Below are 288,358 nucleotides of genomic sequence, written 5' to 3'. Positions count from 1 at the left end.
ATACAAATTAACATGTTTTGGTACCCACCAATGTTCGTATATTTCACAAACATTTCTTTATGGCTGCTTGCCAGTTACAGAGAGACCAAAAGTAAAGTATTTAAACACCATCCTTGTCTACTTAGTAGAATTTCAAAACTGGTAACCACGAAACAACATCTTTTGCAGAGCACTCAGATAAATCTGATGTCAGTGGTCCAAGGCCACACTTTAAGAAAAAGTGTCTTAAAGAATCATCAAATGCTTGGTGCACGCGGCAATGTCTCAGAAGAACCATTAATTACTCTCATACCCCCACATTTTCCCAACAGTCATCAAAGTTGTAAATTTTCAAAAATGTTCTCCAAGACCAGAAGCTTTTGTTTGCAGTGGAAAAGACTTACTCTTTAGTTTTCAGACAAGTGATTTCTTCCCATTGAACTTCTTCTAGGCTCTAAATAGACACAGCTAATGTACTTAAAAAAAAAAAAAAAAAAGTCAGATTTTTAAAGAAGTAGTGCATGAAACTGTAAGACCAGTTCATTAAATGTGCATCATTGGTGTTGGTTTTTAATCTTAGCTCGCTTCTCCCCTCATTGGGCACACACCACTTTCATTAACACTCAGGGAGTTGCATACATGCATTAAGGAGAAGAAAGTTCTCTGGAGTAATGAGGCCAGAAGTGAATGAAAACATCATTGCTTCTCCCTCTTGCTTCATACTCACCATCACTCTGCTACCCCCTGATAAGTCTTCTCAGCCTTATTTTCTAAACACAGATACATCAAGCCAAGCTTTCTTGTTCCATAACCCTTGCCACTGTAATTTTACAGAAATGTGTATTTTCATAATGCAGGGAACTACTTAAATGATTTTCTTTAATATCTACTGACTTTCCTGGCTGTGTATTGATTGAATTCTGCCTCTGAATCTGCTAGGGGCTATTCAAGAGCTAACAGAAGAAGGTCCCTGCTGGGTTTGAGGTTGCAATCTAAAGAAAAAGCAAATAATAGTAAAATAAGCATAATAACTTGCATTTGTATGGTGTTTATGATTAACAAAATACTTCTCCATGACTATTTCAGTCAACGCTCCAAACTAGCTTACAGAGGGAGCAATACAACATGATCAGTGCAGTTTTAGAGTATGGACCAGCTGGAAGGTATAGATATCTTCAGGTTACTCAGGGTCAAAGAGTCAGGGGAGTAACAGTCCAGGCTGTGTTCATCTTTGCTGTCTTCCACACTAATGTTCTAATGTTTCTTCCAGGTACCAAGTTAATGTGAATTTCAATAGTTGCTTGCAATTATCCCATAGGTAGAAAGATTGGATTGCTGTCACTTTGAGAGGAACAATAAAAGCCTTTCTTACACTATCTGCATCGTTTGCCTGTGGTTGATAGACTTCGAGTTGACTTGAGTGGGAAAGAAATAGATAAAAACAGAAAAATTTATTTTGAATATGACCTAAGGGAGAGCAGATAAAATGGGAAGGGTAAAAAAGAAGGGAGAATAAAGCAAAAACTGGAATCCCTTGAGAGAACTTGAAAGACTATAAGAAAGACATTCTCCATGAAATAAAGTGACATGAAATGGTTCAGAAAGGATGATGTTTACTGTTTGTAAATGTTAATATAGGGCACTTTGAAGTTCTCTTTGGAGGTATGGCAGGGATGTTAAAGTAAAAAGGAAGAACACAGCTCATATCATATTAATAAAATGGAATGTTGATGCATTTCTGCCTTTTTTTCTTTTTTTACTAGTCACGATCAACTGTTTTCTGTTAATGGTTGCATTCCATTTAGCTGATGTTCAATAATTATTTTCTGAAATATCTTCAGGTACTTAAAGTCTATGTTTTGATGGCAATAATAGCTCATTTTTCAAAACCAGATGAAAAGTTTGCCTCATCTTTCTTCAGGTTTCAATTTTTTCATTGAAGCTGATAATATAGAAGAAGCAATATTGAGATGCATTTCATACTTTCTTAATTACATTGGTCTTCAGGTCAGGGGAAACCAATCAAGCATATGTGCTGATTAAAGCTCTAAGCCTGGTTATGCTCAAGTGGCTGACTTCTAAGATTAGTGAAGCAGACTCCTAGCTCACTTTCCTTTCTTTTTATTTAACGTAATTGGATGTGTGATTCTATATTATGCAAAGAAGTTTTAAAACAGCTTATTTTTTTAGCATAATATGGCTAAACCTTTCTGTTTCACTTTTCAGGTTATTAAGACAATCTTTAAATGATGTTTCAAATTGTTTCAGATTCTTGCTAAGCACAAAGTATGCTAATTACTGGAGTTCTATAGATCCTAGTTTTATTTTGGTTCATCCCAACCTTCTAGGTTCTGAAGACTTCTCTGTATGACACATTCAACAGAGAAAGTTTAGAAATACTTAGCAAATAAACCAGAACAAATTTGAAAGTGTTTTCAAGTTTTACATTGTTTTCATGTAATATATGCTTGACAATGTTGTAGAAAAGTGTTCTCTTGCCTAAAGTTCTCTTTGCATGTAAATTTGGTATCTATATAAGTAACATTAGCACTTTTTTAGTTCTAGAATCAGGAAAGGGAATGCGTTTTTTAAAAGATAATATTTATTACCAAAGTTTCTTCCTCATTATGGTATGATATAGATATTTCAAAAGGATACCTTTATTGATACTTTAGTTCTATTTGCTACAAGAAGTGACCAGAATTTGCTATTCTGACCTTTATCATGATATGGTTTACGTTCACAGCTAACAAATTCATTTTCCTACTGAGTCACATGTTTCTCTGCTCCATTTGCAACACAAACTGAAGTTTCCCCACTGCCTCATTAGTTTCAATTATCAGTCAAATATGTTTATGAGAGCTAAGCAAAGAAATATAATTTTGATCCTGATATGAGTGTCACTGACCTTTTTCCCCTAAGAGAACATACACCCAACTTTATCATCAATGTTTTAAAATATGAAGTTCTTACAATTTCAGGTTGAATGATTCCTCCATACTTTCATTTTCTTTTTGTGGTAGTTTTTAAAATGCTTGAATCTGTTTGCATTGATGCCACTTTTAACATGTAGAAATAATAGAATTCTCAGTGTCCTATTTTAAGCTGAGGGGAAAAAACTGTGTTTCTTAGAAATATAAGCAGAAATAGGCTTAAGGATAGGATAACCTTACACTCATCCAGGTAATCCGCTAACAAAACACTGTTCCAGGCTTGTGTACTTAGAATAGTCTTTACTTGAGCCATCCTGTAACTTAGGGGGATAACATTCCATCATCCTCGGATTGCCCAACTGTGACAGTAAGAATGTTCCACGATATTTGTTGGCAAACAGGAGTGTTGATATAGCAAACAAAAGTGTAAGACAGCCAAGCTACCTGGGCATTTGGATCTGAAGTCCAGAACAGAAGTGCCATCGTTGTTAGGTCATTAATTACTGAGGGTGTTTTCTAGATGGAATCTGCTAGGGGCTTAAAATGCCTTACCCTGAGAACATCAGGTTGAAGAAAAGTTTAAAACGGTGGTCTGTGACCTCTGTGAGGATGATGATGGACTTAGACTCCTCTGCTACAGTTATTGCTACAGTGTGCGTGTTTAGTCATGTCTGACTCTTGCGACTCCATGGACCGTAGCCCACCAGGCTCCTCTGCCTATGGGATTTTTCAGGCAAGAATACTGGAGTGGGTTGCCCTTTCTTTCTCCAAGGGATCTTCACCACCCAGGGGTCGGACCTGGGTCTCCAGCATTGCAGGCAGACGCTTTACCATCTGAGCCAGGGAATCTGACCTGTTCCTAAACATATTGCACACGTGTGCGCACACACACACACACACACACACACACACACACACACATATCTGTGTCTTCCTGCAACCTATTCCTCAAAGGTCAGTGATGAGTCCACAGTCCCTATATCTAGGTTTCTCCGTAGTTTTCTATTTTACTAAACTAGGAAATTCTCATTAGATTTTTGAAGTGGTATCTATGTAGATGAGGTTCTATCTTCCTGGTTTCTTTGAGCAGTTTCCCACAGAAACTTGGGGAAACTGAGAATTCTTTACTTGATATTTCTTGTTGGAAATGAGGTCATTCAATCAAAGGTAACAGAACTTCTGGGAACTGTTTTGAGAAGTCTATTTAATTACAACAAATATGATTACTTATCATGATTTTATACAACTGGTAATTTTATTTCAAACAGAAAAAAGAAACAAAACAGGAGGGAAGGATCCTTGACACTGGTTTTACAGTTTCGAAGCTGCTAGTTTTTTTCTAGTGACATAAAAATACTATTCATCATTAACAATTCACTTATTTTTTTAACCGTAGCAAAAAGCAGAATATAGCACATCAGAGAACAGGATAGGAGTAAAAAACAAAGAAGAAAAATCTTAAAATGTAGAGGAATTTTCATATGCTGTTTACTCTGTCAGTGGAGCAAACACCCTAACACATTTTAATAGATTTTAATAAGCAACAGTTTTATAATATTTTTTTAACTTCTTGGAATTCTTATTGTTTATGAACTATATATCTTAAGAACAAAGAATGTCTAAGACTCTTAATTTTCTTGCAGAATCCCTCCAATCTTTTTTTTTCACTTTATTTACAAGTGCTCTACTTAAATAAAATCTAATATTTTATTTTTCAATTAATTTTAATACAGTTTTAAAGGTTGCACTCCGTTTATAGCTATTAAAAAATGATGACTACATTCCTTGTGTTGTACAATACATCATTGTAGCCTGTCTACACCCAAGAGTTTATAGCTCACACTATTTTAAATTGGTAGGAATCTTAGAAGAGGCTCATGAGGATGAAGGGTGAAAATGTAGCTTCTTTGATGGAATAAGCAATAGGATCTTCCTAGTTATAATTTTTGTTGATACCTAGAATGCTGAGCATTTATTATAATTTAGTTGGAATTATTCAATTCAATGTAAGGTTGGAATCTTTATAAGACAACGTACTTGTTAGGTATGCTTACATCATAATTGGGGGAAATGTTTGTAATTTTAATTGGCTATTCTTATACTGAGAGGAAGAAAGAGAGAAGAATGAAAAGAAGGAAGGGAGAAATGGAGGGAGGAATAGAGGATGAGAGGGAGGGAAAATCGAAAGGCATAATAGTTATCCCTTGCCAGGCAAGGGTTTTATATATTTTATCTTAATCATTGGAGCAACCCTATGAGATGGTCTTATCTTCTTTTTTTTCAGATGGAAAAACTGAGGAACAGCAAGTTTAAATAATCTTTCTAGCTAGTAAGTGACATTAGATCCATTTTACTTGAGTAAAGAATATGCATTGCTCATCTTGTGTTTATCACAGACATAGGTAAACATGGCTTAATATTGACTAAAGGGAGTATTAGTATTAACTAAACCTTGGTAAACTGAACCCCTCTCCTCTTGTCATTATTGTTTCAAAGAGAATAAAGTCTTTGGTGACATAAACATATATTGCATTTCAGAAAAACATGTGATTGTGGAGGAATGAATCCAAAAATTGATAAAATTGACAGACAAACTGATAACATTAACTATCAATACTGCTGTAGTTTAATATTTATTCCTTTACTTAACTTAAATAAAGAAATTTAATTTAATGTAAAATATCAGTCTCCAGAAACAACTGACACCAAGAGAAATAATTTTACACATATTCCCTTAAGATTTTCAAAATTATTTCTCTTCACTGCATCAACATTTATGAAGATGACTTATGTCAGCCCACAGAACCTGAGAATGAAGACTTTTATTATTGCTGAGTGAGCACGACACTCTTTGGGATTTCAAATGAAGCTGAATGCGTGAAAATCAGTACATAAATCTATGCAAAAGACTTACATCCTATGATTTTCACATACTTAAAAGTACTGAAGAAAAGTTATATTTCTTGTAGTCTATTTGGACTGTTACAGCAAAGTGCTACCAATTGCGTGGCTTATGTTGTTGCTGTTCAGTTGGTAAGTCATGTCCAACTCATTGTGACCCCATGGTCTGCGGCACACCAGGCTTCCCTGTCCTTCATTATCTCCCAGTGTTTGCTCAGACTCATGTCCATTGAGTTGGCGATGTTATCCAACCATCTGCTCTGTCACCCCCTTCTCCTCCTGTGCTGTGCTAAGTCGCTTTCAGTCATGTCTGACTCTTTGCAACACCACAAACTGTAGCCCACCAGGCTCCCCGATCCATGGGCTTCTCCAGGCATGAATATTGGAGTGAATTGCCATTACCTCCTCAGGTAATTGCCATTACCTTCCATCTTCTGCATTGGCAGGCAGGCTCCTTACCACTAGCACCACTTGGGAATTCTCAATCTTCCCCAAACTCATGGTTTTTCCAATGAGTCAGCTCTTTGCATCAGGTGGCCAAAGTATTGAAGTTTCAGCATCAGTCCTTCCAATGAATACTCAGGGTTGATTTCCTTTAGGAGTGATTGGTTTGATCTCACTGCTGTCAAACGATTCTCAAGAGTCTTATACAATGGAAGTTGATTTCTCATAGTTCTGGAAGCTGGAAATCAAATATCAGTGTACCAACATGAATGCATCCTGTTGCAGACTGCAATCTTCTCACTGTGTGCTTATATGGCGGAAGGGCAAAGGAGCTTTCTGAGGTCCCTTTTATAAGGACATTAATCTCATTCATGAGGATTTCATCCCATGACTTAATACTCCCCCAAGCCCCACTTCCTAATACCATCACATTGAGGGTCAGGATTTCAACACAGATTTTGAGAGAATATAACCTTTCAGTCTGTAACAGATGGATACCAGAAAACTGACACTCAAGAAGAATACGATGTGCCCTGACACATAGGATAGTATGAGTTCTGATACCTAACTGCCTAAGTTCCAAGTTCAGCTCTGCCACTTACTACCAATGTGACCTTAGGCCTTTCCGTACTGTAAAGAGGAGAAGGGGATGACAGAGGATAAGATGGATGGATGGCATCACCAACTCAATGGACATGAGTTTGGGTGAATTCCAGGAGTTGGTGATGGACAGGGAAGCCTGGTGTGCTGCAGTCCATGGGGTTGCAAAGGGTCGGCCATGACTGAGTAACTGAACTGAACTGAACCGACCTTAGGCCATTATCTAATTTCTTCACGCCTCAATTTCCTCATCTCTGGATCCTGACCGTGTTTTTTCCTATTATCTTTCCATCAATCCTGACTTCTCTCTCTTGACCAAGAACGTAACCTCCAAGATATATTCTAGATAGATGAGTAACCTAGAGCAAATCTCAAAAGAGTGTAGCTGAGAGCTGTTAGTACCCAACACGAACAAATGGGATATGGGCGCACTGGCTCCTTTATAATTTCATGGATTTTTTTCTTTAAATTTTTGAAATATTTATTTATTTGGCTGTGCTGGGTCTTAGTTGTGGCATGAGCAATCTTTAGTTGCTGCATGTAGGATCTAGTTCCCAGATCAAGAATTGAACCTGGGCCTCTACATTGAGAGTGAAGCTTGTTAGCCACTGAATCACCAGGCAAGTCCATACTGAATCCTTTAAACAAAACTTACCTCTTACAGTCCTATCCTAAAGTGGTCTTGGAAGCTTTTTCCTTAGAATTTACAGATGGGAGAAATATATTAGATAAGGGCACCTGCTGACATCAGTGAATCCCTTCAAGTTTGGAATCTTATAAATGGGTGAAAAAAATCCACCAAATTGTAAGTAAGTTTTAAATATGAAAATTTACATTAAACACCTAAAATTAAAGGTGGATTTCTTATATTTTAGAAAACCAACCCAAACTCTCACTTTTGAAGCAGTAGTCTTTAGAGATAATTAGTTTCTTCTAAGGTTTTTCCTATTATTTCTGTTGGATTTCACCACTGACTTGTCACCCACCTTTTTATATCTGGAGTGGTTTAAAATCAGACTGAAGACTCAATTCTACCCTTTGTCCCATGATTTTGGTCAGGCCATTCAGAGTAGTGAAAGTTCTGCTGTTCTACCATGAGGCACTCTTGCTGCTCATCTGATAGCTCCCATTCTCCACCTAAAACAACCTCTTGGTTGCAATAAAGATAGCAATAATTTCTACATGGTAGTAATTATCAATGGTGCGCTTTTGCATAAGAACTTTCTGCAAGCATTGCTGGTAGTGTTTTTCAGTCCCATGATATACAATTTGGAATGGATCTGCATATTATCCAACCACTCTCTCTACTGACAAATAAGAACATTAAGGTTTAAAAATGTAATGAGTTTTCCAAATTATTAATGATACTTAAGGTTGGAATGGGAAGCATGAGTTCCCCTGTGAAGTAGTTTATTAGTCTTTCCACTGTGCCACACCTCTTTATAATTCTATTTATTACAGACCAAATTTGAGATGATCTATTATCTATTTGCCTATCTATCCTTTATCTGTCTGATTTATCGACACACTGGCTTGCTTCAGAAAGAGTTCAAGTTGGCTCACCACAAAAGACACAACATAAAAAGATTTGAGACATATATGAAATGGAAGAAACATTAATTTGGAAAAAAATAAGCTAAAGTCATGACTCAAGGTAATTGACAAAATACATGTTGTGAGATTTTTCACTGATGGAAGGTAAGATGTTCATTAGGATCTGAGATTTCTAGTCTGCAAAGAAAGAAACACAGATCACATGACCACATCAGTGCAGCTGAGTATTGATTGCAATGGATCACAGTGACCACAAAACAAGAATAAGCCTTACTCAGCCATTGAAAAGAACGTATCTGAATCAGCTCTGATGAGGGGGGTGACACTGAAGCCAATTAGACAGAGTGAAGTAAGCCAGAAAGAAAAACACCAATACAGTATACTAACACATATATATGGAATTTAGAAAGATGGTAACGATAACCCTGTATGCGAGACAGCAAAAGAGACACAGATGTATAGAACAGTCTTTTGGACTCTGAGGGAGAGGGAGAGGGTGGGATGATTAGGGAGAATGGCATTGAAACATGTATAATATCATATAAGAAACGAATCGCCAGCCCAGGTTTGATCCAAGATACAGAATGCTTGGGGCTGGTGCACTGGGATGACCCAGAGGGATGGTACGGGGAGGGAGGTGGGAGAGGGGTTCTAGATGGGGAACACGTGTACACCCGTGGAGGATTCATGTTGATGTGTGGCAAAACCAATACAATATTGTAAAGTAAATAAATAAATAAATAAAAATACTTCTGTTATAAATAAAGAAAGAAAGAATAAAGAATAAGCCAGGTGCTTAAGAGAACAGTCAATACTTTCTGACACAATTGCTAAACTGTTTTCTTGAGGAAAATGGCACCTGTACAAAGAAATAAATTGCAAGTAAAATCATCTTGGTGCCATTGTTCTTTTCTGACCATGAATTCTGGCAGAATCTAAAAGAAAACTAAGTAGGACAATTTTTTCATTATAGCTTTGCAAAATTATAAACAGATCTTTTGTAATACTAACTTAAAATGCAAATATAATTAAACTCCACCTTACTATGACTTGTTGTTGTTCAGTAGCTAAGTCGTGTCCAACTCTTGTGACTTCATGGACTGCTGCACACCAGGCTCCCCTGTCCTCCACCATCTCTGAGTCTGCTCAAATTCATGTCCACTGAGTTGGTGATGCTATTTAACCATCTCATCCTCTGCAATCCCCTTCTCCTTTTTGCCTTCAATCTTTCCCAGCATCAGGTTCTTTTCCAATAAGTCGACTCTTCATATCACGTGGTGAAATATTAGAGCTTCAGTTTCATCACCAGTCCTTCCAATGAATATTCAGGATTGATTTCCTTTAGAACTGATTGGTTTGATCTCCTTGCTGTCCAAGAGTCTTCTCCAACACAATTTGAAAAAAATCAGTTCTTTGACCCTCAGCCTTCTTTATGGTTCAACTCTCACATCCATACATGACTACTTGAAAAACCATAGGTTTGACTATATGGAGCTTTGCTGGCAAAGTGATGTCTCTGCTTTTTAATATGCTCTCTAGGTTTGTCATAGCTTTTCTTCAAAGGAGCAAGTGTATTTTAGTTTCATAGCTTCAGTCACCATCAAAGTGATTTTGCAGCTCAAGAAAATAAACTCTGTCTCTGCTTCCATTTACTATGTCTATACCAGCATATTTAAGAATAGTTTTGTGTAAAGTCACAGTAGGTAGTAAAATTTATGCCCCATGATATTATTTGCCTACTAAAGTTTGAAACTCTGCCATTTTACAATGAAAAGTCAGAAGTATTTTGGATATTCTTAAGGAGTAAGGAACATCAACAGTCCCAAAGATCACTGGTGAAGTCTGTAGTCACAGAGAATAGTCATCTAAAGATTATACATTTTAGAAATAAGCTTAAATTATTCATAAAATTCTGCCTAGCTTCTTTAATGATTCTTTTAATATAATTATACCTCTGAAAATCACTGAGAAATTTATAGAAAAAAGAAATATAGTTCCAATTAAATCTGTACCATTTCTTGGTCAAGCTCACTAATGTTACATATAAGGAGAGGAGATTGCCTCATTATTTATTGTGAAAACACCACTGTTTTATGAAAGCAAAGAGCCTTTAGCTTTGATTGCTCAGAAACTCAACATTATCGTTCTGCCAAAAGATTGATTCAAATCAGCCATGTTGTCATTCTGCTATATATTAGCTGTGGCTTTCCCTAGGATCTAGATTCATGTTTGAGTTTTTTAAGTTTATTTTGTCTCATATTTCATTTCAATGGTCCTTTTGGTCAGCTAAGCAAATTTTCTGTCAAACACATTCTCTCAGTACTTATGAGATGGACCACCGCATTCAAAAGGTATTCATGTAGGCATCATAAATCATAAATCCAGAAGTCAAATTCTGTTTTCACATCGACCCTGTAGGAGATTATTCATTTTTCATGAGAGATAAAGGTAAATGATTTCCTTGTGGCCTCAGTCACAATGGTCTTCCCAAGATTCCAATTTCCTTAAAATTTCCAGTTCATTCTGATGATAGAACTTGTTTCTATGTCAATCAGTAGACATGGGAGTTTCAATGAGCTGGTTAATTCTCAAGAGTTTCTTTACAGCATTGTTGCTTAGTCGCTAAGTCATGTCCTGCCTTTTGCCATCCCATGGACTGTAGCTCACCAGGCTCCTCTGTCCATGGGATTTCCCAGGCAAGTATATTGGAGTGGACTGTCATTCCCTTCTCCGGAGGATCTTCCCGACCCAGCAATCAAAACCTGGTCTCCTACATTGCAGGCGGATTCTTTACCACTGAGCCATCAGGGAAGTCCTCTTTACTGCATATCAGACACTTATAGTGAGAGACAGGCAATCTGTGAAATATTCTTTACCACTTCCCCACCTCAGAAAATGATCAGTAACCTTAGTCCTCTGTTTCTTGAGAAATCAGAATTATCCTTACTCCACCTATCAAGTTGTCCTCTTTGCTCCCTGCATCTTTGGGGACTACTGCTTAAGCAGCTCTGGAATTACGCCCCTTAAAATATTGCTTCCTGGGGTGGGAGGGGTGCTAGTGGTAAAGAATCTGCCTGCCAATGCAGGAGACTTAAAAAGATAAGGGTTCAATCCCTGTGTCGGGAAAATCCCCTGGAGAAGAGCATGGCAATCAACTCCAGTATTCTTCCCTGGAGAATCCCATGGACAGAGGAGCCTGGCAGGTCATAGTCCACGAGGTGGCACAGAGTTGGACACGACTGAAGCGACTTACCATGCATACGTTACTTAAAATAGTATAGAACTTAAAAATAGTTTTTCTTTTCCTTTTCTTTTCTTTTTTTACTTTACAATACTGTATCAGTTTTGCCATACATCAACATGAATCTGCCACGGGTGTTCATAAGTTCCCACTCCTGAACCCCCCTCCCACCTCCCTCCCCATATCATCTCTCTGGGTTATCCCAGTGCACCAGCCCCAAGCATCCTGTATCCTGCATCGAAGCTAGACTGGCGATTTGTTTCTTATATGATATTATACATGTTTCAATGCCATTCTCCCAAACCATCCCACCCTCTCCCTCTCCCTCTCCCTCAGAGTCCAAAAGACTGTTCTATACATCTGTGTCTCTTTTGCTATCTAGCATACAGGGTTTATCATTACCATCTTTCTAAATTCCATATATATGTGTCAGTATACTGTATTGATGTTTTTCTTTCTGGCTTACTTCACTCTGTATAATAGGCTCCAGTTTCATTAGAACTCATTAGAGTTCTCATTAGAACTGATTCAAATGTATTCTTTTTGATGGCTGAGTAATACTCCATTGTTTATATATAGTTTTTATTTACTAACCTCTCAGTGATGGTCTTGATACAACTTCCCTTCTTCAAAAATTTCCTCTTTTCGGCATCCTTCTTGGGTTATTTTTTTCTCTTTATCTAGCACTTTATTATTCTTACTAAAAAAATAGAAGAGAGGTGATCCTTATACTCTTTCACCTGGTGCTTAAAGAGATTATCCCATCTGTTCTCATAACACCAGTAATTGGAAAATATTTTGATCAAGATGTCAAACAACACAGTACATATCTGCATGTTACTAAAAGAGTTACCATACTAACTACTGGAACTCAGATAAACTATAATTCTCTTTGCCTATCCTTTGTATCCCCCACCCCTGCCACACACACACATTTTATCACTTATTTTTAAAAACCCAGAAAATGATTACAAATGTATATGGAAAACTGCCTATTTTAAACACTTATCCTACCATGATTGCAGAAGCCAGGAAGCATTCCCAGAAATGGAAGCATAAAGTCAGTCTGTCATCTGAATCTTTTTCAATGAATCTCTGCTAATCAGGAAAAATGTGAACAATGTCAGCATGGCTCCTTTCTGCAATCATTAAGTGTTCAAAAAGTCATGAACCAAGTATCTAAAATCACAGTAACATTTGTGCTTTTTTTTTTTATCAAAAGGCCCTTGAATTGTAATACTACAACCCTACATCTTTTTGTGGTAAGAAAAGACGCCACATTGAAGTTGAGCAATTGAAGAGAGACTAATAAAGGAGTGACTCTTGTGCCTTAACCTGAGGCTAACAACAAAGAGCTGCTATCCCTAGGTCAGAAGGAAGCAGAGACTCGAACCTGGAACTTAAAAAAGCCATGGTCTGGAGAAGGACTGCTGAGAGCAGTTTTGAGCTCCAGTAGAGGGAAGAAGCCAAAACTCAGGAAGGAAGTCTAAGAAATACATCGCCTAATCTCACTCTCACGGCTGTTTCTCATTGGTTGAACATAACCTGAATTCAGAGGACAGGGCTTCTCTGGTCTAGAATCAGCATCCGGGGGCATAGCGTAGGTTGAAAAGAAGGTGGAAAGTGGTACTATTTGGAATAAATGGCAAGTATTCAGCACAGTCTCTACCCTTGACCATGGTGCTCATATGAGGCAACACAGCAGCACCAGAAGACACATTATCCAGGCCAAAACAGAAAATTTTGAACTCTAAAATGGCATTCTAGAAGTGCAAGGCTGTGAGCAGTCTCTTTGGGATTCAACTTGCAAAATCTATCGTGACACCTTTATATCAGTTTCTGAAAGTGACCTGTCTTTGTATCTCCCATAAGGCCGCATAGAGTCGCATGAATAGTAAATTCTCACTGAACTCTCATTCAGTCACTGAATAGCTTTCCTCTTATGTTCCCTCCCATTGCTGCTCAACTCTCACCTTGCATGAGTTTCTGTCGGTAATGTTTCAAAATTCCAAAACACAATCATGTATCCACCTGCAGTGGCATGCCAAACTTGACCAAATAATACAGAATGCTGTACTTTAACAGTTGTGATCAGGCAGCGTGCTTGCCATTATATCCGAGAGAAGTGAGGTTGGCAGCAAATCACCTCTGTCAAATGAATTCATTTAGAAAAGCCTTGTGGAATAGTTTGCAGTTTTATTCTGGCACTGTCTGGGAGCTAAAATGATATAGATGGAAATGTTCAGAAGAATTTGAGTAGCTTTCCTTCTCAATTTCTCTATGGAAAAAAATAGGTAGCATTGCCTACCAGTGTCAGGAGGATATAGATGCAAGAACATCTTTTCCTGCTACACAAAGACGAATTACCTACAACGATTGTTGTTTGAAAATTGTGACCTCAAATATTAAGCATCCATGTGGCACTTTAAAAGCAGGTAGGTCCTGTTCTGAAGGAAATGCACATGCTTCACTCTTCTACAAAATATATTGCATCCAAGAAAAGAGCTTATTTTTCTTCTCTAAAATTTCAGTGCCTAAGTCACCTCAGTCATGTCCTACTCTTTGCGACCCTATGCTCTGTAGCCCTCCAGGCTCCTCTTCCCATGGGATTCTCCAGGCAGGAAAACTGGAATGGGTTGCCATGCGCTCCTCCAGGGGATCTTCCCAACCCAGGGATCAAACCTGCATCTCTTGCATTGCATGTGGATTCTTTACTGCTGAGCCACCAAGAAAGCCCCAAATTTCAGTATCTCTGGTGACCTATGGGGAAAAAAATACCTGTATTGGCTAGTGAAATAGAGGCTACCCAAAAGTATGCAGCTGTATTACTTCTGAGACACAGAAGCAAACTCTTTTAAGTTGTAGCTGCTAATTAAGATAAAGATTTGCTTGGCATGCAGTTTTGCTTCCTTAACGTCTTTTATATTGAAGTCACTCTGACTCACAGAGCATCATACATCTTTAGTCGCTGACCCGGAAAGTACAAATGAGAGCTGGTTAAAAGGATAACAGTGTGCACTCGGAATAACTTTGCTGGGAAATGCTTCAAACTTGAAAGACATTTTAATAATAATCACCAACTGATTCCATTAAAGTCTGGAGAAGCACAAAGAGAAAATTTGAATTACACGGCTTCTCTTGCTGTAATTTAAAGATATTTCAAGCTAAATTCAAGCCTCTTGGATGCGATACCATGCTGTTTTTGAGCCAGCAAATACAAGATACTAATAATAAAACCCAATTAATGATAAAGTATATTTCCATACTTCACATTTTGCTCCTGGTAGATGTCATTTATATCTCAACACTAAATTTTACAAACTTTCTTCATTTAAAGAAACACCCCAAGCAAAGATAATTTATACTAGTTTTATGATACAATGATGACATCTATTTTTTTGAAGAAATAAAAATCATTTTTATTTTCAAGAAATATACTTGATCCCATACATAGAAAACATTAAGCAATCTTCAAAAAACAAAAATAACAACTGTTGGGCTAACAAGTTAATTCAATAAAGTAACAGTACATGAGGCCAACTTAGAAAAATTGATAGTATTTCTATAAACAGTAGCAATTTTTAAAACTTCAGGGCATAATATAATTTGCAATTTTATGTTTATTTGCAATAGCATCCAAAAAAAAAGCAATGAATGGGGATAAGTTTAACAAAAAATATTCAAATAGTTCAGTTTAGTGAGCCAAAAACTAAAACATATTGCTAAAAAAATTAAAGAAGACCTAAAAGAAAGCATGAAAAGGTATGTCACATTCATAGTTTAGAATATTCAATATTCACTTAGATATTACTTTTCACCTAATTGAGCTATAGATTCACTGCAGTCTCAATACAAATTTCAGAAACTTTTAAACAAAAACTCACAAGCTTATTACAAAATTTATATGGAAATACAAACTAAGCAAAAGCATCTTAAAAAAACTGATAGACACACCAGCATACTTCAAGATATTATAAAGCGACACTACTCAAAACAGTGATGTTATCATAAGAACAGATTTTTTAAATTAGATTTTTTAATTGCATCAACTTCAGTCTTTTTGTCAGTATCTCCTTTGGCCTACATTTTTGTTCCATCTGTGCTACATATCACGAATTTGAGCAAGCTCCGGGACTTGGTGATGGATTGGCAAGCCTGGCATGCTGCAGTCAATGGGGTCACAAAGAGTCGGGCATGACTGAGCGACTGAACTAACTGTGTGACACAGACAACACTAGCATGATCTGTGAATGAATTCATTTGTTTCTGAACACTTTTCCAAATTATAGGTTTATTTTTTGCTTTTTCATATTTTGGAGTTTCACATATATGCTAATTTCCCAGGACTTCATAACAAAGTTCTGCAAACTAATAACCAGTGGCTTAACCAATAGAGATTTGTTGCCTGACCATAAATTCTATAGGCTAGAAGTTTGAGTTAAAAATGTCTGCAGAGTTGGTTCTTTCTGAAGGCTGTGGGGAAGAATTGGTTTCATGCTTTTCTCCAGGTTTCTGGCATTCCTTTTGGGTTGTAAATGTATTACCTCAATTTTTGTCTTTAGCTTCATAGGGCATAATCCCTTAGGTGTCTGTGTCCAGATTTCTCTCTTTTATAAGGACATCAATCATATGAAATTGGAGACCCACTCTAAAACCAAGGTGACCTCTTTTCCACTTAACTAATTATCTCTGCAATGATTCTAATTTCCATATAAAGTCACAATCTGAGATTGTGGGAGTTAATACTTCAACATGTGATTATTTGGAGTGTAAGTGAAAAAAGTGTGTCACTCACTTTTTTCACATCCAATTCTTTGCAACCGCATAGACTACAGCCCACCAGTCTTCTCTGGCTGTGGAATTCTCCAGGCAAGAACTTGGGTGGGTTGCCATTCCCTTCTCCAGGGAATCTTCCCAACCCAAGAATCAAGCCCGAGTCTCCTGCATTGCAGGCAGATTCTTTACCATCTGAACCACCAGGGAAGCCAGTGATTTGAGGTGAGCGGAGCACAGTTCATCCTTTAACAGAATGTCTGATCATCAATTAATTTCTGTCTTTTTTTCTCTTTTTTTGCCTAAGTCCATATACTTTTAATTACTTTACTTTCCAGTTTACTAATGAATCTCTACAATCTTGTCCACTGTTAAGCCCATTCACTGAACTGATCATAGAAAAAGCAAGAGAGTTCCAGAAAAGCATCTATTTCTGCTTTATTGACTATGCCAAAGCCTTTGACTGTGTGGATCACAATAAACTGTGGAAAATTCTGGAAGAGATGGGAATACCAGACCACTTGACCTGGCTCTCGAGAAACCTGTATACAGGTCAGGAAGCCACAGTTAGAACTATACATGGAAAAATAAACTGGTTCTAAATAGGAAAAGGAGTATGTCAAGGCTGTATATTGTTACCTTGCTTATTTAACTTATATGCGGAGTACACCATGAGAAATGCTGGGCTGGAGGAAGCACAAGCTGGAATCAAGATTGCCAGGAGAAATGTCAATAACCGCAGGCATGCAGATGACACCACCTTTATGGTAGAAAATGAAGAAGAACTAAAGAGCCTCTTGATGAAAGTAAAAGAAGAGAGTGAAAATGTTGGCTTAAAGCTCAACATTCAGAAAACGAAGATCATGGCATCTGGTCCCATCACTTCATGACAAATAGATGGGGAAACAGTGGAAACAGTGGCTGACTTTATTTTTTCTGGGCTCCAAAATCACTGCGGATAGGTGATTGCCGCCATGAAATTAAAAGACTCTTACTCCTTGAAGGAAAGTTATGATCAACCTAGATAGCATATTCAAAAGCAGAGTCATTACTTTGCCAACTAAGGTCCATCTAGTCAAGGCTATGGTTTTTCCAGTAGTCATGTATGGATGTGAGAGTTGGACTATAAAGAAAGCTGAGCACCAAAGAATTGACGCTTTTGAACTGTGGTGTTGGAGAAGACTCTTGAGAGTCCCTTGGACTGTAAGGAGATCCAACCAGTCCATCCTAAAGGAGATCAGTCATGGGTGTTCATTGGAGGGACTGATGTTGAAGCTGAAACTCCAATACTTTGGCCACCTCATGCGAGGAGCTGACATATTTGAAAAGACCCTGATGCTGGGAAAGATTGAGGGCAGGAGGAGAAAGGGATGACAAAGGATGAGATGGTTGGATGGCATCACTGACACAATGGACATGGGTTTGGGTAGACTCTGGGAGTTGGTGATGGACAGGGAGGCCTGGCGTGCTGCAGTCCATGGGGTCGCAAAGAGCTGGACATGGCTGAGTGACTGAGTTGAACTGAACTGAACTGACTTGATTCTTGTTCTTTGTATTACATGTTCTTATCTCTACATGTTCTTTGTTTTATCTTCTTTCTTTTCTCGTTATGTTCATTTTCCTTTAAATACTTGAACACTTTATAGAAGAACAATTATGGAAGTTTTCTTAATGTCTTTAACTACCAATTCCATCTTTTTTGCCATTTTTGTCTTTTTCTTTTGCCTAATTTTTCTCCTGTTAATGGGTTACATTCTTCTTCTTCCTCTTCATAAGTCTTTTCATATCTAGTAATTTCAGACATGGCAAATTTATAATGATGAGGACTGGATTTTATAGTCTTCCTTTCAAGAGTCTTAAAGTTTGTTCTGTCAAGTTTTAAAATTAATTGCAGAGCTGCTTGATCTTTTCAAGGCTTGTCTAGAGAAACCATTATTCTGGGGTGTAGCCATATCACAGAGGCATGGCCCTTCCACCATCTTCATCTGATGCCCTGGATGTGGAATGACCACATACACTCTTTCCAGTTAGAATATAATATGTCTTCCAGCCTCATTTGTGGTCTTAGGACTGCTCAGATTACCTCTTCCTGGCTATTCTTCTCCCAGTCTCATAACATTTCATCATGCATGTATGAAGCTTGATATTCATCAACCCATGGACTTCTGGGGTGGTTCAGCTGGTAAAGAATCCACCTGCACTGCAGGACACCCTGTTCAATTGCTTGGGACATACTGCTATAGAAGGGATAGGATACCTAGTCTAATATTCTTGGGATTCCCTGGTAGCTCAGGCCATAAACAATCTGTCTGCAATGCAGGAGACCTGGGTTTGATCCCTGGATTGGGAAGGTCCCCTGAAGGAGGGCATGGCAACCCACTCTAGCATTCCTGCCTAGAGAATCTGCGTGGAAAGAGGACCCTGATGGGCTACAGTCCATGAGGTTGCAAAGAGTTGGACAGGACTGAGCGACTAAGCAAAGCACAGCCCAGCATCCATCAGCACAATCAAAGACATCCTCTGTGGATTTCTAGAGCTTTCTCCCTAGTACTATCCTCCCTAGTACTCTTCCTCACATATTACAGCTCCTTCATTCTTTCAAAACTGGATTCCATCTCCTCAAATCCTGGGGACCACCATGCACTCCTTATGATTTTACTCCCTTCACCATGATCCAGAAAGTGCTTTCACCCAGAAAACCAGTGTATTCTTCCAACTCCCTTCTTTGGTTTCCCTTGTCTCAGGGACCACACCTCTTTGTGTTTTGAGTTCTGAAACTATTACAGTTTTTTGCTATTATTCTAATTTTACATGGCAGGAGAAAAAAATCTGGATCGAGTTGCTGCATTATGAACATAGCAGGAGACTTAATATGTGTTTCCGTAAACAATATCTTTGATGGAATTTCTTTAATGTGTGTGTGTTTTGTTGCTCAGTCGTGTCTGACTCTTTGTGATCCCACGGGTGCAGCCCACCAGGCTCCTCTGTTCATGGGGATTCTTGAGGCAAGAATAGTGGAGTGGGTTGCCATGCTCTCCTCCAGGGAATCTTCCCAACCCAGGGATCAAAGCCAGGGGTCTCTCACATTGCAGGCAAATTCTTTACCATCTGAACCACGTGCTTTCGTCCTATTTAATCAAAATGATGAAGGTAATCATGTTTTCCTCTAGTATCTTTATTGTTTTACTCTTAACAATTAGAGCTGCAATTCATCTGATAATTCTTTTGTCAGAATTGGGTGAGTTAGGTGAGTTAGGGTCAAGATCTTTTTTTCTCACTTGAGTATCAAATGGGATATTTGTAATAACACTTACCATTTATTAATGAACTGTGTCTGCCCTGGTGGCTCGGATGGTGAAGAATCCACCTGCAATGCAGGAGATGTAGGTTTGATCCCTGGGTTGGGAAGATTCCCTGGAGAAGGGAAGAGCTACACACCCCAGTATTCTTGCCTGGAAAATTCCATGGACAGAGGAGGCTGGTGGGCTACACTCAGTGGAGTTGCAAAGAGTCTGACATGACTGATTGACTTTCACTTTCATGTCTGCTTTTACAAATAACGTGACTATGTATATATATATATATATAGCAGATATTTGGAACTCTATTCCATTGATTTGTCTATCTGTGTGTTGCCACCACTCTACAAATTACTATACCTCTGTAATAATCTAGATATATAGTGTACTTTTTTCAGTTTTGTTTTTTTAACAAGATTGCATTGGCCATCCTTGGCCATTGGCATTTCCCAATGCATTTTTAAATTCATCACAGTGATTTCTGAAACAAATAGATAAATCCTGATGTTATTTTTTATTGTGATCTTATTGGATCTTAGCTGTGTGTGAGGATAATTTAAATCTTTACCATAATGAGACTTCTAAAACCTCATAAATATTTAAAAATTGTATAGGTGTCTTTTCATTTCTCATTAGTTCTTGCATTTTAAGGAAAAGATTTTACAAATCATTTTGATATATTTTGATGTATCTGATTTTTTATATTATTATAACTAATGTATTTTGTACAAGTATTTTCCCTATACATGTGTTGCTGATTTGTTTATAATCATCAGTATAATCACATTATTCAATTTACTATGAATTCAATAGTTTTATTGAAATTTCTATGTATATAGTCATCCTGTTCTACATAATGGCATCTTTATTTCCCTCTTAACTATACTATACTTACATTTTCTTGTCTTATCAGATAGAGACTAAATTAAAATATTGAATAAAAGAGGTGTCATCTTCCAGCTTTTAATCTTTAGGGGATGTTATCATTATTTCACCACAATGTATGTTTCTTCTAATACATTACTCATTGATACTATTTTTCTGATCAAGAAAATTCTTTTGTATTTCTTCTAATTTATAAGAGGTTTTTTATTTGTTTGCTTGTTTTTATTATAAATAAGTGTTGCATTTAATGAAATGTCTTTTCTGTATCTTTCAATATGATTGATTATATGACCTTTAATTTGTATTCAATTATGTAGTTTCATTTAATATGTTTATCAAATTTTTAAAAAAATATGCATTTATCTACCTAGAATTAACCCCAATCAGCCTTGAGATAGAATGTTCTAATGTTTGTTAAAAATTCTTCTCAAATTGATTATGTTGGAATTTGTCTTGAAATTTGCTACAAAGAAAGGAGCTTAAGAACATATTAATTTATACAGTTCCTCTGGGAGGTATATTTTATCAAGAAAATGGCTGTATAATAGTTGTTAGTTTCAGTAAAATATAATGTGACAGCTAATTAAATGACATTAGGCTCTTCCTAAGATTGAACACTGTTGGAATTTTAGGAGGGGCCCTTATGTTTATTAATGTCTATCAGAGAATTGCTGGTGAATTTTATCAGTAATGATAATTACTTCCAGAAGGAATGCTTAATCACATTAGACCATACAATTCTTCCAAGTTTTGGGCAATTCTTTTAAATGTCAAACAAAAGATCTGTTTATTAACTAAGAGGGTCATGAACAGCTATAAGATTTCATCCAGTTGTCTAACAAAAGAACTGATTCACAATGGAAGTTTAAAGGAATAGTGGTGGAAAGAATGAAGCTATTATTTGTTGTGCCCTGAGTTGAGCTGATGTCTACACCATGGCACATACCCTTTGATCCATTAGTTATATTTCTAGTTATTTGGTACAAAAGGGCAAACATGTATGGATCACATATATAGCTATTAAGGTTTTCATTGTAACATGATATACCAAAAATAAGTAAGAAATGAGAGTAGGTGGGAGAGGTAAAAAAGAAAGAATTGGGATCCATCATTAAAACTAAATAATTCTCAGCAACTGCTCAAATAATTATTAGTGAATATTTTCGCTAACATTAATAGTAACCATACATTGTTAAATTAACAACAATAAAGCAGACTCCAGTACCATATATTCTCATTTAAAATAATGTATACACAAAAACTGTATATAAAAATCTTGTATATAGTAATGTGGAAAGGCTATATTAACATTTCTGAAAAGTTAGATTATATTTTTTCTTCTTTCTGATTCCTTTATATCTTTCTTAAACATGTTTTGCTTTAATAATAAGAAAAATAGGTCTTATAAGAATGTATTTTGTTGTAGTTAGACACAAATACAACCTTTCCATATTACTTCATAAACGTCTCTAAAACCATTTTAAAAAGAAGCTTTCCTTAATACAAAGTAAAAAAAAATTTTAGGGAAGTGACTTACTATTTTTTAATTAATTTTTATTGAAATAGATTTGATTTACAAAGTTGGGTTACTTTCTGCTGTATAACAAAATGAACTAGTTATATGTACACGTATATATCCACTCTTTTTTTGGAGTCTTTTCTGATATATATATATACATATTACATACATATATATATATATATATATCATTAGAAAGTACTCAGTAGAGTTTCCTGTATAAAGCAATTCTTTAACATGCTTTATTGAACGTATACTAAAAGGCCAAGAGAGATATTCTACTTAATTTCTGTCTTATTTCCTACATTGTGCACTCAGTCACTTCAGTCCAGCTCTCTGTGACCCTATGAACTGTAGCTTACCAGGCTCCTCTGTCATGGGATTCTCCAAGCAAGAATACTGGAGTAGGTTGCTGCTTGCTCCTCCAGGGAATCTTCCCCACCCAGGGATCAAACCTGCATCTCCAGCACCTCCTGAATTGCAGGTGGATTCTTTACTGCTGAGCCACCAGGGAAGCCCAGTCTCTACATTGCCTTACTGAGAATACAGTTTAGTGTATTTTTATTTCAAGCATGCCTGCCACAAGTAGCACACATTATTTCACCATAGCCCGTGGCATTCTTTGTGCAAATCAAATCAAATTCTTTGTGCTGTCAAATAACCCACCAAATGCAATTTATCCAGTCCTCTTTATAGCTGATGGAGGTTCTAGAATTATAAAGTCACTAGTCTTATTCTCCAGAACAATACATTGTTACTTAGAATATGCCTGTACAAAAAGGGACAGGCATAAGAATGCAGTGGACCTAAGTATCATCTAGTCGATGATAACATCAGTCTGAAAAGCATAAGAAATAACAAGTAGGCAAGTGCTTGAATGAGTCAGTCAGATTCCTGCAATATGTTTGAAAAATGTGGCATCAAAACACAGTAGCCAGCTGCCCATCTGAAAACCATAGCTTCTACAGCAGGCTGGATGTCCTCCACTTTTTTCATTCTGGTAGGAATCTGATTAGAAAAATTATTGCTGACATGTTCATTAAGAAAAAGATTCAGTTCAGTCCAGTGGCTCAGTCATGTCTGACTCTGCGACCCCATGGACTGCAGCATGCCGGGCTCCCCTGTCCATCACCAACTCCTGGTGTTTACTCAGACTCATGTCCACTGGGTCGGTGATGCCATCCAACCATCTCATCCTCTGTTGTCGCCTTCTCCTCCCACCTTCAGTCTTTCCCAGCATCAGGGTCTTTCCAAGTGGGTCAGTTCTTCACATCAGATAGCCAAAGGATTGGACTTTCAGCTTCAGCACCAGTCCTTCCAATGAATATTCAGGACTGATTTCCTTTAGGATAGACCGGTTGGATCTCCTTGCTGAAAGAAAAAGATTAAGAATACAATAAAAAATAAATGAGTGAAGCACTTGAACAGAGATTTATAGGTGTGAACACTAGGCTCACACCAGTCAAAATGGCTATCATTAGAAAGTCCACAGGCAACAAATACTGGAGAGGGTGTGAAGAGAAGAAAAATCTCCTATTCTGCTAGTCGGGATGTAATCTGGTACAGCCACAGTGGAAAACAGTATGGGGGTTCCTCAATAAAACTAAAAATAGTATTGCCATATGACCCAGCAATCCCACTCCTGGGCATAATCACGATGCAAAAAGTTACATGCACCCTTGTGTTCCTAGCAGCACTCTTCACAGTAACCAAGCCATGGAACCAACCTAAATGTCCATCAACAGATGAATAGATAAAGAAGATGTGGTACATAAGTACAATCAAGTATCCTTCAGCCATAAAAAGAATGGGGAAAAAAAAAAAAAACATTTACAGCAACATGGATGGAGGTAGATTATCACACTAAGTGAAATAAGTCAAAAGAGAAAGACAAATACCAGATGATATCACTTACATGTGGAATCTAAAATATGACATAAATGGATTTATCCATGAAACATACACACAAACTCATAGAGAACAAACTTGTGGTTGTCAAGGTGGAGGGGATAGGAGAGGGATGGACTGAGAGTTTGGGATTAGCAGATTCAATTGTATACAGAATAGATAAACCACAAGATCCTACTGTATTAGCACAGGGAAATATATTCAAGATCCTGTGATAAATCATGAAAGAAAAAAATATCAAAAAGAGTATATATTCATATAGCTGAATCACTTTTCTATACAGCAGAAATTAACACAACATTTTAAATCAACTATGCTAGAATAAAATGAACTGTTTAAAAACTATTTTGGTCTCACCAATACCAATGAAATAAATATCAACTAAATGCTCCTCTTACCAGTGCAAAATAGGGAAGTCAAGAGATACCTGGAGTAACAGGCAAATTTAGCTTTGGAGTACAAAATGAAGCAGGGCAAAGGCTAAAAGAGTTTTGCCAAGAGAACGCACTGGTCATAGCAAAAACCCACTTCTAACAACACAAGAGATGACTCTATACATGGACATCACCAGATGGTCAACACCGAAATCAGATTGATTATATTCTTTGCAGCCAAAGATGGAGAAGCTCTATACAGTCAGCAAAACAAGACCAGGAGCTAACTGTGGCTCAGATCATGAACTCCTTATTGCCAAATTTAGACTTAAGTGGAAGAAAGTAGGGAAAACCACTAGACCATTCAGGTGTGATCTCAATCAAATCCCTTACGATTATACAGTGGAAGTGATAATAGATTCAAGGGATAGGATCTGATAGACAGAGGGCCTGAAGAACTATGGATGGAGGTTCGTGACATTGTACAGGATACAGGGATCAAGAGCATCCCCAAGAAAAAGAAATGCAAAAAAGGCAAAATGGTTGTCTGAGGAGGCCTGACAAATAGCTGTGAAAAGAAGAGAAGCTAAAGGTAAAGGAGGAAAGGAAAGATATACCCATCTGAATGTAAGTTCCAAAGATTAGCAAGTAGAGAAAAGAAAGCCTTCCTTGGTGATGAATGCAAAGAAGCAGAGGAAAATAATAGAATGGGAAACACTAAAGATCTCTTCAAGAAAATTAGAGATACCAAGGGAACATTTCATGCAAACATGGGCTCAATAAAGGACAGAAATGATATGGACCTAACAGAAGCGCTATGCAAAGATCTTCATGACCCAGATAACCACAATGGTGTGATCACTCACTTAGAGCCAATTATTCTGAAATGAAAAGTCAAGTGGGCTTAGGAAGCATCACTATGAACAAAGGTAGTGGAGGTGATGGAATTCCAGATGAGCTATTTCAAATCCTAAAAGATGATGTTGTGGAAAGGCTGCACTCAATATGCCAGCAAACTCAGAAAACTCTTCAGTGGCCACAGACTGGAAAAGGTCAGCTTTCATTCCAATGACAAAGAAGAGCAATGCCAAAGAATGTTCAAACTACCACACAATTGCACTCATCTCATATACTAGCAAAGTAATGCTCAAAATTCTCCAAGCCAGGCTTGCTTCAACAGTACATGAACCGTGAAATTCCTGATGTTCAAGAGGAACCAGTGATCAAATTGCCAACATCTGGTGGCTCATAGAAAAAGCAAGAGAATTCCAGAAAAACATCTACTTCTGTTTTATTGACTATGTCAAAACCTTTGACTGTGTAGATCACAATAAACTGTGGAAAATTCTGAAAGAGATGGGAATACCAGACCACCTGACCTGCCTCCTGAGAAATCTGTATACAGGTCAAGAAGCAACAGCTAAAACTGGACATGGAACAACAGACTGGTTCCAAGTAGGGAAAGGAGTACATTAAGGCTGTATATTGTCACCCTGCTTATTTAACTTCTATGCAGAGTACATCAGGCGAAATGCTGGGCTGGATGAAGTACAAGCTGGAATCAACATGGCCAGGAGAAATATCAGTAACCTCAGATATGCAGATGACACCACCCTTACAGCAGAAAGCAAAGAGGAACTGAAGGGCCTCTTGACGAAAGTGAAAGAGAGAGTGAAAAAGCTTGCTTAAAGCTCAACATTCAGAAAACTAAGATCGTGGCATCTATTCCCATCCCTTCATGATAAATAGATTGGGAAACAATGGAAACAGTGGCAGATTTTATTTTCTTGGGCTCCAAAATCACTGCAGATGGTGGCTGCAGCCATGAAATTAAGACTCTTGTTCCTTGGATGAAAAGCTATGACCAACCTAGACAGCTTATTAAGAAGCAGAGATATTGCTTCGCCATCAAAGGCCCATCTATGGCTTTTTTCAGTAGTCATGTGTGGATGTGAGAATTGGACTATAAAGAAAGCTAAGAGCCAAAGAATTAATGCTTTTGAACCTATGGTGTTTGAGAAGATTCTTGAGAGTATCTTGGACTGCAATTAAATCAAACCAGTCAATCCTAAAGGAAGGAAATCAATCCTGATTATTCATTGGAAGGACTGATGCTGAAGCTGAAACTCCAATGCTTTGGCCACCTGATGCAAAGAACTGACTAATTTGAAAAGACCCTGATGCTGGGAAAGATTGAGGGCAGGAGGAGCAGGGGACGACAGAGGATGAGATGGTTGGATGGCATCACCGACTCGATGGAGATGAGTTTGGGCAAGCTCTGGAAGTTGGTGATGGACAAGAAGGCCTGATATACTGCAGTCCATGGAGTCACAGAGAGTCAGATACAACTGAGCAACTGAACTGAACCCTTACCAAAGGGCTTCCTAAGTGGTTCAGTGGTCAAGAGTCTGCCTGCCAAGAAAGTGACATGGATTCTTTATCTGGGTATGGAAGATCCTCTGGAGAAGGAAATAGGTACACACTCCAGTATTCTTGGCTGGGAAATCCCTAACCTGGAGGGCTACAGTCCACAGGGTTGCAAAGAGTTGGGCACAATTTAGCAACTAAACAAAACAACAACACAAAATTTAAAAGACCAGCAATACCAAGTGTTTGCTAGGATGTGAAGCAACAGCAATCATCATATTCTGCAGACGGAAAGAATAGCTTATATAACTATTTTGAAAAACTGACAGTTCAACAAATGCATGATTTATGTCATGGCGATTATCCAACTGAGTATATAACCAAAAGATTTCTGTATGTATGTACATCAAAAGACCAGTACAAGAATATTCAGCAAAGCGCTGTTAAAGCTGCTGTCACTCCCAAACAATCATCGCAGCAATGCTATTCCCATAACCCCAGACTAGAAACAATACAAATATTCATCAACCCAATGTCTATGAATTTTCATATATTCATAGAATGCAATACACTTCAGCAATGAAAAATAAATGATCACCACATTCTCCAAAAACAACGATTCTTACTGCAAGAACAAAAAATCATCCTTGTTGATGAATGTTGTTAGAACCTTAATGCTCAATGAAAGTGAAAGTGTTAGTCATCTGACTCTTTTGATCCCTGACTGTAGCCCACCAGGCTCCTCTGTCCATGGAGTTCTCCAGGCAAGAACACTGGAGTGGGTTGCCATGCCCTCCTCCAGGGAATTTTCCCAACTCAGGGATAGAACCTAGGTCTCCCGTATTGAGTTAGGATTCTTTACCATCTGAGCCACCAGGGAAGCCCAAATATACTGGAGTGGGTAGCTTATCACTTCTTCAAGAGATCTTCCCATCCCAGGAATTGAACCTGGGTCTCCTGCTTTGCAGGCAGATTCTTTACTGGCCAAGCTATCAGGGAAGCTCCAATAATGTTCAATAGTCAACATTAAACATGATGTTAAGTAAAAGAAGCCAAATATAAAATATGACATAGCATATGATTCCATTTTTATATAATTCAAAATTCAGTTCAGTTGCTCAGTTGTGTCCTACTCTTTTCGACCCAATGGACTACAGCATGCCAGGCCTCCCTGTTCATCACCAACTCCTGGAGCTTACTCAAACTCATGTCCATTGAGTCGGTGATGCCATCCAACCATCTCATCCTCTATCATCCCCTTCTCTTCCCGCCTTCAATCTTTCCCACTATCAGGGTCTTTTCAAATGAGTCAGCTCCTCACATGAGGTGGCCAAAGTACTGGAACTTCAGCTTCAGCATCATTCCTTCCAGTGAATATTACAGATCGATCTCCTTTAAGATGGACTGGTTGGATCTCCTTGCAGTCTAAGGGATTCTCAAGAGTCTTCTCCAACACCACAGTTCAAAAGCATCAATTCTTTGGACTTCAGCTTTCTCTGTAGTTCAACTCTCACATCCATACAGGACTACTGGAAAAATCATAGTTTTAACTAGACAGGCTGCCGGGAGCCAGCGTGAGGAATCCCACCCGCGACAAGGTCATGCGGCAGAGGCCTGATGGGCAAGGCGAGTTGGGCCCCAGGTTTTTCCCCTGGTATTTCCTGAGCATGTACCCCCCAAAATAATAATCTGCCTGCCTTATTGTATTTTTCCACTTTTCTGACACTCTCTGGAAAAAGTTAACTCAGGGCTTTATTCTTCTGCATTTGAAAGGGATGTTTCAGCTCAACCCCCCTCTGATAACTCTCTAGCTTGCCTAACAGGTTTCCTCCCACCCCCCACCCTGGACCTCTTACAGCTTGTGAATTGCTTGCAGCCCCCCAGCTGCGAGAGGCTCAAAGCTTAAAAACATCTTAAAGATACAGAGCCTTTTCTAAAGAGCTAAAAATCATATTGGTGACAGATTTCACTGTTGACTCAATGATTGCTGCCAGGCTTCCATATTCTTTATCTTTTAGGCACCTGGGAGGATGTTAATCAATGTCAACGGGATATAGAAAAGGATATATAATAGTTTTGATGTTAGCACCACTAGATTTTTGAGTTAATTACTTTTCTTTTGTTATAAATCACTCTGCTCCTTTTACTTGTTATAAATTGCTGTATCTTTGCTATGTAAGAATGTAACTTTATTTAGTGTTTTCTGAGAGTGGCACCAGACTTTGAGAAGAACAATACAAATAAGTCTTCTGGTTGACAAACCCTTATCAGAAAAAAAGGATGTAAAATGTTAATTGGCCCTTTTGGCCGGAAGACGATGCAAATCACCTAAGACTTGGGTATACAACTAGGTATGCAGAGAGAAAAGCCTGGTCTTGATAAAAGTCTGGGTGGCTAACGCTGCAAAACTTTGTGTTACCCATTGATCTCTATGTACTATCAAAAGTATAAAAAGCCTTCTGAACAATAAAGGATGGACCAGTTTCTCAGACTAGTCTCTCGGCCTAGTTTCTTGGGAATCTGGCTGCCCCCCGAGTCTCTCTCTCTCTCTTTTTCTCACTCTCCCTCCCTCTCCTTTTCTGGCTGAATTCCCATCTGGAACAGGGAGGCTCGCCAAGTCTACTAACTTGCCCCGGCTAAGATCCGTAAGAGAGAGAGCCCAAGGCAGGGCACTCTCAGATATTCAAACAGGTGCCGGTGGCCCAACGTAGATGGTGCAAGTTCCTTGTCTGGAATTTTATTGGTTTTCCCCATAAACCAAGTTATTCAGCCTCTTTTCTCTATTAAATTTTCCTACTATACTATTTCTTCTTAATCTTTTTTTTATATTTCTATATAAATAAGTTTTTCCTTGCCAAAGCCGTCCCCGCTTCAAATTCCCTGGATCCACCGGGGCTGGACCCTGACAACAGACCTTTGTTGGCAAAAAAATGTCTCTGCTTTTAATTTACTGCCTAGGTTGGTCATAATTTTTCTTCCAAGGAGTAAGTGTCTTTTAATTTCATGGCTTCAATCACCATTTGCAGTGATTTTGGAGCCCAAAAAAATAAAGTCTGACACTGTTTCCATTGTTTCCCCATGTATTTACTGTGAAGTGATGGGATGGATGTCATGATCTTAGTTTTCTGAATGTTGAATTCAAAATTTCTGAATTCAAAATTAAACAATATTAAATTATGGTGTAAGAAGTAAGAATAATAGGTATCTTCTTGTTGGGGGCAGAATTTCTGGAAGGATTTATGAGGGGCTTCTGGAATATTTTTTTTCATAGATTTGGTTACCTTATGAAAGTTTTTAGTCTGTGCACCTTACTGAATATATTGTCTTAAACAAATATTTATTCAACAACTTTGTTAAACGTGCAAAATAAATCAATGGTACTAAAACCCAAAAAAACAAGGATCTTTGTTGGGGGATCTAGGCACCACTGAGGAGCAGGTCTGAAGGAAGCATCTAGAATGGATTAATGTTCTGTTTCAGGGCCTGAATCATGTTTACTTTAGTGTTTTCTCTGTGATTTGTGATATTTTATATCTATTTCTATTAAAATGCGTATTAATAATTAAGATATACATGAATTTGGGGACTTTTTTGTGAGTGTTATATTTTGGGCTTCCCTGGTGGCTCAGACAGGAAAGAATCCACCTGCAATGCAAGAGATTAAGGTTCGATCCCTGGGTCTGGAAGATCCCCTGGAGAAGGGAATGGCTACCCACTCCAGTATTCTTGCCAGGGGAATTCCATGAGCAGGGGAGCCTGGCGGGGTACTGTCCATGGGGTCACAGAGAACTGGACACGACTGAGTGTTATATTTCACATTTTTAAACTGCTTGGAAACAATAATATCACCTTAGTCCTATTTTTAATGTTGATAGTCAAGAACATGTCAACCACACAATCAATATTAAATACTATCTTTGCTTGGCTAACTTTAAATATGTACATGTATAGCAAGAGAATGAGATTCTGTATCAGAAAATATATGCAACTTTATGCAAATAATACTGAAGGTGTGATATGATGTGGTAATCTACGGCATCTGAAATCAGAGATGAAATTTGAACCCAAGAAATTGAACTATTTACATTTCAGTGGCTTGAAAATAAGTTTTGTAGTCTGTGACTCTGAAAGAAGGAACAGAATCTTAATTTTTCAAACAATATGTATGTAGCTGGATAGGGATAATTAGGAGAAGGCAATGGCACCCCACTCCAGTACTCTTGCCTGGAAAATCCCATGGATGGAGGAGCCTGGTAGGCTGTGGTCCATGGGGTCGATAAGAGTTGGACACGACTGAGAGACTTCACTTTCACTTTTCACTTTCATGCACTGGAGAAAGAAATGGCAACCCACTCCAGTGTTCTTGCCTGGAGAACCCCAGGGATGGCGGAGCCTAGTGGGCTGCCGTCTATGGGGTCGCACAGAGTCGGACACAACTGAAGCAACTTAGCAGCAGCACCAGCAGCAGCAGGGATAATTAACGGCTGAAGTCTAAACTGTAGTTTAATGTATCTTGGTCTGCCTGGAACACTGGTGAGTGAGGCCAGCAGAGGGTCAGAGCTGTCTCCCAGGGAATAACAATCTAACTAGAAAGATCATTAACACAGGATATTCAGATTCACATTTTCTTCTGGCCCAGTGTCCCTCATTTCTCAGATGACTAGCCAACCTGTAAGGACAAAAACTGAGTAAACATCCATACACAAACACACACTGTAACAGAGATCCAAAATTGCCCTATTTCTGGAACAAAGTGACTCTATGTTGTTGGTGGGGGCTTCCCAGGTGGCACCAGAGGTAAAGAACCAGCTTGCCAATGCAGGAGACATAAGAGACATGAATTTGATCCCTGGGTTGAGAAGATCCCCAGGAGAAAGGCAGGGCAAGCCACTCTAATATTCTTGCCTGGAGAATCCTATGGACAGAGTAGCCTGGTGGGCTATGGTCCATAGGATCACAAGGAGTCATGACTGAAGCGACAGCATGCATGATGTTCAGTTCAGTTCAGTCTATCAGTCCTGTTGGACTCTTTGCAACCCCATGGACTGCAGCATGCCAGACCTTCCTGTCCATCATCAACTCCTGGAGTTTACCCAAACCCATGTCCATTGAGTCAGTGATGCCATCCAACCATCTCATCCTCTATCATCACCTTCTCCTCCTGCCTTCACTCTTTCCCAGCACGAGGGTCTTTTCAAATAAGATTGGTGGAAAGAATTTTCTCCTTCTTTGAAACAGAAACACTGGCATGCTGAAACTCTGCCAGATGGAGACAGAAAGAAGCAGCAGTATGCCAAGCATTGCTGATGGCCCATTATTAGCATTAGCAGCTAAAGGTGATGGCACCAGGGAAGGCTGAACACCACTGTGGTTGGAAGTCTTGGTTAAACATAGAGGGTGGTCAGAGCTTCAGCCTCCATCAGAGACAGTACTGCTATCAGTACTTCGGCCTCCAGAGACAGCAGAGGCTACAGGAAGAGACCCAACAAGGGTTCCTTGTACATTTTGACTAACTGCAAGTGATGCATCCCATTTTTACAGAGGTTGAGAGGATTTGAGTATATGAAGCTCATGTATGATGATGGGTCACTTTGAAAAAAAAATTGAAAGAAATCAGTTTATACATCTGTGTCTCTTTTGCTGTCTCACATACAGGGTTATCATTACCATCTTTCTAAATTCCATATATATGTGTTACTATACTGTATTGGTGTTTTTCCTTCTGGCTTACTTCACTCTGTATAATAGGCTCCAGTTTCATCCACCTCATTAGAACTGATTCAAATGTATTCTTTTTAATGGCTGAGTAATACTCCATTGTGTATATGTACCACAGCTTTCTTATCCATTCATCTGCTGATGGACATCTAGGTTGCTTCCATGTCCTGGCTATTATAAACAGTGCTGCGACGAACATTGGGGTACACGTGTCTCTTTCAATTCCAGTTTGCTCTGTGTGTATGCCCAGCAGTGGGATTGATGGGTCATAAGGCAGTTCTCTCTCCAGTTTTTAAGGAATCTCCACACTGTTCTCCATAGTGGCTGTACTAGTTTGCATTCCCATGATACTGGATTGCTTGGGTCTGGTGCACTGAGATGACCCAGAGGGATGGTGTGGGGAGGGAGAAGGGAGGGGAGTTCAGGATGGGGAACACGTGTATACCTGTGGTGGATACATGATGTATGCGAAAACCAATACAATATTGTAAAGTAATTAACCTCCAATTAAAATAAATTTATATTAAAAAAAGAAATCATTTTATGAAAGTAACTCTAATGTCTCTTAGAAATAGGTGGAGGGTGGGGGGGCACTGAAATGACAGAGAAGATTTTGGAGATTCCCTAACTGTGGATAGCTGGAAGGAAGTTAAGATTGTTAATATCAATTTAACCTTATTGAATCCTAAGGGTGGCAGACTTTATTTGGGCGGGCTCTAAAATCACTGCAGATGGTGACTGCAGCCAAGAAATTAAAAGACGCTTACTCCTTGGAAGGAAAGTTATGACCAACCTAGATAGCATACTGAAAAGCAGAGACATTACTTTGTCCACAAAGGTCCATCTAGTCAAGGCTATGGTTTTTTCAGTAGTCATGTATGGATGTGAGAGTTGGACTATAAAGAAAGCTGAGCACCAAAGAATTGATACTTTTGAACTGTGGTGTTGGAGAAGACTTTTGAGAGTCCCTTGGACTGCAAGGAGATCCAACCAGTCCATCCTAAAGGAGATCAGTCATGGGTGTTCATTGGAGGGACTGATGTTGAAGCTGAAACTCCAATACTTTGGTCACCTGATTCGAAGAACTGACTCACTTGAAAAGACCCTGATTCTGGGAAAGATTGAAGGCAGGAGAAGAAGGGGACGACAGACGATGAGATGGTAGGATGGCATCGCCAACTCAATGGACATTAATTTGAGTAAACTCCAGGAGTTGGAGATGAATAGGGAGGCCTGGCGTGCTACAGTCCATGAGGTTGCAAAGAGTCAGACATGACTTAGGAACTGAACTGAACTGAACTAAAGGCTTATAGGAGGAAATAGATTATATTACTAATGAAAAGGAGTGATTCGATTTTATAGATTTTCCCTGTTATCTAAACTTTGCATATTTTCTAATCATATAAATATACATTTTATCTCATCTTTCTCTTAGATATTACTCCCAATATAGTAGAATTCTTAAGCTGAAGCTTTTTAGTCCTTTCTTAATTGAAATTCTTGTCAACTTTTTAAAGCTTAACAGCACAAAATAATATCAAATGTCACATGCACAGCATTTGAGAGCAAAGGAAGGGACTATGTAATCCCTTCTCAAATGTATTGTTCAGATCCATCCAGAGTCAGAAATCTGTGATATAGAGGAACCTTGGAATAAGCTATTACTCCAGAATTTGAAAACACATAAAATCTAATTAAAGTCTTGGTTATTTTGCTTTTGTTTTTGCTAACTTGGAAATCTTTTATCTTTTACTGCTGAGTAGGCACTCCCATCTTTGAGGAGCTCTGCATGCTCAGTTGCTTCAATCCTGTCCAACTCTTTGTAACCCCATGGACTGTAGCCCGCTAGGCTCCTCTGTCCATGGAATTCTCCAGGCAAGAATACTGAAGTGGGTTGCCATTCCCTTCTCCAGGGGATCTTCCTGAATCAGGGATCTAACCCAGTTTTGGCAGATTCTTTACCACTGAGGCACCAGAAATAGAGGTGCCTAAACTCTAAACTTACAATTCAGTGGTCGCTCAGTCGTGTCTGACTCTTTGCGACACATGGTCTGCAGCATGCCAGGCCTCCTTGTCTATCACCAACTCCCAGAGCTTGCTAAATCTCATGGCAGTTGAGTTAGTGATGCCATCCAACCATATCATCCTCTGTCGCCCCCTTCTCCTCTCACCTTCGATGTTTCCCAGCATCAAGGTTTTTTCCAGTGAGTCAGTTCTTTGCATCAAGTGGCCAAAGGATTGGAGTTTCAGCTTCAACATCAGTCCTTCCAATGAATATTCAGGACTGGTCTCCTTTAGGATGTACTGGTTGGATCTCCTTGCAGTCCAAGGGACTCTCAAGAAGTCTTCTCCAACACCACAGTGCAAAAGCATCAATTCTTTGGCGCTCAGCTTTCTTTACAGACCAACCCTCACATCTATACATGACCACTGGAAAAACCATAGCTTTGACTAGACAGATCTTTGTTGGCAAAGTAATGTCTCTGCTTCTTAATATGCTCTCTAGGTTGGTCATAACTTTCCTTCCAAGGAGTAAGCGTCTTTTAATTTCATTGCTGCAGTCACCGTCTGCAGTGATTTTGGAGCCCCCCAATATTTCCCCATCTATTTCCCATGAAGTGATGGGACCAGATGCCATGATCGTTTTCTGAATGTTGAGTTTTAAGCCAACTTTTTCACTCTCCTCTTTCACTTTCATCAAGAGGCTCTTTAGTTCCTCTTTGCTTTCTGCCATAAGGGTGGGGTCACCTGCTTATCTGAGGTTACTGATATTTCTCCCGGCCATCTTGATTCCAGCTTGTGCTTCATCCAGCCCAGCATTTCACATGATGTACTCTGCATAGAAGTTAAATAAGCAGGGTGACAATATACAGCCTTGATGTACTCCTTTCCCTACTTGGAACCAGTCTGTTGTTCCATGTCCAGTTTTAGCTGTTGCTTCTTGACCTGTATACAGATTTCTCAGGAGGCAGGTCAGGTGGTCTGGTATTCCCATCTCTTGGAGAATTTCCACAGTTTGTTGTGATCTATACAGTCAAAGGCTTTGGTGTAATCAATAAAGCAGATGTTTTCCTGGAATTCTCTTGCTTTTTCTATGAGCCAGTAGATGTTGGCAATTTGATCTCTGGTTCCTCTGTCTTTTGTAAATCCAGCTTGAACATCTGGAAGTTCTTGGTTTATGTACTGTTGAAGCCTGGCTTGGAAAATTTTGAGCATTACTCTGCTAGTAGATGAGTGCAACTGTGTAGCTCTTTGAGCATTCTTTGGCATTGCCTTTCTTTGGGATTGGAATGAAAGCTGACCTTTTCCAGTCCTGTGGCCACTGCTGTTTTCCAAGTTTGCTGACATATTGAGTGCAGCACTTTCATAGCATCATCTTTTAGGATTTGAAATAGTTCAGCTGGAATTCCATCACCTCCACAGTTCACAGTGGTGCTTCCTAAGCCCCACTTGAATTCTCATTCCAGGATGTCTGGCTCTAGGTGAGTGATCACACCATCATGATTATCTGGATCATAAAGATCTTTTTTGTATGGTTCTTCTGTTTATTCTTGCCACCTCTTCTTAATATCTTCTGCTTCTCTTAGGTCCATACTGTTTCTGTCTTTTATTGTGCCCATCTTTGCATGAAACGTTCCCTTGGTGTTTCTAATTTTCTTAAAGAGTTCTCTAGTCTTTCCCATTCTATTGTTTTCCTCTATATCTTTGCACTGATCACTGAGGAAGGCTTTCTTATCTCTCCTTGCTTTTCTTTGGAACTCTGCATTCAAATGGGTATATCTTTCCTTTCCTCCTTTGCTTTTAGCTTTTCTTCTTTTCTCAGCTGTTTGTAAGGCCTTCTCAGGCAAACATTTTGCCTTTTTGCATTTCTTTTTCTTGGGAATGGTGTTGGTCACTGACTCCTGTATAATGTCACAAACCTCTGTCCATAGTTCTTCAAGCACTCTGTCAGATCTACTCCCTTTGATTCTGTTTGTCACTTCCACTGTATAATCTTAAGGGATTTGATTTAGGTCATACCTGAATGGTCTAGTGGTTTTCCCTACTTTCTTCAATTTAAGTCTGAATTTGGCAGTAAGGGTTTCGTGACCTGAGCCACAGTCAGCTCCTGGTCTTGTTTTTGCTGACTGTATAGAGGTCTCCATCTTTGGCTGCAAAGAATATAACCAATCTGATTTTGGTGTTGACCATCTGGTGATGTCCACGTACAGAGTCTCGTGTTGTCAGAAGAGGGTGTTTGCTATGACCAGTGTTTTTTCTTGGCAAAACTCTATTAGCCTTTGCCCTGCTTCATTCTGTACTCCAAGGTCAAACTTGCCTGTTATTCCAGGTATCTCTTGACTTCCTAGTTTTGCATTCTAAACTTACAAAGAAATATAAAAGAAAACAAAATTTTGAGTGAAGTGTACATCTGGGTAAGACCAGAGGTATAATCAGTTCAGTTCAGTCACTCAGTCGTGTTCAGCTCTTTGTGATTCCATGAATTGCAGCACGCCAGGCCTCCCTGTCCATCACCAACTCCCGGAGTTCACTCAGACTCATGTCCATCGAGTCAATGATGCCATCCAACCATTTCATCCTCTGTCGTCCCCTTCTCCTCCTGCCTCCAATCCCTCCCAGCAGCAGAGTCTTTTCCAATGAGTCAACTCTTCTCATGAGGTGGCCAAAGTACTGGAGTTTCAGCTTTAGCATCATTCCCTCCAAAGAACACCCAGGGCTGATCTCCTTCAGAATGGACTGGTTGGATCTCCTTGCAGTCCAACGGACTCTCAAGAGTCTTCTCCAACACCACAGTTCAAAAGCATCCATTCTTTGGCGCTCAGCTTTCTTCACAGTCCAACTCTCACATCCATACATGACCACTGGAAAAACCATAGCCTTGACTAGACGGACCTTTGTTGGCAAAATAATGTCTCTGCTTTTCAATATGCTATCTAGGTTGGTCATAACTTTTCTTCCAAGGAGTAAGCGTCTTTTAATTTCATGGCTGCAATCACCATCTACAGTGATTTTGGAGCCCAAAAAGATAAAGTCTGACACTGTTTCCACTGTTTCCCCATCTATTTCCCATGAAGCGATGGGACCAGATGCCATGAACTTCGTTTTCTGAATGTTGAGCTTTAAGCCAACTTTTTCACTCTCCTCTTTCACTTTCATCAAGAGTGAGTTCTTCTTCACTTTCTGCCATAAGGGTGGTGTCATCTGCATATCTGAGGTTATTGATATTTCTCCTGGCAATCTTGATTCCAGCTTGTGCTTCTTCCAGTCCAGCGTTTCTCATGATGTACTCTGCATGAAGTTAAATAACCAGGGTGACAATATATAGCCTTGACGCACTCCTTTTCCTATTTGGAACCAGTCTGTTATTCCCTCCAAGAACTAAATGAATTGGAAAAAAAAAAAAAAGTTAAAGAAATGGAAAATCTACATTGGCATAAGAAATGACGGATGCATCCCAATGACATGCAATGAAATGAGAGGTATATCTTGTAGACGTAATCCAATTGGGGCTAGATTAAAAGATTTGCCTAAAAGCCAATTCCTAACTCTCTCTCCCAAGAAAGCAAAGGAGTGAGATGACTAGTGGGATATCTTGTCAGAACTGCAGCACTTCTTAAAACATGGAGAGAAGGCTGGAGATGAGAGTGGTTGACACTGTAATGGAGGAAAAGGTAGTGGATCTTTTCCACATTGTGGATCCAAACAATCAGAAAGGGATGTCATGTGAGGTCAGCTGTGGCCGTGGCAATCACAGTCAATGGCAACAAGACTGTTTCCTGATACGGTAGAACCTCATCTGACAACAAAGGTCACCACTGATTGCCCCAGGAGGGAAGAAGACAGAGCCTCAGTATAAAATAAAAATGTTCCCTGGCCTTGTGCCAGATGCCCTAACTGCTCACACTTCCAGCTTCCTCTCTATTTCAAGTTATAGACTCACAGGATTCATCATATAAACTTACATTAATGGGTGTTCACAAAAAGACTGACACCAGAATACAGCAATGTTATTCATAACAGTCCCCAACAGGAAACAGCCTAAAGTGCCCATCAAATGAAAATAGATAAAGAAATGTGTTATATTCATCCAATAAAATGAAATTCATTGAATGAATATTGAGAAGAAAAATATGAACATATCCAGCATGGAAGCATAAATGAAAATATAAGCTTTATCTTACAAAAATGTACAAGCCAAAGGATGCATTTTTATGAGAATATCCATTTTTATGAGGTTCAAGAGCAAGAAAAAGTAACCAAGGGTGATAGATATCAGAACAATGATTGTCTATGGGTAATTGCCTGAATAGGAGTATGAGAGAATTGGAGAGGTGACGGTAATGTGTTATGTCATGCTATTTACAAGGGTAGGTCCATTTGTCAAAACTCATTGAATTTAGTCCTTAATATATGTGCATTTCACAATATGTAAATTTCACCTCAATTTTAAAAATTTCCTAAATACGATGACTCAATTTTACACCTTCCATTACTTTAAAAATCCATGTGTGGCAACCCTCTAGTAAAATGCTGTTTATTAAATAACATGTATTTTACTGTGTGTTTAAGTTTATCTTACTGATCTCATATCCTTATTTTTATTGGGTAAATTTCTTCTTTATTTTATTCTGGTGTGTGTAGAACTAAAGGGATGATTCTGGATCCATTTTATGACAAGAGACTCTTTTCCCTTTTGGTTTTCCAAAAGAAACTCTTTTATCCCTTAATCTCAGTTAGAAACACACTATAGGGAAATTACGAAATGAACAAAAGTGGCTTTTTTGTTGGCCGCACCTATCTAAAACAAGGCTGCTTCCTTTGGGCTAGACTAAATCACAAGATAAGAATTATTAATTTAACTGCTTCAGTGAATTTTCATGAAATGAATTTTTAATAAACTTAGGGAGAAAAAGAATCTCTGTTTTATCTTGTTATTATCTTATTCTTGGCATTCTAAGAGACCCACTTATATGGTGACTTCACGCTAAAGAAAAGAGCAAAGTAATAATTTCAATCCTATCAACCTCCAGATAAATAAAGAAAAAATTGCCTTATTTCTTGCTCTCATTTTATCATATTAAAAGTTTTGCCCATTTTGATATCACTCTGGTAACAAATCCTGCAAGACACACATCTTCTAAAAGTAGATAGCAAGAGAAAAAAATTATGGAAAGAAAAGATATGAATCATACTTATTGAATTTTTATGTTTTAAAGAAAATATGTCAGTAAAAATTGCCCAAAAAACCTAATATCGTAAGACTAAACAATTTCATGAAAGTTTTTCTAACATTTATTTAGTCTTTCTGGGTCCATTTCTAAAATATCTATAAAGTGTACGGTGCAGTTACTATTGACTCGTCCCCCTCTGTCCCCCCAACATTCAATCAGTTGCTATTCCTATAATCACACTTTTGATACCTTCCAGTTTTCACCCCCTTCTGTCCGTCCCCAAAGTTGTCACCTAGTTCAGGCCCACTTTTCGACTCCCTGAGATTAATTTAAAACTTCTAGCTGCTCTCCACAGTTCTAATTCTCTTAGGGCTACAGCACTAATTTGCTAGATCCTATGTCTTAGTCCATTCGGGCTGAGATAAAATAACACAGACTGGGTGGCTTATAGACAACAGAAATTTCTTTCGCACAGTTATGGAGGCTGGAAAGTCAAAAATCAGACTGCCAGAAGATCCGCTGACTGGTGAGGTTCCACTTCCTGGTTCACGGAGGGTGGCAGCCACTTTGTTGCTGAATCTCTACCTAGTGAAAGGGGTGAGGAATCCCTGGGATCTCTTATATGGACACCAACGCCATTCTGAGGGCTCTTTGTTCATAATCTAATCCCCTCCCAGAGGTCCTACCTCCAATATTCCAACACATTAATTTTGGAGAGACACAAATCTTCAATCTGGAGCACATCCACAGGCCAGCACTGAACTCACTTTCAAAGTGGTTCATACAAAGTTAAAAAAGCACATTATAGTTCACCCTGACCACTTGCCCAGTCCCCATCTCTTTGAGAGAGATAAGCGTCACCTAAATTATTTCATCTAATCGATGATTGTCATTTATGACTTTATTGCTATTTATGTCTCAGGTATTCCTTTGAAAAAGCTGCATGGATTCATTACATATTCTAATACATTATCTATAGATTATAAGATAAACTCAAGCATGTATCTATTGATACTTTTTAAGTTGATCTGTCTTCATATTTAGAAATGCCTCTTCATAGTAGGCTTCCCTGGGTGGCTCAGGTGGTAAAGAATCTGCCTGCAATGCAGGAGACCTGTGTTTTGATCCCTGGGTTAGGAAGATCCCCTGGAGAAAGAAATGGCTACTCTCTCTAGAATTCTTGCCTGGAGAATTCTATGGACAAAGGAGTCTGACAGGCTACAGTCCATGAGGTCATAAGGAGTCAAACACAGCTGAGTGACTATCACTCACACACTCATGTCCATTGAGTCAGTGATGCCATCCAACCATCTCATCCTCTGTCTCCCCCTTCTTCTCCTGTCCTCAATCTTTCTTAGCATCAGGATATTTTCCAATGAGTCAGCTTTTTTGCATCAGGTGGCCAAAGTATTGAAGCTTTAGCTTCAGTGTCAGTCCTTTCAGAGAATATTCAGTTTGATTTCCTTGAGGATTGAGTGGTTTGATCTCCTTGCTGTCCAAGGTAAGTGATTAGCTGCTGTTAACATTTCAGTATGTATTATTCCACATTTTCATAAACAAAATAATACCTGAGTATTGTATAGGGATTGAAATATAAATGTAGATTTACATTTGGGAACTTTCCCATTTTCCCATATAAATTTGTTACATAAATACTTATTCAATTGCTTGTGATTTACCTTATTCTTTTCATGATTGTCTTTATTCCGTTAATAGATTATGACACAATTTAATTGGTTCTTGTTAGTGAACATTTGGACTTCCATTTTTAACACTTTAATACAATACTAGATTGAGTATCTTAGTATCTATATCTTAAATGCATCAGTGTAAAATTATTTACAGAGAAATTTTCTCAAAGTGAAATAATTTAATCGAATGCCAAGCTAATGTTTATTTTGAACAATATCACCTAATTCATCTTTTAAACAATCTGCACCAATTTATGCCCATTTTCTACCTTCCACCTTGACAACAATGGTTAATATAAACTAATTTAATTTAATCTCTCTAATGGGAAAGGATGAGTTTGAACTGTGGTATTGGAGAAGACTCAAGAGTCCCTTGGACTGCAAGGAGATCCAACCAGTCCATTCTGAAGGAGATCAGCCCTGTGAATTCTTTGGAAGGAATGATGCTAAAGCTGAAACTCCAGTGCTTTGGCCACCTCATGCAAAGAGTTGACTCATTGGAAAAGACTCTGATGCTGGGGAGGATTGGGGGCAGGAGGAGAAGGGGATGACAGAGGATGAGATGGCTGGATGGCATCACGGACTCGATGGACGTGAGTCTGAGTGAACTCCGGGAGTTGGTGATGGACAGGGAGGGCTGGCATGCTGCGATTCATGGGGTCGCAAAGAGTCGGACACGACTGAGCGACTGAACTGAATGGGAAAGGACTGGCTCAGTCGTGTCTGACTCTTTGCGACCCCATGAATTGCAACACACCAGGCCTTCCCTGTCCATCACCATGAGGAGGAGAGAAAGGTGTTTTTTCCTACACCTCTTAGTCTTAGTCACATAAGACCATTTTTCTTATGCTCTGAGTTGTAATGGCAACAATCTGTTTCTTCTAAAACTAACTTTTTTAAAGCCCAGATCTAATGATCACACAACTAAACAACTCATTGTACTCAAGGGTATGTTTTTCCTTAAGCTTTGTATTAATGATTATATAACAACAATGCATCTTGCTTGAGGACATGCTTTTCCTTCTTAACAGAAACTTTCCAACTAATCCTGTTATCTTAAAATTTATGTTGTGGGAGTGGGTCTGGTAAGAACTTTCTGCTGTTAGTAACCAATTGAAAAATTATATAAGGCCTTGATAAGACTAGTGGGTGGGGCAGTCTCTGGCCCCTTCTGATGTCTATGTCAGAAGCTTTCTTTATCCCTTTTTCACTGTAATAAATCTTTTGCAACAGGAAGCTCTGAGTGACTGAAGCCATGTCTTTGATCCCAAAATGAAATTCTCTCCTTCAGAGATCACGAATCCAACACTGTTCACCATAAGTTATCAGGAGGGTGGCTATAATGCAGGTTCCAAGAAAAGAAGAAATCAGGGTTATGTTAATTACATGAAATAATTGGAAAACTTTCCATCTTTCTCTAGGTTCTGGAATAGTTTATATAGATTCAGAAAGATCTTCTCTTTAATGTGAGGAAAATTTTTCTTTTAAAATTCTTCAATACTGATTAAGAATTCTCTTATAAAAATATCTAGTCATTATTTTCTCATTGTGTATATTAGCTGTTTGACAAATATCTCATTTTCTTTTATTTCTAAGTTATTTTTACTCCTATCTGATCTTGATATCAATAATTTGCATTTTTCTGAAAAAGCATATTTCATATGTTTTAAATTTGTTTTCACAGCTTTGTATTACTTTATTTTAATGTATAATGTTATATTTTATGTGTATTTTAATGTGTGTTAATTTACTCCCATATCTTATCTGAATATAACTGAAATACAATACCACCATTTTGCATCCCCACATATACAAAATGAAAGTTCCAAAAGTTAGGGGTGAAAATGGACCTCTAAACTAGAGAAATAAATGACCCCATGAAAGTGGGGGCAGTTCCCCAGAGTGAAAGCATTTTAAGGTACTTCAGTTGTTCAGAAAAAAAGGTATAGATGATAATAAATTTTATAAATTTTAAGCCAATATACAAGCTACAATTTCAAGACTTACTTCCTAAAATTTAAAAATGCATATACTTCAGATTATAAAAATAAGAAAAGAATAGAATAAAAAATTTTACTAACCCAATCGAGGGCTAGAAAAAGAATAATAAATGCATGGAAAATCAAAGTAAAAAAAAAAAGGTAAGATGGTAAAAATAACTGCAAACATAAATAATTATAATGATACATATGGACTAAATGGCTTTTAAAAGCTAGATATTTATTTATTTATTTATATTGAAGTATAGATGATGTACAATGTTGTACATATGTATATATGTATTTACATATTATTCTTTTTCATCTTGTTTTCCCCTGTGGACTATTACAAGATATTAAATATAGTTGCCTGTGTTATATAGTAGGTTCTTTTTTTTATTTTATATATAGTATATTGTATTTTTTCATTGAAAACTCCCAATTTATCCCTCCCTCCTACCTTTCCCCTTGGGTAACTTAAAGTTTGTTTTCTATGTCTGTGAGTCACCTTCTATTTTGTAAACAAATTCATTTGTATCATAAATTACACATATAGGTTATATCATATGATAATTGTCTTTCTGAGATATTTTAAGTATTTAAAATAAGTATTAAGTATTTAAAAATCTAACTGTATACTATGAAACTCACATCTAGAATTTAATGACACAGAAAGGTTAAAAGAAATGATTCACCTATAATATCTGATAAAAATAAAGCAAGTAAATAAAGCTAACTCACAGTTGTAAAATTAATATATAAGACCAAATTGCAGCTATAAACTTATGCACATATACTAAAACCTTTAAAATGCAGCAAATAAGCTTTTACAGAATTAGCAAGAATACGTCAATCCACATAATAAGGATTTTACACAAGTCTCCTAGCAATTAATAACTCAAGGGAAAAAAATACTGGTAAAGATACAGAACAACATAATTAACAAATTATGTCATATAAGAAGTTGCATCTTATAATTAGAGAATGTGCATGAAATTTTAAAACTGGACAGACAATTTAGAATTCAAAGCATATTTAAGCAAAGAAAAAATCATTGCCATAACGTAGAACATGATATTGAATTTAAAATTCATAACAAAAAATAATGTGAGAAAATGTAAAACATTTTGAAATTGCAAAACATAATTACATAAATTTTGAGTTGAGGAGAGTCATAGTAGCATTTATAAGATACTTCACAATGAAAAAAGTGAAAATATTCTCAACAAAATTTGTGGAATTTAGGTAACTCAGGTCTTAGAAATGTATAATAATAAATTTTTATAGAAATACAGAAAATTATCAACAAAACAATTGAAGAGGTTAGAAAAAGAAGAACAGGGAAACCTTAAATAAGTGTAAGAGCATAATTTCTTAAAAAATACAGAAGGAAAATAAGATCAACTCAGTAAACATTCCCAAACCCTGTTTGTTTGAAACAGCTGTTTTAATAAATATACTTCTAAAAAAACTTCCTAAGAAAACAAAAGCAAAGACACAAATAAACAATGAGGACTAAACATAAAACATTGAGAAAATAATACATTCAGCAATTTTATACTAATATATTGAAAATTTAAGTGAATTGTAATATTTCCTAAGAAATAAAACCTGTCAAAACTGGTTGATCACTTAAAACACTCCATTACTTATAAATTATATTTTATCACTGTCAGCTTGAGTAGTAAGACAAGATGAAGAAATAATGATTAAATGAGAAAAAAATCAAATTCATGAAGATATGAATAGCTACATAGAAAAATATAAGACAAACAGAAAAATTACTAGAAATAATAAGAATCCGTGAGTTTGCTAAAAATAAAAAATCTAACAAAAATTACTTGCCTCTCAGTTAATAATGTTAATACATGTTAAAAAATACATGTTAAAAAAAAATACTTTTCATAATTGTAACAAATAATATAAGTTTTCTGGGAATAAGTGTACCAAACTCTGGAGTAGAGGTATATAGAAAATACTACAAAATTTTATTGAAAACATTTTTAAAACCTTGTAGATTAAGTGGAAACATACAGTCGTGGAAAATAAGATGCAATATTGGATAAATTGAATACAGTTACAATAAATATGGTACAGTAACTATTGTAATATAGTTGCAATAAAAATTATAACAGGATTTTATATAATATAAAGTAATTTAAATTTTTTAATCAGGTCAAATTTATACAATACAATACTGAAGAAATGCTACTTTGACTAGCCGAGAGGTGATTCCCTACTGAATAGCAAGGCTCACAGTGAAACAGTAGTTACTAGTATAGTATTGATATAATAATAAATAAACTGATTGTACAAAATGAAAATAAAATGAGACTCACATAAATATTAATATTTAATGTAAGCCAGAGATGTATTAAAATTAGAAATGAAGAGGATATAATGTGACCATTCAATATATGGTGTCTGGACAACAGATTATTGAAATAGAGCAAAATAAATTCCTATAATAGTTTACACAAATGCATGCATGAATGTGCATGCTTCCCTAATGGCTCAGAAGGTAAAGAATCTGCCTGCAATGAGGTAGACCTGGGTTTGATCCCTGGGTGGGGAAGATCCCCTGGAGAAGGGAATGGCCACCCATTTCAGTATTCTTGCTTGAAGAATTCCATGGACAGGAGTCTGGTGGGTTGCCATGCATGGGGTTGCAAAGAGTTGGACATAACTGAACAACTAACACACACATGCATGAATATTCACATGCCCTTCCAGATGGATTAAGATTTAAACTGAAAAACCAAGGTATGAAAATGTCTTAAATATAAAAGAAGCCAAGATATGAGTGGATTATTTTTAAAAATGTGAAAAGACAAATTGTGAACTGTAAAGGATAAATTAGACTACATTAAAATTAAAATCTTCTATATATCAAAAGATGTCATTTAAAAAGCAAACCTGCAAGCCCATGGCATATTTGCAATGCCTATAAATGACAAAAGTATTTAAATATAGTGTATCAAAGATAGAAAAATTAGTAAGAAAAGTACAAACAATCCATCAGAAAAAATAGCTAAGCATGTGAAAAGAATATTCTGAAGTATGTGTTTGAAATTATGCTTAATTTTACAAAACTTTGAAAAACAAATTTGAGCAAGATTGAGATAACATGTATCCTGATCAGATAAGTAAACCTGAAAAGAAAAAAATAATTACAAATACCTTGTGAACTCACTTACATGTAGAATCTAAAAAATTTAGAAAAACAAAAAAGCTCACAGATATAAAGAACAGATTGGTGGCTGACAGAGACTGGTAGTAGGGTGTGGATGAAATTGGTGAGGTAATTAAAGTTAAAGATTTCCAGTTATAAAATAAATAAGCTATGGAAATCTAATATGCAGCATAGTGACTAATAATATCAGTCGTGTCCGACTCTTTGTGACCCCATGGACTGCAGCCCACCAGGCTCCTCAGTCCATGGGATTCTCCAAGCAAGAATACTGGAGTGGGTTGCCATTTCTTTCTCCAGGGGATCTTCCCGACCCAGGGATCGAACCAGGGTCTCCCGCATTGGTGGCAGACGCTTTAACCTCTGAGCCACCAAAGAAGCCCATTGAATCTTTAAAATTTGGTAAAAGAGCAAATTTTAAAATTCTCATCACAAGAAAACAAGTTATGTAAGCACATATAGTGATGGAAACTAACTAGACTTCTTGTGGTAATCATTTTACAATACACACAAATATTGAAACATTATTTTTTACACCTAAAACACATAAGCTGTTGTATGTCAGTTATACCTTAATTATTTAAATGTTCAGTTCAGTTCTGTTCAGTTCAGTCGCTCAGTCATGTCCGACTCTTTGCAACCCCATGAACCGCAGCACTCCAGGCCTCCCTGTCCATCACCATCCCCCAGAGTTCACTCAGACTCACGTCCATCGAGTCATTGAGGCCATCCAGCCATCAAATGCTCTGTTGTCCCCTTCTCCTGCTCCCAATCCCTCCCAGCATCAGAGTCTTTTCCAGAGAGTCAACTCTTTGCATGAGGTGGCCAAAGTACTGGAGTTTCAGCTTCAGCATCATTCCTTCCAAAGAAATCCCAGGGCTGATCTCCTTCAGAATGGACTGGTTGGATCTCCTTGCAGTCCAAGGGACTCTCAAGAGTCTTCTCCAACACCACAGTTCAAAAGCAACAATTCTTCAGTGCTCAGCTTTCTTCACAGTCCAACTCTCACATCCATACATGACCACTGGAAAAACCATAGCCTTGACTAGACGGACTTTTGTTGGCAAAGTAATGTCTCTGCTTTTTATTATGTTGTTTAGGTTGGTCATAACCTTCCTTCCAAGGAGTAAGCGTCTTTTAATTTCATGGCTGCAATCACCATCTGCAGTGATTTTGGAGCCCCAAAAAATAAAGTCTGACACTGTTTACTGTCTCCCCATCTATTTCCCATGAAGTGATGGGACCGGATGCCATGATCTTTGTTTTCTGAATGTTGAGCTTTAAGCCAACTTTTTCACTCTCCTCTTTCACTTTCATCAAGAGGCTTTTGAGTTCCTCTTCACTTTCTGCCATAAGGGTGGTGTCATCTGTATATCTGAGGTTATTGATATTTCTCCCAGCAAATCTTGATTCCAGCTTGTGCTTTTTCCAGTCCAGCGTTTCTCATGATGTACTCTGCATATAAGTTAAATAAGCAGGGTGACAATATACAGCCTTGACGTACTCTTTTTCCTATTTGGAACCAGTCTGTTGTTCCATGTCCAGTTCTAACTGTTGCTTCCTGGCCTGCATACAGATTTCTCAAGAGGCAGGTCAGGTGGTCTGGTATTCCCATCTCTTTCAGAATTTTCCACAGTTTATTGTGATCCACACAGTCAAAGGCTTTGGCATAGTCAATAAAGCAGAAATAGATGTTTTTCTCAAACTCTCTTGCTTTTTCCATGATCCAGCGGATGTTGGCAATTTGATCTCTAGTTCCTCTGCCTTTTCTAAAACCAGCTTGCACATCGGGGAGTTCACAGTTCACGTATTGCTGAAGCCTGGCTTGGAGAATTTTGAGCATTACTTTACTAGCATGTGAGATGAGTGCAATTATGCGGTACTTTGAGCATTTTTTGGCATTGCCTTTCTTTGGGATTGGAATGAAAACTGACCTTTTCCAGTCCTGTGGTCACTGCTGAGTTTTCCAAATTTGCTGACATATTCAGTGCAGCACTTTCACAGCATCATCTTTCAGGATTTGAAACAGCTCAACTGGAATTCCGTCACCTCCACTAGCTTTGTTCATAGTGATGCTTTCTAAGGCCCACTTGACTTCACATTCCAGGATGTCTGGCTCTAGGTGAGTGATCACACCATTGTGATTATCTTGGTAGTGAAGATCGTTTTTGTACAGTTTTTCTGTGTATTCTTGCCACTTCTTCTTAATATCTTCTGCTTCTGTGAGGTCCAGACCATTTCTGTCCTTTATCAAGCCCATCTTTGCATGAAATGTTCCCTTGGTATCTCTAATTTTCTTGAAGAGGTCTCTAGTCTTTTCCATTCTGTTGTTTTCCTCTATTTCTTTGCATTGATAACTGAGGAAGACTTTCTTATCTCTTCTCGTTATTCTTTGGAACTCTGCATTCAGATGCTTATATCTTTCCTTTTCTCCTTTGCTTTTCACCTTTCTTCTTTTCACAGCTATTTGTAAGGCCTCCCCAGACAGCCATTTTGCTTTTTTGCATTTCTTTTCCATGGGGTTGGTCTTTTCCCTGTCTCCTGTACAATATCTCAAACCTCCGTCCATAGTTCATCAGGCACTCTATCTATCAGATCTAGGCCCTTAAATCTATTTCTCACTTCCACTGTAAAATCATAAGGGATTTGATTTATGTCATACCTGAATGGTCTAGCGGTTTTCCCTGCTTTCTTCAATTTAATTCTGAATTTGGTAATAAGGAGTTCATGATCTGAGCCACAGTCAGCTCCTGGTCTTGTTTTTATTGACTGTATAGAGCTTCTCCATCTTTGGCTGCAGAGAATATAATCAATCTGATTTCAGTGTTGACCATCTGGTAATGTCCATGTGTAGAGTCTTCTCTTGTGTTGTTGGAAGAGTGTGTTTGCTATGACCAGTGCATTCTCTTGGCAAAACTCTATTAGCCTTTGCCCTGCTTCTTTCCGTATTCCAAGGCTAAATTTGCCTGTTACTCCAGGTGTTTCTTGACTTCCTACTTTTGCATTCCAGTCCCCTATAATGAAAAGGACATCTTTTTTGGGTGTTTGTTCTAAAAGGTCTTTTAGGTCTTCATAGAACTGTTCAACTTCAGCTTCTTCAGCGTTACTGATTGGGGCATAGACTTGAATTACTGTGATATTGAATGGTTTGCCTTGGAAACAAACAGAGATCATTCTGTCATTTTTAAAAATACCTTAATTTTTTAAATGTTAAAGAAAATAAAAAGTAAAACATTGAAGTGCCAGACTGTGGAGCAACTAGGATCCTCATACACTCTTGATGGGAGAGCAAATAGCCTCAGGCAGCTTGGCAAGCATTTTGGCAATATTTTATAATATTAAACACATATATACCCTGTCCTATAGTCTAGCAATTGTACCTTAGGTTGTATGACCTAGAGAAAGTGTGACACCTATGCATAAGGATTATGAAATTGTTCATTGTGTCACCGTTTCTAGCAAGCAAACAGAAACCAGATAAATTAATACATTCATCAGCAGATAAATTAATAAATAGGTTAAGATGTGTTCACACAATAAAATAAAGTAAAATAGCAATTAAGAATACATGAGCTGTAATGATAACTATTGATGCAGGTCACTGTCAAAAGGTAATCACACCCTCCTAAAGTTAATACTCATTACTTCAAGGTTAGTATTTTGTGAGATAAAGCTATTTGATTTTATTTTACCACTTCTGAACTGAATAACAACGTGGGTTGGTATCAGCCAAATATATTGAACTGGTGATTTACCCCTAAGACTGAGGCAGAAAGGAAAATTCCACATGCATACATTCTACTTTTCAATTTTATTTTGAAGTCTTAAATATCAAAATCCCCTAACAGAGCATTATTAAAAATCTGGCATGCAGTCGAATGCTTACTGATAAAATTTTAACAGGAGATGATCTGAATTACTTCCATGTCATTAGCATTCTCTTTGCTTCTGTAATGATTCTGCATAATTTTATGTGCAGTAGCACAATTGCATAGACTATAAATACAAATTGATAAGGAAATGCACTATAGAAAAAGTCTGCTATTTCCAATGAACAAGACTATGGTTATTTTTCAAGCTGAAAACACACTTTTAAAAATGTAGCATATAAAGTAATGATTTTTTCTTTTCTGTTATATATTATCCTATTCAGAAACAATGAAAAACTAAAATGTTTATTTAAGATGGAAAAAAGCAGGATAATTGGCAGAGCATCTTCCTTCTAGGGGTTTCTAGGTTCTAAAACTTCCAGATGTACTTTTAGCTTGGAGCTTTAACAAGCATGAAAGGTCATTAATCCAAGGTCATAATAGCAAACTTCCATGGGAGAATAATCAGTCATGTAGAAATTATTTAAATGACCACAGAAGCACATGCCAATTTAGCTTGGTGTTTTGCATGATCCCTGTTGACCACTTTTCTACACATGACAGCAATATTTTCAGAAAGTTCACCTCTGGAGGAGGGGGGAAATATTTTATTTTTCAAACTCTTGTTAGGTAAAAAAAAAAAAATAATGAGGGAACCACCAAGATTACCACTAGCCACATACAACTCCTGAAAGTTGTGTGCCTGCCTTAGTTTAAAAAGCTTGAGCTCGAGATTGTTTTACTCCATTTGGTGTTATATTGTGGAGAATTTAGCTCCGTACATATTTTAAAACTGCCCCTTATTCTGTCACTCAGTCGTGTCTGACTGTTTGCGACCCCATGAATTGCAGCACGCCAGGCCTCCCTGTCCATCACCATCTCCCGGAATTCACTCAAACACACGTCCATCGAGTCGGTGATGCCATCCAGCCATCTTCTCCTCCTGCCCCCAATCCCTCCCAGCATCAGAGTCTTTCCCAATGAGTCAACTCTTCGCATGAGCTGGCCAAAGTACTGGAGTTTCAGCTTCAGCATCATTCTTTCCAAAGAACACCCAGGACTGATCTCCTTTAGAATGGACTGGTTGGATCTCCTTGCAGTCCAAGGGACTCTCAAGAGGATTCTCCAACACCACAGTTCAAAAGCATCAATTCTTTGGTGCTCAGCTTTCTTCACAGTCCAACTCTCACATCCATACATGACTACTGGAAAAACATAACCTTGACTACATGAACCTTTGTTGGCAAAGTAATGTCTCCGCTTTTTATTATGCTGTCTAGGTTGGTCATAACTTTCCTTCCAAGGAGTAAGCATCTTTTAATTTCATGGCTGCAATCACCATCTGCAGTGATTTTGGAGCCCAAAAAGATAAAGTCTGACACTGTTTCCACTGTTTCCCCATCTATTTCCCATGAAGTGATGGGACCAGATGCCATGATCTTCATTTTCTGAATGTTGAGCTTTAAGCCAACTTTTTCACTCTCTTCTTTCAGTTTCATCAAGAGGCTCTTTAGTTCTTCTTCACTTTCTGCCATAAGGGTGGTGTCATCTGCATATCTGAGGTTATTGATATTTCTCCTGGCAATCTTGATTCCAGCTTATGCTTCATCCAGCCCACCATTTCTCATGATGTACTCTGCATATAAGTTAAATAAGCAGGGTTATTTAAACAATATACAGCCTTGACGTACTCTTTTTCCTATTTGGAACCAGTCTGTTCCATGTCCAGTTCTAACTGTTGCTTCCTGACCTGCATATAGGTTTCTCAAGAGGCAGGTCAGGTGGTCTGGTAGTCCCATCTCTTTCAGAATTTTCCACAGTTTGTTGTGATCCACACAGTCAAAGGCTTTGGCATAGTCAATAAAACAGAAATAGATGTTTTTTCTGGAACTCTCTTGCTTTTTTGATGATCCAGAGGATGTTGGCGATTTGATCTCTGGTTCCTCTGCCTTTTCTAAAACCAGCTTGAACATCTGGAAGTTCACAGTTCATGTACTGTTGAAGCCTGGCTTGGAGAATTTTGAGCATTAATTACTAGCATGTGATATAAGTGCAACTGTGTGATAATCTGAACATTCTTTGGCATTGCCTTTCTTTTGGACTGGAATAAAAATTGACCTTTTCCAGTCCTGTGGCCACTGCTGCATTTTTCAAAATTGTTGGCATGTTGAGTGTAGCACTTTCACAGTATCATCTCTTAGGATTTGAAATAGCTCAACTGGAATTCCATCACCTCCACTAACTTTGTTCCTAGTGTTACTTCCTAAGGCCCACTTGATTTCACATTCCAGCATGTCTGGCTCTAGGTAAGTGATCAAACCATAGTGATTTTCTGGGTTGTGAAGATCTTTTTTGTACTTTATCGAACAAAGTGATACATTGAAGATTTCAGAAAGTAATACTTTGCTGAGTATTGAGGCATAAATTAGAGTAAGCCAGATATTTTTTTGAATTGAGAAAGACATTTCAGGCAGAGGAAACAGGTTGAACATACATGTTTGAGAAGTATAAATTCTTTTGTTGGGTAACAAGTGCAAATAGTAAAACCTCAGGTATAGATAAGGGGATCAAATCTCTTGAGATGGGCAAGGACCAGGTCAAAGTGACCTTACATGATAGGGGTAAAAAAAAAAAAAAAACATTCTTAGAAAATAAATTTTAAAGGTCAGATTTATTTGGGAGAGCTTTTTCTGGTGGGTGGACAGATTTCAAACAGCCCAAGCCTGAAAAATGGGGGAGCAGTCAAGAAGTTATCATGAAAGTTCAGGTGAGAGGAACAATGAGATTTCTAAAGAGATGTTGAGGAAGGACAAGAGTTTAGAAATCTTTAGGAAGTCAAATTGGCAGGACTTGGATGAGTGGATTAAGAGAGAAAATAAACCTAAAATGACTCTCAGATTTCATGCTTGGTGGCTGGAGATTTCTTAAGCATAGATCTGGAGTGCAGATGAGAGAGAGATAAGGGCTTGATTTGGGCAGAGAAGATGATGAAGTTTTAGGAGCCTGAAGAGAATCAGGATGGCAGAGTCTGAAGAAAAAAAAAGAAAGAAAAATGGATGCAGTACTCACAAAAAGAGCTCAGAGTTAGAAAAGAAGCAATTTTGAGCAGAACTCTGGGGAAAGTCTGTGCTGAGAAGAGATAAAACATGAAAATGGATGAAGACAAAACAAGAAGTTCTCTTATAAATTCTGAGGAAGAAGAATTTTAAGAACTCAACAGCCGTATGTTAATTTCACCCTAAAGCAATTAACATCCACGCCCTACCACTGGGCTTCCCTCATGGCTCAGATGGTAAAGAATCTACTGGCAATGTGGGAGACCTGGGTTCCATCCCTGGGTTGGAAAGATCCCCAGGAAGAGGGCATAGCAAACCACTCCAGTATTCTAGCCTGAAAAATCCCCATGAACAGAGGAGCCTGGTGGGCAACAGTCCATGCAATCAAAAAGAGTCAGACATAACCGAGTGATTAAGTATAGCACTCCTTCCATATACTTTTTCTTTAAGATTTTCTAAAGGTCCATCTAGTCAAGGCTATGGTTTTTCCAGTGGTCATGTATGGATGTGAGAGTTGGACTGTGAAGAAAGCTGAGCGCCAAAGAATGGATGCTTTTGAACTGTGGTGTTGGAGAAGACTCTTGAGAGTCCCCTGGACTGCAAAGAGATCCAACCAGTCCATTCTGAAGGAGATCAGCCCTGGGATTTCTTTGGAAGGAATGATGCTAAAGCTGAAGGTCCAGTACTTTGGACACCTCATGTGAAGAGTTGACTCATTGGAAAAGACTCTGATGGTGGGAGGGATTGGGGGCAGGAGGAGAAGGGGACGACAGAGGATGAGATGGCTGGATGGCATCACTGACTTAATGGACGTGAGTCTGAGTGAACTCCGGGAGTTGGTGATGGACAGGGAGGCGTGGTGTGCCGCAGTTCATGGGGTTGCAGAGTCGGATACGACTGAGCAACTGAACTGAACTGAACTGAAAGTCATTTAATTTACCTGAAGACAATCTGTACTTAGTTGTCCTTTAATGCATCTCTCCCACCGCCTATATAATGCTATATTAAAAGTGTGAGGAGATCAAACTAGTTAATTCTACAGGAACTCAACCCTGAATATTCATTGGAAGGACTGATGCGGAAGCTGAAGCTCCAATACTTTGGCCACCTGAGGGAAGAGTGGACTCATTGGAAAAGACCCTGATGCTGGGAAAGACTGAAGGCAAAAGGAGAAAGGGGCAGCAGACAATAACATAGTTAGAGATAGGCAGGGCCTAGGTCACTGACTAGCATCACCGACTCAGCAGACATAAATTTGAGCAAACTACAGGAGATAATGGAGGACAGAGTGAGCCTGGGGTGCTGCAGTCCAAGGGGTTGCAAAGAGTCAGACATAACTTTGTGACTAAATGACAAAAATAAAAGTGTAAAGGATATTTTCTGTACTCCCAAGATAGCTTTTTGGTTTTGAATTCTTTTTACTAACTTTAAATTTCTTACAGAAGTAAAACTTAAGTGAAATGTTCTTTTTATTACCTTTCCAATCCCTGAAATATTGTAGGAATTACAGGCAGTCTCACTTGGCAGGTAAATTCATTCTGTAAATAAGGAAAGAAACCGGGAGTTCAAGGTGCACATTCAACTGAATACCAGAAACAAGCATTTTAAAAACAGCTTTCAAAAAAATCAGAAGGTAAGAATTCACCGAATCTTCACTACATGACTTGATTCATGTTCATCCAATAAAGCCTGAGTGTCCCTACCCCCCTGCCAGGTACTGTGCAAGTGTCCTGGGGACAGAAGGTCAATGACAACACAGGTCCAACATCTCACAGAAAGGAGGAGACATAAATAAGGAAGCCACCCATTACCATCATGGGCCAGTGGTCTAAGACGTGTACAAGACGCTATGAGTGAGAAAATGCTCAGTGATTTTTTTTTTTGAAATATTTACTTATTTTATTTATTTGGCTGCATCAGGTCTATTGTGGCACACAGCTGGGGCTGAGTCTCCCACACTGCAAGGTGGATTCTTAACCACTGGACCCCAGGGAAGTCCCTCAGTAATATTTTATATTAATCAAAAAGGACAACATGGTAAAAGTTAACATTTCATAAATTAAAGTAGAATGCTATATGAAAACAATCAACGAAAGGTATTTCTCTCAAACTGGTCATCAGTGTCTTTATAATTGAGGAAAGAGGTTTCATTTGGGTAGGTTTGGTTCTGAGTTTTGCTCTCATTTTCCTAAGTGATACAACCTGGGATGCAGAACAAAGAGACGTTGGTGTTTGTTTATGGAAGCAAATAACAGGACATCTGTTATTGCTGTAAAATTTAAAGAAAAAAATGTTATTGAGAAAATTTAAGTCAGTGTATGCTATAATTTTTGTAAACTAACAGAGATCAAATTAACATGTTTGAATATTATTTATGCAGTATTTTCACATAAATGCTGTTAAAAAGCAGAAAAATAATTCAAACTTCTTATGCTTTTTCTCCTTTTACCTCATGTGCACAGCAAGCATGAAAAGTTATTTTTATGAATATTCTCCACTCAATGTGTAAATACATTCTTTTCCTTGAAAATGCCGATGTCTTATCTCCATATTTTCTACTTTGCTATGAAAAAAGATGACTGCCCTACAGATTTACATGCCTTGTTCTGCTGCCTTAGAGATGCATATTCAACCAGGAACAAAAAGGTTTAAAAAACGAGAAACAGCCTTAACTTATGGGCAGTCAGAACCAGAAGAACGTGGCTAACATCAGTTTCATCGGGATGCATAAAGCCAGTCTCCATAGCAACACCATTTTCACAAGGCACAGAAATGCTGCATTTTCTTTTATTTTTTAATGGAAAAGCCGAAGGTCAGATTATCATTTTTTTCTCATATCCCATTTATCCTCTACCTTCAAACAGGTATGGCTGCATTCAAAATGAGCTTTATGGACATAAAAGATGGTTCCACGTTTAAGTGGAATAATATGCTTAACAGAATTTCTTATAGAAATATAGTATTAGAGGATTGGGGTACATATGAAGGGAACTACTCCTGAAACTGAGAACATATTTCTTGACTCTGACTCTGAGAGCTTGGAAGCTGGTTATTTAAACCTGACTTTGTCAACCCGACGAAGGAACTGCTTTAAGAGTCACATAAAACCCAATGCGTATGACTAAACAGCTTAGGGAAACATTTGGCTCTTTCTGTTGTTCCACTTACTTTGAGGATTAAGTTTAGAAGGAGAATGATTGTGGCTTTAATAATTTTCATTAATAAAAACGTATTTATATTATCCTTCCCAGTGTTGTTGCTTTTAGAGTGCATATCTTTTTTTCTTCATGAAAGATAATGGAGGAAGAAAAAAATGGAGAGAATATTTGGCGAAATTCATTTGCAGGCTATTTAAGGGATTATTTCTAGAAAAAAGTACAATTCCTTATTAATTTAAGATGGTCTCTTTATAGTATTCAAACACTAAACAGCTAACATCTCTTTAGTTTCAATGCGAAACAGCATTATAAGATTACAAATGTATTACAATTTTACAAGTACATTTCAAAACTTTTTTTTGGACAATTCTAAAACAAACTTTCACTCAAGAGACAGGAATAACTCCATCATGAATAAATACCTATTTACTCAGTAAACTAGAATGAGTCTCTTTGGAGCTTTCATGGTCCACTGACTAAATGCATAATTAGGTGAAAGTTTTCTGGTTTTTAAACTATTCATGCCTTGCATCAGGCAAACCACAGTGATGCTCGTGAAAATATTTTACACTAGCATATTAACAACTAATTTGAGTCCTATCCTCATTTGAATATGGACTATTCATATATAGCAACATATGTTATTTTATTAAAGGATCAAAAGTAATCAGCTATTATTTATCTTAATGTATCCATTGAATGAGTGTGATCTGTGTACTGCTTACATCATTGTAGTATAATTTTACCAGTGTAGCCTAAAAATTCTAATTTTTCTTATGCCTTTATACATGTTTGCTATTTAAAACCCTCTAAGCACTTTCTTATCTTTCTTGGCAAGGAATCAAATAGAAACCTTTTTTGTATCAAAGAGAAACTTTTTACTGCATTTACTTTTCTCTGCTGATATTTCTCACCTTATCCGTCTGTTCCAACATCTATCATTTTTCTAACCCCCAGACACCATCAGTACCAACCCAGTTTGCTGTGGGTCCTCTGCACACATTTCTCTGTCCTCCATTTATCAACTTCCGTGTCCCTCTGAGCCCCATATGACTTGAAACAGTATTTTTCATCCTGTCATTAACATCCGTCTCTTCCTTTCAACAGTAATGTACATCTATGTCTTCTGAAAAACTTTTCCCAAATAACCTTACTCTTTCTTAAATCTAGCAGCAGAGTATCCATCTACGGGACTTCTGTAATTATTGTTCATCTATATTTCTTAAGGCTTCATACACGCCTCCTCCTTCCTTTAATATTGCTAATTCCTGAGGACAGGGAGAATAAATCTATCTTGGACAGGATATGACCTCTGACAAATTTAACGTATTTAAATCACCATGGAAATTACTAATTTTTAAAGTTTTTCTAAATTTCCTGCAAAAGGCTGATTACTGTGATTTATAGTCTATATAATTTTATAAATGAATTTTACCTCGAGGTTATATTCAATGAACAATGTGATTAGGCAAAAATTATCACTGGTGAAAGCTCAAGCTTATGTTTGGCTGGCACATGAATTATGAATAAAAATCTTATGTTGCATGTATATCCCAAAGATAAATTCTCTTACCCTCTTTTCCACACAAATGAAAAGGAGAAAAAATAAAAACAGCTTTCTTAGACTGGAAATGATGTAAAAATCAGGGAGAAAAGAGAGAAAGAAAACTCTACTGATGTTGTATATAGCTGAAAAAAAGGAAGTTCAGGAACAGAAAAATCTTAGGGTAGCCCAAAATAGAAAGTATTTTTTGATGAAACAATGTAGATAAATAGTTACATGCATGTCTAAAAGAAATATGAATACATCTTTCTTAAATTAGTGATATTAAGATACAAACATTTAATATTTGCTATCACGGTAGTCCTCTTGTGAAGAATTGTCTTCAGATATCCAACTGAATCTTCAGAATTTATCTAGACTTACTTAACCAAGGGATTTGTGTATAGAATTCAGAGCTCATTGACTTTGGAAGGGTAAAAATAAATTTTTATTTTCACTAACTTCTAATGATACAAATTAGCATTCCTTTGGATTATGAATATAGTTAACAAACCACAATAGTTGTATCAATACTGATGCTTGTGTCACCAAGAAATTATTGATACTCTCTTATACTACAACTACTTACAGTTGCTTAAAAGTAACTTCAGATTAGAGCAAGGAACACACTGCTGCTGCTGCTGCTGCTGCTGCTGCTGCTAAGTCGCTTCAGTTGTGTCCGACTCTGTGCGACCCCATAGACTGCAGCCCATCCGGCTCCCTCATCCCTGGGATTCTCCAGGCAAGAACACTGGAGTGGGTTGCCATTGCCTTTTCCTTTTATGCATTTGGAAGCACACTGGGCTTTCCTGATAGTTCAGTTGGTAAAGAATCCACGTGCAATGCAAGAGACCTGGGTTTGATCCCTGTTTGGGAAGATCTCATGGAGAAGGGAACGGCTACCCACTCCAGCATTCTGGGCCTGGAGAATTCCATGGACTGTATGGTCCATGGGGTTACAAAGAGTCGGACACGCCTGAGCGACTTTCACTTTCAGAAAGCACATATATCAGTATCTCAAAATACTAAAAGCTGATTATTTTGATAATTGCATTGTAAATGGTTGATCCTCTTTGTGATTCTTTTTATTTTTATTTTGTGATGTTTGAAAAAATACTGAGAAGGGTTTCATAGGTTTCATCAGAGAGCCAAAGGTGTTCATGGCCTATGAAAGGCCGAGGGCCCCTGAACTCAACCTAATATGCAGAAGCCTGCCTTATAGTCAGTTACATTAGCATGAAAGAATCCAACTGTAACATACACTCAGGGACATTCACTTCCCTGTGTTCTTTCAGAAAAGTGAAAAGTGAAAAGTGAAGTCGTTCAGTCGTGTCTGACTCTTAGCGACCCCATGGACTGTAGCCCACCAGGCTCCTCCGTCCATAAGATTTTCCAGGCAAGAGTACTGGAGTGGGGTGCCATTTCCTTCTCCAGGGGATTTTCCCGACCCAGGGATCGAACCCGGGTCTCCCACATTTCAGGCAGACACCTTAACCTCTGAACCACCAGGGAAGCCTGTTCTTTCAGAAGCCCACTCAATCTATTTAGGTGAAATCTTTTTGTGATGAAGTGATTCTGATACTTCCATGAGAGTGAACAGAATGCAATGAGAATGTACCTTACACCAGATGTGGTGTATGAGCAGAACATAGTGTACAGGAGACCAGGCAAAGAGCCTCCACAGTCTTGTCCAGGAGACACCAGCAGTTATGTAGTTATAAAATGTAAATAGGTGATGCCTGGTCATCACAATACAACTTATAGATAATGGAGCAGATGGCACTGGAGGCATTGTTAGAGATCGTACTTGGAACCTGACTGCTAGAGCCCAGCAACCTGGCTTAGTAAATGCAGGTTTGCATCCATATTAAGCTAGTTATTTAAATGTGACTTGGTGAGGGTGAGGAGCAGCTTGGTAGGCCCCAACTCAACCTCTTGCAATCTGGCAGGAATTCACTCTGGTCAGACAGAATGCTGTAACCAGCTCTTCTCAAATGAAGACCAGGGAAGACTCAAGGAGCCCTGATCACCAAGCATCTCCAGCCCAACAGCCACTTTTATGCTTTGCTTCAAATCTGTCCTTTGAACGTATCAGCCAAGACTGTAAATGTGTCACAGTTATTATTGGCACCAAACCCAATCATCTGCAAGACTGCTATCTTTCTCCAGCTCCGTCAAGATTCTAGTCTGATATTCTTTGATGTTTAATCTAAATGACATTTTAACCACAAAGGTGGAAGTATGTGTGCATTAAATATATACAAATATATGCTATGCTAAGTCAGTTCAGTCGGGTCAAACTGTTTGCAATCCTATGGACCATAGCCCACCAGGCTCCTCTGTCCATGGAATTCTCCAGGCAATAATACTGGCGTGGTTGCCACATCCTCCTCCAGGGGGTCTTCCTGACCCAGGGATTGTACCTGTGTCTCCTGCATCTGCCACATTGCTAGCGGGTTCTTTCCCACTGAGCCACTGTGGAAGCCCACAGACACACGCTACATAGCAAATAAAGAGATATGGATGCATACACCAATCCTAGCTCCCTTTGATAGGATAAATCACCCCAGGAATCACTACCATTTTTCTCCTTCTTCTTCTTCTCTTCCTCCTTCTTTTTTGGATGTCATCCAGTGGCTATAAAACCTGAAGCCTGAAATGGCCAGTCTCATTTTGAAGAAACTCTTGTGTTTCATAATAAAGTCATTTATTCCTTGATCCCTAAAATCTTCCAGTGAAATAATCTCAGAGTCTAGGGACAGAAGGAACATTTTGCATGCCTGTGTAAATATGAGAATTACCATTTTCTCTTCTACCACCTCGAGGTAAGACTTGTGAATCCCATGAGCCTCAGTCCACACCTTTTTAAAAAAATTATAAAATGAGTTATTTGGCTAGGAGCAATGTTACATATGGTACCATGATGAAGCTTATAGATATTCAATAAGTTCAGGGATGACGGTGTTCATGGTATGAGAAGAAGCAATAGAATATGTAAATCTAGGATGACAGTATAAATCAGGAAAAATATTTTCTTTAAAAGTGGAAGGAGTCCAAAGTCATCAACTTAGAGCCTGGGAAATTGCTGGCACACCTCCCATGCATATTAAAGTGAGTACCCATTAGAAAGTTTTCAGATACAAGTGACAGTTCAGTTCAGTTCAGTTCAGTCGCTCAGTCGTGTCCGATTCTTTGCAACCCCATGAATCACAGCACGCCAGGCCTCCCTGTCCATCACCAACTCCCGGAGTTCACTCAGACTCACGTCCATCGAGTCTGTGATGCCATCCAGCCATCTCATCCTCGGTCGTCCCTTTCTCCTCCTGTCCCCAATCCCCACCCCCCAGCATCAGAGTCTTTTCCAATGAGTCAACTCTTCGCATAAGGAGTATACAATATGATAGGCTGAGTAATGGCCCCCAATGATACCCAGAGCCTAACATCTAGAACCTGCCAATATTACCTTTTATGCAAAAAAGGGACTTTACAGATGTGATTGGAGAAGGAGATGGCAACCCACTGCAGTATTCTTGCCAAGAGAATCCCATGGACAGAGGAGTCTGGTGGGCTACAGTCCATGGGGTCACAAAATGACTAAAGGAACTTCATGCATGCAGATGTAATTTAGTTTAGAATCTTGACATGGCAGATTATTCTATATTATCCAGGCAGGCTCTAACTATAATATGATGGAAAACAGTGAGAAGGTTAGCTTTCTTCCTCTTTTCTATTTTTTAATTTTTATTTTTTGGCCTCCCCATGCAACATGCAAGATTTTAGTTCCCCAACCAAGGATCGTACTCGTGCACCCTGCAGTGGAAGCCTGGAGTCTTAACCACTGGACCACCAGGGAAGTCCCTTTTCTCTTCTTATAAGGACACTATTTTCATCATGAAGGCTCCACTTCTGTGACCTAATTACCCCCCAAAAGCCTTACCACCAAACAAAATCACATTAGTACTTCAACATTCGAGTTTGGAAGGGACATAAAGTCCATGAAAGCGAAAATGTTAGCTGCTCAGTCATGTCCGACTCTTTGTGACTCCATGTACTATAGCCCCTCGGGCTCCTCTGTCCATGGGATTGTCCAGGCAAGAATACTGGAGTGGGTTGCCATGTTCTCCTCCAGGGGTTCTTCCCGACCCAGGGATCAAACCCAGGTCTCCTGCACTGCAAGAAGGCAGATTCTTTACCCCTCATCCACCAGAGAAGCCTGGATCGATTAGTACCTGACTCCATATATGCCACTTCCATTTGATGGCACGGTGGTGCTGGGCAGGTCCTACTTTTTAGATATGTGGATCAGATAAAACCCAGCTCATGAAAAGCAAAATGGTCCTCTGGTATTAACCATCAGGGACCTTGTCATCACCTTCCAGTTCTAGTACCAAGCCAAGAGCTGTTTCTTGAAACAAGTTATCTAACCAAGCGGGCATGACTTTGCTCAAATATTTAGAGAAGTAGCCTCCAAAAACTGTGGCTGTATGATTCAGTAAGAAATGCATTTTAATTTGTAATCCAATACAATGCACTCAAAAGACACTTGCTCCTTGGAAGGAAAGCTATGACCAACCAAGACAACATATTAAAAAGCAGAGACATTACTTTACCAACAAAGGTCTGTCTAGTCAAAGGTATGGTTTTTTCAGTAATCATGTATGGATGTGAGAGTTGGACTATAAAGAAAGCTGAGCACTGAAGAACTGATGCTTGGACTGTGGTGTTGGAGAAGACTCTTGAGAGCCCCTTGGACTGCAAGGTGATCCAGCCAGTCTATTCTAAAGGAAATCAGTCTTGAATATTTATTGGAAGGACTGATGTTGAAGCTGAAACTCCAATCCTTTGGCCACTTGATGCGAACAGCTGATTCATTTGAAGAGACCCTGATGCTGGGAAAGATTGAGGGCAGGAGGAGAAGGGGACAACAGAGGATGAGATGGTTAGATGGCATCACCGACTCAATGGACATGAGTTTGAGCATGTTCCGGGAGCTGGTGATAGACAGGGAGGCCTGGCGTGCTGCAGTCCATGGGGTTGCAAATAGCTGGACACGACTGAGCGACTGAACTGAACTGGACAATCCACTCAGAAAGCCCTGAACAAAAATAAAGAAGTTTCAATAAATGTTGCCTTACTATAGGCTATGTACTCGGATATTTTCCTTTCTATTCTATCCTCTTTCATATCTTTTCAAACGCTGCTCAAGACCTGTTGAACAGATCTTGCACAACTCACTAAAGGGTCACAACACACAGTGTGAAACATGCTGCCGTAGAGGGCTCAGTTATCCCCTTCCTGGGATCTGTTATAGGAACCACAGAACAAAGCAATCAGCTAAAGAAAGTTCAAATAAAACTGATTCTGCTGATTCAAAATGTCCAAACAGCAGAGTTGCTTGCCCTGCTGAAGAAGCTTCCCTGGACCGCAGGGAAGCCCAGTAGCCTACAGGGTCACCCAGTAAGTGGATCAGAGCAGCTCCCCAATGTGATATCCATTGCCATCAACACTGAAGGGGCCCATGAAACATTTTTCCTTCTCCTTAATACAAGACGCAGCAACTGGTCTTTCTGTTTTGAGGGGATTTAACTCCTTGCAGTGAGAATGATATGTTTGTTTTCAATACTACCTAAAGTACCATTCTTATTGGTAACCATCTTACCTCCAGGGCAGGTGGGAAATGAATCCCACTTTGGGAAGTTAGAGGACAGAACTGACACAGGAGAAGTTGCTATCAGACAAAAAAAAGGAAATGAGACAAACTTTCTAGGTCCCAGGTGGGGCCTAGGAAAGAGGAGGGGTAAAAAATGTACAGAAGGTCAGATGTCCATGTTCAGGCTTATGTAATAGATTTGCTAAAGTTTGCTAAAAGCAGCCAGATAAGTTGAGGAACCCTAGAGCAGTGTGATTTTGCCCCCAGTGGGTCCCGGCATATTTTCAAGGTAACTTGAGATGAGGGCCATGTATGTCTGAGTGCCTCCCAGGCTGAAAATGGCTGATTCACATAATGAGCTGGAAGAAGATGAAAATCATCAAATTGATTTCTCTTAGATTTGAGATCAGAGTGGCAGAAATTGTTGGTATTACGTGGGCCTAGAGAAGGAAGCAGGGGATTGCTCACAAAGAGGCCAACTCTCCGGACTCTCAAAAAAAAATCCCCCAGGAAAGCCAAAGAATCCCACAGAGGGGCAATTTTTAATTCACTTTCAAATGATTGGGAAGAACAGGTAGAAATCAGGCTCCACTGGATCCTCAGCTTCAAGATGTTGCAGAGAAAAAGCCTGAAGACTGTCAATTACACCTCACAAGGAACCAGCAACCAGAAGTCATAGCACAGAAACCAGAAGGATGGATGGAGCCCACAGAGAAACTTCCCCATGGCAGACATCAGCAGAGGAGAAAACACAGTTCACAACATAACCAGAGAAACTAGCTGTACTGTAGCAGACACAGGGTAGGTGCCCAGCTAGACGAGAGACCCATGAGATTCTGACGACACACAGCAATTCACACATAGGTCTGGGACCCGCCCCCTTCTTCATGGAAACATGTGAGCTATCTTCTCACTTGCAACCTGAGATGGGGAACAGAGAAACAGACCTGAAAGGGTATCGGAACTTTTCTTATACTCAGTGACAATGGAAGGTTGTTACGAATTTTTGATCAGTTATTAAAGTAATGAAGCTATTGCATTTTTTATACTATAGGAGTTTATCGCTAAAGATTGACCCTAATATAGCTTTGGATAGATTTGAGTTTATAAAACCAAGTGAAAGTATGTTTGGAATTTAATTGTGCACCAAAATGATCTGTGGAAGTAGGGCTATAGTGAATATGGCAAGATTCATTTTCTTTGGGAAAAAACTGAACATTATGAATAGATAGAAAAATTCTGTCTATCCATTAAACAGACAGTGAAATGGGAGTGAGCAGTGCAATTGAAATGGGTGGGAGAACAAGGATTAAGAGGGAAGGGATATATATATATGTATAGGCAATTATATATATAAAACTATGACTGAGTTGCACTGATGTATGGCAGAAACCACCACACATTGTAAAGTAATTACCCTGAGAAAATCATAATTGAAAATGACATATCTACCTCAATGTTCACAGCAGACTGTTTACAACAGCCAGGACATGGAAACAACCTAGATGTCCACCGACAGAGGAGTGGATAAAGAAGAAGTGGTGCATATACACAATGGAATATTATTCAGCCAGAAAAATGAATGAATTTGACTCAGTTCTAGTGAGATGGATGAACCTAGAGTGTGTTACACAGAGTGACGTAAGCCAGGGAGAGAAAAATAGGTAGTATATTGACACATTATATGGAATCTAGAAAAATATTGATGAACCCACTTGCGATGGGGGAGGGGCTGCAGAATGAGGATGCAGATTTAGATAATGGACTTGTGGACATGGTGGGGAGGCAGAGAGAGGGACCAGTGGAGAAGGAAGCATCAGCATATGTAAACTATCAGGGGTAAGTTGGATATTGGTGAGAAGTTGCTGTGTAGCACAGGGAGCCCAGTCTGGAGCTCTGTGATGACCTGGAGAGATGGGAAGAGGGGAAGGGAGGGAGGCTAGGGAGGGAGCGGATGTCTGTCTAATTATAGTTGAATTGCATTGTTGTATGGCAGAAACCAACACAGTACTGCAAAAAAATTTTTAAAGAGTTAAATAAAAAATAGAAAGAAAGAAAGAAAAGTGAAAAACAATGGAAAAAAAATAATTAAAATAATGCAATCCAAAACTGTCCTTTGCAAAAACTAAATGATATCAAGAGAGATAAAACTGTGTGTCCCACGTCCCACACATAGTTAATAGCAGAACAAACACCAGAATCCAATTTAGTTTATTGCATATTTCAAAAATTAACCAACTCCCTTAAACTCTTCTTTTCTGTACCTAAACCTAGATTTGCAATTGGGGCATAAAAGATGGGAAGAAACACCGGTATATTAAATCTCTACTCACTATACATCAGCTGCAAAACTGATGGCAGGAGATAAGTGAAATGCTTCAGTAACCTACTTCTGTATTATTCATGCATTATGCATGAGCAAAAAGTACGTATAATTGCCACATAACCTCCAAGAGGAGAATAGAGGGTAAAGAAAATTTTTCATTAAGAATCCATGATACACAAATGAAACATGCCTTAGAAGTATAGATAATTATCATAATAATAGCTACAAGTATAAAAGCAGAAAGTTACATTAAAGTAATAGATTTTATATAAAATGGCATTTGCTTCAAAAACAGTGATAAGTTGTGTTCATAACATATATCGAACCACACAGGTGAAACAAAGATCTTAGACTAACACCACAACTTGAAATATGGCCATGCATATGAACTCACATTGAGGAAAATTTGTCAAACATAGAAATATAGTGCCAGATTCCAACCCACTTATGTTCTGTTGAAGAGCATACCTACCTACCTCTGCTTCATCTAATTTCCTCTTTCCTATCTCGCTTTCCGCATCCCTTTAGTCCCCAGATAGGGCTTCTCAGGTGGCGCTAGTGGTAAAGAACCCATCTGCCAGTGGAGGAGACATAAGAGTCTTGGGTTCAATTCCTGGGTCAGGAAGATCTGAAGGAGGGCACGGCAACCCATTCCACTATTCTTGCTTGGAGAATCCCATTGACAGAAGACCCTGGCAGGCTTTAGCCCGTAGAGTCTCGCAGAGCCCAACATGACTGAAGAGACTAAGCACGCAGGCACAGCCTGTCTTGACCTCTCAACTCTCTCCCTCTAGGGGGCGCTCTGGTTTGGGTCATGGATCCCTTTCCCTGGATTGATGTGCTCCTTTCCCAATACTGAGCTTTCCTTCCTCCACCCCTCTAGGTGAGTACCCTCTACAGAAGAGAGCCACCCTGATGTAAGTCACAACCAACCCTTTAAAGGAGTGGCCTGTTTTGCCTCTTGAGTATCACTGGTAGATTTTTGCTTCAATTGTATCTGACTGGGCCCCATGGTAGTTTTGAGGGGCGTGAAGGTTTAAATTTTTTTTTTTTTTTTACTGTTTTCAATTTTGGTCATACCCCGTGTAATGTATACTCATATTAGACCATTCATTAAAGGAGGAAGCATAAGAAACAACGATTTTCAATTGAAGATAATAGTGATAAAGAATGTCCCTTTCGATTTTGACGATGCAAGAGATGTAAGAGACCCGGGTTTAATCTCTAGGCTGGGAAGATCTCCTCGTGGAAATGGCAGTCCACTCGGTATTCTTGTCTGGAAAATTCTATGGACAGAGGAGCCTGGTGGGCTACAGTCCATGGGGCTGCAAGAGTCCGACACGCCTGAGCACCAAAGCACACGAGAGACATACAAAGGATGAAGTCTAAACTTTCACTTCAGAGTAATCTTTACTAGTTCACAATTCTTAACTAACATCTTAAAGCGAGTCTTTGAAGTTAAAAATCAATGCCCAAAGACAGAACACAGAAATGGAACCTGTCTATTTTGACTCTTAGTTGTTTGGAAATAGGTTCCTTAAACTAGCCAAGTGTATTGACCCTGCATAATTCAATAATTTTAAATGGCAGCTCCTATATGTTCACTTAAAAACAAACAGAAAATTACCACACACACACAAAAAATTACAAATAGCAAGATTTCCCAGCAGCAGATAATAAAAGCTGCTGTTATGTTTTCTATACCATAGTTCTTAATGCTCCACATGTATTTGACTTCAAATATAAATTACATCTCTTTTATTATTTATTTTTAAATCACACTTTTCCTATGTAATCAAGTTAAAATAAATTAACCAGTGAATGTCACTTATCACTTGAAAAAAAAAGCTAAAACTTTCTTCTGTGTCTTAAGAATAGTCATAAAAGTGTACCAAAATTTAACCTATTATGCCTGTGTGTCTCAGGAGACACTGTTACCTGGTATATCTCAGCAAAGAGAAGACATTTAGATGAAGCACCAGTGCGATACTGAAGAGAAATTGGAAGGCAATTTAAATTTTTATTGCTGCTTTCAGAAAACAAAGAGATACTATATTTTGAACTCTGAGCAAAATGTGTTAAAATCTCCTTATCAAGAATCTCATTATCTTTCAAAATGTGGCAAGGTAGTTGCTCCCAGTCTCCCTTCTCCTTCCAACCCATAACCTCAAATTTTTCTCCCTAAATCTTTGCAGTTGCTTCCATTGTCCTGATTAAGTTATAGATTTAAAATAATAATAAAACAAGAAGGCAACCCTGAATGCTGCTCAAGCAACAAAGGAGTCTTTCTCTCAATGTGGAGATGGGGAAAAGGCTGTGAATACTCATAGTCAATATTTTTTCTTTTATCCTGGAACTTCTGTTTTCTTCCAGTATTCTTTAAAATGATGTATTACTTACATTCTATAAAATGTACAGATCTTAAATGTACAGTTGGATGAATTTTGACAAATACATACACTTGTGTAACCAATATGCAATGCTCAAACTATATGGAACATCTCCATTAGCCCAGAAAGTTCCTTTGCACCCTTGTGAACAAATAAGTTCCCTGTAATTAATAGAGCTATCCAATATGATAATTTCTATTTTTTGTTTTGTGATTTATGCATATTTTTCATCTAGCTGTACTGCATTCCTTTTATTGCTTTTTTATCCATTGTCTTTTTGAGATACATTTGGTTATTCTGGTTTTTGTCTTTACTGCTATACTGTGTTTAGTAACATACAGATATAATATGTATTTACTTAAGTAATTAGTTTGTTAGTTTCCCATCCATCATACTAGCCAATGCTGAAATCTAACAAGAACACATTTATGGGAGATTATGGAGTAGCCAAAACTCATATATTCTGCTGGATGAAATATAAATTATTATAATTACTTTGGAGAGCAATTTGGCAATATTTAAGAAAGTTGTAGAGATGCATTTTCCATTATCCAGTAATTCCACTTCTACCTACATGTTCTAAAGAAACTCTCAGATATGTTTATAAGTAGACACTGACAAAAATGTTCACAGCAGCATTTTTTATTAAACTCAAAATGTCAAAACAGCATAGATGTGTTGTCAGCAGAAGAATGGATAGATTGTAATACATATATATATATATATATATCCTTAAACCAAATGCTATTGGCAATGAAAATAACTAAAATAACTTGGACAATTCTCACAAATATAATATTGAGCAAAAAAAGTTTCAAAGAATGTTATGATAACTTAAATATATATTTAAAACAATAAAATAGCACATATGCTTAAAATTTATCAAGAATATGTAAAAATGTTGATCATCATACAGACAATAGCAGTTACCTCTGCAGAAACTAGAGTGAGATAAGAGACAGGAAGCTTCTTATTCTACAAAGGAATATTATATAGCAGTGCAAAAGAATGAACTATAGCCAAACAGAATAATATGTGGCATTTACAAACATAATGTAGAGTAAAAAAAAGCAAATCCCAGAGTATTATATATAGTCTAATATTTGTATAAAGTTCAAAAAAGAAAAATAAAACAATATACTGATTATGTATAAGAAAAAGACAGGAAGCTTCAACTAATTTCATTTAAGCTTGACTGTGGATACATGGTCACTATAATATTCCTCATATCTTCTATAATGTTTAAAATATTTAAGTAATAACAGATTTTCTTTTATGATACTGAACTACTCAGAAGTGAACACATGATTCAACACATTCTTAAGAGGACCTTTCAGAAAGTATGTTAAAGAGTTCATGCAAGAATCTTTGGGAAACACTGAAGGGGCTAAACTTCCTTGGCACTGATTCTTCAAATCAGCATTGAAAACAGTCCAACATAATGTGTGCGGGATTGGGTAACTACTGAAGATGATCTGGTATCTTCTCAGGATTTGAAGGTTGCTTTGAAAACACATTTTCAGATGGATCCTTTTTGCTATCTATTCTAAAGCATAACATTTGAATATATCAGAATGTATCTGCATGTATAGATAATTTGGGGACAGTGGTATGCTGGTGGATGTTGAATCACCAGCTTAGAGAAAGGAGGGCTGATTTGTAGCAGTGGTTAGTTCCAAAGCTGTAAACATTCCCACCATTGTTGATATACACCACCAAATGGCCTTTGATGAATGCAAAGTTGGGAAGAGAGGTGCACATCAACTGGTATGAGCTAGCCCTGGCACTTCATGGTGGGAGACAGGTGTCAGAAAAGACTTCCTCTGAGATGGGAGAACTCATATATATTACTTGGGAGAGCAATTTGGCAATATTGGCAATAACACAGTGGGAGTCACCACCCTTGACCTAAAATGACACTGGGATTTTCCCAATGATCAAACTAATGCTAAGTGATCCAAAAATACATTGAAGAAAGGGTAAAGGTGGAAAAGAGAACTGGTTAGGAAAAGTAAACAATATTTCTCATGTGAACCTAAAAGTAAAAATTTGCAACCTTTGCTACATTTCAGAGGCTAAGTCTTAATCTTCTGGAAAGCAGATCTATTTCTAATAAAATGCTCCAATGTCTTGAATACTCTGAGTTGGTGGTAGTGCCTTGTAACCACAGTGAAATGATGGTGTCTGTGATGGAAAAACTAGTCAACAAGTGCAAGTACAAGAGCTTAGCTGAGGAGAAAAGATACCAAAATGTGTGGACTTAGTTACATAAGATTACACAGTTCGTCAATTCCCAGAACTATGGTGGAAGGAGGTAGTATGTACAGCTGTGTGAGATTCCATCCAGGAGAAGAAAGAATAAAAGCAGGTGAGAGAAGCTTCTAGTGTACTCACTGATTTTAGGCCCTCTTGCCCTGCTTCTCACCACTGAACTGTGATAAAGAATCCGACTACAACCACATCTCCTTAACAGGTGCATGAATCACCTGCAAGGCAACCCCCAGCGTGTTCTAAACACTTTTCTGAGAAGCACAAGTCAGTTTTCCAGGCTATTCCCTAAGCCCATCCAGATGTCAGGCCTCCCAGAGGTTCACTCCTGGAGGCAGATTAAGAAGCACTTTGTGATAAAATCTCAAATAATGCAGGAAATTCTGTGATTAAATCTTATATTCTTTGGCCATCAATACCTTCAGCTCAGCACATTAGACACCTTACATGATTAAGTCATTAAATGATTCAATATGCAGCTTTTTCTTTAACCCCAGACTAAAACTAGAAAGATGATCGAATCTCAAAAGTTTCTTTTTTAAAAAAGTAAAACAGGATGAAAGCCTGAACAATGTGATTTTCCTAGAGGGACTGAAGAATATGACTGTACCAGCTACTTGGTTAAAGATTTAACATCAGATAAAATTTCTAAAATTTTCAGTTGGGAATGTTCTGTAAGTGGAACTGGCTTAAAGTAAATATTATTACACATATGGATTTTTAAAAGCACTTCCATTATTTCCAGAGAGCCATAAAAATAAATTTTCCTGTTCTCACTGTTTAATAATACATTTTTAATTACTGCTTATGTTTTCCTTGGGAATTGGGAGCTTTGTTTCATTTTCTGTCTACTTTACAAAAAAATAATATATTCAAGAATTTATTTTTTCAAGGATTTATGAAAGCCTTCAAGAACTTGTTCCTTGTGTTTACGTGAAAGTCTCTGCAGCTATCAAGGCTTTATTTAAGGAGTGCATAACACAGATAGTAATTCAAAAGAGATCTACTTTAGTCATTTTTTTCAGACATCACAGAGTTGAGTAGTAGGTTATTTTCTTAATCTGTCTTAATGTGTTCAATTGAAATATGTTTAAGAATGCATTTTTTTCATAAATTTGATTAGATGCTTAAAATTTTTGGAAAAAAAGAGAAGCTTTCCCCCCTAATCTTTTGGTGTGTAAACACTACCTGAAATGTCATCAAGACTAATCAACTAAAAAGTAGCCCCAGTGTAAAAATTACTGACTTTAAAAAAAAAATGTGCTCCTTTAAATGATCCTTTTTTGATTCACTCAGTAGTTTATCTGCAATGGGAAACTTTTGATTAATATCATAACAGGTACTTGAATCTCAAAGAGGACAAGTTGTCTTAATTGACCCAGGTTAATTAGATAGATGGAGATAATTTCTCCCAAAGCAACTGGATCAGCCTCAACCTTCCATCAAGATTTATTTATTCTGCGGTAGTCTAAAGGAGGAGGTTTTGGTCTTTCAGACCCTCATTTAAAAGAAGTTTTGCTCTTTGTATCTTTCTGAATTGTTTTTCTCAATGCAAAGAGAACATGTTGTTTCTAGAACAGGAATATATATATATAAAATGTTCGCACCTAGGTTAATCTTTAAGCTGCTGTCAGCTAATACCTTGACGGTGATAAACTGACAGCTGGTTGGGAACTTTATAGGTACCTTTCAAGGCATAAGTGAGATAGAAATAAAGGAGGAAGATTGTAGGGAGAAAGGCAGAGAGCAAAGACTTATTCTCCTTTCACTCAAAACACTGTCTCAGGGACATCTGTTTCAGATGCATTTTCTCATGCTGCCTTCAAGAATCTAACCAAAATGACAGTAAAGAGAGTAAAAAGGTAAAAGTCATAATCCCATAGGATAAAAAGAGTTGTAGAAGAGAGTGGATAGGTAAAAAAGTCTTGAAAAATGGAAAAACAGACAGATGAGTGATATTAGCTGGTTGGGGAAAGCTGAAAGTCACCTCCCTTCCCAACAAGCAAATCTGTTGGCTCTACAAAACAAATAGGCTGATACAATATCTTGCAATAATCTATGGAGAAAGTGAAAGTGAAGTCGCTCAGTTGTGCCCGACTCTTTGCAACCCCATGGATAGTAGCCTGCACCAAGCTCCTCCGTCCATGGGATTTTCAAGGCAAGAGTACTGGAGTGGGTTGCCATTTCCTTCTCCAGGGAATCTTCCCAGCCCAGGGATCGAACTCAGGTGTCTCACATTGTAGACAGACACTTTACCGAAAAATAATCTGAAAAAAAGAATATATACATTTTTGCTGTACGCCTGAAGCTAACACAACATTGTAAATCAACTATAATTTTTTGTTAATGCTTGAGGAATTGAATGTGCTCGAAACAAAAGAGATAACTGACATTCCCTAGAAGAAGTTGTTCAATGATAGCTCCTTCTCCAACCCTGCACCTAGACAAGCCTAGACAGCGTATTAAAAAGTAAAGACATCACTTTGTTGACAAAGGCCCATATAGTCAAAGCTATGGTTTTTCCAGTAGTCATGGGTGGGTGGGAGAGCCGGACCATAAAGACGGCTGAGTGCTGAAGAATTGATGCTTTTGAATTGTGCTGCTGGAGAAGACTCTTGAGAGTCCCTTGGACAGCAAGGAGATCAAATCAGTCAATCCTAAAGGAAATCAAGCCTGAATATTTCATTGGAAGGACTGATGCTGATTTTGAAGCTCCAATACTTTGGCCACCTGATGTGAAGAGCTGACTCATTGGAAAAGACCCTGATGCTGGGAAGGATTGAGGGCAAGGGGAGAAGGGGACAACAGAGGGTGACATGGTTGGTGGCATGGACATGAGTTTGAGCAAACTCCAGGACACAGTGGAGAACAGGGAAGCCTGGAGTACTGTAGTCCATGGGGTTACAAAGAGCCGGACACGACTGAGCGGCTGAACAACAAAAGCACTGGATTGAGAGCGAATGTTGGATTGAGAATTCTTACCATAACCCATCCCCAGTTCAGTTCAGTTCAGTCACTCAGTCATGTCCGCTTCTTCTTACCATAATCCATCGTCACACCCAGACAAGAAAGAAGGAAGGAGAGGAGGCAAAACAATTTCACTTCCTTTTACACCCACACATGGTGTAATGATGAAGTACTGAGCCCTGCACTTGGATTGAAACAGACATCTCTCTTGGGAAGCAATAGCACATAACTCAGATAAGCCCATAATTAAAACATCATTTCTCTTTAGCTTTGAACTGCATTATGAGGATAGCAGCTTTTTAATTTTTTATACATTTTCTTAATTATGTTTGCTTTGTGCAATATTAAAATTAGTTTTAATTTCCTACTGATATTCCAGCTGAGAGTGGAGAGATACAGTCTGAAAGTGGAATGGATGCTTAAAAATGTCGCAGGCAGAGAAATGGTTACCTAGTAAGCACATTTGCTTCAAAAAAAAAAAGTCAATTACCCTTAATTTATACTGGATATCTTAGACTAACTAATAAAATCCAAGCCATCTTAAGAATCAATAACAAACAGCAGTAGTTCTAGGAATCAAGATGATCACTTAGGGTACATTTATTCCAGATGAAGAATTGAGTCCACAGGAAAATAGTCACAGACAAACTTAAATGCAAGGAATGATGTCATCTAAACCGGCTTCTTTGCCTAGATTAGTGGCAAAACTCAGGAGTGTAATCAGCAATATATACAAAATGTACAAAATGCTTTATCCCTGGTCTCATCACTTGACAGATTAAAAGAGGCACATCCCCACACATATGGCTCCACAGGTCTGATGTGATTTTTCATTATTAAAAAGCAAACAAACAGAAAAGCAGGCTGCCAAATTTTGCAAAATTATCTGTAATGGTTATCTGTCCCAAGCGGATTTTCATCTGTTACTGTGAACTGCCAGATGTGGTTGGCCATTTGCATGTTTCCATGAGCTCTTTCTCACAAAGGTTTCTAAAATGTATGATTTCAAAAATAATTTTATCCCAAACCAGCTTATATCAATAGAGAAATCATTCATCTCCCTCTCATACCCCTGTCTCTCTGTGTGTGTCTTTACATCCCAGTTGATAGGAAGATGTCCTAGTGTGCGTGCGTACATTAGTCACTCAATCGTGTCTGACTCCTTGCAACCCCGTGGACTGTAGCCTGCCAGGCTCCTCTGTCCATGGGATTCTCCAGGCAAGGATACTGGAATGGGTTGTCATTCCCTTCTCCAGAAGATCTTCCTGACCCAGGGACCGAACCCAGATCTCCCACATTGCGGGGAGATTCTTAACCACCTGAGCCACCACAGAAGCCCCTTTAGATATAAGTACCATGGAGACAGATTAAACTTTTTATAATATAAGGTTGCCCTCCATATCCTTCTCTCAGACATCTTCCTTTCAAGGATAATTCTCTAAGTTATATCTACTTAAAGAAATAATAAAATATTTTATGAAGAAAGATGTTATGAAAATTTTCAAATAAAATCATTATATTTTTATCGACATTAAAGTTTGACATATCAGTGATTTAGAGATTTTTTCCTGCTATATTATATAAACTATTAGTTTCCATTTCTTCCTTTTAGAGTCACTGTTAGCCTGTTATTACTATACGCATATGATGCATACACTCCTATAGACATCTGGGTTTTAAAACACAAATGAAAAACTGTAGGTAAGAAGTCAAAAATATGAAAAAAGAAAGAGGACACCAAACAGAAAACAGTGACAAATGCATTTAATATTAATCCAACTATATCAATAATCATTTTGCATGCCAATGGTCTAAATTCACCAAATAAAAACAGAGATTATCAGAGTGGATCCAAAACCACAGCTCTACTATTTGTTGTCTACAAGAAACCCACTTTAAATATAAAGATACATACATTAAAGTTAATGGATGGAGAAATAAAAATCATGCTAATGCTGATCAAAATATATCAAGGATGGGTAGCTATGTTAATTTTTTTAAAAAATAAACTTCATAACAAGGAACATTATAAGGGATTAAAAATGGTATTACCTAATGTTAAGGAAGTCAGTTCTCTAAGAAGACTTAACAATCTTTATTGTGTATGTGCCTAACAACAGGGTGTCAAACTCCAAGAAGCTGAAATTGATAAAACTGCAAGGAGAAATAGATAGATGCATGTACTTTCACAGTTGGAAACTTCAAAACTACTCTATTGGAAACAGACAGTAGCAGGCAGAAAATTAGGAATAACATGGTTGAATTAAGCAACAGCATCATCAATCAATTAAATACAATTGATATCTATAGGCTACATTAAAAACAGCAAAATATTCATTCCTCTCAAGCTCACGTGGAATATTCTTCAAGACAGACCACATTCCTGGTCGTAAAACACACCTTATTAAATTGAAAAATTAGAAAACATGCAATATCTGCTTTCAAACCACAGTGGAATTAAACCAGAAGTCAATAACAGAAAGACAACTGCAAAATCCCAACATACATGGGCATTAAGCAGCACACTTCTAAATAATACATGGGTGACAGAAGAACACTCAAGGGAAGTTTTAAAATATTTTGAACTAAGTGAACATAAAAATGCAGCTTATCAATATTTGGAGAGTATGGATAGAACAGTGCTTAGAGAGAAAATATAAAATTCAATGCAGAGAAGAGAAAAAAAAGATGCAAAATCAATCATCTAAGTTTCCACCTTAGGAAATTAGGAGGGGAAAAAAAGAGCTAATTAAACCCAAAGTACGCAGAAGGAAAGTAATAATGAGAATTAGAGCAGAAATCAATGAAACTGAATAGAGGAAATCAATAAAGAGAACCAATTAAATCAAAAGCCGGTCATTTGAATACTGCAATTAAGAAAGTCAATAAGCCTCCAGTTAGGCTTAGAGACTTGAGTCTGAATCTTACCACTGGAGAAAAAGAGACCCAAAAGGCAGTAGTCCCAGGCTTTCACAGAGATGGGTAGACCCATCTCTGAGTGAAAAAGGTGCCAAGGGACGTTCGCAATTTATCTCAAAGGTGGCCCAGTGGTTAAGATTTTAAGCTTCCATGTAGTTCCCTGGTCAGGACCAGGAAACTAAAATTCCTACCTGTCATGTAGCCATAAAATGCATATTATGTGTACTCAGTCATTTCTGACTCTTTGCCATCCCAGGGACTGTAACCCACCAGGCTCCTCTGTCCATGGGATTCTCCAGGCAAGAATACTGAAGTGGGTTTGCCGTTTCCTGCTCCAGGGAATCTTCCTGACACAGGGATTGAACCTGTGTCTCCAGTATTGACAGGCGAATTCTTTACCATGATGCCACTTAGTAAGCTTGTATTATGTATGTGTGTGTGTGTGTGTGTGTGTGCACATATACATATATATTATTGATTATTTATATAGTTGGATTAATAGTATACATATTTATATAGGGCTTCCCTCATAGCTCAGTCGGTAAAGAATCTACCTGCAATGCAGGAGAACTGGGTTCGATTCCTGGGTCGGGAAGATCCCCGGAGAAGGAAGTGGCAACCCACTCCAGTATGCTTGCCTAGAGAATCCCATGGACAGAGGAGCCTAGCAGGCTACAGTCCATGGGGTTGTGGGAGTCGGACATGACTGAGTGACTAAACCACCACCACCATGTTTATATATCTCAGGGGAGAAGAAGAAAAAGAATAGAGCAGGATGAAGACACTCTTTCTGGGGGCATGGATCTGCTTCAACACACCTCTTTCTGCCATTGGGAATAAGGGGCAGATGAGAGAGCCATATTCTTTTGTGCAGCCACTAAATGCAATTTCACCTGCCCACTCAAAAAAGTGTCCCAGTTATGGTCATATAATCTGACCAATCACATGAATAACCCATCTTCCTTGAACAGGGAAGAAGGAGAGTTTCTTTGAAAGCTTTCTTCCCATCCTATCCCCAGCACCCTCAACTTCACCAAACCACTCACCCTCTCCTGAACCAGCAGCCAGCAGAGAACCATTTATGCTTTAAAGATAGAAAAGAATTTGGTCTTTGCTAACGTAACTCCTTCATTTTGCCACTGTGGATGCTGAGGGTCAAATAGACAAATCAACCTCCCCAACCAGCAGTTTGCTGCCAATATCACCTTCACTTATTAATGCTGAGGTAGCCATCTGTATTATTCTTTGCATCACAATTAGAGAATCCCTTGAGGCTTCCCTGGTGGCTCAGTGGTAAAGAATCCACCTGCCAGGGCAGGAGACATGGGTTCGATCCCTGATCTGGGAAGGTACCACGTGCTATGGAGCAACTAAGCCCATGTACCACGACTACTGAGCCTGTACTCTAGAGCCCGGACACCACAACTACTGAAGCACATGTGCCTGGAGCCTGGGCGCCACAGCAAGAGAGATGCCCCACGATGAGAAGCCCACGCACGGCAGCTGGACGGTAGCTCCTGCTTGCCGCAACTAGAGAAAAGCCTGCAGAGCAAAGGACCCATTGCAGCAAAAAATAAATAAATAAAATGATTTTTTTACAAAAGAAAATTCCTTACATGGCCTCTGTTCATATGGGTTCATGTAAAATCTTAAACCTTGATGATAATAAATGAGACAATTTTTAATAACCCATATCTTAATATTATGACTTATGGTTTTATACTAGGTAATTAATCACAGTCCACACTTTTATACCTGGGATTGGAACATAGAGCATGTTTTATAAATCAATAATTTTCTGTAATTAAGCCGCATCCAGAAAGAAAATAAATGAACCAGTTAACTAATCTTTTTATTGTTGTTAGCCTGGACTGGGATTTTAATTTGCCACTGTACACTGCTAATATTCTTTAGATTTTGCTGATTTTCATTAGTTTTAGGAAAATGTCTTATGTCTGTTGTGTTGCGGCCTGAATTGTATACCCTCAAAGTTCAGATGTTGAAACCATATCCCACAACATGATTGTGTATGGAGATAAGGCCTTTATAGAGGTAATTAAGATTCTATGAGGTCATAAGGGTGGCGCCATAATCCCAAACAACTGGTGTCCTTGTAAGGAAGAGTCACCAGAGATGTGTGCTCAGTGCAAAGGCCATGTGAGGACACTCACAGCAGGAAGTTGGCTATCTGCAAGTCAAGGAGAGAGGCCACAGGAGAAACCAACTCTGCCAACACTTTGATCTTGGATTTCCAACATCCAGAAGAGTGAGAAAATAAAATTTTGTTGTGTAAGCCACCCAGTCTGTGATATTTTGTTACAGCAGCCCAAGAAGACTAATACAAAGAACTATTTTTATGCACTTAAAAGCACTTCCTGGGCTTCCCAGGTGGCTCAGTGGTAAAGAATTCACTTGCCAATGCAGGAGTTTGATCCCTGCATCAGGAAGATCCCCTGGAGAAGGAAACGGCAACCCACTCCAGGATTCTTGCCTGCAGAATCCCATGGACAGAGGAGCCTGGTGGCCGGGTTATAGTCCGTAAACACACACACACACACATACAAGAGCTCATCACATGGTATAAATAATAACTTAGGAGTGTATATTTATATGTCTTATATATGTTATTTTATTTTACTCTTACTACTATATAAGTAAGCAGAGAAGGTAAGAGTGCTCCTATGGTGTTGTCCAGAAAATGAAAGCTCAGAGTGATAAAGGGTTAGCTACAAGGACTCACTGCAAGTGAGCATTATTCAGAATTAGAATACTGATCTTTTGATGTCTACTCTGCTGTTTTTCCTATCACAATGTATTGACTTTCATTTCACTCTGCTTTATTTCTAACAAAAATATTTACCTAAAATTATTTTCCAAATATAGTAAAGTATAGACATCCAATTTATAGTCTCTGGAGTTATTCATTAATTAAATGCTATATTTCCTCATCTTTTCTCTGGTAAATTCATCATTCCCCATGGGTCGCTAAGAGCACAACCATTATGTTTCATCGCATATTCTCAGGATTAGAGGAAAGACATTTGTTTTTGCAGTAGAGTAGGGGAAATGAAGAAATATTGAAGATAATATTTTATTATCTAGGCTTGAAGGTCACATGTCTATGAATGCCCCCAAAGTGCCTTGACTCTGAGCCTGTATACACTCTTCTAGATACTTAATCATATTCACTGAGGGACTATCTTCTCCCTTAAAAAGAGACCCCCTCCCCACCCTCACAGAGATGTAGCCTTTTCCACTGAGCCCCAGAGAAACATCTTATCTGAACACAGTAATCCTGTATCAAGTCGTTTCTCAGCATTCTTGTCATTCACTTAGACAACACCACTGATTAGAAATCAAAGACGTTTACACTCAGAAACAAATGTCTTTCCTTTTTCTAATTTCTTTCCAGTATGTCTAAAATTATGTCTGTGTCTTTCCTGAAATCCTCTACATCTGAGATCCTCATTCCAGAAAGCAGCTGCTCAAACAGGAATATACACAATCTCGGGAATAAATTACAGTATACAAGCAGACTACTTTATAAATATATTCATAAAGCAGAAGCGCATCTCTCAAAGAAGCAGCAAAATCTGTAGAGACATGGGTTTGCCAAAAACTTATGCATGCCAGTTAAAATCACCAAAGAGACTACAGAGTTTCTCAGTTTATAACATCTGCAGTTATGTTTACACACTGAGGAAAAGAAAGAAAGAGATGCGAAAATGCAGAATAAGAGACCCAAACAGGAAAAAATTCTCTTAGGAGGACTATAACTAGGAGATGGAAGTCAGAACACAAGTGGATGGAATAACCTCAAATAGGAAGAGATGCTGGTTAAGCCTTGGGAATAGAGGTCTGGGGAAAGACTCTAAACCAAAAATGAAACCTCTAATATGATCTTGTGATGGATAGGCTAAAACATTAGATTTATTTAATTCATCTTTAGCTCTTAAGCAGTTAATAAAGAAGCTTCTTTAGTTTCCTAAGTTTGAATTAACCTTATAAAAGAGAGGTATTGTTGCATCCCTGCTTACTTCTCAAATTAAGAAACAAATAGAAAATCTGTGATCATAGAGAAATGGAAGATGACAGACCTTCAATAAAGTATATAAGATCTTGTTCATAATCAAGAAGGAATATATACAAGAAGCCTGCTATGATAGCTGGATAATTATAGATCCTAATTATAAAAATATAGGGTCATTCATTCCAGTAGACAGAAGGTAGGACTTCCTCCTCATCGGGTTGAATGTCTCATCTGGTCTATGATATGGAACATTCAGATGTTGTGAAGGAGGGTCTGTGCGTCCACTGAAGCAGAACATCACATGTCCATAATGTCAAGGCTGCCTGCTCTCGGAATTGTTATAACATGTGATAGTGAAAAGAGAATGAGTTCTGAAATCTTCAGAGCCTAGTATTCTGGATCCTTTGCTTATTAGCAGTGAATTCGACACACCCATAAACTCCTTTAACATATGGTAATAAATGTGGCCCTTCACAACGTTGCCAGCTTTTCTGTCTCTTGTCTTAGTAAGACAGCACTGGTATGAGTCACTCTAAAAGACAGAAGCACAAAATCAAGGGAAACCATGATCAAAATGTCTGGAGGGCCTAGATAGGATATCTTAAGCTTGTCTACGTGGGAGGAAGCACTTGGTTACCACTGGAATTAGAAATCAGTCGGAAACTGGGACGATGACATAGAACCTCTCACTTGGAGTGCCTCGTGACTCAGTTCTTCGCCCTCTAGTCTATGTATTTTTTCTCCCTGAATGTTTTCATTTAAGTCCTTGACTTTAAATTCCATCTTATTAGTTTCCTGGGGCTACAACAGCCAAGTACCACCAACTAGGTAACTTAGCAGTTTGTTGTCTCACGGTTCTGGAGGCTAGAAGTTCAGAGTCAGGGTGTCAGCAAGGCCATGTTCCTTCTGAAACCTGTAGGAGAAGCCTGCCTTGCCTCCCCCCAGCTTCTGATGGTTTGCTGGCCATTCTTGGATTTCCTCAGTTTACAGCTGCATCGCTCCAGTCTCTGCCTTTGTCATCCCACGGTCCTCTCCTTGTGTGCCCGTATGTCTGAGTCTCTTGTTGGATTTAGGGCCTGACACACTTCATTATGATCTCATCTTAACTTGACTAATTATATCTACAGTGACCATATTTCCAAAAAAGTTTACATTCTAATTTACTGAAGGTTAAAACATCAATGTATCTTTTTAAAGGGCCCAGTTCAAACTATAACACCACTAATATACAGGTGATTCCCAAATTCGTTGCTTTAATATTGATCCTGAGCAATCTCTCAGTTGCCTACTTGGTATTTCCGTTTAGATATTTAAATAGGCATCTAACATAGGCAAACCTTATCAACTGTCCCAATGCCCCTGTCCCAGCTCTAAACCCTTCCTTTCTCAGCCTTCTTCATCTCAGTGAACTGGGCTAACATCTACCTCATTGTTCAATATAAACATCTAAAAGTCATCTCTTGTTCCTTCCTTACCCTTATCTCTTACACGTATTCTGTCAACAGTTCTTTCTCACTCTTTAACCTCCATGATGGAAGAAGGGTCATCCACTTCTCTAATCTATTCTGCTAGCACAGAGGTCCAAATCACCATGAAATACAAATCTATTCTCCAAAATTATCTTCTTATATCATTGTTTTTCTAGAATCCATTTTCCATACTAGCAATCAGAGTAATTTTCTTAAAAGGTGAATCAAATCATGACAACTCCCTTCTTGCAATTCTCAAAGTCTTCCTTCTGTACTTAGAACCACTTTGAACTTGCTATGGTCTACCAGGACTAACAAGAATTGAGTCCAACACCATCTTCTCATACCACTAGCCACTTGCTTGGCTCACTCATGCTTGGGGAGCATTGATTCCAGAAACTCTCTTGTTCAAATTGTCCAGGGTCCAAATATGGGTAGATGGGAATGAGGATGGGTATGGTGGTTGGAGGGAGTGAAACAGGAGACAGAGGAAAATGAAAGTGTAGTGACTGGCATTTCATGGTTGCAGAGGAGACATGGAGTCTAACCAGTTTTAAACTTTAAACCAATCCTTCTTGTCTCATTCTTCTCCCTACTGCTCTTTTCCAAGTTATCTGATATTTCCAAGTTCTGAGTATTGCAATTGGATTATCTGTTGCTGATACTTAAGCTGAGGTATCTTTTCGCTTTACTAGGCCAGCTACTTCTCCTCAACTGCCTTTCTGGCTTCCAAAATTCATAGCCATCTCTTGCCCACATGGGTCTTGTCTCTTATTCTCTTTGACCTTATGAACTGGTACACTTTTAATTCTTCTTTAGTGAAGTTTGAGAGAGAGGGTACATACATGCATGTAATCGATCTACCTGGTTAATGGGAAATATCCTTAATGGTGGTTTCTCTATTTCAACTCTTCTATTAAGTGACAGAAAACTCTTCGATTTGGGACAAAGTAAACAAGTAAACACTGTATTATCTATATAAGATAAATGAAAGGGATGATCATTTGTAGCAATGTTTCTCAACCTCAGCACTGTTCTCCTTTGGGAATAGATAACTCTTACTTGTGGGGAGCTGTCCTGTGCATTGGCAGGATGTTTACAGCATCCCTGGTGGCTACCCACCCTCCCAGTCATGACAACGAAATGTCTCCAGAGGTTATCAGATGTCTTCTGTGGTGGAAAGAGATAGGGAAGATTTCTCCCAGTTGAGGACCTCTTATTTAGAGATAAATTAAACTATTACCAGGGTAAGGAAGAGGGGCATGAAGTACAAGAAAGATACCCTATTCTTTAATCTAAAACACCAAAAACTTGGAAAATGTTACAGAAAGACATACCACAATATTTTGACCCTGTCAAAAATTACAGACTTTCAACTATAAAATAAATAAGCCTTGCTGATGCCATATACAGGGGCTTCCCTGGTGGCTCATTGGTAAAGAACCCTCCTGCCAGTGCAGGAGACATGGGTTCAGTTTCTGGGTTGGAAAGATCCCCTGGAGAAGGAAACGGCAAGCCATTCCAGTATTCCTGCCTGTGAAATCCCACAGACAGAGAAGCCTGCCAGGCTACAGTCCATGTGGTTGCAAAGAGTCAGACATGACTTAGTGACTAAGCAACAATGCCACCTACAGAATGATGACTATAATTAATAGTACTTATTGCATATCTGTAAGTTGCTAGAAAAGTAAATCTTAAAAGTTCCCATCACAAGCAAAACATGTTTGTATTTATGTAGGGTGATAGACGTCACTTGATTTATTGTAGTGATCATTTTCCAATGTATACAAACACCAAATTATTATGCTATATACTTGAAACTAATATGATGTTACATGTCAATCACACCTCAATTAAAAAAATAATTTTCAGTACCATTTTTCTAGATGTGCAGGGCAGAAATAGAGACACAGACACAGAGAAGGGACATGTGGACCCAGAAATGGGGAAGGGAAGGGTGGAACGAATTGAGAGAGTAGCACTGACATATATATCATGTGTAAAATAGATAGCTAGTGGGAAGCTACCGCATAACACAGGGAGCTCAGCTCAGTGCTCTGTGATGACCTAGGTGGGTGGGATGGGGGAGGGAGTGAGACTCAAGGGGTAGGGGATATATGTGTACATATAGCTGATTCATGCAGCATTGTAAAGCAATAACATAACATTGTAAAGCAATTATACTCCAATTTTAAAAAAGTGCTTTTGACCCTAAATTACACTATGATCTCAGGAGAAACAAATCAGACTTCAGGAGAGGTGAGAAACGGAAGGAGCCAAGGAGGCTCTGAGGAACTCAGTGGTAAAAGCCCTTGATCTTCACACAAGTATTTCATTATCTACAGCATTCACTGTCTCTCCAGCAATCACATTATACATGTCATTATCAATTTATACTTACTACATTTTTTTTAGCAAATATCTATATCTCACCCACAACACGTAAGGGATCACTGGGGACACGGCACATACGATAGCGTATGTGATATTTAGGGTCTTTATCTTCATGGGATTTGTATTCACATGGAGTAGTTGACAGGAAACAGTAAGCCAATCAATAAATAAGTCAACTTTGGTGGTGAAATGTGTTAGAAATGAACGGTGGGGTCGGGGGAAGAAGCACAGAAGGCAAGATTTCACAGGCAAGTCAGGGAAATTCCACCATAGAGATGACCCTGACTCAAAACCCGAAAGATAATTAGACATTAAACTTCAGGTTAAAGGTTTTTCATATGAAGTTCTGAAAAGATGATTCTTGGAGAAGAAAAGAGTCAGCACCATATATGTGTGTGTGTGTGTGTGTGTGTGTGTGTGTGTGTGCACTCAGTCATGTCTGACTCGCTGCACTCCCATGGACTATAGCTCACAGGCTCCTCTGTCCCTGGGGTTACCCAGGTAAGAATACTGGAGTGGGTTGCCAACTCTTCCTCCAGGAGATTTTCCCATCTCAGGGATAAAGCCTGCATCTCTGGCATTCTCTTGCACTGGCAGGTAGAGTGTCTACCATTGAGCCACCAGGAAATGTCTGTGTTTCTCTGTGCTATGGTCTAAATGATTGTGTTCCCCCAAATTATCTATGTTGAAATCCTAATCCCTAAAAGAAATGGTATTAAAAGGTGGGGTCTCTTGGAGGTGATTAGGTCATCTGGATGGAGCCTTCATGTCTGGTATTAGTGCCCTCATAAAAGAGACTCCATGTATAAGGAATGTCATATGATATTTATCCATGCCTTGGCTATTATAAATAGTGCTTGCTTTATATGCAGACTCTAAAAAGAAATTATACAAATGAACTTATTTACAAAACAGAGACTCACAGACTTAGAGAACACGGTGAAAGATGAGGGAAGGGGATAGTTAGGGAGTTTGGGATGGACATGTGCATACTGCTATATTTAAAAAGGATAACCAACAAGGACCTACTGTATAGCACATGGAACTCTGCTCAATGTTATGAGGCAGTCTGGATGGGAGGGGAGTTTGGGGGAGAACGGATATATGTATATGTAGGGCTGTCTTTGACTTCCCAGCCTCCAGGACCCTGAGAAATAAATTTCTGGTTTTTTTAGAAACCACTCAGTCTATCATATTTTTGTTATAGCAATCTGAACAGACTAAGATAGTATGTACACACGTGTACAATTAAGTTCACTTTTTCTCTACCTCCCTCCTCCTATTTATTCATAATTGCTCCTCCTTTGCTAACTTAGGCCAGTAAATAGTTCTTTCTCCCCATCTGCTGACTCCTAGCATCACCCTCTCCCATTTTCAGCTCCCACAATTACCTGTCTCATTATTTTGGTATTTCCTAATTTGAATTCATCTAGTGGCCTAAAATTACCTTTGGGTTCAAAGTAATGCCACACACTGCTTGCTAATATAAGGATTCACTACTTTTGGTTCAGATGCCCTTTCTTAATCCAATCAAAAAGTCTACGGTGGGAAAATGTCAGTGAGTACTAAAATACTTGCCTGCAGTTTGCCTTGAGCAATATTGCAGGCAAGTCAGTTTCTCTTTAAAGAGTCTGTGGGCTGGCAAGCTTCCTGACTGCCATATCTTCCCAAATCACCAGGTAAATCACTCTTTGGTGTGTACTCAAGGTCATTCTGCCCTTCAGCTCTGCTATCATCCATGTTCCATTTATAATTTATCATCTGGAGAAATCCCTGGAAGATATCCCTGAAAAATGATCCTAGCAGTAACAGAGGTTAAAAGCAAATAGATAAGTATATATCTCCCTCACAAGAGGGTAAAATTAAAACTGATTTTCCCCAGACACAGAAATGAACTTGTGTTTTGCATTTCTTAATTGACATTTTCTGATACGAATCAAATGATTGAACAGCCATGTGAGCCAAATCATGTTTAAAGCTTTGGATAAAATAGCCATGAATGGAATAGATGTTGCTCCTACCTTTGAGAGCTTACACTCTAGTGGGGCCGTGCAGTGGCTATTTACTATACCTCTCTGACTGCCCAGCACCCTCTTAGTGCTTCTCCAGTGTTTTGCAAATTTTCCACCTAAGCAAACCTACCTCCTCAAGGAAGATCCCCAGACTCAATATTCTAGTCTCTCTTGCAATGAAATCACAGGCCTATGACTATAGCTCTGCTGATCACATACACTGTTGATATTAAATACAAAAGAAAATGCCATGAAGATGAAGTCCAACACAGAACTTACTTTTTCTGAGGGTGGCATAAACATTGCAAAGTCATCCAGGCCAGAAAAGGATCATTAATATAATATTTGGTGCCCAAGGTGTAGAGTCAGTTAAGCAGCTTCATGGTATCATTCAGGTATTTTCTACATTTGTGAAATCCAATATGGTAGCCAATAGTCATATGTATCTATTGGATCCTTGTACTGTGGCCAGTGTAACTGATAACTACATTTTTAAATTAAAATTTCAAAATAGCTGTTACATTCACTTATTGGAAAACTTTTAAGTATATTTGGAACAGTTTTGTTGTGTGTATTTACTTTTTCAACTGGAAATTTTATGAAGTCAAGAATTAGATCAGGTTTTCTGATGGAAACTTAGTACACAAATCAAGATGGATTGTTATGTAAAATACACACAGGATTTTGAAGGCTTCAAATAAAAAGTAATGTAAAATATCTCATTAATGATATCTTCATTACATGTTCTAGTTATATTTTTGAATGATCAAGGTAAATACAGTATATCCTTAAATTATTTTCACTTCTTTCATCGTACTTTCTAAACGTGGCTATGGAAAATTTTACATATGTGGCTCATGTTATATTTTTATTAGACAGCAATTTTCTAGACCAGTGGTCCTCAAATTTTAATATATATCCAAATTAACTCAAAGGCATGTTAATTAGTGTTTTAATTGAGAGGAACAGAGGGTGAATCAAGGAAGGAGTCTGAAGAAGTAACCTTTCAGGTGAAGTGTGAAGGTGAAGGTGTGGGGAGAAACCTGCTACAGAGTGAGGGACTAGCATGAGCTAGGATTCTGACTCAAGAAACTGACTGGTACTTCTGGGAAGATCCAAGAGGCTCTTCTGCAAATCACAGTGAGAAAGAACGAAAAGGTGGTAAGAAGAGAGAAAAGCAGGTGGGGAACAACTGGTGTGTGGTTCTGCAGGTCTTGGCAAGGAATCTGAATTTTATTCAAAGTGCAAAGGAAACAGATGAAATACTTTCAGGGGGATCTGATACAATTTCTAAAAGATTATTCAGGCCAGTGTCCGGAAAACTGATTGTATATGAGTCAAGTGGAAATAAAGAGACCAGTACGAGGGCTATGAGAACAATAAGGCAAGGTCTAAGTAAAATATGCTAAAATCAGCTAATGGAATTCTAAATGGTTACTGACAACAATGATGATGAAGACTGCATAAATACTAAAAAAGTTTAGGATACAATGTTAACTGAAAAGAGAAGAATATAACATTGAACAGATATTATGCTTCACCTATGTGAGGTTTTGTATGCATGCTACTGCTGCTGCTGAGTCGCTTCAGTCGTGTCCGACTCTGTGTGACCCCAGAGACGGCAGCCCGCCAGGCATCCCCGTCCCTGGGATTCTCCAGGCAAGAACACTGGAGTGGGTTGCCATTTCCTTCTCCAATGCATGAAAGTGAAAAGTGAAAGTGAATTTGCTCAGTCGTGTCTGACTTAGCGACCCCATGGACTGCAGCCCACCAGGCTCCTCTGTCCATGGGATTTTCCAGGCAAGAGTGCTGGAGTGGGGTGCCATTTGTATGCATACAAAGGCTTAAATGAGACTACACCCCAACTACCTCAAAAAAGAAAAATAAACAGTGGAAATATGGATAATTTTTTTATTGATATTTTCCTCCAAAATTTTAAAATAATGTAATATTATTTTACAACATAAATTGGGAAATTTTCTTTAGTTAATTGAAAGATTTCTCTTGCTTTTTCTCTTAGTAGGATGATATATTTTTATCATCCCAGAAGATTAAATTGTTGACAATATAAGTCACATTTGCATTTGTGTTTATCACTGAAGAGTGAGTTTCAGTTTATTTTTTTTAATACAAAGAGGCATTGTATTAGTTTTCCTATATCATTCTTTGCATTACAAGCACAAAAAAGATATCTGCTTGAAGAATTTCAAATTATGTTAAAATAAATGCGTCAGATCTCCAACTGGAAAACAATGGTGGCTATCTGATTTCAAACCTCCCCATATAATATCTCAGCAACAACAACAAAAAATACCTTCCAAATCATTATGACTTGTGTAGTTAAATGCTTAATGATATTTGCATGCTAAATCTATATCCTGTTACCCTTTATCCTACAAAAAGAGCTCTAAATATATAGAAACTATACAAGTATTATTATTAAAAGTGAATTTCTCTATAACCTTGGAATAGGAAAATGGCTTTCTAATGATGACTCACTCCCAAATCCAGATACCCACTATCTGAAATCTATCTTCTTCACTGATGTTTTATTGTCTCTCTCCCTCAACTAGAAGGTAAACTCCATAAGATCAGCTGGACTCCCATTTGTTTTCTTCATTATTAACTACTGGTTTATAGTAGATGTTCAATAAATGTCTGATGAGGAAAGGGAAAAAAATCCAATTACCAAAAAATAAAATTTAAAAATCTCACTTCTGACAAATTAAAATCATTTGCACAGCATAAGCACACAGCAAAGTCAGAAAGGAAATGAAAAACTAGGAGAAAATAATTGCAATATATATCACTTTTTTTGAAAAAGCCAGCTTAAATTTCAACATTCAAAAAACCTATATCATTTCATTGCAAATAGATGGGGGAAAAGTGGAAGCAGTGATATATTTTTTCTTGGTCTCCAAAGTCACTGCAGATGGTGACTGCAGACATGAAATTAAAAGACGCTTGCTCCTTGGAAGGAAGGCTATGACAAACCTAGACAGCATATTAAAAAGCAGAGACATCACTTTGCTGACAAACATCATATAGTCAAATCTATGTTTTTTCCAGTGAAAAGTAAAAGTGTAATTTGCTCAGCAGTGTCCAACTTTTTGTGACCTCATGGGTTGTAGCACATCAGGCTCCTCTGTTCATGGAATTTTTCAGGCAAGATTACTGGGGTGTAACCATTCCCTTCTCCAGGGAATCTCCCTGAGCCAAGGAATAAACCCGGGTCTCCTGCATTGCAGAAGAATTCTTTACTGTCTGAACCACCAGGGAAGCCCAGTGGTTTTTCCAGGAGTTATATATGGATGTGACAGTTGGACCATAAATAAGGAAGACAGCTGAGTGCCAGAGAATTTATGTTTTTGCATTGTGGTGCTGGAGAAGCCTCTTGAGGGTCCTTTGGACTGCAAGGAGATCATACCAGTCAATTCCAAAGGAAATCAACCCTGAATATTCATTGGAAGGACTGATACTGAAACTGAAGCTCCAAAACTTTGACCACCTAATGTGAAGAGCCGATTCTTTGAAAAAGCCTCTGATGCTGGGAAAGACTGAAGGCAGGAGGAGAAGAGGGCAACAGAGGATGAGATGATTAGACAGCATCACTGATTCAATGTACATGATTTTGAGCAAACTCTGGGAAAGGGTGAAGGACAGAGTGTAAGATACATTTCAGGCTGAGGCAGAAAAGGAGAGACGACCTCAACGGAGGTAGGTTACCTTTGTTTAGGCAAGGAGAGGTGACAGTCAGCCTAACGAGCAGGCTGAGCTCTAGAGAAGGCTTCATATTGAAAGGGAGGTTTATGGAAGTGATAAAGGAAACATTAGTCAGGTGGAACTTTTTGGGTAATCTTTAGCTGAGATGGCATTTGTAGTTGAACAGTGGGTGGGAGGTTTCTGGGCAGGGGGTGATAAGTCCCAGGTAGACGCAACTGGTCGGGAGCATCAGGGCAGGACTTAAAGTTCGGTTTTATTTTCCCTGAAGTTAGATGATTCAGCATGGGCCTTTGAGACAGTTGTTTTCTTTACTAGGCCCCAGGACTCCTTCATTCCAGACCCTGAAATCATAAAAAATGGGGGAAAGGGTGCCGTATCTCTCTGGCTACTTCCTGCTGGATAGGGGTGACATTCTGGATCTGGAACGGAGGATCGTCTTAGGGCCCAGGGTCTCCTTTTCCTGAGGCCGAGTTGAGGCTCTCAAGAAAAGAATGGTCTTGACCTGGATGGCCCGAATCCATTCTTGGAGAAACCTTTGAAAGAGATTGAAGAGACAAGGACCAAATAAGAGGAATAAAATCTTAAGTACCAATGGTCCCAAGAAAGGGAGCAACCAAGGGAGGGCCAGTCGGAACAGGTTTTGGGGAGAGTAAAGGTTTTGTAACTCTTTCCTGTGGCTTTCGATTCTGTCTCTAAGTTCTTTGCCCTGGACTATGCCAGTTTCATTAACAAAAGAGCAGCAGTCCTGTCCTAGGAAAAGGCAGGTCCCTCCTTTTTCCGAGGTGAGAAGGTCCAGGGCTCGCCTATTTTGTAGGGCCACAGAAGCTAATGAGTTCATTTGTCTTTGAACAAAAACGAAGGACTCCACTACCTGCTCCATGTCCTCATTAAATTCTTGGGACAGCTTGTAGTAGAAATGAGCTGAGGTCGAGATGCCCCCAATCCCGGTGCCTAGGAGCACGGCTATGACAGCTCGTTGTTTTGTGTGTGGGGGCGGGGGGGGGCGGGGGGAAGTTCCCCTTGGGGGTAGACTATTTGTTCTATCTCTTCTTCTTTGAGGAATGTTAGACCCGGGGTCAGGAAGACCAAGATGCAAGGTCCAGGAGGGTCAAAGGGGAGACATGTGTAGGTCCTGCAGAGAATGAAGATTCCCGGGTTGGTGCAATTATTTGTGTTGTTCCAGAGAACCCAAGTGGAACAGAAGGAGGGAACGGAGTTTGTAAGACCAGTGTAGTTGGGACTAAAGTAGTTGATACAGGTTCGGTTTGAAAAGGCTGAGAGAAAGACACTGTCAGAGACTGGCCCAACGAGTTGTGTGGGGGAGGGGAGGTTTCTGTGGGGGAGGGGAGGTATAGTTGCCCTGTGACAACCAGGTTGAGGGTAAGGGAATTGCTATGTGTGGTGAGGCAGACAGTGACACACATATTCAACACTGGGATGTGTTGTGTGTCCTGAAGGAATTGGGAAGAAGAGTGGAGAAGGCAGGTAAGGTGTGGGTTGTCAGAGGGAGGTCTTAGGAGAGGCCGTAGTTGGGACAAAAGGTCTATGAGGCTCAAGGTTGCCTGTAACTTGGAAATTGTGTTCTTTATGACTTGTTCTTGTTTCTTTTCCCTATATTGATCTAGTACCCACCCCACCATCTGAGTACCCGTAGCGGGTAATGGGATAAAAACATGTTTCTTCCATTTGACTTACAGCAGATGCTCATGAAACTCCCTCTCTTCTGTACTTTAACAGTGAGTAGGGATTTGGACTCCCTCCCGCCGCCCCCCGCCCCGAGGTTCATGGTGCATGGTGCATGGCCCTGTTGTAACATGAGGAATGAACATAGGAATACATGTCTGAGCAGGGGCAGGGACTAGCCAGAAGGCAGGGGAATGCACAAGGATAAGGGACAGGGGGGTCATGGGTCTGCCAGTTAGTGCAGAGGAAGTAGCACCCTAGGAGTAGAACACAGCTAACGACGTAGGTGATACCGATGAAGAGACGAAGGAGAGGTGACCAGTCCTGAGGGAAGACAGTTACTAGGCCTATAGCAAGGACTAAGATTGAGAGTACAGTTATAGTTAGAGAGACGGGGAGAGGCCAGTCAGGGCGAGGGGTGGAAGGCCCCAAGTTGGTGGTTGCTTGAATCTGAGGAACAACAGTGTTCATTAAGATGTAGAATGATGTAGAGAATGAGAGTAAAGAAATCAATTTCATCTGGACTTAGCTTGTAGAGGAGCCACGGATGAGACACCAGCATGGTCAGATCTTTGAAGGAGGTTCCTGTCGGGGCGCTGGTCCAGAGGTCTTGTAGTAGTTGGGGTAGGAACAGTTGTAGGTTGAGAAGTGTCCAGGTCATTCGGTGTCCTCTCAGATGGTTGGCAGGAGATGTCACTGGGTGATTCTTAAGGAGGTGGTCCCTGAGAGGGAGACCTGATCAGTGTCAGTTAAGGAGGGCAGCCCAGGATCTGAGGTGACCCGTTTCAGCTGAGAGAGGTGTCACCCAGGAGGTGACCTTCTTGAGTTTGGCTGCAGTCTGGGTAAGGAGGATGATTTTGAATGGTCCCTGCCACTTAGGTCACCCTGGGAATTATTAGACAGGTAGACCATGTAACAAATTTGTAAAGGGGGCAAGGGGGCTTGGGGGTCAGGGGCGGGCAAGTTGTGGTTGATGTACTTTCAGAGGGCATCGCGGAGTTCCACCAGCAGAGGGGCGTGTAGGAAGCTTGGTATGGGAAGAGATTCAGGGGGAATCCAGGAGGGAGCATGGGCCTTCCGTACATCACCCCAAAGGGGCTCAGCCCCAGGGGCTTTCTGGGCAAAGCCTGCACTTTGAGGAGAACAATGGGCAAAAGTTTAATCCAACCCAGATGTTCCTCAAGGGATAGTTTGGTAAGAGTTTCCTTGATTATTCTATTCATCCTTTCTACCATTCCTGGATTCCTAACTTCCTGGACAATAAGAAATGTGACATTTCCAGGGTATCAGTAAGAATTGGACAAGTTATTGGGTGACCTTGGATGTAAATTCCAGGCCATTATCAGACTGTAGGGATAAAGGTAGGCCAAACCTGGGGATAATATCTATGAGGAGGACTTGGGTCACAGTGTGGGCTCTTTTGTTTGTGGTGGGAAATGCTTCTACCAATCCCAAAAAGGTGTCCACAAGGACCAGGAGGTGTCTGACTCACTGAAGTGGGGGCATATGTGTAAAGTCTATCTGCCAATCCTGTGCTGGGAGGCTGCCTTGCATTTGATGGGTTGGAAAGGATGTAGGTTTAAGGTTGGAATTGGGATTAGTACGTTGACATGTCTGACAGAACCAGGAAAGGTTATCTAAATATTGTTGGTCCACAGTTGATATGGGGAAGTGGTTATGGAGGAACTGTTGGAGTGTCTTGGATGAGGGATGAAACAGTGAGTGTAGATAAGAGAGGATTTCTCTGGTGGTGGGAGGGTTGGATGGAGTCATGGCTAAGGTGACAGGGGACTGGAGGAGGGGAAGGGACAGGGCTATCTCCTTTGCCTTCTGGTCTGTGGCACTGTTATATAGGTTGGCATGAGACTTCCCTTTTGATGTCCCCTACAGTGGAGGATAGTGGCTTTGTTTGGTAAGAGTGCTTCCTCTAGAAGTTTGTGGATCAGGTCTGAATTAATAATGGGGGATCCCTTTTGGGTTAGGAAACCTCTTTCTCTCCATATTAGGATGTTTGAGTGAAGTGTGTTATAGGCATATTTGGATATTAACCCTTAGATTTTTAGCTAGAGTCAAAACTCTAGTCAGAGTTATCAGTTCTGCCTGTTGGGGGGTGGTGTGAGGTGGTAGAAGTGAAGCTTCAATTGTCTGGTTTCCATGACTGTGACAAAGGTCCCCCTGGATGATGGCATATCTTGCCATCTTGGTTGGGTTTTTTGAGAGCTGCCATCAATGAACCAATGTGGGGTGTCTGGGTCTAGGATGGGCTGATCTGTTAAATGTTGGAAGGGGTTTTGGGTAAGATCTACTTACCAGGCTGCAGCTATGGAGGAGGGAGCCTGTTGTAGAGGACATGGGTAATAAGCTGGCAGGGTTAAGGGGAGAGCAGGGGAAGAATGAGAGCTGAGGGTCGAGGAGAAAGGCATTTAGGACCTGTACCCTGGAAGGGGGAAGGGAGAGGAAAGCCCGATGTGATAGTAAGTCTCGGAAGGTGTGTGGAGAACAGACTGTTAAAGGGGCATGCCTAGAGAGTTGATTTGCTTCGGGTACGAGGGCTGCGATAGCAGCCATGGCCTGTATACAGGGAGGCCACCCCTTGGTCACTGTGTCAAGCTGTTTTGACAGATAGGCTATGGGAGCCCAGTTGTCCCTGGCCAGCTGACACAGAAGTCCCAGGGCCTCTCCTTGGTTGGAATGGGCAAAGAGAAAGAATGGTCTGGTGCGATCTGGCAGGTGGAATGTTGGCACTCGGAGGAGGCTCTGGGTGAGCTGGCAAAGAGGATTGACCAGCGAGGAGGGGTTAAAGAGAGGCTCATCCAGACATCTTTTAGTTGCCTCATAGAGAGGCTTTGCAGCAGGGAGAAGTTAGGAATCCAGATACAGAAAAAGTTGAGGAGGCCGAGGATAGACAGGAGCTCCCTTTTCGTTTTTGGAAGTGGACAGTTAATTAAGGCCTGAATTCTATCTGGGGCATTAGTTCTTTGTTGGTGGGATATGGAGAGCCCCAGGCAGGTGACGTTTGTCTGGGCTATTTGGGCCTTAGTTTGGGATACCCGATAACCCCAGGATCCCAGGGTCCCGGGGAGTTTGGCAGTATGTTGGAGGCAGAATTTTCAGGTTGGGCTACAAAGGAGGAGGTCATCTGCGTATCGGAGGAGATGACTCGGGGCTAGGTCGAGTGTCTGCAGGTCCTTTTGTAAAGCCTGTCCAAAAATGTGGGGGCTGTCTCTAAACCTCTGGGGGAGAACTGTCCATGTTAGTGTTGGCAAACACGAGTCTCAGGGTCTTGCCAAGTGAAGGTGAAAAGGAGTTGGGAGAGGAGGTCGAGGGGGATGGTGAAAAAGGCGTCTTGGAGATCTAATACAGTGAAGTGGGTTGCAGTCAGGGGTATGGCGGACAGAAGGGTGTAAGGGTTAGGGACTGCTGGGAATGTCGGTGTGATGGCCTCATTGATTTTTCAGATCTTGGACCAGTCTCCGAGAGTTTGGTCCCTTCCTTACTGCCAGAATAGGGGTTTTGTGTGGTGAACAGGTAGGAATTAAGATGGAGGCTTGAAGAAGATGGTCTACGATAGGCTTAAGTCCCCTGTGGGTCTCCGGGGTGAGAGAGTACTGTTGTTGGGTGATTATAGTTGAGGGGTGTTTTAGGGTAATGTGGAATGGAGGATGATGTTTGGCTACGGATGGGTGATCAGTGTCCCAGACTTGGGAGTCTAAGGCAAGTAGATACAAGGGAAGGTCAGGGGTGGAGGGAGAGGGACAGTCCAGGAGCCATCTGCATGCAGAATATAGAGAGTGTATGGAGGCGGGGTATGGTAATAAAGACCCCCAATTTGAATAACAAATCTCTTCCTGGGTGTGCCATCGGGCACTGAGGCATTATGAGGAATGAGTGTATGAGGGTTGATTTTCCAAATTGACAGAGTAATGGAGGACTGAATTTTGGCCTTAAGGGAACTCTAGAGACCCCCTTTGATTGTGAGTTCTGACTCTTGAGTTGGGCCAGAGCAGGAAGTTAAGAGAAAGAAAGCAGCTCTAGTGTCCACTATAAAGGAGGTCTTTTTCCCGGCCACTACCCTGTCTACCCCTAAGTTCTGAGCTCGTGTCCAGGACACGGACTGGGGGGCTGGAACCCAGGTGCCATCATTGGAACAACTCTCTTAGGGTTGGGCTGGAGTTCTGGGGAGAAGTGAGGATCTCTCCAGAGGTGCCAGGGCATCCCTGTGGACATTCCACTCTCCAGGTCTGCAAGGTGGGGACCTCCCCAGGGGTGCCAGGGCATCATTGGGGACCTCCCCAAGGGTGCCAGGGCATCGTTGGGGACCTCTCCAGGGGTGCCAGGGCATCCCTGGGGACAGTCCATCTTCCAGTTTCCCCATTGACCACAGATTGGGCACACTTTTGTAGCGGGCTGTGGGATCAGGCATGCCTTTGCCCAGTGTCCTGTTTGGTTGCATCAGAAGCAGGGTGAGGGGGTGGGTGAGCAGTCTTAAGCCCTGGTCTGGGATGACTTGGGTCAGGCTGATCTCTTCCCTTAATCACTGCCACCAAAAAGGCATATTTAGCTTTCTTCTCACGGTCTTTTTCTCTCTTAGCCTCCTCCTCTCTATTATTGAACACTTTGAAGGCTACTTCTAGAAGGTCTCTTTGGGAGGTCTCAGGGCCTTTCTCTAGTTGTTGAAGCTTGTGTCTAATGTCAGGGGGGGCCTAGCTGATGAACTGAACATGAAGGTAGAGTAACCCAGCAGGGGTGGTGATATCTAGGTTGGTCTACTTCTGGACTGCCTCTGTGGGGTGTGCCAAGAATAAGGCTGGATTTCTGTCTGCCCCTTGGGTGATTTCCCTGACTTTATCATAACTGTCATGGATATGAGTATTTTTTCTGCATTCCTTCTAGAAGGCAGATAATCATATGATTGAGTCTCCTGATACCTGGGTCACCGGGCTGGTATGTCCAGTGGGGATCTAATTGAGACACTGCCTCATCAGCAACTGGACTGTCCTGCTCTTGGTTATATAAGTGATTGGCGTGCGCTTTTGCTGCTTGCCAGATATGGTCTTTTTCATCTGGGGTGAGAGTGGCATTTAAGATAAAATATACATCACTCTATGTGAGGTTACAGGCCTGGGAGAGTCTCAGGAATTCTCTTCTGTATCTGGTAGGATTTTCAGAAAATGATCCTAACTTTTCTTCTATCTGGCTTATGTCTGACAATGAAAATGGCACATGGACTCAGGTGGGGCCCTCTGGTCCTGCCACCTCTCCCAGGGAAAACATGTGTTGGGTAGGTGACCATGTGGCAGGGGGCAGGGGAAGGGGCAGGGGGAGTCGGGGAGATGGGGTAGCAGGGTGGAAGGGGAGTTAGGAGAGGTTTCGGGGCCAGGAGGCGAGTTCGATGAGGGGGAAGGAGAGGGTTGGTGGTGTGGCTGGTAGGGTAGAACTCCAGGGGTGCGGAAGGTCATGATCGGTGGTTAGTTGAAGCAGAAGAGACCTTTTGCTTGGGAGGCAAGGTGCATAGAAGGATCTCGTGGGTGGAGCAGGCCTTGCATAGGGAGGGCCTGCTCCAAAGGGCCCAAAAGGCTTGGGCATATGGGACCTCCGACCACTTGCCATTCCGTTTAAGGAAGTCGGTAAGATTTTGAAGAATGTTCAAGTCAAATGTGCCGAACTCAGGCCAGTGATCTTGATTGTCCAATTGGTATTGAGGCCAGATCTGTATAAGCTGTCTGTTTTAAGCAGTTAGCTTTGAGTTCAGTGAGTAAGAGTGGGTTGAGATTTTTAAGAACACAGGCCACAGGTGGGAGGACCACAAGGCCCCACCTTTGGGACATATTGGCCAGACCCCATAATCAAAAGGCATGCAGAGGCTCCTATTGGGAGTTCAAGTCGTCACCCATAGTCACAATAGGAGTTATGAGAAGAGAGCTCTGTGTCGAGGTGGAGTGTCCCCCACCATCGCTTCCAGGGTGGCCTTAGGCTGGGGGTCCCCAGGATCTGGAGAGAACTGTTCTAGGGCACCTCTAGAGCACCATCCGGATCTTACCTTAATCTAGGGGCTGGCTTGAGTGGAGTGTTGCACATAGGGCGGTCGAATGGCAAGAGTTCCCTATTCCGGAGGTCGTCAGAGAAAGGGAAAGGGGGTAGAGCCGGAGGCCTGGGGGTACGCAAAGCATCAATAAAGCCTTAGCACAAGGCTTGTGCCGCTCACGAAGGCACTAGGCATCCCAGATTCCAGGCAAAGAGAAAATAATGAGAGGGAGAGAGAGCAAGAGGGAGAGCGAGTGTCTCGCCCTCTCCCGGGTTTCGGCACCAAGAATGTAAGGTATAATTCACGCCGAGGCAGAAAAGCAGGAGAGATGACCTCAACGGAGGTAGGTCACCTTTATTAAGGCAAGGAGGGGCGACAATCAGCCTAACGAGCAGGCTGAGCTCTAGAGAAGGCTTCATATTGAAAGGGAGGTTTGTGGAAGCGATAAGGGAAAGGTTAGTCAGGCGGAACGTTTTGGGTAATCTTTAGTTGAGATGGCATTTGTAGTTGAACTGGGGGTGATAAGTCCCCTGGGCAGGGGGCGATAAGTGATGGGCAGATGTAGGGGGTGAGAGGTTTCTGGGCAGGGAGTGATAAGTCCCAGGTAGATGCAACCGGCCCGGAGCATCAGGTCAGGACTTAAAGCTCGGTTTTATTTTCCCCGAAGTTAGATGATTCAGCAAGGGCCTTTGAGACCATTGTTTTCTTTTCTAGGCCCAAGAACTCCTTCACAGAGGAGCCTGGAGTGCTGCAGTCTGTGGTGTTGCAAAGACTCGGACATGACTTAGTGATTGAAAAACAGCAACATAACTTTAAAAGCGGAGAAGGCAATGGCACCCCACTTCAGTGCTTCTGCCTGGAAAATCCCATGGACGGGGGAGCCTGGAAGCTGCAGTCCATGGGGTCGCTAAGGGTTGGACACGACTGAGTGACTTCACTTTCACTTTTCACTTTCATGCGATGGAGAAGGAAATGGCAACCCGCTCCAGTGTTCTTGCATGGAGAATCCCAGGGACGGGGGAGCTTGGTGGGCTGCCGTCTATGGTGTCGCACGGAGTTAGACATGACTGAAGCGCCTTAGCAGTAGCAGCGGCAGCAACTTTAAAAGATCTCATATATTATACACAAAAACTTTTAATTGAAAAAACAAAACCACCAAAATCCTACAGATTTGAACATATAATTCACAGAAAGATGAAAAATTATAGTTTATGAGTAGATGTTCAATTTCATGATAAGAGAAATGCAAGAGATACTTCCTGTCCCATCAAATTGACAGGGGCTTCCCTCCTAGCTCAGTTGGTAAAAAATCTGCCTGCAGTGATGCAAGAGACCCGAGTTCAATCCCTGGGTTGCGACTATCCCATGGAGAAGGAAATGGCAACCCATTCCAGTATTCTTGTCCAAGAACCCCATGGACAGAGGAGCCTGGCAGGCTATATTCCATGGAGTCTCAAGAGCTGACTCTCATGACTTAGTAACTAAACCACCACCATCAAATTGACAAAACAGATAAAAATCAAATACTTGACAATACGTTTTGTTGGTAGAGATGTGGGAAACAGGCATTAATGCACTTCTGGTGGGAGTCCAAAGTGGTATATTCCTTTTATAAGAGAATTTGACAGTATTTAACAACCTAGCAATTTCACTTCTTCTAATTTACCCTGAAAATACAATGCCAACAATACATATTCTCAATCTATCACCCCAGATTTCTCCCTTTCCATTCCCAATTCAACAGTCCCATAATACATCTAAAATTTCTTTGCCCACTACAAAAAAGAAATTGCTCCTCTTTGCAAACAAAAAGAAACACTCAAGAGACAAACTAGGAAAAAATGAAGCTGGTTCCATTCAAGGCATGGGGAGACTGGGATGAAAGGCATGTGAGAAGGATCAACCTTCTCTGAATATATCTTTCCATTTGTTTTTGACTTTGAGAAGCTCTCCATATTCAAAAATCAAAATTAAATCAACAAAGATGGGGGGGAGCAAAACAACAGGGACAACAGTAACAACCTCAAAAAACTAACAGTGGAAATAAGTGATAATAAATGAATCCAACTACACAATTAAAGTTGGGGCTGGAGAGGGAAAGTTTGACTAATTCAAGTATATTGCGTGCAAAGTCGCTTCAGTTGTGTCTGAGTCTGCTGAAAAGCAGGATGTTTGTAAGATTTAACATATTCCCACAGATTGTATATTTCTAGGGAAGGAAAAAGCAGCAACTGTATAGTAGAAATTTCCAATAAATGGACCTACACAATGAAGTATTTAGGGAGAGAGAGATATGGTGTGTACAAATTTCAATGGTTCAGAAAAACAGTAATGCACACACATATATAGGAAAAGAGCAAATGATAAATTGGGCAAAATGTTAACAGTTGGTGAATCTGGGTAAAGGGTACATGGATGTTTTTGTGCTACTCTTGCAAATTTTCTGTTTGACATTATTTCCAAATAGAAAACAAAACAAAAAATAAACTGTACACAAAATGTCACTTTTCCACCATCTTCTGAGTAAATGCAAGTGCCACACATGATAAACAAAAAAATATCCAAACAGCGATGTTTCCATCTCTCTCTGAACTGGGAGCAGATTGTTGGGTATTTTACACAAACTTAAATGATGAAATGTCTGATTTAAATAGTTAAATAAAATAGGTACATTATGTACTTAGTAACAATACTAGTATATTTTCTCTAAAATGTGAATTTCTTACACTGCAGTCTTTTAAGAACCAAGCATTTAATGCCACACAAGATAGATTACAAGAATAAAATTACTTCCCAATGGATACACTTTAAAGACTAAATTGATATTTCAAAGCATATGGCTATTACATGAATTTCTCCCAAATTTCTTTTGAAAAGGTGGTATGGTCATATTGAGAGGGGAAAAATTCATCAAACTCAAATCTCACTTTTAATCAGAAATTCTTGTGAGGCAAGAAAATGAGAATGTTTAAAAGGTGATTTTTAGGGCTGCTAATAGTCAATCATGGTGAAAAGGAGAAGATGAGAAAGAGTAGTATCTTAAAATGGGCATGAGAGCTAGAAAACAGTAACCTGGATTTAAAGCCTGCCTCTTCCTCTTAGAAGCCACTTAAGGCAAGGGGCGAAATTCTCTAAGTTAGGATTTTCTAAATCAGTGGTTTGGTTCTCATTGTGGTACCTGACCAACACCATCCTCATTAACCAGGAACTTGTTATAAATACAAATTTTCAGGTTCCACCCTTAACCTATGGAGTTGAGGTAGATCTACTGACCTGTGTTTTTAAAAGGCCCTGCAAGTTTTTCTGATACTAAACTTTCGGAACCATAAGTCTAAACTACAATAAAATCATAGTAATAAAAAAACAACAATAGTAATAGAGTCCATCCTAGGATTATGATGATGATTAAATGACATATTACCCATGAGGAAGTGATTTCTAAACTGTTACAAAAACTTTCATCATTAATGGCAGATTATTACTGTGTGACATAAAATTGTGGGAGAAAAATCTTAAAACCAATAGTACTTTGGGCTTTTATCAAACTGCCCTTTTGCAAAGATTCAAAAAAGCTTAATTCCTTAAAACTTCCTACACTTGGTGCTAAGTCTTGCACAGAGGATTGCTCATTAAGCTCTATTGATGCTAACTGAAATAAGTCCAGTTGAAAAAGGTCATTGGCAAGTATTTTATCTCTTGCTTTTGATATAGTCAAACTGGGAATTTTAAACTTCACCAAATCAACCAAGTGATTAATTTTGAAAGACAATTTAGCTTCTGTGTTTAGAAGCACATGCTGTCTTTGGAGTTATGCTATTGGGTACCACTCACTGCTGTGTGACTTTGGCAAAGCTATTTACTCACACTGGGCCTCCTGACTTTGCTCACAGGACAAGAGTGATAATAATAATATTCACCTCATTGGGACTTTGAGAGTATTAATTAAAATTTTAAAGAATTTAAAAATGGCCTAGTACACAACATTAAAGATTCTTCTTGTACCTTGAATGCCACACTTACTTCATTCCCTTTTTACTTCATTTTTTCCCAATTCGCTTTCTTCAGAGTTTTATGCCCCTCTCCCTGAACACTTTTTTTCTTGGCATCTGCACATTTTCTAATGAAGATGAAGACAGGCACATATATCAATAGACACCTTAAATGTTTTTTATGAATGAGTAACTATTTGAGATACATTATACTGTTCTTCCTGACCATATAGTGAAATTATTTGAAGAAAGTGTGGATCAGAAGAACTCCAAGGTCATCATCCTCAAATTCAGGCCTACTGTACCATATCAGGGCTTCCCTGGTGCCTCAGACAGTAAAGAATCCGCCTGCAATGCAGGAGACCCAGGTTCAGTCTCTGGGTTAGGAAGATACCCCAGAGAAGGGAACAGCTACCCATTCCAGAATTCCATGAAGAGAGAAGCCTAGTGGGCTACATACCATCCATGGAGTTGCAAAGAGTGGGACATGACTGAGAGACTAACACTTTCATTTTTTTTCTACTATATCAGAGCAAAATCTAACATGTGATCTCTCAGCATGGGAACCTACCTTGCCTCTAGCTGACTTGATAATTTGGTCTTAGCTTTCTCAGCTATGAAACTGGGAAGTTGATCTAGACAATCCATGAAGTCCTGTCCTATACTAACTCTTTGGTCTTAAATAAAACTAAAAGGTAAAATTCCTCAACTGTCATATATTGCCTATTGCTTTTTTTTTTTCCAATCATTTTCAGGTATTTAAAATGTAGGTGTAGGGACTTCCCTGGTAGCCCAGTGGTTAAGAATCTGCCTTCCAATGTAGAGGACCCCTGGTCTGGGAACTAGATTGCATCCCAGCAGGTCAGCTAAGCCCATGGCCACCAATGAAAGATCCTGCAGGCATCAGGATTATAACTAAAACTCGATGCAGCCAAATAAATAAATGTTTTAAAAATAAAATGTAGATGTATACGTGAACCTAAGTAGAACTATAAATACATACAACACCAAATTATAGACAATGTACTCATTAATGCCCATTGATGAACAGGTATCTTCAAATTTCAGAACTTAAGCTGAATTAATATACCTCCAAAAGTGAAACCGTTCAATTTTCAAAATGCAATAGTATTTAAAACCTTTCATATTAATTGTTGGCAAATGTCCACTTTAATTGGCATGATCAGACCAAAAGATTAAAAAAAACCATTATTCTAATTATAAAGCAATAAGGCTTTTCTGTAAAATATGTGAAAAATATATAAACAAACATAAAGTAGTACTATGTATTTACTAAATTAGGATCTTAAATACAGTTTTACTTCCTCTTAGAGAGAACAAGAGCATTTTCCTGTATTTTGAAGTATTTTCCAGACATGAGTTAATGACAGAATGATACTGCAAATGATGGACCTACCATTGCTTTAAAACTAGCATTTATCATATTTTAAGAGCTATGTAGAGCAATATGTGAATATTTGGGGTAATTATGAAATAACCAGTAGTTAAAATTTCAGTAGTCAAAAGTAGGTTTTTAAAAAGCATATATATGCTTTTATCCCCATTATGAAGTAGCAAAACTTTTGAAAAACCAACTTCTCTGAGGTAAAATTTACATACACTAAAACACACACATTTTAAGTGTACCACTAAGTGTACAGTTCCATGACTTCTGCACATGTGTACACCTGTAGAAGAGCAACCATTATCAAGATACAGAAGAAGTCTATCACCCCCTAAAAGTTCCCTCTTAACCTTCTGCCATCAATTTCCTCTTCCTACCCACAGGCAATCTTTGATCTGCCTTCTGTCACTAGGATTAATCATGCTTTTCTAGAATTTCATATAAACAAGATAAAACTGACTTATTTGTGCCTGGCTTCTTTGCTCAGCATATTCTTAACAGACATTTATCCATGTTGTTGCATATACTTCAAACTTTCCTTTGTTGCTGAAGAATATTTCATTGTATGGATAGATACAGTACAATTTGTTTATCCATGGATTACTTCCAGTTTTCCTTTTAACTATAAATCTTATGGATTTTTCCCATCATTTTAAAGTTTGGCTATAACATGCACATATCCTAATTTATTTAAATGTTCTACCTCTGTTGGACATGCAAGCACTTTACTGTGTTTTAAAATAATAACAAACACTGTTATAAATTTCTTCATAAACTCAAATATTAACAGAATCTGATCTGGGAATTGGATCTTTTAATCTTTTGGAAATATTTTCACTTTTTCTTTAGATTTCAAGAGTACAAATAAGAAGTTTGATGTCTGCCTGCTTCTTTTTCTTTTAAAAAATCTTTTAAAAGTATGATCTTTTAAAAATATATATAAAAATTTATATGAATTTAAATTTATGCAAGTTCAAATATGTCTCTGGGATATGTATGTGACATGATTCTTTTTTAAAAAAAAAAGTTCTTGGAAACTGCTCACCATTTAAAACTTTTTTAATTGGAGTATAATTGCTTTATAATGTTGTGTTACTTTTTGCTGTACAATGAGGTGAATCAGCCATATGTAAACACATACCTTTCCTCTTGAACTTCCCTCCCTCCCCACCCCACTCATCTAGTCACCACAGAGCTCATAGCTGAGCTCCCTGTGTTGTAGAGTAGGTTCCCACTAGCTACCTATTTTACACAGGATGGAAGTTCCTTAAAATAGAACTACCATATGACCCGGTAAAGCCACTCTTGGGCACATAGCATGAGAAAATCATAATTTAAAAATGTTCATTGCAGCATTATCTACAATAGCCAGGACATAACAGCAACTTAAATGCCCACCGAGAGATGAATGGATAAAGAAGATGTACATATCCATAATGGAATATTACTCAGCCATGAAACAGAACAAAATTGGGTCATTTGTAGAGATGTGAATGGGTGTAAAGTCTGTCTTATAGAGTAAGGTAAGTCAGAAAGAGGAAAACAAATAGTGTACATTAACACACATGTCAAACCTAGAAAAATGGTGTAGATGAACCAATTCGCAGGGCAGGAATAGAGATGCAGACACAGAGAACAGATATGTGGACATGGGGTCAGGGAAGGGGAGCATGAGATGAACTGGGAGATTAGGACTACATATATACACTCTCCATTTTAAATCTAAAAATTCAAATATTATAGCTCAGAATTTTTTAAAAATCTCTTTACTGTTTGTTTCTTCTAAAACTGCTTCGAGCCTGCATATTATTCTCATATTGGACCTCCTCGGTGTGCCTTAATATTTTTAAATATTTTTATTCATGATTTCCATATCTTTGTATTCATTCTTTATACTACCAATATGTTCTCTATTGATTGAATGGTCTACGCTGTTTTTGAAAGTGAGCATTTATAATTTTTATGTGATTTAAAAAAAAAAATCTCAAGCCAAATTTCCAGGAACTCTTCTATGCCCTCCAATGCCATGCTCTTAAGGTTTCTTATTTCATATAAGTTTGTGTATCCATATATATACACATGTGTCTACTTTTAAAGGTTTTCCTTCAAATCCTTTTTTTAAGCTACTACATTTCTTTAAATGGCTTGATATCACTCTTTATCTTTGAATGTCAATTGAGTACGGCCTCCTAAGCACCTGAGTATTTTAAGGCAGAATTTCTTTTGCAGTAGTGAACCAGTAGGCAAGCATTATTTGGGCAATTGGTTGAACTGTATGAGGAGAAAGCTCTTTCTTCTCAAAAGTAAGCTGGGAAAGGCTATTCTGACCTTCTGGCTGCAATGCAAAAGCAGACCCTTCCAGAGCTGTATGCAACAACCAGGCAGGAGTAGGTGCTTTTTCCATCAACAGGTGCCCAATCCCCCTCCAGAGCTCTGGGTACAGCCTCATCTGCAGAATTAAGCATCTTTCAATTCCAAGAATCCTTCATACCATTTCCAACTTTGCAAGCACAGACATACACCTGTATCTTCTTTTATTAGAACTTGACATCCTGTATATCTGGGATTTCCTCTAGGCTCTAAACATTCACCCAGTTATTTAAACATTGTGCTCTTTGGCAGAATATTGAGACCAGGTAGACCCCTATTGGACCAAGAGATGAAGTTTCTCAAAAACCAGGGATTAAATGTTTGGATTTTAACTTAAGGGCAACAGGAATCCACTGAATTTTAAACAGGTGAATGAATATGATTAAATCTGTAGTTTAAGAAGAAATAATCTAGCTTCAGTCTGCTCATATCCCTGGGGGCAGGAAGAGTGGCTATAATGGAGACTATAAGAGCCTAGATTAGGGCAGAAATGGAAGCTTAAATACAAATACAGCTGAGTGGGGATTTAGGTGTAAAATCAGTGGTACCTGGTGGTAGACTGACTGGTTATTGGGGCTGACGGAAAAGGAGACGTTGACCAGGTTTTTTGGTGAACCTGGTGGATGATTAACTCTGCAGTGATGCATAAAACACAGTGGAACATATTTATTTTGGAAATGATGTATCCTTGCATCATCTAATACCCATGTAGCAGTATATTTATAAATTCCTAGAGAAGGACTGACTAAAGAGTGTGAGCAGTTGAATTTTGATACATATGGCTACAGTGTTCTTTAAAACTGATTTGGGGGTGAGGGTTAACTAACACATGAAAATGTCTTGCGGTAGGTTTGATTTTTACTTTTAAAAAAATTTTTGAGAGTAAGAATGAACCTCTTCTAAATGTTTGGAAGTCTAGAAGACAGTTATCTATTATCTCCCTGCTCAATTTTCTACTGGTGGTTTTCTTTTCCTTATAATTTTTAAAAGCTTTTTATCTAGTGAGGAGATCAGGTTTCTGTGGCCAAACCAATGCAAATATTTTTATCAGTTATCTACAGAATGTTTTGTTATCTACAGAATGTTTTAATTCTTATGTAATCAAATTGCTCATTTTTTTCTTCTATGATTTCCTAGTTTTCAAATAATGCTTAGAAAATCTTTCTCTATTCCATAGTTATTTAAATGTCATCCTATCATTCTTTTATCTAGTATTTTCATAGTTGTATCTTTAAACTTATTTAATTTATATAGAACTGATTTTGATGAAAGGAGATAAGACTTCACAGATGCCTACTCATGACCCTAAAACATTCACTGAATAACCCATAAGTTCCTCCTTTATTATTTTAAAATAATACTTTTTAAAGCCATGAATTAAATTTCTGCATGTATATCTCTATTTTTTTAAATCTCCATTCTGATCCATTGAACCTATTTTGGTGTTGATCAAAACTGTTTCAGTTACTGTGATGTTATATTTATTATCCATTGAGGCTTATTCCATTCACCACTCTTGAGAAACCTATATGCAGGTCAGGAAGCAACAGTTAGAACAGTGCATGGAACAACAGACTGGTGCCAAATAGGAAAAGGAGTACGTCAAGGCTGTATATTGTCACCCTGCTTATTTAACTTATATGCAGAGTACATCGTGAGAAATGCTGGGCTGGAAGAATCACAAGCTGGAATCAAGATTGCCGAGAGAAATATCAATAACTTCAGATATGCAGATGACACCACCCTTATGGCAGAAAGTGAAGAGGAACTAAAAAGCCTCTTGATGAAAGTGAAAGAGGAGAGTGAGAAAGTTGGCTTAAAGCTCAACATTCAGAAAACCAAGATCATGGCATCTGGTCTCATCACTTCCTGCCAGATAGATGGGGAAACAGTGGAAACAGTGTCAGACTTTATTTTGGGGGGCTCTAAAATCACTGCAGATGGTGACTGCAGCCATGAAATTAAAAGACGCTTACTCCTTGGAAGGAAAGTTATGACCAATGTAGATAGCATATTGAAAAGCAGAGATGTTACTTTGCCAACAAAGGTCCATTTAGTCAAGGATATGGTATTTCCAGTAGTCATGTATGGATGTGAGAGTTGGACTGTGAAAAAAGCTGAGCGCTGAAGAATTGATGCTTTTGAACTGTGGTGTTGGAGAAGACTCTTGAGAGTCCCTTGGACTGCAAGGAGATTCAACCAGTCCATCCTAAAGGAGATCAGTCCTGGGTGTTCTTTGGAAGGACTGATGCTGAAGATGAAACTCCAATACTTTGGCCACTTCATGAGAAGAGTTGACTCATTGGAAAAGACCCTGATGCTTGGAGGGATTGGGGGCACAAGGAGAAAGGGACGACAGAGGATGAGATGGCTGGATGGCATCACCGACTCGATAGACATGAGTTTGAGTGAACTCTGGGAGTTGGTGATGGACAGGGAGGCCTGGTGTGCTGTGATTCATGGGGTCTCAGAGAGTCGTACATGACTGAGTGACTGAACTGAACTGAACTGAACTTTTTTTTTTTTTTAAACCTGTCCAACTCCTTGGGACCCTATGGACTATATAGTCCATGGAATTTTCCAGGCCAGAATACTGGAGTGGGTAGCCAGTTTCCTTCTCCAGGGGATCTTCCCAACCCAGGGATCTGAACCAGATCTCGCACATTGTAAGCAGATTCTTTACCACCTGAACCGCCAGCTTAATTTCCAGATTGATAGATTAATTTGGGGGGAAATTCTTACCTTTATTATGTTTAATTTTCTTAGTCAAGAGAATTTCTATTCACTTATTTATGTCTTTTCTTCTCCTTTGTGTATAAAATTGATAATTTTCTGATTTTTATTTGCATGAGAAAAAACTATGATTGTTTAGTCACCTCTAGTTAAGAGCTTTATAGGTGACTGTCTTTGACTTTCCACATATAAAAGCATATCATTTGCAAATGATAATTCTCTTTCCAATTTTTATGATTTTTTTCCTCTTTCTCTTATCTAATTGCATAGGCCAGTAACTCCAGAACAGTATCAAATAATAGTGATGACAGTATGCAATCTTGTTTTGTTTTCTCTGACTTTACTGGAAATGTTTTAGGTGTTTAACAAATAAAAGCTTTACCAGCTTTCGGCAGAAAAAAACCATACACTGTTTCTGTACTTACCAGTTGTCCTAGGTTTTCCCCGTTAGCTTTCGTCTAAGATCTTCAAAGTTGGAAACTCCGTCCATTCGTGTAAAGATAAATCACAAAGTTTTGAGAGTATCCATTACTCCAAAGGAAAAACTGTGGAGTGCGGACAGTCAGAGCAAAAGGTTAGAAGTTCCTTTAGGACAGGGCCAAGCTCTGAGAGTCACTCTATAGAAGGAAGAGCTGGAGCGTGGGGAGGAGTCGGGGCCACCCCCGCCCCTAGCCTCGCGTAGGTGCCACCCGCGGAGATGAAATGTGAGCCCGGGTGGCCGAAGACGCTGGATCCGCTGCTCAGCCTGCCGCCAGACCGCCGCGGGGACAGACAAAGAGACCTCGGCCACAACGCAGCCCCGCCCGGCCGCCTGGGCTCCCCACGAAAGCCCGCAGCGCGATGGCCGGGTCACCGCGCCACTCCGCTTTGCAGAGCGCTACCCGCTCCCTCTGATCGCCCTCCGGCGCCCCCATCCTCTCCCGGTGCTGGGCTCGCCCTTGGCTCCCAGCCTTCTCTACAGACCGGTTCTGCTCGTCCTTCTGTCCTGGCGCGCCACCTCCGGCCACCGGTTTGGATGGACGCGCGGAGGGTGCCCGGGTGTCCAGGGGTCTTGCTTCCGAAGTTGGTCCTACTCTTTGTGTGCGCAGGTCGGTGACCTAGGGCGGCGGGAGCGGGGGGCACTGGGGCTCCGGGCGGCGCTGGGCTCACTGTCCCGGCAGCGCGGGTTGAGCGGGGCGCGGTGGGAGGTCAGAGGCTGGGTGGTCCCCGCCGGCAGGAGAGAACCCCACGCGCGCCCGCCCGGGGCTCGACCTCCACGCGGTTCTGTTTTGTCCCTTTCCTTCCACGTGTCCTTTTCTCTCTCTCTGTCTCTCTCTCTTTTCCTTTCTCTCCGTGGAACAGCTATTAATAACATCAACCCCACATTTAAGGGATTTTCTTTTTATTTTCTGGATAGGGTGAGAGTGGAGACTGAGCGGTGGAAGGAAAGCATTTTTTTTCTTTAAGCACCTGAAGTTCAGAGATATTACTAAGATTTTCAGATAAACTGGCGACTTTTCAGTAAAGGCTACTGCTGCCTTATTCCACCTTCATATGCTGAATATTCCAGATTTTTCTTTTCAGAAACCAACCCAAAAAAGCCATAGACTGGTGTTTCCATTCTTTAGAGGATGAGTCTCAAGTGTGGTGAACAGGGCAACTGGAAGCTTTGAGTTGAAATATACAGTTTTCAAGAGGCATAAATTCACCCAGCGTCTAATTTGTTTTTGCTGAGCTTGTTAAGCCCTTGTTTATAGATGAAGAGTATCTCATTTCCTTCATCCTAATTTTTCTTGGCTAGAATTGCTAGCTAATATTTGATGTACCGAAGCGGTTTTCTTTTTCTTTGCTACTGATGTGAAGCCCAAAATGGTCTTTCCTTAGTTATTCAAGTATAAAGTTAATTGCACATGCAGTTTTCCATCTGCTTCATATTTTTATATGAACAGGATAAAACAGGATAAAAGCAGAGTTTTTGTAAAATTTTTCATGTCTCTGACTTCCCATAATAAAAGCCACAGACTTACCTATGACCTTGCAATACTAAATTTATATATAGTACTGTGACTTACCTTTTGATATTTGCAAAAATAATGGCACCCAAAATGAAGATGGTCTTCAGTATTCTTACCTGAATATCAACAAAATTGAATTTTTCATTCAACCTTGGGAGAAATGAGTCACGATGATAACTCCTATAGAAATTTACACTCTATTTTTAAAAATGTAAATTAGTGGCCATCTGTGAGTTGTTTCAAAGATATTTTATTATAGGAAAAATGCTGACCTTCAAATGCAAAATGCATAAAATAGGGAAAGTACTTTCTACTTAATGAGAGTCCACATCGTAATGTGTTTCCAGCACTTACTTCTTTTACTTAAGTCCTATAAAGTCTGCAGAATTTGAGAGTCTAACAGAATCAATTGCATTAATACCCATTTTATATTAAAATCTTTTCATTAAGTGATTCGGAGCGGTGACAATTCTTTTCACTTCCACTGTTTACCAAAAGAAAACAAAAATGAGAAAATAGAATACAGCAAGTGAAATTTTAATACCTTCACTCATCTTCAACCACATCATTGAACAATTTTTTCTTGTTCTTTTGTCTGTTTCATTCTCTTTGGTGAGCTGAAGCTTCTGATTTTCCTTCCCTTCTTCCTGTTGCCCCAATGTTAAGTGCACACCCCACCCCCCCCCAACCCCCAGGATTCAGGGAACCCAAGCACCTGGCCAGCAGGGAGCTTGATCAGTTTAGAAGTTTTTACTCCATTCATTCCTTTTCTCCATCTGCACCCCTCCTCAGTACATTACAAAGTCATAACTCACCAGTGCTAGGTCAGCTTATCACCTTTGATAAGAAATAATTAGCTAATGCATTTCTGATATTAATTCCTGAGCTCTTTATTTCAGAGGCTTCTTTATGCTTGCAGCATTTACTCAGCTACTGTTTATTGAGTGAAGTATGCTGAGTGATGCCTAGGACAGAGGTCATACTTTGAGTCTTGTCTAGAAGATAAACTGTGCCTGTTACTCGACATTATAGAAAGCTGTATTATGGAAGAGAGACAATGGTGTACTTTAGGTATTCAAAGGAGGAGACTTTACTGCTGACTTAAGAGTATATGCTCCGTAAAAATGATGTCTGTTTCATTTAGCATAATATTCTCAGAGACTAACAAAATGCCTGGCCCATAACAGGAGTGCAATAAATATTTGCTCAGAGAATTTGAATTGAGGAGGTTTTTAGGTTTTTAGGCCTAAACCTTTGAAGAATAGAGAAGTCTTGGACATGAGAAGATGAAGTAGGATAATGTGTGAACAAAGGCAGAAATCATGAGAAGTGTAAAAACAGACAATACAGTTGGGTTGGAACTAAGAGATAAGGCTGGAAGTGAGGATTGGGATGAGATGGGGGAACACTACAGAAATAGAATTAATCCAGAAGTGAAGTGAAGTCAAGTTGCTCAGTCGTGTCCGACTCTGAGACCTCATGGACTGTAACCTACCAGGCTCCTTTGTCCATGGCATTTTCCAGGCAAGAATACTGGAGTGGGTTGCTATTTCCTTCTCCAGGAGATCTTCCCGACACAGAGGTTGAACCCGGGTCTCCCGTATTGTAGGCAGACACTTACCGTCTGAGCCACCAGGAAAGTCCAGAATTAATCCAGACACCCTGTTAAATGGATTGCCAGCTTTAACGGGACAAAAACCTGTCAATGCATTGTCCGTGTGTGTGTGTGTGTGTGTGTGAGTGTTTGCGCGCACCCTCGCGCGTGCACAGATACTCAGTCATGTCCACCTCTTTGCGACTCCATGGACTGTAGCCCGCCAGGCTTCACTGTCCATAGAGTTTTCCAGATAAGAAAACTGGAATGGGTTGCCGTTTCCTTCTCCAGGGGATCTTCTCGACCCAGGAATCAGACCCATGTCTCTTAAGTCTCTGACATTGGCACGCGGATTCTTTACTGCTGAGCCACCTGGGAAGCAGTCAGTAACCTGAATTATTTTCCCCAAAGAAAATATATTAATACAGGATCCATTTGTTAGCAAAATAAAAGCAAGGTTTCTATACCTGAAGCATTGTGTTTGACTTTGGAGTCACTTTTGGAAAGAAATCCAACGGAGTGTTTATATTATTATCTAACTCCCACTGCAGGCTACAAAGACAGGATTTGGCCAAGGTTTTAACCTTCCTGGCCTGTGCCAGTGATTTCTGTCCCCTCCCTTTCCTTCCTTTCTGATCCTTAGCTGTAGATTACAAGAGCCAATTCTGAGCAAGTGCTTGGAGCCAGATGCTTTCCTGTTCTACACATTTCTTGAGAAGGGAGTGGGGAGGCTTCTTCCAGATCCTGCCTTAAAGTCACTGAAGAAAATTGGAGCTGGCTAATTTTCAGGAATATTAACTTGAATATTAGTAGTAATATTATTCATCTTCTGAGGGCCATTGGGATGTTCCATGCTTTCGCAAGTGAGAAGTTGTCTCCATTTTGTCCAAACTGTGATCTTTATGGGAGTATTTTCAAATGAACCAGAGAAAGCAACTAACCTCTTAAAAGAAGTTTGAGGTGTGATTGACTTCCAGGTTTGGAGATGTTGTGATTGTGAGTGTCTTTGTCATGCAAGTAAAACTTCCCTTTTCAGTTATTTCAGATCCCTGGGTCGGGAGGATCCCCTGGAGAAGGAAATGGCATCCCACTCCAGTATTCTTGCCTGGAGAATTCCATGGACAGGAGAGCCTGGCGGGCTACAGTGCATGGGGTCACAAAGAGTCAGACACGACTGAGCAATGAACACACACTTTCAGTTGTTTATTTCTGGGAAGCAGACAAAAGTGCTTGAAAATGCCATAAAAATAATAAACAGTGTGTGACAGGATCTAGGTATTTGCTGCAGGTATAATCTGGCTTCTTGGCAACAAGACTTGGGGCTTGGTTTCCTGAAACGTTGGCTCAAAATATTTTGATAACACTGTGTCCTTATAATAATAGTAATTGAATCTTTGATAATCGTGGAGAGCTTAATAAGATGTCACTGTCTTGGGTGTCGTTCCAAAAGGATCCCGTGAAGCTACTGAAACGTTACTTATCCTGCTCCACCAGAGTAAGGCGGGCTGTCCACTCTCCCACTATCTGAATGGCTTTTAAGTGCACAAAGCAGAACATCCCAGCTAAGTGCTTGAGATAACTGAGCAGTCTAAATATTTGAATTAAATAACACTAAAAATGAGAGCTATGGAAATTCCCTGGGAAAATGGTAAAATAAATTGCAAAAGCATACGCAGCATATTAATGCAAAAAGCATTAATGTCAATAAATCATTAGATCATGTTTCTGTCTTCAAAATTTTAAAGTGGATTTAAGTAGAGTTACTGCATCTTACAAAGGTAATTATTTTCCCCTTTCATGCCTTCTTACCACATCCTTGAAGAAAACATTAAGGTTTTTTCATTTATGAAGTAGAAATAAAATTGAGGGAAAGAAACCATGAACTTTTCACTTGTTCCACAAAGGTCATACATTATTGATAGAGGTGAATGAACTTTGCTAGTTTTGTGATCACATCAATTTGTAGGGAGGTGATTTAAAAGCCAAATCTATATTTTCCTCTCTAGACAAATCAATTACATGGACCTGCAGGCATAAATATAACATATACACTTTTATATTATGACTTTGACAGGAAAACAAAAGTCTTATATAATTTTGATAAGAATTATTGCCTTCAGAGATTGAGCTGGAAATGACCAATTTTGTGATTCTTCAATGTGTAACTCAAATTATCAAACTATACTTACACATGTTTTCTTACATGTACCTGAAACTCACATATCCATTATAATTTATACCACTGATTATAACTGATTGTAACTAAAAGATAGGCCTTCCCAGGTGGTGCTAGTGGTCAAGAACCCACTTGTCAATGCAGGAGACATAAGAGACTCAGTATTGATTCCTGGGTCGGGAAATCCCCAGGAGAAGGAAATGGCAACCCAATCCAGTATTCTTGCCTGGAGAATACCATGGGTAGAGAAGCCTGGTGGGCTACAGTCCATGGAGTTGCAAAGAGTTGGACATGACTGAAGTGACTTAGCACACACATAACTAAAAGATAGCCTTCACTTGTTAAACAGAAATCTTTTAGATGAAATATAGAAATTTTTTGACAGGTAGGGTGACTTTTATTCAACATTTGATATAATTTTCCTTGCCAAAAACATAGAAAAAAAGACAATAATTTGGTTTTGTCAGCTCCGATATGTCCCCTTTTAATCAGAAAATTCTTTCTCCCTTCACATAGTGCTGTTTCATAGCTTATTGATTCTTAAATCTGACATTAAATAAACCCTTAATTATTCACCAGTTAATTATCTATAGGAACTTTTTCCCACAGCTGATTCCAAATAGATTGACAGGATATGCAGACTCATATGTGTTACCTTATGTATGCATGCTGTAATTATGAAGACAAAAATGGTAGAGAAAATCATATAATGCACTGTAATGAAAAACATTCGTTATTTTAAAATGATTTCCAGTTGTTACTATTCATGTCAACATTTTCTGTCAAATATATTTAGGATTAACACTCTGAAGTCAAAAGACTTTATCATTTAAAATTTATTGTAAGAACTCTGTTGACAAATTGAATGTCTGATTGGATCATTCATTCCTGCCTTCCTTGTCTCTTTCAACCCACTCTGACTACCCGTTATGGTGCTTGATGCAGGAGATTCCAAGAATGGTCTTTGCCTTTTCTAGAGTTATGTTTGATAAAGAAGAACAGAGCTTCCCAAGTGACTCAGTGGTAAAAAAAAAAAAATCTACCAGCCAGTACAGGAGACTTGGGTTCAATCCCTGAGTCAGGAAGATCCTCTGGAGAAGGAAATGGCAACCTCCTCCAGTATTCGTGCCTGGGGAATCCCAGGGACAGAGGAGCCTGGCAGGCTCCAGTCCATGGGGTCACAAAAGACTCAGACGTGACTTAGCAACTAAAGAACAACAAGGAAGCAAGACTAGTTCAAATGTTTACAAATGTTTTAGAATTCTGAGCCCTTTGAAAATCTAAATGCACTAAAGAGTGGTCACTGATGGATTAAGATGTAAAATAAAGTAATTTTTTTGTAAAGCTGCGATTTTAGAATAGTAACTGTGGATGTGGTTTTTATTTTGTAGAGGATTGCCTTGCTCAGTGTGGCAAAGACTGCAAATCTTACTGCTGTGATGGAACCACACCTTACTGTTGCTCGTACTATGCCTATATTGGGAATATTCTTTCGTGAGTATTAATCACATTTGACAATATTAATACTCTTTCCTTTGCCCAGTTATGTTTTCAAAAAGTGCTAAGTTATAGTTTTGAGTAGGAAATTTTAAGATTGGTTGTTGACATAAAATCCTTACTGGAGATTCTAAACACGCATGACAGTCTAATGTGTCATTTTTTTTCACCAAATGTGTAAGTTAATATACAACATACATTGCTTTTATTAGAAGTTTAAAAGATATTCTTTTATTGCTTAGTTTGTATTTATGATAATAGTATTAATAATGTCCTAAGTAGATCATATTCATAATATCGATCCCTTTTTTAATGTTGTAAATGATATAGTTTTGTCTGCTTTGTTAAAAGATTAGAATTTGTCATTTAATGATAGCCAGTTTATTTTGCCACCCATGTATTTGTCAGACTCATCCAGTAGATATCAGGGGAAAGAAACTTTATAAATAAAAAACAATTGAGACATGAAAGGTCAATTTTTACCTAAGCAACTTCAGGCAACAAGATTAGAGCCTAAGAAAAGCTAGGTGGCAACAATGTAACCTGATAACCAACTACAAAATCAGTGAAACATAACACAGAGAATATGTTAAACATTTGTGTATAACTAATTAAGAATTTGTTTTAGAGATGCTTCTGGGTAAGGGAAATGGACAAGCAGAAGCTGCCTGCAGGGTTGTATGTCTGAGAACTGTGCAACTCTGTCCTTCTACACACACCTTCAAGTTGAGAAATAGAAGTCAGAGAATTAAGAACATATGAATTTCACCCATGGGTGACCATCACTCAAGGCTTTCAGGAGTCTGCTTCTGTCCTCCTTACTCTGTATTTTTCAAGTGACCATCAGGATGATTTGAAACTGTTTTGTTGTGACTTAGTCTGTGTTCTATGAGGGCTTAAGTAGAGCCAGGAAAGATCCCTCACTGAGTGATACATGCCTGACCATTTTAGGCATCTGTCCATTGAGAAGGTCTGTAAATCATCCTCTGTTTCCTGAGAACAGAAAACCTGGCGTAGCATACACTTTCTAGATGCAAAGTGGGGTTGATCTTAGAGGTTATGTCTCGCTGAATAAGGCCAGAAAGAATCAGAGTTCAGGATATTTTTGAAGATTCTCATGGCGATGGAAGAAATGTCAGGTTGTCATAAATACTGATGAATAGAATTTTAACATTCTTTGAGATACGTGTAAATTCTAAATAAAATGTTTTTCCTCATTGAAGACTTGGAAGAAAAACGTTAAGTCCCCTTACATTTAGAGAACGGTAAGAATCAGTTACCTTTGCCAACAAAGGTTCGTCTAGTCAAGGCTATGGTTTTTCCTGAGGTCATGTATGTATGTGAGAGTTGGACTGTGAAGAAAGCTGAGCGCTGAAGAATTGATGCTTTTGAAGTGTGGTGTTGGAGAAGACTCTTGAGAGTCCCTTGGACTGCAAGGAGATCCAACCAGTCCATTCTGAAGGAGATCAGCCCTGGGATTTCTTTGGAGGGAATGATGCTAAAGCTGAAGCTCCAGTACTTTGACCACCTCACGCGAAGAGTTGACTCATTGGAAAAGAATCTGATGCTGGGAGGGATTGGGGGCAGGAGGAGAAGGGGACGACAGAGGATGAGATGGTTGGATGGCATCACCGACTCTATGGACATGAGTCTGAGTGAACTCTGGGAGATGGTGATGGACAGGGAGGCCTGGTGTGCTGCAATTCATGGGGTCGCAAAGAGTCAGACACGACTGAGTGACTGAACTGAACTGAACTGAAGAATACCTTAAGTAAAAAGACAAATAATGATGTTTCACATTTGTATATCATTTCGTGCTTTTTAAATAAATTAAAGTACTTGATTACTAAATTCAAATTTTATTTTTGGGTGGTCTTCACACTCCAGAGGCTGCTTGTTCCAGGCAGGTGTGTGAGTGGGCGTCATAGGTGGCATAGGTTTGAGCAACCTGGGATCCGAATGCCTCTGTGACTGTTTGGTCCTCTGGCACCTAGCCCAGGTCTCTGCCCACTAACTGCCTTGTGGTATGATTGTACTCCTATTTCTCACCTTTTGGATACTTCCACCCTGATCAGTATATCTAGAAGACATAAATACTTATTAGTCAAAGTACTTAAATATTTTTAAATTTACCATTGGGCTTTACATGTTTTATATCTACAATCAGATTGTTCTTTTTTTTTTTTATGGTACCTGTCCTTTGAACTAATTTCATCACTTGGTAAAGAATTCATCGAGTTATATATTTATCTAGGTTTTTAGGGCCATGTACTTGTTATGTTTAAAAAAACAGAATTGTGTTCTGTGGATGGCGGAAATAAACACAGATGGCATAATATTTCAGGCAGTTAAACTGAATTTTCTCTTTAAAATAGAAGCCACCAAGTAATTCCCTTGCTAAACAATTCTTAGAGAAAAAAAGAGCTTTAAAGTGTTTTCCCCACTGGATAAAGAATACATTTTCAGGATTTCCAGTTATTGTTTAAGATTTGAAAAGAGTTAACTCCACCCAAAGCTTTCCTTTTTTTTTTTGAATTAGGGTGAGGGGAATAGAAAAAGAGCAAATAATTCCGAGAATGCTTACAAAAGTTCTTTCATGCACATGTTTTCAAATATTACTATTTTGGAACTCATAAACTCTGCTTCCTCTCTTGCAATCTAGGCACACTCTTCTTCTTTTTTTAATTTAAATTTATTTATTTTAATTGGAGGCTAATTACTTTACAATATTGTGTTGGTTTTGCCATACATCAACGTGAATCCACCACAGGTGTACACGTGTTCCCAATCCTGAACCCCCCTCCCACCTCCCTCCTCATACCATCCCTCTGGGTCATCCCAGTAGGCACACTCTTAGTAAAATCATTTTAATCATCCTAACAGAAAATTTAATCTTCGTGGTCATCAGTAAGGTAATAGGGAAGAAAGCAGTAAACATACTGGAATGTTATGTATCCTAAATGAATAATTTTATAAATTGGTTTTAATTTGGTTTCTAGTCTTATTTATTTTTAAAATAGAAAATGTCTTGGCTTAGTTTAAAATGAGCTAAAGAGAATATAAACTACAATTTGGGTCATTGCAGACTGTATAAATTGGTAAGGTAAGGCACACTTGATCCTTCTTGCTGAGACCTCTCTTCAAAATAATCAGAGTAGAGATATTTAGCCCTTAATTCTGCTTATTTCAGCTACGCTTTCTAAACTTTTAAAAATTAACCATTAAGAATTGTTTTCAAATAGATCCCAAAAGCTAGCATTCAATTTACCTTTTAGTTTGAAAGTATTATTTGACTCAGATCTCTCCCTTTTACATATTTTTAATTCTAAATATGAGTTAATTTTGACAAATAAATTCAGATCTACCCCCTTTTTCAGTTAGAAAATTTTAAATTCATATCTTGTGAAAACAATTTAAAAATTAAACTTTAAAAAATACTTTTAACAATCAAGATATAATTGATATGTAACATTATATTGATTTCAGATGTACAACATAATGATTTAATATTTGTACATACCACAAAATGATCACTACAATAAGTCTACTTGACATAAATCTATTTCAAATGGCATGCCTACTTTTGCTCATTATGGTCACGGATATTCACTTCCATATAAAAAAGTAACAATATTAGTTTTTAGAATTTAAGGATAATTTTTCCAAAAGTCAACATTACTATGCAATCAATTATTTACAAATATATATTGAGTGTCTGTTACCATGGCAGCATAGGATCCAAAGATGAATAAATGATGTTCCCTGACCTTTATGATCTCTCACTCTAATAAGAGAAAAAGATGAAGACAAATAATTCTAATTCAGTGAATTAATCTATGAAGTGTTATTGAAGGGCTGAGAAGAGAGAAAGCAATTAAGTGTGTGTATGTGTGTGTGTCTAGAAAGAGATGTTTAGAAAAAGCCTCATAAATATGAAATTTGAACAGTTTTAAAGAAAGTAGATTTTTACATAAGTGAACAGTGAAGAAAAGGAAGTGGATTCCAGACAGAGTCTCTGCTATAAATGCAGAGATTTAATAAAGGAAATGGTCAGTTTGGGAAAAACCATGTTAGGAAGGTTAAACTTTAGGTAAGACAAAAGGTAGATACTTACTTTTATAGACTTTCATTGGTAGATTACATAATCTTATTGGTCATGTCTAACAAAACTAAAATAACATAATTCAGTATTTTTCTGGAAATAAGATAGCTGGTTTCATGTAGAAAGGACACATTCTTAGATCTCACTAAGTGAAAGTGTTAGTTGCTCAGTTGTGTCTGACTCTTTGTGACCCCATGGACTGTAGCCCACAGGGCTCCTCTGTCCACAGAGTTTTCCAGGCAAGAATACCGGAGTGGGTTGCCATTGCTTTCTCCAGGGGACCTTCATGACCCAGGGATTGAACCCGGGTTTCCAGCATTGCAAGCAGATTCTTTACCATCTGAGCCACCAGGGAAGCCCCTTAGATACCACTAAGATGAGGGACAAAGGTGAGAAGCCACCAAATGAAGATTATTTTTATTTATTCCATAGAAAAAAGATTTAGAGTGAACACTTTGAGATATACTTTTTAGCACCATTTATGATGGAATGTGTGACTTGGGAACTATTGGTCCATTTTTGACATTTTTTTAAAAATTTATTTATTTTTCATTGAAGGATAATTGCTTTACAGAACTGTGTTGTTTCCTGTCAAACCTCAACATGAATCAGCCATAGGTATACAGATATCCCGTCCCTTTTGAACTTCCCTCCCATCTCCCTCCCCACCCCACCCCTCAAGGTTGATACAGAGCCCCTGTTTGAGTTTCCTGAGCCATACAGCAAATTCCTGTTGGCTACCTGTTTTACATATGGTAATGTAAGTTTCCATGTTACTCTTTCCATGCATCTCACCCTCTCCTCCCCTCTCCCCATGTCCATAAGTCTGTACTCTATGTCTGTTTCTCCATTGTTGCTCTGCAAATAAATTCTTCAGTACCATTTTTCTAGGTTCTGTATATGTGGGTTATAATACAAAATTTATCTTTCTCTTTCTAATTTACTTCACTCTGTATAATAGGTTCTGGGTTCATCCACCTCATTAGAACTGACTCAAATGTGTTCCTTTTCATGGCTGAGTAATATTCCATTGTGTATATGTACCACAACTTCTTTATCCTTTCATCTGTTGATGGACATCTAGGTTGCTTCCATGTTCTAGCTATTGTAAATAGTACTGCAATGAACAATGGGATACATGTGTCTCTTTCAATTTTAGTTTCCTCAGGGGATATGCCTAGGAGTCAGATTGCTGGGTCATATGGTGGTTTTATTCCTAGTTTTTTAAGGAATCACCATACCATCTTCCATAGTGGTGGCTGTGTCAATTTACATTCCCACAAACAGTGCAAAAGCATTCCCCTTTCTCCACACCCTCTCCAGCATGTATTGTTTGTAGAGTTTTTGATGATGGCCATTCTGATCGGTGTGAGGTGATATCCCATTATAGTTTTGACTTAATTTCTCTAATAATGACTGATGTTGAGTATCTTTTCATGTGTTTGTTAGCCATCTGTATGTCTTCTTTGGAGAAATGTCTGTTTAGGTCCTTTCCCCACTTTTTGATTGGGTTGTTGGTTTTTCTGGTATTCAGTTGTATGAGCTGCTTGTATATTTTGGAAATTAATCTTTTGTCAGTTGTTTCATTTGCTATTATTTTCTCCCATTCTGAGGATTGTCTTTTCACCTTGCTTATAGTGTCCTTTGCTGTGCAAAAACCTTAAAGTTTAATCAGGTTCCACTTGTTTATTTCCATTACTTTAGGAGGTAGGTCATAGAGGGTCTTTCTTTGATTTATGTCATTGAGTGTTCTGCCTATGCTTTCCTCTAAGAGTTTTATAGTTTCTGGCCTTACATTTAGGTCTTTAATTCATTTTGAGTTTATCTTTGTGTATGGTGTTAGGAAATGTTCTAATTTCATCCTTTTATGTGTAGCTGTCCAGTTTTCCCAGCACCATTTATTGAAGAGGTTATCTTTGGCCCATTGTATATTTTTTCCTCCTTTGTCAAAAATAAGGTACCTATAGGGGCATGGGTTTATTTCTGGGATTTCTATCTTGTTCCATTGGTCTATATTTCTGTTTTTGTGGCAGTACCATACTGTATTGATGACTGTAGCTTTGTAGTATAGTCTGAAGTCCGAAAGGTTGATTCTTCCAGTTCCATTCTTCTTTCTCAAGACTGCTTTGTCTATTCAGGGTCTTTTGTGTTTCCATATGAATTGTGAATTTTTTGTTCTGGTTCTGTGAAAAATGCCATTGGTAATTTGATAGGGATCACATTGAATCTGTAGATTGCCTTTGGTAGTATAGTCATTTTCACAATATTGATTCTCCCTACCCAGGAACATGGAACATCTCTCCATCTGTTTATGTCATCTTTGATTTCTTTCATTAGTGTCTTATAATTTTCTATGTACAGTTCTTTTGCCTCCTTAGGTAAGTTTATTCCTAGATATTTAATTCTTTTTGTTGCAATGGTAAATGGGATTGATTCCTTAATTTCTCTTTCTGATTTTTCATTGTTAGTACATAGAAATGCAAGTGATTTCTGTGTATTGATTTTGTATGCTGCAACTTTGCTAAATTCACTGATTAGCTCTAGTAACTTTCTGATACTATCTTTAGGCTTTTCTATGTACAGTATCATGTCATCTGCAAACTGAGAGCTTTACTTCTTCTTTTCTAATCTGAATTCATTTTATTTCTGTAGCTAGGACTTCCAGAACTATGTTAAACAACAGTGTTAAGAGTGGACACCCTTGTCTTGTTCCTGATCTTAGGGGGAATGCTTTCAGTTTTTCACCATTGAGAGTAATGCTTGCTCTAGGCCATGTCGAGGCAGGTTCCTTTGATGTCCATTTTTTGAAGTTTTAACCATAAATGGGTGCTGAATTTTGTCAAAGGCTTTTTCTGCATCTATTGAGATTATCATATGGTTTTTATCTTTCAGTTTGTTAATATGGTGTATCACATTGATTGATTTGTGTATATTGAAGAATCCTTGCATCCTTGGAATAAACCTAACTTGATCATAGTGTATGAGCCTTTTGACTTGCTGCTGAATTCTCTTTGCTAAAATTTTGTTGAGGATTTTTGCATCTATGTTCATCAGTGATATTGGCCTGTAGTTTTCTTTTTTTTGTGTTGTCTTTGTCTGGTTTTGGTATCGGGTTACAGTGGCTTTATAGAATGAGTTTGGAAGTGTTCCTTCCTCTGCAATTTTTTGAAAAAGTTTTAGAAGGATAGGCATTAGCTCTTCTCTAAATGTTCGATAGAATTCTCTTGTGATGCCATCTGGTCCTGGGTTTTTGTTTTTGGGGAGATTTTTGATCACAGCTTCAATTTCAGTGCTTGTAATTGTGTTGTTCATGATTTCTAGTTCTTCGTGGTTCAGTCTTGGAAGAATGAACTTTTCTAAGAATCTGTCCATTTCTTTCAGATTATCTATTTTATTGCCATATAGTTGTTCATAATAGTCTCCTATAATCCTTTGTATTTCTGCATTGTCTATTATAACTTCTCCTTTTTCATTTCTGATTTTGTTGATTTGTTTCTTCTGTCTTTCTTTCTTGATAAGTCTGGCTAAATGTTTGTCAATTTTGTTTGTCTTCTCAAAGAACCAGCTTTTAGTTTTATTAATCTTTACTATTGTTTCTTTCATTTCTTTTCTATTTATTTCTGCTCGGATCTTTATAATTTATTTCCTGCTACTAATTTTGTGGGGTTTTTTTTTTCCTTTTTGCAGTTGTTTTAGGTGTAAAGTTAGGTTGTCTATTCGATGTTTTTCTTATTTCTTGATATATGATTGTATTGCTATAAACTTCCCTCTTAGGAGTCCTTTTGCTGTATCCCATAAGTTCTGAGTTATTGTGTTTCATTGTTATTTGTTTCTAGAATTTTTTTAATTTTTCTTTTGATTTTTTTCAGTAACCTGTTGGCTATTTGGAAAGGTGTTGTTTAATCTCCATGAGTTTATGTTTCTTGCAGTTTTTTTTTTCTTGTAATTATATCTAGTCTCATAACGTTGTGATTGGAGAAAATGCTTGAAACAATTTCAATTTTCTTAAATTTACTGAGGTTTGATTTGTGCCCCAAGATGTGGTTTGTCCTGGAGAATGTTCCATGTGCACTCTAGAAGAAGGTGTATTATTCTTCAACTGGATGGAGTGTCCTGAAGATATCAATGAGATCCATCTCATCTGATGTATCGTTTAAGACTTGTGTTTCCTTATTAATTTTCTGTTTTGATGATCTGTCCATTGGTGTGAGTGGGGTGTTAAAGTCTCCTACTATTACTGTTACTGTCAATTTCTCCTTTTATGTCTGTTAGTGTTTATCTTATGTATTGAAGTGCTCCTATGTTGGGTGTCTAGATATTTACAATTGTTATGCCTTCCTCTTGGTAATCCATTGCTCATTATGTAGTGTGCTTCTTTATCTCTTGCAATCTTCTTTATTTTAAGATCTATTTTGTCTGATACTAGGATTGCTACTACAGTTTTCTTTTGCTTCCCATTTGCATGGAGTGTATTTTTCCATCCTCTCACTTTCAGTCTATATGTGTCTTTAGGTCTGAAGTGGGTTTCTTGTAGACAACATATATATGGGTCTTCTTTTTGTATCCATTCAGCCAATCTGTGTCTTTTGGCTGGAGCATTTAATCCATTTACATTTAAAGTAATTATCGATATATATATGTTCCCTTTGCCATTTTCTTAATTGTTTGGGGTTGATTTTGTAGATCCTTCTTCTCTTGTATTTCTTGACTATATAAGTCCCTTTAACATTTGTTGTAAAGCTGGTTTTGTGGTACTGAATTCTCTTAAATTTTGCTTGTCTGAAAAGCTTTTTATTTCTCCATCAGTTTTGAATGAGATCCTTGCTGGGTACAGTAATCTTGGTTGTAGATTTTTTCCCTTTCAGTACTTTAAATATATCCTGCCATTCCCTTCTGGCCTGCAGAGTTTCTGCTGAAAGATCAGCTGTTAAGCATATGGGATTTCCCTTGTATTTCTGTTTAGTCTTTGTTAGTTTGATCAGTATGTGTCTTGGCATGTTTCTCCTTGAGTTTATCCTGTATGGGACTCTCTGTGCCTCTTGGACTTGATTGATTATTTCCTTTTCCATGTTGGGGAAATTTTCAACTATAATCTCTTCAAAAATTTTCTCATACCCTTTCTTTTTCTCTTCTTCTTCTGGGACCCCTATAATTCAAATATTGGTGTGTTTGATATTGTCCCAGAGGTCTCTGAGACTGTCCTCAGTTCTTTTCATTCTTTTTACTTTATTCAGCTCTTCAGAAGTTATTTCCACCATTTTATCTTCCAGCCCACTGATTCATTCTTCTGCTTCAGATATTCTGCTATTGATTCCTTCTAGAGTATTTTTAATCTCAGTAATTGTGTTGTTTGTATCTGTATGTTTATTCTTTCATTCTTCTAAGACTTTGTTAATTGAGTCTTGTATTTTCTCCATTTTGTTTTCAAGGTTTTTGATCATGTTTACTATCATTATTCTGAATTCTGTTTTAAATAGTTTGCCTATTTCCCATTCATTTATTTGGACTTCTGTGTTTCTAGTTTGTTCCTTCATTTGTGTAATAATTCTCTGCTTTTTCATTTTTTTTTTCTTTTTTTTACTTATTGTGTTTGAGGTCTCCTTTTCCCAGGCTTCTAAGGTTGATTTCTTTCTTCCTTTTGGTTTCTGCCCTTATAAGTTTGGTCCAGTGGTTTGTGTAAGCTTCACACAAGGGTGAGATTTATGCTGAGTTTTTGTTTGTTTGTTTTTCCTCTGATGGGCAAGGCCAAGTGAGGTGGTAATCCTGTCTGCTGATGATTGGGTTTGTATTTCTGCTGTCTGTTGTTTAGATGAGGCGCCCTACACAGGGTACTACTGATGGTTGGGTGATGCCAGGTCTTGTATTCAGGTGGTTTCCTTTGTGTGAGTTCTCACTATTTGATACTCCCTAGGCTTAGTTATCTGGTAGTCTAGGGTCTTGGGAGTCAGTGCTCCCACTCCAAAGGCACAGGGCTTGATTTCCTGGACAGGAACGCTGGTCCACTGGAAGGCGCAGTGGCTGGGAGCTGGAGTTTAGCAATTGTGGAGCAATACCAGGGCAAGCACTGCTGTTGACGATTTTTGCATGGTTCTGTATATTCTTTTCCACTAGTCAGGTACTCCTGTCCACTTCAGCTGGTGTTCTGCATGCACTTCTGTACCTGAGGTGTATTCCTGATGTCTCCATAGAGAGAGATGTACTCCGCATTCACCTACTCCTCCACCATCTTGTTCTCCCATTCCTACCTCTGTTTTTGATCAGGGAGTTAAGTACTTGACAATTAAAAACCTCACTTTGTTTCAAAAGGAAAACTGGGCCAATTTGCAAAGTAAACAATTTCTCTTCATACTTGACTCTCAAACATTTCATCCAGACACTTTTCTCCACAGAAAATAAACATTCTGTGATGAATATGGAAGGCAGTGTTTCAGTTTTGCTGCTGATGAAATTGGACTGACATTTCCTGGAGATAGAATCCAACATAAAGATGTTGTTTATTGAGTGTTCCTTAGAATTAGTAGAATTTGTAGGATCACAGGATGCAAGTGAGTACCTAATTACTGTTAATAATGAGGCAGACTAAAAGCAGGACTGTATTGAAAATAAAGGAAAACTGCTATGTAAGTAAGGTGATAACTGTATGATATTGAACATAAACCAAACGACTGGGTTAGACCATGGGTTGGACATAGTGAGCCAGGTGATAAAAGATGGAGGAAGAAGTAATAATGGAGATCCTGGTGGGATTCAGTTTCTTTTCTTCTCAAAATGTGAAAGATGTATTGCCCCAAGTTTTGCAAAGACAGCTAATAAATATCAAAGCTGTGGTGTTAGAGCATGTTATGCATGAAAGCAAAACTGAGTTAAAAGATAGAGGTTTCACATTTCCAAATGGCATTTGAGGTCCTGTACTCATGAAGTAGCTGAGCATTCTGAAAAAAAAAACACGTGAGGCTGTTCAAATAAGGACAGAAACATAATACAGCTTGAAACCCCTTTGTCACTGGCAAGAACATCATTTGAATTAAATGAATTCAAATGTTCTGAGCACTTAGATATGAAAAAAAAAAAAACACCTATGAAAGGTACATACTGAGCACAAAGTCTGTAAGAGTCTTGTTTTTGTTTTAATAATGATAGAAAGCTAAATAACTAATATAATGTTAAAATAAATATAAACTTGATTTTAATGTTAACGAGGTGACTTTTGGAAAGCACTTGAGGGTGGGGGCTGGTTGTCAGGGAAACCAACCCTATGATTAGGGAGTTGGAACTTTCAGTCCCAAACCCTGAACCTGTGAGGAGGGAAGAGGCAATGGAGACTGAGCTCAGTATCAATGACCAGTGATTTAATCAATCATGCCTTTCTAATGAAAATTCCATGAGAATGCAAAAGAACAGGCTTTGGAGAGCTGCCAGGTCAGTGAACACGTGGAGATTTGCAGAGAATGTCATGCTCAGAGGACGGTTTTTTTTTTTAGTTTAAGTAATTGAATTTTTTTTTTTAATGTAGTAACAAATTATGTTTGGCTTTCCCAGGTGACACAGTAGTAAAGAATCTGCCTGCCAATGCAGGAAAACCAGGTTCAATCCCTTGGTCAGGAAGATCCCCTGGGGGAGGAAATGGCAACCCACTCCATCGTTCTTGCCTGGAAAACCCCTTGGATAGAGGAGCCTGGCAAGCTACAGTCCACAGGATCTCAAAGAATCAGACAAGACTGAGTACACACACAGAAAATAATGTTTCCTATAAGAAGGTAGCCATTGTTTCTCAGAAGGCATGTGTTATATGTTTTACGTAAGCATATTTTATGTATTATTAAGAGCAAATATAAATATGTAGATATCTAAAACTTTTTTGAGTCAACTTTATTCAATCATAATTGCCTATGTAAATTAAGCTTCATTGTGAAAAACATTGTTTTTATGAAGGGCTACATGAAGTTTCTAGAACATGTTCCCAGCAGTTTATTTTTATAATATGTACAGAGATATTCTGTCTTCTATACCAGGTACTAGAGGACATAGCTGTGAACCAAACACAGTTCCTGCTCCTGAATGGCTTATAACCTACTGGGAAATGTATTTTTTATGTGTGTGCATGCTCATGTCTGACTCTTTGCGACCCCATGGACTATAGTCCATCAGGTTCCTCTGTGCATAGGATTCTCCAGGCAAGAATACTGGAGTGGGTTGCCATTTCCTCCTCCAGGGGATCTTCCCAACCCAGAGATCAAACCCATGCCTTCTGGGGCTCCTGCACTGGCAGGCAAATTCTTTACCACTGTGCCACCTGGGAAGACCCTTGGGGAACATAGTTTTCAATTTAATAGGCTGTGGAAAGGACTCAACACAGTTAAATCAGAGAGGAGGAGTTTTTAGTCCAAATTTAGGGTGCTAAGAAGACTTCTTGAAGGAGAGTAATTATAAGATGATCTTTGAAGGAAACAGCAATCAATGAAATCCATCGCTCAGAGTTAAAAAAAAAAAAAAAAAAAAACTTAGACTACAAATAGAGAGGAAAATTTCCTAACCGAATAAAGATCTCGGGAAAAAAACAAACCAACGTAAAACCCTACCTCAGACATCATACTCGATTCTGTGATGTTATAACCCTTCCCTTTAAAGGCAACTGTAAGACAAGCTAACATCTTTGCGATCCCATGGACTGTAGCCTGCCAGGCTCCTCTGTCCGTGGGACTCTCTAGGCAAGAGCACTGGAGTGGGCTGCCATTTCCTCCTCCAGGGGATCCTCCCGACCCAGGGATCAAACCCGCGTCTCTGGCAGCTCCTGCACTGGCAGGCAGGTTCTTTATCTCTGAGCTACTGGGAAAGCCCAAGGTAGCATCTAACACCTCTCTATTCAGCATCCTGCTGTCTTGGTCAACAAGACAAATGAAAACGAGATGATACAAATTGGAAAGGAAGGAACTAAGTTGTTATTATTTACAAGTGATGTGATTACCTATATTCCTCAGACAATAAAAGTGAATGAGAAAATTCATTAAGATGGCAGGATGTAAGATCAACGTATGAAAATTAGTGCATCCCTGTACATCAACAACACTCAGAAAATGTGATAAGTGTGTGTGTGTACACAAATCTCATTTACAACACCAAAGACTGAGTATCTACTAAGAAATCCACGAATTTATGCATGGCACTTATGGAGTAATATAAATACATAAAAGTTTCAAGAGATGAAAGGGAGACCTATAGAAATTGAGATATACCAAATTGCAGATGGGAGTATAAAGATGTCAATATTCGGATATGTCAGTTCTTCATGAACTATGTATAAATTCGGTGAAATTCTAATCAAAACCCACAAAACTTTTTTTTGTTGTTGAGTTTGACAGATCACAGATAAACTGATTGGATATAGAGCTTAGAAATTGACTCATGTATCTGTGGGACTTGTTAGGTGACAGAGACGGCATTACAAACCGGTAGAGGTGGATGTATTATTTAATAAATAATGCTGAGAAAGTAACTATGTGGATAAACACCAAACTAGCCTATCACACTTCACCCAAAATGCACTAATTACAGAAAGACAAGAAGCAAACATTAACAACATTTGAAAAAGAGGTAGAATGTCACGATCATATCAGGACAGGAAAGATTTCTACGATAAAAGAGGAAATGCAAAAAAAAAAAAAAGATGAAATGCACAAATAGTGAAAGAAGAGATATACTAAATCCCTGAACTCTGTACTTTAAAATAATGAATTTTATGATATATGAATTATATTATAGTCTTTAAAAATGTCCTTTTGAATATGTGCACACACGCTCAGTTGTTCAGTCATGTCCGACTCTTTGAACCCCATGAACTGCAGTCCACCAGATTCCTCTGCCTAAGGAATGTTCCCAGTAAGAATACTGGAGTAGGTTGCCATTTCCTACTCCAGGAGATCTTCCTGACCCAGGGATCGAACCTGCATCCCTTGTGTCTTCTGCATTGGCAGATGGAGTCTTTACCACTAGTGCCACCTGGGAAGCTGTTGTTTAATTATGCAAGGCAATAATTCCATAGGCAAATTTCCCACTTGTAGAACTGCAATTCATATGATTCACAAAAGATTAGTGTCCAGAATGCCTCACCAGGAAAATGGACAACGTGTCGCTCAAAAGGAATAATAGAGCAGAAAACCTGAAGGGCAATGCACATATGGGAGATGCTGCCCCTAGCTAGCCAAAGCAGGGAAGTGCAGTTTAAAACAGTGCAAGATGGTCCAGAGCTGTCAGGCTGCCAACACTGTAATTCTGATAGCACCAAGCATTGTGGACAGCGTGAAAGGGAACTCACACTGCTGGTGCGGAAACACAAACCATCATCAGCACTTGAGGAAGAATCTGACCACATGCAGAAAAGATGAGGGTGGGCATCCTTTATGATGCTGCAATACCCCTCCTACCTATCTCCCCTAGACGACTCCCAAACACACCCAAACACATACCAGGAGCTATTTTAACACTGGTTGACACATTAATTAAAATAATAAAACATTGGGAGCAACATAAATTCCTTTCAGAGGAGAATGGATAAATAAACTGGAGTATATTCATACAGTAGAATGGTACATAGCAATTAAATCCATGCATGTTTGTGTATCATTATAGTAAATCTCAAAATGGTAATGCTGTGTGAAAAACAGTGAACAGAAAAAGAATGTGCCAAACATGGTACTGTTTGTGTAAAGTTAAATGCAGAGAATACTTCTGTTTAAAAGAAACATGCATATGTGGTAAATGTGTAAATATGGGGGAAACCCAACATTACTGGAGTAGGTAGCCTATCCCTTCTCCAGGGGATCTTCCCTATCCAGGAACTGAACTGGGGTCTCCTGCATTGCAGGCAGATTCTTTACCAAATGAGCTATCAGCGAAGCCCCTGCAGAGGGATGTTGAGAAACGTATTAAAAGATGCTTGCTCTTGCTCCTTGGAAGAAAAGTTATGACCAACCTAGACAGCATATTAAAAAGCAGAGACATTACTTTGCTGACAAAGGTCCGTCTAGTCAGAGCTATGGTTTTTCCAGTAGTCATGTATGGATGTGAGAGTTGGACCATAAAGGAAGCTGAGCACCAAAGAATTGATGATTTTGAACTGTGGTGTTGGAGAAGACTCTTGAGAGTCCCTTGGACTGCAAGATCAAACCAGTCAGTCCTAAAAGAAATGTCCTGAATGTTCAATGGAAGGACTGATCCTGAGGCTGAAGCTCCAATCCTTTGGCCACCTGATATGAAGAACTGACTCATTTGAAAAGACCCTGATGCTGGGAAAGATTGAGGGCAGAAGGAAAAGGGAACAACAGAGGATGAGATGGTTGAATGGTATCACCAACTTGATGGACATGAGTTTGAGCAAGCTCTGGGATTTGGTGATGGACCATGCAAGGGAAGCCTGGCATGCTGCGGTCCGTGGAGTCACAAAGAGTCAGACATGACTGAACAACCGAGCTGAACTGAACTGAGACAAGTACAGATGATTCTGGGGATTGCCCAGAATGGAGGGGTTTCCTGGGTATGAGACTTTCAGTGCTACAGTTGGGAAAGTCCTGGGACAAGTTGGTCACCTTAGGCAGAAGAGTAGGATGGCCTTCAACTCTAATATTTTATCACTCTAATAAAGTATGCAATTTATTAAAAATTACAAATCTGAAATATATTATAAATTATTAACATGTAATAAGTGTATATAGTGAGTACGTAGGTTTTTTATATTAGTATCTGTAATTCTTTTATTTTTAAAAATCTTTATGATTAAAAAAAGGAAAGCAAGGACTAAGTTTGATGAAAACAGTAAGAGATTACCTGTGCTTAGTCGCTCAGTCATGTCCAACTCTTTGCAATCCCATGGACTAGCACACCAGGCTCCTCTGTCCCTGGGGATTCTCCAGAATCCTGGAAGAAAACCGAGGGGGTTGCTATGCCCTCCTCCAGAGGATCATCCCAACCCAGAAATCAAACCGAGTCTCCCACATTGCAGGCGGATTCTTTACCACCTGAGCCACCAGGGAAGCCCAAGAATTCTGGAGTGAGTAGCTGCCTGCAATTTCAAGACCAGTTCCATGGTGTGGGTTTTCCAATACCACAAGCAGTTAACTCAGTTCTGACACTGTGGACCTTGGGACAGCATCAGATCCACAGGTTAAGTGTGCAGTCCTACATGACTGTTCTCCCATTCCCCAGTTTTAGCAACCAATTGCAAGTCAGGGTTGTCACCTGAGGTTCTGAACTGTAGATTAGAGGTTCCAATGACCCTTGGGTTTGATTAGTTTTCTGGAGTACTCACAGAACTCAGAGAAACATTTTACTTACTGGAATTAAACAGTGTAACTCAGAAATGGGCTTCCCAGGTGGCTTAGTAGTAAAGAATCTGCTGCAATGCAGGAGACTGGTTTGATCCCTGTGTTAGGAAGATCCCTTGGAGAAGGAAATGGCGCCCCAACCCTCTCCAGTATTCTTGCCTGGAAAATCTCATGGGCAGAGGAGCCTGGGGGCTATAGTTCATGGAGCTGCAAAGAGTCGAACACGACAACACAACTGAACACACACAACACAGCTCAGGAACAATCAGATGAAAGAGCTACATAGGACAAGGTGCAGAGAAAGGGACAGATGCTTCCATACCCTCTTCAGGTCTGTCCCTCTCCCAGGTAGCTCTCCAGACCCTATCCTTTTGGGGTGTTATGAAGGCTTCATTAGACAGACATGACTGATGAAATCACTGACCATAGATGATTGAACTCAACCTCCAGCTCCTCTCCGCTCCCTGGAGAAAGAGAACAGCAAACCAACCCATGAAAATTCAGGAATACACTGTATTTCTCCCCTTTTACATTCCATTAGCCTCCTGAAAGCATTCTACATCTATTTCAGGTTCCCTAAAAGTGTTATTTGCCTGGAAAATCCCTTGGGCAGAGGAGCCTGGTAGGCTGCAGTCCATAGGGTCGCTAAGAGTCAGACACGACTGAGCAAATTCCCTTTCACGTTTCACTTTCCCTTCAAAACTCCTTCACTACCAGAATTGATCTGTCCTTCATCAACCTGAATTCACCTTCCATGGTGGTAGGACAGTGAATACCTTAATTTTCTTTTATGTTCTTTTTGTGTTTTATATTATGTAAAAGATAGGATTTGTGATATCTCAGTTCATCAATTGAATATATTGCCGTAACAAAGCAGTTTATGTGAGGATGCATCTTTATTTTTTCATCCATGGGAATATGCTGAAAACAAATCACAGCTGATCATAAATTCAAAGTAGGGGCCACTTTCACTAGATAGAAATCAAAGTTGTATTTTATAAGAGAAAGAGTGTTTTATGGTGGGAGAAATTACTAGAGTGAAAGGAACTATCATTTATTTAATGCAATCTCTGTCCCAGAAGCTTAAAATATATTAGTTTATTAGTTTTCAGAATAGCCCTCATGACCTGGGTTCCTGTTTATACAGATGAAGGCATTGAGACTCAGAGTTAAGTAATTTATCTAATTTCACACAGCTAGCTGGCATTTAAAACTACCTGTGAGAGCATTTAAGTCTTTAATCCATTCTGAGTTTATTTTTGTGTATGATGTTAGTAAGTGTTCTAGTTTCATTCTTTTACATGTAGTTGTCCAGTTTTCCCAGAACGACTTGTGGAAGAGTCTCTCTTTTCTTCACTATATATTCTTGCCTCCTCTAAGTTCCTATAGGTGTGTGTTTATCATTGGACTGTCTATCTTGTTCCATTGGTCTATATTTATGTTTTTGTACCAGTACCATCTTGTCTTGATGACTGTAGCTTTGTAGTATAGTCTGAAGTCAGGAAGGTTGATTCCTCCAGCTCCAATGATATATTAATATGTATATATGGAATCTAGAAAAATGGTACTGATGAACCTATTTGAAGGGAAGGAATGGAGAAGAAAATGTAGAGAACAGACTTGGGGATACAGTAGGGGAAAGAGAGGGTGCAATGAATGGAGAAAGTAGCATTGACATGTATACACTACCATGTGCAAAACAGATAGTGGATGGAAGTTGCTGCATAATGCAGGGAAGCCAGCCTGGCACTCTGTGATGACCTAGAGGGGTGAAATGGGGACAGGGAAAGGAAGTTCAAGAGGGAGGGCGTTTGTATGTATGAATATGACTGATTCACAAATCCCTTACGATTATGCCGTGGAAGTGACAAATAGATTCAAGGGATTAGATCTGACAGAGTGCCTGAAGAGCTATGGACAGAGGTTCGTGACATTCTACAGGAGGCAGTTACTGAGACTATTCTCAAGAAAAAGAAATGCAAAAGGGCAGAATGGTCGTCTGAGGAGGCCTTACAAATAGCTGAGTAAAGAAGAGAAGCTAAAGGCAAAGGAGGAAAGGAAAGATATACCCATCTGAATGCACAGTTCCAAAGAATAGCAAGGAGAGCTAAGAATGCCTTCCTCAGATCCATGCAAAGAAATAGAGGAAAACAATAGAATGGGAAAGACTAGAGATCTACAAAGATGACCACAATAAAGGACAGAAATGGTATGGACCTAACAAGCAGAAGATACTAAGAAGAGGTGGCAAGAATGTACAGAAGAACTGTACAATAAAGATCTTCATGACCCAGATAACCATGATGGTGTGATCACTCACCTAGAGGCAGACATCCTGGAATGTGAAGTCACGTGGGCCTTAGGAAGCATCACTGTGAACAAAGCTAGTGGAGGTGATGGAATTCCAGTTGAGCTATTTCAAGTAATAAAAGATGATGCTGTTAAAGTGCTGCACTCAATATGCCAGCAAATTTGGAAAACTCAGCAGTGGCCACAGGACTAGAAAGGGTCAGTTTTCATTCCAACCCCAAAGAAAGGCAATGCTGAAGAATGTTCAAACTACCACAAAATTGACTCATCTCATGCACTAGCAAAGTAATGCTCAAAATTCTCCAAGCCAGGCTTCAAAAGTATGTGAACTAAGAACTTCCTGATGTTCAAACTGGATTTAGAAAAGGCAGAGGAACCAACCAGACATCAAATTGCCAACATCCGTTGGATCATAGAAAAAGCAAGAGAGTTCCAGAAAAACATCTATTTCTGCTTTATTGACTATGCCAAAGCCTTTGACTTTGGGGATCACAACAGACTGGAAAATGTCTTCAAGAGATGGGAATACCAGACCACCTGACTTTCCTCCTGAGAAATCTGTGTGCAGGTCAAGAAGCAACAGTTAGAACTGGACATGAAACAATGGACTGGTTCCAAATTGGGAAAGGAGCCCTTCAAGGCTGTATATGGTCACCCTGCTTATTTAACTTATATGCAGAGTACATTATGCAAAATGCTGGGCTGGATGAAGCACAAGCTGGAATCAAAATTGCCAGGAGAAATATCAATAACCTCAGATACACAGATGACACCACCTTCATGGCAGAAAGCGAAGAGAAACTGAAGAGCTTCTTGATGAAGGTGAAAGAGGAGAGTGAAAAAGCTGGCTTAAAACTCAGCATTCAAAGAAACGAAGATCATGGCATCCGGTCCCATCACTTCATGGTAAATAGATGGGGAAACAATGGATACAGTGAGAGACTTAATTTCCTTGGGCTCCAAATCCACTGCAGATGGTGACTGCAGCCATGAAATTAAAAGATGCTTGCTCCTTGGAAGAAAAGCTATGACAAACCTCGAGAGCATACAGACAAAGGTCCACCTAGTTAAAGCTATGGTTTTTCCAGTAGTCATGTATGGATATGAGAGTTGGACCATAAAGAAGTTGAGCACTGAAGAATTGGTGCTTTTGAACCGTTGTGTTGGAGAAGACTCTTGAAAGTTCCTTGGACTGCAAGGACATCAAGCCAATCAAAGCTGAAGGAAATCAATCCTGAATATTCATTGGAAGGACTGATGCTGAAGCTGAAACTCCAATACTTTGGCCACCTGATGCGAAGAACTGACCTGTTGGAAAACACCCTGATGCTGGGAAAGATTGAAGGCGGGAGGAGAAGGGGACGACAGAGGATGAGATGGCTGGACAGCATCACCGACTCGATGGACATGAGTTTGAGTTAGCTCCTGCAGTTGGTGATGGACGGGGAGGCCTGGGGTGCTGCAGTCCATGGGGTCACAAAGAGTCAGACTCGACTGAGCGACTGAACTGAACTGATGGAAGAAACCATCACAGCATTGTAAAGCAATTTTCCTCCAATGAAAATATATAAAAAGAACTACCTATACCTGACATTTTTCAACTACTTCCCATTGGTTGGTGCAGAATTGAGGGTTTCAGTATGAAATAAATGAAAATTATTTATTACTATGAGACCTAATGAAAATCTAAATATCATATTTTGGTGGGAGCCTTTTCCTACCCTCAATCTGGATTAAATTCCCTCTTATATGAGGCCATAATTGTATCCTTTCTTTACCCTGCTATTATTTATCACTGCATTCAAGTTCCTAAAAGAACTGTTTGCTCTTCCACACTCTAGAGTTCAAGAGGACAGGAAGTTGGCCAGTTAACCACTGAAGGTACAGGGCCTGACCAACTGAATGATCTGGAGTGGATCATGTGGACACAAGTAATCCTCCATTGAAGCATGAAAAAGCTGATATTGTGTGGATTCGAAATAAATATATTTAGATAAATATTTTCTTAGAACAATCAGATCATAATTCAAATATGTTATTGATTTCAGAGAATTTCTTTCATGGAGAACAAATCAGCTATCATTACAAAATAAAAGGAGTGATTTCTAGGGAGTTGGCCATCACTCTCTTATCACACTGTTTATGATAAATTATAATCAGATGATAGGAATTAGAACTCAAAAGCCAATTCGATTAGAGTGATTTAACTTCTTGTCATGTTTCATTGTTCAGTTCAGTCAGTTCAGTTCAGTCACTCAGTTGTCTGACTCTTTGCCACCCCAGGCCTCCCTGTCCATCACCAACTCCCAGGGTGCACCCAAACCCATGTACATTGAGCCGGTGATGCCATCCAACCATCTCATCTTCTGTCGCCCCCTTCTCCTCCTGCCCTCAATCTTTCCCAGTATCAGGGTCTTTTCAAATGAATCAGTTCTTCGCATGAGGTGGCCAAAGTATTGGAGTTTCACCTTCAACATCAGTTCTTCCAATGAACACCCAGGACTTATCTCCTTTAGGATGGACTGGTTGGATCTCCTTGCAGTCCAAGGGACTCTCAAGAGTCTTCTCCAACACCACAGTTCAAAAGCATCAACTCTTCGGCGCTCAGCTTTCTTTATAGTCCAACTTTCACGTCCATGCATGACCACTGGGTTTCATTGTGGAGCACATGGTTTAATGTGCTCTATCAATGCTCTGTGCTTCAGTGGAAAAAATTGAAAAATGGCTCCACTGCAGAATGTCTGGAACCCAAAGGTAGAAGGTGCTTTGCTCTAATGCTGCTCAAGCATATAGTAGGAGGTCTAGCTTTGGTGCCACCTACCACCCGCCCGGATCTGCTTTTGCACAATTCACGTATTTGAATGTGTTCTATCTATCCATAAGACAGTATGATCTGTCAGTCTGTGATTTTAAAGGCAACAGGCTCCTGTACAATTCATCACTTGCATAATTGTTGGAGACAGAATATTTAGTGATAAAATTGAGGAGGCAAGAATTATGCATACACAGTCATTTTTATTCCCTTATATTGGGAGAATTCTGGCTGGCAGCTGCTGGCCTGAGCACACTATCTTTCAACTGTCTCTCCACTGCCAAATGTTAGGATGAACACACCCGTAAGTAATGAAAATTTCAGAGGCAGATGATAACCTCATAAAGTGTAATAGGATTCCAGCAGAAAGTGCCATGGGTGAAAGCCTTGGCCATTTAACCCCCAGTAACTCAGGGATAAATAGAATTTGTAGTTTAGATATTCATTCTTAAGGAAAGAGAAAAAAGAAAGTCTTACAGGTAACAAGAAGAATGCTTTTCTATGCCTTTGCACAAATCTGACAGAAATAGAGAAAAACATGACAAATTACTTCAAACATACCCAGTAGGAATTCACACCGTCAAAAAGGTAAACAGATTATCTTTTTGTGCTTCATTTTGCAAAAAATAATTGCTACCCATGGTTGCAAAGGACCAACCATACATGTGATACAACACTTTTCCTTTAAAAACACCAGAAATAATACAAGGTCAACTTCCAACATATTGCATGTCGGGAAATATTTGAATTTATATTATCAAATACATGGTAAAGACTCTTCTTTCTAGTTTCAGTCTCAAGCTGTACCCAGCCTATATTAAGTAAAGTGACTTTCTTGCCCTCTGTCAGGTGAAATTAAACAGGAAATAACTCTCTATGTTTCTGTTCTTAATTAATAGTAGTTTTAAAAATAAGAGATGTAAAACAGCTGAGAAAGTTTGGATTCACCAAATTGGGTTTGAGCTCCTCTTCTTTCATGCTGTGTAAATTTTATTCTTCTAATATCATTGAACCTCTGTTAATTTGTAAAGAGGGAATAATCGTAACAACTTGCCTATCTCAGATGGAAGGATATATTTGCACATAAAAGTGCTTAGAAGAGATTTGAATTATGCTCCTGTCATTAATGAAAACATTGTGCTTTGAAAACATTTGGTGTGTGGGAAAAGAGAGAGAAGATGGGAAACAAAATGACTTCTCCAAGGTCATTCAGTAAGCCCGTGGCTGAACTGCAGAGGGACCCTTCAGGTGTGAGGCTATCTTCCTGGTCCTCTTGGCTAAAACATGGGCGTCTCTCCTCAGGAGAGCTTTCTCAGCCTTGAGTGAAATAAACAGCCTTCTTAATCAAATGTGATTGCAGTCTGATAACTGCAAAGGCAGCTAATTAAGTACTCTCTCCTGCTGCCCAGCAGTTGCTATAAACAACAGACAGCCCCAAAGTCATGTGCGTTAAGTAGCAAATATACCACATTACCCCAGGCTGACCTGAGAATTAGAGAAGCTGACCCAAAACAGGGTAATCAGGTTTAAATAAAAATATATAAATCAGGTTTATGAAATACCATATATGTAATGTCAAAATCAGAGGGCAATGATTTTGCTCTACAAAAGGGTTCATTACAGAGTTCCAGTTAATTTCCTTTGCATAATTTATTTTATTGGGGTGGGTGAAAAGTGTTAGTCGCTCAGTCCTGTCCGACTCTTCACGACCCCGTGGACTGTAGCACACCATACTCCTTTGCCCATGGGATTTCTCAGGTAAGACTACTAGAGTGGGCAGCCATTTCCTTCTCCAAGAGATCTTCCTGACCCAGGGATCGAACCTGAGTCTCCTACATTGCAGGCAGATTCTTTATTATCTGAACCACCAGGGAAGCCCCATTTTATTCATAACTTTTCAGAAATATCTATTGCACATGTGGCTGTCTCATCTCTATTGTTGTTGTTCAGTCTAAGTCACGTTCAACTCTGCAATCCCGTGCACTGCAGCACGCCAAGATTCCCTGTCCTTCACTGTCTCCCTGAGTTTGCTCAAACTCTTGTCCATTGAGTCAGTGATGCCACCCAACCATCTCATCCTCTGTCATCCCCTTCTCCTTCCCTCAATCTTTCTCAACATCAGGGTCTTTCCCCATCATCTCTATTGATAACATGTGAATAATTAATGCACAAAACAGTATGCTAACTGACAGCCATTTCAGTGGACTGATCAGTGGTCTCTAGATTTGAGAATACCTTTGCATGTGAAACGGAGAAGGAAACGTCAGCCTGCTCCAGTAATCTTGCCTGGGAAATTTCATAGACAGAGGAGCCTGGTGGGCTACAGTCCATAGTTTCACAAAGAGTCAGACATGACTGAGCGACTAACAACAACATCACATGCAAAAGTTAACACTCACCCTGATTAGACATTTTTTTAAATTGTTAATCAGCAATTCTGTCAACATGTCAATGCTTATAAAACATATAAGAATGAAAAGGGCAATAACTTATCTCTGATGGTATTGTACATAACCTACATTTTGTAACAATTGCCAGACTGAAAGTATTTTCAGTGCTAGCAAATAAATGCCAGATGGCATGCTGAATACAAAGTCATTGATCATAGCAAGGATCAGCTGAGGTCTATCAGTTCTAAAATGAGTTTCCTCTTGTTCAGCTTGTTGGCTTTAAACAACTTAAGCTTATTATACATTTGCTCTGTGTTCATGGTAAAATTGTTTTTGTCTCATTACCTTTCACTGGGAACAACGGTTCCAGTTCTGGCCCACACAGAGAGCACACTCCACTCTCTGCCTCCCACTGAATGCAGCTCTAGAACTTGTATATAATATATGGAAAAGGTATTTCAGGAAGATGAAGAACCATAGCATATGAAGATTAAGGAACAAAACCAAAATCCAAAGTGATACCAGATTAGCTAAGAGTTTACCAGGTTGTTCCCCCACCCCTCTCATTTACTCTGGCTTCCCTGGTGGCTCAGCAGTAAAGAGCCCACCTGCCAATGCAGGGGACACAGGTTCGTCCCCTGGGCCAGGAAGATCCCCTGGAGGAGGAAATGGTAACCCACTCCAATATTCTTGCCTGGGAAATCCCATAGACAGAGGGGCCTGGAGGGCTACAGTCTATGGGGCTGCAAAGAGTCAGACACGACTGAGCAACTAAAGAACAGCAACATAGCCCAGAGTACATAAGTAGGCTTCAAGACATGGACAGAGAGCGATACAAGGAATCTCTCCAGTTCTAGCAAAAGAAGCTAGGTCTCTATGGTCACAGATGGTGGTGGAAATCTCTCAGTGTTTTTCTTTGTTCTCTTGAGCAGTTTCTAAGCGATCTTCTGGTTGCTGCAGCAATGGCAGCAATAGGACCTGACAGGAGCCTGCAGCTCTAAGAATAGAAGGCTTCCTTCCTGATCAGAATGATGTAATACCAGGAGGATAGGGTGAATCCCCATTGCTTTTTTTTTTTCTTTCCCTTCCTACAGTTCAACCCTGGAAATGAGGTCATTTGTGTAAGTATGCAAAAAAGCAAAGTAAATAAGTCCATCTTTCTGACCAGAGGACTGCAAAATATGGCCCCAGGGAACCAGATAGTACTAGGGAGATCATCAAGATAGAAGAACTCAAGGACATGACCCCTAAAGTTGCTTGTGAACTCCTGGGCTCATCTCAGATTGCATATGAATGGAGCTGATCCTAAACAGTACACCACTGACCTTAAGAATCGAATACAGGATATACAGCCACCCAAGACCTAGATTGACAGTCAAGTGGTGTACACATGGGACAGGTCCAGACATGCCCACAGAAGCTTTGGAAATGAAATTTGCATTGAAACCACAGCCCACAGAAGGCATAAAAATCAAAAGGAGAGATTAAAATTTTTGATACTCGGTTTTTATAAGTAGCAATAAAAAAAAACTAATTTTCTTTGTTGAAACTAACCTCCAAAGGGAAAAATAACAATATGTGTACATTGATTTACATGGATGGTTAAGTGAAATTATTTACATTTTCTTTTTGTTCATTTTTCATTATGAGTCATGTCAGTGAATTACAGACAATAGCTTGGAAGCTTATATTTACTCTATTCTAATTTTAAACCAATCTGGAACTTGACAGTCCGTGGCATTTTTATGTGTAAACACCTCAACTAGGAAATGAGATCTTTAAGGAAATGGCCCACACAAATGGCACCAAAAAGCCACTGCAATGATGGTAGAAATATTCATTTAACTTGCAGGAAGGAGAGTGTGCCCTGTAGGTGACAGAGAATAAAGACAAAGTCAGGAGCAACAGAAAATTTTTAGGTAATTAAATTTTGTGATGAAAATTACTAAAATAATTAATCTCGACTTAGATTTATTAAGACAAATACATTGTCTTATGAAATGTGGAAGAGAATTTGGAAAGGGAAAGGAATGTAATATTAAACTTGAGACCCTTTAATCACTGGCAGGCTTTCCCAACTATGTTCATACATTTTTAAAAATTCATTAAGGTTTTTAAAAGAATGATCCTGGCTTTTTTCTTCTAATCTAAATATTTATGAGAAGGGAGCACTTATTCAGAATGCAAGACCCTAAAATTCGTTCCTTTCTGGGTGCAGATAGGAAGGGAATTAGCAGGAGATGCTAGAAGAACTAGTATTTTGTTCACAAGGGAAAAGAGCTTATCCTGAAATGATTAATCCAAAGCCAGTAAAATCTGTTCTGCTTTTCAGATTATGTTATTAAGAAGACTAACCTCCCAGGTGTTTCAATTAATCGATGATCTGATTTAAAGATCTGCCAAATCTTGTAGTTGTTTTTTTTTTTTCTTCCTGTACTGCATCATTTCAAATACCACTTTTAAGCCTACATTAGCATACAAGAAACAAAAACATATTTATTCATTTCTTAAATCACATTCAAACTTTTAAACATCTTGTGATTATAAATATCAGACATTAGTTATGTTTGTTCACTGGAAAGTAGAGATTTCACAGCATTTAAATTGCTTTAAATTGGGGTTTCCAAACTTTATATGCATTATAATCACCCAGGAGTGCTTGCCAAAAATCCATTTTCTCAGAATGTAATCTATAAATTCAGGAACAGTTGGTCCAAATAGGGGCAGTAAACATATTTTTTTAACCACCTCCCACTAGGAAATTCTAGAATAAATGGCCCTTGGACCACACTAGTCTAAATAAACCATGCCCCCAAAAAAACCATTTCATTTTTGAACTCTTATTATTCTGTTTTCGCGTGTGCTAAGTTGCTTCAGTCATGTCCAACACTTTGCAGCCCTACGGACTGTAGCCCGCCAGGCTCCTCTGTCCATGAGATTCTCCAGGCAAGAATACTGGAGTGGGTTGCCATGACCTCCTCCAGGGAATTTTTCTGACCCAGGGATCGAACCCGCCTCTGTTACTTCTCCTGCATTGGCAGGCGGGTACTTTACTGCTAGTGCCACCTGGAAAGCCTCACCTATTATCCTGTTTAGTAATAAAAGTAAGAGCTATAACTAATTTCATAAACTATAAATTTTTCACATATGCATAGACATATAAAGGGTTATTTCAAATGACTGATGAATATATTCAGGAGTCTTAAAGTCCTATAAAATTTATGTTTGATCAAAGTAATTGAATATGGGAGAGATCAATAAGTTCTCAGTGAGCCATGGACGGTCAAAGTTACAAAGCTTTTAGCACAACCAAAAATAGAGTGGTAAAAGGATGAGACCGTTAGAATCTGTCCCATAAGTGGTTACAGAAAATAAATTAGTTTATATTAGGAACCACTTTACAACAATAGCTGGTGCTCAGTAGTTACTGCATGTGTGCATGCGAGCTCAGTCACTAAATTGTGTCTGACTCTTTGTGACCCTATGTAACCCACCAGGCTCCTCTGACCGTGGGATTTTCCAGGCAAGAATACTGGAGTGGTTTGCCATGCCCTCCTCCAGGGGATCTCCACCCAGGGATCAAACTGGCATCTCCTGCTAGGCGAGCAGATTCTTTTCCACGGAGCCACCAGGGAAGCCCCCAGTAGTTATTGGCTACCATCTACCCTTCTCCAGTGTGTGCTTCCATTACATCAGTTATCTCATATGTGATAGGCAAATCAGGCATGGTATTAGTGCAACAGGGAAGCTTTGTTGGTTGACACATGGTTTTTTCATTGGCAGAAGGAGTCCAAAAAAAAGTCAGAATAAAATTACAGTCTTCAGCAGGAAAGGATAAGACCCTTAGTTTAAATGCTGCACAGGCTGTATCTTTTCTTGTGCTATTTTAAGAAAAATAAAAATGAGTGCTCACATTTAAGGCTCCTTAACCCCCAAAATTGCACCCTCAGCCCTACTCAGCTTTTGACGCCTGACAGATTACCCTACTGTCTGCCTTGTCTCCATGCTGGGAAGCTGGCATTTCCACTAGATTGTGTTTGTGGCTTTTTAATATCCTCTGAGACAGCCTCAGGCCACAATGAGCTTCCTCCTGGAGCTGAACAAGTTATTTCCTGAGTACTCATCCATAATTGTTGTTGGACTACTTTGCACCCAGTAGAATCTATTGTGATGTTAATGAAGCTTTCTCCTCTGGACTCTTATCTTGCAGGGCCCCTACATTGTGTCTAAGAGGTACACTCACATGGTCCTGCACTTTTGTAACACAAAGTATGATATTTTGACTACCTCTTTTAAAACCACAATATCTTTCCCCTTCAGTTTCTTCACCATCAGGGGCTTTGGAACAGCTGTACCATTTGCAGGGTCCAGACTGGAGAAATGGAACTGAGGATGCATTTAGTCTAAGTTTAGTATATATTTTAGGTGATTCTTAGTCATGTCCATGTGTAGCTAAATTATTGCAAGCCAATGTCTTTCTCTCACTTATTTCTCTAAGCAGAATACCCTCTAAGTCTATCCATGCTGTTGCAAATGGCAAAATTCTTTTTTATGGCTGAGTAATATTCCAGGATTTATAGTAGAGAAATTTTGTTATTTAACATGTTCTGGGACATTTAACCTGTTCTGAAATGGTTTTGGTGTTTAAATTACTTTTTATGTTATTTTAAAAGTACAGTTTATCTTATTCTTTAAATATTCAAACTCAAAAGCATTCACATCTCTGTAAAATAAAAAAATGTAGATAGAATTTTGTGTTTTAATTATAGAAGTATCCTTTAAATTAATTTAAATAAAAATTGTATTTAAATAATGTTAAACAATTTTAATAAAAGTATCTTTCTGATATCATTAATCAGTGTGTCCTAAGCATCACCAGCGTACCTCACAATGTCTACTCACCAAAACTGTCATTAAAGAAGGACCACGGGCTTCCCTGGTGGCTCAGATGGCAAAGAATCTGCCTGCAATGTGGGTTCGATCCCCGGCTTGGGAAGGTTCCCTGGAGAAGGGCATAGCTACCCACTCCACTATTCTGGCCTGGAGAATTCCATGGACAGAGGAGCCTGGCAGGCTACAGTCCAGGGAATCGCAAAGAGTCAGACATGGCTGAGCAACTTTCACTTTGACGGCAAAAAAAGAGTTTGTAAAATTTAGTTTTGTAAGTCAGGAAAGAGATTTATAAACATGGCATTCCTACGATAAACGTTTGCTAATAAATCCTAAATAAGTCTTGATTTATAAATTCTTTTATTGCCGTTAAGATTCAAGTGACTGATTTATGAGTCAGTATGCTAAAATCTACTGTTTGATCAGACACAAATCTTATTTCTGTTTTGACATGTAATTCATAAATCCTGGTCAGTGTAGGTTTTTAGTTTTCTAAGTGCTCTGCATTTAGCAGTGGGTCTTGTAAGTATATATTTTTGGATGTCAATTAATGATTGATAATTTGTACATAACTCAGTTAAAACCTGCAGCTAAGGAGAACTTTGTCTGAACTCTAGCAGGTGCATTGGTAGACGTGAGCTCTACACTTATTTCAAACTTTAAGAACAGTAAAAAGAAGTTTTCCTCTGGTTTCTTGGACTAAAAGCAGCCTCTGAAGGAGGAATCACTCTTTTCTCAATTTGAAGCAACATCAACTGTATAAAAAGTGTACTCCCTTGCCAGATCAAGAGGGCATCTCCCAAGCTGGTTCTGTGAACATCAGGAACTTTCAAACATGATACAGGTACCTCTGCTGGCCGGGAGACTAAGCCAGCTGTGGGAGAACAGAAGCAGTGAACAGCAGCTTGACTAGCTGGGGCCAGTGGTAAGAGGAAACTTGAGTGGGTGTGCTTTCATCAGGAAAGAGCAGAGGGAACAGAAATAGTTCAGAAGTCGAGCAAAGGGAACTTAATGTGGCCCTTAAGACACCCTGGGTGGGGGGTGGGGGCTTCCCTGGTGGCCCAGTGGTAAAGAATCCACCTGCCAATGCAGGGGACATAGGTTCAATCCCTGGCCGGGGAAGACCGCCCCCCCCCCCCGGCCCGCCATACCCCCTGCAGCTAATCCAGTGCGCCACAGCTATTGTGCCTGTTTGCTAAGAGCCCAGGGAACCCCGGGAACCGCAACCACTGCTCTATAGCCTGCACTCCGCAACAAGAGACATCACCGCAATGGGAAGCCCATGTACCACAGGGAAGGGTAGCCCCCGCTCCTGGCAAGTGGAGAAAGCCTGTGCCCAGCAAGGAAGACCCAGTGCAACCAAATAAATACAGAAGTAAACAATCTTTTTTTTAAAAAAAAAAAAAGGAAAAAGACATCCTGGGAACCAACAAATGAGCTGGTTATAAATCTAATGCAGAGTGAAGCAAGTCAGAAAGAAAAACAAATATTGCGTGTTAACACATACATGTGGAATCTGAAAAAATTGGCATGGATGATCTTATTTAGAACGCAGAGACAGAGACACGGACTTAGAGAACAAATGTATGGATACCAAGGTGGAAAAGGGTTGATGATGGGATGAATGGGGAGACTGGGGTTGACATATAGACACTACTGATACTGTGTATAAAATAGGTTTCAAATGGATAACTAGTGACAAGTGACTGTATAGCCCAGGGAACTCTATTCAGTGCTCTGTGGTAACCTAAATGGGAAGGCAATCCAAAAAGCGAGATACATGTATCTGTATAGTTGATTCACTTTGCTGTACAGTAGAAACTAACACAACATTGTAAAGAAACTCTACTCCAAGAAAAATTAAATATATACTAATGATTCTCTTTTAAATAAAAGTTTAGGTTCGATGCAGGATACAGGATGCTTGGGGCTGGTTGGTACACTGGGATGACCCAGAGAAATGGTATGGGGAGGGGGGTTCAGGATTGGGAACTCATGTACACCTGTGGTGGATTCATGTTGATATATGGCAAAACCAATACAGTATTGTAAAGTAAAATAAAGTTGTTTTTTTTTTAAGTTTAATCTGTCTTGAAAAAAAGAAGAGTGAAATATTATAATTGCAGTGATTATTGACAGTTGCTGCCAGCTTAGGACTGGGTACATCAAAACCCACTAGCTGTCTTCTAATATCCAATCTGTCTTTTGCTATAATAATAAAAATTATTATTTAATTTTCATGGAGCACCATGTCTGCCCAAGATAAACTCTACGCTTGGCAGCCTTCCTTGCAGGTGTGTGAGCACAGGCTAGAAGCATGACCTCTGTACATATGCTCTGGCTGTGATGCGTAAGTAGCTTAGTTCCAGAGGGGGAAGGAAGGAGTGTGACTTTTGACATGAGGGTACCATCCTTTGATCTCTGATGAACTTATGCCATGACAGATAGGTGAGGGAGAAAACAACTTCTCATATTTAAGATGTCAGTTTAAATCTCTGTTATAGCAGACAAACGTTCTTTCATTTTTCAACAAATTTTATTAAATGTGTTCCTTGGCAGGAACTCTGCTAGTTGCTGTGGAAACAGAGGTAAACGAGATTCAGTTCTTGCCTTTGTTAAATGCATTCTTAAGTAGTCATTTGTTTCTTAACGCTTGAATACATAAGAATTGATATTTAATTTTGTTTTCTGTTTGCAGCTAGTATATAAATATAATTGGTATTGTGTATAAATCCTTGTGCAATCTTGCTAAATTCACTTAGTACTCCTATTAATTATTTCATACATTAGTTAGGATTTTCTGGGTAAAAAATTATCATCTTCAAATAGAATTATACTTCTTCCTTTCTGATCTGTATGCCTTTTATTTCTTTTTCTTACTTTATTTCCCTGTAAATATTGAATATGAGTAATTAAAGTAGACATTTTTGCCTCATTCTGGAACTTACAAGTAAAAATATTCCATTAAGTTATCATAAACATGATTTTTTTGGTTGATACTCTTTGTCAGAATGAGAAAGTTCTGCACTGTTCCCAATGATTGGGGATTGAATTTCATCAAACACCTTTTTTTTAACATCTATTAAAATGATCATTTGTTTAATTCTCTTGTAACATGAATTATATTGACTGACTTTCCAATTTTATGCTACCCTTGAAGTCCTGGAAGAATTCCTACTTAGTAAATGATGTTTTAATTTCTAAAATATATTTCTGAATTTAATTTGGTAAAATTTTATTATATATATTTTATATTTATGTTCGTGGGGGATCTTGTTCTGTAATTTTACTTCCTTGTAAATGTTTTTAATTTTGTTCTCAATTACACTAACTTCATACAACAGCCAATGAAGTGCTCTTTTTTCCTCTCTTTTCTGAAAGAAAATGTGAAATTGATTTATTTCTTCCTTAAATGCTAGTTGGAATTCATCAATGAAGTCTTCTGGGTTTGGAGTCCTTCTGAGGGAAATATTTTTGATACTGATTTTAATTTTAAATAGGTATGAAACTATTTAGACTTTCTATTCCTACTTCTATATTTTTCAAAAAACTTTTTCATTCCACCTATGTCTTCAAACTTAATTTTCCCAAGTTCACAATATTCCCTTATTATTCTTTAATATCCTAGGATCTATAGTGATAAATCCTCTTTTATTCACAATATTGCTAATTTGTATTCTTGTTCATTCATCCTCTCTTTCTTTTTTAATGTCTACCTTATCTAGAGGTTTCTTGATTTTATTAATAGTTTCAAAGAAGCAACTTTGGGCTTTGTTGATGTTATCTACTGTTTGTTTTGTAAGTCACTGATACCTATCTGTTCTTTGTTATTTCCTCCTATTTATTTTATATTTGCACTATTCTTCTTTTCCTCTTCTTAAAATAGAAGCTTAGATCATTTAACGTCAGATCTTCTCTAATATAATCATTTAAAGGTGTAAGTTTTCCTGTAAGCCATGTATAGTTACATCCCACAAATACTGCTATGAACTTTCATAATCATTGATGTGAAAATCTATTCTGATTTCCTTTATGATTCCTTTTTTGATTCATCATTTCATTTATTTAGAAGTATGTTTCTTACATTTCAACTATTTGGAGTTTTACTCAGTATCTTATTATTATTGATTTCTAATTTAGTTCTGTTTTAGTAAAACATACTCTAGAATATTTCGAATTTTGGACTTTAATGAGATTTGTGTTTGGCCTAACATATGGCCTGTTTGGTGGCTAGACGGGTGCGCTTGAAAAGAATGTGCCTTCTGTGTTCCTTAGGTATAGTGTTTGATATATGTCAGGTAGACAAGCTGGTTGACAGTTTTGTTCAGATGGTCTTTATCCTGACCTTATATGTAGTTGCTATATTAATTGCCAAGAGAGGTTGTTAAAATTCCAACCATAACTGTGGATTTGTTACTTCATCTCTTTAATTCTACCAATTTTTGTCTCATGGATTTTGAAACTCTTCTTGTTCCTAAGTACAAACACATTTGTGAATGTTAAAGTCTTCCTGTTGAATTGACCTTTAACATTATGGAAATACTTATGTATTTTCTTTACAGCCTTTCAGTGAGTCTTTGAATTCAGAATGAATCTATCTGAATTTTTGTATTTAAAGTATCTTCCATGTAGACAGCATATATTTCATGCTTTTTAACCTCTTCTGACCATCCCTGCCTTTTTATTGGAGTGTTTACTCTCCATCTGACTTTAAGTATTGATGTAGTTGAATTTGGGTTTATCAGCTTTCTCTTTGTTTTCTATTTGTCCATCTTTTTTGTGTGTGTTCCTCTAACCTCTTGTCCTGTCATTTTGAGTCAATTGAAATTACTTTTAGGATTTGTTTATATTGTTATCTCTTTTTATTATTATTTTAGTGGTATTCTAAAGATTAAAATATACATCTTTGATTTTCAGTCTGCTGGGAGTTAAATATAATAACTTTGCAATCTTTTAGGGTTTTTTTTTTTTTTAAGTGGAATCTTATGGGTTTTTTACTGTCTATAATTTGTGCTATAGATTTCATGTTTGTTACATAAGATGCAATGCATGCATCATTTCACTTTAAAAGATCATAAATAGTTTAGAGAAGTTAAAATCTGAATTTTTACCTGGAATCATTTCCCTTTGACTTAATGAACTTCCTTTAGCTTTTCTTTTAAGGAAGGTCTGCTGGAGAATTATCTTTGTTTTATTCATTTGAAAACGCCTTTATTTCACCTTTATCCCTCAAAGTTATTTTTGCTACAGAGAGAATTCTGGGTTGACAGTTTGTTTTCATTTGGCCCTTGAAAGATGCTATATCATTGTATTCTGGCCTCCAACCTTTCTGCTGAGATGTCACTGGTAACTTGTACTTGGTTTCTGTGTATATAGTGTGCTTTTTTTCCTCTGGATGCTATTAAGATTGTTTTTCACATTTCCAAGGTGGTTTTTTTTTCTAGTTATACTATGTATAATTCCCTGAATTTTTTTAATATATAAAATTTTGCCCATTCTCTCTTCAGATGTTGGGTTTACTCAGTTCTGTCTCTCATTTTCTAAAACTCTGTCTATATTTGACCTTTTGATATAGCCTTGCAGATCACTGAGAATCTATTTTTCCCTGACTTTCTTTTTCTCTATTCCCCACATTGTATAGTTTCGACTGGGTTATCTTCAAGTCACTGACTTTTCTTTCACTTGCAATACGCTATTAAGCTCATCCAGTGAATTTTTTGTTTTGAATATTGTAGTTTTTTGTTTGTTTGTTTCTAGAATTTCTATTTGGTTCTTTTTTTATTAAAAAAAGATCTCACTCTGCTGAGATTTTCTGTTAATTAATTCATTACAACTATATTTTCCTTTGTATCCTCCTGGATCATAGTTAACATTAAAATCCTTGTTAGCTGATTCTAGCATCTGGGTCATCTGAAGATTAATGTCTTTAATTGTCTTTCTTCTTGACTTATGTATCTAGTCATCTGAGATGTATCTGGAACATTGTGAAAAATACATGGTGGAAATTGGATTCTGTTATTTCCTTGTGCTGATTTTTGTTTGTTTGTTTTGTTTATTTGTTTTATCAGATAGTTAACATGGCAAGACTTAAGTCTCAGTCTTTGTCACCAATGCAGTGGGTAGCTGCTATCATCTCTGCTCAGTTCTTTTAGCTGTGGCTGGACTGCTGTTAGTTTGAACCATGCATGTGTGATTCGGATATGATCCTGAGATTTTCTCACAACTTATGTGCAAAATTTAATGTCTTTGTTACCCCCATAGTTTCTCCTTTCTCTGATTTCTCCCTCACTTTCCATCTACTTTAATAGTACTAAACTGTGTCTTCTGGTTCCTCAAATCAGTACACTACAAGGGTTTCTATCTAAAAATTAGCTCATTTGCTTAATCTGATTGGGGCATGCCCTTGAACAAAAGGTCTTATCCACAGGAAACACCCAACCCCATTTCCTTCTTGCAAGTTTTGACTGCCTTCCAACTTATGCCTGTGTTTGGTTTCTCTCTAGTGACTTCAGGAAGTTGCTTTTTGTATTCTGTTAAGAATTCATAGCTGTTGTCTGTCGTAAGATTGGACCCATAGGAAATAACTCCACTTGACCATTCTACTGGAAGCAGAAACTCTCCACTCCCTGGTTGTTGACTTTGAGGAGCTCATATTGTAATGTCCTAAGCAGAAAGGCTAAGAGCATCTGGAGAGAGTCTAAGAAAATGTCTTTAAAAAAATGATTTTCTTAAAATACAGAGGAGATATCTTCTTAAAGTGGCATTGCATATCAACCTTGTTTTCTCCCTTACTTTTGTATTAAATCAGAAAGAAGGAGATACGCTCTTATGAGAGGAAAAAAAAACAAAAAAAAGATGTGGATCCCAGACATAATAAAATGCTATTTATGAATGCATCAAAGGTTCTGATAATACAGCGTTGAATGCAAATGTCTATTTCCTCCTGAAGCCTCACAAAGCAATGACAGTAAAGAAATTAAGAAGAAGAAAAAAAACCTCACAAGGACAAAAGGAAGACAGCAGACAACAAAGTAACATTTTTGAAATCTGGGGAATTGTCTAACCACTGATAACTGCTTATACTAGAGAAAGCAATGATCTGAATCTGTTGAGGCAGAAAGCCAAAAGCCAGTCATTTCCACACAAAACTACAGAAATCCTCAGGGATTGGAAACAACTAGTGCTTGAAAGGCAGGTGTGCAAAAAAGAGAAAGAGACAGAAAACTGGAGGGTGGACTGAATATCTTTAAAAGAGAAGACTGATCCCCATATCCCCTCTCCACCCCTGCTTCAACAGGAGAAAATCTGAGGTCAGTTTTTGGAGAGGTTTCATCTGCAGCCTCTGGGTTTGGAGACAGCCAGTATAGTTGAAATTGGAGGATGAGTTACTGTGCTGCAACAGAAGGATTATGGGAAAATCTTCCCACTGCAGAGAGATTTGTTCTTCAACTGGCTCCTGAAAAGCATACTACCAGGTCTGCATACTTGAGGTTAGAGATTTGTAAACTGTCTTCTTCTTCTTCAAAAAAAAAATGATACCAAAATAAAAACCTCCTGTAAGAATTTTTAACCAGAGGGTCTATGAACATGAATGAGAACAGTAATTTATTTTTGCTTTCCCCAACCTCTGAGAGTTAGCATTTCTGTCATTTCTGAGTGTGGCCTTCAAGGAACCCTTGGAGTATTAGCAGCACCTGTGACTACATCACAAACAGGAATCACAGATATTTTCTTATCACATAATTCACTGTATATATCTTGAAAGAGTATTTACACCCATCATTATTTCAACAGTTATTAGACATAACTCTAAAGCTTTTTGCATGATGCATTAATGAAGAAGCACATAGTAAGGTATCAAGTACATGCCATTCTATCTGATGAACTCTCCCTAGATCTTTTCCTGCACTACTCACTTAACTAGTTAACTGTGTTCACCCATCCCAGTTCTCTCCAACATCATTTCCCATGAAAACATGTCCAAATCCAGATACCATGTGAGGTCCCCAAGCTTTATGCTCCTACACATTGTATTTTTCCCTCACAATATTTACAATGAATCTGAGCTTACAGTTACATTTTTTTTCCTTTTTTTTGTAATTTTGCTATGCTGGGTGTTAGTTGCAGCATGTGGGATCTTCATTGCACCCTGTGGGACCTTTGGTTGCATCATGTGGAATCTGGTTCCTTCCCCAGGAATTGAACCCAGGCCCCCTGCCTTGGGAGTGCAGAGTCTTAACCATTGGACCCTCAGGGAAGTCCCTACTGTTACAAATTCTCGGCTCTTTTGCTTGACTTTGTAAGTGCAGCGTCTTTGTCTGGGTCTAGCACATAATAAGTGTTCAGTAGAATGAGGAAGCACATTTAAGTAGCATCCGGAAATCTGGGAATAAGTCTGCAGAATACAGAAATTATGTGGTGTGGGGAAAATGCAGAAATAAAGATCAAGGCGCAGATGAAAATAGAACCAGTTCAAGGCCTACAATTTAGTGGTGCCCTGGTGACATCAAGAAGAAGATCCATTTCCATTCTGGTGTCTCAGGGCTGCTAGTGTTATAAAAATAGTGGCAAAAAATCAAAGGGAAAAAGTTATCATTTTCTTTCTACCTAAGTATTGAATTTTAAAAGCAAAGCTTCAGGCCCTTTCTAGTCACATTAGAGTGACTCCTGCCATGCTTTTCTGAAATGAAAATCTCTGAAGTATGGAGAAAATGGTGCTTAAAATGTACTAAGGTGACTTACACTTCCCAAAAAAAGTCTTAAGTTCCTGTCATACCCAATTTCGAAATGTTATAATTTGACATTCCCTCCTTTTGATAATGTACATGATTTCTTAATTCACAAAGACTATACATATACCCATTTGTTAAAAGCATAATAGCCAAGCAGGGCTCAACACCCACAGTGCTTTCAAGAATATATCACTTTTGCCTTTTTCTTCATGTTTCTCTGGTAACTGAAGTCTTGTGTGGCAAAGGAGATATACCAACACACCAGTGGTCTATTGAACAAGCAAGTTACAAATATGCTGCTCAGTGAAGGTGCCTCCGAGCTAACTCGACTCTAGAGCCTGATGGAGAAACTGAGGCAGCCCTTGGAGGGCAGGATCTGAGAGTGGCTACTGACTCACCATGGCAGCACATGCAGAGAAAAGAACCCTCGCAACACAGCCACTGTGAACAAAACAAATGAAATTATTAGCATCTCCTGGATTTTAGAGACAACTGTAATAAAACCTAGTTGGAAATTCACTGACCTCACTCCACAGCCATCAAGCGAGGTACTACTACTAGAAGTTTCACAAGTCTGTCCCCTCTCCATCCAAATGAATAGAAGGAACAAAACTTCAACACAACTGATCTTTAGCAAAATTACTCTGACCTGAAATACCTCTTTTCCTCTCATAGCTTCCCTCCTCCCTCTTTTTGTCCCCTCTCAGAAAAGAGCCCCTTTCAACTGTCTTATTCATTTATCCAGCAGAGACAGCCCCTCTGGGCCAGGCTGTCTCTGGGCTCCCCTGCTGTGACAGGCGCTACACCTCAGCAGTTGCATTGTCAGCAGATGAACTTCCCATAATTTATTGGGAAACAAAAAAGGAATGGATGAAAGTAATAAAAGTTACAGGTGGGATGTGTTTCTATTACAGCTATTTTGTAAAATGGGAATAGTCTCAGTTTCTTTGCAAGTGTGTGGAATAAAATTAATTACATAAGACCTATATGGTTTTTCCAGTAGTCATGTATGGATGTGAGACTGGATCTGGACTGTAGATCTGGACTATAAAGAAAGCTGAGCGCTGAAGAATTGATGCTTTTGAACTGTGGAATTGGAGAAGACTCTTGAGAGTCCCTTGGACTGCAAGGAGATCCATCCAGTCAGTCCTAAATGAAATCAGTCCTGAATATTCATTGGAAGGACTGATGCTGAAGCTGAAACTGCAATACTTTGGGCCACCTGATGCAAAGAACTGACTCATTGGAAAAGACCCTGATGCTGGGAAAGATGGAAGGCAGGAGGAGAAGGGGACAACAGAGGATGAGATGGTTGGATGGCATCACCAACTCAAAGGACAAGAATTTGAGTAAGCTCTGGGAGTTGGTAATGGACAGCGAGGCCTGGCATGCCGCAGTCCATGGGGTAGCAAAGAGTCAGACATGACTGAGCGACTGAACTGAACTGAACTGATGCAAGCAGCTGGTACCAGACAGGTTCCCAGAAGAAGACAAACAGCACATGCAAACTGGAAACTGAAGAGAGTTTAATAGAAATATCTTCTGTAAAGGTGCAGGCAACGACTGGAGAAACCAAGAAAAGTTGGTTCAGGATTCTGGACTATCAACAGCAGAGATCCTGTACCATCCCTAAGCAGAAATGGGCAGAGGAGGGAGCAGTTACCAAAATCCAGAGAGGGTCGCTCCCACCAGAACTATGGCTGTCTATGGAAGGCAACCAACTGGTAACTGACTGGATGAGAAGCCAGAACATCGTGGCTCTTATCCTCACCCTCCTCTCAGCCTCCAGGCTCCTGCATCAGGCTTCCATTGGCCAAACCCAAACAGAAGGCAGAGGGCACATTGATCGCCCATGCAGTCACTGTGGGTCCGCCTTCCTGATTACTGAGCAGGGTGGAAGAGGGTGGCGGGATGGCCCAGAGACACACGAAGATAGTATCTGGCACACTGACACATGGTAAAGACTCAGTGTGTGGCCACTGATGCTGAGGCTGAGGAGTGAGAGTCGATTCACGCATATCACACTAACCCTTTATGAAGACCTTGTATAAAGGAACGCCTCTAATTCCTGTGAATACAAAGAAGTTAGATAGTGCTTCCGCCTTGAAAGAGTGTAATGGAGAGATCCGATATGTAAACGGGCAAATGACAGTACCTCATGGTGATATTGGTGAAATTGTTGGCGAAGTCTTCTTCAAAGGTCATTATTTTGAGATTCTGGTTACTAGTTGGTTAAACTGACTTGAAATAAACACTGACACAGTGCCAGAAATACTGGTGAAGCGCATGCCGTGTGTGCTTGTATGGAAGTTAGAGGTTGATCCTGAATTGTATATCATTAGAATCGACCTTAGAGCAAATACATCTTAACAAAAGCTTCTAGGCCTTTTGCCATGAAAGAATAAGTGGTCTTGGCTGGCTATGTTATGTACAGCAGGGTTTGCTGACATTCACTTTTACAAGTCTTTTCACTCTCAAAACCACAACCAAGCACTGAACACACACACACACACACACACACACACCATCACCATCACCACGAACAACAACAATGGTAATAGCAACAGCCTAGTCAATACTTTGTGATGAATGTGCTGCCGATAGTGTGGCCAAAATAAGAGGCTACTCAACTTTTGTGTGTCCAGTGCGTGCTCAGTCACTCAGCTGTATCTGACTCTTTGTGATCCCATGGACTTCAGTCTGCCAGGAATATAATATTGTATTATCGTATATGTATCAGATATATATATATAATATGTATATATATCTATTTTGTAGCATTATTTATAATGTTTTATTATATATTTATATTATATATTTATTTCTATTATCCATTTTAAGCTATTCTGTAAAATGAGAATAGTCTTATTTTCTTTGTGAGTGTGTGGAATAAAATTAATTATGTAAGATGTATGCAAGCAGCTGGTACCTGATAAGTTCCCGGAAAGAGACAGACACCACTTTCAAATTGGAAATTGGAGAGAGTTTAATAGAAGGACCTCCTTCTGTCCATGGAATTTTCCAGGCAAGAATACTGGAGTGGGTAGCCATTCCATTCTCCAGGGGATCTTCTCAATCCAGGGATCAAACACATGTTTCTTGCATTGGCGGCCAGATTCTTTACCACTGTGCAACCTGGGAAGCTCACTCAATTTTTAGACACCAGTAAAATTTCTCCATTAAGAAAACATAATTTTATTATTATGAAATAAGCATGCAGGCTGCTTTGACCTGCTGGATTCCAAAAGCAGTTTTCCAACTTCAGTGACTTCCATAACACATACATAGAGGCAAATTGACAAATACATCTGAGCATCAGAGCCCATCCCAAATCCTAGAGTTTGGGTTTGCTCTAGTCTCTGATGGAAGAACTGATTATTTACCACAGCTATGGCCTTGCTCACTGACATTAACAAGTCAGCATTCCTTCTGATAAATATTAGTGTTGCTTGAAAATGTGGACACGATAATATAAAATTGTTAGCAAGCTTTCAAAGATCCTTTGTTTCCTTCATTTTAATGATCTGCTATTAGCAAATATCTAACAGCTAACTCCTTAGCTACTCCAGATACAACTTTGCCCCTCAGTCATTCGAGCAACCAAATTTAAATGCTTAGTAAGACAAAATCCAATACTGTTGAAGCACAGTGACCTCAATCAAAAACAAGCTACCTACGGCTGAGAATTTTAAAGTCAGTGAAATAGAGTCTAACGATATTGTTTATGACTGTGCAGCCCACATTCCCCCGGGCCTTCAGGATCTGTGTGTGGATGTGCAGGACTACTGTTCTTTCCATCCTCCAAGTCTGCAATCCTCTGCCGTTATTCCCAAATCGTGCTAACAGCTGCTGTTAGCTCCAGCAAAACCATGTTTTATATAAATTTAGTCCATTTTAGTCAAAGCCAAGAGGGACTATTTGTATTTAAAATATAGGTTTTGCTGTGATTTTTTTCAGCCTCACACTTGTGTCATGTCCATTGTGATCTAATGGACTGAAGCATGCCAGGCTTCCCTGACCTTTGCCATCTCCCAGAGCTTGCTCAAACTCATGTCTATTGAGTCAGTGATGCCATACAACCATCTCGTCCTCTGTCATCCCCTTCTCCTCCTGTCTTCAATATTTCCCAATATCAGGGTCTTTCCTAACGAGTCGGCTCGTCACAGTAGGTGGCCAAAGGATTGGAGCTTCAGCTTCAGCGTCAGTCCTTCCAATGAGTATTCAAGATTGATTTCCTTTAGTTAGATCTCCTTGCAGTCCAAGGAAGTCTCAGGAATCTTCTCCAACACCACAGTTCAAAAGCATCAATTCTTCCGCGCTTAGCTTTCATTACAGTCCAACTCTTACATCCATACCTGACCACTGGAAAAGCCATAGTCTTAACTAGATGGACCTTTGTTGGCAAAGTAACATCTCTGTTTTTTAATATGCTGTCTAGGTTGGTCATAACTTTCCTTCCAAGGAGTAAGCATCTTTTAATTTCATGGTTGCAGTCATCATCTGCAGTGCTTTTGCAGCCCCCAAAAATAGTCAGCCACTGTTTCCACTGTTTCCCCATCTATTTGCCATGAAGTGATGGGACCGGATCCCATGATCTTAGTTTTCTGAATGTTGAGCTTTAAGCCAACTTTTTCACTCTCCACTTTCACTTTCATCAAGAGGCTCTTTAGTTCTTCTTCACTTTCTGCCGTAAGGGTTGTGTTATCTGCCTATCTGAGGTTATTGATGTTTCTCCTGGCAGTCTTGATTGCAGCCTGTGCTTCATCCAGCGCAGCATTTTGCATGTTGTATTCTGCATATAAGTTAAATAAGCTGGGTGGCAATATACACAGCCTTGATATACTCCTTTCCCAATTTGGAACCAGTCCATTGTTCCATGTCCAGTTCTAACTGTTGCTTCTTGACGTGCAGACAGATTTTTCAGGATGCAGGTAAAGTGGTCTGGTATTCCCATCCTTTCAGGAAATTTTCCACAATTTGTTGTGATCCACACAGTCAAAGGCTTTGGCATAGTCAGTGAAGCAAAAGTAGATGTTTTGTTTGGAACTCTCTTGCTTTTTTCGATGATCCAACAGATGCTGGCAGTTTGATCTCTGCCTTTTCTAAATCCAGCTGGAACATCTGGGAGTTCTCAGTTCATCAAGTACTGTTGAAGGCTAGCTTGGAGAATTGTTAAATATATATTTTAAACACAAATAATATTTAACCTATATAAGTTAATATATGGGTTTCCCCAGTGACTCAGCAGGTAAAGAGTCCACCTGTAATGTAGAAGATACAGGAGATGCAGGTTCAGCCCTGGGATCAAAAAGATCCCCTGGAGAAGAAAACGGCAACCCACTCCTGTTTTCTTACCTGGGAAATTCCATAACAGAGGAGCCTGGTTGGCCACAGTCTGTGGGGTCACAAAAGAGTCAGACATGACTGAGCACACATACACACTTTTTAAACATATGGCTCAATTTATATAGGTAATTTACATTCAGTTTATTAGAAACTCAATTATTTCATCAAACTCAGTATACCTTGTTAAAAATATGCAAAGGTAAACATATGTAAGAAAATCTGATATGATAGACACATGATCCGTTTTGGATTAAGCCAATAGAATTTGAATATTTCCATTCAAATTGGCAAAAAGATTATTGCCACCTCTGCCTCTTATTAGCTAGATGACTTTGGGCAAGTTAATAAGTCCCTCTGAGCCTTACTTTGGGGTTAAGTGACAATTACAATACACATCTATTGGATAGTTGTGAGAAATATGTAATATATGTGAAATGTCTTTGTAAAGTGTCTTTGAGAAAGACTTAATAATTGATAATTTCACCTATAAGCCTGTGTTTGCTCTTAATGAAGAACAAGGTGTGTGTGAAATAGATGCTAAACCAGTGAAACTCTACAGTGTTATCCTGACTGCTCCAGAAATCCTTTGTTCAAAAAGCTCATCAGAGACTCATTTGAATGTTCCTTTTCCTCTTGCACATTTCCTCCTCCGATGGCCACATGTAATCAGTAACCAAGCACCTCAATAACTGTAGGTCAAATTGATTTCTGATCAGGAAATTACTTCTCTCTGAGTATATAAATAATGATACCATCCCAACAGATTGAACTGAATGTTAAGATTTTACTTTCACTTTTACCCTCATTTTAAGTTCTTTCCAAAATTGCATCAACAAACTTTTCGAAAATATTATTTAAAAAGAACATCTTAAAAAAAAAAGTTTTTAAATGTCAACCTTTTACTCTAAAAGCAGAAATTTAGCTATTAATCAAAATGATAGTATTTTGGCATAAAATATTCCTATTTCTATTATATCAAAATGTTTTTTCTGTAATGATATTTGTTTCTTTTTGATTGGCAGTTGACTGTAGTTCTAACAGCATTTCTAGATTTTTACTCACTTTAAGTGTTGCTGAATTTTTTCCTTTATCCTTTATTTACAGAATTGCTAGAGTTTATTTCTTGAACATTCTATGTGCTGTTTTTATAAAACAGTTCACTCTTTAATTTGAGCTTTATTTTAAAAAAAAGATAATAATGCCTTAACCTTCATTACTTCTGATTTAGTTGAGTATCATATTTCTGGAGGCCCAGCAGGTGAACAGAACTTCTGATCACTGGGCTATTATATTATTTGAACAAAATATTCTCCTGGGACCTACAAAAGATTCTGATACCTCAAACCTGAATTTAGCTTTGAAGTTGGCAGCAGAACTCTTTGTAAAATAGCAGTATTCTGAAGGAGCTGAGCTTTCTTTGTATATTATTCATCTGGCCATATTCATGCAAAATAAAAGAAATGTACAGAATCAGTAATCAAACAGAGTATACTCATTCCAGCATAGGCCATTTTTACTGGATGATGAAAACAGATCTATTCAACAATCCAGTGATTATTATAGAATGAAAGATTCCTAAATTTAGGGAGAATATAAAAAGCTACTTATTAGATCTTCTTTTGCAGTTGGCTTTCTAAACTTCGAGGTTTATACACCATTCGCTGAGAAAAAGTAAAAGTGATTTGACTTTATAAGGCTGTGTAAGTTGGATCATTTTACATAGTTAAAATATGCTGAGTTTACAGAATTTCATGCCTACAAAATCAAAAAGAGAAAGCCATAATATTTCAGAAATTTGGTTAATTCTAAATTCTAAACCCTGGTTTGATGACAGGACTAGCATGGTAGCATTTTGGCCTATGGAGAAGAAAAAGAGAAAAACCAGCAGTGTTTCTGCCCTTTACTCTGGCTCTGCTGCTGCTGCTGCTGCTAAGTCACATCAGTCATGTCCGACTCTGTGCGACCCCATAGACGGCAGCCCACCAGGCTCCCCCATCCCTGGGATTCTCCAGGCAAGAACACTGGAATGGGTTGCCATTTCCTTCTCCAATGCATGAAAGTGAAAAGTGAAAGGGAAGTTGTTCAGTTGTGTCCAACTCTTCGCAACCCCATGGACTGCAGCCTACCAGGTTCCTCCGTCCATGGAATTTTCCAGGCAAAAGTACTGGAGTGGGGTGCCATTGCCTTTTTGCTCCAAATGTCCACATGTCCTATGGTACATTTCCTGGACAGAAGAGAGTTCAGAGCTGTCATGCCCTGACTCTGATCCTTCATGTTATGAACACCCTAGTATATTTACAAGGAAAAAACTAGAAGAGTCCAAACCCTCTTCACCATTCAGTTCAGTTCAGTCGCTCAGTCGTGTCCGACTCTTTGTGACCCCATGAATCACAGCACGCCAGGCCACCCTGTCCATCACCATCTCCCGGAGTTCACTCAGACTCACATCCATCAAGTCTGTGATGCCATCCAGCCATCTCATCCTCGGTCGTCCCCTTCTCCTCCTGCCCGCAATCCCTCCCAGCATCAGAGTCTTTTCCAATGGGTCAATTCTTCGCATGAGGTGGCCACAGTACTGGAGCTTCAGCTTTAGCATCATTCCTTCCAAGGAAATCCCAGGGTTGATATCCTTCAGAATGGACTGGTTGGATCTACTTAATTTATTGTGTAATTCATTATGAGTGATTGACCTGAACCCTTGGTTTCTTTTACACAGGGATAAGAATTCGTTATCTCAGGCAGATTTTGAGAATTAGCAAAGCTATAGTGTTTGGAGATCACATGATATATTGTTAAGTGGGGTTCCTGGATTTTAAAATGTGTTCACTTTTCTTGTTTCCTTTGATACCTAGAACTCTGAAGTAAGAACTGGAAGTATTCTACTCCATCAGATATAAAAACCAATAAAAAACAAGAATTTAAGAGGTAAAGAGCCTTACATAGGACTTATATAGTCCCTTAGCTAATAGAAAGTTATGAAAGTGAAAGTTGCTTAGTCATGTCCAACTTTTTGTGATCTCATGGAATATACAGTCCATGGAATTCTCCAGGCCAGAATACTGGAGTGGGTAACCATTCCCTTCTCCAGGGGAATCTTCCTGACCCAGGGATCGAACTCAGGTCTCCTGCATTGCAGGTGGATTCTTTACCAGCTGAGCCACAAGGGAAGCCCAAGAATACTGGAGTGGGTAGCCTATCTCTTCTCCAGAAGATCTTCCTGACCCAGGAATTGAACTCGGATCTCCTGCATTGCAGGCAGATTCTTTACTAGCTGAGCTACATGAAACCCAATAGTAGGTTATAGTAGTGTTCAAAAATAAGATAAATATCTCCATGGACAAAAAAGGGATACATGCTCATAGGTATTAGTCAGGGTTGAAGCTGCTGGAAAGGGAGCAGGCAAGGATACCTAGATTACTGATCTGAGATGGAAACTTAGTTTTCTGACCCTTACATTAGGAATCCAAGGTGGAATGTATGTTTATGGAATCCTGAAGTTGGAACTGGAATTTTTTTTAATTTGTGATATTTGTAAATTATTTCAAATATAATCAGAATTATTACATTCATCAAATAAATTATAAATTAAAAATGACTGTCCTGATCTTAACATGGAGGTAGGTTCTACATTAAAATAAGAGGTTTAAATGTAACTTTTGTAAAACAGTTTACCAGTAAACTAGCTACTGCCTATACTTAACTTTTAGCAAGCTAAAAAATACCTATAAAGTTAGCAAAGTAAAGTGGTTTTAAAATATAAGCAATGATTATAGAGATTAATGGGGGGGAAGGGTCAGACAGCCTAGAATAGCTTTAATGAATAAGTAGATCTCTTTAAGAAAAAATGTTTCCACTTAATATATTGCTATAAATTCACTCATTAAATGGTTCATATACACATTAGGATAACTTTTTTTTTTTTTCATTTAAATGTTGTTATGGGCTCAGAAACAGAATAAATAGCTCTATGGATTAAAAATGAATAGAAACACACAGATGTTAGTCAGAGCTGGAAACTTTCAGGAGAGAAGCAGGCAAGGATGTCTGGGAATTTCTTTTACCAAAATTCTGCACTCATTGTGGAGGTTACAGGACTGGAGTCTGAAACCACTCACTGCTTAAACCTGCAGGTGCTTATGGGGTTGAAGTAAGCTTACCCACCTTTCAGAGAGGCTGAAATAGTTGCAATAAAATAACATGACAGAGCCATTGAAAACAGTTCAGAATAAATGTTTCTTAGAGTCTCAATAATATAAAGAAAGAAGGCCATTAAAAATTTTGGAAGAGCAACAAAGGAAAACAAACAAGGAGAAAAAATGTGAGGAAGGTGAAAAAGGAGGAGAAACAGGAAGAGACCCTGGTGGGTAGGGAAAAGAAGAAATAATTGAAATCCTGCAAGTTAAAAATGTGGCATTGAGATTAAAGGAAAATTTCACAGAATAAGATCTGTGTATGGTTGAAGAGAGATTTAGTTAATTGGAAGATTGTTTTGAGAAAGTTATAAGGGACACCAGAAAGGAGATGACAGATGGAATATTTTAAAATGTTGCCATGTCAGTTATCAATTTATTACCTCTCAGCTCCAGATTCACCCTTCAGCATATTCCCTGAGAAGACAGATGGAATTCCATTAAACTTTGCTCTTATATAATGAGCATGATGCTAAGCTTTCTCAGTAGAGGGCACTGAAGTATACAAGGAGGTACAAGGAAGTGGGAGAAGGTCACCAGTGTGGATGTGAAGAAACCAGGTGGAGCTCTGCTCCAGCCACCCACCCAGAACACAAGATCTCAGTAACTTTGCAGCTTTGGCCCAACAATAACCTTTCTCTGGGACCCTTTAACCATGGAATCCAGAGCCCTGGGAGCTTTCTGCCTCACCAAGGGAAACCCCAACTTAAAAATGGAATACAAATGTGTGTGCTTTTGCTTGTCTTCCTGTCAAATCTGGACCTTAGACCTAAGATCCTAACACACAGTTTTTGCCAACATTCACTGCTTTGAGTCCCTGCTAATCAAAATGACAAATGGTAATGAAAACTTTGTGTGCTGGGATCTTAATCAGCTTGAGCTTTGATAACAAAGTATCATAGCTCAGTCACTTAAATAACAAACATTATTTCTCACAGTTCTGAAGGTTGGAATTCCAGCATCAAGGTGCTAAGCAGATTTGGTTCTGGGTGAGGACATTTCTTGTTTGCAGAGAGCTGCCTTCCCATTGTATCCTCACTTCACAGAGAAAACATCTCTGTTGTCTCTTCCTCTTCTTATAGGGACACAAATTCCATCATGAAGACCCCACCTTCCTGACCTCATCTAAACCTAATTACTTGCCAAAGTCCTTCCTCCAAATACCATTCCACTGGGGGTTAGGGTTTCAACACATAAATTTTGGAACATGAGCATTCAGTCCCTAATGATTGGATATTTTTGTGTGAAAGGTGATTATACTAGAATCTTAGAGAGTTTTTCTTTTTATTTGAGTAAGACACAGGGTTTTAATTAGTCTTTGTAAAATGAGTGGCCACTTACAATGAGGTCAAGTTGAGGAGGTGGTTCAATTTCACTCAGCCGTGTCCGACTCTTTGCAACCCCATGAATCGCAGCACGCCAGGCCTCCCTGTCCATCACCAACTCCCGGAATTCACTCAGACTCACGTCCATCGAGTCAGTGATGCCATCCAGCCATCTCATCCTCTGTCGTCCCTTCTCCTCCTGCCCCTATTCCCTCCCAGCATCAGAGTCTTTTCCAATGAGTCAACTCTTCGCATGAAGTGGCCAAAGTACTGGAGTTTCACCTTTAGCATCATTCCTTCCAAAGAAATCCCAGGGCTGATCTCCTTCAGAATGGACTGGTTGGATCTCCGAGCAGTCCAAGGGACTCTCAAGAGTCTTCTCCAACATCACAACTCAAAAGCATCAATTCTTCGGTGCTCAGCCTTCTTCACCGTCCAACTCTCACATCCATACATGACTACTGGAAAAACCATAGCCTTGACTAGACAGACCTTAGTCGGTAAAGTAATATTTCTGCTTTTGAATATGCTATCTAGGTTGGTCATAACCTTTCTTCCAAGGAGTAAGCATCTTTTAATTTCATGGCTGCAATCACCATCTGCAGTGATTTTGGAGCCCAAAAAGTAAAGTCTGACACTGGTTCCACTGTTTCCCCATCTATTTGCCATGAAGTGATGGGACCAGATGCCATGATCTTCGTTTTCTGAATGTTGAGCTTTAAGCCAACTTTTTCACTCTCCACTTTCACTTTCATCAAGAGGCTTTTTAGTTCCTCTTCACTTTCTGCCATAAGGGTGGTGTCATCTGCATATCTGAGGTTATTGATATTTCTCCTGCCAATCTTGATTCCAGCTTGTGCTTCTTCCAGTCCAGCGTTTCTCATGATGTTCTCTGCATAGAAGTTAAATAAGCAGGGTGACAATATATAGCCTTGATGTACTCCTTTTCCTATCTGGAACCAGTCTGTTGTTCCATGTCCAGTTCTAACTGTTGCTTCCTGACCTGCATACAGATTTCTCAAGAGGCAGGTCAGCTGGTCTGGTATTCCCATCTCTTTCAGAATTTTCCACAATTTATTGTGATCCACACAGTCAAAGGCTTTGGCATAGTCAATAAAGCAGAAATAGATGTTTTTCTGGAACTCTCTTGCTTTTTCCATGATCCAGCAGATGTTGGCAATTTGATCTCTGGTTCCTTTGCCTTTTCTGAAACCAGCTTGAACATCAGGGAGTTCACAGTTAACGTATTGCTGAAGCCTAGCTTGGATAATTTTGAGCATTACTTTACTAGCATGTGAGATGAGTGCAATTGTGTGGTAGTTTGAGCATTCTTTTGCATTTCCTTTCTTTGGGATTGGAATGAAAACTGACCTTTTCCAGTCCCGTGGCTACTGCTGAGTTTTCCAAATTTGCTGGCATATTGAGTGCAGCACCTTCACAGCATCATCTTTCAGGATTTGAAACAGCTCAACTGGAATTCCATCACCTCCACTAGCTTTGTTCATAGTGATGCTTTCTAAGGCCCACTTGACTTCACATTCCAGGATGTCTGGCTCTAGATGAGTGATCACACCATCATGATTATCCAGGTCATGAAGATCTTTTTTGTATAGTTCTTTTGTGTATTCTTGCCACCTCTTCTTAGTATCTTCTGCTTCTCTTAGGTCCAGACCATTTCTGTCCTTTATTGAGCCCATCTTTGCATGAAATGTTCCCTTGGTATCTCTAATTTTCTTGAAGAGATCTCTAGTCTTTCCCATTCTGTTGTTTTCCTCTATTTCTTTGCATTGATCACTGAAGAAGCCTTATCTCTCCTTGCTATTCTTTGGAACTCTGCATTCAGATGCTTATATCTTTCCTTTTCTCCTTTGCTTTTCGCCTCTTTTCTTATCACAGCTATTTGTAAGGCCTCCCCAGACAGCCATTTTGCTTTTTTTGCATTTCTTTTCCATGGGGATGGTCTTGATCCCTGTCTCCTGTACAATGTCATGAACCTCATTCCATAGTTCATCAGGCATTCTATCAGATCTAGGCCCTTAAATCTATTTCTCACTTCCACTGTATAATCATAAGGGGTTTGATTTAGGTCATACCTGAATGGTCTAGTGGTTTTCCCTACTTTCTTCAATTTAAGTCTAAATTTGGCAATAAGGAGTTCATGATCTGAGCCACAGTCAGCTCCTGGTCTTGTTTTTGTTGACTGCATACAGCTTCTCCATCTTTGGCTGCAAAGAATATAATCAATCTGATTTCAGTGTTGACCATCTGGTGATGTCCATGTGTGGAGTCTTCTCTTGTATTGTTGGAGGAGGGTGTTTGCTATGACCAGTGCATTTTTTTGGCAAAACTCTATTAGTCTTTGCTCTGCTTCAGGCCACATTCCAAGGCCAAATTTGCCTGTTACTCTAGGTGTTTCTTGACTTCCTACTTTTGCATCCCAGTCTCCTATAATGAAAAGGACATCTTTTTTCAGTGTTTGTTCTAAAAGGTCTTGTAGGTCTTCATAGAACCGTTCAACTTCAGCTTCTTCAGCATTACTGGTTGGGGCATAGACTTGGATTACTGTGATATTGAATGGTTTGCCTTGGAAACGAACAGAGATCATTCGGTCGCTTTTGAGATTTCATCCAAGTACTGCATTTCAGACTTTTGTTGACCATGATGGCTACTCCATTTCTTCTGAGGGATTCCTTCCCGCAGTAGTAGATATAATGGTCATCTGAGTTAAATTCACCCATTCCAGTCCATTTTAGTTCGCTGATTCCTAGAATGTCGATGTTCACTCTTGCCATCTCTTGTTTGATCACTTCCAATTTGTGTTGATTCATGGACCTGACATTCCAGGTTCCTGTGCAATATTGTTCTTTACAGCATCGGATCTTGGTTCTATCACCAGTCACATCCACAGCTGGGTATTGTTTTTGCTTTGGCTCCCTACCTTCATTCTTTCTGGAGTTATTTCTCCACTAATCTCCAGTAGCATATGGGCACCTACTGATCTGGGGAGTTCCTCTTTCAGTATCCTATCATTTTGCCTTTTCATACTGTTCATGGGGTTTTCAAGGCAAGAATACTGAAGTGGTTTGCCATTCCCTTCTCCAGTGGACACATTCTGTCAGACCTCTCCACAATGACCCGCCCATCTTGGGTTGCCCTGCGGGCATGGCTTAATTTCATTGCGTTCGACAAGGCTGTGGTCCTAGTGTGATTAGATTGACTGGTTTTCTGTGAGTGTGGTTTCAATGTGTCTGCCGTCTAATGCCCTCTTGCAACACCTACTGTCTTACTTGGATTTCTCTTACCTTGGGCATAGGGTATCTCTTCACGGCTTCTCCAGCAAAGCACAGCTGCTGCTCCTTTCCTTGGATGAAGGGTGTCTCCTCACCGCCACTGTTCCTGACCTTTAACGTGGGATAGCTCCTCTAGGCCCTCCTGTGCCTGTGCAGCCACTGCTCCTTGGACGTGGGGTTGCTCCTCCTGCCTGCTGCCCCTGGCCTCGGACGTGGGGTAGCTCCTCTTGGCCACTGCCCTTCGGGCATGGGGTCCTCCAGGGTTCTGCCCCTGACCTCCGACGTGGGGTAGTGCTCTGCATTTCCCATTCAAAAGTATGTTCGTTCCACAAATATTTACCAGCTCTTTTTGCAATGGTGGAGATGTCCTGTCTCTGCTCTGTCCAATATGATAACCACATGTGGCTCTTGAACACTTGAAATACTGCTAATGCAAATGAGGGATCAAATTTTTAATTGTGTCTAATTTTAATTAATTTAAACTCATAGTTGAGTTGCCACAGGTAGCTGATGATTACTGGATTGGACAGCACCGTGCTAGACATGCGGCCAGAAACAGAGCATGAAACAACTTAGTCAAGATACCCTGCTTGTTATGGAGCATGCATGGGTGGGGGCCACAGGCGGAAAAAGGTAGAGATATCAAACATGCAAACGATATGTTGTTGCCTTGTGGCGTGGTGTGTGCTCAGTCCTGTCAGAGTCTTTGCCTGCCAGGCGCCTCTGTCCATGGAATTTCCCAGACAACGATCCTGGAGTGGGTTGCCATTTCCTACTCCAGGGCGTCTTCCCGGACCCAGGGATCAAACCCGAATCTCCTGAATTGGCAGGCAGATTCTCTCTTCCAATTGTACCACCCGGGAAGCCCCAGCACAATGCATCTAGTAAAGGCAGAATGCAATGATGAGACTGGCAGCTTCCTTAGAATAAGGAGTGTGCCAGGCTTTTCTGACAAGGGAATGTTTGGTCTGGAATGTGGAGTGAGCCATGGGGGAAAGGAGAAGAGCATTTCAGGGAGAGGACAGGCAGAGAAGAATGTGGAGTGGGCCTGGGATGGGAAGAGCATGGCTGTGGCTGCAGCATCCTCACCCAGTGCAAGGCCTAGGGACTGAGACGGGGATCCAGAGCCCGTGGACCCAATCGCACAGGGCCTGGAAGACCACAGTCAGGCGTTGAGATGTGACTCCTAAGCATAGTGGGCGTTTTCAAATGACTTGATCTGTATTTTATTTTAAAGGTCATTCGCTGCTGTGTGGAGAATTGTGAGGGACAAGAGAGAGCAGAAACATAAACTTGGAGCTATCTCAGGATCAGGAGAGAGAGAACTGGGGCTTCTCCTCAGCTGATGACATGGGAATAAAGAGAAGGGGGCAGATTCTGAATGTGTTTTAGAGGTAGAAGCAATGTAATTGGATGGAGGAAGTTAGAAAAAGAAAACTTCTAGACCACAGATTTTCTGGACTTCTGAAAAAAAAGAGGAACAACTATATTTTTTTCTTAATGTAACAAATAATCTTTTTTTTCTAGCAGCTTTCTATTTTCTTTTCACTTTTATTTATTAAACTATAATTGATTTACAATAGTTTCAGGTCTACAGCTTCAGATTCTTTTCCATTATAGGTTATTATAAAATATTAAGAATAGTTCCAAAACCACTACAATATTGTAAAGTAATAGCCTCCAGTTAAAATTAATTAATTTTAAAAAATAGTTCCACATGTTATATAGTAAATTCTTATTGTTTATCTATTTTATATATAGTGCTGTGTATCTATTCATCTCATATTCCTAATTTAACCCTTTCCCACACTTTTGTTTTCTTTGTCTGTGAGTCTGTTCTAGGGCCCTTTTCCTTTCTTGAAGTAGTTGATTGGTGAGGAAGTACATTGAACCATTGGTTTATGTATTGGTAGGCTAAACTTTAGGCAGATATCCCTCTGGGAGCGTCGTGAAGTGTGGAGTTACAAGGAATAAAGTAGCATAATCTCTGCAGAGATGAAAGCAGTAGGTTCAGGAAGTTAGTGTCCTGGACAACAGTGTTGGGGGTCCAAGTTTGGATCTCAGGTGGTTGCAGGCGCTTAGGTGCTGATTTCTGCTTTCATGACCCAGAGCTTGTCTTGGCATTGTCCTCCCAACATTTGAAATCAGCCCTTCCTTTTTAAGGATCAGTGTCTTCATCATGGCTGTTTAGGTACTGAGACACAAAGATTTGGTGATATTGTTAGCCAAAACCTCGAAGCCAAGTGAGAGGAACACTGATACACCTTCAGGTCAGGTCTGTTCAGGCTGCTATAGCAGCCATAGACCGGGTGGTAAAGCAACCATTTGTTTCGCACATTTCTAGAAACTGGGAAGTCAAAGACCAGTCAGCATGGTGGGACACTTAGTGAGGACTCTCTTCCTGGCTTACAGACGGCTGCTTTCCTGCTGGCATGATGAAGGGGGAGGCAGAGAACAAACCAGCTCTCTGGCCTCTTTTTGAAAAGGGTACTAATCCCATTTTCACCCTCCTGACCTCATCTAAACCTGATTACTTACCAAAGGGCCCAACTGCAAATAGCATCACATTGGGATTAGGGATTCAACATCTGAAGACTTCCCTGGTGACTCAGACAGTAAAGCGTCTGTCTACAATGCGGGAAACCTGGGTTTGATCCCTGGGTCGGGAAGATCCCCTGGAGAAGGAAATGGCAATCAACTCCAGTACTATTGCTTGGAAAATCCTATGGACAGAAGAGCCTGGTAGGCTACAGTCCATGGGGGTCGCAAAGAGTCGGACACGACTGAGCAACTTCATTCTGAATCTTAAGGGGAAACAAATATTTGTCCACATGCAGTCCCCAAGAAATACCTGTGTGTACTGTTTGGAAATCTTCTGCGGTCTCCTAGATGTTTAATGAAGAATTGCCTGAACTCCCCCCACCCCATACCCCCAACCTTCTACCTCTGCCAATATACCCTATTCCTCATCTGAATCTTCTTATTTTAGACAAAAGAATAAAGAGAAAAATATTTTATATAAACTAAATATACTTCATGGATGAATACATTTTCTGCTACATTTTTCTTCCAGTTACAAGCCACTTCTTCAAAATAATTAGGTTTATCTGACAGCAGTACTTGGAAGATTAGAACTAATACCATGTTAAACCTGCATATAATAATATGAAAAGTAAAAAAAAAAATTCTAGAAGAAATAGGTTCAGATAATCCTAGTACAGGGTATTCTATTTCTTCCTTGTAATTCACTTTATTGATAGGTACATATTTATAGCCTTGATCATAGTTAAAATTATAATTGAATAGATTATCCTAGTGACTTCTTAAATCTTGGCTAAACATTTCTTTTATTATTCCCTAAAATCCTTTCATTACTTACTTGTTGAATAGTTTTAACACTAAGTTAAGCAAAAAATTTTGAAGCAAATATTCCCTTGAATATATAACATATTCTAGAGGCCAGTAAGTGGCTTTATAGTTAACCATTATCATACATAATATACATAGCTCCTAGTGTCTATTTGCATAGATAATTAAAACTAATTATACTTAAGGAAGCCTCTGTAAACCTACAAAAGACTAGAGAACTCGTCATCCAGCAGTATATTAGTTTGGTATTCTACCATCGATATTTTTAAGGTGCAGTTTTCAGAAGAATGCATTACATAATGGTGAATTTTCTTGTAGTCGCTGTAAATTCAAGATTATTTCTTCATAATTTAGCACCCTTTGGTTATCCATTAATAAATGCACTGTGTGTGCTTAGTCTCTCAGTCGTCTCTGACTCTTTGCAACCCCCTGGACTATAGCCTGCCAGGCTCCTCTGTCCGTGGGATTTTTTTCAGCACGAATGCTGGAGTGGGTTGCCATTTCATCCTCCAGGGGATCTTCCTAACCCAAGGATCGAAGTCAGAGTCTCTTGCATTGCAGGCAGATTCTTTACCACTGAGTCACTGGGGAAGCCCGAAAATAAATGCACGAATATCTATCAAATGACATGAATATGCCCTAAGTATGAGTTTTGCCCTCTAATCCAACTGGCTGTCAAAAGGCCCTTTTGAGCTATCAGTATGTCACAACGATGTAAATTATGTAATGAAAGAAATTATGCAGTTATTTACGTAGAGCTTCTTGGAAGAATATGTGAGTGTAAGATACAAATCAATCTATTTCATTAAAGACTTTGAAAAACAGATTGTATACCAATAAGCCTGCACATACTATTGGTAGTAGAAAGTATTTTTAGATTCATATCCTCACATTGACTTTGCAAGTGGTATAAAACAAAGTCTACTATAAAGCCATAGTTTACTTTCAATACTAACTTTTATGTCCATTTCTTACAACTGCTCATCGTACAGAATTCCAGTGACCAGAAAGATTGTATTAGCTGGAAAGAACCAAGTCAAAAATAAGGGGGCAAAGGAAAGTTCTGAGAGGAATATCGCTGACACAGAGGAGCCTAAGAATGTGAAGTTTCATTTACACATTATTCTTTAGTACTTATATATTTTTAAACACCTCTTTTGTATAACTGACACTATTAGGCAATGTGAGGAATAAAAAGATTTTATCAACTCTGATAAAATCTACTATAACTTCATAGAATTTATAGTAGGCACACAAGTATTATTTCAAATCAAATTAGAATGATGTAAATGGTATAGATGGAAATGCTTTAAGAGTAGGGGAGATAGTGTGAGAGACCATTTCTGAATAAAGAGATCAAGGCAGGTTTTATCAGGGAGATAACATTTAACATAGAGCACACGAGGTGTGCAATGGTTGATTGGAAGACAGTAGGTAACCCAGGAGGATTGAGCAAAATATCATAATCCTGGAAAGGAAATTTATACTAGTCTGTGAAAGGCTTGGAAGCCAGAAATCCAGAGCAGCCAGAAACCTAGAGCAATCAATATGTTCTTAAATTCGTTTATGTGCCTGTTGGTACGTGGGACACAGAATCCATGAGTTGTGAGTTCAGTGAGCTAGCAATAAAAGAGACAAAAGCTGCCTAACCTACCAGGAAAAGAAATGAGAAAAAATGGGGGAAAAGATTAGTACTATCACACTTACTACATTGAATTGTAAAAAAATACTGTCCTTTCATAATTTTTCTATCTTCACTGTACATTTAGTAAATATTTATTTGAGAGGCATAAAGTAGTGGTAGGACCAAGGGGAACTGACTTGGTTTCATTTAGACCAGCCTTCAGATCTCAGGAGCACTAATTGCTTATCGTCCTTCTGAACAACAGTTTCCTCATCTGTAACATTGGGATAATGCTGCTTCTTTGCAGAGCTCCTGTGTATGTCAAATGAGGTATTATAAGTAAAAGACTTACTGTCACAGGATCAGGGGTGGACTTACTGCTCAAGAGAAGTTCTCTCCAACTGGGTCTTTTCCAGGGCTCTGATCCTTCTCTTTCGGTGTCTCTTATCTTCTCCCATAGCTAGGGCCACTTAATCCTTCTGTACAGGCTTTTCTGCCCTCTAAACCTGAGCAAGAATCATGGAAAGAACCCCTGCCGAATATCTGGGACTCCTACCATCCTCTTGGTAGGAGTTCAGCTCTGATCTTGAGTGTTTTTATGTCTTTGACCTTTGGCCCAGTTCCCCCTTCAAAACCTCAGTCTTTCTAAGATCCAGTCTCTATTTTCTTGCCAAATTCCACAGCCTCCACCGTATTCCCTTTTCTGTTGGCTCTCTTGTCCTGGGCCCTGGTCTGGTTAACTGAATCTTGCTACTCACAAAGTTTGCCATCCATGTTTAGGGCCTGACTTGTCTTCAGCTTGAGATCGTCTGGTTCTGCATTGAGTCCTAGGCTTGTGCCCTTCAAAGCACTTGTTTGTTTTTCATGGAACTGAGCCACCCTCCCCACAGAAGCCTTATGAGAGCACTGATCTGGGTCTTTGCCACACCACTGGAATTTACCTGGCACCCCGCCACCGTGAGGAAGTATGTGATTGTGTGTGTGTGGTTCCTGGCTCTAGTCCCGTGGTCTACAGGGATCTGTACCAGGCCCGTTAAGATCCGCAGTGTTCTTCAGGATACAAGGATGAGTACAACAAGTCCTATCCTTCAGGATCACATAACAAAGTAGAGGAAATGAGGCAAGTGCTTGACTAAGCACATGATACTTAGAACATGGTAAGCGTGTCAGAGAAGCAAGAATTCTTGGAAGAAATCACATTAGGTTGATACATTTCTGAACTGCCTTGTTGAAAACATTTGAGGTGGGCTCTGAGTGTTGGGCTTCCCAGGTGGATCAGCAGTAAAGAACCTGCCCGCCAATGCAGGAGATGCAGATTTGAAGGCTGGGTCAGGAAGGTCCCTTGGAGAAGGAAATGGCAACCTACTCCAATATTCTTGCTTGTGGAATCCCATGGACAGAGGAGTCTGGTGGGCTAAAGTCCATGAAGTCACAAAGAGTCAAACAAGACTTAGTGACTGGAAAACAAAACAAAAACATTGAGTGTTAGATATCAGATGACAGATAAAGAGGAACACACAGCTAGAAGCAACAGAGACAGAAACAGGGTACCAAGGAAAGAGTAAGCAGTGATGTGAATGTGAGAGAGAACCTGGTTTAGGCTACATTATGGAAACTCTTGAGTGCCTGGTCAGGAAAAAAGCACTTAATATGATGAGTAGTAGAAATCAGGGCTGAAGTATACAGCCATGTCACCTATTCACTGCTTAGCTCCTCGAGATCTAATTCTTACATGTGGCAAGTTGACAAACATTTTCTGTTTTATCTGGCCAGATAGGAAAGTGTTTAGGCTTTGCAGGCCATGGAGTCTTTGTTGTAACTGCTCAACTCTGCCTTCATAACTCAAGAAGTCACAGATGATATGTAAACAAATGAGCACGGATGTGTTTTTATAAAAGTTCATTTATGGATATTGAAATTTGAATTTCACAAGATTATTCTTCTGAATAAATGTTAAAAAAAATTCTTAGTTAATAATAGGCTATACAAAAATAGACAGCAGACCAGATTTGGCCCTCAGCATATAGTTTGCCAACTCTGAGATTCAATGTGAAGGATACTCCTGGGACAGTAAGACAAATGGTTTTTTTTAGATTCCATGTATATGTTTTAATATACTGTATTTATTTTTCTCTGTCTGACTTACTCTGCTCTGTATGACAGGCTCTAGGTCCATCTACATCACTACGGATGATCCAATTTCATTTCTTTTTATGGCTGAGTAATTAATATTCCATTATATATGTGTGTATATATATGTATTCACTCACATATTCTCTATCCATTCATCTATCAGTGCACATTTAGATGCTTGTATTTGCAGATAGTTGTCAATAGTTCTAGAAAAGTGGTACAGAAAACCTATTTGCAGGTCAAGAATAGAGACAGACTTAGAGAACAGACATGTGACCCAGAGGGGAAGACGGAGTGAGATGAAAGTAGAATTTACATACATACACTACCATGTGTAAAATAGATAACTGGTGGGAAGCTGCTGGATAACCCAGGGAGCTTAGCTTGGTGCTCTGTGACAACGTGGAAGGGTGGAATGTGGAGGGGGAGGGATTCTCTAGGGGGAGAGGATATATGTCTACATACGGAAAATAGAAGGAGGAAAGCAATGACAGATTTTATTTTCTTGGGCTCCAAAATCATTGCAGTGACTGCTGTCATGAAATTAAAAGACGCTTGTTCCTTGGAAGGAAAGCTATGACAAACCGAGAGGGAAAGGGTGTGATGATTTGGGAGAATGGCATTGAAACATGTATAATATCATGTAAGAATCGAAATGCCAGTCTATGTCTGATGCAGGATATGACACGCTTGGGGCTGACGCGCGGGGATGACCCAGAGAGATGTTGTGGGGAGGGGGGTGGGAGGGGGGTTCATGTTTGGGAACGCTTGTACACCTGTGGTGGATTCATGTCAATCTATGCCAAAACCAATACAGAATTGTAAAGTAAAAATTAAAAATAAATAAATAAATAAATTTTAAAAAATAAAAAAATAAAATGAAGAGACATCACTTTGCCAACATGGCTATAGTCAAAGCTATGGTTTTTCCAACAGTAGTGTACAAATGTGAGAATTAGACCATAAAGAAGGCTGAGCACCAAAGAAATAAGGCTTTCCATCTGTGGTGCTGGAGAAGACTCTTGAGAGTCACTTGGACTTCAAGGTGATCAAGCCAGTCACTCCTAAAGGAAATCAACCCTGAATATTCAATGGAAGGACTGATGCTGAAGCTGAAGGCTCAATACTTTGCCCACCTGATGCAAAGAGTCAACTCATTGGAAAAGACCCTCATGCTGGGAAAGACTGAAGGCTAGAGGAATAGGGGATGACAGAGGATGAGGTGGTTAGATAGCATCACTGACTCAATGGACATGAATTTGAGCAAACTCCAGGAGATAGTGGAAGACAGAGGAGCTTTGTGTGCTACAGTCCATGGGGTCTCAAAGAGTCAGACATGACATAGTGACAGAACAACAACAACAATAGCTGATTCACTTTGTTACAGCAGAAACTAACACAACATGGTAAAGGAATTATCAGTTCAGTTCAGTTCAGTTCAGTTCAGTTCAGTCGCTCAGTCGTGTCGGACTCTTTGCGACTCCGTGAATGGTAGCACGCCAGGCCTACCTGTCCATCACCAACACCCAAAGTTTACCCAAACTCATGTCCATCAAGTCAGTGATGCCATCCAGCCATCTCATCCTCTGTCATCCCCTTCTCCTCCTGCCCTCAATCGCTCCCAGCATCAGGGTCTTTTCCAATGAGTCAGCTCTTCCCATGAGGTGGCCAAAGTACTGGAGTTTCAGCTTCAGCATCAGTCCTTCCAATGAACACCCAGGACTGATCTGCTTTAGGATGGACTGGTTGGACCTCCTTGCAGTCCAAGGGACTCTCAAGAGTCTTCTCCAACACCACAGTTCAAAAGCATCAATTCTTCAGCGCTCAGCTTTTTTCACAGTCCAACTCTCACATCCATACGTGACCACTGGAAAAACCATAGCCTTGACTAGACGGACCTTTGTTGGCAAAATAATGTCTCTGCTTTTGAATATGCTGTCTAGGTTGGTCATAACTTTCCTTCCAAGGAGTAAGCGTCTTTTAATTTCATGGCTGCAATCACCATCTGCAGTGATTTTGGAGCCCAAAAAAATAAAGTCTGATACAGTTTCCACTGTTTCCCCATCTATTTCCCATGAAGTGATGGGACCAGATGCCATGATCTTCATTTTCTGAATGTTGAGCTTTAAGCCAACTTTTTCACTCTCCACTTTCACTTTCAAGAGGCTTTTTAGTTCCTCTTCACTTTCTGCCATAAGCGTGGTGCCATCTGCATATCTGAGGTTACTGATATATCTTCCAGCAATCTTGATTCCAGCTTGTGCTTCTTCCAGCCCAGCGTTTCTCATGATGTACTCTGCATAGACGTTAAGTAAGCAATTATACTCCACCCCTAAAAAAAAGACATGGATGATATTGTCAAAGCTAAATAAAAAAATAGAATCATGGCAAAGAGATGTGAGATAGGAGGCCAATTCTTTCTTTTCTTCTTCTGTTTTTTTTTTTTAAGAGGGCCAGTTCTGAGGCTCCTGTCATAATTCCAGCTGTGTGTATGTGTGTGTGCCTGCACGTGCACTGTTTCTGACACATTTTTGAACTGACATGTAGAAAGTGACATTTGACCTAGACTTTCTTTTTCTGCACGCTCTATTCCAAAACAACTATGCAGTGTGTGACCATCAACCTGACACTGTGATGTGCTCCCTGAATGTCTTTTATAAAAGAGAATAGCAGAAGTGTCTAAAGAGAATAAGAAAAGCAGTCATTCTCAAGGTTGTAACAGTAGGGGAGGAGGGCACCCAAACCCTTGAGTCAAAGCAGTTGAATAAGCTGACAGCCAGAAGAAACAAAGGAGCATTCAGCTTTAACGATAACCTGGTTCTGTTTTATCACGACATCACAAAAAGCATGTTACAAAATTCACTGTTTCCTGTTGCTCTCCATTTGAAAAGCAAGCACTTGGGCAGGTGTCGGAATTCTTGGTTTTGTGACCTTCTGCTTCAGAAAGCTTTATCTCACTATGGATGTGCTGTCGGCATTCTAGCACGTGGCCGTTGATATCTATTTGTGGCCAGCCTTATTGGATCCGTCTTCTGTTGGTTATCACAGCAGAGTTATGTGGGCCAGTCACTAGGACAGGAAAGCTCCATGACGAGGTTTAATTAGGACATTGTCCTAGCGATGTTTTTTAATATCAGTTACAAAAATCACTGCAGATAGTGATTGCAGCCATGAAATTAAAAGATGCTTACTCCTTGGAAGGAAAGTTATGACCAACCTAGATAGCATATTCAAAAGCAGAGACATTACTTTGCCAACAAAGGTCCGTCTAGTCAAGGCTATGGTTTTTCCAGTGGTCATGTAGGGATGTGAGAGTTGAACTATAAAGAAAACTGAGTCTAGAAGAATTGATGCTTTTGAACTGTGGTGTTGGAGAAGACTCTTGAGAGTCCCTTGGACTGCAAGGAGATCCATCCAGTCCATCCTAAAGGAGATCAGTCCTGGGTGTTCAATGAAGGACTGATGTTGAAGCTGAAACTCCAATACTTTGGCCACCTGATGCAAAGAGCTGACTCATTTGAAAAGACCCTGATGCTGGGAAAGATTGAAGGCAGGAGAAGAAGAGGATGACAGAGGATGAGATGATTGGATGGCATCACCGACTCAATGGACATGAGTTTGGGTAAACTCTGCGAGTTGGTGATAGACAGGGAGAACTGGCGTGCTGCGGTTCGTGGGGTCACAAAGAGTCAGACACAACTGAACGACTGAACTGAACTGAACTGAACCCCAATACTGACTGCTTTATGGTCTTTAATATTTCAGACTAGCAGTCTATGATAATCAAAAAATAGTAAAGATGTTTCTAATGTTTAGTATCTGTGTGTACAGCCCTGTTACTAACAGCAGTAATGGATGGAGGTCAAACCTAAGCAAATATTTGATTAATATGGGACATACTTTTCTATCAGAGACATATACAAATGGAATGAACCTTCTTGTCAAAAGTAAATAAGATGCTAAGTTAATACGAAGTTCTCCTTACAGACAATTTGGTGGGATACTGAAATACTTGACTTGGACTCCTCCTTTCCTAATGTTGTAGGATTCCACTAAGTTTTCCAGAGAACGCAAAGCATATTTTAATTGTAGAACCCACATCTTTGAGTATTTTGCATTTAATGTGTTTAAAAGATGACAGTTGCTATTTTCAACATTTCTTTGAATATAAGAAATGGACAAATAGAATATCATGATTAACATTATGAACATTTTATCAACAACAATCTTGAGGTACTAGCAAAATAATTGTGTATAAATTCAGTATCTTTGAAGTCTGAGAATACATGTACTCATTAAGCACCCAAATCTATAAAAATCTACTAAAAGATTTTGATAAATCCTTAAGTACATTCCAGGGAGATTTTTCAAATAGCTAATAGTCAGTCAGTCAGTATTTCACCTTCTCCTAAATATGCATCAACCCTTGGAGCCTAGACTTGATGTTGTCACCCTGTAACTGAACCAAGAGAACACCCTCTGGGAACAGAGCATAAGACACCACACAAGCTGCCAATTTGGATTCACTCTTGATGACACAAAAGTGATAACACAAAGGCATCTTCAGGCTCCAATAACTCATGCTTTTGTAATCTTTAATATTTGATATATATCTGAATTTCTTTGGCATTTTCTTCATACCCCCTCAATGCTAATATACAAACAGCTCCTTACTTCACTGCGTAGATGTCACAGCTGTTACACCAGAAGGTCTGGAAATGATACCATTCTCTATGGCTTTAACAGTGGGATAACTTTATCAATGTTGATGTGAAATAGCATAATTCATTTTATCTCACCCAGGCAGGTTTTCTGTGTTTCATACTGCATTATTTATGTACACTACTTGCATTTGAATGGTAGCCTAAATTTGGCAAGTCTCTTTGCAGACGTTTAAGTTAGTGAGTCACAAACCCCTCTGAAATAAGCAAGATATGTATTATTTACCTTATTTTGTGGATCTGAAAACAGAGTCCCAGAGATGACATCTGACTTAGTCCAGATGGTTCCACCGTGGCTTCTGCTCAGCCCTGATGAATCCTACTCCCACATTGTCTCCATCACATCACCCTGCATCTTAAGCTCATTCCAAAGTCAGCTACTGTGGCAACTCTAAGGAGTGCCCACCAATATCCGGCTTATCTGTCCTCCCAGAGCCCTTAGAAGACGACACTCCCCTGACAGCCCTCTTGTAGTCAGTGAACTTCGGAAAGGCTCTGATCACTGGACCGTGAATAGAAATGTGTGTCGCTTTTGTATGGCTTTATTAAAGCTTCGATAGGACCTTCCAACTGTCTCTCCTCCCCTTTGGCGGCAAGTATGGAGGCCACACGTGGGGCCAGTGGTGCCATAAGATACTGAGAGCCTGAATTACTTAGTCACTCACTGCATAGAGGAGAGCTGTCCTGCTGAGTCATCTGACTTAAGCAGATTTCCACTGAGAAACAGGTAAACTTTGCCATTTAAGCCACTGAAATTGGGGGCTTGTTTGTCACAATAGCATAAGCTCAGCATATCCTAACATACTCATCTAGATCTTTTCTGCAGCTCATCCCCATATGCCATGATCTCCAATTAAGATGTTTAAAGAAGGTACAAAAACTCCTCTTGGTTGCTATGGAGACAATAAGGCAAGAGAAAGTGACAGGGATTGGTTCAGAACCCAGTGCCTTTAGATGTTACATTGAGTTGGTCACGGAAGGACTCACTTAAGAGATAAAATTTGACCAATGATTTGAAGCCGTGTAGAAATCTTCTGAAAATTGCACTCTCAGCAAAAAGAGAATATTCAGTCATCTGATGTTTTAAGACAACAGTCCCCAACCTATCTGGCATCAGGGACTGCTTTCATGGACTACAGTTTTAACCTGGGCTGGGCAAAGATGGGGGTTTGTAATGGTGCAGATGGTAATGCAAGCAGTGGAAAGCGATGTGAGGCAGCAGAGAAGCTTCGCTCACTCACCCTCTACTCATCTCCTGCTGATCTGCAGCCCCAGGGGTTGGGGACCCCTGTTTTAGGAGAAGCAAAGAGGCCAATGTAGCTGAAATTCAGTGACCGGAGGAGGAGAGTAATGAGAAATGAAATTAGAGGGGAAAAGAGAGAAAAACACATTATACAGGACATCGTGGGCTGTTATAAAGACTTTGGTTCTTACTCTTAGTGAAACTGGAAGCCATTGGAAATTGCGGTGCAGTGTAGTGACATGATTTGGTTTATATTTATCAAGAATTGTCTTCTAAAAGTGTGTTTATAACACTAAAACGTTATTTACAATGGATGCAGTTATTGCAATATAATCCTGGCTTCACTCATGGGCCATTATCATCCTGGAATAATTCTCACCAATCCAATAATGATCATGTTCAGATACAGTGCAAACTATATCGATGACGATCAGACTTCCCTCTTAGGTTCCCAATAATACACTAAGCTGCAGCACCCCGATTTGAATCACTGCCATAAAGCTATCAAAGAAATCTTTGCAAGAGTCTTTAATCTCCTGAATCTCCACTGTAAATTGTCCAAAAGAGTTGGATATCATTTCATAACATATGAAACCAGCACTTGGAGAATCCTAGATAGTGAATATGTTGACCCCACAAACTATTTTGTCAATTCCAACTGGATCTCCAAAAGAAATCTTTGACTCAAAAAACAAACAAACAAACCCAAAACACAAAAACCTATTGCCACATAGCTCAAGTTAGAAACCTAAAGATTGATAACTGTTTCTAAACCTTCTTCCTCCCGTACACCTTTCAAATCCACCCTTTTACCCTTCCTCCTCAGTCCAGTTCAGTTCAGTTGCTTAGTCATGTCCGACTCTTTGCGACCCCATGGACTGCAGCACGCCAGGCTGTCCATCACCAGCTCCTGGAGCTTGCTCAAACTCATGTCCATCAAGTCAGTGATGCCATCCAACCATCTCATTCTTTGTTGTCCCCTTCTCCTGCCTTCAATCTTTCCCAGAATCAGGGTCTTTTCCAGTGAGTCAATTCTTCACATCAGATGGCCAAAGTATTCTTCCTCAGACACACCTTCACATCTAGTCCTCAGTCCTTCTCATGTGAACTGCTGAATCAGCCCCTAATGCATCTCTCAGGCTCCATCCTTTCACTGCACATTGCTAAGCATCTTTCTAAAACACAAATCCGGTTGTGGCACCATTCTCCATGTGAAGAATGAACTAAACTGGGATTTCCCTGACAGTCCAGTGGTTGGGACTTTACCTTCCAATTCAGGAGGTGCAGGTTCCATCCCTGGTTAGGGAGTTGAGATTCTACATGTCTTGAGGCCAAAAAGCAAAACATAAAATAGAAGCAATATTCTAACAAATTCAATTAAAGACTTAAAATGGTCCACATCAAAAAAAAAAGTAAAGAATGAGCTAAACCTCTTTGGACTTAAAAGATTCCTGGACATCAAGTTTCTGCCTGCATTTTTAGCTACGTTTCTTGTCACATCTGGATTGCAGTTTTTGCAGCAGCCACACAAATCTGCTTGTTGTTTTCCAGACATCTGTGACTTTGCATATGCCCTCTGCTGGAATATTTCTTCACCTTGTCTAACTGCAGAATTGTTCCTGCTTTCAGCCTCTGCTTATATGCTATACCATTTGTGAAATCTTTCCTGATCTCCCCTCCAGGGCCTCTCATATGTAACTTTATCACAATGGTGACTTTGAGCTTACATCTGTCACACCCACAAGACAACTCTGTGCCTGCCAAGCCCCTAAGACAGAGGCAGAGTAGATACATAGTAGGTGCTCAGTCCAAGCTGAGTGAATTAATACTCCAAAATGCCAGTCCAGCTCTACTGCCTGGCATCAACATAATGAAGAGAACGCCATGTCTTTATCCTAATATCCTATGATGTTCAGTGGGTAGAAGGGCTTCCCTGGCGGCTCAGATGGTAAAGAATCCACCTGCAGTACAAGAGACCCAGGTCCCATCCCTGCATCAGGAAGATCCCCTGGAGAAGGAAATGGGCTACCCACTCCAAAATTCCTGCCTGGAGAATTCCATGGACAGAGGAGCCTGGTGGGCTGCAGTCCATGGGTCACAGAGTCAGACACTTCAGTGGGTAGAAAGTGGCGTTATGTTGTTACATTCTTTGAGGAAAATATGGTAATTTCTTTCAGCACTTTGTTGGGTAAGTTGAACACAAAAGACATTTTAAAATTGAACCTGTCCTTACTTAGGGTTTTCTTTTTTTTCCCTGGCATTTTATTGTTTCAAACTGATTTGTCTTTGTAAATTTCTGGCTTGCAGCCACTGTTATTAAATGATTACAATTCTTCTTGGGGCTGACCTCATTTTCTTGTTCACTGGATACTTTGGCTATGAAAGGGAAACCTGTTGAGAAAAATCAGCCTCTGGTTTCTTGGTTCATATGCAGATCTGAATTCTGAAATTTGTATAAAAATAGATTTTATTTAAGAGCAACTATTCACCAGACTTCCCTGGTGGCTCAGACAGTAAAGCGTCTGCCTACAATGCAGGAGACCTGGGTTCAATCCCTGGGTTAGGAAGATCTCCTGGAGAAGGAAATGGCAGACCACTCCAGTACTATTGCCTGGAAAATCCCATGGATGGAGGAGCCTGGTAGGCTACAGTCCATGGGGTCGCAAAGAGTCAGACACGACTGAGTGACTTCGCTTTCAGTTTCATTCTAAAATTAATCAAATAATGGAAAATTTAAAGATGCCTGATTTTTTAAAGAAAGTACATTTCAGTGATACAGCATTGTTTAGTATTTGTATTTGGCTCTTATTTTTTCTTATTATAAAGCAGCATACGTTCTGAGTTGGGACATTGCTGTTTTTGCCTCATCACCTTGAAACCCCTCCTCTAGTCAGCCTAAGGCATGTTTGGTTGAATACCGCAATAATATGCCACTGTAACTGGTGGCTGAATCATCGGTTTTTATAGGATTGGTACTGTAAAGAGCTGAGTCATATGTCTTGTATCAAAATTGAGTGTGAGTTTTAAAGCTAAAAGTAAAATGAAGCCTTGAACATACTCAAGTGAAACATCACAGCAACCTGTGGGCTGAAGGCTTTCATAGCTACTATTTAATTTTTTTTTCCAAGCTGCATTATTATACTCTGTATTGTCATGCAGCAAGTGGAAAAACCCAAGCTCAGAGCTCACTATTCTTGTTATGAAAAGGATGATATTGGAAATGATGCTAGTTTCTCTGTGATCAGCTCTAAATCTTGACCATCAGCTTATCACGAGCTTCATTTGCTTGAAGTTTCCAGTGGCCAAGTGCTCAAATGAGGAACCAGGGTCATTTTAGCATGTAGGCAACCACTGAGTTTGGGTAGCCAACCCTAGAGGTCTCAGAACTTTTTTTTTTCACATAAATATCCAGAAGTGGAATTGCTGGATCATATGGTACTTCTAGGGCTTCCCAGGTAATCTTGTGATAAAGAATCCATCTGCCAGTGCAGGAGACATAAGAGACGTGGATTCAGTCCCTAGGTTGGGAAGATCCCCTGGAGGAAGGCATGGCAACCCACTCCAGTATTCTTGCCTGGAGAATCCCATGGACAGAGGAGCCTGGCTATAGTCCATAGGGGTTGCAGAGAGTCGGACATGACTGAATTGACTTAACACACACACGCACACACACGCACACATAGTAGTTCTCTTTTTAATTTTTTAAGATGCCTCATACTGTTTTCCATAGTGGCTGCACCAATTTATAATCCTACCAGTCACACACAAGTGTTCCCCTTCCTCTACATTTTCATCAGCTTTTGTTATCTCCTCTTTTTGATGCCAGCCATTCTAACAGACATGAGGTGATATGTCATTAGAGTTTTGATTTGTGTTTCCTTGATGATTTGGAATGCTGCACACCTTTTCTGTGGTGGTGGTGGTGGTTTAGTCATTAAGTCCTGTTCGACTCTTGTGACTCCATGGACTACAGCCCACCAGGCTCTTGTGTCCATGGGCTTTGGAGAAGCCTATACAGATATATATATATATATGCTGTGCTATGCTTAGCTGCTCAGTCATGTCTGATTTTTTGCAACCCCATGGACTGCAGCCTGCCAGGCTCCTCAGTCCATGGGGATTCTCCAGGCAAGAATACTGGAGTGGGTTGCCATGCCCTTCTCCAGGGTGTCTTCCCAACCCAGGTATCAAAACCAAGTCTCCTGCATTGCAGGTGGATTTCTTTATAAACTGAGCCACCAGGGAAGTCCAAGAACACTAGAGTGGGTAGCCTATCCCTTCTCCAGGGATCTTCCCATTCCAGGAATTGAACCGGGGTCTCCTGCATTGCAGGCAGATTCTTTACCAGCTGAGTTCGCAGGGAAGCCCATATATATGCACATATATATAGCTATTGAGTTATTTGAGTACTTTATATATTTTGGACATTAACCTGTTATCAGATAAATGATTTGCAAATATTTTTGTCTGACTCCATAGGTTTTCTTTTCATTTTGTTGATTTTTTTGTTGATATGGAATCCTTATAGCTGCATTTAGTGTTTCCATTATTGTTAACTTTTTTCACAGTTGTCCTTATGCCATTTCATTGAACTTGCTATTTAAAAGTCCTTTGGGCTAAAGAGAATGTTTGTTTAAAGACAAAGCTTAAAATACAGATATTAGAGCCTTTTAGAATAATTTTGAAAATTAAAATGGATAAGCAATAATGGGGGGCCCTGAAAGTCTCTTTTTAAAAAAAAAAAATTGAAGATTTACTTTTTTTGTCCCACCTGCCTTTGGCATGGATTTGCAAAATTTAGAATTTTCCCATGTTTTTTTTTTTCCCCCTACTTTGCACCCTATACTTTTATTTTTATGACCACATGAATGGGGTAATACCCAGACAAATGTTTATTGTGATCTTTAAAAAAATGTCATTTGATAGGGAGCAAGCTAAAGATTTCTGTCAGCTCCTCATTAGAAGTCTTAAATCTCCAAGAGGCCAGGGCAGTGAATGTTCTTCAAGAGTGGTCTCCAGGCAACAGGATTCCAAGCAGATACTTCAGAGGACACAAAAGTGAACAGAAATAAGATGAGACACTGAGTTTGGAAAAAGGAAGAATTCACAAAAAATGTAGATGCATTTGAGAGATACATGTCAGAACATTCTAGTGTCTTGGAGAGAGGAGTTAAAAGGTGGCATTTTAACCCATAATTAATTTCTTAGAATATGGGATTTTAAAATTATTTATTCAGGACTTTAAGAACATTTGAATTTTTGTCAGTAGAATGGAAAGCTTATTGCTGTTGTTGTTCAGTTGCTCAGTCATGTCTGACTCTTTGTGACCCCATGGACTGCAGCGTGCCAGGCTTCCTTGTCCTTCACTATCTCTCAGAATTTGCTCAGACTCATGTCCATTGAGTTGATGATGCCATCCAACCATCTCATCCTCTGTCACCTCCTTCTCCTCCTGTCCTCAATCTTTGCCAGCATCAAGGCCTATTCCAAAGTCAGCTCTTTGCATCAGGTGGCCAAAGTGAAAGCTTAACATACTCTTAAATAAAAATTTGCCCAATTTTGATCACAGACCTCAAATTACTATTTTCTTTTTTAAAGAATGAAATCAGTGATTAGGAAAGCAGGACTTAAATATTTAAAGTGTATCTCACCACTCAGAAAGATACTCTAAATTATCTCACTAATATCCTAAATAAATGAGGCCCCTGAATATTCTTTTCATTATAATAGTACCTCCCAGTATTTTTAATGGTGATGAAATTACCCTACTGAAATTAGAGTTAATATCATAGAGACTGTTTTGTGGACTCCAGTGCAGCTCTAAAATTGAACTTTGTGAAAAAAAGAAAAAGTGAAGTTTATTATGTGTTCCACCTACTCTTATTTTCCTTGTCCCACCTGCCTCCAGAATCAAGTATAAAATAGACCCTGTTGACTACAGCATATACACTCAGACCATATCACTAGGGAAGAATATCAACATTTGGGCAAAAATAAACAAGCACCTGGGAATAAGGAATAAAAAGGAAAAAGTCATCATCAAAAATATTCATCTATAGGAACAGAGCACCACCTGTTTCACACATGTTTTTAAAGACAAGAAATTAAATAAAACATCTTAGCTTTAACATTAACAGCTCACTGGTGTATTACAACATAACAATATGAAATAGAAAATATATTTGGAGTGAAATATATTATAAATAGACTTAGACACCTGTTTTATGTATACAAGGAATCAAAAGAGCCTTCTAAAAAGAAAAAAACAGACACTAATATAATACCTTGTCCTTGTAGATACAAAGACCAAGAGAAAGTGAAAGGGCCAAGATAATGTAACTATTCTCTGTATGCTGGAAGGTTTACAGCCTGAAATAATTAGTATACAGGAAGGAAACAGTTACTTTAACTTTCTTTTAAAATGTTTAAATTCATAAATAACTTGTTCTCTTATTGCATTACAAATGTTTCTTACCTTTCTTGTCAAACTTGCTATGCATTTTCATCGGCTCCCTGAATATCCTCCAAAGCAGGCTACATTCATATATCCTTTTCATCTCTTTTTGCAAGACCGGAAAAAAATGCAGTTATCAAATTTATACACAGCAAATGAATTCTGCCCATGCTGCATTTTGAGTTGAGGAGGAACGTGTTCTTGATCACATTGCCTTGCCTTGATTTCTGAACATTTCTGTCCTTTGCCCTTTGACTCTCCATACAGACTAAATTTCCAAGACATGTTGCTTGGTTTCATTATATCCTAGATGCATACATCAGTGCTTTGTTTTAAAAATGCAGCTGGATTTCTTAGGATGCAAAGCACATTTTATTGTGAATGGGTTTATGGTCTTGGAATGTCAGGTTTTGTTATTGCTTTTATTTTTCTTCTCAGAAGTTATGCATATTCCTTTCTACCCTAAGGCATTGAAGTATTAGGCCAGGTAAGCCAAGATCCTTTGATGGGTGGTTTTTTTGTTTTTCCACATTCATTAAAATATACTTATCAGTTGACACTTTTAATAGTACTCATCAGCTTTCTCTCAGGATATGCTGTTCGTCTTCAATACATTTTCCCAGCCATCATTAATTCTTACAACACTTCAGAGAGGCACACAGGTGAGCATCACTTGTCGGATTTTCATTCAGTCTAACTGTGGGAAACCTTCCATCAAGATAACAAAATGACATTGGGACCCATTATCTCTACTGTACAGATGAAGAAAATGAGCACAGAAGATGAAGTGGTGGAGCAAGGGAACAGAAAGAGAGGCTGTGTGAACAGAGTGCAAACACTTTTCCAATCCCAGCTCTCAAACCCTGGCTTGTTTCTATTTGATCTTGTTACAGATCTCTCTCTCTCTCGACTGCGGAAAAAGAGACCAAACTGGATGGAATGCTTTAGAAACTTCTGAATAAAACTTTCCCTAAGAATTATTAAGTGATACCATTAAAGAAAGGCTTTCCAGGTGGCGCTAACAGTAAAGAACGCGCCTGCCAATGCAGTTAGACGTAAGAGACACAGGTTCGATCCCTGGGTAGGGAAGATCCCCTGCAAGAGGGCTTGGCAACCCACTCCAGTATTCTTCCTGGAGAATCCCCTGGACAGAGGAACCTGGCCGGCTGCAGTCCATAGGGTCACAAAGAGTCAGACACGACTGAAGCGACTTAGCATACATTCATGCAGCACATAGTTAAAGAAAAACCAATAATCACACCATGGTTTGTGATCCTCAGTTGGGCACTAGGCAATTGGGTAGCATCTGTTCAGAATGGGGCTTTGCCACCTGACTGATTTGGTTCTAAGGGAAAAATCACTTACTAGGATTTCTCTGGGGCTTCCCAGGTGGCTCGGTGGTAAAGGATCCACCTGCCTAGTAGGAGACTTGGGTTTGATCCCTGGGTCAGAAAGACCCCCTGGAGGAGGGCGTGGTGACCCACTCCCGGATTCTTGCCTGGGAAATCCCATGGATGGAGGACTTGGTGGGCTACCGTCCATCGGGTTGCAAAGAGTCAGACACGAGTTAGTGACAACAACTAGAGGTATAGTCACTAGAGCTTTCTCTCTCTGCCATGTGAAAAGGTAGTCATCCGGAAGACAGGAAGAGGGCACCTTGTTCTTGGACTTCCCAGCCTCCAGAGTTGTTTGCTGTGTTGTTTAAGTCACCCAGTCTATGGTATTTCTTATAGCAGCCTGAGCTAAGACACTGCCTTGTGTTTGGCTGGGATATAAGTTCCCCAGACCCATCCCTTTAACTCTCCTTCCCTGTATTGCCATAGACCTCTCCTCTGGCCAGAAAATATTGCTTTCTGTTCATTTTGCCTTCCTTTCCAATTTTCCTTCAAATTACTCAAGACCATAATTCCTCCCCTTCAGCCACTCTGGTACATTTACTGATATTTGGCATTCTGTGTGCATCCAGACCCAGCAGTTTTTCACTAATACAACCTCCTGACTGTCTGCCCAACTTCATTTCCAGTTTCACTCATGATTGCCCTTAGTTTTTGCTCCCAAGTGCCCTGTGTTCTCTCCCTCCTCCTGTATCTGTTTCTTGCTTTGCTATATTCATTTTTAGTAGCTGCCATAACAAATTACCAAAAACTGTAGTTTAAACAACAGAAATTTGTTCCATACTTCTGGTGGTCAGAAGTCCCAAATCGAGGTGTCAGCAGGGCTCTGTTCCCTCTGGAGGCCCTAGAGAAGAAATTTTTCTCACCTTGTCCAGTGTCCAGTATTTGCTGACATTCCTTGTCTTGTGCTCAAACTTCTGCCTCTGTTGCACTGCATTCTGCTCTTCTGCCAAACTCTCCAGTGTGCCCTTCATAAGATACTTGACAGTGCAGTTAGAGTGTACCCAGGTAATCCAACCCAGTTAGAGTCCGCCAGGGGCTTCCTTGGTGGCTCAGATGGTAACGCGTATGCCCGGAATGCAGAAGACCCAGGCTTGGTCCCTGGTGAAGAGAATGGCAACCCACTCCAATATTCTTGCCCAGAGAATCCCCATACAGACAAAGCTAGTGGGCTACAGTCCATGGGGTTGCCAAGATTCAGACATGACTGAGCAACTAACACTCTCACTTTCACACTTTCCTGGGTAATCCTGGATGATCTCATGATCTCAAGATCAAAGAGATCTTTCGAGATCATTTCATTTACAAATGAAACCTTTTCATTACATTACATCTGCAAAGGTCCTTTCCAAATAAGGTAATGTCCACAGGATGGGGGAATTAGAACATGGACATGTCTGTTGGAGGAATGCCATTGAACCCCTATGCTTGGCAGTGCCTTTTCTTACCTCCCAGTCGGTATCCCTGTCTACACTCTTGTCTCAAGCAATCTCTTTTGTCATTATATCCACATCCCCCTGAAACACAATTGTCTTCTTGTTACTTACACCCTTACTTTATGCTCTTTTCATTCATTTCAACCTTATTGCTAGTTAGCACCTCAAGCCCACCTGCAACTATTAGTCAAATACCCTCCTGCCATCAAAGCTGTATACAGCACTTGCTTTACTGATCTTTTTCTTTTAAAATATTCCTTCTCTCATCTGATTTCCCATAGGTTGTTTTCTCTTGCAGAATCCTTTGTTTCCTTCCTTGACTGATTCACCTGTCAAATCTCATTTTAATCACCATGTCTTAATATTTCTAAATATTATCTATTATGTTCTAACTTATTATCTGTCTTTCTTCCATGGTAGAGGTCGAGGTAGATGCTTTCTGGATCACTGTTGTGTCCTCAGCTCCTAAGCAAACACCTCAATAGGTGTTTCATCACAACTGATGAATATATGAAGACATGTGTTCTTCACTCTCTTTTCAATATCTTATCAAGTACAGGAAATGGAAATCTTCTCAAACTGATGCCAAATGTAGCTGCTTGGAGCTTAAAACCAAATGAAAATATATGATATGGATAAAATGGGAGCTCAACTGGAGATCCAGTTTTTGTGTGTGTGTGCTTATTCGCTCAGTTGTGTCTGACTCTTCGGGGCCCCACGGACTGTAGACCACGAGGCTCCTCTGTCCATGGGGATTCTCCAGGCAAAAAAGCTGGAGTGGCTTGCCATGCCCTCCTCCAGGGGATCTTCCCAACCCAGGGATCAAACCCAGGACTCCCGCATTGCAGGTGGATTCTTTACCAATTGAACCATCAGGGAAGCCCAAGATCCAGTTTAGATATGTTAATTCAGGGTGTGTGTGCTCTGCGCTCAGTCGTGTCTGACTCCTTGTGACCCATTGGACTGAGCCTGACAGATTCTTCTGTCCATGGGATTTTTCAAGCAAGAATACTGGAGTGGGTTGCCATTTCCTCCTCCCAGGGAGCTTCCTGACCCAAGGATCTAACCCACGTCTCTTATACCTCCTGAATTACAGGTGGATTCTTTACCACTGAGCCATCAGAGAAGCCCTTTTAATTCAGTGGACAGCATAAAATCAATATTTACATGTGGGTTTCCTAAAAGACTCATGTTTTGATTGTCTTCCAGTGTAGAAAAAAAAAATGTGTGTTTCTAAGGTAATTTTGAAGCATAACATTTAGGAGCCTTGATTTTAAATTGATTTCCGGCAAAGCAATTAGTTTCACATTATCACAGTATTGTCCGAGACAGGATATATGATGTTTTCTGAGGTTGGACACTTCACTGAGTTCATGGCATTTTAATAACTTGAGCTTAAAATAGTAAAACACCAAATTGTATTTCTTAGCCCCATGTGATGCTAGAACTTCCTTTAGGGAATATTATAAGAAGCAAATTAGTAGCAGAAGGGAAAAATAAAAGTCAAGATTTATAGAATAGAACCCAAAGGTTCTGCGACCATTTTTCTTTAGAGGTATGCTTCTCATAGCTCTCTTGCTAGCTGATTTTCTTTTTAAAAATGACCTTTTCTTTTCTTTTTTTTTATTTATTTTTTATTTTACTTTACAATTTTGTATTGGTTTTGCCTTTTCTATAAAATCAAATCCAAATTCTTGTTAAAGGGCCTATTTTATGTTCTTTGACCTGAGTAATACAAGATTGATGAAACAGTCTTTGAAATCATGAACTGCTGAACTGATTGACATAATCCCAAACTGTGTACATAAAATGTTATTGGTGTTGTTCACTGGAATTTTTATGCGTTTAGATTTCCTGATACAGGTAGATTGGTGGGAAAGGGCTCATTTACAAAATGTGGTTGATATTGTTCATTTGCTAAGTCACATCTGACTCTTTGCGATCCCATGAACTGCAGCACACCAGGCTCCCCCGTCCTCCACTGTCTCCCAGATTTATGCTCAAATTCATGTTCCTTGAGTCAGCGATGCTATTTAACCATCTCATCTTCTGCCACCCCCTTCTCCTTTTGCCTTCAATCTTTCATGATTTGCAAATTAAATCTGAGCAAATGTGAGAATGTTTTAAGGACCAGTCAAAATTATTAAGATTGTTGGCTTTGATTTCAATTAAAGAATAATAAAAAATAAACCTCGATGCCAGTGACACTTAGTGAACCTAAATTGAGTACTTTTAGTAACCTTCCTACATCATTAAAACCAAGTAATTAATATGTTAGTGTCCAATAAATGCCTTTCATTACTAGTAGATGCTTTCAAGTTTGTCAAAAACAGCTAAGAGAAATTTGACGAATAGCTAAAAATGGCTAAAGGAAATTAACATACACACTTCCATTAAGAGTCCCTCACATCCACTAGGTAATTGATCTTTCTTGCTGAATGTGGGTTAGGTCAGCCATAGAACAGTACATTGGATGAATAAGGATCTGTACAAATTGGCAGTTTCTGAACGAATAGTTGCTGAACTAAATTTCCTTCCTATTTCAGAAACACTGATATGCCTGTTTTCATGGAGCCAAACATATCAGTTATTCAGTTTCTTTATGTCTGTAACATTTGTTCATGTTTGCTAGTTTTTTTATATTACGCCTCAGAAACATTTTTCAATGTTGAATATTCACAGCTGAATATTCACTGTGTACACCATGGTATCTTCCCATATCTTAAATGCATTTAGTAGTTTAAGAATATGAAATAGAATGAGGACTGAACAGAAAATAACAGTAATATTCCTAATAATATTTATCCATTTCTGTAATTTCTAGAAATAGAAATGTTTTGACTTAAATTGTTATCTTTTTTTGTTGAGCAATTGTTTCCACATATCTGAGTCCACTTGGTGTTTCTTTTCTCTGAGCCCCATCCTTCACCTCCTGAACCAATTTCAACTGAGACTGAAAGCTTTTAGGCAGCTTTAGATCTCTTTGTTACTCCAACTCATTGATTCCTAACTCTCGCTCTATGTTAGCACCATCAGGGTAATTTTAAAAATGTAATAACATGTGCATATCATCCCCAGAGGTTCTGGCTTCATTTAATTGTGTTTTGGACCCAGGTATCAATATTTGTAACCACAGTTAGTCCAACTTGAGTGAAATGCCTGTCGTCAGATCCGTTCCATTTAACACACAGGGGAAATATCACCATTCTTGTTTAGTTGCTTAGTCATGTCCGACTCTTTGCAACCCCACGGACTGTAGCCTGCCAGGCTCCTCTGTCCACTGGATTCTCCAGACAAGAATACTGGAATGGGTTGCCTTTTCTCCCTCTAGGGAATCTTCCCAACCCAGGGATCAACTTGAGTCTCCTGAATTAGCAGGTGGATTCTTTATCATTGCCACCTGGGTGTGACTGAATTTAAATCTAACATGAAGACAGATCTGAGGACCAGTGTTCACTCTGAGGCAAAATGGGACTGGGTCTCATATTCTTTACCAAATCAGGTACCCTACAGGGCCTGACAGAAGTTTCATCTTGGAAGCTTCATCAGGTTTTAGGGTGTAATATTTCCACGGGCCCACACCAGCTGGACTTAAATTCTGTTTCCTGAGTTGAAACCACTTACGACATCTCGTCCTGATAACAGAATTCTTGCCCCAAACTGAAGCTCAGAGACCTGAAGTCACAAGCTCATTAGTAGTGTGAATCAGATTTACACACTGGTGTGTTGAATCCACATCCTGTGCTCTGAATCACAGCTCTGATGCATTAGACAGGACAGCTAGGCTGTGCTGCAGAAACAGATAAACCCTGAAATCTCAGTGGGTCAACCCAATGCCATATTACTTCTTGATCATATCAGCAGCTCACTTGTGTGACTCTCCTTGAAGCCATGATCAGGGACTCCGCCTCCTTCCATATAGTGGGCTCACCATCCCAGAATCCTTTGCTTCCATCCACCTAGGCTGGGCTAGTGTTAATGAAGTTCATGTTCATGGGCACAGGGAGGCCAAACAAACTGAAACTTCATGGAGCTTGGAGCAAAGGAAGGTTTATGGCAAGGCCTTGCAAGGAAACAATGTGACTCAAGCCCTAAAATGCCTCAAGCTGCCTTAAGTTTCAGCATTTTTAAAATCCAGGTGAGGGAGGGGGATGTCGTAGGGTACCTGATCAGACCTGCACAATTCTTGTATTGATAGGAGGGAACAAGGTGGTGTCCGAGAGGTTAACATGATCTGTCCTTAGGTTCCAGGATGTGCAGGTCTATGTGCTTGTTGCCATCAAGTTACTTATATTGCATTTGGTGGGGGCCTTTCAGGTCTGCAAAACAACTCAGGCAATTTCCATCCAATACTGTTATTGGTCCATCTAGTCAAAGCTATGGTTTTTCCAGTAGTCATGTATGGATGTGAGAGTTGGACTGTAAAGAAAGCTGAGTACCAAAGAATTGCTGCTTTTGAACTGTGGTGTTGGAGAAGACTCCTTAAAGAGCAAGGAGAGCCAACCAGTCCATCCTAAAGGAAATCAGTCCTGAATATTCATTGGAAGGACTGCTGCTGAAGCTGAAACTCCAATACTTTGGCCACCCGATGTGAAGAACCGACTCATTTGAAAAGACCCTGATGCTGGGAATGACTGAAGGCGGGAGGAGAAGGGGACGACAGAGGATGAGATGGTTGGATGGCATCACCAACTCAATGGACATGAGTTTGAGTAAACTCCAGGCATTGGTGATGGACAGGGAGGCCTGTTGTGCTACAGGTCATGGGGTCGCAAAGAGTCAGACACGACTGAGCGACTGAACTGACTGACTGTTATCTAGGTGCTTCAGAGAGAAGCTAAAGCAGAGGATACTGAGGAAGGCCTGACCTCAGAAGGCCTCATAGGGTCCAGCTTGGTTACAGTAGTGAAAGGTGGTAAGGAAGGAACACCAGCAATCAGCTGATCTTGACAGGAGGCAATGCATCTTTTCCTTTAATATTCTGTTGGGGAGAATCAGTCACATAGCCCCTCCCTTCTCAGATGCAAGGAAAGCTGGGAAATACAGAGGAGGAGCAGGTAACTATTACTATCGCCATAGCAACCTGCTGCCAGCACTCATCTGCCCTAGATGGACCTGCAGAACTAAAGATTGGTGTAGTGGGTTAGCCGCTAAGTGCTGTCTGGCTCTTGAGACCCCCGTGGACTGTGGCCAGCTAGGCTTCTCTGTCCATGGAATTTTCCAGGCAAGAATTCTGGAGCAGGTTGCTGTTGCCTCCTCCAGAGGATCTTCCCAACCCAGGGGCAGAACCAACGCCTCCTGCATTGCAGGCAGCCTATGCATTGGCAGGTGGATTCTTTACTGCTGAGCCACCAGGGGTTCTCCATTGCTGTGTTTCTTGTTGTTGGACCCACCTCTCTGCTCAACCTGCATTGAATTGATCAGAAGAATCTTTGTGTTTTGTTGATGACTCATTACTTGCTGTTCTGCCCATCCACACAGGAAATATAAGTTACTTAAATAACCTACTGTTTGCCTCATCTTGCTAGACTAGATAGCTTATGTTGGCTGTTTTTTCCCCAGTAACAGAGCTGTTATTTTTTTTGGGCTACTCTTCCAATTTGATTGTGCAACTAGATAGAAAAGGATGAAATCTGCCTAGATTAAGAGACATACAAATAAGAGACAAAACTGATGTTATACCACTCTGGTGGTTCAAATCAGGCAAAATGCCCTCCCTGTATGTTGCATGGCTGTCAGAGTAGAATCCTAGCCCATTGAAATGTCAGAGAATACAGTGAGACATCCAAGCACATTATAATAGCTGCTCCTAAAATTGCACTGAATCCATCTGATTTTTAAATCTTTTATTCTATTTTTTAAAAATCATGTAAAGTATCTTCCACACCAACTGTTGTATTATAGTATGGCTATTTTTGACGAGATCTTTGAGGTAAAACTGACTTTCCAAAGTAGAAATAATAAAGAGCTGCCTTGATTCTATGCACGAGTACATACAGTTATAATTACTTATGTAAAATCTGAATACTACCTTGATGATTTTTACATCTTCACAGACTTGAGGCTGTTGCTCATATTGACGATAAATGAGATAAGATGACTGAGAAGAGATAGTCTCTTTCCATCTTAGAAATGGAGATGATGTTTGGAAGAGATTTGTGTGCCTAAATAGAGCTTAAATTACAATGAGCCAATATTCATTTTCTTGGACTGTAATTAATTTTCACACTGAAGTTTAACTCTCTTCTAATCTTTCTTCCATGTTCATTAGGTTGCGATTTCCACCTCTGTTCTGCTTTCCTTTCTTGACCTGCAGCAGCTGTATAATTAAAGTGGAATTTCTGCTAATTAGTTGTGGTACTGGGGAGTTAGAGGGGACCTGGGGCACCATCTGATCCAATTAGATTCTAACTGCACAAAGACTTGGATCAGAAGATCAGACTGCAGAAACAATCTAAGAATAACTCAAAGACTACTATTTTTAATTTATGTTTTACAGAGGTTTAAGAACATTGGTTTCAGAGAAGGGCAATTAAGAGTTCACTGATTATACAAATAAAGCAAACTTCCTATCTATGCATGCTCATTATGCTAAAAGTTTATATAATACAATATTAAAGGGTACATATGCTTTTCCATAAACATACGCATCTCTGGAAAACACACTTGGTTGAAATGAGACCAGCAGGCAGCAAGGGTGAGCAGTTTATCTCCTGCTCTCTGACATCTGATTCCGACACTTTTCTTTCCTATGAACACTCCGAGCTTTCTCTCTGCAGAAGTCCCTTCTGTGAGAGAGGTAAGAGATTTGGTGAACTAAATCTACTGAAGTGTCACATACTAACAAGGAATTATTCACTAATGAAAAAGATGCCTCTGGATATTGTGACTTTCAAGTGCTGGGAGTGTCCACAGGCTTTGGGGGCCTAGGGATAGCACAATGTTAAACAGTCCTTTAGGAGTTAGAATTAGATGACCTGAAGACGCTGTTAACTTCACTTTCTATGTTCTATTATCTGTGTTTTTGAATTTCCTCCTCCCCACCTCTGCCCCATTTTCATGGTCAAGTTCAGTCTTTCACCATGTTTTGCCCAGAGAATGACAATGGCTTTTCATTAGGACTACTTGGATACAACCTGGTACCCATCAAATCCACTCTTCACATTACTCTTAGATTGATCCATGCTGTAGCTTTTTACTTGTTTTTCCGGTATCCTCAATACAAAAGGTCAAGTTCTTTACAGTGTTACTGAAGACCCTCCTAATATCCCCCCCAAACCCCTGCTTATTCTTCTGTCTTATCTCCCTCTTTTCTGTTTCAGCAGCTCTCTACTTTTCATGGTCCCTTAACCACATCACAGCATCCTCCCTCCCTATGGCACTTATATTTTGCTCTTCTGATCTCAATTGTGCTTCTGCTCTAATCCCCTCAATCCTCTTTTATTAATTCCTCATCTTCCTTGAAGATTCAGGAGGGGTTACTGCCTTCAGGATTCTATCCATCCACAAGGACTGCCCTCCCAAAACATGCATATACACCTCCATCTTCTTTCAATGATAAACCTTCTCTCACACACCCCATCTCCACACCCACACACACTCACACATTTGCTGTCCTCTGCTGTCGTAGAACCTTCTCCATGCTTATCCTATTTGCAGTCACTGCTGTGTGCTGTAATTACATGCATGCGAACGTGTCTTCCTCAGGCTCTGTCTTCCTTGAAACTCCCAACATATGTTGGGAATGCACAAATATGATTACAGTTATATAATTTAAGATTCTTTAGGGACCTCCCTCATGACCCAGTGGCTAATACTCCATGCTCCCAAGGCAGGAAGCCTGGGTTCAATCCCTGATTGGGGAACTAGTCCCACATGCCACCAAAAATAAAAAATAAAAATCCTATGTGCTGCCACTAAGATCCAATGCAGACAAATAAATAAATAAATAACTGAAAAAATATTCTTTGAAATATGGTCTTTCAAAACAGATGGCCACTAGAAAGCCTTGTAGTCTCACACCTCTGCATTTGTCTGAAGTTATCTTTCTGGTTTTGTGGTACCACGTATATATTTAGATGAAGGATGAACAGAACTGAGATTTGGAGGCATTTGCCTCTGTCTGTCCTTCATTTTTTTTATGATCCTAGCTTACATCCATGAACTTGGGCTTGGAATCCTAATGTCAACTATACAAAGTTATTGTGCCTGTGAATTGTCTCTGTTATTGTCTGCCAAACTCCTGTCACTGCTTCTGAATTAACCATCTCTGTAAAGAATCTGCCTGTGATGCAGGAGAGGCAGATTCATTTCCTGGGTCAGGAAGATCCCCTGGAGAAGGAAATGGCAACCCACTCTAGTATTCTTGCCTGGGGAATCCCATGGACAGAGGAGACTGGTGGGGTTGCAAAGAGTTGGACATGACTGACCAACTAAACGAGTACAGCAATATTTCCCTGGTGTGTTTCTGCATTGGTTACATGGAACAGATCTGAGGACAGGCATTTCACTCAAGTTGGCCTTACTGTGGTACTCCAGGCCTTGGACCACCTGAGCCAGTCACATTCCTCCTCCTCTGGGACTGAATCTCCTGTACAGTAAGTCCCCCACATGTGAATGAGTTCTGTTCTGAGAGTGCATTCGTTAAGTCCAGTTTGTTCTCAAGTCCAACAAAGTTAGCCTGGGTACCCAATTAACACAACCGGCTATGTAGTACTATAATACTTTTCACACAAATAATATATAAGAACAAACACACAAAATAAAGAAAACATTATAATCTTACACTACAGTTCCTTGAAAATTACAGTAAAACAGTGTAACAGGGCTTCCAGTGCAGGAGACGCAGGTTCAATCCCTAGGTCAAGAAGATCCCCTGGAGAAGGTAATGGCAACTCACTCTAGTATTCTTGCCTGGAAAGTCTTGCCTTGCAGTCCATGGGATTGCAAAGAGTCAGACACAAGTGAGCAACTAACACACAACAGCTCTCATACAGGGGCTGGCATCGAACGAACAAGGCAGGAAGAGTTACATGTCTAGGCATCTCATGATCCATCCGCATCTTTGAAAGTTCACAACTTGAAGGTTCTTATGTAGTGGATTTACTGTAATGAGACATGGTTGAAGTCAGTTTTCCTCTCATGGCTTAAGACTCGGACTGTATGGAGCTATGCAGAGGCAGCCATCTACAATGAGAGAGAATGCCACTGATGCTGTGATGAGGATGTATTGTTTGTGCATGGTCTTAAGAATCATTTAAGTGAGTATGAGGCTAGATCCGTTGAAGAAGCAAAGTGGGATAGCTCTGATCTACCACGTTAGGCTGCTGCAGGTGAGACTGTGAACAAGACTTCCAGAGAGGTGAGAGCAGGCAGCCTGTCTTGGGGCCTGGGCAGCCCTGAGCTGCGGGAGCTGTGTGCAGATAATAAATGTCAGAACCGAGCAAATCCCTGGCAGGCCTAGAATGGAGACCACCCCAGCAGATGGTGCTCAGTCACAGGTTTGTTTCAGCCGAGGATGAGGACTTGCTAGGGTCTGCGAAGAGGACCACAGGTGTTTAGGCAGGCTGGGTGCCTTGTAATGTGTATAGTCTAGCAGTTGGCAGAGCCACCTGTGAAAATACTGCATTTGGTGGCAGATGGGTTCATGGCCCAGTGGTCCATTACATCATCAAGCTCTGTTAGGTTTAGAAGGCAGAAGGCAAGGAAACCTGTGTGCAGTGGCTGTGTCTACTTAAATCTGGTTTATGACTGCATGTCATATATTCTTCACGTCAAGACATCTTTATGAAGTGTATATGGTACAGCAAGGGGCAGCCATCCGCATGGGAAGTGCTCCACACTCTTGTCCCTCATGTGCCACCCGATTCAATCCGTCATCGGGCTTCCCTGGTGGCTCAGACGGTAAAGAATCTGCCTGCAGTGCAGGAGACCCAGGTTCGATCCCCAGGTCAGGAAGATCTCCTAGAAAAGGAAATGGCAACCCACTCCAGTATTCTTGCCTGGGGACAGAGGGGCCTGGTGGGTCGCAAAGGGTCACAAAGAGTCGGACATGATTGAGACTAATGCTCAATCAGTCATAACGTCTCAGGGCTTCCATTTACCAGATATTCCAGGAATCTCTTCTCCCCTCTTCTTTGCTTCGTAAGGAGACTTTGTTCCTCTTTATCTGTCTATTGTTCATGTGAGTATCTGGCACAGCAGAGAGACTCCATAAACCTGTGGGGAGTGGTTGAAAGAATAAGAACAAGGCAGTCCACTGCCATATAAACAGCTCTGGGATGAAAATTAGGACTGCTTGGCTTTGCTCCTTACAGCAAAACTAGCTAGAAGGTAGTTACTTTTGACTCTCAAGGATTTGATTTTGTCATCTGAAAAAAAGTGAGTTGGCTTTTATTTCGCAAAAGCATCCTCTGAGTCAAAAAAAAAAAAAAACCTCTTACATGCAACTAAGAAGTAGTAAGAAATCATTACTATTCTCTTGAGTTGATTGTATTCATTTAAACAAAAAAGAACAGTTCTCTTTTGCTGAGTATGATCAAATTCTTTGATTATTTTATTGTCTTTAGTCTGCTATGCCTGGAGATAGTTGACCTTCAAAATCTCTCACTTTTTTAAATTAATTTTGATTGGAGTATGATTGCTTTACAATGTTGTGTGAGTTTCTGCTGTATAGCAGAGTGAAACATCCCCTCTTTTTTTGGATGTCCTTCTCATTTAGATCACCACAGAGCGCTGAGTAGAGTTACCTTAGCCATACAGTTGGTTTTCCTCAAAATCTCTCTTTTTGTTTACTATCCCATAGTGCCTCTAAAATCCTTGGAGGCAGATACCACGTATCTGCACTCAATTTTGCATCCTGGCACCCATAATAATGCCCAGCACATGGTGATAACCTCTATATATATTTCCTGAATAAAGCAATGACTGTTCATTATGTAGCAATTGCACTTCAAAATTACATAGGGACTTAACCTGGTGCCAGAGTGGATAATAATCGCTCGCCAATGCAGGGGCTAGGGGCTTGATCCCTGGTCTGGGAAGATTCCCCATGCCAGGGGAGCAACTAAGTTTGTGCCACAGCTACTGAGCTCTAGAGCCTGAAAACCGCAACTATTGGGACCCACGCACCTAGAGGCTGAGCTCCGCAACAGGAGCCACTGAAATGAGAGACCTGTGCCCTGCCCCAACTCACTGCAACCAGAGACAGCCCAGGCAAACCAATTAAGATCCAGTGCAGCCAAAATAAATAAACATTTAAAAGTAACACATTAATTGATATGAGAGAATAGCATTGAAACATGTATATTACCATCCGATGCATGAAACAGGGCAGTCAAAGCGGGTGCACTGGGACCACCCTGAGGGATGGGATGGGAGGGGGGTTCAGGATGGGGGACACATGTACATCCTGGGCTGATTCATGTCAATGAATAGCAAAAACCAATATTGTAAAGTAATTAGCCTCCAATTAAAATAAATTAATCATTTTTTAAAGTAATACATTAAAGAAAACATTTATGTCTATAAATAAAATAAAATTGCAGGCATGACTGAGGAATAAATCAAACATTTCAAGACCATGACTGGAAATTTCAACCAACTTGAAGTTCTATTTTTTTCAATTCTATTTTTCCAAATATTATTGCTAAATAATGAAATGAATCACATTTGTGAATATGGCACAAAAGTGCTCTGGAAACATCTGTAATTATGAATGACTATATTTAAATTTTGACTTACAGTGTGTTATGCTGTGCTGTCTCAGAGCTAGACAGACAGTGAGTCAGATCATGGCATTTGGAAGGTACATGGTATACAGAATATGTCAAGTAATGTAGTTCTTCAGTCACATTCCTATTTTTCTAAATTAAATAAGTTCATGTGTTCCTATGCTCAGTCATGTCTGACTCTTTTGTAATCCCATGGACTCTAGCCCACCAGGCTCCTCTGTCCTTGGGATTCTCCTGGCGAGAACACTGGAGTGGGTTGCCATTTCCATCTCTGGGAATCTTTCCAACCTAGGGATCAAACCTGAGTCTCCTGCATTGGCAGGCGGATTCTTTACCACTAGCGCCACCTGGGAAGCCCAATATGTCCATATATGATCATATATATGTGGTCAAATAATTAATTGATATTATTAATATTATTTTATTATGTGGATTTGGTCTTCACTGGACTCACTTTACAAATCTAACATAGGAATTGGGCACTTGTTCAGAAAATTTGATCAGTGGAAATAAACGCAAACCAAACAATTCTCAAAGGGTACTTTTTGACCTGAGTTATTCTTGCTTTCTTCATCAATCAAATCAAGAGATCATGCAGGTCACCCTACCATTCACAACACATCCAAGACCATTTTTTATTCTCATTTTGTATATATCTTTGACGTATACTCAATGTTTAATTCTACATACGACAGAAGATGAATAATCTCATTTTAGTGGAAGGGAATGCAGATTCATGCGTTCTTGGTTCTGGTATGGTTTTATGGAACATTTTCCTAGTGATCTCAGAGTGCCTGTGTGCTCCTAGGAACTGCTATTTGCATATTATGTATTTCTTTTTGTTTACCCAATGAGCTTATTGTGGCAAAGGAGTAGTATTAGGTAAGATTAGGTCAAGTAGTATATCTCTCTCTCTCACACGCACACACTTTAAAATAAGAGAGGTTTTAATACATTTTTTAAATAGTTTGCTTCTATCTCATGTAAAGGAAATCTAGAGGTAGGCAATTGGAAGTGATATAAGATCTTCATGTAGTTATTAGAGATGCCTACTTCATCAAGTTCATACCTCCCCCATCTCTAGGTGAACTAGCCTCATGGCCCTACATGGAGACTAGAACTCAGCCGTCACACCCACATTACAGAAAACAAGATAAGGAAGAAGGGGCAAAAAACCCAACCTAGCCATCTTTAAGGTTTCTTGTGTGATTTCACAAAACATTTTACTTACAGCATTTTTCCAGAACTTTACCACCTAAAGAGAGTATTTTTAAGAGTATCTAGAAAAAAAAAGTATTTACTTCAGCATGTACCCAGTTAACTTGCATCAAGAGTTCTTTTACCAAGGAAAGTGTAGAGAATAGATATTGAGGTAGGCAATTGTCTACCACAGGGACTGAGACACTAAATGAAGTGAATTTAAACATTTAGGGGAAAAAATTAGTTTCTAATTTTATTATTCTGAGGACAACAGAGAAGTTACCTGTAAAACCCCAAGAAAGAGGATAAGTTGAATGATGTTATTAGAGAGAGGGATTACAATGAGGGGGAGGGAAAAAGACAATATAAATATCTTTGTCATATCTGAATTTCACAGGATTTTTTTTTTTGCAAGTAATATGGACTTACTGGGAAAATCATATGGATTGATGTTTCTGCTCTTCATAAGCATTTTATACATTGAATTATAACAATATTTAGCAATAACTTACTGAAATTATAGTCATCTTATTTTACAAATATATGTCTATGTAGATAAATAGATACAGATATAGATATATTTAGTTCTGGAGTCCTATTGTTTTTAATAAAAGGGGCAAAACTAAATACTCTTCACATTGAAAACCATACTCAATTGAGTTTGTTTTTCTATTCTTCTATACTGATTTATCAAAACAACAAGGAGGAAAATGTACATTTTTAAATTAAGCAAGTTTTGCTGAAGTTGTATGCCTTACAAACTGCAGATAGGAGTAAAACAAAATATGAGTTTTGAAGATTTTGAGCATGAAAATGTTGTATTACATATTTTAATGCACTGGCAATAAATGAGTCAGAAGAAAAATTTTACCAAGTTTTATCCTTCTCATGTGTGCTTTTTACTCAGCCCAGGAGTTGGAATGATTTTTTTTTCACAATTTAATTAATCACTTTGTGCATTAGTTCCCTGGTGGCTCAGTGGTAAAGAATCCGCCTGCCATTGCAGGAGATGCTGGTTTGACCCCTGGGTCAGGAAGATCCCTCAGAGAAAGGAATGGCAACCTGCTCCAATATTCTTGCCTGGGAAATCCCATAGACAGAGAAGACTTGTGGGCTATAGTCCATATGGTGGCAAAGAGTCAGACACGACTTAGTAACTAAAAAAACAAAAAGCAAATTAATCATTTATGGATTATTATAAATAAATAGGATTATTTAATGTTTCCTTCTTTAATAGAAAGATAAAATGCTTTTGCTGCATTTATGATTTATTTTTCATTATAATAGGAAATTAACTCAAGTTTATTCTTTTGAAATTGCAGTTATTCCAGAAAAATCTCTTCTAAAAGTTTTCTCTCTCACTTAACGTACTTCTTAAAATCTCTTATGTTCATTTGAAAAGTTTCTCCTAATAGAAATATTCTATAATTCTGACTGCATCTTTTACAGGCATCAAATATCTCTGTGGCTTTTTTTTTTCTTTCTTTCTTTTTTTTTCTATTTAATAGGACGTGACACGAGTTAGTTGGCTTCCCTGGTGGCTCAGACGATGAAGAATCTGCCTGCAATGCAGGAAACCCGGATTCGATCCCTAGTTTGGGAAAACCTGTGGAGACGGGAACGGCAACTCCTTGCCTGGAGAATTCCATGGTCAGAGGAGACTGGCGGGCTACAGTCAGTAGGATCGCAAAGAGTGGACACGACTGAGAGACTGGTCGCTCAGTCGTGTCCTGTAGCCTGCATTGCATGGAACCCGGGTTTCCCGCGCTGCAAGCAGATTCTTTACCGTCTGAGCCACCAGGAAAGTGAAAGTGAAGGTGAAAGTCTCTCGGTACTGTCCGACTCTTTGTGACCCCATGGACTACAGTCCATGGAATTCTCCAGGCCAGAATACTGGAGTGGGTAGCCTTTCCCTTCTCCAGGAGATCTGCCCAATCCAGGGATCGAACCCAGGTCTCCTGCATTAAAGGCGGATTCTTTACCAGCTGAGCCACTAGGGAAGCCCAAGAATACTAGAATGGGTAGCCTATCCCTTCTCCAGCAGATCTTCCCCACCCAGGAATTGAACCACGGTCTCTTGCATCACAGGCCAGTTCTTTACCAACTGAGCTATCAGGAAAGCCCCAAGTCACCAGGGAAGCCCCTATTTAATAGGGACTGATGTAATTAAATTATTGCATGGAATATTCATGTCTTTTATATTATGCTATTTTATAAAATGAATTTGTAAATTGGTCATGTCAGAGAAAGAAGAGAAATAATCTAAATGGCATTCTTTTCATATTTACTATTTGCCTTAAACATTAATAGTAAAACCACATCAAGATATATGTATTTTTAAGTTGCTGTATAGCGATACTGAGGTTTAAATGTGTTGTAAATATTATTGTAACAATCGCAACATTATCAGTATCCTTTTTACTTATGACAAGCTATTTGTGGAATAAAATATATTAACTCTGAGCCTTGTTATAAACTCCCGTCTCCCAGTACATCAGAGCCACTACAACTACATTTAATATCTTGATTATAAAGTCTCATTTTGGTACACATTTCAATCGATAATTTTCTTCAAAATTTTTCCATTGTCAGCAAAGGGTCAAAAATCATCCATGGAGCTAAACAATACACACTGATACTTACATGCATCTGCAAAGATTTTTGGAGAACAGAGAAGAAAGCTTGTGGGATGTCTTTCCTCTTGACACCAACTAATTCTCTTATTAACTGGGGGGGGGGAGGGGGGGCGGGTCTTACAATTCTATTTAATTCTGACACACACCACCCAGCAGTCTCATCAGACTGCCCTCCTTGCAGATGTCAGTTGAAAGCGTTGAGTCCCCCAGGTTACTCACACTCCCACCCAACTTGACTACAAAGTCAGGGATCCCCACAGCCCCTCTCCTTCAGGTTTGACTGTTAGAACAACTCGTAGGACTTAGGAAAATGCTTTACTTGCCTTTTATTACCAGTTGATTCTAAAGGATACAACTCATGAGCAGTCAAAGGACAGGAATGTAATGCACAGAGCAAAGCATTAGGGGAGGGGAAGTGGACTCACAGAGCTGCTGTGCCCTCTTCAGGCCCACCACCATCCCAGCACCATGATGTACTCACCAACCTGGAAGCTCTCTGAACCCGCATAAAAAAGGGGATTTTAATGGAGGTTTCCTTTGTGGGCACGATTGATGACTTGTTGTTGTTCAGTCACTCAGTCCTGTCAGACTCTGCAACCCCATGGACTGCATGCAGCATGCCAGGCTCCCCTGTCCTTCACTATCGCCTGGAGTTTGCTCAGACTCGTTTCCATTGTCAATGATGCCATCCAACTGTCTCATCCTCTGTCCCCTTCTCCTCTTGCCCTCAATCTTTCACAGCATCAGAGTCTTTTCAGTGTGTTGGCTTTCGAATCAGGTGGCCGAAGTATTAGAGCTTCAGCTTCAGCATCAGTCCTTCCATTGAATATTGAGGGTTGCTTTCCTTTAGGATGGACTGGTTTGATCTCCTTGAAGTCCAAAGACTCTCAAGGGTCTTCTCCAGTCATTTGTAGAGACGTGGATGGACCTAGAGAGTGTCATACAGAGTGAAGTAAGTCAGAAAAACAAATGTTGGGTACTAATGCATATATGTGGAATCTAGAAAATGGTATAGATGATCCTATTTGAAAAAGAGAAATAGAGACACAGACATGGAGAACAAGCATATAGGTACCAAGAGGGAAAGAGAGGGTGGGAGGAATTGAGAGACTGGGATCAACACATATACACTATTGATACTATTTTAAAAATAGATAACTGATGAGAACATACTGTATAGCACAGGGAACTCAACTTAGTTCACTGTGTTGACCTGGACTATAAGTCCAAAAGGGAGGGGATACATGTATATGTATAGCAGATTAATTTTGCTTTACAGAAGAAATTAACACAACATTGTAACACAACAAGCAGCTATGCTTCAATAAAAATTAATTCAAAAAGAAAAAAAACATTATTTACCACTGGTGATTAACTCAATCTCTAGCCTGTCATCCCTTCTCTGGAGGTCAGAAGTGGGACTGAAGTTTCCAGCCCTCTAATTATGCTTTGGTCTTTCTGGAGACCAGACCCCCTGTTTAACGTTTCTAGGGGCCACCAGGCATCTCTTTAGCATACAAAAGACACTTTAGTCACTTCGGAGATTCTAAAGGGTTTAAAAACTGTGAGTCAAGAGCCTGGGACAAAGACCAAATGTTTATTTTTTATTTATTACACCACAGTGTTAGTCGTCACCACTCACGCTCTGTGGTGAAATGAGGCTTCCCTGGTGGCTCAGACAGTAAAGAATCTGCCTGTAATGGGAAACACTCAGGTTCAATCTCTGGGTTGGGAAGATCCCCTGGAGAAGGGAATGGCAGCCCACTCCAATATTCTTGCCTGGAGAATTCCATGGACAGAGGAGCCTGGCGGGCTACAGTCCATGGGGTCACAAAGAGTCTAACACTTTCACTTTTCAGTACAAATTGTCTGGGCTATGTTGGTGCTTGCTTTGCTACCATTTTGTTACTGGTATGTTTCAGAAAACATCATCTAGGGAAAAGGCAGCATCAATTTATTCACAAGTGAATTAAATCAGAGCTCAGTACACTTATTCTATAAAGCACAGGATGGTAAATATTTTAGGCTTTGTGCCCATGTAGTCTCTGTCACAACTGCTCTGCTTTGCCATTCTAGCATCAAAACAGTCAAACAACAGGTCAACAAACGATTTGGCTTTGTTCCAATCAAACTTTATTTACTGAAACAACCAGTGGGCCCCATTTGATCCATGGCCATAGTTCACCTTCCCTTAGACTAAACTGAGTAAAGAAGTCATTCGCTCTAATAAATAACTATAATGGATGTTTTAAAGAATTTGTTCACAAACCTTTGATATTTTGCCTGCTGAACTAAATGCTTTTGTTTAGTACCGAGCTCGTGTGAAATTATGAAAAGCACGAAAGCACAATTACTTGTGAAATTGTAGAATTCATAAAAGGTGTTGCAGTAGTCCCCTGAAAATAGAAATTTATTTTTGCATATATAAATATTTACATGAATTATGCTTTATAATCCAAAAAGTCATCAATTACAAAGAACAACACCAAAAAGAAGTTGTATTTCTTTCTTTTCCCAAGAAAAATGCCCTTTCAGGTCTGATCTGAATAAGGGATTAGCAGGTTAGGAAGTACTTTCATTACAGAGAAAGAATTTTGTGGATTAGTCCCTAATAGTTTAACAAGTGTGGGTAAGGTTAGGGGCTTCCCTTATGGCTCAGCAGGTAAAGAATCTGCCTGCAATGCCAGAGACACAGGAGACAAGGGGTGTGATCCCTGGGTCAGGAAGATCCCCTGGAGGAAGAAATGGCACCCCACTCCAGTATTCTTGCATTGAGAATCCCATGGACAGAGGAGACTTGGAATGCTGCAGTCAAAGGGTCAAAAAGAGTCAAACGTGACTGAGTGACCAAGCGCAAAAGTTTAGCTTAATTTGTGTATTAAAGATTTCAGACCAGTTTTAGTATGTATAGGAAAAGCTCAAAATCATAGGATATAACATGACGAAGTTTTCCCTAAAAACCCAGGTAATATTGAAAACTATGTTTTTAAGGTTATTCATCCATTTTTAATCTCTTCCATAAGGATGTTTTTATATTGTACTTTAAAAAATCACTTTACCGTTTTAAACCATACCATATATTGCAATATTTTGGGTTTTTTAGAGTAGATGTACATTTCCTTATTCCTCCCTCTGAGTACTTCAAAACCCTCGATGTTATATATAAAACAAACAAGAAAATTCTGAAAGGTGAAGAAAAGAAGGCAGAGCAGCCAGGAACCCCATCGGCTGAAGACCAACACAATAGTGAGCTCCCTGGGTTTTCTTTTCGCCTCATTTCTCCCAGGTTTATAGGTAAAGAAACTGACAGCCCATAGATACCAATGAAAGCAGATAATAAAAACCCCAACAAAAGCCTGATCTCTTCGGTCAGAGGACCCAGAGAGAAACAGTCTAGCAAAACAGGAAATTCTTAGACAGTAACAACTGGACTAATTTAACTATAGCCAAACACCATAAGGGAAAACAAAAACAAAAACAAACACATTCCACCCAAGTGCCTATCAGGAAAGGTCAAGTGTGAAGTCTAGATAGAACAGAAAAGCTGCAAAATGTCTGGAGCAAAACATATAAAAGAGAAACACAGAAACCCAAAATTATAGTTGGAAACTTCAACATTCTTCACCAACAATTAGTAGAACTAGACAGAAACAAGGATATAGAATTGATTAACAAGGATATAGAAGAACTGAACAATATCATCAACCATCAAAATCTAATCAATATTTATAAAACACCCAAACACAGCAACAAGAAAATATACAGAGCCCAAAAACACACCCAAAGAGCAAGGCCAACTGATTTTTGACAAAGGTGCAAAAGCAGTACAATGGAAGAAGGACAGTGTCTTCAATAAATGTGCCAGAGTAGCTGGATATCAATGGGCAAAATAAATGAAGCTCAATCTAAATCTGATACCATATACAAAATTAAGTCAAAATAGATCATAGATTTAAACATCAAACATAAAACTATAATGAAACCTGAGAGAAAATCTTCAGAAACTAGGGCTGGAAGAAGAGTTCTTAGACATGACAATAAAACATAAAACACAGTTCATAAAAGAAAAAAATTGATAAATTGGACTTCATTAAAATGAAAAACTCTCACTTTTGCCAAAGACTATAAAGAGGATGAAAACACAAGCTGCAAGCTGGGAGAAACTATTTACAATTTACTTATCTGCGAAGAGACTCATATCCAGAATATCCAAAGAACTCTCAAAAATTCAACAGTAAAAACACAAACAATCCAATAAGAACATGAACACAAGATAGGAAACATTTCACTGAAGAAGATATAGAAATGGCACATCTGTTCATTAAAAAATGTTCAGCTTCACTAACTAAAGGGAAATGTACATTAAGGTCACAATGAGCTACCACAGCACATCTGTTAAAATAGCTGAAATAAAAAATAATGGCAATGTCAGATGCTGGCAAGGGTGTATAGAAAAATAATAAATAAATTTAGAAAATAAATAAATAAATAATAAATAAATAAATAAATGTTAATTTAGCTTTCAAGAAAAAAACTGGATCTCTCCTACACTGCTAGTGGGAATGTAAAATAGTACTGTCACTCTGGAAAAGAGTTTGGCAGTTTCTTTTAAAATAGAATATATGCTTATATATCCTAGCAGTCCTACTGGTGAGCATATATTCTGGAGAAATGAATACTTATGTCCACATAAAAATCAGTACGTAATTGTTCATAGCAGTTTTATAAATGGAAAAGGCAAAACTAGAAATAACCAAACTGTCCTGTAATAAGTAATGGCTTAATGAACTGGCTTATAGGTATACTATGGAATATTACACAGTAATAAAAAGGAATGTATTGCTAGATATGAAAGTCAAGATGGCTTCCAAGGACATCATGCTGAGTGAAGAAAATACCATTTTAGAAAGTCACATGCTATGTGATTCCATTTGTATAACACTCTTGAAATGGCAAAATTATGGAAATAGAGAACAGATTAGTGGTAGGGGTTATTGATGGTGGTAGGTGTGTGTATGCCTATAAAGAAGGAGCACAAGGAACTATTTCGCAGTAATGGAAGAGTACCTTACTTACTGAATTGGTTGCATAAATCTATGCATGTATTAAAATGATATAGAACCAACCATGAAAGTGAAAGTCACTCAGTCATGTTCAACTCTTTGTGACCCCGTGGATTATACAGTCCATGGAATTCTCCAGGCCAGAATACTGGAGTGGGTAGCTGTTCCCTTCTCTAGGGGATCTTTCCAACCCAGGGATCTAGTCCAGGTCTCCTGCATTGCAGGCAGATTCTTTACCAGCTGAGCCACCAGGGAAGCCCAAGAGGACTGGGGTGGGAGCCTATCCCTTCTCCAGCGGATCTTCCCAAACCAGGAATTGAACCAGGATCTCCTGTATTGCAGGCAGATTCTTTACCAGCTGAGCTACCAGGAAAGCCCTACACACACTTTATACCAATTGCAATTTTCTAGTTTTAATGTTGTACTTTGGCTATCTAGGGCTCCCTGGTGGCTCAGAGGGTAAAGAATCCCCCTGCAATGCCAGAGACTTGAGTTTGATCCCTGGGTTGGGAAGATCCCCTGGAGAAGGGAATGGTGACCCACTCCAGTATTCTGTCCTGGTGAATTCCATGGATAGAAAAGCCTGGTGGGCTACATGACTAAGCGACTTGCACTTTTCACTTTGACTACCTAAGATATAACCTTTGGGGAAAACTGGGTGAAGGATACATATGACCTCTCTGCATGACTTTTGCAACTTTCTGGGAGTCTATAATTATTTCAAATTAGAGGTTTAGAAAAGAAAAAAATATGCAAACCCTGTAATGCTTTCCTTCAAAAAATACATTCCCTAAATTTTTTCAAGGATTTTATGATGTCAAATTTCTCAACTTAATAAACTCTCTTTCCAAAAGATGACTAAACCAAATATTTTATATACTGGAAGGTTACTGTTTTTTTTTAAATTAATAATGAGTAAATAATGCTATAAATTTTATGCTTGCCATGTTTTAAATAACTAATTTATAATTGCTAATGGGTATCAAAGTATCAAGGACATGAAAATCATGATTTAATCAAAAAACCTCTTAACACATTAATTGCAACCTCATTATTGACCTTAAGAGCAGACACTTTTGCTGGAGCTGCTGACAAGAAAATAAAATGTGACTGATTTTCTACTTTTTTTCTATTTAAAGAGGAATTAATGAATATAAATATGCCTTGATTTGATGTCTTAGCTTCCATAGCACACACTTTAGAAACTCTATGCCTAAATAATTGGGCCATTGATTATTTCTGGGACATGAATTAAGCCCTCCAATTTAATCTTATTTAGACCTAAAAATCACAATGAAAAAGAGGTTTCCAGATCACTTTTTTTTAAATTTCATGTTACCTCCTTTGATAAATCTTTTTCCTTGAAAGGATTGATTTACTGAACTGCTAGACTCTGTCATTCTTTAATTGCTAATAGCCCATCCAAATATCTCATGTTCTACTTTCATAATTTACTAACAAAGTTAAAATTATGTAAGAATACTTTAAAGGAGTCTATTGGAATGCATAATGGAGTATTCTGTTTGTTTTTTTTTAAGTGATTCGGGGGAAAGTCATAAAGAGAAGATTTCTACTGCAAAGTGTACATACAGATAGGTCCCACAGTTCCTTATCTGCAATTCTGAAATCCTTAAAAAAAAAAAAAAAAAAGAACCTGAAAAGTAAAGGTTTTATACAATACAACTGGTGGCAAGCCTGGACCTGAATGAACCTGGGATTTTTTTATAGCTTCCATGTAATCCAAGTGTTAATATTCAGAAATGTTCATGTGTTATGCCCCAGATGCTGGTTGTGGGAGTATCATACAATATACAATATATGTATATTCCCTTTCCAAAATCTGAACATTCTTGGCTTATGAACACATCTAGTCCCAAGGACTTAGGATGGGAGATCATGGACCTGTCTTAGAAAAGCACAGGATAGCTGTTTATATAGCACTTGAGAATAGGACTTTATTGATGTGACCAATGAGTCCATCCAGGAGCACAATTATTTCATGACATTGAATTTGAGAGGAGAGTCAGAAAAGCACCAAGCTGATCTTTATTTCATTAATAAGCAAACTGGGGCATTGAGCAGCTTGCCCAAGGTTACCCAAGGCTACAGTTGGAACCATGGCAGTCTGGCTTTAGAAGTCATGCTTTTAAAACACAAGATTTTGTTACTGAAGACTTATCCTGAAAGCCTTCCCCGTCACAGCAGAATGAGACCGAGTCTCTGAGATGAAAGCCCGAGGATTAAGTTCATACTCTTATGGATAAAACTCTAGGCTCCAGGAAACTGGCAGCCAGCCCAGTTCATGTTCCCCAAGTATGAAACTGGAGGATCCTTTTAAAGAGTAAAATCTACAAACCAAAAGAAAAACAAAACATGAGAACTGACCTCAGTTGATCCCCTACTGTGGGGTTCATCTGTCCAGTACTGACTTTGCATACTGAACTTCCAACCCACAAATTTTAACATAGGAGTAGATTCAGGAATCATTGAGCAAGCTCTGGCGGATATTGGAGGACAGAAGAGCCTGGCGTGCTGCAGTCCATGGGGTTCCAAAAAGTCAGACACAACTTAGTGGCTGAACAACAACCACGGTAGACATTTAAGGAAAATGTCAAACGCAAACAGATCAAAGTGAACAATCAATAAAAAGGAGCCTAGACAGGACAGAGGAAATAGGAAAAAATCGTCTCAAAGAACATATTATCATGAGTACGTTAGAGATTAACAGAAGAAATTGCATCCATAAAAGCAAAAAAGGACACTATGAAAAAAAGGAAGGGACATAAAGGATAAGATAGAGCACCTGGAAAATAAAAATATGATTGCTGAAATTCTAGAATTCAGTAAGATTTTAGAAGATAAAGTCATGAAATTCCCCACAAAGTAGTTCAAGAAAATAGGGATAAGAAAAATTAGAGAAGTTATCCAGGAGACTAAGAGGCTTATTTCAGAATAGGTTTCCAGAAAGAGAAGCAGAGAAAATGCTAGAAAGGAAATTATTAATTTACGGAATGGTTTTAAGAACTGAAAAACTTGAGTTTGTTTTTTTTTAACATTATTCTTAAGAACGTTTCTAAAAGGGCACTTGTCGTATAGTCACAGAACTGTATTTGAAAGGCTGAGGCATCCCTATGAGTCTTTTAAATAAATGTAATTTTGCTTTTCTTTTTTAGGGGCACAGCAATTGCTGGCATAGTATTTGGAATCGTGTTCATCATGGGGGTCATTGCTGGAATTGCCATATGTATCTGCATGTGCATGAAAAACAACCGTGGGACCCGGGTGGGTGTCATCAGGACCACTCACATCAATGCCATCTCCTCTTACCCTGGTAAGCAATACTGCTTACTCATTCTGAAGGAGTCAGATTTGTTAGTTATGCTCTGGTTCTGGGAGAGAAGAATCATTAAAGATTCTCACTGGAATAATCCCCAAGTATGTAGGATGTTTCTTAGTTAATGTAGATTGAAGCTCTAACTTTCCGTGGAGGTTACTTAGATCTGCATTATAATATCTACCTCCTATTTGAAGATATTCATATGTTCAATGGTTGTCTTATTGACTACAATTGCCAACCTGCCGTAGTTAAGAGAAATAGACAATTCACACCTACTGTGTCTATCTACCAGTGAGTAAGTATTGAAGAAAGTTTTTATGTGTCCTCTTTATGCAATAAAATGGTTTTAACATAACACTAAAATGACCAACAAAGAGAAAACATAATTTTTAGTAATTTGACAAGTATTTGTTGAGAATCTTCCAGAAATTCCACATATAAATATATTGTACACATATGAATCCATAAACAAAGTGCTGTGTTTCGCTTTGATTTTTAAGTCAATATAGTATTTTTAAGTCTATATGTAGATAGCTCAGCTGGTAAAGAATCTGCCTGCAATGTAGGAGACCCCGGTTTGATCCCTGAGTTGGGAAGATCCCCTAGAGAAGGGATAGGCTACCCACTCCAGTATTCTTGCCTGGAGAATTCCATGGACAGAGGAGACTGACGGGCCCCATCCATGGGGCCGCAAAGAGTCGAACATAACTGAGTGACTTTCACTTAAATATATATACATATATATATTTAGACATATATATATACACACACACATATATATTTAGACACACACACACACACACACACACATATAGGGATTCCCTAGTGGCTTAGATGGTAAAGAGTCTGCCTTCAATGTAGGAGACCTGGGTTCAATCCCTGGGTCAGGAAGATCCCCTGGAGAAGGAAATGGCAATCCACTCCAGTATTCTTTCCTGGAAAATCCCATGAATGGAGGAGCCTGGTGGGCTACAGTCCATGAGGTCTGAAAGAGTCTGACATGACTGAGCGACTTCACTTTCACTTTTCATACACTCATGTCCTCTCTCTACCCCTTACAGCAAAGGAAGAAGGTAGTTTCTATGTCTGGTCTGCCCCGTGTATCAATTCCCTAATAATGTCTCTCCTTCTTTAATCTTCTACCGATCACAGTCACCTTGAGGAAGCAAATTTCAGATGAACGTCAGCGTGATTGTTTCCTCTGTCATCTTTTGTTAGTTCTCCCCCTTCTCCAAAATCTCCGTGTTAGAGTGCCTCAAGTCTCACTCTTGTGTCTTCTATCCTGTATCCAGACTTCCTTCTTTAGTTGTATCAATTGGCCTCATGGTATTAAGGACCATTTATATGTTAAATGCCTCCCAGAGTTATGTATCTCCATTCTAAACCACCTTCCTGAATTTCACACTCATTTGATCCCACTGCCTATTGAACCTATCCACTTGGATGTCTAATAGATAGATCTCAAACGTAACATGTCTGAATCTGTACTTCTAATCATCCTCCCCCAGAGACTCCTCCACTCACCCTTTACCATCTTAACTGATGGCATGGCCAGCCGTCCAGCGGTTCAGGCCAAAAACCTTGGCGTCATCCTGGACTCCTCTCTTTCCCTGACATCTGCATGAGTCTACCAGGAAAACTTCTCAGCTCCACCTTCAGAATGTAAACAGTATAAATGCCTATTTCTCACCATACCTTCTCTGGTGGGAGCCACCTTCAACTCTCATTTCCATGACTGTGATATCCTGGCTGCTCTCCCAGCAGCCATTCGAGCCCCCTAGGGGTCTATTCTAAACACAGTAGCAGACTGAACTCATCTTAAGATGATTAAATGTCAGATCATATCACTTCTCTGCTCAGAATCTTTCAGTGGCTCCCCATGTCCCCAGAGGAAGAGTCAAAGTCAGTGGTTTCTCATTTTATCCAAAAAGTTGATCCTTTACCGGGGCCCTCAAGGCAGTACCTGAACTGGCTCCTCTTTTTTATTTCTCTGACTTCACTTCCTTCTCCCTCTCGCCACCTGGCTCCACTCACACTTTTTCTTGCTGTTCTGTGAACACACGGGGCACACTCTTATCTTAGGGTTGAACTTACTTAATTCAGTTCAGTTCCTCAGTCGTGTCCAACTCTGCGATCCCATGGACCGCAGCACGCCAGGCCTTCCTGTCCATCACCAACTCCTGGAGTTTACTCAAACTCATGTCTGTTGAGTCGGTGATGCCATCTAACTATCTCATCCTCTGTTGTCCCCTTCTCCTCCCACCTTCAATCTTTCCTAGCATCAGGTCTTTTCAAATAAGTCAGTTCTTCACATCAGGTGGCCAAAGTATTGGACCTTCAGCATCAGTCCTTCCAATGAATATTCAGGACTGATTTCCTTTAGGATGGACTGGTTGGATCTCCTTGCAGTCCAAGGGACCCTTAAGAGTCTTCTCCAACACCACAGTTCAAAAACATCAATGCTTTACTTAATTCAAGTCTTTGTTAAAGGTCATTTTATGAATGAGGTCTTCCTCAGTCACCTTCCTTAAGATTGCAAGGTGTCTCACCTCCTACATGAACCCATCCTTTTACTCTACTCCTTGTCCAGAGGGCTTCATTTAACCTTCTAAGATAGCATATGGTTCACCTAAAGGTTATGTTTATTATTTATTGTTCATCCCCTCTTTCTAGAACATTAGCTCCATGAGGCAGGCACTGTTGTCAATTTTATTTACGTCTCAATCCCAAGCATACAAGACCAGAACTGGCATGTAACAGGCACTCAGTAGATATGGCTGAATGAATGAATATCATGACCAAATCTGATTTAATTGTTTTAATACCTAAACAATTAACTTTAAATTCCACCCTGGAATATACTATACCTTTTGCTCACTACAAAAGCAATTCACAATTCTGAAACTTTCCAATTTATGAAGATTATGGTTAGGGTTAATATGACAATGTTAAGACTATGGTATAAGAAAAAAATAGGGGGGATTTTTTTCAAACCTCCCCATTTTACTGGTCAACCCATAACCCAAGAGAAGAGGAGAGTCAGACAGAGACATTAAACCAAGAGAAGATGAGGAGAAACACCCTGTAGATAATATTCCAGATTCGCTTTCCTTGGTAAAAAAAAAAAAGGGGGGGGGGGCATTAAAATTAATTTTTAAAATATTTAAAAATATTCTTTGAAAAAGTAAAATATTTTAATGTGATGTTTTGTATTCTTGGGTCTGAGATTTCTCTTCCACCCATGGAAATGTGTTTTTAAATACTTTATTCTAGTGGCATTATTTATACTGGCAGATCACAGCACCATGTTGCCTTTTCAGTAAATGCGTTGTTCTGGGAACTGAATAATGCAGAAAACATAATAAGCCTTATGGTGGACGCATTTTCATTGTAAAAAGACTAGGTCTTCAAAAACATAATTTGCTTGATTACTTCTCATTTCCTTCATAAAGTCACTAATTAAGCTTTCACTTAAAGGATCAGGAAACAACACAGAGTAATATTGAATGCTTTTCAAAAATCTCTCATTCAGTGGATATATAAAATGATTTCACCCACAGTAATTAATTCACCCTGTGGTAATTGAATAACCACTCAAGTTATGACATAGTCTTACAGCTGGGAGGCCCCATAAATGAGTAGAAAATAATTTAGTCAAGGTTAGTGTATCTCTTGTTGAAAGTGCTTAGTGGGGAACCCTACAGTGAACATTATTACTCTGCACTGGGAGGAGATTACCAAGGAAAGGTGATCTGCCACATTGAACCCTTTGTTGCACAGTGACCTTTTGCAATAGTTTTGTATTCCTGCCACCTTGAGTATTCTGAGTCTTGTTTAATTACAACTATTTTAAAAGCCATCAGTGTGAAAATAAGAATTATTTATCAAGTCTTAAATTTCCACGACTTTTCCAAACCTCAGTATAAAAAAAAAGAAAGTGATTATGTTAACCTCCTTTTTAAAAAGAGGTTTGGATGATACATATATGAAAGGAAATAATATGGATAAAACACAAGAAAAAGGCTTGTCAAAGATATAAAAATTAAATGCCAATGAAAGGAAAACTAGGGATTATAATGTTATCAAGAAAATGGAGATTTGAAGTATCAATACATTTTAGAGTCCCTAATGGTAGTTAGGTAGGTAGATTATTGATTTACTGATTGATTGATACCTGGTAGATAGACAGATGGATGATGATGCTGATGATGAAGTTAGATAGGTAGATAGATAGATAAACAATTTTTTCCATTGTGACTCATGTACTCAGCAAAGGATTTGGTGATATGAGGATGGTCTCTTCCAGTTGTATCTATCTAGTGAAATAAGAAGTAAGTTTTATGCTGAGAGTGAATTTGAGGAGTTTGTAATTAAGGAGAAAGAAAAAAAAAATCATGAAAAAGTAGTCTCGGAGAATGGAGGGGTGGTGAGATGCCTAATGCACAATTTCAGAGCAATGCCAAGGGCCTCCGCACTTAAGAATATAGCCATGCATTTAAAGTGAGATCAGTTGGCACAATTGTGCATTTTTCTCTAAGCATATTAAGCTCCTAGATACAGATCTAGGATAGCCAAAATGTTGGGTTGGAGTTTTGTCAGGCAGTGGGGAAAGAAAGAGATAAATTTAATGATAGATGCACAGAGATCATTTTATTGATAGACCATAAATCTAAGGTGAATGAAGAAAGACATGAAGACAGGAAAGTAGTGATGTCAGTTTAAATTAATCTGCTTAAGGCCATCAGTAAATCAGAAATCCAGGTGAAAGTGAAAGTCGCTCAGTCGTGTCCGACTCTTTGCAACCTCATGGACTGTACAGCCCATGGAATTCTCCAGGCCAGAATACTGGAGTGGGTAGCCTTTCCCTTCTCCAGGGGATCTTCCCAACCCAGGGATCGAACCCAGATCTCCCGCATTGCAGGCGGATTCTTTACCAGCTGAGCCACAAGGGAAGTCCAAGATATATTGGGATGTATATTCTAGAAAGATAAGAAGTGTTGGTTAGATTACAGTGTGGTACCATCATTGGTTACAATAAAAGTGAGAAAAAGACCTTTGAAGACAAAAGACCCAAAGGACTGAGAGGCAGGATCGTTGTTGTTCAGTGGCCAAGTCATATCAGACTCTTCGTGACACCATGGACTGTAGTACACCAGGCTTCCCTGTTCCTCACCATCTCCCAGAGTTTGCCCAAGTTCGTGTCCATTGAATTGGTGATTCCATCCTTATATTAGAAACCAATTAAAGAAGACAATCTAGGTGATGACTTCATTTAACACTTCATGAATTGGAAGGTTTTCATGGAGAGAACAGTAAAATGGAAGAAAGGTAAGAAGCTTTTGTAGGATGAAGAATAAGAACAAAGAAAAATAGAAACAATCTGATTGGTTGGGGCCACACAGTCAGCCTTGTTTGGGTGAAAAGGAGCCAGGAATGTTGAGTATAGAGCCCAGAGTGGGCTTGGTGTTTGGGGATTTTATGACTGGATGTACTGAGTTTCTGATATACCGAGGTTTACTAGGACATGGATGTAAGTTTCAGTTTGCTGATATGGGAGCTCGAGTAGGAGTGGTTAGAAACCCAGTGGTTTCTGGGGCTAGAAATTTATTTCAACAAAGGGGTGTTGAAATCACCGAGAGAATACTATTAATAGAAGCTGTGATGCAAAGAAAGGCAATGAGCCTGATACTAAATCTTCAATAGATGAGATTTTGGAGTAGAGAGGACCACAGATATGGATAACAAGGAGGAGTAGAAAGTAGTATAACCTCTTAGAATGTGCTACAAAAGAGCTCAGGTTCTTAAAGACAGTTGTTTAAAAATGGCCCTGAGAGGAATGGATTAAGACGCGGTACATGTATAAATGAAATAATTGCTCAGTCTTGTAAAGGAACGAAATAGTGCCATTTGCAGAGGATGGACCTAGAGGCTGTCATGTGAACTGAAGTAACCCAGAAAGAGAAAAACAAATGTATATTGCTTATTTGTGGAGTCTAGAAAAATAGTACAGATGAACTTATTTACAAAGCAGAAATAGAGTCCCAGACATAAAGAACAAATGTATGGTTAGCAACGGGGGAAGGTGGGTGGGATGAACTGGGAGGTTGGGATTGACATATATATACTGCATGCATACGTGTTCAGTCGCTCAGTTGTGTCCAACTCTGGATCCCATGGATTGTAGCCCACCAGGCTCCTCTGTTCATGGAATTCTCCAGGCAAGAATACTGTAGTGGGTTGCCACGTCCTCCTCCAGGGGATCTTCCCAAGCCAGGGATTGAACCCAAGTCTTCTGCACTGGCAGGCAGATTCTTTACCACTGAGCCACCAGGGAAGCCCCCATCAATCTTTTTAACAACCTTCTTTTTAAATTAATTTAACAGGTGATAATTATGTTGCAATATATAAATTTATCAAATCAACACATTGTATACCTTGAACTTACACAATGTTAAGTCAATTATATCTCAATTGAAAATATTAATTTTTAAAAAATAAGCAACGAAACTTCATCTATCCTACCAGATATTAATACCATTTAGAATCAATAATAACTAAAATTGGGTATTTGTGATTTAAAAATGATATGCCTTGGTCATTGAGACAGAATAAGTAAATTAAGATGTCTATTTGAAATTGCTATTAAAATTTCTACATGCAAGTCTCTCAGTCGTGTCTGACTCTTTGTGACCCCATGGACTGTACAGTCCATGGAATTCTCCAGGCCAGAATACTGGAGTGGGTAGCCTTTTCCTTCTCCAGGGGATCTCCCCAACTCAGGGATCAAACCCAGGTCTCCCACATTGTAGGCAGATTCTTTACCTGCTGAGCCACACAAAGGAAGCCCAAGAATACTCAAGTGGGTATCCCTTCTCCAGCAGTTCTTCCCAACTGAGGAACTGAACCAAGGTCTCCTGAATTGCAGGTGGATTCTTTACCTACTGAGCTACCAGGGAAGCCCACAAACTCTATAGAAAAGATAACAAAACAATGTGGAAAGCAGGAATTAAGAAGCCACTTGTCAATGACTTGATCTAATCAAAATTTTAATTAGAAAAAATGAGCACTGATGCAAAATACATAAAATAATGGAAGTAAGGAAGCATCAAATATATTAATTAACAAGGAAAAATTCAGAAGTAAATTGATTATGAATCAGATATATGAAAAGACAAATTTTTAAGCTTAGAAACAATATAAAAAAAAAAGATGAAGAACTGTATATTTTGTTAGATAGATTTTAAACTTCAGTAAGTCAATAAGTTATGACCAACCTAGATAGCATATTGAAAAGCAGAGACATTACTTTGCCAACAAAGGTCCATCTAGTTAAGGCTATGGTTTTTCCAGTGGTCATGTATGGATGTGAGAATTGGACTGTGAAGAAAGCTGAGTGCCAAAGAATTGATGTTTTTGAACCGTGGTGTCGGAGAAGACTCTTGAGAGTCCCTTGAACTGCAAGGAGATCCAACCAGTCCATTCTAAAGGAGATCAGCCCTGGGTGTTCTTTGGAAGGAATGATGCTAAAGCTGAAACTCCAGTACTTTGGCCACCTCATGAGAAGAGTTGACTCATTGGAAAAGACTGATGCTGGGAGGGATTGGGGGCAGGAGGAGAAGGGGATGACAGAGGATGAGATGGCTGGATGGCATCACCGACTCAATGGATGTGAGTTTGAGTGAACTCCGGGAGTTGGTAATGGACAGGGAGGCCTGGCGTGCTGCAATTCACGGGGTCACAGAGAGTCGGACACAACTGAGCGACTGAACTGAACTGAACTGAAGTCAATCAGGTAAAAATAACATAACTTACCATTTTGACAAATACTTATTTTAAGAAAGGTATGGAAAAGATAAATAACTTTGTACACTTATTTATATCTTATTATCATTGAGTTGGTGATATTTGGATGGCATCACCGACTCAATGGACTTGACTTCGAGCAAACTCTGGGAGATGGTGAAGGACAGGGAAGCCTTCTGTGTGAGACGATATTTTCACTCCATTATTTATAATAATTAAAAAATTGCTAATAAAAAATAAGTAAATGATCAGTGGAACAATGTGAAGTACCAATAAAGTTAATGAAAAATATGCAACATAATGAAAAAGACTCACTTACAATACAAAGTGAAAAGGCATAACACTATTTTTATATAAATACACAAATGACTAAAAGAAAAGATATAAAGACACATGCTCCGTTGCTCAGTTCTGTCCAATTCTTTGTGACCCCATGGACTGTAGCCCACCAGGCTCCTCTGTCCATGGGATTTTCCAGGCAAGAATACTGGAGTGGGCTGCCATTTCCTTCTCCAGGGGATCTTCCCTACCCAGGGATCAAACCTGTGTCTCCTGCATCTTTTGCATTGGCAGATGGATTGTTTATTAGACTTTGGTGACAAAATCATGGATGATTTTACTCTAATTCCAATTTTCTAAAACGATGTACAATTTTGATAACACCATGCATCTTTCATTACATTTGCTTTAGAGATGTTGTCCTGGATGGATTAAAAAAAAAAAAAAACATTAACTTTCTGCTATGAATTTCTTAGCATCCCTGAATTTTGTAAAATTCTAGACAACTATACTGACATACATGATTAGTGGCATATTTTCACTGTTTAGAGAATTAGAATGATTGGTTATGAAAGAATTTCAAAAGTGCATTTCCAGCTATATCCATGTATCTTTTAAAGATGATTTGACTTTAAGAGAAAGAAAAAAAAACCTATTAAAGTTAATCAGGAATTCTAAAATTGATACCCTGAAAAGTTTATTTCCTAATGAAACCTTTTTATCTGTAAGAAAGTTCACAGTTACACAGTTATTATTTCACAATGCCTTCCCATAGGCGGTACTGTAAAAGATGTTCCATGTTTATTTCGTGATGGATATGATCTTCAAAATCCTCAAAATACCATTCTTCAGCATTATATTATCACTTCATCAAATTCAAAACCTATATGAATGAAAGAACATGGCTTCATATCTTAGATTTTCCTGTTCAACATGAAGCTGTATAAACCAGAGGGAAGCTCACTGAAATGTCCTCCAGCAGTGTTTTTGCAGATGGGAAAATATAAATGCGGTGTTACCGAAGCATAAAGGCACACCATGGCTTCATGAGCAAGAAGGATGCAGAGTCCATCTGTAGGTTCACCTGGTGTGTGCCCCTCAGGGGGGCGGCAGGGAAAAGCTTCAGCACATAAACAACTTAGAATCACGTACTTACATGAAACAGTTCAATGGGAATCCAGCTGCAACTTTCTGTTTTACGTGGAGCGTGCATTGCTTGGCTTGGAGGAATTTTATTATACATCTCTCTGTCTCAGTCCTCCTGGGTATAATGAAGCAAAGGAGTGGGTGTGTGCAGAGGGAAGGTGTGTTTAGACTCAATGGGGGTTACTCCATTTTGTTGTAGAAAACAAAGCTTGGCATAGCCCAGCCTCTGAGGGCCTACGCAGCCTTCTCCACAGAACTGTGTCCTCTGCTGTGAGCCCGGGCCTGCTCAGCCCACAGGAGAGCTTCAGAGTCTTTCCTCACCAGGGTGTCTCGCAGAGGACAGCCCACTCTCTTCTGTGTCTCCATCTTTTTCTGTGTCAGGGGACTCAGTTCTTTCCTAAGCACAGGTAGATGAGTAAATGATTAGAATCACCAAGCTCCTGGTAAAGCAAGCCAAGTTAAAGAGATATAGATGGGAAACGAATCTTTAAAAGAAGTGAGTATACGAATAACTTGGGCTTACCCAGATGGCTCAGTGGTAAAGAATCTGCCTGCCAATACAGGAGACGCAAGAGACACAGGTTCAATCCTTGGATCAGGAAGATCCCCTAGAAAAGGAAATGGCAACCCACTCCAGGCTTCTTGCATGGAAAACCTCATGGACAGAGGAATCTGGTGGGCTAAAGTTCATTCAGAAGCAAAGAATTGGGCATGACTGAGCCAGTGAACACAAGATATGTATAACTGATTCACTTAGCTGTACAGCAGAAACTAACACAACACTGTAAGTCAACTATACTCCAATAGAAATTAATTTAAAATGTTTAAAATACAAAATAAAGAGATGCTAAAAAAACAGTTTGTGTTTGCATATAGGGTAAAGCCCTATGTTTATATTATTAATACATGCATATTGATCAGAATACTAACATAGTCTTATCAGTAAGAGTACAACTGAGAAGACCTGTTGAGGTTTGTTGAAATGTTGCTTGTTCTTCTCTGCCATCTAAAAGTGAAAGCTTGGCTGTTTATTCACATTATTATAGCCCTAGTCTGTGGTTTAGGTTACATTCACAGGAAGCAATTAAGACATATCAATTTCCAACTAGAATCACGATCTTGATGATAAATCAAAACTACTGGCAAATCACCAGAAGGGTTGCTCAGATGTTTCCAAGTGATTTCGTTCTTAAAGACATGGAGTGCTCAAGGAGTACCTCTTTTCCAACCCTGTAGATGGGATGGAGAGCACTACAAAATAGATGTCCATACATAATCATAACAAATGTGGTTTTGTTATATTAAATGTGATTTTAAGACACACTGATGTATATTACAGTAAGTAAATTAAAGAAACTTTTTCTAATGAGATTTGAAAAAGTTTCTCCACCCTCATTTGCAAACCTGTTTGTCTTCCCTTTTGTTTCTTGTTTCTATAATGACTCCATGACCCTCCAAGTTACAGGAGCCTGGTACCAGGCCCCCAATACCTCCATACCTTCTTGCTCTCTACCTGTTTTCCAAACACCCAGTCATCACTGAAGCTCTCAAATGCTCAAGAGCTCCTAATAATCCCCACCACCAACTTCCGTGAGTCCTTTATAATCGCTCACATATGCCACTACGTCATCTCACCTTTTGTTTGGTTCACCTGAATGCATATTGCTGACAGTCACCTTCCTAAAGCATACTCACTAGCATATTCAAAAAATCTCTAAAAGCCGCATATCACACACACCTTTTGTGATAGTCCAAGCCCATCATAATCGTGATACAATTAGATTCCTCAGTATCCTTTCCCATTTCTCTTTTCCGTGTAGTTTTTGCTTTGAATAAAAGCTTTCTCCTCCTTCAGAACTTTTGCTCATCTTGAATTATCCTTTAGTCTTTTCTCTGTCACTTCAACATCATCTTTCCAAGAAATTTGTCTTAAGCCACCAATTCTAAATACTTTGGTCAATAGCACCATTTTTTATAGCATTTGACTTTTCATACACATGTGTCCTCAGCCTGATAAAACTGATTATTGAAGGCAAATATTATGTTGTTGTTGTTCAGTCCTAGGTTGTGTCCGACTCGTTGTGACCTCATGGACTGCAGCATGCCAGGCTCCCCTGTCCTTCACTATCTCCCAGAGTTTTCTCAAATTCATGTCTATTGAGTTGGTGCCTTTGAACTGTGGTGTTGGAGAAGACTCTTGAGAGTCCCTTGGACTGCAAGGAGATCCAACCAGTCCATTCTGAAGGAGATCAACCCTGGGATTTCTTTGGAAGGAATGATGCTAAAGCTGAAACTCCAGTACTTTGGCCACCTCATGCGAAGAGTTGACTCATTGGAAAAGACTCTGATGCTGGGAGGGACTGGGGGCAGGAGGAGAAGGGGACGACAGAGGATGAGATGGCTGGATGGCCTCACGGACTCGATGGACGTGAGTCTGAGTGAACTCCGGGAGATGGTGATGGACAGGGAGGCCTGGTGTGCTGTGATTCATGGGGTCGCAAAGAGTCAGACACGACTGAGAGACTGAACTGAACTGAACTGAACTGAGTTGGTGACTATCTAACCATTATATCCTCTGCCACCCTCTTCTCCTTTGGCCTTCAGTCTTTCCCAGGATCAGGGTCTTTTCCAGTGAGTCAACTCTTTGAGTCAGGCCAAAGTATTAGAGCTTCAGCTTCAGCCTCAGTCCTTCCAATGAATATTCAAGGTTGAGTTCCTTTAGAATTGATTGTTTTGATCTCCTTGCTGTCCAAGAGATTCTCAAGAGTCTTCTCTAGCACCACAGTTCAAAAGCATCAATCCTTCTGTGCCCAGCCTTCTTTATAGCCCAACTCTCACCTCTGTACATGACTGCTACAAAAACCATAGTTTTGACTTTAGGAAACTTTGTAAAAATTATGTCCTCCCCCAAAGTACCCAGCTGAGTGTCTCAAATATAATGGACACTCTATCATTGCTAAATGCCTGATGCCCTTCTCGTTTTTTTTTTTTTTTTCAGTGGCACCACCCCCCTATAATTATGACCATGAGATGGAATACTGTGCAGACTTGCCTCCTCCATACTCCCCGACCCCAGCCCAGCGTTCTCCACCCCCTCCATATCCTGGAAATTCGAGGAAGTAATCCTTCTCCTGGAACAGAGTATGTGCCAATCAGCAATCTTGCCTAGAATAAAATGCCTCTACTCAGAAACACAGAGGAAAGGATTGCCCTAAGGAACACCCTTTTGGGTTGGACAGTATGTCAAGTGGAATGTCCAGGGTAAGAGAAAAGACACAGGATTTCTGTCCTGCTCAGAGCTGATCCCATCTTGGGTATTATGTTGGATTCACAGGGACCACATTTGAAGAGGTCTGCTGATAACAGAAGCACACTCAGAAAAGAGTAGTTCAGTTCAGTCGCTCGGTCTGAATGAGTGTCTGACTGACACAGTGTCTGACTCTTTGCGACCCCATGACCCTCAGCACGCCAGGCCTCCCTGTCGATCACTAGCTCCCAGAGTTCACTCAAACTCATGTCATTGAGTCGGTGATGCCATCTAGCCATCTCATCCTCTGTCATCCCCTTCTCTTCCTGCCCTCAATCTTTCCCAGCATCAGGGTCTTTTCAAATGAGTCAGCTCTTCTCATCAGAAAAGAGTAACACGTAGACAAAACATCAGAAATTCGTGTCGCTTAAGGAACAGATGAAGGAAATTGCAGTGTTCACCCTGAAAAGGAGAAGATTTCTGTGAGATACGAGGCTATCCTGGACTCCATACGGAAACAACTATCTTCTGTAGCTTTACGAGTCAGAACTAGAACTCTTCAGTCTTTTTGTTCATCCACAAATGCAGATCAAGTGCCTGAAAGCCTACTCTGTGCCTTACACTGTTGGAAACACTGGATGGAAGTTGCAGGAAGAGAACTCAGGTTTCAGTATAAGAAAGGGCAGTTGGGGTTTTCTTATTGACCAGATTGCTTTGTGAAGCTCCCTGTCTCCAAGACTCCTAACAGACCCTGGCTGACTACCCAGTAGAGACATGCTCGGGAAGGGAGGGCTAAGTCGAATGCAGATGGGTTCAGTGGGGTTCAAAGCTCTGCTCATGTTTTAGATAGAAGTGAGGTGAATTTCTACATCACCAAGAATGAAAACAACAGGGGCAGTTGAATCTATATAATTTGAGACTTGAAACATAATCCAAAGGACTCAACAGCCGCTTAAAGCTAAGAACTCTTCACTGCTAGCTATCGCCACCTAAAAATCATCTGGCTTTTTGTAGCATATGATCATAATGGTAATTCCAACTGTGAAAAAAAATTCGTATCAAGTTCCACAAGCAACAAATACTTCACTTCAGATTAAAAGATGAGAAGCCAGAATCCCATGGGAATTTTATATCAGGGAGTAAAATTTAGAACTTGACCAGGAAGCTATATAGCAGTTTACAAAAAGAAGAGGGGAAAATGAAGCTTGGATTCTGTTTTGTGTAACTCTGCTCACATGCAACTTGGGCACATTTCTATGTCTCTTATAATGTTTTAATAATCTAGTCTCTTGAAAAGTTATACAGTTAATGGAAAAGTAAGATATTGATGTCAAACTTTTGCCTTTTGCCAAAACCCTAATTTTATAAAGTGTCTACCTTTAGGTGTAAAAGTTTTTAATAAATAATTCTAATATGCCATATTCATTGCTGCAGATGATCTTAACATTTCTATTGTCATGTATTTAAAGTTGTACATTGAGAAAATATTGAGAATAATGAAATTTTTCTGTCACTTTGCAATTAAATCTAAAATGTTTAAGCCAACATTATCAGCATAATTTAGTGAAATCCCAAAATGATGCTAAGAGTTTTGCTGAATAAAACAATCAAAAGAAATGTCTTAAAGTAAAAATCATATTTAGAAAACTCAGTAACTCATATAACTAGCATATTTTACTTTCAAAGACATTGACTGAACCGAAATACAGTCTAACTGCCAGTGAGATCTGAAAGCTAGATTTGTTTTGAATGATTAGCTTGATTTTCAGGCACTGTGATTTTCTTGCTTATGAAGATGGAAACCATTCCAGCATTCCAGCCTGTCCTACCTAGTAACTGAGATTTTAGCACAGTTTTAACAGTACATATGCTTTAATTTCTCTCTCTTCTGCAAGTGTGATCAGACCCAATTACACAGTAGCTACACAATTCAAAGTGTCAGAGCCTCTGGGACATTCAGAGTGATATTTCCCAATGCACCATATATTCCTTAAGAAAAAATGGAGAGGGCAAGTCCGGCAGTAATTGAATTCTCATCATCTTTGCTGTCAATAAATGTTTACTGCATACCACCTATGTTCTGCCAACATTACTCGCATAGGAGCTATTACAATCCACACCATCTCTCTTCTCGGAGTTGTTTTAAGGCCTCCCTTAAGGCATATCACAAACCCATAGACCTCCCACAGATGAGCATTTTTACTATTTGTATTTAGTGTCACAATAGCGTAAATGTGCACAATGTCAGTATAGACTTTTGGAGTTCACTGATTATTTTCATAGATGACACTTCTTGGGGGGAAATAGTATATGATGTGAAAGCTTTGAATTACAGTTATTTAAAAACTAATGTATTTGCTGTGGCCAAAGTGTTTACAATAAGCAATAAAATGAAATAACCCATTATAACAAGAGTTATATTTTAAATCCTCTTGCGTTTATTCTGCCTTATCCTCCATTTCTGCAGATTTAGCCTCATTCATCTGTACAGGAGACACAGGACTGGAGCCAGATAAACTTTATTTTGAATTCTGTCTCATGCCTGAATGATTTGAGGTGTGCGTGTGTGCTAAGTTGCTTCAACCACATCCGACTCTTTGCAACCCTATGGACTGTAGCCAGCCAGGCTCTTCTGTCCCTGGGATTCTCCAGGCAAGAAGGCCAGAGTGGGTTGCCAGTCCCTTCTCCAGGGGATCTTCCTGACCCAGGGATCAAACCCACGTCTCTTACGTCTCCTACACTGGCAGGCAGGTTCTTCACCAATAGCGGCACCAGGGCAGGCCACTTCATCTCTCTAAAATTCCAGTTTCTGCTCTGGAAAATGTATAATAGAATCGACTTTATCAGGTTTTGTGAAAATTGGATGAATGCACACAACATTCTATATATTGTGCCTGGCATGTAGAAAATGTTTTAGAAATATTACCCAAAAATAAATTAACAAAAGAATGGCATAAGGACAACAGCTTCTAGAGCTGTGAGACCAACACATTAGCCACCAGCTACATATGATTATTTCAGTTTAAATGAATGTTTACATTAAACTAAATGGGGGTCTTCCTTGATGGCCCAGTGGTTAGGATTCACCTTCCAATGCAGAGGGTGTAGGTTTGATCCCTTGTTGAGGAGTGAGGACCTCACATGCCTCCCAACAAATGAATGAAAATATAAAACAGAAGCAATGTTGTAACACATTCAGTTAAATCCTAAATGAAAAATGGAATCCCTCAGTCTCACCAGCCACATTTTAAACACTACAGAGTCTCATGTGGCCGACAGCTGCCTTACTGGGCAGTGCTGCTCTAGAAAATCGTTTTTGCAGAATGCAAAGAGGCAGCAGAAAGGAGCTGAAGTAAGAAAAAGCTGCTACAGTCATCTTATCCAGGAGAAACTGTAGGGTTTGTCAGTTAATTGTACTGTCCTTCACAACTGTGTCAGGCCGTTGCTATGGAAGTAAGGCTGTGATCTACAGGAGACTCATGAACAATGAGAGTCCCAGTGATGCTTTCATCAGGACCAGGGCTGATGGTGGAAGAGAGCCCCTGGACCTGGTCCAGGAGTTGATGACACAGGGCCATGGCCTGTTGGAGTCTAATCCATTCTGCAGCTGCCTTGCTCAGCTCTAGAAGCCATTACAGGGGTCTCCAGGGCCACGCACATGTAGATACAGTACTGAAGTGGGTTCCTTCATTACTACATCATCTTCTCACCACCGAATAAAAGCTGCACTCGCCACGCATCCACTTCTTCCCAACTTGTCCTTGTTTAGCCAAGCCCATTTTGCCAATTTGGGGCTGTAGGTAAGAGAGGATCTGCCATATCAGACAAGCTTGAGACCATCAAATAATGGAATTCTGGGTGCTGTTCTTTTATTTTTTAACTTAACTTAAGCCACCCAATACCAGCATGCTAAAACCGCGTGCTCACCTTACTCATCACCGCAGAGGCATCTAAGGACTACTGGATCCTCAATCAGAACCTACCTGAAATGTACAAGTTTTATTTTCTACTTATTAGTCCAAGTCACAAAGAATGAGGCTGCACTTGTATAAGTTCAGTGTTCTTATGGTGCAGCCCCGCAGTGTGGTATAATCTGGCCCAAACTGTGTGGGAAAGGAAAGTAACATAACTAGCTTGAAAAAAGATCTAGAAGTGATTCTGATTTCCACCCTAATCCCAACCCTACCACTGCCTCTTATGACTGGCTAATGTGAAAGAACTAAGACTTCAGAGTAAGAGTTTAGTTTCTCTCATCTCTGTTACCTTCTAAGCTATGTGTCTGAGCCAAATAATTGAGTTTCCATAACTTAAGTTTTGTCCAAAACATGCCCACGCCACCCTTGCCAGGATATTGTTTTTATATACTGTCTACATAAAAACAGTATATAAAATATGTCATAAATATTCGATCTGGTTGGTGACTCAGAAAGACACAAATATATGTATCTATTCTCTTTCCAATCTTTGTCCCCACTTCCAAACACACTTCTGTGTGTGTGTGTTAAGTCACTTCAGTTGTGTCCAGCTCTTTGCAGCTCCAAGGACTGTAGCCCACCAGGCTCCTCTGTCCATGGGATCCTCCAGGCAAGGATACTGGAGCAAGTTGCCATCCCCTCCTCCAGGGGATTTTCCCAAACCAGGGATCAAATCCACATCTCTCATGTCTCCACTTGCAAGCAGGTTCTTTACCACTGGTGCTACCTTCTATAAGCAGGTGAAATAGTTATCCATCTCTGTGTAACAAATTACTTCAAAATTTGGTGCCTTGAAAGAGCATCAATTATTATCTCAGTTTCTATAGGTCCAGAATCTGGGTGTAGTTTAGCTGGTCCTCCAGCTTGGGGATTCTCACAGGCTACAGTCATCTTAATGTGCAACAGAAAAAAGATCTGCCTCCAAGCTCAGTCACTCACATAGTCACTGACAGGAGTCTGTTCCTTGCAGGCTTTTGGACTGAGGGCTTCATTCACTCACTGGTTGTTGGTTATCCCAGTTCCTTACCATATGGGCCTCTCCATAGGGCAATTCAAAATATGTCAGCTTTGTTCCCCAGTGCAAGCCAGCAAGAAGAGCCATGGAGTGAAAGAACCTGCTAGCAAATCATAGTGCTAGCCAGAGGGAAGTCACACACTTAAAACCTAATCTCAGAAGTGACATCCCATCCCTTTTGAAATTTCCTGTTCCTTAGAATCCATTCCCTGTGTCCACTCTGCACAAAAGAGGAGGAGGGGATTACAGGAAGATAAGAGCATTTGGGGCCGTCTTGGCCTACTAGAGCAGGGATATTTCAGCTCATTCCCTTTAAGTTCATTATTTGCAGTTTAGGCAATCTTCCCTCTAACAGGAACGTGCCAACTCAACAGGCAAAAGAATACCAGGGCCATGCTTGGCTGTGATCAAGTTGCTTTTAGGGACCCAGCAGGGATAGAATGGAGCCAGCAGCACTTAGAGGCCCAGGCTAACTGGCTAAGTGCTGCATTCCTGAGGAATACTGAAAGGAGACACCACGTTTGCGTTTCCATGAACTTCGTCTATGAGCTACACTAAAGCCCATCACATCTGACAGGGAATGAAGTAAACGCATACCATGTACCTTATGAACAAGTCTTAACACGGTCCCAGTTCTAACCTCTGTTTTAACTTTGTTCCAAAATAGTTCACCTTCATCGAGAAAACACTTCCAAGACAAGTTTCCAGATGAGTGTACAGTGGATCAAGTTGCTACCTAACCTAATTCTGAATACCTTCACTAAAAATGGAAAACAAACCTGAAGAATGTTTGGAACTGCAGAAACATGTGTTGGGAATGTTTGCCTTCTCTGGGTACATTCAGGAATCACTGGCTTAAAACACTCAACAATGAAGCGCAGACTCTTTTTCATCTTATTTCAGCTCTGCACCCCCTCTTTTTTTTGGCCACACTGTGCAGCTTGTGGGGTCTTTGTTCCCTGCCCATGTGCACTCAGTCACTTCAGTCGTGTCCAACTCTAACACCCCATGGACTGCATGCAGCCCACCAGGCTCCTCTGTCCATGGGATTCTCCAGGCAAGAACACTGGAGTGGGTTGCCATTTCCCCTTCCAGGAGATCTTCCTGACTCAGGGATCAAACCTGCATCTCCTGCATTGCAGGCAGATTCTTTACCCACTGAGCCACCTGGGAAACCCGCTTTGTTCCGCCGCCAAGGCTCAACCCGGGACCACGGCAGTGAAACTGTGGAGTCCTAAGCACTGAACCACCAGGGAATTCCCTCTGCTCTCCCTCCGCTGCCCAAGTCATGAGCGGCTTTTCAGTATGTACCACCAGCCACTCCTTAGTGAAGAAGAGACAGAGGAGTAACTTCCTGAATGAAATCTGGTAGTAAGTAGTAGATGAATAGGAGATCTCATACTGTTTCCATGGCGTGAAAGATGGATAATTTATTTTTTTTTTCTGATTAAAGTCCACAGAGAAACTGAGATCTGATTTTCCTATTTTTACATCTTGTAAGTCAGTATCTTCATTTTCACATATCTTGTGTATTATTTTCTCTGTTGACTGGGAACAGCTTAAAAGCAGTTCAGTTGAAATAGTTGAACTTGAAGTAGTTGAAGTTCAATTCCTTGTATTTTACATGTGAAAACACATGTGGGGACCCATCACCTGAACATACAAACTCTCTCACCTCCTTGCCTGGTAAAACCCCTGCTTATCTGTCCAGATGTAACCAAAGGGCATATATACTTTGAGGTGAGGTCGGCTCTTTTCTCCAAGTCAGAATTAATTGACCCCCACCTCTGCTTCATTTTGTACCTATCTTCATACTCCAAGAACTGTTTCTTGAATATCTGTAATCCCCCGGTGGTGACTATGATATTTGAAAAAAATGACTGAAGTATTATTAAGTCAGCAAATAACACATGGCAACAAAGAAAGTTCAGATAATGTTAAGAATGGAAGGAAAAGAGTTTATATTGAGCAACATGTTCTAAGGGGCTTCCCAGGTGGCGCTGGTGGTAAAGAACCTGCCTGCCAATGCAGGAGATGTAAGAGATGTGGGTTTGATCCCTGGGTCAGGACAATCCCCTGGAGAAGGAAATGGCAACCCACTCTAGTATTCCTGCCTGGAGAATCTCATGGACAGAGGAGCCTGGGGAGCTACAGTCAATAAGATTTCAGAGTCAGACACAACTGAAGCAACTTTAGCAGAGCATATTGCAAAAGGGGTCCATAACTCAAGATATGGCTCAGGGAACTGGACAAAAGGCTACAGTTCTGTGGTTTTTAATTGATGGTTCAAGTCAATCCAGAAACAGCTGGATTGTGTTTTTAAGCACAAGTGAACACATGTTGGCTCAAGTAATTGCACAGGCTCATCTTCACTGACTCAAGACAACATGCCAACACAGGAGAAGCACTTTCATAATTCTTCACACTAAAATTGAGCTTCTCATTTTTTTTACATAAAAGAACACCTGTCAAATATCAGAAAAGAATGGTCTCATAAATCACATTTTTGTAGAATGCATCCTAATATAATGCTGACTTCAGAAGCAGTGTCCCAAGGATTCACCAACGGCAAGATGCCATAGTTTTGACATTACCATTCCTTCAAGGTATGTTGAAAAACCACTGAATATTCTGAAATGAAATGAAAAAGGCCAAAACTGCTGGAAATGGGTAATACAATGGCTATCAGCTTTTGTGCTATTACTATTTAATATAGATAGAGAACAATAGAGTGTTTATCCAGATAATACCATTATGATAAAAGACTGTTTCTCAAAGGAATCTTTCCTAGAAATACCTTACATTAAATCATAATAATAATGATAGTTTGGGGTGAGTATAGGTGCCAAGCACTGTGGTAAGCACTTTATATTTAATTACATTTAATCTTTCAGTCCCACAATGTAGGTATTATTATTATCATCCCCATTTTGCATAAACTGTAGATAGAGCAATTCATAATATCTTTCAGTGAGGATAAACTTTTAATGCTGCAACAAAATATATCCATATCTATTCTTTGCTTGTAAGAATTACCCACGGCTATCTTGGAGCTGATTGTAGAAACTGCCTTTTCGTGAGTTCCAAGTGGATGACTATACATGTTTGAGCAATATTGATGACTCATATCCTTCACTTTGTCCTTCTCTTGCAATTCATCACTTAGTGTCCAACAGTTCCAGCCCTTACAGTACACCATGGCTGAGATAGAGAGAGACAGGACTCTTTCGTTTCTGATATGGCACCTGGCCTCAGCAGACATCTTCACTCATTTATCTCCTAAGTCATGACTCTCCACCTATACAGAAACCACTGTGAATTTCTGGGGATGCTCTGTGTTTTCTTTCAACCAGGACAAAGGAATGAGTCAATGAGGCATTGAGGGAGGTTGTTATTATTGCTGTTGTTTATTCACTAAGTCATGTCCAACTCCTTTGAGACCCCATGGGCTGTGGCCCACCAGGCTCCATTGTTTATGGAACTTCCCAGGCAAGAATACTGGAGTGGGTTGCCATTTCCTTCTCCAGAGGAGATTTCAGACCCAGAGATCAGACTGACATCTACTGCATTGGTTGGTGGGTTTTTACCACTGAAACCCCAGGGAAACCCATTAAGGGAGAGGACACCTGCAAACTGATGTGAACTTCTAATTAATTTTGAAGGGATAGTCATAAATATTGGTAACAATGAATAAAAACTGTAAAAGTTGGTGTCTACATTGTACAGATCTAATATTCCTTTGGAACTGCTTCTTGATTTTCTGTTGCACACTTTTTTTTTTCCAGAAACACAAGATCTCTGTAGAATTTTAAGAGAAAAAATACACTTAAGCAAGAAAATATTGAATGACATTAATAATATGTTAGCATAGTTAAGAAAATATTTTAAAATGAGAAAAAAGCAATAATAATAACCTTCCAGATAATTCTGCATAAACAGAGTTCTATATTAATCAAGAAATAAAATAAGTTTTGCCCAGCACACTGCTATCTATGCCTGAATGTCAAAATTAAAATATTTATGAAGTCTGTGTTTCTCCAGGCCACAGTAATCTAATAAACTATATTTTTGCATCTTGGATCTCATTTGCTACTGTAGGACTTTCATACTCCTACAAAGTACAGCCTATAATTATATTTGGGAGTCCCCAGAGGATACGCCTTACTTCCTTTAAGTTACTAAGCTGTATCTTCCAGTTTCTTTTTCTCTAGGTTCCCTTTACTGCTGTTATTAGCTGGACATTTGCCAACCACTAGAGTGCATGAGGTCACGAGGCACTACCATGCTGTTCAAGACCCCTGTTAAGATCTGTGCTTTGGTTTGCTGTGCCCAGACCCCAGGATTCCTATTATCTCAGAAGCTGCCAGGTTACAGTGTCACTGCCCACTGTTGCAGTGACTGAGCTACCATGGAGAGTAACCCATGGGCTGTATCTGCCTCCAGATGCTGTTGAAGGCTGTTGGCTCCAGGGGCCATTCGAATTTGGACAGACACATACCCTGAGGCCTGGGCCACTGAAAAGACTGATGCTGAAGCTGAAGCTCCAATACTTTGGCCACCTGATGCAAAGGAAAAGGCCCTCATGCTGGGAAAGATTGAAGACAGGAGGAGAAGGGGATGATAGAGGATGAGATGATTGGATGGCTTCACCAACTCGATGGACATGAGTTTGAGCAAGCTCTGGGAGTTGGCGATGAACAGGGAAGCCTGGTGTGTTGCAGTCCATGGGGTCGGACATGACTGAGTGACTGAACTGAATTGAATAAGAGACTAATATGTCTTATAAGGGACTGATAAATTGCTATGTGGCAGCTTTTAAGATGAACAAGCTAATAAAAAGAATTGCATAGACTCAGAGCTATAAGGCACCATAAGATTTTTATGTAATATCTTTATTTCTAAAGTGAGGAAATAGACATAGAAAAGAGAAGGGAAAAAAAAGAAAAGAGAAGAGACCTGTTCAAAATCACTGGTGATGAGCCAACTTGGTGGTGGCAACTCATAGGATCCCAAAGTCTTTGCCCTTACCCAGTGTACCTTGCCACTTCTCTACACAGCAGTTGGTTCTGGTTGTTATTACCATTCTTTTTCCAACCTCAGGGCCTTTGCACCTGCTGACCCTGTTTTTCTTATTGTTCAGATCTCAATTTAAATATCAAACCATAATCCAAGGCTTCCCTGACAACCCGATCTGAGTAAGTCTCCAACTATCCCTTACCATTACTCTGAGTCACTATTTCCTGTGTGTTACCTTCTCTACTCTCTTTCCATACTCCCTGCCTTCATGGGCATGATCCACAATGAGGGGCAGTGGAAGAGGAAGCAACAGGCCTGAGGCTTAGACCAGTTAACACAGATGAAGTAGATGAGATCTTCATCTACACATATCACAGGATCACTAAAGGGCAAAATATAGCTGTGTTGGCACTTTATCTCAGGTCAGGTCACAGTTGACATCATTATCACCACCGCCCGGACCAGGGGTGTCTGGAACAACATGCAGATGCAGTGCCTACAGAGATGCTACTGGCATTTAGTGCAGCACAGAAGACAATCCTGAAAGGAACTAAATTGGGTCATTTGCAGAGAAGTGGATGGACCTAGAGACTGTCATACGGAGTGAAGTAAGTCAGAAAGACAAATCCTGTATATCAATGCATGTATGTGGACTTTGAAAAAATTGGTACGGACGATCTTATTTACAAAGCAGAAAAAAAGACACAGACATAGAGAACAAATATATTGATACCAAGGGGGAAAGAGGGATGGGATGAATTGGGAGACTAGAATTGACCTATTTACACTATTGATACTACATAGCCCAGAGGAAGACATGGCAACCCACTCCAGTGTTCTTGCCTGGGGAAGCCCCTGGATGAGGGAGCCTGGTGGGCTGCAAGTCAATGGGGTCACAGGGACTCAGACACAACTGAAGCGACTTAGCACCCAGGCATAATACTATGTATAAAATAGATAGGGGGCTTCTCCGGTAGCTCAGCTGTAAAAAGTCTGCCTGCCAATGCAGGAGTCCCAGGTTCAATTCCTTGGATGGGACGATCCCCTGGAAGAGGGCATGGCAACCCACTCCAGTATTCTTGCTAGGATAATCCCATGGACAGAGCAGCCTAATGGGCTATGGTCCTTGAGGTCACAGACTCAAAGTGATGGATGTGACTATGCAAGCGTGCATAAAATAGGTAACTAATGAGGACCTACTGTGTGCCACAAGAAACACTACTTAAAGCTCTGTGGTAACCTAAATGGGGAGGAAATCCAAAAAGGGGGATATATGTATACATATAGCTGATTCATTTTGCTGTACACTAGAAACTAACAAACATCACATTGGAAAGCAAAACAAAGAACTGACCCACCCCAACAGCAACAGGTGCCAATGTTTTACCCCAGATTTTCTTTCCTCAAGCACTTCAGAGTCAACCCAAAAGGTAAAAATCCACAATTACATATTGCATCATTAATTTTGAAATGTTTCCAAGAATTAATGACCACAAGACATGCCATTAGCAGCGAATTGCTCCACTGACTGTGCTGGTCTGAGGAACAAGGGAGTATTAATAAATCTTCTACCTTCATTCTCTACTTCAAAGGCACGTGGTAAACACCAAGAATATTTCAAGTAGCTTTCTGGCCTCTCTGAGTGCAGTTTTGTCTTGACAGCTGTGTTTCACTCAGGTCACGGACACATGTTGCTGCCTCTCAGCAATGGATGCAAATATCCACTGTTCAAGGCAGGATATATTTCTACCTGACAGCAAACTGCATTCTATTCAGAGAGAAGCTGCTGTGTTTTATTGTTGAAGAGGCGAGTGGGAACTTGTGGAAGTGTTTAAGTTGGAGTATGAATAATTGATGTTGGAAATAAGTCCTTTTTATGGACTCCATTCATTAGGGGAAATTCAATCAAGAAGCCCTGTTTTTATGATACCAGGCTTAAAGTAATGTCTTTGGATGCAAAAACATTAGCTTATTACATATCCTGGGCTCGGGTTTAAGTAAATCAGGTCCTGTAACCATGAGATATGATGGAAATTAAAATGTTAGAGGCCACTTTTCTACTTATATAAGGAGAACAAAACAAAATTACTAAAATGGGTCCACTGATCTAATGATATCTCTAGGTCTAGGTTAAAATAAAACAAAGTTGGTAGATTTCGCAAGAAGGAGTGATATTTTTCCAGAAAGTTACCAAAAATCATGGAACTGTGGTGCTGGAGAAGACTCTTCAGAGTCCCTTGGACAGCAAGGAGATCAAACCAGACAATTCTAAAGGAAATCAACCCTGAATACTCATTGGAAGGACTGATGCTGAAGCTCCAGTACTTTGGCCACCTTATGCAAAGAGCCTGGATAAGAGCTTGGAAAAGACCCTGATGCTGGGAAAGATTGAAGACTGGAGGAGAAGGGGATGACAGAGGATGAGATGGTTGGATGGCATCACCGACTCAGTGGACATGAATTTGAGCAAACCCGGGGAGATAGCAAAGGACAGGGAAGCCTGGCGTGCTGCAGTCTTCGGGGTGGCAAAGAGTTGGACACAACTTAGCAACTGAAGGACAGCAGAAGCTGGGAACATTTGTGGACACTTTCTTTAAGAACCACTTTCATTCACTCATTCATTCATGAACTTGGGTATTTTTCTCTTTCTTTTTTTAATAACCACTTATTTATTTGGCTGAGCTGGGTCTTAGTTGCAGCATGTGTGATCTTTTGTTGTGGCAGGTGAACTCCTAGTTGCCACATGTGGAATCTAGTTCCCTGACCAAGGATTGAACCCAGGCTCACTGCATTTGGCAGCATGGAGTCTTAGCCACTGGACCACCAAGGAAGTCCCTTTGGGCATTTTTTTTCAATCAATAGGATTATTTTTTTTATAGCAAACCTATTTTGTGTCATGCACTAAATTCTGGATTGATAGCAGTAAAGAAAATGGACAAGGTCTCTTGACTCACAGAGATTACAGCAGTTTCTATTTGCCTTACAAAAAAAATACCAGTCGTGACAAAATCCATTTATCTACTCCAAATATAGGAAGTTCTGTGAAGACAAACCAGTCCAAGATGCAACCTTAGAAGTCATTAACCTTGACTCCATTATCTCAAAGATGGGAAGGATGAAGTGCAAGGGGAAGTGGCTTAGGTGAGCCTAGACAAAGGAAGAGGCCCTCTGAGGATCACACCAGTTAACACAGAAGTAGAAGTGATTTTCATCTATGTAGAAGGCTACCACGGAGAAGGCAGTGGCACCCCACTCCAGTACTCTTTTGCCTGGAAGATCCCATGGACGGAGGAGCCTGGTGGGCTGCAGTCCAAGGGGTCACTAAGAGTCGGACACAATTGAGCTACTTCACTTTCACTTTTCACTTTCATGCATTGGAGAAGAAAATGGCAACCCACGCCAGTGTTCTTGCCTGGAGAATCCCAGGGACGGGGGAGCCTGGTGGGCTGCACAGAGTCAGACATGACTGAAGCAACTTAGCAGCAGCAGCAGAAGGCTAACAAGACCACCAATAGGCAAAATATAGCTGTGTATGCACTTTAGCTCTAGTCAGGCTCATAACTCATGCCATCTAAAGTCTTCCTGAAGAACATTCGTCTTCTAAACCCAAGAGTTATTTTATTTTTCTTTATTGTTTTAATGTGACCAACACTTACTGCTTTTATTTAGTTTTGCTTACTATACCTACATTTGTTTGCCAGTTGATTGGTTGGTTGGCTAGCTTTAGCAAGGCTTAACTACTTCACAGGTATAATCAGCTTTCTGTGTCCTCCTTGGGAGTTTGGGCTTCCCTGGTGGCTCAGCGGTAAAGAATTTGCCTGCCCATGCAGGAGATGTGAGTTTGATCCCCTGGAGAAGGAAATGACAACCTATTCCAGTGTTCTTGCCTGGGAAATCCCATGGACAGAGGAACCTGGCGGGCTACAGTCCATGGAGTCACAAAGACTCAGACATGACTTAATGACTAAACAACAACAAGATAAATAAAATTTTAAGAATTGGGTCACGGTCACCACTTTGGATCTTGAGGGGGCAGGGAGCAGTGTTGGGTTATTGGGTAGCAGTTGGGAGTAGCTCACAGAGAGATGGTACTGGAATAAAATTAGGATCATTTCAAAGTGGGGAGCAATGGTTCCCTGAAGTTTTTTTGATCCCTAAAATGTCCCCTAATGCTTGGAGAATACTGGTCGAGCTCTACTCAGCCCTTCCTAGCCTGCCCACCAGAGGCACATCCAGAAATAAAACTTTCAAGTATAAGATTAGATGTCAAAGTTTCATTTTCATTTGAAGAAGCCCTTAGGTCTTCAGTCTGAGATGTTCTATCACCCAATTTACAGTTTCCTGGACTGGAAAATCTGGTTGTTTGTGTGGTTCTGTCTATGCTTCTGACTGTTTACTATCTCTATGATACTACACTAAAATACACAGCCAATTTCATTCTTTTTATGGGCCATGAGTATATACAAGAAAGGTTGTGTTGGGTAATTAGAAATATAAGCAATAAGCCCCTGATTCTTTATAAAGTCTTATTTATTTATGGGCTGTTCTGGGTCTTTGTAGGCTTTGCTCTAGCTGCAACAAGCAGGGGCTACTCTCTAGTTGTGGTGTGTGGGTTTCACATGGTGGTGGCTTCTCTTGTTGCTGACCACTGGGCTCTAGGGCTCATGGGCTTCAGTCATTGAGGCATGAGGGCTCAGCAGTTGTGGCTCTAGAGCACAGGCTCAATAGTTGTGGCTTAGTTGGGCTTAGTTGTTCTGTGGCTTGTGGGATCTTCCCAGACCAAGGATCGAACTTGTGTCTCCTGCACTGGCAGGCAGATTCTTTACCACTGAGCCACCAGGGAAGCCCAGTGCTTGGTTCTTATGAATGTTCTTTTGCTTTACCATTTTTTTTTTTTTTTTTGCCAGAACTGTCATGTAACATGAGGTCTTTTACTTCCTAAAGGTATTGTAATTTAAAATCTTTTGTGCATGTTTTGGGCAGATAGGAAGCAAAAATGAGAAATATGATTTGACCATAAGTTCCCTCTAAAATGAATTTAAGGAAGCTGTATACTTCTGAAAGTAGAAATGTTTAGTTTATTGCTATGAATATTTAATAGTCTTTACATTTTCAATGATGAGTAATTTAATTTATTGTGTGTCCCATGTTCACTTAAGCATTCATAATAGCAGATAGATATGGAGGTGATGTCCAGAGAACCCATCATATATTTATGAATATGAATCATTTTTCATCCCCAAATTAGTCCATTACAAAATAAAATTTACAAACCATTTAAATGTTTCCTATATCAATTACCAGATTTTAATCCCTTACCTACATAAAACATTCAAAGGACGACTGCAAATTTGAAAATAACCACAGTGGTTCTCAATGTAAGATTAGCATTTCCCTTGAGTCAATAATTCATGGCATTTTCCAGTTTTCTCTGAAAGCTATCCTTATGAGTCAAATGAAAGAACATAAATATGGACACTTAAAGAAAACTGCTGTCTCTGCCATCAAAACTCTTTTTTTCTGAAACAATGATGCTGCTTCCTAACTCAGAGCCAAAACATGACGATTTAGGGGTTGAATGATTATATTTTAATAAAGTAATGCCATTTGATTTCTGACTTGTTTAATTTCCCATTTTATATTTCTGAGTGGGCATGAAGGAATGCACAAGCTCCTCGGTACATACAGAATAAAAATGAATCGACCTGCATATTGAAATTGCCAAAGCACTCAATGTCTTAAGAGGTAGCCAATCAAAAGCAGACTATTCTAATTTCCTTGAAAAGAGGGAAGAAGGTGAGGAATTTATAAAGCTCTAAAATGCTTTAATATGTGTGTGTATGTATATATACCTATATACATATATATATTGGGCTTCCCTGGTGGCTCAGTGGTAAAGAGGAGGAGACATGGGTTCAATCCCTGAGTTGGGAAGACCCCTTGAAGAAGGGAATGACAGCCCACTGCAGTATTCTTGCCTGGGAAGTCCCATGTACAGAGGAGCCTGGAAGGCTACAGGCCATGGTGTCGCAAAAGAATTGGACTCAACTTATCAATTAAACAACAGTAGTGAAATATACATACATATATATCCTATGGTTCTGTTTCCTGGACAACAGGGAACAATATACTACCTCACGGTGTTGTTATAAAGATGCAAGAAGTTCCATATGGTGCCAGAATACTGTAGGTGTTTAATAAATCTTGGTTTCTTGACTCACTACTCCCCCGCTCCTCCTCTCAAAAAGTTACAGCGAGTTCACATATAAGACAAGTTTGAAAACAACTTGGCTTTGTCCTCTGGGCTTTATAGGCCAGTTGGGGAAGGGGGCAGAGGCAGAGAAAGTCAAGAAGGATGGTCTCTCCCACAAGGGATGGAACTGCCCAGGACCCAAAAATTCGAGTCCAGTGTGTCATTAGCTGTCTCCTGGCCCAGATCCCAGATCCAGCCCTGGACTGGGTGTCATGCCGCTGGAGGAGAATGTTCTATGCCCAGCTGGAGTCACTTTAAATGAGAGCTGTGGGCCTCGTTTCTGGAAATCCTCTCACTTCAAACCCAGAACCAAACTGTGCTTCACTGGGCTCTGGCATCTCAAAAGCAGACGGAGAAAAAGAATTCAAAAATAACTCCATCAGAAGCACTATGAAATGAGGTTATGTTTTCTCTGTCGCCAAATGTGTTAAAAATAATGTAATACCTTAAATACCATCACTGTTCTTTATCAGAATTTCTAAGGCAGAAACTTAAACCAAAGTCAGGTAAGTTATGAAGTTGGTACTAGTCTCATAAAGTAAACTCATAGAGTCATATCTCTCAACAACCACACATATGATTCACTTTCATCTCTCTCTGGACTCCCAGACTAACTTCTACATTGGATTGAACTGATTTCTTCTGGGAAGATGTTGAATTTTATGGTTGTTGTTCAAGTAGACAGAATCACAAACTTTCACAGTCAAGCTAAGCCAGTTCAAGACTTTAAACTTTGGGTGGTCTTCAAAATGCATTGAAAAAAACTGTTTCCAAAGATATGTGTCGAACAAAGATGTGGGTTACAGGTAAACTCGTACCCTATTAGAATGTAAATTGGAAAGATCTTCCCAAAAAGCAGTCTGGCAACATACACCAAAAAGCAAAATGTGCTTATGATTTGATTTCGTGTTTTCACTCTGAGAAAATAATCTAAAAGAAATGATAAGATAAACACGCAAAGATATATACATGAAAATTATAATTACAATGCTGATTATAAAGATAACATAATATCAATATAATTATGATCCAAGAAGGTTAAATACATAATGATCATTCATATGGAAATATTCCACAACTACCACAAGTGAGTCATGCAGAACTAGTTTACATCTACATTATATTAGGCGGAAAAAGGAAAACTTAGAGTGTGCTGCCATGTTGCTTTTAACAAAATACTATCTGTATATAAAGTCTAAAATATTATATGCAAAAAATTAAAAATTGTTGTCTCTGGATTGCTGGGTGAAAGCATAGTACTATTTTTCTTTCTTTCCTTTCACTTTCAAGAGAAAAAGCCCAATACATTTTATAATTTTTAAAAAGATAGTTATTTAACATTTTAACTATTGAAGGTGGGAGGAGAAGGGGACAACAGAGGATGAGATGATTGGATGGCATCACCAACTCAATGGACGTGAGTTTGAGTAAGCTCCAGGAGTTGGGTGATAGACAGGGAGGCCTGGCGTGCTTCAGTCCATCAGGTCGCAAAGAGTTGGACACGACTGAGGCACTGAACTGAACTGAATTGATAGATAGTACAAAATTTTGCTTTCACATATTTTAAGGAAGGTTTTTAAGTTTTGAAGTTTCAGAAAACTGGTCAATAATTCTTAATGTAAGGCAGAGAAGTGAATTTTTTCAGATTCAAACAAAACAATTCTTTGAAAGCCAAGGGAAATACAAGAAAATATTTAAATGCTCAGTAATCCTGCAGTTAATGTTGGCTGAGATCCATGGTAATTATTGAAAAAATATGTTTGTCATTGTCTCTAAATCTGCAGAGAAGCAGAAGCAGTTTGTCAATAAATGACTCAGGTATTATGAGGATGAATTCCAAGCACTGTCTATCATTGATTCTATTATGAGAAAGCTGACAAAGCTTTTGTTATCTTCTCAGTTGGAGCGAGTTCTACATTGTAAGTTTACGTGGCAATTTCTCTCTGGGTATCTCTCCATTGATTCTCAAAACAAGCTCATCTTAAAACAAAACTCTAGCCAGAATAAGATTTAATACATGTTCAGTGATAAAGGGAGATCAATCGTTTTTGAGGAGGGATGATATACATTTGTCTATCAAAACAACAAAATAAAAGGAGTAAACTGACCTTCTGTCCAAGGACTCTGTGAATACAGAGGTGTGATGAGTCCAGTTTCCTCTAAGTGCAAAAGGGGTGACAATAAAATAAATAATAACATTAGTAAGTAATCATAGCTAACACAACTTAATAATAGAAAAGATAGGTCCTGGAGTAGAGGGGAGGTGGGAAGTATGTCCTGCAGAGGAGAAAGCACAGGGTGGGAGAATTTGGAGATCTAAGAACAACACATATTTGTTGTTCAGTCACTATGTCAAGTTCAACTCTTTGTGACCCCATGAACTGTAAGATGTCAGACTCCTCAGTCCTCCATTATCCTCCAGAGTTTGCTTAAATTCATGTCCACTGAGTCAGTGCATGTATGCATGCCTGCTAAGTTGCTTTAGTCATGTCCAACTCTGTGCAAGCCTATGGACTGTAGCCTGCCAGGTTCCATCTGTCCATGGGATTCTCCAGACAATAATACTGGAATGAACTGCCATGCTCTTCTCCAGGAGATCTTCCTGACCCAGGGATCAAACCTGTGTCTCTTAAGTCTCCTACAATGGCAGGCAGATTCTTTACTACAAGGGCCACCTGGGAAGACCCATTGAGCTGGTGATGCAATCTAACTGTCTCATCTTCTGCCACCCCCTTCTCCATTTGCCTTCAATCTTTTCCAGCATCATGGTCTTTTCCTATGAGTCAGCTCTCTTCATTAGGTGGCCAAAGTATTGGAGCTTCAGCCTCATTCCTTCAAATGAATTTTCAGGGTTGATTTCCTTTAGGATTAACTGGTTTGATCTCTTTGCAATCCAAGAGACTCTCAAGAGTCTTCTCCAGCACCACGATCCAAAAGCATCAATTCTTCTGCACCCAGCCTTCTTTATGGTCCAACTCTCACATCCGTACATGACTACTGGAAAAACCATAGCTTTGACTATACAGACCTTTGCAAAGTGATGTCTTTGTTTTTTTAATATGCTGTATAGATTTGTCATAGCTTTCCTTTCAAGGAGCAAGGGTAGGGGCTTTACAAATAGCTGAGGAAAGAAGAAAAGCCAAAGGCAAGGGAGAAAAAGAAAGATATATGCCTATTTAGCAACTAGTATAAAATTATTTCCATATTTCAATCATGCTGCATCCCCCTGTAATTTTTGGGTGCAGCTGGCATTGGGATTAGCTCTAGACATCATGCGCTAAATCAGGGTTTCTCTACGTGCACTCTCTTAAGCTAGCAGTTCTAAAAGATGGGCATTTTTGCTGCCCCCTCGCAGGACATTTGGCTATTTCTGGGGACATGTTTAATTGTCACAGCTAGGGGAGGGAGCTACCAGCATTTAGCAGGTAGAGACTAGGAACAGTGCTAACCATTCTACAGCCCCATGATAAACAATTATCTGACCTGAAACGTCAATAGTCCCAGAGTCAAGAAACACTGCCTTAAGCATTATAGACAAAAGCTATAATAAAGTTTTCTAATAATATTCCTTGAATGGGTTAATTTGATACTTCCAAAATTTGGCACTTCTCAAAATGATGAGTAAAATGATGGCCATTTCAAATTATTTTTGCTCCTGGAAATTTTCAGCCATTTCTGGAATTCTATAATTCCAGACATGACATCATCTTTTAGCGATTTTCATTCTCTAGATCTGCAGAAGGCAAATTCATGGAAGGACGTCAAAGTCTTTTAATACAGCAGGGGTCTAAATGAAAAATAAGGCATGAAATGGCAACTTTCAACATGAGCAAAAATTTGAAAGTGCCTACCATGCATTTCTTCTACAAAAGCTTACAAGGTCTCACAACAATGTGAATGTACTTAATGTTATTGAACTGTACATTTAAAAATTGTTGAAGTGGTAAATATAAATTGTAGAAAACAAACTTATGGTTACCAAAGGGGAAAAAGGAGGATAAATTAGGTGTTTGGGATTAACATATTCACACTACTATATATATAATAGATAATCAACAAGGACTAAGCCATACACCTGAAATGGTAACACAACATTGTAAATCAGCTATATTTAATTTTTTTTTCAGAAAAGGCTCTTTCTCTTACCCTCTGAGATGGCCCACACTCTATCTGTAAAGTGTCTTTCTCTCTAAGTAAATCCAATTCCTACCTATCAAAAAATAAATAAATAATAAGAACCTACATTTTCTTTCTTCTTCTTTCTCAGGAATTCTTATTCTTGGGATTTTTTGTATTACCACCACTATTACTGGTCCACAGAAATATCTCTTCCGAATTTCTGAAACATATTTATACAAATTATTCACTGATCATCTGTGATTATACGTGTGTATGTGTGTGTCTTCAATTTTTTAATTTTTTTAAAAATTTAGAGAATTCCCTAGAAGTCCAGTGGTTAAGATTCTGTGCTCCCAATGCAGTGGGAACAAGTTTGATCCCTGGTCTAGGAACTACAGTCTTCCCAGAAAGCTCAGTTGATAAAGAATCTGCCTGCAGTACAGGAGACTCAGGTTCAGTCCCTGGGTCAAGAAGATCCCCTGGAGAAGGAAACGGCAATCCACTCTAGTATTCTTGCCTGGAAAATCCCATGGACTGAGGAACCTGGTCACCTACAGTCCATGGGGTTGCAAGAGTTGGACACGATTAGCAACTAAACCACCACCATCTGGGAATTAAGATCCCACAAGCTGCACATTATGGCCAAAAAGCAATACAACACAAAACAAAAAAAAAAGGTTAAATTTTAAGTTGTGTATATTTTACCACACACAAACACAAACGCCTACAAGGAAAGTCTAGGAGGACAATAAGTCCATGGAATGAAAATTCTCAATATGAGTCTCTTTCTAGAATTATGCGAATGTATTAAAATCTGAATCCATGCTAGAATCTCAGTACCACCACCTCTCCTTAAGTCTGACAGACTGTGCATACTCATGCCAAAATGGTCAGTGTGTTGGACGTCTCTAGAGCCTTCTTTCCTGTCCTCTTGGCTCTACTGTTTCACTGTGAGTTGTTGCTCAGGAGCCACTTTGGGTAGCCCCTCAGCCCCTCTCCGCAGCCATGCCGCCCACTTATCCCTTTCTGCCTTAGGGCTTCTCTGCTGCTGCTGCCTGGGACACCATTCTGCCTCAGCCATTCTGACGCACGCACTATGTGGAAGTACGAGGGCCTTAACATCACCTGGGAAATCAGATAACTTTAAGGCACATTCTACACGACTGACTAGAAGGTCCCCAGCACACAGGCTATTTATATCTATGTTGTTGTTGTTTAGTCACTAAGTCATGTCCAACTCTTTTGTGACCTCATGAACTGTAGCCCACCAGGCTTTTCTGTCCATGGGATTTTCCAGGCAAGAGTACTGGAGTGGGTTGCCATTTCCTTCTCCAGCGGATCTTCCCGGCCCAGGGATCGAACCCACGTCTCCTGCATTGGTAAGTGTATTCTTTACCACTGAGCCACCTTGTATATGCAGCATAAAGTCTCTCTGGAAGAATCCCCAAACAACTACTCATAGGGATTTTCCTGCAGCGGTTAGGACTTGCTGCTGTCACTGCTGAGGGCTTGGGTTAGATCCCTGGTGGGGCAACTAAGATCTCACAAGCCACATGGTACAACCAAAAATAAAAATAAAAGAACAAGCGGCATTGTTGTTTTCAGGAAATGAAACTGGGTGGCTGAAGAAGGACTGGGTGAAGAGAGAATTTTCAGTGAACATTCTTTTATGCCTTTTGAATTTTGAATCATGTAAACATAGTGGCTATTTAAGAATAAAACAGAATCTAAATTTAAATAAAATCATTAATGTGAGAACATCTTATCTGATGCTTATGTACACCCGTGGCAGATTCATGTTGATGTATGGCAAAACCAATACAGTATTGTAAAGTAAAAAAAAATTAAAAATTTTTAAAAAAAGAAAAAAAAAGAAAACCTAAATATCCAGATTGATTCCAGTCCTATAGATTGGGGGGAAAAATAGATTAGCTGTGGCAAGGTTGTCACATTAAGAAATTACCTTAAAAAGTCAAGCTTGTCATAGATTATCTGCTCATAAATGGGGCTTTTATAGAAGAAATAGCACTTTTAGTTCAGAAAGCAATCATCATATTATGTTGGTCACGTTTTAGACAGTACATGTCAGAAATGTTGGAATGAAACTTCTGGTTAGAAGATATTTCTGGTGACTTCAAATTGATTATATATCAAAAATAATGGAAAGGTGTGTACCATACATCAGACTACTAAACTAACTGACAAAGGCATTTTACTTTTCTGTGATATTTTAGCAATAGCCTTGGTCTAGAAGCACATTCAAGTGAATCCAGACAAATTCTGTGAGATCATTTCAGAGGAAGAATTCCTTGATTTTGTCAGATTTCTCAAAATGGCCCCACCTGCTTCTAGTTATATCAAACTTAGGCTACAAAACAGATTTTCATATCAAAAAATCTGGAAACCTTGTGTGCCCTCGCTAAGTCTATTATAAACACAGTGACTTCCTTTAGTGATGGTTTTTGCTCCATTTTAAACAAGCATGAGAGATAGGATGATTAATCCTTGACATTTCCTATAATCAGTTCACCTAGTGAATTTAACTTTCTATTCACATAATCTGGATTTACAATGAAAACTTTCAGGAATATTTTTGTGCATAATACATAGTTATGATACCCAACCAGGGTTCTTGGTCTTCCCCAAGCAATAGACATTGACTACTAGCCAGACAAGAAATTCAAGTTATTGGGGCCACTGCACCAGCTGCAGGAGGGAGCAAAAACAACTAATAGGGTCCCTTCTCACTCCCCCTTGCTGTTTAATCACTAACTTGTATTCAACGTTTTGTAACCACATGGATTGCAGCACACAAGGCTTCCCTGCCCTTCACTGTCTCCCAGAGATCGCTCAAATTCACGTCCACTGAGTTGGTGATGCTATCTAATCATCTCGTCCTCTGTCTCCCTCTTCTTTTGCCGTCGATCTTTCCAGCATCAGGGTCTTTTCCAATGAGTCAGCTCTCCACATCAGGTGGCCAAAGTATTGGAGATTCAGCTTCAGCATCAGTCCTTCCAATGAATATTCAGGGTTGATTTCCTTTAGGATTGACTGGTTTGCTCTCCTTGCAGTGCAAGGGGCTCTCAAGAGACTTCTCCAACACCACAGTTTGAAAGCACCACATCTTTGGCACTCAGCCTTCTTTATGGTCTAACTCTCATGTCGGTACATGACTACTTTCCCCTCTTGGTGTTTCTTATGTGAGGTGAAGAGAGGGGTGTATCCAAAAGGTCAGGCTGGAGGGGTGGTTTAGGTAGCTTGCCCACACCTTTATGGTGTTGAGTGCAGGGGGGCAAGCATAGTACCCTGCTGCCGGGGGCCAGCGTGAGGAACTCCGCCCATGGCAAAGGTCATGAGGAAGGAGGCTTGGCATACGCAAAGGCGTGATCAAGCCTCAGGAAACCCCCTGTTCCCGAGCATCTACCCCAAACCAGAGTCTGTTTTATGCTCTCCCCCATAACCGTTTCTCTCAGAGAAGGAGTAAACGTGCAGCTCCAAGGCAATAAAAATTCCTGGGCGTGACAAGAGTGTTTCAGCTTACTGACTCCTCTGAAGGTTATCTAGCCTGCCTGTATAGGTTCGTCCAGCCACATGTGATTGTTTACAGCCTCCCAACCTGAGAGGCATGAGATGGTTTAGACTTACTAAAGGCAAATTCTTTTGGGGAGTTGGAAATTATTAGTATAGTGGGTTGGTTAGGAATTATATTGGTGAAGGGTTTTTCATTTGTTGTACTAATAATTGCTGCTAATTCCCTACCCTGGGTGTGACAAGGGTGTTTCAGGTCAGACCTCTCTGCTGACAGACTAGCTTGTGTGACAGGATTATCCATACTCCTGCCTCTAGGCACATGATTGTTTTACTACCTCTCAACCATAAACAGCACAGAGAGTTTTGGAGTATTTTGAAAGTCTTAATTAGCATAGGGCTTTTCTCATTGTTGAGTCAATGATTGCCACCAGGCCTCCATATCCTTAGGCACCTGGGAATATATTAATCAATGTATTTGGAATATAGAAAAGGAAATATAGTAGCTTTAAGGTTAGCAATACTAGACTTTTTGAGTTAATGGATTTTCTCTTTTGTAATAGATCACTGTGCTTTGTTATAAATCACTGTGTCCTTGCTATGTAAAAATGTAACTTTATCACTATCTTAAGACTAAATATATCTTAAGGGGAACATTAGTGAAAGGATTTTCATTTGTTGGGTTGATGTTTGCTGCTAAATCTCCATGTTCCCCGCCCTTATAATGAATATAACTAGCATATAAGAGAAATAAGTATTAACCTTTAAGCATATAGGAGAAATAAGTATTAACCTTTAAGATTAATCATGTTAACCTTGGGTTAAATAAATTCCTTTCTTGATTGTAACTCACTACACCCTCATCCTATAGGAATGCAACTTTATTTGAAGGGTGGTGCCTGGTTTAAGAAAAAACACCCTTGGAAAAAATAAGTTTTTTGGTTATCAGAAAGAAAGGATCATAAAATGTCAGCAGATCTCATAGCCAGAAGATGATGTAATATGCCTAAGACCTTGTTTTTATACATTTATGTGAAGCACCTGATTTTGATAAAGGTCAGGACTACTGACCCCCACGTGACTCTGTATTCATCCCTATATGTAACAAAAGGTATATAAGCAAACCCAAAAATAAAGAAATCGGATCAGTTTCCGGAAAGACTGATTCCCTCATGTCGTTTCTTTCTTGCTCCCCGTTTTTCTGGCTGAATTCCCATCTGGGGCATGGATGCTATTCCATGTAAACCAAGTTATTCAGCCTCTTTTTCTCCACTAATTTTCCCTCTCTATCTGTAATTAAATATGTATTTTTCCAAGGACGCCAACGCCGTCCCCACCTTCGAATCACCCTGGATCCACCGGGGCTGGACCCCGGCACCCTGCCTTTGCTCCTACATTCAGTTTTTGTTCCTGGCTCTTCAGAAATGGCAGCTGGAATATTTTTTTATTATTTTTTATATCTTTTGGTCCAGAATCTGCCCCAACTGTGCTTTTACACAGTTATTTTTAGTCCCATACAGCTTCTTTGTATTTTGTTGTCCAGGTGCAACCACTGCAGTGAAGCATCCCAGGTCCCAGCCTGTCACAGTTATAGTATTTTATATTACTTTAGATAATCTTGCTAACTCAAATTTTTCCACTTTCACACATGGGAAAAATGAGGCTAGAAGATGGATTTGGCTTGCCTTCCTCACACAGTATGACAGCACAAGAAAATACATACAGGTCCTCAACCTCTATTCTGTCTATGCAGAAACAGTGCTTCTCATTTGCACAGGGAAAAACTATGAGCTGTGTTCTCCCTACTTTCTTTCTGTGCTTCACTGACTACATAGGGATTTATTCTTGATAAGATTACAAAATCAAATATGAGGTGGATCAAACTAAGGAAAATGATAAAACTAGGTATTTTTAAGCATAACAGCAAAGCAAAAGAACTACTGTGCAATGTGACTACTTTAAAAATTATTCTGTTGGTTGCCATCCAAATGTTTACTCACAATAATTCATGGGAATTACTATCACATGCTAGGAGAAAGTATAATTAAGGTTGCCTGCTAGCATTGCACTACATAATAATAATCTGTTTATTCAGAAGCTCCACTTTGTCTTCCAAAGGTTGATTCAGGAGCTTCTTAATCTGACAAGATATGTTTTATTATGCTTTCCTTTGTAATGAATATTGGAATAGTTAATACAGCGACTGATTCTTTATTGAAAACAATATATTACAGAGAAAAACTTTTACTCCTTCAGAGAAAGCAATCTCCCAGTTCCAGTGTGGGCATATTAACCATCTAAATTTGATCTTCTCATGAAACTTTTAATTGTCTTTAATAATACGTGCTAGGTCTTATACTAGAGAAAAAAATAAGGTGACTATTTTAAGTTAAATACTTATTAAGTAGCAAAAGCAATGAACTTCACTTAGTTTGTATTTAATAGGCCTTATATTTACTGAAGCCTGAAACTCTGGTTATTACTACTTACATAACACTGAACTTGGTGCTTGCATAAAAACATGATAGAGGTGATATTAACCAAATTAAATAGAGAAAACTTCTCATGAGAGATTATCTATTCATCATCAAGGGATATTTTAGAAGTCCCTAGAGATTTTTAATATTAAGATTAGCTTCTGGGTAATTCAGAAAAACTTCCCTAGAATTTTGAAGATGAACCATTCAATTCTGAAACATCAATTTCCCTTCCTGTAACTGTGGTCATTATGGAAGAAAACATTTTTAGTCCCACATATGTAGCTTCTGGATCCTGGTAACAAATGTTTTCTTTCTTTACCACTCAAAACATCCACAGTTTTCCTGGGAACAATAAGTGATTTTTTTTCTTTAATAAAAATAATATATATATTTAAATTCCAAAGTAGTCAAGGCATTGTTTGGGCAAAGAAATCAACCAGTTCAACCCAAATTAAATCAATGATAGCATGTAAACAAAAACAGAATCCTTGGTGATGATATTTAATTATTTAACCCATCATTTTGGGAATACCAGACCACCTAACCTGCCTGTTGAGAAATCTGTATGCAGGCTAGGAAACAACAGTTAGAACTGGACATGGAACAACAGACTGGTTCCAAATAGGAAAAGGAGTACATCAAGGCTGTATATTGTCACCCTGTTTATTTAACTTATATGCAGAATATATCATGAGAAACCCTGGACTGGAAGAAACACAAGCTGGAATCAAGATTGCTGGGAGAAATATCAATAACCTCAGATATGCAGATGACAGCACCCTTATGGAAGAAAGTGAAGAGGAACTAAAAACCCTATTGATGAAAGTGAAAGAGGAGAGTGAAAAAGTTGGCTTAAAGCTCAACATTCAGAAAACCAAGATCATGGCATCTGGTCCCATCACTCCATGGGAAATAGATGGGGAAACAGTGGAAACAGTGTCAGACTTTATTTTTCTGGGCTCCAAAATCACTGCAGATGGTGACTGCAGCCATGAAATTAAAAGACGCTTACTCCTTGGAAGAAAAGTTATGACCAACCTAGATAGCATATTCAAAAGCAGAGACATTACTTTGCCAACTAAGGTCCGTCTAGTTAAGGCTATGGTTTTTCCAGTAGTCATGTATGGATGTGAGAGTTGGACTGTGAAGAAGGCTGAGCACTGAAGAATTGATGCTTTTGACCTGTGGTGTTGGAGAAGACTCTTGAGAGTCCCTTGGACTGCAAGGAGATCCAACCAGTCCATTCTGAAGGAGATCAGCCCTGGGATTTCTTTGGAAGGAATGATGCTAAAGCTGAAACTCCAGTACTTTGGCCACCTCATGTGAAGAGTTGACTCATTGGAAAAGACTTTGATTGGGGGCAGGAGAAGAAGAGGACGACCGAGGATGAGATGGCTGGATGGCATCACTGACTAGATGAACGCGAGTCTGAGTGAACTCCAGGAGCTGGTGATGGACAGGGAGGCTTGGCGTGCTGCTATTCACGGGGTTGCAAAGAGTTGGACACGACTGAGCGACTGAACTGAACTGAACTGAACCCATCATTTAATAATTTCATTGGTTTGAGAGCCAAAATATGAATCTATATTTTCAACTTGAACCCAGATCTAACTTATTCTCAATCCAACCTTGAGCAGGGCCAGATGAAATACCAAAGGGCTATTTCAAGGCTAGTCTGCTAGTGTCCATTTTAAGGAGTGAAGAATCTGGACTGTTGTTTCTCCCAAACTCACCTGAAGCACTTTTAAAGTATAAACACATCTTATCCATGAACTTGTTCAAAACATCCTTCTGCTTGTGCTTCTCAGCAGCAGGCAATTCCCCCTGGAGCTACTCTGAACATGTTCAACACGATGGACCTGCCAATACATGGAATGAAAAATGTCAGACTGACCCTCCGGTTGGAATCGATCTGTTCTTTTCAACTTTGACGAGTTCTTAGTCATATTCACTCATTCTGCAGGTATGGAATTCTCTTGTAACAGTTTATGGGGTCGAAGCTTTGGTGGATTTGCAGTATTCGATTTCTCTTCCTACTTGCAGGCATGCAAGGCCTGAATATGACTTACAGCCCAGGCAGTAACCAAAATGACAACATGTAGGAAAGAGTAAATTGACTGACCCCGAAGCTAAGTATCTGTCTCAGAGATTTACGGTAGGGACTTTAAAGAGATACCCAGGAGCCAAGAAGTACTGCTGGATTTCTTGAACTCATGATGTTCTTCCTTTCAACCTACCTAAGAAACAGGAATTAAACCACTGGCTCATATCCTCTTCTATTACAAAAGTGGTGGCAATGGTATTCATGCTATTAGTTCTCTACATTAATAATTGTCATAGAAACATTACACCAATATCCTTAGACTTCTATGGTACATTTTACCAGAAACTTGTGAAGAAGGTTGAAGAAATCTAACTAAAAGAAGAACCACTAGCCTATGTGTGATAAAAGCTCACTTTTGGGGATCCATTTTATTGTGATAATTGACACACAGCACTGTGTAAGTTTCAGGCATATAACATAAAGATTTGACCCTCATATATTATGAAATGATGTCCACAAGAAATGTAGTTCACATCCATCATCTCATACAGACAAAGAAAAAAGAGGCAAAAAAATGTTATTTTGATCATAACGAGGCCCTTTAGATCTTTTCTAAAGGCCCCTGACAAGAGGAAAAGGGAAGAATCTTTAGGTGATGCAGAAAAAATTTGATGAGGCCAAGCAAAGAATTTGGGCTCAAAAAAATTGCATGCCCTTTAGGAGCTATACAAACTTGAGTTATTCAAGTCTTTCTGGCTCTCAATTTTATCATTTACACAATAAAAATTTTAATGACATCTAATTTCCATCTCAATTTTAAAAGATTCTATAATGAGATATGTCAGTAAAAAGTATATGTTAGTTACTTCCCAAAATTATTTTTAAAATTACCACACTTCAGAAAGTACTACATCAAACATTTTGCATAAGGATTTTTTTTTTTCATATTTAACCCTAAGCAACACTTGAGGAGTCATTTGACCAAGATTATCAAACACATTTCTTCATAGGGTGACCAGCAGTTAAAACAGGACTCTCAGTTTTGCAACTCAGAGGCCCGTGTCCCAGGAATCCCCTCGGGCACAGGTAAGCCAGAAAGGCTCTTCACTCTGTCATGATCACCCTATATTAGTCCCTCTCTTCCAACCCCTCCACAGCGCCTTCCTCCTACAAGAATCAGTTTCTTCAATTGTCAGATTCAGTCCCAACATTTACTGATTCAGTCCCAACCAAGAAAGACCTTCTATAAGGAACTGTAATTGAGAATTGTCTTGATTCGGTTTCTCAGGCCCCATTTACTAAGCCTGGGAGAGCCTTGGTCAGCTGCATGCCTACTGAGAACTTATTCTTGTATTGGTGGAAAATCCTGCTATAATAATCTGACCTCTCATTCACGGCCTTGACAACTTGCCACGCCCTTCTCCCACTCCCATGTAGGAGCAGTATCCCCTCCCTTGATGCAGGGATACAGTACCTATATTCCTTGATGAAGGTCTGAGTCCTATTTTTGAAGTGATTTAACTTTCCACCTAAGAGCTTCCCTGATGGCTCAGTAGTAAAGAACCTGCCTGCAGTGCAGGAGACTTGGGTTTGATTCCTGCAAGATCCCTGAAGAAGGAAATGGAAACCTATTCCACCCATTCCGGTATCCAGTATGGATGTGAGAGGTGGACTGTGAAGAAAGCTGAGCACTGAAGAATTGATGCCTTTGAATTGTGGTGTTGGAGAAGACTCTTGAGAGTCCCTTGGACTGCAAGGATATCCAACCAATTAATCCAAAAAGGAAATCAGTCCTGAATATTCATTGGAAGGACTGATGCTGAAGCTGAAACTCCAATACTTTGGCCACCTGATGTGAAGAACTGACTCATTGAAAGACCTTGATGCTGGGAAAGATTGAAGGTGGGAGGAGAAGGGGATGACAAAGGATGAAAAGTTTGGATGCATCACCAACTCAATGGACATGAGTTTGATCAAGCACTGGGAGTTGGTGATGGACAGGGAAGCCTGGCATGCTGCAGTCCATGGGGTCTCAAAGAGTCAGACAGGACTGAGGAACTGAACTGAACTGACCAGTATTCTTGCATGGAAAATCCCATAGAAAATCCTACTTTCTGGTCATTGCTTGGCCTGTGGAAGCATCACTGCAAACTTCACGTGCCATTCTGCCTGCGTGCATGGGACCAAATCCGCCCGTTTCATAAGGTCACCAATTACATTAGATTATGGGCTGCCTTAATGACTTCATTTTAACTTATTACCTCTGTAGAGACCTTGTCTTCAAATAAGGTCACATTCTGAAAGACTACTAGGGTTAAGATTTCAACATATCTTTTTAGGGGGCACAGTATTAATCCACAACATATGGCTTGTACAGTTGTCACAAGTCATAGAACTGTGCATTTAAAATGTGTGCCTTATACTATAAAGTCAATTGTAGAAAAGCTTGACATCGATGAAAATTTTTGTTGTTGTCATTGAGTGTTATGTTTTATTCAGTGGGAATTTGTAGGGCCTCAAACCCAGGAGGCAGCATCTCATGTAACCCTGAGAGAACTGCTTCAAGGAGGTAAGGGGAACAGGAGTTTTGCAACAAAAGGCAGGGAGTCTGAACATCAAAAGATTATTGTTAATTAAAGATCAGATATGTCAGGCTAAGGAATTTAGCACTTTTCTATACATGGGAAGATGCAAAAGTCTGGGCTCACTGAAATCATTCCTTTGATAAGCACCTCAGCTATCTGGAGTCAGTATCCTGTGTTTTCACACTGTGAGCATCCTCGGGGGAAATCTGACATGTAAAATGCATATTAGAGAAGATAACTCGCCCTCTGTCTCTGAATACAATAGTGCATTATAAGGCGAAACTTGATTTTGTCCCACATTTTCCCCAAGTATATTAAACCCAGCATATTAAACTCAGCAAATAGATAATTCTTATCCCACTTTTCCTCATGCAAGAAATTAACCAACTCCTACCGAATGTTGCTTATACCTTACATAATTCAAGTGATTTCCTAATGAAGAACTGACTTTTTAAATACAAGGATATGAATACAGAGTGGCAAAACTTTAGGATTCCAGGTGATTTTAAAACTTGTTACTTTGGTCTCATCAGTGGAGTGCAGGATTGAAGAGTATATTTTTTCAGTGGTAGGAAATCTCACACTGTAATAGATTGATATCAACTTTATAAACCAAAGACTTGTGAAGTGAAAAACTATTATAAAGGTCAACAAGAATATCCTCTTTTTTGGAGACATGGAGAGGTTAGTGCTGTACCCAAGATCACACAGCTAGAAACTGGAAACCACATTTCCTGACAACTCAACTCAGAACCTTTCCAAGCTCCGGCTCTGTCTACACTCAGTTCTTGCTATTTTCTGTGTGAAATGCAAAAGAGAGAAAGAAGAGTCTAACACAACTACCACAGGAAAGGGAGGACAAAATTTCACGTCCAAGAAAAATAGATGGGGAAATAGTGGAAACAGTGGTTTACTTTATCTTCTGGGGCTCCAAAATCACTGCAGATGGTGATTGCAGCCATGAAATTAAAAGACGCTTACTCCTTGGAAGGAAAGTTATGACCAACCTAGACAGCATATTCAAAAGCAGAGACATTATTTTGTCAACAAAGGTCTGTCTAGTCAAAGCTATGGTTTTTCCAGTGGTCAGGTATGGATGTGAGAGTTGGACTATAAAGAAAGCTGAGTGCCAAAGAATTGATGCTTTTGACCTGTTTTGTTGGAGAAGACTGTTGAGAGTCCCTTGGACTGCAACGAGATCCAACCAGTCTATCCTAAAGGACATCAGTCTTAGGTGTTCATTGGAAGGACTGATGCTGAAGCTGAAGCTCCAATCCTTTGGCCACCTGATATGAAGAGCTGACTCATTTGAAAAGACCCTGATGTTGGGAAAGACTGAAGGCAGGAGGAGAAGGGGATGACAGAGGATGAGATGATTGGTTGGCATCACCGACTCAAAGGACATGAGTTTGGGTAAACTCCAGGAATAAACAGGGAGGCCTGGCGTGCTGCAGTTCATGGGGTCGCAAAGTGTCGGACATGACTGAACAACTGAACTGAACTGAATTGCTTTGTATGATAAAAATGTAAGAATAAAAAAACAAAATTCACTCCAAAGTTCAATTAATTGTTTTATTATGTCTTTATTGTGGATATGCAGTTTTTCCCGAAATTTCTGTCATGAGGAGTTGATGTGTAAAGGCTTGAAAATTCTGTCTTAAATGGTTCTACATCTACAATTTAAGTATATTTGTAAGAGTTCATCCATGTACGTGCATGCATGCCCAGTTGTGTCAGACTGTTTGTGACCCCATGTACTGTAGTCTGCCAGGCTTCTCTGTCCACAGAATTTTCCAGGCAAGAATACTGGAGTGGGTTGCCATTTCCTCCTCCAGGGAATCTTCATGACCCAGGGATTGAACCCCTGTCTCCTGTGAGTCTCCTGCGTTTCAGACAGATTCTTACTGGACTGGTCAATTAAAATACATTCTTATTTTTCTTAGATTGATAGAAAGTTATTTTGCTTTAAACTTAGTTTAAACATTTTACTACTTAAAGCAAAGTGAAATTATTTTCTTCATTAGATAATATTTTTAACCAAACAGACATAGTTACTGCAAAATAAATTATCTGAAGATCTAGTAATTTGAGATGTGATCTCTATGTAATTCATATATCACACACACACAGATAGGTTTGTATTCATTCTTTCATTTCTTAATTCATTTATTCAACAAAAAATTTGTTGAGCACTTATTATGGTCCTGTCTCTCTACCATTAGGTTTAAAACATAAAAATACAAAATGTTCTTTCTGTTTCCTTATCAGAAATAGATGGTAACAACTGTTAGAACAAGATAACTCCAGGCCATCTGTCAAATGTTTACCATTATCAAAAGTCTTCCTGGAGGGAATTGCTACTTTGGCTCACCTTACCAGCAGTAATTTAATTTTTCCAAGTTTCAAAGTGTTCTAAATGCCTCAGACACAGCAGAGAAATAAAATAAGATCCCTGACTCTGGTAAGCTTCAATGCCATTGGAAGAAACAAAAATAAACAAATAAATATATAACATAACATCAAGTAGTACAGAGTTCAAGAAAAACAATGAGTGTAGTAGAAAGATAGGGAGAATATGGGGTGCTGAGGGGGTGGTGACTTGTGGGGAGGGGGGCACTGCTATTCAAATAAGATGGTCCAGAAAGTCCTTTCTGAATAGATGACATTTGTACAGAGACCTGAATAAAATAAAAGCAAGGCTGTGTATATCTTGGGGGAAAGCGGTTTAGTCAAAGGAAACAGCAAAGGCAAAAATGTGATAGAAACATATTTAGTATATTAAAGCAAGGAGACGAGTTACAGCAAGAAGACCAGTGTGGCCAGCTTTCATGAAAAGGGGGAACATGGGAGAAAATGACTAAGAAATGTAGACATTTGTTTTTGCATTTTAGAGTCACTGTGATGTGAGTGTTCTGGAGGGTTCTGGAATAAGAAAGGGCACAATCTGATTGGCATTTCTAAAACACCGCTTTGTTTTCTGTATGCAAATTAGGCTCTAGGAGAACAAGAGTAGGAGATGAGTTGTAAGGCTTTTTGGTGGCTGTCCAGGTGAAAGCTTGGACAAGGATGATAATGATGAAGCATGGCTGAATTTTTAACATATTTTGGAAGTAGAGCCAAAGGATTTACTAGAGTATTCTGGGTATAAGGAAAAGAAATGTGACAGTTGGGGTTGAGTAACCGAGTAAATGGTGGTGTCTGTCACTGAAATGGGAAAAACTGGAGAGAGGAAGACATCAGGGTCCAGCTCAAGGGCATTGGTAAGTTTGAGATGCTCACTAGACATCTAAATGGAGATGTCAAATAGTTCAACACTGAAGTCTGGAGTTCAGGGAGAACTCACAGCTAGAAATAAAGATTCAGGAACCACCATCCTATTGACAATTTTTGAAACCACAGGATTGCGTGAGAGCAATAAGAAAGGAGCGGCAATTGGAAAAGAGGAGGGCCAAAGACTGAATCCTCAACATTTTATGGACCTGAAAGAGGAGGAGGAGTCTGACAAGGAATGGCCAAAGGAGAATCAGGAAACCTGGAGAATGTGGGATTCAGGGGAACAGCAGAAGAAAATGTATCAAGATGGAAAAAATGATCAATTGAGTCAAAAGTGGTGAGAGAATAAGGTAAGGACTAAACGCTGATCACAAGGGGATGAAGATGGGGCTAAGACCTTGACAACTCAGCCAGTGTTAGTGATCTCCATGAATACTAGCAGTGACTCCTAAACGAAGTAAGTGTGAGAGGGAATGGAAGGTAATGGTAATGTAGCCAACATGTAGTAGAAATATTTGCCAAAGTTTGCGCAGGGGGGCACCAGTAGTAAAGAACCGTCTGCCAATACAAGAAACATAAGAGATGTGGGTTTGACCCCTGGGTCAGGAAGATCTCTTGGAGGAGGACATGGCAAACCACTTCAGCACTCTTGCCTAGAGAACCTCATGGAGAGAGGAGCCTGGAGAGCTACCGTCCATTGCGTTGCAAAGAGCTGGACTTGACTGAAGCAACTATGCACGCATGCACGTGCAATAAAGCAGGGGTCCCCAACCTCCACAATCTAATGCCTGATGATCTGGGGTGGAGCTGATATAACTAGTAATAGAAATAAAGAGCATAATAAATATGATGCTCTTGAATCATCCCCAAACCATACCCAGGCCCATGGAAAAATTATCTTCCATGAAACCGGCCCTGGTGCCAATAATGTTGGGGATCACTGCAAGAACAGAGATCGGTGGTAGGAACTAGAGGAGAAACCATTTCATATAGTCTAGATTTTCTAGTTATAACTGTAAAATAGTTTCTGCCCTACAAACAATTTCATGTTGCTGGGAGCTTCTACATACACAGGCCTTTTCTTAAATTATAAATTTTAATTTTCATATTGGCCATGGTAAAATAAACTTGAGTTCAGGATGTACTTTTGATATCTGCAAATGTTCAGCAGGAAAAACTGCTGAGAAATGTAAAGCAATATTTAGTTTCATTTAAGCCACCCAGCCAACTCCAGGAGTTGGTGATGGACAGGGAAGCCTGGTGTGCTGCAGTCCATGGGGTCATGAAGAGTTGGACACGGCTGAGCGACTGAACTGAACTGAAAGCCACCCAGCATCTGAGAGTTCTTCTGAATTTCCCGGAGGACATAACCATTGCCATGCACACCAAAACTCAATAAGTACTAGTTAGATTGAATTTGACACCACCAAATCCAGAGAAATTAACGGTAAAAGAAATACCAAAACAAAATATCTGAGGTTGCCTGTAGAGGAAGATTTTGCCAAGAAATCTTAAAGACCACTTTCATAAAATGTGGTACAAAGTTGAAGCAATTATATGGGCAATTTGGATAAGCTACATCAAAATAAAATTTGGGAAAGCTAGATAAAAGCTGGATAAATTAACTAAATCACCCAACTGAAAGAGCGATGGATGTGGGCAATTTCTCATATTCTTATTTTATCCCTTGTGTTTTATATAACAGAAATAAGGACTGAGCTCTTTCCAAAATGTTATATTAATTCTCCCTGTAATCATTAGAGATTTTTTTTCCCCCTGAGTTGGGCACTATTCACAAGATCATTTCCTTTAATTAGAATGATTTTGACTGGATGCTCTGGGTCAAACATCTCCCCACTGTGCACTCAAGACTCCACCCTCAGGAGAGAAGAGACAGCCTCATGTCTCCAGAGCTCCAGAGACCACCCCTCCCTGGCCTTCATACGTCATTCAGGAGCCCTGAATTATGGGCTAATTGCATGGGTCAACTCAAGAAGCCCTAACGCCTAAGTGGCCTTCATTGCCTCTAACCACCCCCATCCTGTCACATCCCTGGCTCTGTTCCAGTCCCTGACTCTGTCCTGAAACTCTTCTGCTGTGCCCTCTGGGACTCGAGCCAGACATCCTCAAAACATCCAATCACTTCAACTCTCCTCTGGGGCTTTACCACCCTTCCTAAAGAAAGAGAAAGAAAGAAAGAAAGAAAGAGAAGCCGCTCAGTCATGTCCGACTCTTTGACACCCCATGGACTGTAGTTGACCAGGCTCCTCCACCCCTGGGATTTTCCAGACAAGAACGCTGGAGTGGGTTGCCATTTCCTTCTCCAGGAATGCCCTTTCTAGTCCAACAGATAACTGGATCTCCTCAAGGACAAGCTGCCCCTCAAATCCCCTCAAGAGGTGGTGACTTTCTCCCACCACCTCATACCCTGAGCAGGGAGCTTAGGAAAAGTCTTCCTGGGTTTTCACTTCCAGGCCAGTCTATTCTTCCTAAAGACCTAGTTTTGCATTCCTCTTGTATCTCAAAAACCTTAGCGCCCAGCTCACTGCCTTTCCCTCTCCATTTCTCTTTTTTAAAATATTTACTCATTTGTCTGAGTTGGTCTTAGTTACAACATGTGGGATCTTTAGTTTCCGCATGTAGGATCTAGTGCCCTGACCAGGGATCAAACCCAGGCCCCCATGCATTAGGAGCGTGGAGTCGTAGCCACTGGACCAGTAGGGAAGTTCCGGTCCCAGTGATATCTTGATTCATATTAATGATGTTGCCAGTACCCCAACTCTTCGCTCATGAAATGCCTCTCCGCCATAATCTTAATCTGAACAGTTCCTCAATCAGACTCCCCTGGTCATAACACAGACCTTGTCAAAATGAATAAATGCAACTCCTCCTTAACCTCAATTTCAAAAATTCTATTCTGTAACAAACAACTATCCTGCTGCTCCACCCCCTTTCCACTCACACTTCTCAGGTCTTTCTTTTCCCTCTGACCCAAACTTAAACACCATGTCAATCATTGTAAACCCTCCCTGGTGAACACTCTCAATCTCTTGCTCCTCTATCACTTAGTAACCCATCTTTAGCAAAACTTGAACCCTAGTCAAGCTCATCTTTCTACCTTCCCTACACTTGATCTCTGCAACTAAATGTGGCAAGAGTAAAAAGGTGCAGTGGCGGGGGGGGGGGGGACATGCTGGTTGGTCTCATTTTAAATTCATGGCTTCTAATTTCAAGTGGTTTCTGTTCCTGCCCCCAAATTATGCTACATTCCCTTAGAACACCTACTCTGTCGCTTACTAAATGACCGTAACATACCTTCTCCTCTATCCTGGACTTCCTTGTTCACTCAGATGGTAAAGAAGCTGCCAGCAGTACAGGAAACCAGGGTTCGATCCCTGGGTTGGGGAGATCCCCTGGAAAAAGGAAACGGCAACCTACTCTGGTATTCTTGCCTAGACAGTTCCATGGCCAGAGGGCTACAGTCCATGCGGTCACAAAGAGCCGGACATGGCTGAAGCACCTAACACTCTCTTTCCTCTGTCCTGAATCTTTGATGACATCATTCCAACCTTTCGTCACGCTCTTAAATAATAAGCTTTCTTTTCACTTCACTGAGAATATTCAGATTATCAGATGAGAGCTCCCTCAAGTTGACCCACCGACCTTCATTGGCCCCCACACACTATAATTTTCTCCTGTTACTATGATCACTGATCCTGAGAGAGTGGTCCCGAGCGCAGTAGCATCAGTATCACGAGGGATGTTAGAAATGTAAACTCTCAGATGGACTCAGACCTACTGAATCAGAAACTCTGGAGGCGGAGCCTAGCAATCTGTATTCTACCAAGTCCTTGGAGTGACTTTGGCACATGCTAAAGCTTAAGAGCCATCTGGGAAACATTTTGCTTAAAAGTCCTCCCCCAGTAACTGTTTTTAAATTTTAGGGGATAAGAGATGGATGGCAGAAGTTGTAAAAACTCCTCTAAGTGATTCTAATGGGCAGTTTTGAAAATCGCTGCTATGACTCAATGGTCAACACTCATATCTAAGGACAACCTTTCAATATGATCAGTAGCTTCCTCCACTCTTGTCTCCTCAAAGACTTTTCTCCAGCAATTTCTCCTCTCTCTCTCTCTTGCATCTTTGATTTTTTTTTCTCTGCTAGAGCATTCTTATCTCCCTAAAACACGCTATTTTACCTCTTGCTAAAAAACAAAAAATTCTCTTGACTCTATCTCCAGTTACTGCCCTGTTTTTCTATTTATCTTTATAGCAAAACATTTTTTAGAATGGCATCCTTTTTATACTTTTTTGATACAAAGCACTCTTGAGAGACACCTCTACTAATTATTTCCAATGCATATCTTTCCATTCCCATTCTCATTAAACTCAGTCTAATCAGCTTGTTTCCCCACCATCCTAGGAAATCTGGACTTGCAACAGACAATAAAGATCTCCATGTTACTCAAGCCAATGGTAAAGTTTCAATCCTCATTGTACTTGATTTATCAGCAGAAGTTGACACTGTTGAGCATTCTCTCCCACTGGAAACCATCTCCTCTTCTTTTATCTTTTTTCTCCCTGCTGTGCTGGCAACTCGTTCTCTGTCTCCTTTGTTGATTTCTCCTTAATGTTAGAGTCTCCAGACTCATCTTTGGCCCCCTTTTCCTGTCTCTCCACATTCACTCCCTTGGTGATCGCATCTCATTTAATGAATTTAAAGACCATCCAACACTAACATCTACAAAATTGCTATCTCCCAGTAAGACCTTGCTTCTAAACTCAAGACTGATAAAGCCATCTATCTATTTACCATGTCCCAACAGACACCTCAGACTCAAGTCAACCTCAGACTCAACTGAACTGAACAGACACCTCAGGCTCAACATGTCCTAAACTGATGGCTAAACTTTCCTCCAAACATGCTGCTCCTTCCACAGTTTTCCCCATCTCAACCAATGGTCACTTTGTCCTTCCAGCTAGGAGTCATCCTTGGTTCCTTGCCTTCTCTCTTTGGTTCACACACACACCCTATTCAATCTACCAGCAAATCCTGTTTGCTCTACTTTTTAAATGTATTTGGAAATCCAGCATTTTTTTTTATTACCTTCCCTGCATTCATCTATAAACTATCATCTTTCTTGCCTGAATTAGGCAACAGCATCCTCACTGGTCTCATGAGTCCATCCTTGTCTCACCACAGTCTATTATTAATTAGCCCAGCATCCAGAGAGATGCCTTTAGGATATCTCAGCCCTGGTCACCTTTTCACTCAGAGCTCTCCAACAGTAAGAGTGAAGGACTTGACACGTCCCAGTAGAGCCATCCAGTTCACCTCTGATGTTTCTGGGTATGGAGCAGGGAGAAAGGGTCTGGGGTGGGAGTGGACTGAAGACACTTGGTGTGAGCTCTGAGGCCAGACCCTGGCTGACATGAAGAGGAATAACAAGGATGTCCCGGTGATTACGGAGGAGTGATTTTGAATACAAGGTCAACAGAACTTGAAAATCTTGCCCAGTTTTAGTAATGAAATCTGTTTAGCTTTATCCAAACCCAAGTGAATCTTTAACTAGAGATTTAACTGAGTTTCACCACTGGTGACTTAAGATTCCTATTCAAACAGGTAAAGTCTAGCAAGACAGAATTGCCTTCACATCACACATTTAAAGTGAATGTTATAAATGTTATACAGTCTGTAAATCATTTCAGTTGCTTAATTAGACATAAAGCCAGATCTCAGAAATGTATAGCAGAAACAGCTTTAGTCTGAGATATGTGATTAGTCAGTGTTTTCTATCTGCTGGCAGTATACTGATCCTCCATTTTGTGAGTTTGTAGGCGAAAGTAATTTTAACTCAAGTAATTTTGCATGGATGAATTCTCAGCACGTCAGTGCCCTTATTCTTGGCATGTGGAAAAGCCCAAAGCCCTGCATTTCTCTCAGCCTTTGGATCTATAATTTGCTCTATAATTTTCTTGCTCCCTTAGTTCATCTTCCCCTCATTGAAATTAGAAAATTTTATTCTTTTGTGAATGAAGCCCTCTTGACACCAGCCTACCCCAAATGCAGGTAGATAACCCATAAATAATTTAAAGTTAAAAGAGCTGTCACTCTGAGGATTTCACTTGAATCCTGTTCTTAGAAGCTTCCTTTCATGTGAGGATCTGAACACTTTTTTACCAACATTATTGGATGATGATACCTGACAGTCTTCCTGCAGGTACCTAGGCCTGCTTTGAAAGTCTCTACCTCTGCCTTAAGCCTGCCAGGAGGACTCCATTGTTTCCAGAGAAATAAAACGATGCTTTGTAAAGTTTTTCCATTGTGGTGGTTGATATCTTTCCATTGACCAACTGGAATGTCTTTTATACTCTGGTAGAAATGTAGGACACAATTAAAGTAGGCAGTATTAAAGTCAATGCCCATTTTATATACCAATATCAAGTTTACAAATATAAACTGATGTGGCAGGACAATTATTTTCTTTCAATTCACAGGAGGATCCATAACTCCTCGATTTATTATAATGGGATGTGTTTACTTGGCAGAGATCTGAACGTGACAATCTGAAATGGATATTTAATATGGACTTAATTGCTCCACAGGTAAAATTAGGTGCCATTCCCTTCTCCAGGGGATCTTCCCGACTCAGGGATCGAACCCAGGTCCCCTACATCGCAAGCAGATTCTTTACCATCTGAACCATGAGGGAAGCCCTCATAATAACTTATATTTCTTTTCTGATTAAGAGGTCAGGTTTTAAAATAATTTTTATTTTTGGCTGCATTGATCTTCGTTACTGCCTGGGCTTTCTCGGTTTGCAGTGAGCAGAAGCCACTCTCTAGTTGCAGTGCCCGGGCTTCGCATTGCAAAAGCTTCTCTCGTTAAGAGCACAGGCTCTAGGGCACTTGAGTTTCAAGAGTTGCAAAGTGTGGGCTCAACAGTTTCGGCTCAGTAGTCGTGGCGCACGGGCTTAGTTGCTCCGTGGCATGTGGAATCTTCCCAGATCAGGGCTCAAACCCATGCCTCTTGCACTGGCAGGCAGATTCTTTATCACTGAGCCACCAGGGAATCCCAGTCACTTCTATTTATGGTTAGAAATGAGGAATACATACAAATGCAAAATGAGTCCCACGTGGCAGTCACGGAGATGTGTCACTCAGATGCCTGTTCGAAGAAGGAATCATTGCCCAGCCTCCAGGAACGTGGCTGGCTGACCACCTCCAAATGATATCTCCTTCGTCAGGCATCCACCTCAGGTTCCCAAATGAAGTCCTGCTTATCTCAGGGCAGGCCCCAAACAGGAACCAAGTAAGGCTATGGTGGCCAAACTTATGGCAACCAAAGTCAAGGAAATGGTTGACACTCTACCTTCCAACACGGGGGGGATGGGTTTGATACCTGATCAGGGAACTAGATTTCACATGCTGCAACTAAAGATCCCATGAGCCACTACTAAATTAATATTTTTAAAATAATATAATTTTAAAAATAAATAAATAACACTACTATGGAAATGGATATGTAAATACATCTTTGAGACATTGCTTTCAATTCTTTTGGACATGTACCTGGAAATGGAATAGCTAGATCATGTGGTAAAGATATTTTTAGGTTTCTGAGGAAATACCATATTGTTTTGCATTCCCTATGGCAAATGTTAAAGATTTTACTTCCTCCACATCCTCATCCACACTTGTTACCTTTCAATTTTATTTTTTGATAGCAGCCATCCTAATGGATTCAAGGTAGTATCATGTGATTTTGATTTGCACTTCCTTAATGGTTTGTGATGTTGAGTACCTTTTCACACGCTTATTGGCCATTCATACATCTTCTTCACAGAAGTGTCTATCTAAGTCCTTTGTCCATTTTTTTTTAAGTTGGATTATTTGCAGGGTTTTATGGTTGAGTTGTAGTTGTTTATATATTCTAGATATAAACCTCTTTTCAAATATAGAGTTGGGAAATATTTCCTCCCATTTCATTGGTTATCTTTTCACTCTGTTGACTGTGTCCTTTGATGCACACGTTTTAAATTTTGATACCGTCCAATTTATCGATTTTCATTTTTGTTGGCTGTGCTTTTGGTGTCGTATCCAGGAAATCATTGTCAAATCTGACGTTATCAAGCTTTTCCTCTTTTTTATTCTAAGAGTTTCATAGTTTTAAGTCTTATATTCAGGTCTTTGATCATTCTGAGTTTAACCTTTTAGTGTATGGTATGAGATAGGGGTCTAACTCCATGCTTTTGCGTGTGGATATGCAGTATTCCTAACACCATTTGTTGAAATCCTAACAGTCGTTTTGCACTCCCAACTTTGTCACAGTGTCTGCTTCCCAGATAACCCAGTTATCACATCCCTGAATCGCAGGTAGTGACTGCTAAGGCTCTGTATCTATCCTCCGAGTCGTCCACCATCTCTCCTCTTCCTCTCTCCCTACTGCACGCGCACACACACACACCCTCTTCATACTGCTGTATATACTGCTCTTTAAACACAATGATATGTATATATTTCTGTTTTCATTAGATATTTTCAGCACCATTAAGTTTAAACATTCTGTAGTGACTCATTGTGTGGAGGCACCGTTATATGCTTAAAGAAAGTGAAGTCGCTCAGTCGTGTCCGACTCTTTGTGACCCCATGGACTGTAGCTTACCAGGCTCCTCCTTCCATGGGATTTTCCAGGCAAGAGTACTGATGTGGGTTGCCATTTCCTTCTCCAGGGAATCTTCCAGACCCAGGAATCGAACTCAAGTCTCCCTCATTGTAGGCAGACACTTTACCTTCTGAGCTACCAGGGAAGTCCTTACCTGCTTAAGCAATACATCGTTTTAATGACCATATTTAAAAAGATTGCTTCTTTTTTTTTTGAAAAATCATGTTTCCTTTAAAAGATTGACCTGTGAAAAAGTATATGCTTGAATTCCAGAAAGAAAACTGTTCAAAATGTATGACTATTGTTTCAATTATTCTTATTTTCTTTCTTCCTTTACAGACTTTTGTGTAAAATGCATAAAAATGAATATCTAGGCTTCTATACCTTAACTAAAAATAAAATTCACTAGAACCTTCATATCGTAAACCAGGAGATCTAAAAATGAACTTCATCCAGTCTGGTTGGAATTGATAGGATTTTAATTCCTTGAGGCACAAGATGCCCTGAGATGGCAAAGCTACTTAGTGCTTCTTTTATTGTATTTGACCTCAAGTCTGACCAATGCTAAGATACACACTCTCCAGCAATCTCCAAGCTCTCTTTGTCTTGGATCTCCTTGGTCTAACTCCAAGAGTCTACTGACTTCACTCGCTGCTAAAACTCTGAAAGGTTCCTATCAATAACAGTAGGGCAGGAGTAACTGCTGGCAGAGCAACGCCACACAAGACAGGAAACCAAGCTGCCTTCTGGCCTTCCACTGGCTCTGTAACTCTAGTTACATCACTAACACATTCTGAGCTGTGTTTTCCCCATCTCTAAGTTAGCAACAGTAATCACCTTCTCCTCAAAATTGTTATGAGCTGCAAGTAAGGTAATAAGGGAAATAATTTATAGAGGACATGATAAAAATTTTAGTTGTTTTTCTTAATAATTAATGAGTGTGGTGCAAGTGTGTAAGTAACCAACAAGGTCAGTTCCCTGGGCTTCTTGAGGAAACAGGAGGGCAGGCAAATCTCAGTGTCCACAGGTAACAAGCAACTTTACTCATCACAGCTAGCTACATGTTTGTCAAGCTGAGTCAAGGCTTTCAAACACTACTCACTGATGGACTGATCTGCGGGTTTCAGTCAACCGCAGCTTTCTAACCACCACCAAGTATCTGTAACAATCAGCAATGAAGATTTTGTTGAGTCCTCCAACATTCAGCAGTGCCCCGCAGATCTAAGTCTTTCTCACTGAAACAAATAGAGGTTCCAGGGTGGGTTGGCAATACCCTGGAGGAACAAGAAAATTCCATTTATTCCAGGCCATTTGATACTGTCTAAGAGTGAAGTCACTAAAACTCAGAAGTGAAGGAAGTGCAGACTGCCTTCCTGACTCTCGGGAAAAGTTAAATCCTCCATAAAAGTACCAAAGGGCAAGCCAACCTGGAATTCTACATCCTCCAGCATTCTCAGTCTCTGAGGTATAAAAAACAACTCCATCTGAGGAAGTTTCCACATCCATCTGACTTCTCTTCACTCCCTCCCCCACCCACCCCCATTTCAATCAAATGCTTCTGAAAACAATGGACTCCAACGGATTTTGAATACAGAGACGAAGAGCACATTCACTGTGGTCCCTCTCTGCGATTATAAGTGCCCTTGACTCTACTTTAGTCAAGAAAGGAAGAAGCTGTTTTCTGCTTCTTGTATTGAAACACCTGAAATATGACCCTGTTTAATCTTTCAATCAAAAGGAACTAAAACTGGAATCAAGGATTCAGTCTGCTTCTGAGGGAAGGATCAAGACGTCAGCAAATAGAAAAATCGGTTTGACATTGTTGAGAATTCAGGATACATCCCTGTGTTAAGCAGGCACCCTAATTCAGTTCAGAATCTTCCCCTGGCAGCATGGTGGCAGGGATTGTTCACACGGGCTCACTGAAAGAAAAACATTTACCAGTGGTGAATTAAAATCAGAATTTCTGTTCCCTAAGCTCCTGTACTTCAGTAGGTAGAGAGAAAGAGGCAAAAAAGGGAATAAAAAGAGAAACAATATTTTATACTTAAAAGAGTTAATAGTATCCATGTAGGTTGCATGTCTGAATAAAATTAGAAGGGGATATACAAATAGCATCTATCCCCACATGCATATTTGAAAGAAATCAAAAGTCTATAAGTCTCTCAGAATAATTCTTCAGGAATAATTGTTCCACTATCATATGTAAAGAAGGTAGGTAGTGGGAAGCTGCTGTATAGCACAGGGAGCTCAGATTGGTGCTCTGTGATGACCTAGAGGGGTGGGATAGGCATGGGGTGGAAAGGAGGCTCAGAGGAAGGGGAATATATGTATTCAGTTCAGTTCAGTTGCTCAGTTGTGTCCGACTCTTTGCGACCCCATGAACTGCAGCACGCCAGGCCTCCCTGTCCATCACCAACTCCTGGAGTCCACCCAAACCCATGTCTATTGAGTTGGGGATGCCATCCAGCCATCTCATTCTCTGTCGTCCCCTTCTCCTCCTGCCCTCAGTCTTTCCCAGCATCAGGGTCTTTTCAAATGAGTCAGCTCTTCACATCAGGTGACCAAAGTATTGGAGATTCAGCTTCAACATCAGTCCTTCCAAAGAACACCCAGGGCTGATCTCCTTTAGGATGGACTGGTTGGATCTCCTTGCAGTCCAAGGGACTCTCAAGAGTCTTCTCCAACACCACAGTTCAAAAGCATCAATTCTTTGGTGCTCAGCTTTCTGTATAGTCTAACTCTCACATCCATGCATGACTACTGGAAAAACCATAACCTCGACTAGATGGAACTTTGTTGACAAAGTAATGTCTCTGCTTTTTAATATGCTGTCTAGGTTGGTCATAACTTTCCTTCCAAGGAGTAAGCATCTTAATTTCATGGCTGCATCACCATCTGCAGTGATTTTGGAGCCCAAAAAATAGCTTATTCACACTGTTGCACAGCAGAAGCCAACACAGTATTGTAAAGCTACCAGGGAAGTTGTAAAGCTATTACCCCCAAATTAAAAATGTCTTTTAGTTTAAAAAAATGTTCCAACGTTTCCATGGAGTCAGTCCCCTCTCCCAAATCCTTCCCATCTAGCTCTAACCAGCATCCTATACCTCCTTCAGCCTCTACCTTGGCTGCTCCAATCCTATGGAAAAGTTCTCTAAATTTCCATTTCCTTAGCTCTAGGATGAAGCTAATTATACTTTTATTGGAGGCTTGTGCAGAGAATTGAGTGAAATACTATGTAAGTAGCTCTTGAAAAATGCTTGGCACATAAAATGTCCTCAGTAAATAGACTATTAATGTTAATTTATCATAAAAATTTCAGATTAATTTTCCTGTTTATAATCCTAAAATTACATTCCAGAGAACCCAGAATAAGTTCAGACTTCTAAGTTTAGCTCTATGAACTTCATAATCTGCCTACTTTTAGCCTCATCTCCTTAATCATCTCAAATGCCACATCTTCCCTAGACATGTGGGACAACTGTGGTTTTCAGCACATACCATGCCTGACCCTCAGCATATCCACATGGCTGTCATCTCCTGAATTCCTTTATTCTTTTTATGAGCTAGAAGATTCCTATGCATCCTTTAAAACACAGATCACATCTCAGAGTCAGATGGGAAATGTCCTCTTTCCCCACAATTGTACCTACATCTTTGAGTAAGGACATCAAAGCTTTTGTCATCTTGTTCTATTTGTGCTTCTTAACCTGATTCTCTATACATACCCCATCAATCCAGTGCCATAACTTCTATCGGGACAAGGGTCTTGTCTATGTCTTTGCATCTTCCTATGCCTGGCACACAATCAGTGTTCAATGCAGATAGATGAAGGAAGGACAGAAGGAAAGAAAGGAGGGAGGGAGAGGTAAGAGAGGAGCAAACAGGAAGATAAAAGTAAATGGATGAAAAAGGGAAAACCAACTCTATTTCTTACTATGCTTGAGTTCCCTGGTATTAGTTGTTCAGCTCCCTAAAGCTCACAGACCTGCATCAGGAGATGTTATAATCCCCTATATGGACAGTGCTGGACTTTGTCTTCCTGCAGACAGTCTCCCAGGTGGCTTTTGTTCTGTACTCTCTATTCCACCAAATCCTTGCCACCAGCTTTTTTTTTTTTTTAACCCACTGTGATCTGCTGATCTTCATCCTAACAAATGATCTTTTATTAATTCTGGAGAGATTTATCCTTTTGACTTTTTACAGTGCCCTTTCAATGATGGGAACAAATGGACAGCCTGTGACAAAAGCTGGAGGGAGAAGTTTGTGCTTTCCTAGTATTACTTCACAGTAACTCGGGGATTCACTGGACAAAGATATATTTGAGCACCTGCTCTTTGTCTGATAGTGCATGATACACAAGAAATACAAAAGTTGATAAGTGATGGTCCTAGTTTGGCAAGAGCTCCCAGATGAATGGATTCTTTCAGCTGGCATTGTTTTGAGTCCCTCCTGTGTATCAGGCACTGTACTTGCTGCTGGGGAAACAACAGTGAACGACAGAAAAAGTCCCTCTTTTCAAGGCAGTGACACCCTAGAAAGGAAAGCAGACAGTAAACATTCAGGATGCCCTGAGGATAAATGAATGAAGAGGAACAAAGGTGAGCACTGGGAGATCTATGACCTGTGCGTTTTCTTGGCAAAACTCTAGTAGTCTTTGCCCTGCTTCATTCTGCATTCCAAGGCCAAATTTGCCTGTTACTCCAGGTGTTTCTTGACTTCCTACTTTTGCATTCCAGTCCCCTATAATGAAAAGGACATCTTTTTTCAGTGTGAGTTCTAAAAGGTCTTGTAGGTTTTCATAGAACCGTTCAATTTCAGCTTCTTCAGCGTTACTGGTTGGGGCATAGACTTGGATTACCGTGATGTTGAATGGTTTGCCTTGGAGACGAACAGAGATCATTCTGTCCTTTTTGAGATTGCATCCCAGTACTGCATTTCGGACTCTTTTGTTGACCATGATGGCTACTCCATTTCTTATGAGGGATTCCTGCCCGCGGTAATAGATATAACGGTCATCTGAGTTAAATTCACCCATTCCAGTCCATTTTAGTTCGCTGATTCCTAGAATGTCGATGTTCATCCTTGCCATCTCTTGTTTGACCACCTCCAATGTGCCTTGATTCATGGACCTGACATTCCAGGTTCCTATGCAATATTGCTCGGTACAGCATCGGACCTTGCTTCCATCACCAGTTACATCCACAGCTGGGTATTGTTTTTGCTTTGGCTTCATCCCTTCATTCTTTCTGGAGTTATTTCTCCACTGATCTCCAGTAGCATATTGGGCACCGACTGACCTGGGGAGTTCCTCTTTCAGTATCATATCATTTTGCCTTTTCCTACTGTTCATGGGGTTCTCAAGGCAAGAATACTGAAGTGGTTTCCATTCCCCTCTCCAGTGGACCACATTCTGTCAGACCTCTCCACCATGACCCGCCCACCTTGGGTTGCCCCGCTGGCATGGCTTGGTTTCATTGAGTTAGACAAGGCTGTGGTCCTAGTGTGATTAGATTGACTAGTTTTCTGTGAGTATGGTTTCAGTGTTTCTGCCTTCTGACACCCTCTTGCAACACCTACCATCTTACTTGGATTTCTCTTACCTTGGGCATGGGGTATCTCTTCACGGCTGCTCCAGCAAAGCACACCCACTGCTCCTTACCTTGGATGAGGGGTATCTCACCGCCGCCCTTCCTGACCTTCACCGTGGGAGGCTCCTCTAGGCCCTCCTGCGCCTGTGCAGCCACCACTTCTCAGGTGGCTCCTCCCAGCTGCCTCCCCTGGCCTCTGACGTGGGGTGTCTCCTTCCAGCCGCCCCTGACCTCGGACGTGGGGTAACTCCTCTCGGCCACGCTTAGTGCGCCGCGTAGCAGCCACCCACGCTCACCAGATGGTCAACACCAAAATCAGATTGATTATATTCTTTGCAGCCAAAGATGGAGAAACTCTATACAGTCAACAAAAACAAGACCAGGAGCTGACTATGGCTCAGATCATGAACTCCTTATTACCAAATTCAGACTGAAATTGAAGAAACTAGGGAAAACCACTAGACCATTCAGGTATGACCTAAATCAAATCCCTTATGATTATACAGTGGAACTGAGAAATAGATTTAAGGGCCTAGATCTGATAGATAGAGTGCCTGATGAACTATGGAATGAGGTTCGTGACATTGTACAGGAGACAGGGATCGAGACCATCCCCATGGAAAAGAAATGCAAAAAAAGCAAGATGGCTGTCTGGGGAGGCCTTACAAATAGCTGTGATAAGAAAAGAGGCGAAAAGCAAAGAAGAAAAGGAAAGATATAAGCATCTGAATGCAGAGTTCCAAAGAATAGAAAGAAGAGATAAGAAAGCCTTCTTCAGCAATCAATGCAAAGAAATAGAGGAAAAGAACAGAATGGGAAAGACTAGAGATCTCTTCAAGAAAATTAGAGATACCAAGGGAACATTTCATGCAAAGATGGGCTCAATAAAGGACAGAAATGGTATAGACCTAACAGAAGCAGAAGATATTAAGAAGAGGTGGCAAGAATACACAGAAGAACTGTACAAAAAAGATCTTCATGACCCAGATAATCATGATGATGTGATCACTCATCTAGAGCCAGACATCCTGGAATGTGAAGTCAAGTGGGCCTTAGAAAGCATCACTACAAACAAAGCTAGTGGAGGTGATGGAATTCCAGTGGAGCTGTTTCAAATCCTGAAAGTTGATGCTTTGAAAGCGCTGCACTCAATATGCCAGCAAATTTGGAAAACTCAGCAGTGCCCACAGGACTGAAAAGGGTCAGTTTTCATTCCAATCCCAAAGAAAGGCAATGCCAAAGAATGCTCAAACTACCGCACAATTGCACTCATCTCACATGCTAGTAAAGTAATGCTCAAAATTCTCCAAGCCAGGCTTCAGCAATATGTGAACCATGAACTTCCTGATGTTCAAGCTGGTTTTAGAAAAGGCAGAGGAACAAGAGATCAAATTGCCAACATCTGCTGGATTATGGAAAAAGCAAGAGAGTTCCAGAAAAACATCTATTTCTGCTTTATTGACTATGTCAAAGCCTTTGACTGTGTGGATCACAATAAATTGTGGAAAATTCTGAAAGAGATGGGAATACCAGACCACCTGACCTGCCTCTTGAGAAATCTGTATGCAGGTCAAGAAGCAGCAGTTAGAACTGGACATGGAACAACAGACTGGTTCCAAATAGGAAAAGGAGTACGTCAAGGCTGTATATTGTCACCCTGCTTATTTAACTTCTATGCAGAGTACATCATGAGAAACGCAGGACTGGAAGAAACACAAGCTGGAATCAAGATTGGTGGGAGAAATATCAATAACCTCAGATATGCAGATGACACCACCCTTGTGGCAGAAAGTGAAGAGGAACTAAAAGCCTCTTGATGAAAGTGAAAGTGGAGAATGAAAAGTTGACCTAAAGCTCAACATTCAGAAAATGAAGATCATGGCATCTGGTCCCATCACTTCATGGGAAATAGATGGGGAAACACTGGAAACAGTGTCAGACTTTAATTTGGGGGGCTCCAAAATCACTGCAGATGGTGACTGCAGCCATGAAATTAAAAGACGCTTACTCCTTGGAAGAAAAGTTATGACCAACCTAGATAGCATATTCAAAAGCAGAGACATTACTTTGCTGACTAAGGTCTGTCTAGTCAAGGCTATCGTTTTTCCTGTGGTCATGTATGGATGTAAGAGTTGGACTGTGAAGAAGGCTGAGCGCCGAAGAATTGATGCTTTTGAACTGTGGTGTTGGAGAAGACTCTTGAGAGTCCCTTGGACTGCAAGGAGATCCAACCAGTCCATTCTGAAGGAGATCAACCCTGGGATTTCTTTGGAAGGAATGATGCTAAAGCTGAAACTCCAGTACTTTGGCCACCTCATGTGAAGAGTTGACTCATTGGAAAAGTCTCTGATGCTTGGAGGGATTGGGGGCAGGAGGAGAAGGGGATGACCGAGGATGAGATGGCTGGATGGCATCATGGACTCGATGGACGTGAGTCTGAGTGAACTCCGGGAGTTGTTGATGGACAGGGAGGCCTGGTGTGCTGCGATTCATAGGGTCGCAAACAGTTGGACACGACTGAGCGACTGAACTGAACTGAACTGGAAGATCAATTATCCACTCGAAGTTGACCAATCAAGAGGTGACTGTACACTTCTTAGAGTAGGGTGGTTGCTAAGTCGCTTCAGTTGTGTCCAACCCTGTGCGACCCCATAGATGACAGCCCACCAGGCTCCCCCATTCCTGGGATTCTCCAGGCAAGAACACTGGAGTGGATTGCCATTTCCTTCTCCAACGCGTGAAAGTGAAGTCGCTCAGTCGTATCTGACCCTCAGTAGGGTGGTAATGGTGGTTAAAAACAAACAAACAAAAACTACTAAATTCTGTACAGCCAACTGATTCTGCTGACAGATTGTTTTATTTCTTTTTATTTTTAAAAATTCTGGCTGTGCTGTGTCTTCATTGTGGCACATGGGCTCTAAAACTTGTGAGCTCAGTAGTTGCAGTGCAAGGACTTAGTTGCCCCACAGCATGCAGATCTCAGTTCCTTGACCAGGGATCAAACCTATGTTCCACTGGACCACCAGGGAAGTTCCCATGCTGATAGATTAAACACAAGTTATTAAAGAGAATCTTGAGTCTCCCTAACGTAGGTATTTTGGATTATGTATCTGAGAGAAAAAGAGCTGTCTTTACTTGAGCTGGAAAAGTCAGCAAGATGAGTAGTTTTTTTTCAGTGAAACAGGAAGCAAGATCATGATCAGAGAGTAAAGAATAGAGAGGAAATGTGGAGAAGAGAGGCGAACTGGTTGTCTGGGAGAGTATTTAATTGCCTATTCCCTCTGAGGTTTGAAGTTTAGAGGAAGATGAATGATAAAATGTTTAACATTATGCAGTATGCTTGAGATGCCTAGAAAGAATAACAGCATTTATATATAATCACTGTGAGATGTAATCAAGAAAAGACATACGGTATACATTTCAATCAGGATGTGTTGTGTTGGTGGAACTGTAATAGTGATGTAACTTATCACAATAGGGCTTCAGGCCATCATTCTCCTGTATTAGAGTTAAGACGGGAGCATTTGTATTTTAGGAAAGAACTGTTTTATTCTTTGTGAATTAGGATAAAGGACCACCAATCCTTTAAGAATAAGATGCTTCTTTATGGCAGGAGAACTTATAGATCATGAGTAATGGCTTATGTTGCAGAAACAAATGAATATTCACCAACAGCAGAGAAGAGCATGGTTAACTCCTCTCTGCAAGGACATTAACTTCTTGCATGTCCAGCTTTATTAAATATTTAGCCGCAGTTGAAAACCTGTGAAAAGCAAAACCTTCAGTCCATACATTAGAAGAATTAGAATGCATCTCAAAGTTTATCATCTTTATTTTGACCAAGGAAAGCTGGGTGGATTTTGCTAGTGCTTTATGTAGGATGTATTGAGTTCTTAAATTTCAATAAATAGAATTTATCCCCTGTTTACATGATAAAAAAGTGTTTTAAGATGGAATAAATGATGAACGGTGGCAAATTTTCCTGTTGGTCAAAATAAAATGAAGGCTGAGGTTTACCTTAAAGTTGACCATTTTAGAGTCATTGGTGACCATGACAAGAGCGGATTTTGAGAAGTAGAGGGGAAGAGAGCCTGATAAGAGGAGGTCTCAAAGAGGATAAAAGGAGAATCACTGGAAATATGAATATAAATAAACCCTTCCTCTAAAGGGTTCTCTCCAAGAACAGAAAGCCATAGCTGCAAGAGCATATAGGACAAGGGTGGGTTGTTTAAATGGAAGATCCCATGGTTCCTTTGAACGCTAACAACAATGACACAGTGTGAGTAGAGGTGATAGTGCAGGAAGAGAGAAGTCATTGAACAGTAGAGGGAAAATGGAAACTACTGATGAAATAGAGGAATTGGCTCAAGATAAAATAGAACAGATCAACCATGGTCACTGGAGATTAAGGCAAAGAAAAGATGTATTAGATTTACTAAGGGAACATATCAAGTTCTTTTTTGGATTGTTTTTTATTTTTCAGGGAAATACAAAGCAAAGTTGAGACTGAGAAATGGGGAGATAGTGGAGGTTTGGGAGAAAGCAGAGGTACAAACTAGTTAGTCACCTGGGACAGTTTTTAATTGTCTGTCCTCTCTGTGGAATGTTTCTGGCAGAAGGAAGGAAGGAAGGAAGGAAGGAACGTCGCTCAGTCGTGTCAGACTCTTTGCAACCCCGTGGACTGTAGCCTACCAGGCTCCTCTGTCCATGGGATTTTCCAGGCAATATTACTGGAGTGGATTGCCATTTCCTTCTCCAGAGGATCTTCCCAACCCAGGGATCGAACCCAGATCTCCCGCATTGTAGATAGATGCTTCAAATCCATGAGAGCCTTTGTCATGGAGAGGGGAGCTCGCATTCTAAATCTGTTTAATTCCATCTTCTCTAAGACCTCAACCTTCTGGATAAGCCTAGGAATGAGGACTTCACACAAGATGGATGAATACTGATTCCTTCCATGGGAGTTTTGGCCCTGGAGATGAATAAGCCCATCTCCTTCTGGAAAGTCTTGATTGGTGGAAATGCAAACCCTTATTTCATGCCATGGGAAAATGAGAAGCACATATGTGGGGGTGCAGCTGGGGAAAAATAAAGCATATGTGCATAAATCACAAAGTGAGAGAATCCTGAGTGCCTTGTTAACCCTAATTCTAGGCATTCCTGAATCTTAGACCTTCAATTGCAAGAGAATCCTTAATAGCTCTTGTTATTGTTCAGTTACTAAGTTGTGTCCAAATCTTTTGAGACCCTATGGACTATAGCCCTCCAGGCTCCTCTATCCATGGGATTTCCAAGGCAAGAATAATGGAGTGGGTTGCCATTTTCTTCTCCAAGGGATCTTCCCAACCCAAGGATAGAACCCGAGTCTCCTTCATTGGCAGGTCAATTCTTTACCACTGAGCCATGGGGAAGCCCCCTTAATAGTTTACCATACCTCTTTTGGCTTGACATACTTTGACTTTGGTTTCTATCACATGCAACTAGAAGATTCCAAAGTAAGCCATGCTCCACCATGGCCAAACTTGTGAATGAACAGAATAGGCACTAAGGGTATACAATGTGAGAGATTCAGGAACGTGAAACTTCTTTAGCAAAGCATCTTCCCCCAACTCACCAACTGTGATTTATGAAATTCCGCAATGAGGGTAAAAGGAAATTACCATTTACAGAGTATTTCAGGAATCTAACCCTAAGCTAGGTGTCTTAAAAATATTAATATTATCTCATTAAGACATTAATATTATCTCATTAAGTCCTTTGGCACTGGAGAAAAGCTTATTTTTCCAGAGCCCATGGAAGAAATATCTCTTCCTAAAATACATACATATGTGTCTAAAATACTATTGCATATGCTATTGTTCTAACTTAAGGTGAGAGTACATTAATTGTGACACTTATAAATATTGTTTTTGTTGTTCAGTCACTAAATCATGTCCAATTCTTTGTGACCCCATGGACTGCAGCATGCCCAGGCTTCCCTGTCCTTCACCATCTCTCAGAGTTTGCTCAAACTCATGTCCATTGAGTTGATGATGCCATCCAACCATCTCATCCTTTGTCCCCTCCCTTCTCCTCCTGACTTCAATCTTTCCTAGCATCAGAGTCTTTGCATCAAGTGGCCAAAGTATTGGAGGACTTTAGCATCAGTCCTTCCAATGAGTATTCAGGGTTGATTTTCTTTAGGATTGACTGGTTTGATCTCCTTGCAGTCCAAGGCACTCTCAAGAGCCTTCTCCAGCACCGCAGTTCAAAAGAATCAGTTATTTGGTGCTCAACTTTCTTTATGGTCCAACTCTCACATCTGTACCTGACTACTGGAAAAAAAAAAAAAAACAGCTTTGACTATATGGACCTTTGTTGGCAAAGTGATATCTCAGCTTTTTAATATGCTGTCCAAGTTTGTCATAGTTTTTCTTCCAAATTTTAAAATTATGATTAAATGATAAGAATCAGAGAGGTAAAAAAATGTGAATTCTTGAGCTAGAGACCAAGACATTGAAAATAAGATTACAGTAGACAGAGGGCTGGAAGTGTAGTGGCAGCCATAAAGAACACAAGAGCAGACAGAGGTAAATCAAGCATAAAATGAAAAGCTGTAGGCAGTTGCTGAAAGAAACATGTCCAGACATATAAAAAAGTATCTGGGAAGGAGAGAGACTGGTGTGTGGCAATGCCTATTACTGGAATCAGTTATTGCTCAGTATGTCAGGTGAGTGTTCTCCACTGGATTATAAGGTTGGAAGGGATTACACAAAAAGGAATGTCCTTAGTTATCATAAGTTCAAAAGAGAAACATCCGCCTGGATTCAGACTGAAAGCCAGCCGTGGAAGAAGTATGTGATATAAAAAATATATGTCCATAAAAGCCAACTCTATCTCATGGAAAGCTTTTTATTTTCAGTTAGAATAAATAACAGGATGTTGTATTTATTGAAATTTAGCCACCAAACAGAAAGATATCCAATGTATATACATTTATACAGTATATACATGAGATAGATATTGGATATCTCTTTGATTTGGTAGCAAAATTAAAATGTACAAATATGAATATAAATAAATATGTATATTTATGTGTAATACTTTATAAATATTATTATAATTATTATTAAGGAAGAATTCCTGGGAAGGATTCAATGTCAAAGGGGCAAGGCTGTCATTTGAGATGGATAAATTCTTTAGCAATGAGTTCTCTGCAGAGAAAAAGATCAATAGTAAAATCCTTACACTCACCCCAGGTTTGGAACTAGGAAATCTATCCATGTAAACTACTTATTGGATAGTTTAAATCTTTGTTTTAGAATTTTGCTTTTCCCAGGATTCAGGCTATACTGAAGGAGAGCTGTTTACAATCTGACAATGTGTGTGCTAAGTCACTTCAGTCCTGTCTGGCTGTTTGTGATCCCATGGACTGCAGCCCACCAGGCTCCTCTGTCCATGGGATTCTCCAGGTAAGAATACTGGAGTGGATTGCCATGCCCTCCCCCAGGGGATCCTCCCAACCCAGACATTGAACCTGCGACTGTGTCTCCTGCATTGGCAGGCAGGTCCTTTACCACTAGCACCACCTGGGAAGCCACAGTCTGGGAAGGGTTCATCCAATTATTTGAGGCTCAGTTCTCCCTTCCCAATTTTCTTTTCCCATCTGAGTTTCATTTGAGAGACTTGTCCTTAAGCAGTTCTCTAATCAAGGTGTAGAAAAAATATTTCTGAACAAAAGGAATTATAATGCTTTTCAAAATGGCATACTCAAATGTGATTTGAAAGGAATAATCCAAAAAGTTAACATTTTGCCCATTATCACAGAGACAGAGAATGCTAAAAGGAATTTAGGAACCACTTCATACAAAATGCTCATTTCGTTCATAGGTAAACTAAGGCCTAGACAGCCAAAAAGACAGGACCATTGTTCACAGTGACCCGACCAAACAGTTAGAAGGAGATCAGAGATGTTCCACTCACAGCGCCAATTTCTTCTGAAACAACCTTCTAGGACTTTTTAAGAACTTTCGTAAACTCCTGATATCATTTGAATCTACACATTAATAGCTAACATAAAAAAGATCACTAAAAAGATGATTAATTAGGAAATCTCAAAAGCACATACCCTTTGTGAGTGAAACTAAACAATTCATTAAAATTGGAAGTGGGCAAACTGCATATCATAAAGGTAATGCTCTATAGTTAAATTTATCCATGTACTACATAGATGATCACCATAAAGTTCCCCCCCCAAATCCTATTTATTATAGAGTGACCAAAAATGGCTCTGGGGAAAAAAAAATAGCAGTACCCTAGAAGGAGTGATTACTAACAAAGAATATCCAACTGATGGTCTTTTTACCATCAAGAGTGTTGGCAGCAGAGCACAACAACAGATCTTCATCCAAGAAGATAGCTGAGAAAATATAGACTACCTGGACAGGGACAGCAGAACCAGGAATTTGATTAAATTCAGGAACTGTTCTGAACAGAAAATGTTTGTTAAAACATAAGAATGAAGGCACTGATTAAATAGTCAAATAGGCTAGATTTCGCTGAAGTGTCCCCTTCCCTGAGATGGGGCAGGATGCAGAGACAAAAGATGTCAACCAACTAGACAGGGGTCCAGAAACTCAGACAAGGTCTTTTTCAGGGCAGTTAAGGAAGGATGGAAAGAGAGGAACCTCAGGAAGAAAGGTAAGAGATGAACTCTTCAAAAATGTGAGGAATACAGGAATAAAGTTGAGGCAGGCACCAACAGAGAGCCCATCAAGAACACAGATTGGGTGAGTGTGTTACTGGGTCATGATCAGACCCACCCAGTGGACAAGAGATGCTGTCAGATTCAGCTGGCCAGCTTATTCTGTCTTAACAGACCCTCTGATGAGACAACCTTGGGCCTCAGCCTAACCCAGTGACCATGAATCATGTGCTTCAACACTAAACCATTTTAACATAATGCCAAATGGAAGTGAAGAAAATAGGGTGCCTGCCCAAAGGAGCAGAAAGAACGGGCCAGCTCTCCCTTTGGTGCATTAACCTTCAGGGGAGAAAAGAGCTTTAAGGACAGAGGATACAGCAGCTTCTCAGGCATTAAGAAGATTAAGGGAAATAGTATTGGACTGAAGCAGAGAGGAAATGGTTTGCCCATCTTGGAGAGGACATTTCTGTTGCTATTACCCCTATAAACCATCTTCACCCTCGGTTCCAAATCAGATCAGGCCAATGGGATTTGTTGAGCCAATATATCAAATTAGTCCTGCTGAGGAGACTCTGGAGGGAGGCCTGGAGCCAAGGAGTGCCATGAAATTTATCTAAGTGACAGGACACTTATAGGTGAAAATGGAGTTTCTAGCTGCCACTGTAGATGACAAAGCTAAAATGATGCTAATTAGAAAGCCTGCACCTTAAAGCTCCAGGAAGAAAGGAAGATTCAGAGAGCAGACCAATGTCCACCTAAAGTCTATTACCAGGCTGGAACTTGGGTGAAAATGTCTTGAACACAATCAGAAATTCAGAGATTTCCAGCACCATTAGGCAGACATGAGGGCTACAATAATGCACTCCTTCCACATTCACTGGATTAAGAATGATCAAGGTCACACAAATATTGCAAAAGCAAATAAACTGTCTACTTAGCTTTAAGGCAAGAGGATGTGGGAAGATATTCAGCAGCTGAGTAAACCCTGAGAGGCCCTGAGGGGGCCCCTTCAGCATGGAAAGCTTCCCCTCCAACATCCTCAGGATGTAGGAGGCATAAACTGTGCTTAGCAAAGCCATAGGAGTCATCCAAACTTCTCACTGTAATGTGGTCACCTTCAACAGACCACAGCCAAACACATTCTACTGATTTATGCTCTTGAGGGTTCACAGCAAGTTCATCTTCTTCATGTGGACCAGCTAAGCCCTCTCTCTCCCCAACCAAATTTCTTTGTCTCAAGTAGGGTTTCTCAGGAAGTAGACTCTAAGAGTTTAATGTGCAGAATGTTTACCTAGGAGAGGCTTAAGTTTCAACACTGGGACAAAGAAGGAAGAGAAGCAAGATTTGGCTGAAGTTGAGCCATGTTGCAGATCTATGACAGCCTCAGTCGATGTCATGGCAGTTCTGATGTAAGATGTGTCTTCAGAGTTGTCCTGAGCTGGGCCAAGATGGCCAGAACTTTAAACCCTCCCTAATTAGTCACTGGATGTGGGCTACTCCAGGAAAGGGTACAATCAACAGACAGGGCAGCTTATTGTGGCTCAGCAGTCTCTGAGGAGCTGACAGCTGAAGGCTGGTATTGACAGCATCCCAGTAGCTAGAGCAGTAGATTCTTCCTTAAAGGCAGATCTGGATATGGCACATCACATTGTCCATCATATGCTGTCCATGTGTTTCCTAAATTCCCACACAACTCCAGGAAGCAAACATGGAATTGAAGTTTGAACCTCCCCAACATTTTTCAAAGCAGAAACCATAGGAGGAAAAGAAAAAATGCCAAGCATGAAACATATTTTTATGCTAAGCACCTTAAAGAATTAAAGTAACAGCCTCTGGCGTTGCAATTATGAGACAAAGATTGAAAGGTGGCTTTGCTTTAAAACAATGATGGCATCACCGATGAGAGGGACATGAGTTTGAGTAGGCTCCAGGAGTTGGTGATGGACAGGGAAGCTGGTTCCATTGCTGTAGTCCATGGGGTCTCAAAGAGCAGACAAGACTGAGCGACTGGACTGAACTGAACTGAATGTCTTCCCTTTGTCCCCCTTCTGTGAAATGTTCACAAGTTTCACTCAATCAGTGACTTCCTGTTGAGGGTCTGCTATGTGATCAGCAGTGCACTAGATCCAGCTGTGGGAGATGCTAGAGAAACACTCAACAGGATCTCTAACTTTAAGGACGTTTTGGTCTATACGGGAAGGGAGCATAAATACACAAGGGCATAGGAGAACATCTTTTTGCTCAACTACAAGCTCTTGGCCGGTTGAGAGAGCATAGTATAATGTGGTATCGCAAATTTTTACTTAATTACAGTATGAACTTGGTCACATTATTGATGTGACATTGATCAAGGCAGTTACATCTCTAAGGACCAGTTTCCTTTTTTATATTGAAGTATGGTTGATGCATAATATATAAATTACAGGTGTACAATGTAATGATTCACATTTTTAAAAGGTTATACTTCATTATAGTTATTTTAGAATATTGGATATATTCCCTAATGTTATACAGTATATCCTTGTAGCTTATTTTATACCTAATAGCTTGTACCTCTTTTCCTCCTACCCCTAGACTGCCGCCTCCACTCCCCATCTAGCGTACTTAGCTTACCAGTGTGTTGCGAAAATTAAATAATTCAAAGGTTGTAAGCATGCTTTGTAAGTTATGAGAGGCAATGCAGACATTTGCTGCTCCTTTCATACCCCACTCTTAGTGTGTCAGAGAAGGAAGAGAAACACTGCTGGGCTGGAGAAGTTAGATTTCAGAGAAGAGTCGAACATTCGACAAGGGCTGCGAACTGGCTGCTTCTGTGATGTATTCTGGGTGACGTTAGTCTTGTGTCTTCTAAACACCTTTAGAAGGGGTGAATCATTCTAAACATGTTCTAGGTTCAAGCCAGGCACATCCTTCCCACTGTCTGTAAAGCCCACTGATGAAGAAGCACTGGGAACAGAGCGGGGTCAAAGTGTTTGTTACCGAACTTATTGCGGCAGCACGGAGCGCACGTGGCAGGAACTTCCTACGGAAGTGGCCTGTGTGGGCGGAGTCTGAGGAAGACGGAACCAGGAGCCCGGGGTGGGCTGGCGGTTGTCAGGAGGTGGGTGTTTTCATGACTGATTAGCTTATTATGCTTTATCGAGGAGGAGGGAGGGTTAAACTGAGGTTTAGAGTTGTCATGGGTAAACAGTAGAGTGGGGAGGGGAGGAGGCTTAGCCATTCTTGTATGGGTAGCATGGCCCTTTCTTGTCCCAAATGTGGTCACAGTGCAGCTCTGTCTGAACTCTGTATCTATTCTGTGAACAGGTTTATGATCCTCCAGAAAGGTCACAGCCTTGCTGGCAGCAAAGCCATTTTCTTTATTTCTCATATCTTCCATACCACCACATGTACACATCTGCATAACTCTCTGGGTTTCTTTAGCTGCCTGAATTTGCCACTCTTATGGGCAGAATTGTGTCCCCCCAAAATGCATATGTTGAAGCCCTAATCAAAGTACATTAGACTGTGACTGTATTTGGAGATGGGGCCTTTGGAGAGGTGATCATGTTAAATGAAGCTATTAGGATGGGCTCTAATCCATTCTGACCGCATCCTTATAAGAAGAGGAGAGAAGAACACATGGAGAGACATCATTGATGGACCACACAAAGGAAGGACCTCGTGAGGACACAGAAAGATAGTCATCTGCATGCCAAGCAGAGAGGCCTCAGAAGAAACCAAGCCTGCCAACACTTTGATCTTGAACTTCCAGCCTCCAGAACTGTGAGAAAAAAATTTCTGTTGTTTAAGCCCTTCAGTCTGTGGTACTTTATTATGGCAGCCCTAGGAAATGAATAGTTACCCTCCCTTCATTGAAATGGGACATCTTGTGAGTGACAGTCCAGGCTGAAAGACTAACTCTGCCAGGAGAAAGCTTTAGAGGAACTGATACGAAGAATGGTTTTGCTCCTTGGAAGAAAAGCTGTGACAAATCCAGACAGCATATCAAAAAGCAGAGATATCACTTTGCTAGCAAAGATCCTTATAGTCAAAGCTATGGTTTTTCCAGTAGTCAGACACGGATGTGAAAGTTGGACCATAAAGAATACTGAGCACCAAAGAACTGATGCTTTCATATTGTGCTAGAGAAGACTCTCAAGAGTTCATTGGACTGCAAGGAGATCAAACCAGTCAGTCCTAAAGGAAATTAACCCTGAATATTCATTGGAAGGACTGATGCTGAAGCTGAAGTTCCAATACTTTGGCTACTTGATGTGGAGAGCTGACTCATTGGAAAAGACCCTAATGCTGGGAAAGATTGAGACCAGGAGGAGAAGGAGATGATAGAGGATGAGATGGTTAGATAACACAACCGACTCAAAGAATATGAATTGAGCAAACTCCAGGAGATAGTAAAGGATAGGGAAGCCAGGCGTGATGCAGTCCTTGGAGTCACAGAGTTGGAGACGACTTGGCGACTGGAAAACAACAACTTGAAGCATGAATTAGAATGTGGCCAGCAGAGAAGGAGGAAGGAGAAGGAAGAAACGCAGAGAATCTGTAAGTGTGTGGTCCCTACACCAGCAGCATCAACCTCGTGTGGGAACTTGTTAAAAATGCAAATTCTCACCCCAGCCCACCCCCCCGTCTTACACAGACTAAATCAGAATCTCTGGGGTAGGGCTCAACTATCTGTATTCAACAAGCACTCCAAGTGATGCTGTTGCTGGCCAGGGTTTAAAAACCACAGCCCTACGGTAGACGAGAAGGCTCCCAGATGCAATCATGAGTAGTTCAGTGTAGCTAATAAATACTAGCATGACTCAGAAAGGTTTAAAGAGAGAAGTGGGCATTGATTGAGG

The 288,358-nt window shown here is 39.7% G+C and overlaps 1 protein-coding gene across 5 annotated transcripts; it reads left to right on the top strand.

Annotated features, from left to right (window-relative positions):
* Positions 1 to 109,206: 109,206 nt before the first annotated feature.
* CYYR1 (cysteine and tyrosine rich 1) lies at positions 109,207 to 236,138 on the top strand. Of its 5 annotated transcripts, none has more exons than XM_040227650.1 (5): positions 109,207 to 109,594; positions 115,662 to 115,764; positions 213,650 to 213,807; positions 223,241 to 223,448; positions 235,721 to 235,864. In XM_040227650.1, the coding sequence occupies exons 1-5, from the start codon at positions 109,522 to 109,524 to the stop codon at positions 235,728 to 235,730; spliced, it is 552 nt and encodes a 183-aa protein (XP_040083584.1). In that variant the 5' UTR covers positions 109,207 to 109,521; the 3' UTR covers positions 235,731 to 235,864. The 5 variants fall into 5 exon arrangements, with proteins under 5 accessions (XP_040083584.1, XP_040083583.1, XP_040083585.1 ...); XM_040227649.1 differs by lacking the exon at positions 235,721 to 235,864 and adding an exon at positions 226,040 to 228,706; XM_040227651.1 differs by lacking the exon at positions 223,241 to 223,448 and having other exon boundaries at positions 109,208 to 109,594; positions 235,721 to 236,138.
* Positions 236,139 to 288,358: the final 52,220 nt, after the last annotated feature.

The sequence above is a fragment of the Oryx dammah genome, unplaced genomic scaffold (assembly GCF_014754425.2).
Source record: "Oryx dammah isolate SB20612 unplaced genomic scaffold, SCBI_Odam_1.1 HiC_scaffold_2, whole genome shotgun sequence".
Lineage (NCBI taxonomy): Eukaryota > Metazoa > Chordata > Mammalia > Artiodactyla > Bovidae > Oryx > Oryx dammah.
Note: the sequence above shows the minus strand (reverse complement) of the source record. Positions and strands in the feature narration are given on the sequence as shown.

Bases quoted from the DNA above. Each gene is read 5' to 3' on its own strand.
- CYYR1 (XM_040227649.1), top strand. From the start codon at position 109,522: ATGGACGCGCGGAGGGTGCCCGGGTGTCCAGGGGTCTTGCTTCCGAAG. The intron at 109,595-115,661 runs GTCGGTGACCTA...TTTATTTTGTAG, and splicing joins CCTACTCTTTGTGTGCGCAG to AGGATTGCCTTGCTCAGTGT. The intron at 115,765-213,649 runs GTGAGTATTAAT...TTTCTTTTTTAG, and splicing joins TATATTGGGAATATTCTTTC to GGGCACAGCAATTGCTGGCA.